Raw genomic sequence first — 284,127 nt, 5'->3', positions numbered from 1 at the left:
CCACAGCCCTTGGCAGGATAGAGTGGGCACTGAGTCACACTTCTCATCAGTGTGGGCCTGGTGTTCATGTGAGCATCCAGTCTGGCCATTGGGAGAGAGTTAATTATAACCAGCTTCTTCGGTGGGGAGGGGGAGGGGAGGGAATTGATTAGTGGGGCCAGCCCCTATGGGGTTCCAGGCATGTGATGGCAGGATGTGTTGTGTGGAGCTGGGCCTTGATGAGCTGTTGGGGGTGGGCAAAAGGGGATGAATCACCAGACAGTCATCCACTGGTCCTGGGAGTCCCCCCGGTCTAGGGAGAATGTGTTTGGAGTGGTTCTCTTCAGGCAAAACAAGGGATTGGGGAGAGGTAGCATGAAGGCCAGGGATAGCCAAATTCACTGCAGGAAGCCTACTGTGGACCTCCTTGCCTGCTGCCCAGAGTTGCTTCTCCCAGACTACTTGTCTGGGTGTCCTGTAGGCTCCTCCCTAACCCTAAGGTTGAGTTTAGTGTCTGAGAGGAAGCAGAAAAAGCCAACATCTATTCCCCGCTCCCAGTGCCATGATGTAATGGAGGGATCACCGAATTAGGCGTCAAAAGTCCATGTCCCAGCTCTGTCACTAATTAAATGTGTGACTTTGGAGGAGTCAACTGACCTCTTGGCATCTTAGCTTATTCCTAAAATGAGATGTCAGGGATAGACCTGACATCGAAAGGGCCTTCCCTATTTCCATTCTAGGTTCTACTTTTTGAGGCCCCTTCCAGCTCTGAATTTCAGTGTTCTAAAGTCCCTTCAGGCTTTCACAGTCTGTATTCTAAAAATCAGCACCAGTCCCTGGAGAAAGATCTGGATGGCTGGCTTGACTTAGCCTCCCTCTTCCCTTAGTTCTAATACTCTTGACTCCATGGTAGCCTCTTACCCATCCAAAGCAAACTAGCCTCATCCCCTGGATGCTTGTCAGGAAGCTCACAACCTTGCTGCTCTTCCCAGGGCTCCCATCATCATCATCATCTTCCTCTGCCACCCTGCCCATTGGATTGAGGTGGGCCCTGCCTAATTGGAGGGTGAGCCATTCTCCCACGGACCTTTGTCTGGTTTCTGGCCCCTTCCTTATTTCTGAAAAGGCCCGGGAAAGGGGGCGGCCAGAGTCATTTTTAAGCCACTTTCCCTGTGGGGTGAGTAGGCCTGGCTGCCCATCCTAAGTGAACTGGAGAAAACACACCATTACTGGGAAGCCGAAATGAGCCAGCACAGGCATCATGAAGTGGCTTCGTTAAAGCAAATAGCCCCAGGCACCCAGGCCAAAACCACAGGGCTAAATTCCACCAGCTATCCAGGGCTCAGCTCTTACTGGAGCTGTTTACAAAACCCTATGCTAGGAAACCCAGCCAGTGACCCCAGGGACCTGGGATCAGAAGGGTCTGCAGCTGCGCGGGCCCCTCCCCTACTTCTCCACAGCCTTGAAGCCTGTGGAGGCCACCAGGTTCAGGCTAACTTCGGACAGTTGACAGTAGTGGCAACAGCAGTGGCTGAATCTTTCATCCCCTCTGCGTGGCCCACTGAGAACAGGTGACTGGCACTCTTCTATGGAGACAGGGAGCTTAAGGCCAGGGGTCAAGGCCTATAGGGTCCCTGCAGCTATATGGGGCCTGGGCTGGCCTCCCAGATTCCTGTAGCAGCTGACTGAGTTTTGAAAGAGCCCAGGCTGGGCTCCATCTCAGTGTTCCCAGAATAAGCCAGGGGCTGGGTCAACAGGGTTCAGAATCCAAGGGGTGAATCAGCTGAATTCACCTACCACTGGCAAAATTAAGGCAGAGTCTGGTGGTGGGGGCTGTGATTGTTTTAATTGGAGGGAGGGGTCAGGGGTTCCCTGCTTGTATGCTCCTCACCCCCTGAGGCAATGTGGTTCAGTGAGAAGAGTTCTGTAAAGAGTCATGTTCTGATTCCAGTGTTACCGAGGCTTTGCTGCGTGTCCTTGACCAAGTCATTTCTTTTAGAATTTTCTCCCCTCTAAATGATGCCGTTACATTAGGTCAGAGGTTCTTAATCTCGTTTGCCCCTGGGCTCCTTTGGCAGCCTGGCAAAGCTCAGGAACACCTTGTCAGAATGTTTTCACACACATAAAATATACAGGGTTACAGAGGAAACTAACTGTATCAAAGTATTTTTAAAAACAATTTCATGGACCCCAAGTTAAGAACCCCTGGACTTAGTGGTCTCTGTGCTCTAGCAATCTATGTTCTAAAATGCTAAAGCTCTGACATTCTATGTTCTAGGTCCCTTCCAGCTCTAATGTTCTAAGTTCTAGGTTTCCTTGCTACGAAGACATTCAATGTTCTAAGGCCCCTCCCTGCTAGGATATTCTATGTTCTAAGATCCTTTCTAGCTATAATGTTCTGAATTCTAAGACCCATTTTAGCTCTAACAATTTATGCTCTAAGTCTCCTTCCAGCTCCAACATTTTATGCTAAAAGTGTTCACTCCCTCCTCACATATTCCTAGAACACTTTGTCTCGGTTTGCCTTTTGCCTTCATCACATTGACCTTTGTATTATTGTACTTACATAAAGTACCATATGCTCCCCTCTCCCACACCTAGTAAAATAGATAATCTTGGGTGTTGGGATCATCATTTTTCTTTTTTTTAATCCCCGGCACCCGTGCAGTGTGTGCATAGCAGATGTGAAATAAAAGATTGTTTGGTTGAATTCTATGCTCCAAAGCATAATGTTCTGGGGCAGCTAGATGGCGCAGTGGATAGAGCACTGGCCCTGGATTCAGTAGGACCTGAGTTCAAATCCGGCCTCAGATACTTGACACTTACTAGCTGTGTGACCCTGGGCAAGTCACTTAACCCCAATTGCCTCACCAAAAAAAAAAAAAGATACTATTTCCAAAGCATAATGTTCTGTGATCCAAATGTATGTGCTATTAGTTTACAATGCTCAAGAGTAACATTTTGGGGCAGCTAGGTGGCGTAGTGGATAAAGCACCAGCCCTGGATTCAGAAGGACATGAGTTCAAATCTGGCCTCAGACACTTGACACTTACTAGCTGTGTGACCCTGGGCAAGTCACTTGATCCTCATTGCCCCACCAAAGAAAACCAAACCAAAACAAACCAAAACAAACCAAAACAAACAAACAAACAAAAAGAGTAACATATTGTTAATGTCTGCAGCTAAAAGAAATGACCAATCATTGAGCAGTTCTTACATCCTGTGGTGGTATGGTAGCACTATGCTAAGGTCACAGAGACAAAAGTGAAACACATTGATAGTACTGTTTCCATTTTAACTGAGGAGCATATGTATCCTTAAAGTATACATGTAGTGAATATTCAGTGCCCTTCCCTGGGCCCAGTGCTTTGACAGAGGCAAAAGGAGACAGTCCCTGACCTCCAGGATCTCATTCATAGTCTAGTTGTAGAAAGCTATTTGAAATGAGGGCTGTACTGTGTATACATATTTAACAACTGGCTCTCCAAAAACGAAACACTTTTAAGCATTATTAACATTTTCTCCATCACTTTCTGAATTATGTATCAATTGTAAATCAAGCCCTCATTTGTATCATTGGCCGATTTTCAGAGGTGTAAATGCTCATACTGAACATTTAACAATTGGCTCTCTGGCCAGCTAGAGCTGGCTCCAGCACATCTCTATCCCTAAAACAATAAGAGAATAATATAAGACAAGATGAAATTCAACACCAAATTATCTGCTACTGACTTCCTGCTATGGAATTCTAAAGAAAGGGAGAAGCAAAGTGAGCTAGGGAAGTTCTAATATTGACTCAGTCACTGATTCACTGGGTGATCCTCAACAAACCACATCCCAAACCCGGCCTTCGATTTCTTCCCTTGTAAAATTAGACCAGGAGGAGGTTGGACCAGATCATCATTCAAATCTCTCCCACCCCTAGCATCCTGTGTTCTGTGGTCTAAGGCCTTTCCAGCCCTGGTTTTCTGAGCTCTGTGACTGAAGCTCTGACAGGCTATGTTGAATAAGTTCTCCTAGAAATGACCTTCTGTGGTCTATGTCCTGAAGCCTTTGCTAACAGAGAAGCAGCCTGGAGCAGTAGTGACACAGCTAGTCTCAGAGTCAGAAGGATAGATTCAAGTACATCTTACACACAAACTTTTGACTCTGGAAAAGGCATTTAGCTTACAGTTGGAGGGCACTTTGGAAGCCATCTAGTCAAACTCTCTCACTTTACAAATGAGGATACAAGTGATTCGCCCAAGGTCACACAGGTAGTAAGCATAAGAGTCAGGATTTGAACCCAGGTCCTTTGACTCCAGAGTCAGTCAGTGCTCTTTCCACTATACCATATTGCCTGCAAGTCACTGAAGAAATTTTCTAGGACTATAAATTGCAAAACAGGGGCTGATATCCATTTGTGGAGAGCCTTCTCTCCTTAGGAGTTCCCTTTGCCAATGAAATCACAAGTCTGGTCCAAAAAACAATGTTCTTAGATTCCTTCCCTCTAGAATGTTCTAGAGTCAAAGATCCTTCCCACAACTCTCCCATTCCATATCTCTCTATCCCTTGGCCCTTCCAGGCTTACTATCGGGCCAAGCCAGGGCTTGCTGCGTGTTCTTGCCTGGCCCAGATAGGATTGTGAGCATGGTGTGCCTCTGATCCAGGCTGTTCCAGGCATAAAACACAGTGGGCTCTTGGGAAACAGACCAGGATCTGAGCCTGGACAGCAGTCTGTCCTAGGGCCAGAAGGAGTGACTTATCTTCCCCTTGCCCCTCTGTCCCCTCACTCTTGTAGTTGCCAAAAAGCTAATAGGCTAAAGCAGTGAGGGATGTGGAAGGGAGAATTGTGCCTACTTACTGGCAAGATTAAGGGTGGCCATGCCTAAGAGTAAATGGATTTGGAGTCAGAAGATGTGGGTGTGAAGATTGACATGACTGCTTATTACAGCATCTTTGTGATCTTAGGCAAATCACTTGAACTCTCTGAGATGAAGGCTCCTCATTTATAAAATAAAGGAAGTTACATTGAGTGATCTCTAAGGTCTTTTCCTGCTCTAAATTCTATGACTTGCAGGTAGTGAGGTATAGTAGAAAGAGCACTTGCTGATTCTAGAGTCAAAGGACCTGGGGTCAAATACTGTTTCTAATGCTTGCTAACTGTGTGACCTTGGGTGAGTCACTTGTGTCCTCATTTGTAAAGTGAGGGAGTTTGACTAAATGGCTTCTAAGGTCCCTTCCAACTTTAAATCTATGACCCTCTAACCCACCATACTTTGAATTTTCCCCCTGCAAGAGAGGAAAAACCTTCAAGGAGGAAGTCCAGTAAGACCATAGACTCTTCTTTTCAGGTCAATGAGGGGCATGAAAAGTACCTGCTATGGCTATGGGCTAGCCACAGTCTGGGGCCTTTCAGAGGTCATTTAATCCAGCCCACTGCTTCTAGGAGCCTCACATAGGCCCTTTCCCAAGCTCATCTTGGGGACTGACAGAGGGTGGGTCAGGATATAGTGGGGAATGAAGCTGTACTATTACCTTAGCTACTGAGTTGTAGTAGCCTACTGTTTGATCTCCCTGCCTCAAGTCTCTCCCAACTCCAGTCCATCTGTTACTAAACTGTCAAAGTGAACTTTTTTGGGGGTGGGGGAGGGGAGACAATCTGGGTTAAGTGATTTGCCCAGGGTCACATAGCTAGTAAGTGTCTGAGATGGGATTTGAACTCAGGTTCTCCCGACTCCAGAGCCAGTGCTCTGAGTGCACCCCCTAGCTGCCCCTCAAAGTGACCTTCTTAAAGTCTGTCCATGTCAACCCCTTTCCCCACTATCTATACTCAATAAACTCCAGTGACTCCTAGCCCCTCCAGGATCAAATATAAAACCATCTGTTTGCCCCCACACACACACACACACACACTTTTCCAGTTTCCTTACACCTTCTGCTTCTCACACAAACTCTACAATCCTGTGACAGTGGCCTCCTGACTGCTCTTCTCGCAGGATGCTCCATCTCCTGACTCCTGGTGTTTCCCCTGGTTGTTGCTGTGCCTGGAATGCTCTGCCTCCTCACCTCTGCCCCCAGCTCCCTGACTTCCTTCCAGTCCCAGCTACAACCCCACCTTCTACAAGAAGTCTCTCCAGATCCCCCTCTGCTCTGGTGCCTTCCCTCTGTGCTTATGTCTGAGTGATCTTGTCTAAAGCTTGCCTGTACACGGATGTGCTCAGGTTGTCTCACCATTAGACTGTGAACTTCCTGGCAGCACTGACTGTCTTTTACCTTTCTTTGTATCCCCAGCACATAACACAGTCCCTGACACATTGGAGATGCATCATAACTGTCTATTGACTGACTGAGTAGATGCTAAATCCATGACATGGGGCCATTCTCAGCCTGCTCAAGAGAAGCTTCCGACTGAATCCCCCATAATCCTTTGTCCTCCAAAGGAAAAGTTCTCTGGAAAAGTTGCTGCATGAGCTGCCTGGAATAACATTGTGATGGCAAAATTCAGTAGGGTGAGGAATGCCCCCAGGGAGGGGGAGGCTGAGAGCTCCTGCCTAAGGAGGGGGGTTAGGGGGGTGGGTGGGCAGGGCAGGGTGTGAGGGAAGAGCAAGGCTAAAGCCTGAAGATTTCTTTCTACATTCCTGTGAGTTAAGGCTTGGAACCCAGGCTCCTAGCATCCAGCATCACGTTCTCCAGAAAGAATCTCTTCTCATAACAAATGAAGAAGGTCATCCCGTCTGGGAAAGTGTTCTGTCTCTTTGCATGGGACTAGAGTGAAACAGAGGTTCATGGCCTTTGTTTGAAACCCCCTGGGCCATTAGGTCCAGAGGTGACATATTTCTGCCATAATCTGTCCTCTCTTGGAACCCCTTACCAAGCTCCAAGGAAGGCAATGCTCTGGAACGAGGCCTAGCTGTACTCTAAGCCTTCAGCACAGGGATGGATAAGTGGGTGAGTTCCTGGTTCTGCTTTGCAATGCTGATGAGTAATCTTCTTTGAAGAAAAGGAGAAAGACTGAGGATCCAGAGGGTTCATAGAATCACAAAAAAATGAAAAATGCATCATCATTATGTGAAAAGGCAAGTGCTTATTATGTGCTGAGCCCTGTGCTAAGTGCTGGGAATAGAAATACAAGAGACAATCCCTGTCCTCAGGAAACTTACATTCTGGAGGGTGGGGAGAGAGAACAGACTGGGGAGTGGTGGCTAGCAAAGGGTGAAGCCACAGGGATGCTGAGTCAGGACAGAGTCATAGATTGGTTTTCCCTTTCTAGAGGAAACGGATTGATTTGATTATTGTTGGGGGAAAGCTGGTGCTGGGTGTAGAGATAGCAAGGCAAGAAGATTGTTTGGGTGGCTAGGATGGGTTAGATTTAGTAATAATAAAAACAACACATTTTTAGTGGATTTTGATTTAAAAGTTTTTTTCACAACACTGAGGAAGATAGGGCAACTATTATCTCCCACTTTATGTATGAGGAAATTAAGTATTCAGAGAAAAGACTTGCCCAAGGTCATACAGCAACAGCCTCAGATTCTAACTGTGTGACTCTGGGTAAGTCATTTAATCTCTGTGAGATGCAGTTTACTCAACCGTAAAATGAGGGTAATAATAGCAACAGCTATCTCATAAAATTGAAAGGATCAAATTAAATGATGTATGTAATGTGCTTTGAAAACTTTAAAGTATTATATTAATATTATTGTTATCACTCTTAACTCAAGACCCCCAACTTCGAGCCCAGTACACTCGATTACATCATTCAGAAGCTATAATTTTGTCCATGGTCAGCCCAGGTGATCACCTCTGAACCCCAGATTCTTAGGGAGTTAATCCTAGGTCAATATAAGGCTCCACAAAGGTCAGTCTGGCTGGTACTCTGTCCTCAAGCCCTCCTTTAGTAGGGTCCATGAGGAAATAGTCCAAAGTGTTGGAGGAGGAGCAGCTAGGTGGCACAGTGGATAGAGCACTGGCCCTGGAGTCAGGAAGACCTGAGTTCAAATCTGACCTCAGACACTTGACATGTACTAGCTGTGTGACCCTAGGCAAGTCACTTAACCCCAATTGCTTTACAAAAAAAAATCTAATAAAAAGTGTTGGAGATGACAGAAAACACTCCATTTTTCTTGGGCTAAATTTAATGGATACTTGAAGCTGTCTGTGACACTTAGGGCAGTCTCTGGTGGGGCAGTTTGGTGACTTCTCATCCACCTCAAGATCTGGCTCTCCCCTCCTCTTCCCCCCTCCTCCCCATTTGATGGATAGAGTGCTGGGTTTAGAGTCAGGAGGATCTGGGTTTGAATTCTACCTCCCATACTTGCTAGCTGTGTGGCCATGTTACTTAGCCTCTCTATGCCTCTTCTGTCAAGTGGAACGAAAATGACAGGAACTATCTCACAGGTAGCTGAGGCGACCAAATAAGATCATGCATATAAAGTACTTTTCAAATCTTAAAGGTGCTACACAAATGTCAGCAATGAGCAGCAGCAGCACAAAGGACAGACACCGGCATAGATAGCAAGAATAGATGACAGCACATAAGAGAGTAGGGTGTAGAAAAAAAAGTGCTATGTGAAGTCTGGGAGAGCAAGCAATCAAGAAGCTCTTTTATGAAACTCTTTATTTTTTTAATAAAATTTAAAATAAACTCATAAATTTTCTTTCTGGGGAAGCTAGGTGGCTCAGTGGATAAAGCACTGGTCCTGGATTCAGGAGGACCTGAGTTCAAATCCAGCCTTGGACACTTGACACTTACTAGCTGTGTGACCCTGGGCAAGTCACTTAACCCTCATTGCCCTTCCCCACCCCCAAAAAAACTCTTTCTTTCTTTACTAAGCTCTTAATGATGGGGACTGGGGATGGAGGGCTTCCTGGAGGAGGTGGTCTGTGAGTTGGGCTTTAATGATAAGCTTGAGACCAGCAGGCAGAGAAGAGAAGGAGATTTCTAGTATGGGAAAGGGAGTGAGCAAAGCTCATTGCATCACAGGTTTAGGGCTGGGAGGGACTTTCAAGGCCACTCAGTCCAATCCCTTCATTTTACTGGTAAGGAAGCTAAGGCACAGAGAAATGACAACTGGGCCACTCAGTAAGTGGCAGAGGCAGGATCCAAAGTGAGGGCCTATAATGCTGAGGCCAGAACTCTCTACTATACCACACTACTTTCTACGGCAGGGAGCCTAAAGACCACAGGGTGTACTTAGGGAAGCAGAGAGAGTTGTCCAGCATGGCTGGAGTATAGAATACTTGAAAGGGAATAAAAACATGAAATTAAGGCTGGAAAGCCCTGAGTTCTAGACCTAACTCTGCTACTAACAGTTGTGTGACTTTCAATCAGTAATTTTTATCTTCATAGACCATAGAGGGCAGGTAGGTGGCTTGCCCTGGAGTCAGAAGGACTTGAGTTCAATCTAGCCTTAGATACTTACTAGCTGTGGGAGCTGGAGAAGGAAATGGTAAATCACTCTAGTATCTTTGCCAAGAAAACCCCAAATGGGGTCACAAAGAGTAGGGCATGACTAATAGACTAAAAAAAGAAAAAGAAAAGAAAAAAGATCTTAGTTTTCACATCTGTCTAATGGGGATAACAAGCACCTCTGCTGCAAGGATCAAAGGAAATCATGGATATGAGTTCTTCTGAAAGTCTGAAGCCTAGAAGAAGACAAGACTTACTGAACTGTTGTTGTTGACAAGTTTAGGTTGTTGGAGTTTTTCTCCATGGTACTTCTGTAGATCTTGATTCACATGAAGAAGGCTCCCCCAGAGGTCAACAGGCAAAAGGAGCCAAAGTGGGTGAAAGGTACTCTGGCCCAAAACTATTTTTTCCCGGTGATGCATGGAATTCCATCATTAACACTTAATTCTTGGGTTTAGCATTGCCTCTTCTTTTAAACAGAAAATGTTCCATGAAGGAGGACAACATTCAGTCCCAAAATGTCAGGGATAAGCTAGAAGAGATCTTAGAATATAGACTGTCAGAGCTGAAAGGGATTTTAGGGGCCATCAAATCCAAACCCCTGATTTCATGGTTAAGGAAACTAAGACCTTGAGATAGAAAAATGAATTGTCCCAGGTCACATGGAAAGATGTGGCAGAAATGACACTAGGAGTCAGACCACTATACCATACTGCTTCCTCTTTAAAAGGGGCAGCTAGGTGGTACAGTAGATAAAGGGCCAGTCCTGGATTTAGGAGGACCTGGGTTCAAATCAAACCTCAGACACTTGACACTTACTGTGTGACCCTGGGTAAGTCACTTAATCCTCATTGCCCTGCAAAATAAATAAATAAATGAAAATAGATTTTTAATAAAAGGTCCAAGGCCTTAGAATGCTTGTCTTCTAGAAAGGGAAGCTGATCTGCATGGGAATTCTGGTGTTGGAGGGGATGAAGGAAGTGGGGAGAGCTGAAACTGGAGATTTCTCGGTCTCCCTGAGGCTAATTCCAGGATCTGCAGGAGTCCTGCTCTTCAGGCCCTATTCTCTGTGTGAGCACTGGGGTATGTGTGGAGGTGGTGGGAAGAGTGAGGAAGGGCCTGAATCCCTGAGCATGACCTTCTGGCTAGGGAGGAGGGTTTTCCACTGGAGGTCAAGTAGCTGACAGGTCCCAGGTCAGGCTGAGCTAATTCAGGAAGGGTTAGAGGGATGGTGTAGGGAAGCGAGTCCTGATCTATGAGGCAGAAAACTTGATCGGGTTCATATCCCCTCTGTCACTGAACTGCCAGCAGTGTGACCTTGGGGAAAATCCTTCATTTTCTCTGGACCTCAGTTTACTCATCTGCAAAATGAGGGGATCTGTCTGGCTGATCCCAGTTCTGGCATGCTGCAATTCTGTATGGCCCAGGCCCTCCTGGGCTTGCTTCTCAAAGATAGCCTTACCATGCCACCCTCAGGCACCTGGCTGCCTCAAGAGCCTTCCTGTTCCACCCCCACTCCCCCCAGAAGGAAAGGATTTTGCAGGCCAGCCTTGCGTCAGGCCCGGGGAATGGGTGGGAGTGGAGCCAATGGCAGCAGAGACAGTTGTCTCGAAACAGAAATAGTTTTCTTCCCAATAATCTGTTTTCAATCTCTCTGTCTTTTAAAGTCCTTCCTGCCAAAGAACTAAGCACATGCGCGCGCGTACGTACACACACACACACACACACACACACACACACACACACCAGCTTCCCTTGCCAAACCAAGCCCCAAGATCATGGGATCATAGGATTTAGAGCTGGAAGGGACCTTAGAGACCATATAGTTCAACTCCCTCATTTTACAGAGGAGGAGACTGAGGCACAGAGGCAAACTTGCATAAGATTCACTGGCTGAGGGACAGCTAGGTGGCACAGTACACAAAGCACTGGCCCTGGATTCAGGAGGGCCTGAGTTAAAATCTGGCCTCAGACACTTGACACTTACTAGCTGTGTGACCCTGGGCAAGTCACCTAACTCATTGCCCTGCAAAAAACCCAACAAAACAGAACAAAATAGATTCGCTGGCTGGGCATGTCTAGTCCTCTGGGCTTTTCTCTATTAAGTAATGGAAGCCCAGAGCAGATTCAATACCATAAAACAACAAATGTTTACCTGCTGTGTGCAGAGATCTGTGATGCTGAGGCAGGCACAAAGTTTAATTAGCCTGTTTCTTTGTGGAGCTCATAGTCTAACAGGGGGATAAGACACAGATACCTAACAGTAATAGCGAATGAATGCATGAAAGAAGGAATAAGTGAATAAACAAAAAGTATTTATTAAGGGCTCATTGTGTGCTTACCAAAAGCTAGCCATCAAAAAGCTTAGATTTTAATAGGGGGAGATAACGCCTAGAGGGGAGTGGTGGTCAGGAAGGGGTGTTTTGGTCTGGGAAGTCACAGGGATGGTGGGTGGCATCACATGAGAACTGATTAGCATGCCCCTTTCCAGAAATGGAGATATTGATGTGATTACTATTCACCAACCAAGAGAAGGAAAGGGTGTGGGAAGGACAGGTACCTGCTAGACCGCATGGCAGGAAGATGACCAGGGTATAGCAAGGGAGAGGAACCTAAGGCCAGCTAAAAATGCTAACAGCTCACCAATCACAGAGCTGAAATGTAGAACTCAGAGATCATGTCATCCAATGCTCTCATTCTACAGATGAGAAAATGGAAGCAGGCAGAATTAAAATAAATTGTCCTATATCACAAATGTAGTAATAAGTGGTACCAGGATTCAACCCCAGATCTAACTCCAGATCTTCTGCTCTTAGATCATACATAGGATCAAAGACTTTGGAGTTGGAAAGGACGTTCAAGGCCATATAGTGCAGCCCCCTCACTTCATAGATGTGGAAAGTAAGGACCAGAGAGATTTCAGTGATTTACCCAAGGCCACTCGGACTGGTAAGTTACTAGTGCCCAGATTCAAATTCAGGTCTTTGGACTCCAATACCAGCTAAGGCCTTTCCACACAGGATCCTACAGAGGAAGAAGCTTGATGATACCTTCAGAATTTCTCTCCACCATGACCCAGCTGCAACACCAAAGAGAAAAAGGGAGAGCAACCAGCAGTAGTAGGGTCAAGGGACAGTACTGGCTGCTGTTCACTGTGTATATTGCCTACAGTTCCTTGGAGGGCTTTGAGCCCAGCCTGCCCCTCTGGAATCTGCTGCATTCTATGTCCAGAACATCTAGGACTAGAGCTGGAAAGGGTTTTAGAAGACAGAGCCCAGAATGCCAAGCTGGAAAAAACTTTAGTGACCATTTAATCCAACCCTCTTATTAAAAATAATGCATCGGCGGCAACTAGGTAGCACAGTAGATAAAGCACCAGCCCTGGATTCAGGAGGACCTGAGGTCAAATCCAGCTTCAGACACTTAACACTTACTAGCTGTGTCACCCTGGGCAAGTCACTTAACCCTCATTGCCCTGCAAAAAAAAAGAAAAAGAAAAAAAATAATGCATCAAAGCCATCATAGTCATGTCTCAATATGCCCATCCTCCAGATCCCCCCCTTCTAGTAAGCCTTCCCTCATATCAGAGGAAAACAGTAGAACAAACCCAACCACCACAAGAAACATTTGACAGCATTTGCAACATTCTCCAGCCAGGAATAAAAGGAAAAAGGTCTATTCCTTCATTTCTTCTCCCCAGCCAAGATTGGTTATTATAATAACAGAGTGGTCATGCTTGTCTTAGCCTTCTTTTCACTTACTTTATTGTAGTCTCTATGTAGGTTGTTTCCTGGTTCTGCTTATTTCCTTCTCCAGTCATTCACATAAATCTTCCTCATGTTTGTTTTTTCTTACATTGTTTATTGTTCAGTCATGCCTGACTCTTTGTGACCCCATTTGGGATTTCCTTGGTAAAGATACTGGAGTGGTTTGCCATTTCCTTCTCCAGCTCATTTTATAGATGAGGAAATGGGGCAAACAGGGTTAAGTGACTGGCTCAGGGTCACACAGCTATCAAGTGTCTGAGGCCAGATTTGAACTCATGAAGATGAGTCTTCCTGACCCCAGGCCTGGTACTCTATCCACTGTACCACCCAGCTGCCCTGTTGTTTCTTATAGCTTAATAGTATTCCAAGGCACACTCATATATCATAATTTGTTCAGACTATCCCTAATTGAAGGCACCCACTTAGATACCACATTTTTTTTGGTTTGTTTTGCTAATACACAAACTATTGCTATGATAATTTTTCTATGTATAGGATCTTTAAAAAAAAAATTAAAGCCTCTTTTTGGCCTTTGACTTCTTTGGAATGTATACCTAGAAGTGCAATCCACTCATTTTTCTAAGAAGAAAACTGAAATCCAGGAAAGGGATATGTGAATATATAGAGTGGTAGAGGTAGAGTCAGGAAGATCTGAGTCTGAATCTTGCCTCAGATGTCCATTAGTTGTATGACCCTGGGAAAGTCACTTATCTTCTCAGCCCTGGTTTCTTCATCTGTGAAATGGTGATGATAATTTCACCTATGAATGAAATGATATATCTAAAGTGCTTGGCCAACCTGAAAATGCTATATAAATGCCAGTTATTAGTTGTGAATTAGAGAGGTATAAATTTCTTTTTGTGGTTATCATAAGAGATCATAGATTTAAATCTGGAAGGGCCTTTGACATTACCTATTCTAAAGAGGCAGGTCATTTCTGACAGGAGGAATCATGGAAGTGGAGGCACAGGGGCAGCTAGGTGGCAAAGTGAATAGAGCACCAGCCCTAGAGTCAGGAGGACCTGAGTTCAAATCCAGCCTCAGACACTAAACACTTACTAGCTGTGTGAGCCTGGGCAAGTCACTTAACCCCAATTGCCTCACCAAAAAAAAAAAAAAGTGGAGGCACTAATCTCCTACTGTTGACCTATAGTCACCTTATTTCAGCTAGGTAGGTCTCCTCATTCATTCTCGCTCCAATATACCAGAACTTTTGTTTTCCTCTTTCATTTACCTCGCAAGCATTTATTAAGCATCTACTACAAGCTTGGCATGGTATTAAATGCTAAGGATACAAAAGAAAGGGGAAATACTGCTTGCCCTCAAGAAGCAGACATTCCAGTGGAGGAGATAAGGGACAAACAACTATATGCATACAGGATAAATACAGTCTAAATGGGAGATCATCTCAGAAGGAAGGTTCTAGCAATAGGAAGGACCAGGAAAGGTCTCTTGTCAGAAGTGGGATTTGACCTGAGTTTTCAAGGAAGCCAAGGAATGTAGGAGGATCAGGTAAAGAAGGGAGCATTTCAGGGGCAGGAGCCAGTACAAAGACAGAGTTGGGAGATGGAGCATCTCGTTTGAGGAGTAGCAAGAAGTCCAGTGGATTGAAGAGTATGTAGAGGAAAGTAAATTGACTTGATAAGACTGGAAAGATAGGAAGAAACCATGTTATAAATGGTTTTAAAATCCAGATGATTCTACCTTTGATCCTGGAGAAAATAGAGAGCACCTGGAATTTATTGAGTACATGAGGTGATCTTGTCATATCTTCAATCACTTTGGCACTTTGGAAGATGAACTGCAGTGGGGAGGGAATCAAGGCAGCTATTTCAATGGTCCAGGTTTGAAGTGATGAGGGCTTGTGCCACATTGGCAGCAGTGTAACTGGAGAGAAGGGAATGTAGACAAGAACTGAGAAAGTGTAAGTGTAAAAATGACAAGACTTGGCAACAAATTGGATATGTTGTTGTGGGAGCTCAAGTATGGAATCAAAGATGATGCTAAGATTGTGGTCCTGGGTGGCTGCAATAATGATAGTACCTATAGTCAAAATAGGGAAGTTGGGCAGAGGGGAGGCCTTCAGAGATAAGGAATGAGTTTGTTTTTGGACATGTTGAGTTTTAGATGTCTATGGAACATGCAATTCAAGATAAGCAGTTGACGATGTGAGACTGGAGGTCAGAAAAGCATTTAGGACAGAATTTATGTTTAAAAATCTGAGAATCATCTGCATAGAGATGATAATTGATTTGCTGGCAACCAATGAGATGACTAAGTCAAATAGTATGTAAGAGGAGAGAGCCAAGGATAGACCCTTGGAAGACACTGTCATGTGTGAGGAGTAGCAAGGAGGCAAATTTGGAAGGACTCTAGAGATTGGGAAGAAGAATCTTGTGTAATAAGTCTACAAGCATATGCAGCCAGAATACAGTGAACAGACCTCTCTGCCCCTTTAGTGGGAGGAAACCAGGTGTGGTAGGGAGAGGGGGACTTCTTAGATCTCTAAAGACAGAGCTCTGAACATTGACAACACTGAGAAGCCCATGCCGCCAACCAGTCTGAAGAATGAGAGTCAGCCTTGGACACTGAGCATTACTGTTTTCAGATTTTGAGAAGCAAGGGAGCTGCTCTGGGGAATTAACAATATTGTGGAGGAAAAATAGACTCAAAATGCTCCACCCCCAATTTTTTTAAATGCCCCCAGGGGCAGCTAGGTGGTACAATGGATAGAGCACTGGCCCTGGATTCAGGAGAACCTGAGTTCAAATGCTACCTCAGATACTTGACACTTACTAGCTATGTGACCCTGGAAAAGTCACTTAAGCCCAATTGCCTCACCAAAAAAAAATGCCCCCAAGCATCAAGAGAAAAATTGAATGTACTACCTTTAAGGAGAAACAGGCAAGCAGAGGACATGGCCCCTTCAATGGGACCCTTGACAACTGGGGCTATTATCTGGACTGAATTGTAGGGATGGCACTGGATCTTGGGGTTTGGACACCTGGGATGGAAGGGAAGGGGGCTAGTCTACTGCCTCTTCCTTTTGTTGTCATTGTTAATAGCAAACACCAAGCATTTACTAAGCACTTATAAGTACTGGAGATACAATGAAAAATCCCTCAATTTTTTTTTTTTTGCAGGGCAATGGGGGTTAAGTGACTTGCCCAGGGTCACGTAGCTAGTAAGTGTCTGAGGCTGGGTTTGAACTTAGGTCCTCCTGAATCCAAGGCTGGTGCCTTATCCACTGCCACACCTAGCTGCCCCTGATACAATGAAAAATCAAAACCAATCCCAGCCCTCAAGAATCTGACTTTTGAATGGGAGAAACAACACACATGTAAGTCAGTATATATGAGATAAATAGAAAGTAGCCTTAGAGGGGAAGGCAGAGAGCTCATCCTGCAAAAAGTGATACTTGAATTGAGTCTGAATAAATCGAATTTTGTTAATGTTTTATTAACCAGCCTCACTGGTTGTAAGCAGAGAAGGGACAAGGAGGAGGTCCTTAAGAGAAATGAGGCACCATTCCTGATGTTCCCCCAGGGTAGGGATATAAGCCATAAGGATTAGGATGGGTTGGTGTTATTCAATTGTTTTAGTCATATCTGACTCTTTGTGACTCTATTTGGGGTTTTCTTGGCAAAGGAACTGGAGTGGTTTGCCATTTCCTTCTCCAGTTCTTTTTTTTTTTTTTTTTTTTTGGTGAGGCAATTGGGGTTAAGTGATTTGCCCAGGGTCACACAGCTAGTAAGTGTCAAGTGTCTGAGGCCGGATTTGAACTCAGGTACTCCTGAATCCAGGGCCAGTGCTTTATCCACTGCACCATCTAGCTGCCCCTCCCAGTTCATATTTTATAGATGAGGAAACCAAGGCAAACAAGGTTAAGTGACTTTCCCAGGGTTACACAGCTAGTGTCTGAGGCTGGATTTGAACTCAGGAAGATGAGTCTTCCTGACTCCAGGATCAGTCCTCTATGCACTGTGGCGCCACCTAGCAGCCATTTTTATGGGAGAAGTTCCTAAATTTGAACTCAACTATGTACACTGGGAGCTAAAGTCCTGAGCCACAAGCTAAATCTAAACAAGATCCAGGCCCTGATCATTGGGACTTTAGTAAGAAGAAAACACAAATACAAACAACCACAATACAGAATAACACATACTTACAATGGAGAAGTGCAGCCAAAATTCTATGTGAGTTCTGAGGGGGAAAGGTCATTATTGACTTGGGTAACTGGGAAAGGACCAGGAAGACATCCTGGAAGAAATGACATTTGATTTGGACTTTAAGTAAAGTCTTACGAACACAAACTAAGGAACCTTAGAAATCATCTAGTCCAACCCCTTCATTTTACACATCAGTAAGTGATATGATTCCCAAATCATCTGCCCAAGATTATAGTCAGGATTTGCATCCAGGTGCTCAGGCTCCAGACACATTCTTCTTTCCACCTCCCAGGAGAGTAACTGAGTGGAGGAAAGGATTCCATGTATAGCTTAGGAGGGGAAACAGGTTAAGCCAATGCTGATTGCTTGATTGCATTGTAGAGAGAGTAGTCAGAGGCCTTAATTTAAAAGGAAGGAGTAAGCCTTGGGTAGACTTTAATGGAGCACGCCAGGACATGGATCAATTACCAACCTACACGCCAGCTCCTCACCACAACCCTCCCTCTTCCCCCCCTCCGCCCCCATCCCCAGAACAACTTTCCCTGCAGTATTAAAGTGAGGGTTGGGAGAATGCCAAGCAAGCTCAGCAACCTTTGGGCAAACAGCACCACCTACTGGTTCATGATTCACCAATTCCTTTGTCTCGCTTCTAGACCTACATGGATCCCAGTTTCCCCAAATGCGGGGCTTAGCAATAAATTATTTCCAAGGGCCTTTCTGACTCAAGCATTCATAATTTAATTTATTGAATATTAAACAGCTACAAATTGCAAAACACTTTACTCAGAGCTGGGAGTAATACATGCGACATTTGTGTTATATTTGTTGTAGAACATTTGTGTTAACCATCACAGGATAAAAGGCCCTGCTCCCACCAAGTAGCTTATAATCAAATGGGAAAAGGGAAGAAGAAAAGTATATATAGAACTATGTAGAAGGGAGAGTGAAATAAGCTCAAGGGAATGGGTTAGGGAAAGTTGACTGAGAAATCTGAGAAGGGAGAGATCATTTACACCTGGGAAGGGGGTGGGCCAAGGCTGCATGGAGGCAGAAGCATCCAAGTTAGCCTTGAAGGACAGGAAAGATGTCAGCCAATGGAGGTGGAGAGAGGCAACAAAATGGAGATGAGTTAGGACAGGACAGTAATGCTTTACCTCACCTGAGCCTCAAAACAATGCTATAAGGTGGGTATGGTAGTATTATTGGTGGTGGTGGTGGTGTTATCATACCAGACAAGTTATTTCATCAGCTTAGGGAGCTCCTAGTGAGCAACTCCTTTTTACCAATGCAGAATTGGCACCTATTTTGCAATTTAGGATTTGGAGTATTGGAGGCACTGAGAAGTTAAGGGATTTGCCCAGGGTCACATAGTGAGTATGAGTCAGAGGAGACAGGACATGAACCCAGCTCTTCTTGACTCAGGCTGGCTTGCTGGCCACTATATCACGCTTCTAAAAGGGGACAATCAATTCTTCTATAAATAGTGGGACCAGAGGGCTTATGGGGAATATGGGATTGGGGTACAACATTGAGAAACTTTATCAAGATAGAAACCTAATCAAAATGGTAGCCCAGTTCTATACATGTTACGCTGTTGCTTTGTAAAGAACTATTGTACGTGGGGGCAGCTAGGTGGTGCAGTGGATAAAGCACTGGCCCTGGATTCAGGAGGACCTGAGTTCAAATCTGACATCAGACATTTGACACTTACTAGCTGTGTGACCCTGGGCAAGTCACTTAACCCTCATTGCCCCATCCCCCCAAAAAGAACTACTGTACATAAATAAAGCAATAAATAGTAGCAGTGTCTGAGGTCTCAGGTTACTGCTCAGCCTTTGCTCCGATTCTTGCAGTCTAGGATGTAAATGTCTTTTGACTGGTGGGCAAGCTGTATTGGAAGGGAGCAACTGGACAGTCTTTTTCTACCTAGAGTCCCTATTATAGCAAAAATATATAATAAATGTGACACTTTACTTGGAAAAGACCTGAAGTTTGCTTGTGGAAGTGGGAATCGGAAGGGTTACACCTTGTGAGTAATTATAAAATGGCTATTTTCTGAATTCTCTTTCTCTTCCTACTGGAGGAAATTGAGTATAAGCAAACTTGAAATTCGTGCTATGCTCCAATAGATCAGTGGCCTTGGAATGAATTCCAGTTTTCAAAACAAGTCTTAGAGCAGAACTGATTGTAGCATGAGATAAAGCTGGACAAACAATAATAATCCCTTCTATTTAGAGTTTTTGATGTATTTGATATTTATTATCTCATCTGATCCTTACAAATCTGTGAATTAGCTAGAAATCCTCACCTGTTTTACAGATGAGGAACTTCAGGCTAAGAAGACATTAAATAACATTTTTAAGTTCACTCAAAAAGCAAGCTGGGGAGCCAGAATTCAAACTAAGGCCCCCTGACTCCTAGCTCCAAGCTCTTTGCTCATTTCTCCTTAGGAAGATAGGCAAGTAACTAAGATTAATGAAGCATTTGCAATGTCTCAGGCACTGTACTAGGCACTGGAGGTAGAAATACAAACAAAAAGAACTCCCTGTTCTCAAGAAGCTTACATTGTAATGGCAGAAGAAAACACACAAAAGGGAGCTGAAAAAGGGGGAAGTTGCTTTTATGGGAGCTTGGGGGTTCAATCCAGAGAGTCAGAAACAAAACCAGGAGGGGTATGAGCATGGCCGGCCTAGGCCAATCCTTAAAATGGAGGGTATCAAGGCAAGAAGGGGGCCAGTATGGCAGAAATATGTTCCAGGGGGAGAAGGCCCCAGGCTTTGAGAGAAATCCCAGGATGAAAAGACAGCTGAGACACAGTCAAATGAATTCTAGTGAGTCAGAACTCATATTGGCACCTAGCTACCCAAGATTTCACTGATCCCTGCACTTATAAAACCTTTCTTCTCCACCTTCGAAAGTGGGCTGGGCACAAAGAAGCTTATTGAATTGAAGGGTAAACATTTCCCCATCTCTCTGGGTGCAGTTGGGTAGCTGGCCTTGCTGCTTAGATAACTAATCCCATTTGGGTATCATTTGGCAGTTATAATCCTGTTTTGGTGACTTAAGGTGTTAAAGCATCAGTAGATGCCTCTCTACAAGTTAGTAGAGGCAAGTGAATAGAGCATTGGACTTGGAGTCAGAAAATCTGGATTTAAAACTTGCCTGGGGGGGGCGGGCAGCTAGGTAGTGCAGTGGATAGAGCACCGGCCCTGGATTCAGGAGGACCTGAGTTCAAATTCGGCCTCAGACCCTTGACACTTACTAGCTGTGTGACCCTGGGCAAGTCACTTAACCCCAATTGCCTCACCAAAAACAAAAACAAAACAAAAAAAAACTTGCCTTGGATCATTACTAGCTGTGTTGGACTTTGCCTCAGCTTCCTCAGAGGTAATTTTAGGCTATTAGACTCAATGACCTCTAAGGTCCCTTCTAGCCCCAAGTCTATACTAAGGATTATTTGATTTTATAGGAAAAGGTGCCTTATCTCAAAAGGGTGACTTTTGTGGTCACAATATCAGCCATGGACTGGAGAAATCCTTATGAAGAGAGGAATGCCTTCCTCATCACCAACAACACCAATTGTCATCCAACATCCTAGTACCTGTCATCTATAGAGCCCCCTCATTGTTACTCCCCATTCCTTCCTCAGTGAATTCAATACCCAGTTTGCATTTTTTTCTCTCCTCCCCAATTCCTGCCCTCATACTAGGGGCCTTTAACATACATACCCCTAGACCAACAGTCCTGCTCCTAGATCATCCTCTAAAACCATCATCCTGGGAAGTGGCCCCCATGAAGATGTTTGACAACTATTCCTATAGCTTCATTCATATCTACCAAAGACCTAGAAAAGAAAGTTCTCACCACCAAAGTTCTTGGCACTGAAAATGACATTAGAGATGATGCATTACTCTCTGCTTTGCTGCTGCACCCATGAGATCTTTCCATCTGACTTGAAACTGAACCTTCTCTATGGGTGAGTCCTCCCCATTAGAATGTGAACTCCTTGAGAGCAGGGACTGCCTTACTTTCCTATTTGTATCCCCAGAGTTTAGCAAAGTGCTTTTAAAAAGCTTAATAAATGCTTTTTAAATTCACTAATTCATTCATTTGGGGAATGACCAGTTTCACTCAGGTGAAAAAATGTTTTTAGGCTCTCCCAACTTGGGTGGAAGAAAAAGTAGAGAAAAAGAAGAGAAGGGAGGAGATCTGACTGAGGAAAAAGAGAACTAGAAATCTTTACAGTGGATTTCTACTGATGTGCCCTCCCCCAGAGGGAGGGGATGCATATATACATGAAACACATATATACATAAAAATTGGAGTAGGAATAAAAAAATTATTTTAAAGAATATATAAAATAATTTAAAATCACATGTAATATGCCACATTATAATTTATAGTAAATACTCACAACATGCAACTGTACAAATTGCAACTTTTAACAGAATGCAACCTATTTAATTTTTTTGTTTTTCACTATAATTTTGATCTTTAAAAGTTTTTATAATTTTTATGTGAGATCATGTTTACTTGAAAACTAAAAGAAAATACAGTTAGAAATATTTTTAATATAGTCTCTTGTAAAATATATGTAGAACAATGGCCAACTACAATTCTAAAGGAGTGATGATGAAACATGCTATCCACCTCTAGATAGAGAGTTGATGGGGGCAGCTAGATGGTGCAGTGGATAAAGCACTGGCCCTGGATTCAGGAGGACCTGAGTTCAAATCTGGCCTCAGACTTTTGACACTTAATAGCTGTGTGACCCTGGGAAAGTCACTTAACCCTCAGTGGCCTGCAAAAAAAAAAAGAAAAAGAAAAGAAAAAGAGAGTTGATGGACTCAAAGTGCTGATCGAAACCTATTGAGTTCCCTGGGGAGGGGTGGCAAAGGGTTGGACCAGACTAGGCATCTTCCCTCTGCCCCCAAAACAACTTCCAGCCACAGCTGCTAGTCCAATCTCCCATGTGGGATGTGGAGAACCTATAGGGCAAAGAGGAACAACCTACCCTTTGACCTTAGGCCATCCAGCTCCAGCTGCACTTATGTCCTAGGGGAAGAGGATGAAGAAAGTTGGTAGGGAATGGGATTTTTTCCTCCTGCTGTGAAGGTTCAACTTCCATCTCCCTCTGTTCCCTTTTCCTATCTATTTCCAGTCTTTGGAAGGAAGAGCAGTTGTGAATCAAGACCTTCATCTGGTCATCTGACTGTGTGCCATCCCAAACTTGCCTCCACTCGATCTCCATGCTTTGTTAGGAAGAGGAGTGGTACCCTCCACTAAATATTTAATATTCTCACATCTGGCCATTCCTTTCACATCCCAGTGATTTTGAACCCCCATAGGTCATCTGCCAAACCCCGTTCCCTACCCCCTTCATCACCTGATTCCTCATTTCTATCCCCCTTAATCCTCAAACCCCAAAGTTTCTACCAAACACCATCTAGTCCTTCTACTGTATCCTATGAAATGCCTGCTCCATAGGCAATATCTAATAGCTTTTACTGAAACCTGGCTCCTCCCTAATGACACAGCCTCCCTGGCCATCCTTTCCAGTATCAGCTTGGCCTTCGCTCATTCTCCTTGACTAATTGGTTGGGGCAGGGAAGTTGGAATACTCTTTGCTCTCCATTGACACTTCCAAGCTCTCCCACTAGCTCCATCATTCAGTAACCTCTCTTCCTTTGAGGTTCATGTTATTCATATGTATCACTCAATCAAAATCCTAGTACCTGTCATCTATAGAACCCCCTCATGTTACTCCCCTTCCTTCCTCAGTGAATTCAATACCCAGTTTGCATTTTTTTCTCTCCTCCCCAATTCCTGCCCTCATACTAGGGGCCTTTAACATACATACTGACAAATAAAATTAAATTTAATTTAATTTAAAAACATACATACTGACTCTCCCTCAAATACCTTAACCACCCAGTTCCTCAGTCTACTTGTATCCCATGAGCTACTTCTCCATGTCACCTAAGCCACATACAAAGATGGTCATACTGTTGTTCTTGCTATAACCCACAAATGTGCCACCTCTGTGTTTGGAATCCTGAAATCCTCCTATGTGACCATTATCTGCTGGCTTTTCATCTCCCCCTCTGCCTTCCCTTACAAAACCCTACTCTTCATTTGCATCATGACCTCCAATTCCTTAACCCTACCCTAGCTACTCTTTCTCTTCTCTCTAGCTTGAACCAATTCAACTCTACATTATCTTCCTCTATTGAATCCTTTGCTCCCTAATCATATCACCAATTATTTCCGGCTAAGCCTCAGCCTTTGTTCACTCCACCATTCACTGTCTTTGCTTCCACAACATGTGCTGGTGAATGAAGATGGAAAAAAATGACAAAACTTTTCTGACTGTGATCCCTCCAAATTTGTTGCACAACCTCAACTGGACCTTCACTGATGTTAGACAATCCTGTTATATCTCCCTTATCAACTTTCTATCCCACTCTCCACAGCACTCTTCCAAACCTTTTTGTCCTCTCCACACTCTCTCAACTGAGAAAGAGGGGTGCACTGGGAGAAGGGGGAAAGCAAAGGTAGAATGGAGTAAATTACCTTACATTAAAGAGGAGTGAAAAAGCTTGTGCAATAGAGGAAAGATGGGGGACAATGCTTGGACCTTACTCTCATCTGAATTGACTGAAAGACAGAATAATATGCATATTCATATTATTATCTTACCCTACAGAAAAGTAGAAGGGTAGGAAAACAAGAAAAGGGAGAGGATGCTGATAAAAGGGAGGCTGATTGAAAGAGGTGGTACTCTGAAACAAAACAGTTTTGAGGAAGGACAGAATGAAAGGAGAGAGAAAGATAAATGGGGGGAAATAGGATGGAGGGAAATACACAGTAATAATATCTATGGGAAAAGTTTTATAGCAGGTTTCTCTAATAAAGGCCTCATTTCTCAAATATATACAGAACTGAGTCAAATTTATAAGAATATAAGGCATTCCCCAAATAATAAATGGTCAAAGCATATGAACAGGTAGTTTTCAGAAGAAGAAATCAAAGCTATCTTGTTGTGGGCCTGGGGTACCTCAGAAGTTATCCAGGGGAAATCAAGAAATCTTCTCATTGAGAAACTAAACCAAAGGACAGACACACCTAAAGAGATAAGCGGCACCTGATCTGGACTGAGTTAGCTCCAGGACCACTACCCTTCATTCCAGTCTCCCCCACTCCTCAGGGACATAAGATTAGGTGTGGCTGCTGCCTTTGTGGCATGAGGGTGACAGAGAAGGCTTGAGAGATGGGAGCCACCTCTCACACAACTTTTCCCAGCTACCACCAATGCGGGATGGTCCTCCTGAAATAAGGGAACTTTCCACAGTCAGATGATCACCCCATCTGACCACCATCAGTCCTCTACAAAAGTATTTGCCTGAATCCTGCTCGAGGAAATAGGTATCTCAGAGAATCACATCTCTTTGCTATGCCTTCTCCCCATGAGAAGAAGGCCAAGGGCTTCTCTCTTGGTTTCCTTTCCCTAGTGCCTAAATAAAATATTATTTTATTCTAATTGGATTTGTGTGCAAGAGGGTGTCATTCTTTAAAGAGGAATTCCTAAGAACCCCTACCCCAAACTCCCATCAATTTACCCCATAACATATCTATAATCATATAAAATGCTCTAAATCACTACTGATTAGAGAAATGCAAATTAGTACAACTCTGGGGTACAACTTCGAACCTATCAGATTGGCTAATATGACATAAAGGGAAAGCATTTGAAGGGATGTGAGAAAATTGGGATACTAAAGCACCATTGGTTGAGTTGTAAATGGATTCAACCATTCTGGAGAGCAGCTTGGAACTATACCCAAAGGGCTATAAAACTGTTTATACCATTTGACCCAACAATACCACTACTAGATCTGTATCTTTAAGAGATTTTTTTAAAAGGAAAATTACACATAGGTACAAAAACATTGGAAATTGAGAGGATGCCCATCAATTGGGGAATGGTTGAATGAGTTATGATATATGATTGTGATGGAATACTATTGTGCCATAAAAAAAATGATGGACAAGATGTTTTCCAAAAAATTTGGAAAGACATATGAACTGATGCAAAGTGAACTAAGCAGAATTAGGAGAAGAGTGTACACAATAACATCAATATTGAATGACGTACCTATTCTCAGCAATACAATGATCCAAGACAGTCCCAAAGGATCTATGATGAAAAAATGCTACCACTTCCAGATGTTAAGGGTTAAAATTCTAGCTAGTCTGTCTAAAATATCTAATGAGTGGTCGCCAATCAATTACAAGCTTTAGCAAGAGTTAGACTTTTAAGCATTTATTAAGGAGAATAAGAATTTGGTAAAGAGAGAGAGAAAGGCCTAGATTCCTATCTATTAAAGGGAGAGCACATTTCTAGCTCCCTTCTCCGCCAGCGTCCTCAGGAAAAAAAGCCCTAGAGTCAGTGCCAGTCTCTTCCTTCCTCCTCCCACTAGTCTGCGTCACTTCCTCCCCGCCAAAGAAAAGACTCCTGGTCTTGCCCTCAAAGACCTTCGCTTCATGGGCAGAACTCTTCTACAGTAAGTATCCAGCAGGTGGCGTCATTCCAATCGTTACAGTCCCCCCTGTTGTTCCTCAAGAAACAAAATGTTTCCTTGACGGAACAGTAAAAACAATATAATAACTATTGCTAACTAATAATATGTGAACAACAATATAGAAAAGGAAGAGAGGAAAGTTTTGTCCAGAGGGGCGATTTTTTTTTTTGTCCTCATGAACCGACGCTTTGACATTAGTCTTGCAAAGGGAGGGCCTCTGCAGAGAATACATGTTACAGATGGTGTATATTATAACAGAAAGAGAAAAAAACAACAAAAACAACAAATCAAAACTGTTCATTTAAAGTCTCTGAAAGTCTTTTCTCAGATGTCCTCTAGGTGTAGTCGTGGAATGGAAGTCTTTTCAGGGGTTGATGTGTGGATGCTGGTAATCAGCCAGGAAATTTCCTACAAAATTGAGCTTAACACAACTTTAAAATAGCTTTGTCAATAATCAAATCAAACAATGAAAGTTTTCAAAAACATGTCTAAGGGAATTCAGAATCTTAGTTGTTACACATGAAACATATAATAAAACAAAAATTGAACCATTCTTTAAAATTATAATATTACTATAGTCCCCCCCTTATGGAGGGTAATTGAGAAGACAATTGCTGCGATATTAATTATTAAAAATAATTTTTTTATCTTTGTTTCATCACTTTTTGCATCATCTGCCTAATTATCCTCATGCCATTATGAGAAATTAAAAAATCTAATATAATTGGTAACAGGTGTCAAGGCCAAATTCAACACTGTATTTATCATGACACCTGAGATAATTATGGGGGTTACCATAAAAGAACAGAGAAATGATGGGATATGAGCATTCCCACACTTGAGCAATATGTACTGCTCATACAGTATGCCAGGCTTAAAATAGGTGGATGGAATATATGTCCAAGCCACCGAACATATTGGAAGAAACTGAGTCAGACTTAATCAGATGCATGGGATTGAGATGTCCATGGCATCAGGCATATAGGAGGGAGCATAGAAGCCAGGTGTAGAAGTGAGATGGGTGGGATGAATACTTCCAGTCATCTGTACAATATTGTGGGGGAAAATAAAATAAAATATTAAACCAAGAGAATCCAACCTCAACATTTGTCAAAAGCCGTTCCCTCGGCCATACCTTAACTTCGTGCATGTCTCCCCTCATGTAACAGTTCAATGTCTGCTCTTTGCATGTATTCCTCTTGTGATTGGATGGCATCTTGGCCAACTGGCATCTGATAACTCAGAATAAAGGCAATTAATGTCTTAAATGATAAGTTCCCATAATCCAAGTCTCATATGGATTTAAAAATTGAGGATAATAAATGATTGCAAAAAATGTGAATACATCTGACTCAGAACACAATATATAATTATGCAACAATTTCAAATAATACCCCTTTTTTTGCACTTAGTATACAATTACTTTTGTGAAAAATCAGAACATATTTAAATACAAGTTAAAGCACAACAGAATATCAAAGAAAACTTTTTTCTGAAAAAAGAAAACTTTTACAAATGTTCCCCTCTTTTTTTTTTTTTGGAATATGCTTATCAAAAATAATACTTCTAGAATCAATTTACACTTGCCATGGCAAACAATTTGCCAGGGAAATGCTTTAAAGAGTTTGATCAAATAATCAGTTGAGAAAAATAACAAAAACAAACAACTCAGAATATGGAGCACAATACTCCTAGAATTAACACTGTATTATGAAATCAAAACCATCTTGCAATTTTTTCAAAATTAGATAAATGAATAGAAGAAAATACACATGGAACAATAAAAGTCAGTGAAATTCAAACTAAGGAAATCTAAATGAACATGAACTTAAAGAGTATTATAAAATATAAACTTGATCACATGACTAAAAAGCTTTTACAAATATTCTCCTTGTTTTAAAAACTAAGTATAAGACACAATCTCAAAAGCATGAAAATCTCTATGAAATAAACCCATACCATTAATTTCAAAATGTATATATAATAGCATAGAAATCCTATGTAACCTCTGAACTGACATTATTACTCTGAGTGAATTCAGAACACTTTTGATTCCGATATCTAAAATCCCCAACACTCATATCAATACCTTGCTGCTTACTTCTACATTTCTCTAAAATATATACCCTTCCATGGCAAAAGAAGCAGAGTCTTGAACTATGTTGATGGTTGTCATTCTTATTCAGCTTAAGTTTTTCTTCTTTAACCCCTTTATATTGTCTGTCAGTCTTTTCACCATACAAATGCTTTATAAGATTACTAATTAAAGACAAAAGCAGGTTAGCAAAATTATGAACAAAACAAGCATATCTGGAATTTAAAGAGTTTTCTAAGATTGTCTCAAAAGCACAGCCAGGCCGGGGAAGGGCTGAGCCTGAAGCTGCAAATGCAGGTAGAAAAAGTTGAGCATGCGCATCAGATCTCTGGACTTCCCAGGCAGGGGAAGCTATGGGCTTGGCCATAGGAGGAGTAGAGGGTGGGGTCTGGGGAGGAGGGGAGGGACCAGCGCAATTTGAATCAGACTTGATTTTGAACTCAGGCCTGGATTCCTCTTCCCCCACTTTGCCTCCAGGTGCTAGGGGATTAAAAGCTTCTAGAGGGTGGGTCATTGCCTCCAGGCATGCAAAATTAGAGCAACAATTAGTGTTGGAACTGGGAAAAGCAGCAGGAATCTCTTCAGGTTTCTCTGAAAAAGCATGGTTGGGAGAGGGAGAGATATTTCCTCCTGTGAGTAAGTTACTGGCTCTTTTAACAAAAATAAAAAGAAAAATAGAAAATCCACAAAAACAAAGCATTAACATGATCTTATCTCCCATTTGTCTGGTTAAACAGACTAAAATCAAAAATAGGGTAATTAGGGAGTTTAAAAGGTCCATTTGAAAAAATTTAAAGGAAAACACAGCCAGTGCGCCAGTACTTAGCAATTTAAAGGGTAGGGGAAATTTCTTACCCAACCAGAAGATCAGAAGACTGAGGTTTAGCTTTCCTCTTCGTGGTCAGCCATCTGTTAAGGGTTAAAATTCTAGCTAGTCTGTCTAAAATATCTAATGAGTGGTCGCCAATCAATTACAAGCTTTAGCAAGAGTTAGACTTTTAAGCATTTATTAAGGAGAATAAGAATTTGGTAAAGAGAGAGAGAAAGGCCTAGATTCCTATCTATTAAAGGGAGAGCACATTTCTAGCTCCCTTCTCCGCCAGCGTCCTCAGGAAAAAAAGCCCTAGAGTCAGTGCCAGTCTCTTCCTTCCTCCTCCCACTAGTCTGCGTCACTTCCTCCCCGCCAAAGAAAAGACTCCTGGTCTTGCCCTCAAAGACCTTCGCTTCATGGGCAGAACTCTTCTACAGTAAGTATCCAGCAGGTGGCGTCATTCCAATCGTTACACAGAGAAAGAACTGTAGTCTGACTGCAGATCAAAGCATACTGTCTTTATTTTTCTTGGGTTTTTTGGGAGGGTCTGTTTTCTTTTACAATATGACTAAGATGGAAATATGTATAACCTATATCAGATTGCTTGCCTTGTAAATGAGGGGAGGGGAGGAGGGAGAGAATTTGGAACTCAAATTTTAAAAAAATAAATATTAAGAATCGTTTTCATACATAATAGGGGAAAATAAAATATTTTTAAAATACGGAACATATAGTCAATAGACAAGGTCAAGTCTGGGCTGAGGGTAACACACTGGTATTCCTTTTATTGTAGTTCTTGTAAATATACAGTGAAGGTCATATATAAATTTGAAACTGAAAATGAATATTTTGCTAGTTGAAATCCAGTATCAGTATAAACCTTAATCTTAATAATGACAACTACTTAAAAGTTTATCATTTCCCATAAATCATAGCATGAAGATATTTTTGTTGTAATTTCAGGTGTTATGCTTTATAGTCTCCTGAGGGGGCAAATTTGTTATCAGGGGATAAGCTCAGTTTTAATAGTCTGCAGTTTCTTTAATAACTTCAGTCAGCTGCTGTAGACTAATCAGTGTACTGGCATTTTGAATGTGGGACTTTCCATAGCTTTAGAAGTGATAGACCATGAATTGGGCATTAGAGATGTCATTCGTAAAAGGACTTTTATTTTCATGGCAAAAATGGAAAAGCCACTTTCCCCCATCCCCTTATATGAATGATATATACTTTGAGTTGTTTATCTTCTTCAAATTACACTATTTAGGGGGCAGCTAGGTGGTGCAGTGGATAAAGCACCGGCCCTGGATTCAGGAGGACCTGAGTTCAAATCAGACCTCAGACACTTAACACTTACTAGCTGTGTGACTCTGGGCAAGTCACTTAACCCTCATTGCCCCACAAAAAACAAACAACAAAAAAAACAAAAAACAAATTACACTATTTCAACATGCACAACTTTTTCCTTTGGTCTTTTTTTAGACTATTATAGGATAAGAAGAATGTTCTTTTTCTTTTTTGTCTAGGACACCATAGGCTCACAAACATGATGGACTATATTCCTGACTCCAAATAAAGACAGGAAAAGACAAATATTTTTGCACATAAAGTAACTTTTGTAAATCCAAAGTAAGTTAAATGAGATTAAAAAAAAGAAAAATGAACAATAGGGGAAAGCTTCTATAAGAATAGTGCATATACTGAACCTGGGATAAGTTGCCTTCTGTATTGGTTGATGGCACATTTATACCTGAAAGATCATGAATTCTCCCGATGGTGGGAGGACCATCCCCCACTGGAAGTGGCTGGGGGAAGTTGGGTGAGAGGCAGTTCCCAGTCTCAAACAAATTATGGATTTGTTCAGTTTAGGTCTGCTTGACCTTAAAGTATTCAAGAAGAGGCAGGGGGACAGCTAGGTGGCACAGTGGATAAAGCACTGGCCCTGGATTCAAGAGGACCTGAGTTCAAATCTGGCCTCAGACATTTGATACTTACTAGCTATGTGACTCTAAACAAGTCACTTAACCCTCATTGCCCCCCCCCCCAAAAGAAGAGGCAGACAATCTCACCCTTGCTAATGCCAATCCTTCCTTGGCCACTTCTGTTGTCTTTCTTCCTAGTGATGATTTATCTCTAAAACAATGTCTGTTTGCTTCTTTGTGTTAGACTCTGCATAGGATTCTTTGCTTGGTTCAGTTAGGAAGTATTTCCAGGGTTCTTAAAAACTGGAGTTTCATTCCATCTTTTTGTGTGATTCAGACTTCAATTGAACCACAGATGGTCTCTGTGGAGATGAAGCATGAAATGTCTGCACAAATATGTAAAGTCTCATTTGCAAGGAATCAGCCACAAAGGAAGGGAACTGTTTAGTTCTTTTTTTTAAATTGCTTTTATGAGCTTTGGATAACCACTAAGTCTTAGATGACTAGACTTTCTATATACTTTTGTATGGTGAAGTCTAAAGTTATAATTTTGGGGAAGAAGAGTCCTTGGATCTTTGCATTTTCCAGGAGGATAGATCAAAATTGTTTATATGACATCCCCAGGATATGCAGAGTTTCCATATTATCTCTATGATTTGTCTCAACAGCAGAGTAGAAAACGTATGTAGCTTTGGTCCTGTTTTGATTATTTCCCATTTGTCAACTCCATTTTGCCATTTCTCTCTCTCTTCTTAGAAACAAAAAGAGGCCTTGAAATTAAACTGTTAAAGGGACCTATGTGGGGGCAGCTAGGTGGTGCAGTGGATAGAGCACTGGCCCTGGATTCAGGAGGACCTGAGTTCAAATCCAGCCTCAGACACTTAACATTTACTAGCTGTATGACCCTGGGCAAGTCACTTAACCCCAATTTGCCCCGCAAAAAAAAAATAAACAAACAAATAAATAAATAAAGGACCTATATGTACAAAAATATTCATAGCGACTCTCTTAGTGGTGGCAAAGAATCAGAAATTGAGGGGATGCCCATCAATTGAAGGGAATGGTGGAACAAGTGGTGGCATATCCTTGTGATGGAATGCTATTGTGCTATAAGAAATGTCAAGTAGGATGCTTTCAGAAAAACCTGGAAAGACTTACATGAACTGATGCAAAGTGAACTAAGCAGAACCAGGAAAACATTATACATAGTAATAGCAATATTGTGAGGATGATTAACTGTGAATGACTTAGCTATTCTCAGCAATACAATGATCCAAGATAATTCCAAAGGACTTAATGCATGCTATCCATATCCAGAGAAAGAACTGATGGAATCTGAATATAGATTGAAAAATACTTAAAATTTTTTTCTTTATTGGGGGGGAGTTATACTGTATTTTCTTTCACAGTATGACTACTATGGAAATATGTTTTGCATGACTGCATATGCATAATCTATATCAAATTGCTTGCCTTCTCAATGAGGGGGAAGAGGATGAAAGGAAAAAGGGAGAGAATTTGGAACTTAAGATTTTTTAAATGTTAAAAATTGTTTTTACATGTTATTGGGGGAGTGGAAATAAAATGTTAATTTTTTAAAAAAGAAAATAAATTAAACTGTTGAGTTGTGGCAGCTGCTGCAGCAGTTTTTCTCCAGACCTAATTTATAGAGTTATCTGAAGGAAAGAAAATGACATTAAACAGACTAGCTTAGTTGGTAAAAGAGGCAGCCAGTGACAGCAGTTCTATAGTAATGAATACGGAGAAGCAGGATTTAGTGAAATTACTTTTGGACTCTTGGTAGTCTCACTGATCCATTTGTTCTAGATACTTTATTAACACTTGAGCACAGTACTAGGACCTGAACTCTTTCATGTGACTTTCTACCATCCCAAAACCTCCTTTCCCTTTATTAAAAACAAAAGAACCTGAGGGAAACATGTCTCTATCTCCTTGTTGGAGGGGCTTGTGACCTGGATGGGGGTGGGGTTGCTCACCCAAAGAGTTGGAGGTAAATCACAAATCTTGTAAAATAAAAAGAGATTTATTTGGAGAGAAGAATATATGGCTGGGGGACAGATCACTATGGAAAGATGTCCCACTTGAGTGAGAGAAGACCTGGTCTTTTGTATGTTTACAAAACAAAGCGGGGACAGCTAGGTGGTGCAGTGGATAGAGCACTGGCCTTGGAGTCAGGAGTACCTGAGTTCAAATCTGGCCTCAGACACTTAACACTTACTAGCTGTGTGACCCTGGGCAAGTCACTTAACCCCAATTGCCTCACTAAAAAAATTAAAAAAAAAAACAAAGGAAGGGGAGGGAATTACAAAGCAAGAGGAAATAAAAAAACTGGGAACTGGGAGGGGATCTTTGAATAATGGGGTATCAGTAGCATCCACCCATATCCTGAATATCATCTTGCTGGCCTAGGTATTGCTTGACAACACCTATTCTTGAGGTGGGAGGCAGAGCTGCTTTTTCCTTGGGAATGTTTAAGGATTCCCTGGGGGTTGGGATCTTTAGGTTTCTTGGACTCCAACAACATTCCCCCCTCTCTCATTTCTGGGGAGAAAGGGGCAAAGATCCATCTTCTTGTCATGGGGGAAATAGGGTAGGGGTTTAGGTTAGGGTTTGGGGTTCTTAGGAATTCTTCTTTATAAAGAATTACACCTGGGGGCAGCTAGGTGGCACAGTGGATAGAGCACCGGCCCTGGAATCAGGAGTACCTGAGTTCAAATCCGGCCTCAGACACTTAACACTTACTAGCTGTGTGACCCTGGGCAAGTCACTTAACCCCAACTGCCTCACTAAAAAAAAAAAAAAAGAATTACACCCTCTTGCACACAAAAGCAGAATAAGATGGTAGTTTATTTGGGGGCAAGGGAAGGGAGGGGAAGGGAAACCATTAAAGAAATCCTTGGACTTTCCATGGGGAGAGAGGCATAGAGTGTGGCTCTGAGATACCAATCTCCTTGAGCAGGAGATTGGCAGGTACTTTTATAGAGGACTGATAGGGGCAGGGAAAGGGTGACCATCTGACTGTGGAAAGTTCCTTTAGTGAGGCAGGACCATGCCCCACTGGTGGTAGCTGGGGTAATTGAGGGGTGGAGGACCATCCCCCACTGATAGTGACTGGAGGAATTGGGTGAGGGGTAGCTACAGATCTTTCAAGCCATCTCTCTTTTCAGGACACAAAGGCAGCAGCCACACCCAAATTTATCTCCCCATAAGAGAGACCAGAATGAAGGGTGGAAGTCCTTAAGCTAGCTCAGTCTGAACTGGTTCCGCTTATCTCTCTAGGTGTATCTGTCCTCTGATTTAGTTTCTCAAGGAGAAGATTCCTTGATGTGCCCCAGAGAACTTCTGGGGTGCTCTGCACCCATAACATTCTGTAGCTTCTTCAAGGCTGAAAAAAGGTATAGAGATGTCTTTATGGATTAAGGGGAGAGGGAGCGAAAGGTCTTATGGGCACAGTCCAAGGGTGCCAAAGGCATTACTGTAGCTTCAGTGAAAGCTTGGATCCTAGAAGTGACTAAAGAAGTGACAGTATTACATATACAAGGTCCACACAGCAAGATGTATGCAATGATCAAAATTATAGATATGAAAGGAACAAGTGGTGAAAACAACCATGAAGTCCAGGATGGTTGAGAGCTGTAGAACAATTGGCCGTGAGTGTCCACCATGATTTGCTTGAAGCACAAAATATTCTGAATCTTGCATACCCCACCTTCAGGAACAAGTAAATAGTCCAAGGTTATGGTTACTACATTGGCCAAAGAATCTAGGGACTCTTGGAGATGCTCAAGGTCCAAAGTGGTTTCATTAGAAATCTTTTCAATTGCTAAGGTCAGATTAGTCAGGATGGCCTAATGTTCTTGGTACCCCACCAAAGGAATGGCAAACATTGCAGTTTTATGGATCCACCACAGGAAATTGTCCCAAGACCCCCTTTTTGCCCTATGTCTTTCCTTAGGAGGGAGAGGGCTCAGAGGGTCCTGATATAGGGATACTCGAGCATCTATAAAACCCAAGGTGCACTGACCACAACTGATGTAGGGACCGAGGCAAGAAGTAGTTAGAACCATGGACATAAAAGCTTCCTTAGGAGACCATTCTGGTGCAAAGAATGGTATCTCTGCCCAGGATGCCAGGGATGGTTGTATAGTGACTACAAATAAACCTATGTCTTGGAGGAGCAGATAGGTTGCTTGGTTGACCTTAACAATAGAGTAACATTAGCTCCCCATTCAGAAGAATTGTCACAGGAGACAAGTATACCAGGTTAGAGGCCTGCCTGTGAAACTACAGGCATGGGATATGATGGAGAGGCATTAAGGACATGAGCTAGGGGCCAAGAGTTCTCTTCACTCTGTGGATGTCTCTTACATACTGGGCAGTCAAAAGAGCCTGCCTTAGTTACTGCTTCCCTTAATTGAATCAGGGCATTATCATTCCAGGTAGCAGAGAGTATGTAATTCAAAAGGTATGGGAGATCCCAGAGGATGGTGAGGGGAGTGGCCATAGGTGGGACGGTTCAGTCCCTAAGGCAGCAGGCGGGGTAGAAACAATAGGCACAAGGAACAGAAAGGTCAGAAGTAAAAAATAAGGAGGGTAGAGAAGGAATACTCATTCCAGGGTGTTAGTCAGCAGGAGAGAAACTTGAGATCCACTGGTTCACAGGAATGTATCCTTCTTTTTCCTATTGTTTGATTCTGAGGGGGCAAACAGTTTAATATGATGTGAGAAATGGGTAGTTGTCTCCTCTCAATGTGGATATGACAGTCAGTCATACTCCCCCTGACCTGTTTGTAGGACAAAGGTCTCAGATCCCCTCCTCCCCCTCAGGTTAGCAAGGTCACATGGTTCAAGGATCCCTGGTCTCAATAAGGTCCGCTCCAGAGTTCTGTCCATATAAGGAAGTATAAAGTCCATTCCTGAGTTATGCCCATACAAGGAAGAGGGGTGGGAATACTGCGTTCCGATTAGCTAGTTTTTGCCAGTGGATTATAACTCGACCAGTGATGAAAAAGGGGAAGGTCCATTCGCATTAGGGACTAGGGTATAAAACAGGGCCTACGAACCCCCTTTCTGGGCACCCACTAGCTGCACACTAGGTTGCCTCCTTTTCATGAGAAGAAAATAAAGCCTTTGTCAACTCACTGCTGAGTTCCTGAGAATTATTGAGAAGAGGATGGATTTTTCCCTCACATATGAGAAACATGAGTCCATGTATTCTGCCCCTTAAACTTTACAGATGTGGGTGTTGATAGGATGACTCAATGGGAATCTTCCCTTTGAGGCACTAATTGGTTCTTTCCCTCAGTTTTTCAAGTTTTCAGAAACACTGGTTCCCTTGGCTGGGGTGGGTGTTGAGGTCCCTTCCAATCCTCCCCTAAAGGTTTAGGAAGGGTTTGATTAGCATAATCTGAGGGTTTGGTGAATGGACCCAAATTGTTTAGAAAACTGAGTAAGGGAATGTGTTTCTGGGTCTAGGAGAGAGTTCAAAGGGGCTTAGTTCCAGATTAACTCAAGGAGCTATTTTAATTTGGGTGAGTGCAACTGGGAGTGCATGGACTCAATCAATTTTTGCTACCTCGACGAGTTTGGTAAGGGTCAATCTCACTAAGAGAACTCTATACCTTTTGCAAGGTGTTAGGTGAGTAAAGTCTGCCAATTTTCCCCTGGTAGTTTTTTGGATTGGCTTAAGGAGAGAGGGCGGTTTGAGGGTCCCAATGGTCTTAGTTTGGGTGCAGAGGTTACAGGAATTGCAGACATCCTGGATGGTCTTAGAGATGTCCTTGCCCATAAAGAGAGACTTTACTAAGGTGGTTAGAGCTTCCTTGCACAAGTGAGTGGAATTGAGGAGGCCCATTGCAAGGAAGGAAAGTGTCACCATCCTTTATCCTCAGGAACAAAACCTTGAATTTTAGCCTGTGGTCTCCTCCTTGGAATAGGAAGGGGAAATACCTTGGGGCACATTATGGTGCAAGGGGACCAGGGCTAGGATGGACAGGTGAATGGACCTGGCAGCCAGTTTAGCAGCAAAGTCTACCCTGGGATCCCTGTGATTGCCTTGTGCTGTGCAGGAGTTGATAGCTTGGTGTCCTCAGCACTGCATAACAGAGACCTGACTGGGCAGGTTTACTGCCTCAGCTTGACCCAGAATCTCCTTTCTGTGCTTCATAGGGGAATTCTTTGAGGTCAATAGTCGTCTTTCTTTCCAAATGGAAAATATGAAATGCCTAACTATCTTTAACCTAAATAAATCCTCCTAGTTACCACCCCCACCCCCCCACCCCATCATAAAAATGTGTTTGCAATGGGAAGATACCCAGTTAATTTAGCCCTATCATAATACCATGCAAGCATTAGCAGGCAGATGGCAATGCTGAGTATTAATGTACCTAGTTGTTTGGCATATCAAGTGACCACATATCTAGATGGAAAACAGTAAGATCTTACATATGTGAGATTGTGTTGTGCTCATATCCTCTACTGATTACTTTCTCTGATTATAGAAATAAGTTATAAAAGAAAAAGCAGGGACATGATTATAATAGCCAGGATAAAGCATCTTTGGCCCTGTTTGATTTCAAGTAAGTCACAAGTGACAAGCAGTCATACAGTAATAATTCTACCTCATAGCCAGATAGATTCAGGAATAGCCAGGTGGGAAACATTTCCACTCCAGTCATTACACTGTTCAGCAGGAACACAATGGAAAAACAAAGGATCCTACCTTAGGTGAGACCAAGATTGTTCCTTCTGCTTTTTCTCCAATACAGCACATTCCCTCTCAGTAACTTGTGTCATTCCCTGTAGTGGTAGATTACTGACTTAACGATCCATCTGATAACTATACCTAAATTAAAAACTCAAAACAATATCAATTATGGTCTCCAAATATTTTATCTTAAAAAGCAAATTTCTACTCTCATGGAGTTGAAATAATAAAAAAAGTTTACCAGGAGACACTCACATGTAAGAGATTTCACATAACATATTTTACTTGTTTTTTTTTCTTTTTCTTCTTCTTGAGTTTAAACTTATCCTGGTGTAAAGATCAATTATTAGAAATTACTTCTATGTAATAAGCAAACATAAATCCTCAGTAAGACCATTCCTTGTTTAGGAATTTCATAATTAACATAGCCTATAACAAAAATGGGTAGAAGTTTCCTGTAATTTACAGTTGTTTCTAATTTAAACACACACACATGAATTTAAAAGTAATTGTTGGGGCAGCTAGGTGGCACAGTGGATAGAGCACCAGCCCTGGAGTCAGGAGTACCTGAGTTCAAATCCGGGCCTCAGACACTTAACACTTAATTAGCTGTGTGACCCTGGGCAAGTCACTTAACCCCAATTGCCTCACTTAAAAAAAAAGTAATTGTTAAATTGACTAGTACTTTAGTTTGCAAGACTGTAAATATCCAACTAGATGTTCCAATAAAACTCAATTACTTTTTTGTTCTTCCTGGATTCACAAATCTTTTAATTGCAGTTAAGCACTTAAAGTGACAGTATGCTTTTTTTCCCCTCAAAAGTTTCCAGTTTACTTTCAAATTCTCTGTTCACACTGTCAGTGCAAACAGGGTACAACTTTCTTTCTACTTGCTTTTACCAATCATACAAAATCCTCTGAACTTACTCTCTCACCCACCTCCCTGATACCACTGATGTCAGCATCAGGGAAGGAAGGAGAGAAAGAGATTCTTCACCAACATTAATTACTTAAAAAAAAAAACAGATTTTACAATGTTCATTTTAGGCTATGAATGCCCAGCAGAGAATTTATATTCCAATGCCAAATTCAAACTCTGAGTCTTTATGAGTTACAACCAAAAATGTTCATAGATCATACCCACAATTACAATGTTTGACACACATAAGACAACCAACCAACCAAACCAACAACTGTGAGATAGTGGAGGCTACTTCTTCCTGTCTAGCCCACTCAGGGGTGTGGTACAGGCTAATCAGGAGGCCTGTCTACCGTAATTTTCCTCTCTCCTGCAAATAACGGCCATTTGGTGTTACAATAGAAAATCATTTGTTTCTTTTCACCTAAGTCCAATTTATTTTCCATTTTTTACAGGATATACCCAAGGGGGGAGGGTCACATGGAATGCAGCTGCACTTGTTTCCAAGTGGTGTGGACAAAAATTTGAGGAGCATTTCTCAAGTCAGGACATCTCCTGATTGTAGAGAAACAAAGATCCAGATCTAGAATGCAAACTCAGACTGTGGGGGCCCGCCCAACTCAACAAAGGCTCCAGACAGAGGAGAAAGCACAGTGCACACACCAACCCAGGGAATCCAAGAGTCAAATGAACCCTTTTCACCTGTATGATGACTTTTCCCAGGTTTTGGCACCAAAATATCTGTAGCCCATAGTCCAACAATAAATGCGTTAATTTATGGAATAAAAAAAGATTCATTGGGGGTCGGGATCTTTAAGTTTCTTGGCTCCCACTACATTCCCACAACATTCTCAATATTAATAACTCACATTTTTATACCACAAATGCATGATGCAAAGGATATAGGATCAGATGAGCTGGCTTCATACTCTGACCTTGCCATTTTTTCATATTTGGGGAAAATTACATCTCTTTTGTGAACCTACCTTTTTACATTTATAAAATGAGGGAGTAGGATTAGATAGACTCAGGCCCCTTCTAGCTCTAAATCTATGATCCAAAGATTTTACAAAGAACTTCCTTAGGAAGCATACTATTTTCCCTTTTGGTTGTTGGTTTTTGTGAGGGAAAAATCCATCCTCTTCTCAATAATTCTCAGGAACTCAGCAGCAAAGTGACAAAGGCTTTATTTTCTTCTCATGAAAAGGAGGCACCCTAGTGTGCAGCTAGTGGGTACCCAGAAAGGGGCTCGAAGGCCCTGTTTTATACCCTAGTCCCTAATGCGAATGGACCTTCCCCTTTTTCATCACTGGTGGGGTTACAATCTACTGGCAAAAACTAGCTAATCGGAACGCAGTATTCCCACCCCTCTTCCTTGTATGGGCTTGACTCAGGAGTGGACCTTATACTTCCTTATATGGACAGAACTCTGGAGAGGACCTAATTGAGACCAGGGCTCCTTGAACCATGTGACCTTGCTAACCTGAGGGGGAGGAGGGGATCTGAGACCTCTGTCCTACAAACAGGTCAGGAGGAATATGACTGACTTGTTATATTCACATTGAGAGGAGACAACTACCCATTTCTCACAGTTTTTTTATGTTTTATTCTGTTCCTTCTTTTACAACATGACTAATGTAGAAATATGACTTATATGTATAACCTATATTAGAGAGGGATAGGGAAGGAGTGAGGGAGAAAATTTTAGAATTCAAATTCTTTCCAAAAATGAATGTTGAAAATTCTCTTTACATTTAATTGGAAAAAATGCTATTAATTAATTAAAAAACAACAACAAACAAAATTTCCTTAGGACAACTCTATGAAGTAGGATGGATATTATCCCCACTTTTTATGATGAAGAAACAGACCAAGGGAGAAGTAAAGTGCCTCGCTTAAGATTTCAGTACTTGGCATATCCTAGGTGCTTAATAAATGTTCTATCTTTCTACTGACTGTTGGAGCTAGGACTTAAACTTCTGACTTGAGACCAACTTTTTCCCTACTTCAGCTTGCTGCCTCTACTTCAAGTAATATCCTTTTAGATGGAAGTTTTTCTACATAGGTGCCCTTAGAAGCTGGAGCAGGAAGACAAGCAGGAAAGAATTTACTTCTTATAACCTTTGTCTTTGCTTATTATAACACTGCCTCTAGAATCAGGTTCTAGGTAAGCTGTAACAATTGAGCCTAGCATAGGCATACTTAGTAACATGCTCATTGAACCAGAGTTTTGTGTCAATAAAAGGATCCTAAGTAAAATATTGCTACCAAATTCCATTGTGGCATCAGGAAATTCTATTGTAACCAATTGCCCTTGGCCAGTCCACCACATGAAATGTTCCTAAGGGACATAAAAAATTCTGCTTAAATAGTATGTCTTCTCAAAACTGATCAACATTAAGTGGGACAGTACAATCATTACCATATTGGGTACCACACATTTTAGAAGAGTATTATCAGGATTGGCTTTCTGTGACTTTTAAAAAAATGTTCTAAGGGCCATATCTAAGACTGAATTCTTGTAACCTTATATAAAACTCTTCTCATTAGGGTTCAAATTGTAGGAATTATAAAAACTGCCTCACTGAGAGAATGTAACCAAAAGGACTAAAGTGTTTACATTACTTAGAAACTGCCTTAGAAATAGTCGCTAGAGATGTATGCAAGCGAGACTTGAGGGCTCTGGGAATAGACATCAGCAGCTGGGAGGAGATGGCCAAGGATCCTGCCAGATGGAGTTCAGTACTCAGGAGCAGCTTGCCTGAAGCTGAGATGGGTCTTCAAGCTCTGGGGGAAGAAAAATGAATGAGACGCAAGAATCGACGGGCAACAGAGAGCGCAGTTTTCCAATGTCCTCATTGCGGCAGGAGCTGCAGCTCCTGTATCGGACTGCACAGCCACACTGTGGCCTGTGGCTCTTCAGGGTGCTGATCCATGGTTGTCCACGACTGGCAGAAGCCTACTACTTAGCTGTCAACATATTTTCATTGTTGAATCATTTTTAGTTGTGTCCAACTCTCTGTGACCCCATTTGGTGTTTTCTTGGTAAAGATACTAGGATGTCTTTCCCTTTCCTTCTTCAGCTCATTTTACAGATGAGAAACTGAGGCAAACAGTGTGAAGTGATTTGTCCAGGGTCACACAGCTACTAAGTGTCTGAGGCCATATTTTAACTCAAGATGAGTCTTCTGACTCCAGACCCAGCACTCTATCCATACTGAGCAATATACTTGCAAAAACCATGAACACTGTGCTCATATTTTAAATCTGGGAGGTTAGACAAAAAATTTAATTTGCTTTAATAATTTAGCAGCATTAGATGGCAAAGCAGTATATACCCTGTTTAATTCTTCCCATTATTAACTTTACTTTCCTTTTTTTTAACTGGTGAATGTTTTTTTTTCCCCTTATTTGAATACAATTTCTAAGCCACTGGGTAGCTATGATAAAATTTAACATGAATTTGGGGTAGTATAAAGATTTTATGATATTATTTTGATGTTTTTGTTTATACTTCTTTGATGGGAAGTATACCTTATTTTCATATCATTTTACTAGCTCGATATTCACTGGGTGGTGCCAGTGTAAATTAGTAATAAGATATAGACAGGGGGCAGGTAGGTGGCGCAGTGGATAGAGCACCGGCCCTAGATTCAGGAGTACCTGAGTTCAAATCCGGCCTCAGACACTTGACACTTACTAGCTGTGTGACCCTGGGCAAGTCACTTAACCCCCATTGCCTCGCAAAAAAAAAAATACTTAAATAAGTTATAGACAAAGGTCAGGGAGTCTTGAAATATAGATATAATCACTCTGTTGTCTAGATTCTGCTGAAAGAAAACAATGGATTATCAGAAATGTTAAAATCCTCATCATTAAGAATTTGTCTAAAGCTAGAGGTACTAATTTTTGTGTAAAACCTTTTTAATTTAATATAATCAAAATTATCCATTTTGCATCTCATAATGCTATCTTGTTTAGTCATAAATTCTTCCTTTAGTCATAGAAGTGACAAGTAAACTATTACATGCTCCCCTAATTTGTTTATGGTATCACCATTTATGTCTCAATCATGTTCTCATTTTGACTCTATCTTGGTGCATGGTGTAAGATGTTGGACTATACTTAGTTTCTGTCATAATAGTTTCTAGTACTGAGAGACTGATTTTTAATAGCAGTATGTGTATGTATATTTTAGAATTAGGGCTGTTTCCCAAAGTTTCTTCTAATAACCTCAGTCAAAAGAGGATAAATGAGCATGAATTTTTTTTTAAATGACAAGCATTTTTTTTCATTCACTATTGCCAAGTCCTATGATAAACACTGGGGCTACAAATATGAAAGCAAGAACAGTTTGCCCTCAAGAAGCTTACTTTCTTTAGAATTATGACGGGAAGAGACCTTACAAGTCAATTCTTCCAACCCCTTTATTTTATTTTTTAAATTTTTATTTAGAATTTTCCCCAAGTTACATGTAAAAAAAAAATTAAAAACCAAATTTTTTCTCGTTGATTTTTTTTATTGAATAGAATTTTATTTTCCAAAATATATGTAAAAACAAATTTTAACATCAATTTTTAAAAAAAATTGTGTTCCAACTTCTCTTCCTCCTCCATTCCCACCCCCCACCCACTAGAACTCAAGCATTTCAAAATAAGTTATACATGAGTAGTCATGGAAAACATTCCCACATTAGCTAGGTTGGTTTTGTTTTTGTTTTTTGTTTTTTGCAGGGCAATTGGGGTTAAGTGACTTGCCCAGGGTCACACAGCTACTTAAGTGTCAAGTGTCTGAGGCTGGATTTGAACTCAGGTCCTCCTGAATCCAAGGCCAGTGCTTTATCCACTGTGCCACCTAGCTGCCCCACATTAGCTAGGTTGTGAGAGGAAACAGTCAAAAAACTCCCAAAACTTCAGACTGAGGAATTGTCAAAGAGAAAAAAATTTTTTTTTTAAATGTGTTTCCAGGGGCAGCTAGGTGGCGCAGTGGACAGAGCACCGGCCCTGGAATCAGGAGCACCTGAGCCCAAATCCGGCCCCAGACACCCAACACCCACCAGCTGTGTGACTCTGGGCAAGCCACCCAACCCCAATTGCCTCACCAAAGAAAAAAAAAGAAAGAAAGAAAGAAAATGTGTTTCCATCTATTTTCAGATACTATCACTTCTTTTTCTGTAGATGGGTTGCCATTTTCATAAGTCCTTCAGGGTTATATTGGACCATTGCCTTGCTGAAAATAACCACATGCTTCCCAGCAGATCATCTTACACTATTGCTGTTATTTTGTATACAGTACATTTCACTCTGCTTCAGTTCATGTAGGTCTTCCCAGGTTTTTCTGATAGAATCCTGTTCATCATAACCTAAATAAAGTACCTTAAACTTGACAAAGAATTTTCTTCATATTAGCCCAGCAAAGTAGGTACCATATGTTTTGCCATTATATTCAATCATCATAACTATTTCCCTCCATCCTATTCCCTTCCCATGATATTTACTCTATTTTCTATCTTCTTTTAAACTATTCCTCCTCAAAAGTGTTTTACTTCTGACTGTCCCCTCCCCTACTCTGCACTCCCCCCCCCTTTTTTTTTTCACCCTTCCTTCCTTATTCTCTTCCCCTCATACTTTCCTGTAGGGTTAAATAAATTACTCCTCCCAACTGGGTGTGAATGTTATTCCCTCCATGAGCCAACTCTGATGAGTTTAAGGTCTTTGAGCTAATTCTATGTTCCACATTTTCTTCCTCCCTTTCTCCTCAACCCTTCCTATGAAATCAAGCAATTCAATATGTCATACTTGTGCTGTTTTGCAGAACTTCTTTACCTTCCTCGAAAGTATTTTGCTTTTTACTACTCTCTCCCCGCCCCTTATCTCCCTCCCCTCCCTCAGGGCAAAAATATATTACTATACCCACTTGAGTATGTAAGTTAGTTAAATGTCTGAGGCCAGATTTGAACTCAGGTACTCCTGACTCCAGGGCCAGTACTCTATCCACTGCACCACCTAGCTGCCCCCAGAGGGAGCTTTTGACAAATTATAGTACCCTTTCCTATTAAAAAAAACATTAGAGAGCATAGGAATAAATGAGGCTTTTCTTAAGATGATAGACAGTATCTATCTTAAACCACCAGCAAGCATTATATGGAATGGGGATGAGTTAGAAGCATTCCCAATAAGATCAGGGGTGAAACAAGGATGTCCATTATCACCACTATTATTCAATATTATACTAGAAATGTTAGCTTTAGCAATAAGAGAAGAAAAAAGAAATTGAAGGAATTAGAATAGGCAAGGAAGGAACAAAATGATCACTCTTTGCAGATGATATGATGGTATACTTAGAGAATCCTAAAGAATCAATTTAAAAACTACTTGAAACAATTAGCAATGTTAGCAAAGTTGCAGGATATAAAATAAACCCATATAAATCATCAACATTTCTTCATATGGCCCACAAAGTCCAGCAGCAAGAGATAGAAAGAGAAATTCTATTTAAAATAATTGTAGACAATATAAAATATCTGGGCATTTACCTGCCAAGGCAAACCCAGAAACTCTATGAATACAATTACAAAACATTTTTCACACAAATAAAATCAGATTTAAACAAATGGGAAAGTATCCATAGCTCATGGGTAGGCCATGCTACTATAATAAAAATGACAATTCTACCTAAATTAATTTACTTATTCAGTGCCATACCAATCAAACTACCAAAACATTATTTCATAGAGGTAGAAAAAATAATAACAAAATTCATGTGGAAGAACAAACGATCAAGAATATCAAGGGAACTAGCTGTGTGACCTTCGGCAAGTCACTTAACCCTTTTTGCCCCATCAAAAAAAAAAAAAGAATTTCAAGGGAACTAATGGGGAAAAATGCAAAGGAAGGTGGCCTAGCTCTACCAGATCTAAAACTGTATTATAAAGCAGCAACCATCAAAACTATTTGGTACTAGCTAAGAAATAGAGAGGTGGATCAGCAGGATAGGTTAGGCACACAAAACACAACAGTAAATGAATATAGCAAACTTCTGTTTGATAAGCCCAAAGACTCTGGCCTCCAGGTTAAGAACTCACTATTTGACAAAAACTGCTGAGAAACCTGGAAAATAGTATGGCAGAAACTAGGCATAGACCAACATCTTATACTATACACCAAAGTAAAGTCAAAATGGGTGCATGATTTAGACATAAAGGGTGATACCATAGGCAAATTAGAAAAGGAAGGAATAATTTACTTGTCAGATCTATGGAGAAAGGAAGAATATGACCAAAGATGAGATAGAGAACATCATGAAATGCAGAGTAGATAATTTTGACTACATTAAATTAAAAAATTTTTGCACAAACCAAACCAATACGAACAAGATTAAAAGGAAAGCAGAATGGGGCAGCTAGGTGGTGCAGTGGATAAAGCACTGGCCCTGGATTCAGGAGGACCTGCATTCAAATCTGGCCTCAGACACTTGACACTTACTAGTTGTGTGACCCAGGGCAAGTCACTTAATCCTCATTGCTCCACAAAAAAAAATACAAAAGGAAAACAGAAAGAAATTGGGAAACAATTTTTATAGCCAGTGTTTCTGACAAAGGCTTCATATCTAAAATATATACAGAACTGAATCAAATATATAAGAATACAAGTTATTCTCCAGTTGAGAAATGGCCAAAGGATATGAACAGGCAGTTTTCAGATGAAGAAATTAAAGCTATCTACAGCTGAGAAAATGTTCTCAGCCACTATTGATTAGAGAAATGAAAATTAAAACCACTCTAAGGTACCACCTGACATCTATCTATTTGGCTAATATGACAAAAAAGGAAAATGATAAATATTGGAGAAGGTGTGGGAAAGTTGGACCACTATTGGTGGAGCTGTGAATTGATCCAACCATTCTAGAGAGCAATTTGGAACCATGCCCAATAGGCTATAAAACTGTGCATACCCTTTGACCCAGCAATACTACTACAAGGTCTATATCCCAAAGAGATTATTAAAAAGGGAAAAGGACACACATGTACAAAAATATTTAAAGCTTCTCTTTTTGTGGTGGTAAAGAATTGGAAATTGAAGGGATGCTCATCAATTGGGAAATGGCTAAACAACTTGTGGTATATGAGTATAATGGAATACTATTGTGCTGTAAGAAATGATAAGCAGATGGATTTCAGAAAAACCTGAAAAAACTTACATGAATTGATGCCAAATGAAATGGGCAGAACTAAGAGAACATTGTACAAAGTATCAACAACACTGTGTGATGATCAGCTGTGGTAGACTTAACTCTTCTCAGCAATACGATGATCCAAGACAATGCCAAAAGACTCATGGTGGAAAATGTCCTCCACATTCAGAAAAAGAAGTATGGAGTCTAACTGCAGATTGAAGCATATTATTTTTACCTTTGCTGTTGTTTATTCTTTCTTGTGTTTTTTCCCCTTTTGTTGTGATTCTTATCTTACAACATGAGTAATGTGGAAACATGTTTAACATGATTGTAATGTATAACCTATATCAGATTGCTTGTTGGCTTTAGGAGGGTGGAGGGAAGGGAGGTTAGGAGAAAAATTTGGAACTCCAAAAATATCTTTACATGTAATTTGGGGGGAATTTTTAAAAATTAAATTTTAAAGAATATAAAGTACTTCACCTTTGGTGTCTTCCAAGATGTTGGCTAAGCACTTGTTAATCATGAAGATGAAAAAGATGTAAATTTATTGTCAGTAAACACTATTTTTGTGGCATAATCTACAAAGACTCTATAATCTAGCAAGATCCTATGATCTTGTCTCTTTCATATTGCTTTTGGTGATGCCAATTATAATATTTAACCACTTTTCTTTTTGTGAATTTGTTAGATAATTTGCTCCTCCACCCCCTCCACTGGTTCAAAATGAATGACTCGAATGACTCAATGAACGACTCAAAATGAATGACTCTTTTCCCTTGCTTCCTCTCAATTCCCTTTCCTCATTTTGTTTAAGCAAGACTGAGGGTAAGAATGTTTTTTACATGGGACAATTGATTATCAATCTAATTACATTTCTTTTTGGGATTCATCTTTGAAATCAACACATAAAGCTATTCTCCCTAAATATGTGCTTATAAAAGAACAAAAGGTGATTTCGTGGTAAAAGGCTGGGGAAAAGCTAGTCAATCACCCATATCTATCTTCCTGGGGATTAAAGTTCTCTCCCAAGTAAGTCATGTTAGGGAGCAGTGTTGTTTGAACTACTTATTTTCTAGAGTCAAATCTGACCTTTTTAATCTCCAAATTCAGTTGTTTCTCAGTTGTGTCCTATTCTTCATGACTCCATTTGGGGTTTTCTTGGCAGAGATACTGGAATGGCTTGCCATTTCCTTTTCCAGCTCATTTTATAGGTGAAGAACTGAGGCAAACAAGGATAAGTGACTTGCCCAGGGTTGTTGTTCTTCCTTTCTACTCAAAGAGAACCACTGACATCATGAGGGTGTTGTTTTGACTTGAATGTGAATTTGATATGAGTGCAGGAGAGCTATACAAAGCTGTAAGCCTTAATCTCTCCTCCAGAATCATGGAAGTACTGTGGCAAGACAAAGGTCAAGATGACTGATAATGACCCAGGATGTAATGGATGGCCTCAGCCTTTCTAAATCAGGGTCTTTCCCAGGTCTCAGGTCAAATGGTGAACTAATTATCTCCTGTTAGATGACTGAGGGCTGACTAAGAATTCAGACAAAAGATGGCTGAATTTACTATCACAAAGATATTAATCTGGGAGGGATGACCCTCAGAGCTTCTGTCCAGAACGGAAAACAATTGTTGTTTATGTTCAGCCATCAAAACCTAAACAATGGGGGCAGCTAGGTGGTCCAGTGGATAAAGCACCAGCCCTGGATTAAGGAGGACCTGAGTTCAAATCCGGCCTCAGACACTTGACACTTACTAGCTGTGTGATCCTGGGCAAGTCACTTAACCCTCATTGCCCCTCAAAAAAAACCCCCCAAAAAACCCTAACCCTAAACAATGAGCCATAGAGGCTTGGGTCACCCACAGGGTCGCACAGTTAATAACAGTTTGAGGCCATATTTGAACTCAGGAAGATGAGTCTTCCTGACTCCAGGACCTGCACTTCATGCACTATGGTGCCACCTAGCTGCCCTTTTCATCTCCATTGCTTACTTAAAGTTGTAGGCTCAGAATGTTAGATCTGAGGGAGAAATATAGAATCATCTAGTCTAACTGCCCCATTTTATAGAGGAGGGAAACCAAGTCCCATAGGGCTGATTTATGAGAATAATGGAAAGAACTAGGCCCATGTAGCTTGCCTTATATTGGTAGTGAATTCCCTATCACTGCTGGGAAGGGGCTGGAGAGGTGTCAAATGAACACTGAAGGAGTACTTGTCAGGGGTCTTTCAGTGGAGAGGATTCCTGCTTCCAGAAAGAGTTGGTTTGGATGACCTCCAAACCCTCTTCCAAACTCATGATTCTATGACATGACTTGCTCAAGGTTACACAGCAAAGTTTGTAGCAAAGCTGGGCCTAGAACCTAGGCCTCCTCACTCCTAGTCCATCACATTTTCTACTTCACTATGCTATCCCCAGCCAGTGAGAAAAGCACAAGCCACCAGCCAGAGCTTCTAACATACTATGTAGAGGAAAACACAACTTGTGTTTTTAGATTGTTCTTTTTATGCCATGGAAAGGTTTCATGGCTTTTAGTTTCTAGGTAAAATAAATTGTTTGGTTGTATCTGTGTCTTTTCTAGTGGAGATGACTTGCTGGAGAATCCTTTTTTCCTCTTCTCTGTGGCGTCATTGAAATATCTGGCCAAAGAAAAATCTTAGATAAGGCCAAGCTATTGCAAAACAAAAGATTTTTTCAGAAATATCACAAATACATTTAAGAAAAAAAAATGTTAATACTTCTTTCCCCAAGTCCCCATTTTTCTTTTCTTTTGGAGGGGAATGACAAAGGGATGTGGTGAGGTGGACAGAGACCTGGCTGACAATCAGGAAGACTGATTTTTTTTATTTCAAATCCATCCTCAGATGCCAGGTGACTCTGGGAAGTAAACTTAACCCTCTTTGCCTCCGTTTTTTCATCTGGTTTTGGTTTTGGTTTTGGTTTTTTAGTGAGGCAATTGGGGTTAAGTGACTTGCCCAGGGTCACACAGCTAGTAAGTGTTAAGTGTTTGAGGCCGGATTTGAACTCAGGTCCTCCTGAATCTAGGGCCGATGCTCTATCCACTGTACCACCTAGCTGCCCCTTGTTTTTTCATCTGTAAAATGAACTGGAGAAGGAAATGGCAAAAACCCCTCCAGTATTTCTGCCAGGAAAACCCCAAATGAGGTCACAGAGAGTTAGACACGCTGAAATGAGCCAACAAGAGAAAGGGAAGGGCCAAAATTAGCTGTAAGTATTTTACAGCAGGTTAACTATCAGGTCAAATGGTGAACTAATTATCATAGTTTTCTAGTGGCTACTATTAACAGGATCAAAATTAACCTTATGTACTTTCTGTTTCCTACAAGTGACATTTTTCTTTGATTTTCTCTCGGAACAGTTTAAAAGTACAACCATCCCACATTACTCATTTGATGAACTTGATTTTCTGAGTATAACCTTTTGTAAATTATATTTCTTTTTCTGGTCCTACAGCTGAAGTTGAAGGATTATCATTTTATAATGGTGTTAGAAAAAGTGAATTCAAATTTAATTTTTATTGTTTGTTTTAAAACGGTGCACTTTGCTTATATATTTTTGATAAGGGCACAATATGAAGTGGGTTGTGGGGGTTTTTTGGTAATTTAAAATTTTAAATAAAGTATTATGTTCACTTATTTTTTTGTTCCTCTCACCCATATTTTTACTGTCGCCCTTTTGCTATGCCAAGATGCCTAATGAATTGAAGAAGTTTTCAAAGTCCTTGTTTTGATCATTTTCACAATAGTAAAATCTGTATTTTTGTGTATAAAGGGAGATGATTTTCTGAACACCCATCTCTGATAAATATTCTATGAAGTTGTTATAAAGGATTTCTCATTGAATAAATGAATATGGCTAAACAAAAAGGGATAAAACCAGCTGAACAAATAACATGATAGTAACATGGTATTGATTTAGCACATCAGTAACTCAATACAGGTTCTTAAAATATAATAAATGAATAAACCAAATATATGTGGAGGCCATTTTGCTTCTTGGAATTAAAGAAAACATAAATTTACTAAAAAGTCTATAATGATAAAATTATAACTTTATTCATAAAACCATAAACCCATCAATCCCAGAAAGTCGCAACTGCAAATAAGAAGTGGGACTACACAGTCACACTGCTCAAAACACCAAAATAAATGCTCAGAGAGCAGAAATGCAAGGGAATGCTCAGTTCATGGTACACATTCATAAGCTATTTATTTAGAATTATACATGACTTGAACATAAAATATATAAGTTCATTATATATGTATATATAATTAAGAATTATATTCTATTCTTTCTATGTAATTAGTTATTTGGTTGGCCATCTATATTGAGCAATAACTGACAAAATTTGGTATATCATTTTTTCCTTTCAAATTCACTGATTGTGGGGCAGCTAGATGGCATAGTGGATAGAGCACCAGCCTTGGAGTCAGGAGTACCTGAGTTCAAATCCAGTCTCAGACACTTAACACTTATTAGCTGTGTCACCCTGGGCAAGTCGTTTAACCCCAACTGCCTCACTTAAAAAAAAAGAAAGAAAGAAAGAAAGAAATTCACTGATTGTGTGATAGTTATCAAAAACAATCAACAGGGGCAGCTAGGTGGCACAGTGGATAAAGCACCGGCCCTGGATTCAGGAAGACCTGAGTTCAAATCTGGCCTCAGACACTTGACACTTACTAGCTGTGTGACCCTGGGCAAGTCACTTAACCCCTGTTGTCCCACCAAAAACAACAACAACAACAACGAAATCAACAAATAATGATGCTACAGAGAAAGACAAAAACATAAAGTACATAGTCAGACCCTGGGTTTTCTTACAGACCCTCAGATCCATGGGTGCACTGCAGCCAGCTCTAATCAGATGGAGAAAGCTGATTGCTAAATTTTCATTGGGCAAACACTACAAATTCTGGCTTGATTTATTGTTTTATTGATTGTAGACTTAAGAAAGAAAGTGATGTAGAGTCAACTTAAAAGCATGTCTGTCATCCAAACATTGTTGGTTTTTCCAGAGAACCAGTTATTAAACATTTGCCAAAACATCACTGGGCACAAATCCCAGTAATTTATGCTGGCTTTCCTTACTCCTCTCATTGGCCCTCTTGAAAATAGTATGGGGGGGGGGCGGGCAGCTAGGTGACGCAGTGTATAAAGCACCAGCCCTGGATTCAGGAGTACCTGAGTTCAAATCCGGCCTCAGACACTTGACACTTACTAACTGTGTGACCCTGGGCAAGTCACTTAACCCCCATTGCCCCGCAAAAAAAAAGAAAGAAAGAAAGAAAGAAAGAAAGAAAGAAAGAAAGAAAGAAAGAAAGAAAGAAAGAAAGAAAGAAAGAAAGAAAGAAAGAAAGAAAAAAGAAAACAGTATGGGACTAGGTATGGGTCACTGGCCTTCAGGACCAAAAGGCACTGTGACTTTGGCTGATTCACCCTGGATGATTCCTAATGGAAGAACATAATCTTCTATTCTTTGTCTTCACTACGATCACCAATGCCTCCATTTCACAGAACATGCCCAAACCACCACCCTTGCTCTGGCTCCACTTTGCTCCTTTCTCAGTCTCAATCATTTGTTGAACCAGTTCAACTCCATACTATCCTTTGTTCTCAAATATCTTGTTCTCTTGTCCAAAACATACCCTACCCAAACCCCAGGCTTGGATTACTCTCACCATTGGCCTCCTTTGTTGTTGTTGTTCAATTGTTTCAGTGGATATCCTACTGTTCATGACCCCATTTGGGATTTTCTTGACAAAGATTTTGGAATGGCTTGCCATTTCCTTTTTTTATTTTACAGATGAGGAAACTGAGGCAAACAGGTAAGGAGAGTCTTAAGATTTAAGATTTTTTTCAAAGAGCCTCCATCCTTCAAAAAAATCTTAACTAGATCTTAGCACTCTTTCAACCTATCTTCCTATAACTCTTCTTTCTTTTTCAGCTAAAACTCTTAGAAAATCTATCTCTACTGGGTATCTCACTTCCTCTTCTCTGCATTCCCTATCTTCTAACACCTCTGTAATTTGGCTTCTGTCCTCATCATTCAAGAGAAGCTGCTTTCTTCCATTTACCAATGGTTTCTTTTTGTTGTTGTTGTTTTGTTTTTGTGGGGCAATGGGGGTTAAGTGACTTGCCCAGGGTCACGCAGCTAATAAGTGTCAATTATCTGAGTCCGGATTTGAACTCAGGTCCTCCTGAATCCAGGGCTGGTGCTTTATCCATTGCACCACCTAGCTGCCCCCACAATGATCTCTTAATTGTCAACTCTAGGGACCTTTTCTCAGTCCTCATCCTTCTTGACTTCTCTGTAGCATCTGACACTGTCAATCAATTTCTCTTTCTAAATATTCTCTCCTCTTTCGGTTTTTATAGTATTTCCTTGGTTATCCTTCTTATCTGAGCAAATTCTTTCAGTCTCCTTTGCTGGATTTTTATCTATGTTACCACTAGTAATTTTGGATGTTACCCAAGACTCTTTTCTGGACCTTCTTATGTTTTCTCTTTCTATTCTCTCATTTTATGACCTCTTCAGCTCCCATGGGCTTAATAACCATCTCCATGGTGATGATTCCCAGATCTATTAATTCCTCTCCAGGTTGCACTCCTGACTTTCTGGGCTTTCTCCATTATGCCCCCAGAAATCACTTCACCCTGGAAGTTTCAGTCTACCCCTGGACTTCTCACATTAGAAGTATTCTCTAGAGCCTCTGTGGTCTCTCCCTCTGATTTACTGGTTCCTCCTAGAACCTTCATTTTTTTATTGTTTAGAATTTTATCTTCCAAGATATATGTAAAAACAAATTTTGACATCAATTTTTTAAAACTTTGTGTTCCAACTTCTCTTCCTCCCTCCCTTCCCACCCCCACCCCAAAGAACTCAAGAAATTCAATATAAGTTATACATGAGTAGTCATGGAAAACATCCCTATATTAGATAGGTTGTGAGAGAAAACAGTTAAAAAACAAAGCTTCAGATTAAGGAATTGTCAAAGAAAAAAATTTTTTAATATGTGTTTCAATCTGTTTTCAGATACCATCAGTTCTTTCTCTGTAGATGTGTTGCAATTTTCATAAGTCCTTCAGGATTATATTGGATCATTGCCTTGCTGAAAATAACCACATGCTTCCCAGCAGATCATCTTACACTATTGCTGTTATTTTGTATACAGTACATTTTACTCTGCTTCAAGTTGATGTAGGTCTTTCCAGGCTTTTCTGATAGCATCCTGTTCATCATAACTTTTATATAGTACCTTAAACTTGACAAAGAATTTTCTTCACAATAGCCCAGCAAAATATGTACCATGCATTTTGCCATTATAGTCAATCATCATAACTTTCCCTCCATGCTATTCCCTTCCCATGATATTTACTCTGTTTTCTATCTTCTTTTTCCCTATTCCTCCTCAAAAGTGTTTTACTTCTGACTGCCCCCTCTCCTACTTTGCCCTCCCTTCTTTCACTCTTCCCTCCTTATCCTCTTCCCCTCCTACTTTCCTGTAAATTTAAATAAATTACTCCTCCCAATTAGGTGTGAATGTTATTCCTTCCTCGAGCCAACTCTGATGAGATTAAGGTCCTTGAGCTAATTCTGTGTTTTAAATTTTTCTTCCTCCCTCCCTCCTAAACTGTAGGGACTAATTTTTAATTGAGGAGTGTTAGCTATGCGGCTCACTGCAATATTGGGGTAAGGAAGGACACTGACAGCCTCCCTCAAAAACAGAACAGGATTTATTAACAAGAACAAACTAAAAAACACAAGCAAGATCAGTATAATTAAAGGAAAGGAAATAAAATGGGGGAAGGGATATGATACAACCTGAATAACACCACCACCCAGGAATCAGCTGAGAACACACTGCTGCATCCTGTCACCTTCCGGCTTCAAGATAGAATGGCGAATCTCCTCCCTTCTTCTTCTCAGCAGACCCCAGGCCAACCACACACAGCCCCAACCCAATTGGCTGGCAGCCCTGAATGACAGTCACATGATTGCCCTCACTGGGCTTCCAGTCATTATAATTTTGCCAGGCCCGTGTAGGCATTGGCGAATGGTGATAACACGAGGTGCCAGCACCATGGTGATGGCTACAACCAGTGAGTGTGGCGCACTGTGCCATTTCCAGAGGCACTGCGTCTGAGCCCCAGGCCAGTTTAAAAACCCTGCATGCCAGGGTTTTTAAAATTCTAGCCAAAATATGGGGTCATAAAAACATCAAATAACAATTAATTCTTTACACAACCCTCCCTATGAAATCAAGCAATTCAATATGTCATACTTGTGTAGTTGTGCAGAACATCTTCACCTTCCTTGAAAGTGTTTTGTTTTTTACTGCTCTCTCTTCCAATCTGCCCTTCCCTCCTTCCTCTCTTCTTCCCCCTTCCTTATCTCCCTCCCCTCCCACTTTCCCTCAGGGCAAAAACGTATGACTATACCTACTTGAGTATATATGTTATTCCCTCTTTGAGTTAATTCTGATGATAGTAAGGTTCCCTCACTCCTCTACTCCTTCCCCCTCTTACCCTCCCCTCCATAAGCTTTTTTCTTGTTTCCTTCATGTGAACTACCTCTCCCCAGTCCACCTCTCCCCTTCTATTCCTCCTACCCCTCAACCCTATTTTAAAGATGTCATCATGAAGGGGCCGCTAGGTGGTGCAGTGGATAAAGCACTGGCCTTGGGTTCAGGAGGACCTGAGTTCAAATCCAGCCTCAGACACTTGATACTTGCTAGCTGTGTGACCCTGGGCAAGTCACTTAACCCTCATTGCTCCACAGAAAGAAAGAAAGAAAGAAAGAAAGAAAGAAAGAAAGAAAGAAAGAAAGAAAGAAAGAAAGAAAGATAAAAGAAGATGTCATCATGGGTTAGCTAGGTGGCATGGTGGAGAAAGCACCAGCCCTGGACCCTAGAAGCCCCGAGGCCAAATCCGGCCCCAGACATAAGACACTCCACCCTGTTTGCCCCACAAAGAACAAAACATAAATGCTTTACATCCCTTCATCCCTATATTCTCTGTGAATCCCTTACTGAGAAAGTTCTTATGAGTTTAAAGGATTATCTTCCCATGTAGGAAAGTAAACAGTTTAATCTTTTAATATCCCTCATGATTTCTTTTTCCTGTTTACCTTTTTATGCTTCTCAAGGGTCTTGTATTTGAAAGTCAAATTTTACATTCAGTTCAGGTCTTTTCATCACAAATGCCTGAAAGTTCTCTTTTTCATTGAAATCCCATTTTTTCCTCTGAAAGATTATAATCAGTTTTGCTGTATACATGGTTCTTGGCTGTAGTACCAGTTTCTTTGCCCTCTGGAATATCATATTCCATGCCCTCTGATACTTTAATGTAGATGCTGCTAGATCTTGTTTTATCCTTATTATAGCTCCACAGTATTTGGATTCCTTTTTTCTAGATGCTTGCAATATTTCCTCCTTGACCTGGGAACTCTGGAATTTGGCTATAATATTCCTGGAGGTTTTCCTTTTGGGATCTCTTTCAGGAGGTGATCGGTGGATTCTTTCAATTTCTGCTTTTAGAATATCAGAGCAATTTCCCCTGAGAATCTCATGGAAGATGCTGTCTAAACTCTTATTTTGGTCAGGTAGTCCAATGATTTTCAAATGATCTCTCCTGGATCAATTTTCCAGGTCAGCTGTTTTTCCAAGGAGATATTTCTTATTGCCCTCTATTTTTTTTATTCATTTGGATTTGCTTTACTGTGTCTTGGTTTCTCATAAAGTCACTGGCTTCCGTTTGTTCAATCCTAGTTCTTAGGCAATAATTTTCCTCAGACAGCTTTTTTATCTCCTTTTCAATTTGGCTTTTCAAGCTGTTGAGTTTTTTCTCATAACTCTCCTGCATTGCTCTCATTTCTCTTTCCATTCTTTCTGCCACCTCTCTAAATCTTCCTTCTATTTCTCCTACTTTCTTTTCACAGTCCCTTTTGAGCATTTCAATGGCCTGAGACCAATTCATATTTTTCTTGGAAGCTTTGGATATGGGGGCCCTGAGGTTGTTTTCCTCTTCTGAGGGTGCACCTCAATCTTCCTTGTTGCTAAAGAAACTTTCTATTGTTCTCAACTTTCTTTGCTTGCTCATCTTGCTGTTTTTTACTTGACTGTGGGGCCCTACTTCCAAGCTACACTGTCACAGGCTTCAGAGGGTCCCAGGTATTTCTGTTTGAGGGAAGGCAGGTTTTCTCTTGCCTGGTCTGTTCTCTGGTCCAAAGGTAACCTCAAGACAATTTGCTAGTTAAGCAGCCAGCAGAGTGCTGATGTGCCAGAACCTTCATTTTAAAGAGGATCCCCAAGCCAGCCATTTCTAAATTTCTCTCTAAACTGAACTGACTCTTTGGTCTTTCTCTGTTATACCCTCTCACCAAGTACCTTCATCTCCCTGATCCCACCTTTTGCTTTTCAGCTCCCTTTTATGTGCTAAATTCTTCCATTAGAACATAAACTCCTTGAGGGCAGGGACTAATTGTATTTGTATTCCTGGCACTTAGAAGGTTACTTGAAAAATGCTTGTTGACTGGTAGACTTAACTCTATATATCCAGTCTTCACCTATCTCCTGAGCTCCAGTATCACATCACAAAATGCCTATTAGACATTTTGAACAGGATGTCCCTTTTGCATCTCAAAATCAACATATCTGGGGCAGCTAGGTGGCACAGTGGATAAAGCACTTGCCCTGGATTCAGGAGGACTTGAGTTCAAATCCAGCCTCAGACACTTGACACTTACTAGCTGTGTGACCCTGGGCAAGTCACTTAACCCTCATTGCGCCCCCCCCCAAAAAAACTATAAAAAACCAACATGTCCAAAACTGAACTCATTGCCTTCTTTCTCCCTACCCCCTTACACAACACACCCTCTCTTGAGATTCTCTATTTCTTTTGGGGGCACCACCAGTGATCCAATGATCCAGGCTCTAAACTTTATTGTCATCCTTTACATCATTCTTATTCACCCCACATAGCCAATCAGTTGTAAAATTTTGTTTCTTATTTCTCCACAACATCTCTTACAGATATTTCCTCCTCTCCATTCAAAGAGCCATCAACCTGGTTCTGGCCCTCATCTCCTCTAGCCTAGACTATTGCAATAGACTCTTTTTCCCCCCAGGGCAATGAGGGTTATGTGACTTGCCCTGGGTCACACAGCTAGGATTTGTCAAGGGTCTAAGGCCAGATTTGAACTCAGGTCCTCCTGAATCCAGGGTCAGTACTTTATCCACTGTGCCACCTAGCTGTCCCCACAATACTCTTTTTTAAAAATTCATTTATTTTTTTTAGTGAGGCAGTTGGGGTTAAGTGACTTGCCCAGGGTCACACAGCTAGTAAGTGTTAAGTGTCTGAGTCCAGATTTGAACTCAGGTACTCCTGAATCCAGGGCCGGTGCTCTATCCACTGCATCACCCACAATAGACTCTTAAATGGTATTCCTTCTACATGTCTCTCCCAACTCCAAACTAGATTCTACTGGTCTTTGAAAAGGATTTTCCTGGTGTGGGTCTGATCATGTCACTCTTCTCTCCCCATGCCCCCTTAAACTTCACTGGCTCCCTATTGCCTCCTGAATCAAATATAAAACCCTCTGTTTGGCATTTGAAGCACTTTCCAATCTAGTCCTTTCCAGTCTCCTCTCACCAGACATGGCAATTGCTTATGGTCTGCATGCTCCACAATCTGCTGGCTGTTGCTACACACAGTATACTCTTTCTCTCATCTGCATGTCTTTTGCACTGGCTGTCCCCCATGACTGGATTACTTTCCCTCCTCACCTCCTTAGAATCTCTGGCCTCTTTCAGACTCAATTCAAGCATCACCTCTTTTAGTAAACCTTTCCCTGTTCCATTACCTGCTGGTGTTTTCCCTGTAAAATCACCTTCCATCTACTCAGTATTTAATACACATACCTTTTTAAAAAATTTATTCACAAGTTGTTTCTCCCATTAAAATGTAAGTCCCTCAAGGGCAGGGATTCTTGGTTTTTTTTGTTTGTTTGTATCCTCAGTGCCCAGCTCATAGTGTTTAATAAGTGATTGTTGATTTGATTGATTCTAGCTTTGTCTGAATTCTAAAATCCTCTCTCTCTTTCTCTCTCTGACATTCTGTGAGCTTCCGAGACTCATGGACCCATTAGGACTTCTCAGATCTCACAGCATAAGCAACTGCCTGTCTGGTTTGCTCTAGACTGACACCTAGGTCTGTCTCAGCCTTCTGTTATTTGGGATACAAGCAAGGGTATGCTAGTAAAATGTTTAACAATCAGCTCTTTAGAAAACACTTTAACATTTAATCTGCATTATTAATGGTTTTCTCTATCATTTTCTTAAGTGTAGACTACTACCAAGAAACAATAAATCGTGCCCTCATTTATGGTGTTTCCCTTTCTGAGGTATAAATATTCAGAATGAAAATTTAACAATGAGTTCCCATTTGAGCTTACTGCACCAGGATACAAGCCTTATTACTGAAACATTATTACTCAGACTTATTACTTCTTCAAAGGCTGGAATTGAGGTTCTGCTAGTCCTTGCTGGTGTTTGATGGTCTTAGGAACTCACAAGGTCTATTCTTTTTAATCACTGAAGGGTAGCTCTGACTCAGGAAAACAGACCTGAAACTGATAAGTACCCTTTCAGAAAACCATGGGTATATGTGCATGTTGGAATGAGGGATTATCTTCTAAACAAGGAGTCGTGTCCCTTCTGCCTCCTGGCTGCCCTGACTGTTAGAGGGTGTGGGCAGGTGGGCAGTGCCAATCAGAGATTACTGGGCCATCTATCATCTTGCCATAGAAAAGGAAAAACCAGAACCAGAGTGACCTTCCTCTATCAAGGTCATGTCCAAAGGATCCACCTCTCCCTTTTGTCCCACTGACTAAAGGATCATGGGATTTAGAGATTGAAGGGGAAGTGACTTGGGTGATTTCTTAAGGTCACAGAGGCATTAAAATCTAGATCCCCTGGTAATGTATGATACTATTATTAAAGACTGGGTGTGTGAGGTTGGGAGGGTCAGATCTATGTTTTGGTAGGGAAATTGTGGCAGCAAGGTGGCACAGTTGATAGAGCACCTGGACTGGAATTAGAAAGACCTAAATTCAAATCTGGCTGCAGACACTAGCTGGATGAGCCTGGGCAAGTCATTTAACCCTGTCTGCCTCAGGTTCCTCATCTGTAAAATCAGCTGGAGAAAGAAATGGCAAACCACCCCAGTATCTTTGCCAAGAAAACCCGGAATGGGGTCATGAAGTCAGACTGAACTTAAAACTGAATAACAATGACAAGTAACAGACATTAGGCTGGGCCTCCCTATGGACCTAAAGGGAAGGGGGGGGGTAGGAAGGAGGGGAGATGGATCTGCCCAGGAACTCTTAGCTAGAGTAAAGGGAAGACAACCTTGGGCACCAGCCACTTTGCTGGCTCAGAGGAGCCCTTCCCTAAAGGGAAATGTCTCCAGGCCATGGGGGATACAAATAAATATAATTAATTCCTTGACCCCCATGCCTCAAATTCCAAGTCTCTGTTCCTCCTAGCCTTTCCTGCTATTTGCCTTGAGACTCCCTCAAGCCCTGTTCCCTATATGCATGATCCCCCATCGTAGGAATAATCTTCTCTTAATCCTAAACTTCCAGGTGAGGTGCCTGGCCCAGGTCACTAAATGAACAGAGATTCAGTAGTGATCTGGTCCTTAAGGAGTGATTGGGGTCAAAGGTAGTCTGATGTAACAGAGGCCGTCTCTGGTGGTAAAAAACAAAAAACAAAACAACTCTACCTTGAGGTTCCCACCTCTCCTTCTAGAATACCTTCTCCATTGCTTTCTAGAACTGTCCAAAACCTTATTTGCTTCCACAATCATAACCAAAGAACCTTAGAAATTATCCAGTCCAGTCTCCTAATTTCATCAAAAAGGAAGCTAAGGCTAAGAGAGGGAATGTGACTTGTCCAAAATCATAGTGAATTGAAGGCAGAGCTCGGTCTAGACCATGGATCTCCAGGGTCCCAGCCCAGGGCTCTTTATTATTATGCCACATATTTTTACCTCTTTATATTTCACCACATACACTCTAGCAATCAGTTTGATGGGAAGGAGCTTAGACTGCAAGTCAAAATCCTAGAATCTGAGAAAGACAAGAGAGTCTGGAGCACATCATTTTAGGGCAAGAAGGAATCTTAGAATATAGATTAGCTGGGAGGGACCTTACAATACAGAATATTCGAACTGGAAAAGAACCTTAAAATACAGAATGTTAGGCCTGGTCAAACCCTTGAAGCATGTCATATCAGAGCTGAAAGGGACCTCAAAACAGAATTTTAGTGTTAGAAAGGACCTTAGAACATAGAATGTTAGAACTACAAGGTTCCTGGGAGATCATTTAACCCAAAGGCCCTTTCTCCTCCTCCTCCCCCAATTTTCAAGACGAGGAAACTGAGACCAGAACCTATATGTCTCAACTCTCAACCCAGTGCTTTCCACAATACTGGTGTGTGTGTGTGTGTGTGTGTGTGTGTGTGTGTGTGTGTGCATGATAGAAGTAGGGAGCAGGGCAGATGACTGAGTAGAAATAGGATCCTTTCTCTTGCATGCTATAGTGTGACCTGACAGTTTATAGTTGTGTTCATGGCAGGAAATTTGTATGACTTTGCAAATGGAGATAAGCTCAGGACGATGTTCCCAGGTACTTTGCAACCCGACTAGGAGGTTCTAGGTATGATTCCTGTTGGGTAATGTCCAAAGGGTGAAACTCAAGCCTCAGGGGGCTTCATAGAGAACCCCAGGGGAAAACAATGACAAAGCTAGCCAGCTCAGCTTGAGGGGCTTGGTTCCTAAGGGGGCCCTCCTCCCCCACCCCCACCCCCTCACTACTGTCTGCTTATCAGTCAGGGAGGCCAAGTCTGGCCCAGGTGACTGGGGCTGATAGTCCCAGGCCTTATCTCTTCATTCAGCTTTCTCCTGACATCTTACTGAGATCAAGAATCCAGGGGCCCCTCCTTCTAGAAAATCAAGGGGGCCTCAAGGGGACCCAGGACTTGGTCTGGACACATCCTGACCAACTTGTGGGCAAGGAGAGATGAGCTGTTCTGATACTTCTTCAAGGTAGCATTTTGTATCTGGGCTATCTCAGAGATAACCTAGTCTCTCTCCAGACCCCAGCCAGTGCCTACAGCATTGAGAAGTTAAATGACTTGCCCAGGGTCTCACAATCAGTATATCTCAGAGCCCAGACTTGAACCCACACCTTCCTGATGCCAAGGTCATCTTTCTATCCACGACTTCCATGCTGCATCTCTCAAGTGAGATGTTTGTAAAGTATTTTGCAGACCTTAAAGTTCTATGTAAATGCCAGCCATCATTCCTAGTAGAAAAGACCTCTTAGATATAGAATGTCCCTGAGAGCCCATCTCTTCTAACAACCTAATTTTAGAGATAAGGAACCTTAGGCATCAAAATAGAAAGTGACTCATCCAAGGGCTCACAGTTAGTAAGTGAAAGATGGAAGAGGCGGGTGTTGGGTGAGTGAGATCATCTTTATCTCTCTGAGCTGTTCTATTCTATAGTTATAAAATACAACTATATCATATTATGTTGTGTTTTGTGTTGTGTTATATTATGTTGTTATATTGTGCTGTTATATACTATACAGCAACAAAATGGATACCTTGAATTCAGTGCTGAGCACATTCAGCCTGGTGGTATTAATTTGTGGGATAAAGGTCTTGCCCTCCCAACCTAGACTGTGCACAGAGAGAGGCAGTCACATGTATACTGTATTTCTTTGTATCCCCCTCATAGTTACTCAGTGTTTGTGGAAGGCTTTAACTGGGTAAAGGCTTTATGTGGAACAAGGGAGAGACAGCCCAAATGCTACATTGTTACGTCCAAAGAGGCAGCCGGTGTGGAGTGTAGCCGTTTCAGAAATATGCTAGTATCTACAAGCCCTGCACTGGAAGTCAAGGAAGTCCTGGATTCCAAATCTAATTCTACTCCTAACTTCATGGGTAATTTAGGGCAAAAATCCCTTTACTTTTGAGCCTTGGTTTCCCACCCCATGCCACCTCTAGTATAAATGAAGGTACTGGACTAGGTGATCTCTCAACTCCCTTCCAGCCATGCTGGGGTCCTATGATCCCCCCAAAGGGACAGAAGCTGAACTTAGGTACAAATGGTGAATGGTGGGGGTGGGGGGTCAGTTTGTAGTATGGTACAAAGAACACCGAGCTGAGAGAGCCAGAACGTTTGGGTTCCAATGTCCTCATTGCCACTATGCATCTCTGAATGACTTTGGGCAAATCATCTCTACAGGCCTCAATTTCCTAATCTGTAAAATGAGAAAATTGGACTAGATGGCTTCTGAGGTCCCTTCCAGTTCTATATCTGGGAGCCTTTGGTTTTCTTCTGGAACATGGGGCTAAGAATCACATGGGCCCAGAAGGCATGGAGGTACCCTAGAGCATTTTCTCCTGTATCCTAGTTTAAGGAAAAGGACAGATGTATTTGGATGGGAACCAAAGGGTAGGAAGCTCCAGGAGCAGAGAGGTGCTTGAAGGGATAGTCAGGCTATATAACAGTGATAGCAGCTGATGTCTATGCTTTACCATTTGGGGTGTCCTTTTCCCACAAACGATGGATAGAGAGGTCTGATTGGCCTCTGTTTTACTAAGGAGGAAATTGACCCTGAAATTAAGTGCTTTGCCCGAGGGTACACTTCAGTGCAATGGAAGCCAAATGGATTCTAGAATCGTAAAACATGGGTTCAAATTTGACTTTGATGCTTTACTCCCTGTGTGACCTGGGGAAAAGCACGAAACCCCCCAGGACTAAAGTTCCTTTCTTGTGAAATGAAAGGGTTAGACTGGATAGCCTGGGTCCCTCTCAGATCTCCATCTCTGATGTCTGTGTTCTGCTAAGTGCCAAAGCTGGGAATAAAGTGCCGGTGTCTTTAGTCTCAGGTCAATGCTTTCTCCGAATGGCTTCGAGACTCTCCCTTCCTCAATCCCCCTGCCCCCACCCCAGTTCATCCTGCAAAATTGGCAAGAACAAGCTTAGAGGGAAAAGTGGTGTCTTTTAAATTTCCTCCAATTATCTGGGTTCAGGAGATTTTAAGTCCCAAGATATTTGATAGCGGCAGATTTAGATAAATTGTCCCAAAGTAAAACTGACTGCCTCAGTGAGTTCCCCCTCAGTGGAAGTCTCCAAGTAGATGCTGGGTGACAAATGTTGAATTCCTGACAAGTACAGGAGAGATTATTGGTTAAGAGGGGGTTAAACTAAATGAGCTCTGGTTGTAGCCTCTCCCAGCTCTTAGAGTCTGTGACAAAAACTCAGCTCTCCCAGTACTGTTGTAATAGTTCATATTCATTTAGCACCTTACATCCATGATCCCCCAAATCTCCCCCATAAGATAGTGTAATTGTTATTATCCCCCAATATTCCTGTCAGGGTGTCTGTCATCTGACTTCTGTGTCATCACCACCAGCAGCAGCAGCAGCACCACCACCATCATCATCCCTAGCATTTAGATAGTGCTTTAAGGTTTGCAAAGCACATCACAAATATGGTCTTCTTTGATCCTCATGACGTCCCAGGGAAGTAGGTGCTTCTTAGTATCCCCATTTAACAGATGAAGAAACTGAGGTTAAGTGACTTGCCCAGGGTCACATAGCTAGTAAGTATTCTGAGGTCTTCCTGACTCCAAGTCCAGCACCACTATTCCCCTCACCACCTAACTACTTGAATACTTCTGTGTTTTGAGGACCTTACCACTTGCCAGAGGTATCAAACAGTTTTTATCTAAGTGTTCTCTCTGAGGTCGGCCTGACCTCAACCATAAACTTTAGATTAAACAAATTTCTAAACTCATAAAACTATTAATATTGTCATGGGGTGCAGAGCACCCCAGAAGTTCTCTGGGGCACACCAAGGAATCATCTCCTTGAGAAACTAAACCAGAGGACAGATAACACCTAGAGAGATAAACTGAACCAAATCGGACTGAGCTAGCTGCGGATTCCTACCCTTCATTCTGGTCTCCCTTACCCTGGGGAGATAAATTTGGGTGTGGCTGTGGCCTTTGCATTCTGAAGAGGGATCTGTAGCCACCCCTCACCCAATTCCTTTAGTCACTACCAGTGGGGGATGGTCCTCCACTCCTCACCCAATTCCCCCAGCTACCACCAGTGGGGGATGGTCCTCTCTCACTAAAGGAACTTTTCACAGGCAGATGGTCCACCCCCATCAGTCCTCTATAAAAGTACCTTCCAGTCTCCTGTTCAAGGAGATTTGGTACCTCTGAGCCATGTGCTTTATGCCAAATCTCCCCATGAAAAGTCTAAGGATTTCTTTCATGGTTTCCCTCCCCCCACTCTTCCCTTCCCTTGCTCCTAAATAAACTATCACCTTATTCTAACTAAGTTTTGTGTGCAAGAGGGTGTAATTCTTTAAAGAGGAATTCCCAAGAACCCCAACCCCAACCCGTACCCCATTTTCCTACCATATCAATATGAATGAAAATTAATGTGAATTATATCAACAGTATTAATAAATAACCAACCATTTCTCCCACATACTCAATTCCCCAGGATCTGTTCTGGGAAAAGGGGTCCAATAAGCCATCTGAGAGTCATTCTCAGGGAAGGCTCAGTGCTGGAGACAGAGGAATGCAGGCTGTCCTGGACTTTCCTCATGTTCCAATTGCAGCCAACAGAAATGGAGCCTGACTGGGGAAGTTCAGTGGGAGCTGAGGCCAGGGCTTCAATAGGAGAACATCAAAGAAATGCTGTGGGGGCAGCTAGGTGGTGCAGTGGATAGAACACTGGCCCTGGAGTCACGAGTACCTGAGTTCAAATCCGGCCTCAGACACTTAACACTTACTAGCTGTGTGACCCTGGGCAAGTCACTTAACCCCAATTGCCTCACTAAAAACAAAAAAACAAAAAGAAGTGCTGTGGTGGAAATGGATCATAGATCATAGCTGGAAGGGATGTTAAAGACCTTCGAGTGCAAACTCTTCATCTTAGAGAGGAGGAAACACGTTCTGAGAGGTCCAGCCCAAGGTCATCCAGGCATGATGTGGCAGGACTAGGATCTGACCCTTAGAAGAGGTAAAATGTTGGAGTCATAGGACCCAAGTTCAGATCCCAGCTTTGTCACTGACTAGCTGTGTAGATGCAATGCTGGCCATTTTCCATGCATTTTCCAGCTCAAATCCCACCTGCTCCAAGAGCAGATTTTCTGCTCTCTTTGTCAATGTCTCTCTCTGTCTCTCTCCATCTCTCTCTCTGTCTCTCTGTCTCTTTCTCTGTCTCTTTCCCTATCTCTGTCTCTGTCTCTTCTCTCTCCCTTTCTCTCTCTCCCCTCCCCCTTTCTGTCTGTCTCTCCTTTTCTTTGTTTCTCCTTTTCTCTCTCCCAATCTCTCCCCCTATCTCTCCTTCTCTCTCCCCCCTCCATCTCTCTCTCTGCCTCTGTCTGTCTGTCTTTCTCTCTGTCTCTCTCTTTCCCCTCTCTGTCTCTGTTTCCCTTACACCCTTCCCCCTGGGATCATCTATTTACAGAGTTGTTTGCATGTTGTCTCTCCCATTAGACTGTGAGCTCCTTGAAGGCAGGGACTGCATATATCCAAATGTCAACACTTAACACAGTGATGGGTCCACATAAGGTGCTAAATAGATACTTGTTAAGGCTATTGATGAGCTTATCTCTGAGCTTTCTTTCATCTCAGATCTATGGGGTTGTGATGGATGGGCTACAACCCAAAGACTCACATCTAGACTGTGACAGTTAGGATTCAATCCCAGCATCTTCCCTCATCCCACCTCCCCCATTTCCCATGATCATCTTTTCCTTTTGAATTTCTATCTAGCCTTGAAAGCCTCACTCCAGTTCTAGTAATCACACATTGGATGTTTCCTCTGCCCCTTTGGCCTCTCCCTCTGATTAAATAAGGAGGGTCCCCAGGCTAGCCAGGTCTCACTGCTCTGGAGGCTGATGTCCAGAGTTCCTCTACCATATATAGAGCTGAGTCTGGTACCTTTTTCTTCCCCTCTTCCCTTTTCAGTTTCCTTTTCCTGTTACATCCCTAAGAAATCTTTGAAGTGGTTGCAGATTTTCAGATTTACACTGTTATGTAAAATACGGTCATTGTTTCCAGCCCAAAGGCAACATGCAGTATGAATTCCAATACAACCACTTAATTATCTGCACTTCCCCCATTCAACTGTAAGCCCCCTGAGGCCCTGAACTGTCTTTCTGCTTGTATTTGTATTCCCAGCAATTTGCACCGTGATTGGCATGTAATGTGTTTAATAAGCACTGGCTGACTCATTTGAAAGCCCTACTTAAATGCTTCAGCCTCATCCTAGGGGCACTGGCTCCTAAGGCAGACAGGACCAGGACTCAAATTCTACCCTTGCCACTTTCAGGAGGTTCATGTACCAATCAGGCAGAGCCAGTCCTCCTTCAGAAACAACATCTGGAAGGCTTGGGGGCAAGATCCTCTGGAAGCTCTGTGGACTCACAGCTGAGGCACATTAGATAAAGTTGTCTAGGCTCCCTGGGCCTCAGTTTCCCCATTTGTAACATGATGGGGTTGGCCTAGAGGTCCTTTACATTTCCCACCCTCGAGCTAAGATTCTTCACACCTTACCTAGGACATTAGACCTCTTCCTTTTGTTGATTCTGCCCTGTAGTGGATTACAGTGATGGGGCTTCTGTCTTATTCACTTCCTAGTCTGAGAGCTCCAGGAGGTCAAAGGCCATGGCTTGTGTAAACCTTGTATTTCTCCTACTGTTCAGTGCAGCAGTCTTAATATTGCTTCATATCAATTTAATAAATGATTGTGGAATGAATGAGTACTATTTCTACTATACCCTACTTCTTCCTCTTGGGGCTCCTTCCCCTAATATGCTTGGGGATTTTTTGTTTTTGTTTTTTTGTTTGTTTTTTTGGAGAGGCAATTGGGGTTAAGTGACTTGCCCAGGGTCACACAGCTAGTAAGGGTCAAGTGTCTGAGGTCAAATTTGAACTCAGGTCCTCCTGACTCCAGGGCCGGTGCTCTTTCCACTGTGACACCTAGCTGCCCCCATATGCTTGGTTTTTAACACCCTCGGCTGGCCTGGGAAAGGAGACAGGGCCCTGTGCCTCCAAATGCCAAGCTCAGCTGGGCAGAACAACGGCAAAGAACCCCCTCTCAACAGGGTGTGGGTAGTCAGTCAGGAAGAATTGGGGGAAATCCTCACTTCCTCAGCCTTCCCTCCCCTCTGAGCACTTGGCTTCCAATCTGCCCCAAGGTCTGCCTTTGTGAACCTCTCACCCCACCAAACTGGGGAAGTTCCTTGAAATTCATTCTCAGTTTCTCAGTGGTTGCTATGGGGATTTTTTGGCTGACACCGGAGGAAAGAGGGGAAAGGGAGTGCAAAGGTACTCCTGATTCTTCTTAGATTCTATCTTCCTTCTGTTGATGGCCAGACAGGACCTCAGGGGCACAGAGGCCCTTCTCCTTCTCCTCCCTCCAAAGTTACACCAATCCACTACACCTTGATGCAGAATGACTAGGGCCTGGTGGAATTCTTTGTCTAAAGAGGCAGCTAGTTAGGGTAGAGCATGCTGGGGCCAAGGTATCTGGAAACCCAAGTTCTAATCCACAACCTGCTTATTAGCTGTGTGAACTCAGGGCACAACATAGGACTGAGAGCTAGAGAGGACCTTAGAAATCATGAAGTCCAACCCACACCCCTCATTTTACAAAGGAGGAAACTGAGGCCCAGAGGGATACTTATTTGCTCACTTTCCTCATCTCTGAAATGAAGAAAATAAAAGTCTTACTGTGGTCATAGGGTTATTGAGATGACTAGAGGCAGCTAGGTGGCACAGGAGTCCAAAGCAGTAGCCTTGGAGTCAGGAGGACTTGAGTTCAAATTTGGCCCAGCTGTGTGACCCTGGGCAAGTCACTTAACCTGGATTGCCTCAAACATCGGAGCCATCTCCAGGAGTCCTGATGTCTATCTTGCCATGGGACTCCTCCAGATGGCTCTGGAGGAGAGTGAGGCTGGTGACTTTGCACAGCTCTCCCTCATTTAAATCTAATTCACAGATAGTCATGATACCACCTTGAAAAGTCATGGTCCTGGGGTCAGCTAGGTGCCACAGTGGATAAAGCACCAGCCCTGGATTCAGGAGGACCTGAATTCAAATCTGGCCTCAGACACTTGACACTTACTAGCTGTGTGGCCCTGGGCAAGTTACTTAACCCCGATTGCCCTGCAAAAAAAGGGAAAAAAGAAAAGAAAAGGCATGGTCCTCTTGAGAATGAATGAGGAAGACTTGGGTTCAAGTCCTGCCTTGGATGTGTGACCTCTGGCAAATCCCTTAACCTCTCAGTGCCCCTTCAATGACTTCTAAGGATTTAATTTGCCTCCTGCAGGTACTGATCTCCACTGGTAGCAGCTCTTTCCATAAAGCATTTCCTCATTCTATGAAAAGCCTAGTCTATTTCAAAAATATTGTTAGGAATTTTTTCCTGACCTAAAGCCTCAGTTTGCCTCTTTGCATTTCTACTCAATGCTACCAGTTCTGCCCTCCCTGCTGCCAAATAAAACAACTCAGATCTTTTTTTTATATGCCAGCCATGTGAGTAGTTGAAGAGAGCTCTCAGGTCCCTTTTGTCTTCTCTGTGGGGCCATCTCCAGGTGTCCTGATGTATATCTTGCCACTGGACCAGAAGGTTCTAGAGGAGAGAGTGAGGCTGGTGACTTTGCACACCCATCCCCCCCACCCCCAACTTAAATCTAATTCACTGCAAGTCATGATACTACCTCCTGATGTCATGATTCTCTTCCAGAACAACTCTAGGCTATGTACCCCCAAGTTATTTGACTGCACTTTATATGACCTACCAAAGGCCTTCTGCATTCTAATTTCACTGGCCCCACCCCAACTCTACCTTATCAGTGTTCTTTAACTGTGGAGTCATTAAGTGCTTTGCAAAGATTTTCCAACCTCAAAGCCATTAGAAATGTGAATCATTATTAATACTGTCTATAAATCAGATCCACTGCTCTTGCCACCACATTACCCTTCTCTGCATTTTAATTAGATCCCAAAGAAGATGCAATGTCAGTTCTGGAAGTCAGGAGAGCCTTTGCAAAGGTCTGAAGCTGGGATATGGAATATAACACATATGAAGACCAGCCAGGCCAGGTTAGCCTGGACCTACAAGGCCCTGTGAGCTAATAAACTCAGCAGGGGCTGACAGGGCTAGTGATCTGAAACCGACTTGACTGAACATTGTGAAGGTAGGGCTTTTACCACTGCTGTGTGTGGCTGTTGGTCTAGTCAGCCAGTCACTAAATATAACATATATGTGCCTACTATGTGGTGGCACTGTGTTAAATATTGGGGGTACAAAGAAAGGCAAGTATAGAGCAAAGAGCATTGGTTTTGGTGACAGAAGACCTGGGTTCGAATTTGACTGTTTTACTATTATCTTGGGCAAGTCGTGTTCCAAGTATCCTCAACTGTAAAATGAGAGGGCTTGGAGAAGATGATATCCTTTTTAAAGGTTTGATACTCAGTGGTTCTAGTAATAGGATCTGGAGCTAAGAAGAGCCCTCCTTCTAGAGAAGAGGAGACTGAGGCCCAAGGACTTGTCCAAGGACTGATAGCTCATTAATGGCAGGGCCAGCACCTGAACACTGGTCTACTAGCATGCACTCCCTCCCGGGCTCTTCGGCTACCCTGCCCTACTCTGTCAGTCGGGATGCCTCTGCTTTCCGTATAGGGGACAACGTCTTCAAGAGTTTCTCCCTAGGCCCACGTGGCCTTAGCTCTGGCCCTGGTCCCGGGGCGCCCGAGCAGAAGCTGAATTCCTGGAAGCCTTCGGGTATCAATCAGGCTGAGAGTCGGAGACTTCTTCCTCCAGGCTCGAGATCCGGGAGTTTGCAGGGTGGGAATCGCTGGGAGCTTCAGCCTCACAGCTAAGTAACAGGGGCTAGCTAGGGCGGGAGCGTCCCAGGGCCCGGGGCTGGGGCGGGTGAAGAGGGAGGGAGGGGGGAGGAGGAGGAGCGGGCATGTGGGGGGCGTGGAGGAGGCGGGGCCCAGGCTGGGCTGGGGGCGGGCCCGGAGCCCAAGAGCCCGGTTAAAACTGGGGTGGCGGCTCAAGAGGCCCAGACGGGAACCCCCCCGGGAGAGAGCGGACCGAATCGACGGACGGACAGACCACAGACGGTCATCATGAGCCTGCCGCCAGTGTTTGACAAGCCTAAAGTGAGCGCGGGGAGCCGGGAGCCCGGGGGGCCGGGTGAATGGGAGAGGGAAGGAACTGAGGACGGGGGAGCCCCGGGTCCCCACTGCCCACTCCTGTGGCCCCGTAGATCCCACTCCTTGGGCCCCCTAGCTGCTCTGGTCTGAAGGGAGGAAGCTCCAGGGTCCGTCCCCTCCCCCTTGCCTTGGCCCCTGCATTTGCATCCACGGCTCGGATGGAGCTGTTGTTTGAACCCAAGCTGGTGGAGGGGAGGCATTCTGGCTGGGACATTCACATTAGCTCTGCACCCATTACCTGCGACCCTCAGAGACTGTTCCAGCGGGGAGAAGCTTAGGGCACAGAACAGTGTTAGGGCTGGGAGGGACCTTAGAGAAGACACTGTCAGAGCTGGAGAATGTTAGAACAGAGAACATTTGAATGTTAGCCCTGGAACGGACCTTAGAGCAGAGACTGGCCGAGTCAGGAGAATGTTAGAACAAAGAGCATTGAACGTTAGAACTGGGAGGGACTTTAGGACAGAGAACACACGGGTTAGTGGAATAAGCATGGGTTTTGAGTCAGAAGACTTGAGTTTGAACCCCAGCTCTGCTCTCTGCTACCCATATGGTTTGTGGAAGTCACAACTTTGCTGGGACTCAGTTTCTTCATCTGTTCAATGTGTTGAATGAAGGTAATGGATTATATGTCAAGGGTCCCTTTCTGCTCTGAGTTCTATGGCCCTGTATAAAGAATGTTAGTGCTGGATGAGCCCTCAGAGCTTAAATGTTAGGGCCAGAAGAGATGTTAAGGATCATCTAGTCGAACCCCCTCATTTTACAGCTGGGGAAATTGAGGTTCAGGGAATAGAAATGATCTGGCTAACATTACTGGGCAGGATTAGGGATAAGAAATTGGATCTCTTGATCTTAAGCCCCATGCTCTTTCTAGTAAACTACATGCCCTCCCAATATATCCTATAGCAAGAGAGAATCCAGCTGGTTTTAAGATCAGAAAGCTAATTCCATATCTCTAAATATAGGATGAAACCCCCAGAGGCAATAATGGTATGGTGGATGGTGCTGGGACCGGAGTTGGGAAGATTAGCTGTATGATCCTGGGCATTTAACCTCTGTTTGCCTTAATTGTAAAATGGTGCTAATGACAGCACTTACCTCTTAGGATTGTTGTGAGGATTAAATGAAATAGTATTTGTAAAAGTGTTTGGCTCAGTACCTGGCACATATCCTATTTAAATGCTTATTTCCTTCCCTTTCCTTGGTAAGAATACGGAGGCACGGACCTGCTTATGTGTCACCTTTCCCATCCAGTCTAGAATGGGAGTGAAAAGTAGCTGGGTGAATAGAGTATCTCAGGGATCTCTAAATTGATCCGATTGTCAGGAGTCATTTGACCTTGTAGTGGAATCAGGAGATCTGAGTTTTAGTTCCAGTTCTGCCCGGAACTCCTGCTGTGGCCTGAGGCGGGAATATTCCCCTCTCTGGGCCTCAATTTTTAAATTGAATGGTCTTGAGGTTCCCCTTCATCTCTGATTTTCTTCATCTTTATATGTAAAGTGCTGAATTTTGGGGTTCTGAAGCCACCATTTTAAGCCTTATTTCCACCATCTAGTAACTGGATAACCTTGGTCAACTTATCTTACTTTCTGCACTTTAGGTTTATCACTGATAAAATGGAGATAATAATCCTTTTCCACCACAGGCATCTCATAGGGTTGTTGCAAGGAAATATTTGTTACAGAAATATCAGCTGTTATAATTCAGTTACTTCTCTCTTGGCCTCAGTTTCCTTATTTGTAAAATAGAGACAAGATGCCTTAGGGTTGAAGTATTACAGATGGAAGGGATTGATTATAAAGGCCATCTGGTCCAAACTCTTTCATTTTACAGATGAGTAAACCAAGGCACTGGAGGTGATTTGGCCAAGGTCACACAAGTTGTATCAGTTTGAATTTACTCCTTCAATCAAGTGTACTTTTTCCTCTGTACCATGCTGTCTTATGAGAATCAAAACCAGATAATGTAGACACTGGATGGTGAAAGCCCTTGAAGCAGTCAAATGTAGGTGTGGAATAGCATGCTAGCATTTGCAAAAGGAAAATAGAGGGTATCAGGTGGGTGGAGCTTCCTAGTGGCTCAGGGCAGGGAGGGGGAAAAGGGCGTGCAGTGCAGTCCAGAGGGACTTGTCCATTGCCCAAGCCCTGATCATAACAGGAAAAGTTTATATTCCAAATTGTGTTCAGCATTTTCTTCCAAGGGTTGTGGCCTGCCTGGCCAGGGATACAAATATCTGGAGAAATGCTCTATATCATGGACCAGATGCTGTGGAGTTAGTCTGAGCCCAGGAAATTCTCAGCTCCAAGAGTGGAGGGGACCCAGATTTCGGCCAGATGGAGCATGATCAACATCTTTACTCCCCTTGGGAGAATCAGGGTTGAGACTGAGCTGGGCTAATTCATCACCTTCCCAGAGTTAGGCTCGGAAGGGTCCTGGGTTGGGGAGCAGGGGATGGGAGTCACGGACACTTGAACCTTTCTATCACCTTTATGTAATGAAGAGGACTAGACAGAGCATACGGCGGCTTATTGGGCAGGATGTGACATGCCTGCCGAAGAGCCTACCCAAATTCCACTCTGAAAAATTCATTTCTTTAGCTCTTGGAGGCCTTTTAACTTCAAGAGATCTTCATAAAATGCACTTGTTTATTGGGCAATGAAGGTGATGGAACAACAAGATATCAATAAATTTTTTCAAAAGCAATTACCTCTGGGAGGGGGAATTTTTTCTTTACCAACTTGTGAATACTACATTCTAAAAGGTGGCATTTATTAATTGACTACTGTATATAGAGCTCTTTGCTTGCAGTCTAGTAGAAAATGAGAGATAAATACTGATATCATATAACAGTGTGTATTTATTATAACTAAGTGCATTAGAAAAGTACAAGCAAAGTACCAAAGTGAGGGCTTAGGAAGAGGCCATTATAGGGAGATCAAGGAAGGTTTCCTGGAGGAGAAGGGAGCATTTGTACTGGGTTGGGAAGAATGGGTAGAATTTCAACAGGCAGAGATGGAGGAGGAGGATATTCTAGGCATAGAGACCAGTCTGGGCAAAGAAGTAGAACTGAGAAAACAGAACACAGGATATGTGCAAGGAATAGAAAGTTATATGCAGTTTGGCTGGAACGTAGAGCAAATTAAGGGAGATATGAGATAAAACCAGAAAGGAAGCCTGGCACTGGTTTGTGAACTCTAAACAGAGGAGTCTGAACTTTTCTCCTGAACAACAGGGAGCCATTGATGATGTTTGAGCAGAGCAATGATGCATATTGGCAATGATTCAAAGGATACCAGGCTGAGGTTGGGAGTACTTATGGGTATGAGGTTATATGTGAAAGGGAATGGCTTGGAGACTATTGCATTTCTGAATTATGCTGTGTTTGTGTGTATGTGAATGAGTGATTATGATACCACATTAATGAAGCATGGACCACAGTTGGGGCTATTGGGATAGCCCTGATCTGTGTGGTCTGCTTCCCTCCAATGGGACACCAAAATCCAGAAAAAGAAACATGACTGAAGGAAAAAGAAGGCAGAAGTTTTGACCAAGTTGTCCTGGGTCACTGGGTGGGAACGTGTGTGTGTTTCCAGGGTGAGTGAGAACAGCGATATCTGAAGGATATCCAAGGCAATCAGGATGAGGAACTCTTAATTTAGCTAGTTATTGTAGCTATTACTACTACCCTGGTGCTTGGTTATACTTTGGAGGAGCTAGAGAAGCAGAAGACCCAAATCCCTGCCTTCAAGGAGCAACCAGTCTGGTGGGGAGGATGAGACTGTGAAACGAGAGGGTTGGAGTAAATGGTATGGTGTCTTCAAGCTCTGACATTCTATATGCAAATGTTTTAATGCCCATTCCACCTCTGACATTCTCTGTTCCAAGGTCTTTCCTGCTCTGAAGTCTACTGAGGCAGCTAAATGGAACAACAGATAGAATGTTGGAAGCCTGGAGTCAGGAAGACTCCAGGTTCAAATACAGCCCCAAAAATTTACTAGCTGTGTGACCCTAGGCAAGTCACTTCACCTCTGTTTGCCTTAATTTCCTCAATTGTAGAATGTGGATCATACAGTAGCTACTATATAAATGCCTCCTTCCCAATTACATCCCATGCAGTGATTAGTTATAAAAGGACTATGAAGAAGTGTGGCAAGAAATGTCCTCAAAGCCAGGAAGATCTGTGTTCAGTACCGACTGTATGACCCTGGGCAGATACCTTGACTTCTCAAGGCCCTAGGCAGCTCTCCTAAGATTAACCTGCTCTGGTAAATAGTTTCCTCATCTAGGAATTCTCTATATCAATGAAATCACAACCCCTATGTCTATGTAAATGTCAGCAGTGATGATGATTGATATGAACTCACTAGAAATGAAATAGAGGAGCTAGGTGGTGCAGTAGATAGAGTGCTGGGCCTGGTTTCAGGAAGACTCATCTTCCTGAGTTCAAATTCTGCCTCAGACACTAACTGTATGACTCTGGACAAGTCATTTAACCCTGTTTGCCTAAGCTTCCCCATCTGTCAAATGAGCTGGAGGAGGAAATGACAAACCATCCCAGTATCTTTGCCAAGAAAACCCCAAATGGGGTCATGAAGAGTCAGACATGACTGATAACAATATATAAGTGAAATGCTTTACAGTTAAAAGCAGTATGTGACTTCTGGCTTCATTTTATCATGGTATTTGAGACTTCTTTGAATTGACTCCAGCCTATCTTTGCCAGGCCTTAATTTCATTCTATTTTGTTCCCTTTATTCTCTGTCCTCAACCTGCCCTTTCTTCTATCCCTTCCAGGAGACCATCCTGTTTGCCTTGAAGGCAAGTATAGTGTGCTTAATGTACTTGGTGCTGAGAATGCAAAGATGAAAAACAATGCCTGCCTTCTGGGAGTTTATAATCTGATAGATAAGTGATAGCATACAGCTGAGTGTGTTACAAGGCATATTGTGACCAGGTTACAAGATTACGTTTAAGGAGTGCTATGCAAACCTGTTCTCGATGGAGTCTTACAGGGGGTCGTCTGCTGAAAATCCTTTTCTTTTTCCAAAACTCAGCTCAAGTGACATCGCTATAAAAGGGATAATCTAGTGGAACAAGGTCTGCCCTGGGAATCTGGGGGCCTGGTTTGGAGTCTCAGCTCTGCCACTGACTTTAGCTATGTGATGAGTCATTTCCCCTTGATGGACCTCGGTTTCCCCATCTGAAACGAGAGGGTTGGACTACATGGTCTCCAGGGTCCCTTCTAGCTCTAAATTCTGTGATTCTAGAAGACTTCCTTCCCTGACTCTCCTTCTCTTCCTGTTTTGTGTGGACCTCTTCTTTGCTCTTAAAGGGAGAAAGGAAACGAGAATTTGTTAAGTACCTTCTATGTTCCTGTCACTGTGCTAAGCACTTTATCAATATTATCTCACCAGCAACCCTAGAGGTAGATGTTATGATGATCCCTATTTTACACTTGAGGAAACTGAGGCAGACTTGTTCAGAGTTACACAGCCGGTAGGTATCTGAGACTGGATTTGAGGTAGGTGTCTGAGGCTGGATTTGAACTCGGGTTTTCCTGACTCCAGCACAGGATTTTTGATCTGTGATTTATTTGGCATAAAAAAAAAACAACTAATGGATGAGGAAATGCCTATCAATGCAGGACAGCGTATCCTGGTCTAAGAATCATCAGATCAATACCTTGCCTAAGGTCATACAATCGGTATCTACTTGGGGCAGGATTTGAACCTATGTCTCCTGGGGTTTGAGTCAAGCTTTCTGTCCACTATAGATCTCTATCCACTATGTCACACTGCCTTTCATTGGCTATACTTTAAGGTTTGTAAAGCCTTTAAACACATGATCTTGTTATTTCATCACAATCTACCTTATTGGTATATGTGTTGTTCTTCCATTGGGTCATAAGTTCCTTGAAAGTGCATCCCCAGAACTGAGCACATTAAGCACATAGTAGTGCCTTAATAAATCTTTGGTGAGTTGAATTGGTCTTGTGAGAACAGAGTTACATGTACTGCAGTAGTTAGGGAAGTCCTCCCCAAGGAGGTGGCCCTGAAGGTGGACTCCACCACAGCTATCCCTCTTCCCTCTTACTGTCTCCACAAGGGACCAACTGAGGGACCCTCAGCCAGCACTGAGTTTCTTCCAGTCCCTGGCCCTAGACCAAGGTATTGTTTGCAGAAAATGAGATCAGGAAGACAAGCGGATATCCGGCCTATGCAGAACAACTTCTTGGCATATCCAGACTGAACCTGGGCTTGGTTGGGGCTGATCTCAGAGGCAGGGCATGACTCCAGGGATTTGTCTGCCTTGTGATCTCCACTAGATAGATCACTTAGAAAGTAGCCCTGGGGGACAAACCCCAGTGAGTCTCCTCATTCTGGGATTTAGAGTTGGAAGGGACCCTATAGACTAGCAAACTGAAGTTGAGAGAAAGGAAGTAGCATATAGGCATTAAGTAGTAGAGCTGGGATTTGAATCCAGGTCTCCTCATTCCAAATCTCTTTTCCCCACAGGCTGCTAGCTCCTGTAGTCTCATTTGGTAGGGCTGGTGGAGTTCCCATGATGAACCATTGAATTCCAGCTCCCTAGAGAGCCCTAGGGTGGCAGATCAAGCCCCAGAAGAAATCATTACTCTTCCTGGGCTGGGTGGTCTGGCCAAGGAGACAGACAGATACACACACACACACCTAGAGATGGGTAGGTAGTTTAGTTCCGTGGTAAGAGCACTGGTCCAGAGTTCAGGAAATTACACCCTTGGATAAGACCTTTCCTATTTCTGAACCTCAGTTTCCTCCTTTGGAAGACAAAGAGATGGAACTAGATGGTCTACAAGGTCCTTCCAGCTCTGCCTAGAGCTCTGTGCTGTTTAGAGAAAGAGCCTCACCTGCAGAGACTCAAAGAGGAATAAGGTATGAGGCAGGAGGAAGAGAGATTCCCCACACCCAGTCCTAAGCACTTAAAAGCCATCCCCAGAAGGTCATACATACTTCAAGAGCCCAGAGCTCTTCTAATTCTTCCTCTAGCAGGTGACTGATTTACAGCCCACCCACCGCCCATCAGGTAGGTATCAGCATTGCCTCTGTGCTGCAACATGGTATAGTGGAAAGGACTTGGGATTTGGCATCAAAAGGCCTGATAGACTGGCCACTTCCTACCTAGGTATGAGCTTTTGGTCCAATTACTGTCCAACCAGCCAAACCTGAATCTGAGATGAAAAGGCATGTGTTACCCAGGCTTCAGGGAGGAGGGGGGGGCAGGAGAAGAGCCACATCTGCTCCTGCCTTGCTGCTCCCTCCCTTGGAATTCCAAGTGTGAGGGGTAAGTCCCCTCTACAGTGGGAGGAAGCAAACCTAGAGGACCTTCCTGCAGGTGGTGGCTGGAAGTGAACCAGACCAGCTGCTCCTGAGCCCTGCCAACCCAGATGCAGCTGTGCTAGCAGCTAGTTAAACAGTACCCAGACTGAGAAGCCAAAGAAATGGGGATCCCCAGCTATAGCTGGGCATCCACTCAATTGACAAGCTCTTCTTGCCAGCACTTTTCCCCCATCTCCTCCAGGGTCCGGCTTCCCTCTGCTTATCTGCGAGGCTCTCAGTGCCCTCGGACTTCCTTCCTCTTTTACATTCTCTTTCCTGGGACAGTGCCCAGTGGGCAGGGTGCCCCCTTGACTGAGAGAGCTTCTGTATTCAAGGTTCCCTATAATTATGTTTCCTGTCAGTCTCTGGCTCCTTGCCCCATGAAGGGCAGTGGACTCTTGCCCTGATCCCCAGATTTCTAGGAAAAACTGCTTTCTCACTAATTACCACCTGCCTCTGGGGATGGTATCCTTTGGGTGTATCCTGAGAGGCAGACCTAGTGATGGAAGATCCCCTGAGGATTTGGAACAGACTCCAGTCACTGAATATCCCAGCCCATTGCTCAGAAGAAAAAGGTACACTCAATCCCAACCCCCATTTAAGGTTCTGATAAAACCTCACTTTAGAGCTTTACCCCTAAAACATTTTATATGACTCAAAATTTTTGTGGTTGGGGTTTTCAATAGTTATCTAGCTGGAAGAGACTTCCACACTCCTCATTTGATAGAAAAGGAAAACGAGTCCAGAGGAAGGGAAATGATTTGTCCAAAGTCACATAGTGTTAGTGGCAGAGGCAGGACTTACCCAGGCCTGCTGACTCCCAACCCTGAGCTCTTCCCACCACACTAGAGATCTCATTATTAGATGAATCATTATGATACACTTAGTAAATGCTCATGGCCTTACTTTTCTTTTATCTTGGATCTTTGTATTTGCTTAGAGCAGCTCCTGTTCTGGGATCCCTGTGGCTGCTGGAGACCAGGAAGTGTATTTGGTTAAATTGCTCTAGATGCTGTGCACAGACCTGCAGGTGTTGAACACTCCCTACCCCAAGTGAGGTTGCATAGCCAGAAAGACAGTCTCCTAGTTGCAGGGGGTGGGGGTGGGGGACAAAAATGGCAGGTGGGACTTATATCTTCCTTTTGCTGTCCTTGGAGCCTGAGAACTGTCTTTAAGAGCTAAGATGGCTATTGTGTCATGGAACAGGTCTAACCAGCTACCTCAGCAGCCAGACTGGTGCTTCTTCAGTGTGGCTGGCTTTGTCCTGGGTCACCTCCACTCTTTCATCTCATCCCTCTCTTACTGTGATCTTGAATGGACTTTGGAAATGGCTAGATGGAGTTAGAAATTCTCTGGGGAGATGAGCGAGGCTGGTCTGAGGGGGGGGGGGACAGTTCTATGGCCATGGACCAGGTTAGCTGTAATTGACTCAGCTGGAGATTGGCCTGGAAATACTGATCTCTTGAACCCAGAGAACCCATGGTACCATATCTGGGTGGGCAATAATTAGGAAGTCCTATGGGGCTCTTTGAGTACATCCAGGTCCTTTCCTCTCTCTTGGTTTGGTTTTGTTTTTTGGCAGGTCAATGAGGGTTAAGTGACTTGCCCAAGGTCACACAGCTAGTGTCAAGTGTCTGAGGTTGGATTTGAACTCAGGTCCTCCTGAATCCAGGGCCAGTGCTTTATCCACTGTGCTAACTAGCCGCCCGCTTTTCCTCTCTTTTTAACCAAAATAAGCTTATTTCTACTTCCCTGACTTCCCAGGTGACATTTTAGTGAATCTGTGAACTCATTGTTCTACTGTACTAATGTGTCAAGGCTATTGGAAGGAACTCTCCAGGGTCCTCCTTCTTATTCCTTGGCTGTTCCACTGCTAGAACCTCACCCCTCACTTTTCCCTTCAGTTGCAACTATTCACTCATGCAGCAAGTGTTTAAGTGCACATTGTATTCCAGGCACACTAAATGAGCATTTTATTTATTTCTTTATCTACTTATCTATTTTATCAATCTACCCATTTATTTATTTTTGTGGGACAATGAAGGTTAAGTGACTTGCCCAGGGTCACACAGCTAGTAAGTGTTAAGTGTCTGAGGCTGGATTTGAACCCAGGTCCTCCTGAATTCAGGGCTGGTGCGCTATCCACTGTACCACCTAGCTGTCCCCTAAATGAGCATTTATTAAGTGCATGTTATATTCCAGATACATTAAACGAGCATTTATTAGGTGCATATTATATTCTAAGCACTGTAAAACCAGGAAGCCAAAATAAAAATGAAACAATCCTTGCCCTCAAGGAGCATATATTGTGGTGAAGCAACACAGGTAAATAGAAATAGATTTCCTCCATTAGGAACCATGATCCTAAGAAGGGTCCATGTTGTTTTGAGAAGGTTTCAGCAGAGAGTTCCAAGATAGATATACATAAAAGGTTAGGAACTAACTGCTGGGTTAAATGAGCTCTCAGGTCTCTGCTAGTCCTAAATTCCATGATCCTAGAAAACCTTCCCTGACTCGGCTCCACCTGGAAGTCTTGTCTCTCCTCAGGTACTTTGAGTACTGTGTCTGGACCTCTCCTTTGCCTCCAGGTAGTACTAAGGATAGCTCCCATTTATACTAGGTGGTGCAGTGGATAAAGCACTAGCCCTGGATTCAGGAGTACCTGAGTTCAAATCCAGTCTCAGACACTTGACACTTAGTAGCTGTGTGACCCTGGGTAAGTCAACTTAACTGTTGCCCTGCAAAAAAAAAAAAAAGACTTCAGGAATAGAGACAACCTGTGATTTCACTGGAATGGGAAACATCAGGGTGAAGAAACTCTCTTTACCAATGCAAGTCAGCACCTTCTAGTGCTGTTCAGAGCACTAAGGTTAAGTGACTCACCCAAAGTAACATAGCTGTAATAAGTCTCTGTTGGCTGGACTGGAATATAGGGCTTCCTGACTCCAGGGACAGATCCCTATCCACTCTACCACACAAATAAGTTAATACAGGGGGCAGCTAGGTGGTGCAGTGGATAAAACACCAGCCCGAGTTCAAATCCAGCCTCAAACACTTGACACATACTAGCTGTGTGACCCTGGGCAAGTCACTTAACCCCCATTGCCCTGCAAACCCCCCCCCCAAAAAAAAACCCAAATAAGTTAATACAGAGTAATGAGGGAAGTAGGAGTAGAGAGTAAGGACTCTTGCAGGAAGTAATTTTTGACCTGAGCCTTGAAGGAAGTTCGGGATTCTTTTGTTATTATTCATAACAATGCACGCATGTATAGTAGTATAATATTTATGCAACATTTTCCTCTGATACATCCTGGCTGTGTATCCCTGGGCAAGTCACTTCATTCTTCAAGACTCTTGGCAACTCTAAGTTGAAGAGAACATGCCAACCTATATTGGTAAAGGGAATTTCTTCACCTTAGAGTTCCTCATATGAGTGAAATCAGATTCTCAGCCCCTATCCCCATCCTATTTTCTTCTCAATAAATTCTGCAAGGTGTGTGATATTAGTAGTATTAACCCTGTTTTCCAGATAAGGAAACAGCTTGAGAGAAGTGATTTCCTCTGGCCGCCCCCCCCCCCCCCAGGTCAGAGCTACAAAGATGCATGGGTGAAGAAGAGTCATCTTACAATGTGACCTGCAATGGGGAATGAGTCTGCTGCCACTCCCATGGCTTTCAGATGGACAAACTGCTCAAACCTAGAGTCAGATCCCAAATATTCATTTTTTTGCTGGGGATGAGGAAGGAATTCTTGCCTTCCCTTTGCCCTCTCTGCATCTCTCTTAGGCCTCCTGGCCTCTTATAGTTCTTTCTCTCTTTTAGGTAGAACTTCATGTCCATCTGGATGGAGCCATCAAGCCTGAGACCATCTTGCACTATGCCGAGTGAGTACAGTTAGCCCTTTCCCACTGCAGAGGTTAGGAGCAAGACGTCCCCTCGATCTGGAAAATCTGCAATAAAAATTTTTTGGTCCTCCCTTCATACCAGAGAAGAAGTCTGAATTATCACTGAATTATCATGGTATTAAAAAAGAAAATGTGTCAATTATTATACAGTTCTATACATATATGTTATGTACTTCTGAGTTTCTACACTTTTTCTATGTCATCTGCTGGCTGTGTGTCATCCTCTGCTTCCACAAAACTCTCCCCAGATTTCCATTAAAATTTTTTTTTGGGGTGAGGCAATTGGGGTTAAGTGACTTGCCTAGGGTCACACAGCTAGTAAATGTCAAGTGTCTGAGGCCGGATTTAAACTGAGGTCCTCCTGACTCCAGGGCCGGTGCTTTATCCACTGCACCACCTAGCTGCCCTTCCATTTAATTTCTTATGTCAATCTGTGATATATTGAAACTACAATGGGAAAAGTCAAGGTGTGGAAGAGATAACTATGTGAAAGGAACGGGGGGGGGGGGGGGGGCGCCGGGGGGCGGGGGGGGGGGGGGAGGGGGATTGGTTGCCTCTGCTGATGGGAGGGATTAAGATGAGCAGTTATGCTTTCCCACCTCAAGAGGGCTATCAAGTGGCCAATAGGTTCTGATAATTAGTGTCTCCTCCCAGAAATTACCTTGTATTTAGATTGAGTGATTTATAAGTGATAGGCACTGCACCAGTAATTCCATTGATGCAGGGCACTTGGCAGATAAGGAAACTCTATTTGTACAGTTTGGCAACTTTCTCTGAAGCTTAACTCTCAGAGAGCTACTGAGAATATGAAAATTAAGTGACCTTCCAGAGGATGAAGATCTGCTATGTTGACAGATGTGAGACTTGAACTACCTCTGACACATATTCTGATGCCCAATTGGGGTGGAGGAGATCTGACTTTAAATTTCTCTGTCAAATAATAAACTATTCACATTCATATTGAGCCTTAAAGTTTGCAAAAAGCTATCCTCACAAAAGTTACATGAGGTAGGTGATGTATCATTATCCCCATATTACTGATTAGGAAACTGAGGTTCAGAAGAGTGAAGAGCCCAAAATGACATGGCTAGTAAGTGGCAGAGACTCAAGCCCAGGTTTCCTGACTCTATCAACATTCTGTGATCCTCACCATGATTTTCAGAAGTATGGCTCTTCTGACTAATATAAGACAAAGAATAGTAGATGTAGAATTCAATCATTTTCTGTTCAGATGAATGGGTTTGCTTTTGCCAAAGAGTCCTTCCTTACAAAGAGCTGCCCTCAGTGCCAAAGCCATGGGGCTGTCTGTTTCAAGTAGAGTCCCACTGAATTAAGTGGGACCAAGTGAGATTGTATGGTTCTTCAAGGCCATTTTTGGCTTTGTATTCCCAGTGCCCAATGTGCTTCTTCTATATATTAGGTGCTTAATAAATGCTTCTTAAATTGGGGGGGGGAATACAATTGGGGTGGAGGGTGAATGTAAAATGTTAAAAAAAAAAGTTAAAAATTTTAAGTCAATCTGGAGTCAGTCCCGGGGTGCCTTGGGAGTGAGTGCTGAAATCTAAGGAACTGGGGAAACCTGTTGCTGGAAAAGAGTGTCAGACTTGGGACGTGATCTAATCACAAGGAGTACCAGGTTGCTAGCCATTTGTCTGCCAAAACCTTTTTCTGCAGAGCCCCCAATTCTTTGACCCCTTACTACCTCCTGTCCCCTGCTGCCAGGTGGACATGGTCAGGGGCTGGCTCCATCCAGCTCCCTGGCCCATCAGGTCATCTGACTTGCTTCAGCAGCCTGGTAGAAAAGGTTCAAGCACAGCTTTGGAAGGCCACTGAGTCAATGAGTGAAGTAGGGGATGTCCAAAATCCATCAGTAATCAGACAGGGCCACCAACTCATGGTGATAATTCATCTTTCCTGGAACAGGAGTGTGTTGCAGTGTCCTAAGCCTGAGGCAGGGCATATATCTCCTGAGACAGGGAGTATTATCACCCCTTGGGGGGAAGTGTGTGTGGGGGAGGAGTTCCATAGCAAATTAATGACTCAGCTCCAACTAGGACCCAGGTGTTTGCTGTTCTTCAAAGGGATCTTGAGATTGTGACTTCAGGTGTCCTAAATGTGACTTGAAAACAGTGCACAGTTTCAAAGGACAGTAGCTGATAGCAGCCAGATTTACCCACCCAGCCCTGATAGGAAGGAGCCTTGCGGGGAGGAAGGGCTGGGTCGTCTCTATTTACCCTTAACCCATTTAGGCTAAGCAGCAATTTGGACTGGTCTTAATCAGGTCATTAGAAGCAGCAATTGGGAACAGAGAAGGGACCAAAAGGGAAGGACAGCCTTTAAGAAGATAAGGAAGATGCAGAACCCTCATTAAGAGGATAAGAAAAGCCTAGAACACTCATTACAAAGATAAGAAAAATATTAAGACCCAGGATAGGGAGGAAGGAAAGGGAGCTGGGAGCTAGCTATCTTGGGGTTTCCCTTAGAATAACTTAATTGATTTATTTCTTTTTAAGTTGCCTCATCCGTTGGGGTGGAGAGTAATCTGAATTCTAAACCAACAAACCCAGGGCTAAGGAGTGGTTGGTTATTAGTGGTCACAGGCTCATTGTTTTTCTGGAATCCAAGGAAGGCAAGCAAAGCTTGGGGGCATGACCTTATAACAGAGGTCAGCTAAGAAGGACATTTGGCCTCTAGGGAGGCAGCTGAGGTTTGGAATGGTCTGGCAGTCTGAGGCTAGAAACCAGGTATGTCAGTGAGAAAATAGGTGGGGCAATAATTCAAAGGCCCAGAGAAAGAAAAATCCTATATGTAGAATATTCATAATGGCACTTTTTGTGTATTCAATCCAAATGAGATATAGATTCCCTCCTCCTTCCCTGTGGATTTGGAATGGCTAAATTATCCCTGTGATTTTTAAGAAGATACAAAATTGGGGGGCAGTTAAGTGGTGCAGTAGATAAAGCACTGGCCCTGGATTCAGGGGGACCTGAGTTCAAATCCAGTCTCAGACACTTGACACTTACTAGCTGTGTGACCTTGGGCAAGTCACTTAACCCTCATTGTCCCATGCAAAAAACAAAAAAGATAAAAGAAAGAAATACATAGTAGATAGGAGTTAGGCCCCACGGGTTAGAAAAACCTAAGTTCACATCCCTTCTCAAACACTTTCTAGCTCTTTAACCATGGACAAATCATTTAACTAGCCTGGACCCCAGTTTCCTAGTCTATCTTTAAAGTTTTTACAAAAAAAAATTACAACTTCACTATTTGCTTATTTGCTTAAAAAAAAACAACAACAAGAATTATGCACAGGATGTGACCAGATCATCTTGATAGTAATTCATCTTTGTAGGAACTCTTTTTAATTCTTGGTATGGTCCGAATTGATTTTTTTTTGAGTGGAATGTAAAATTATATATTCTGTTGAGAACTTTTATTAAAAAAATCAAATAGAAAACATGTAACAAATAATTCTTAATTTAAAAGAACTTTCACTTATAAAATATCAGTAGTTTGGAACTTCCCTTTTAATACTATTCATTTTTGGACATTCCAAAGGGTTTTAGTTTTTGATATATCAAACATAAATCATTATTTCACCTCTAGGTGGTCTCAAAGAGGAGGAGAGGATTATAGTGGGGATTTAAAATCTTTCATATACATACATGAAATCATGTTTTTAACCTAGAAAAAAGAATGATTAGAACATGATTAGTTAAGTCAGAATTTAAACTACATTTATGAACAGCCTCGTAGCTCAAATGTTTTACATTACTTTACTAATACTAAGGAGTATATCTAAGAAAACTGAAATCTTAATTATTGATGACATGTTCAATAGACAACTCTTTCCCACATTTGTATTTATTAAAAACTGACATCATAAGGGCAGCTAGGTGGCTCAGTGGATAGAACACTGAGTGATAGAACAGGAAGACCAGAGTTCAAATGCAACGCTTGACATTTACTAGCTGTGTGACCCTGGGCAAGTCACTTAACCCCAATTGCCTCACAAATCAAAAAAACAAACAAAACCTCGACATCATAGACAAAACCTGTACAAAAAAAATGAATGACTTGCTAGGGGCTGCATAATAGTATTCATGGGAGAAGTTATCATCTGGGACCCCCTCTTTCTCTGCCATGACCATGTCCTCTTCCTCCCTCTTTCTCCCTGCCCTTGGCCTCTTCCTACAACAGCTTCCCTTTTCTTAGATTTCACCTTTGGTTCAACATCCACAAGTATCCAGAGGTAAGCTGTCTGGGAGGATGAAGTCCTGAATGTTATTTCCTCATATACTCAGTGTTTCCAATCATATGGGCTCTCTGTCTTCAGGGTCATTTTCACAGGTTTAAGATGTGTATTCATACTGACATCCACGCTTGTGATTATTCCATGCACTTGCATTCCATTCTTCAATTCAATGGTTACAGTTTCATGACTCAACTTCATCAAAAATCTCAGAAGCTTCATCTTTCATGCTGCCATCAACCTTTTGGTCTGATACGCTGCAAAACCACAACCATTACGGTGCTAACACGGACTGAGGGAATCGGTCCAAATTGATTCTAGCATTAGCAATTGAGTAGTAAGCATTCTGCTTGCTTATTTATTTATTTATTTATTTACGTATTTACTTACTTACTTATTTATTTATTTTATATTTTTATTTTTATTTTTAGTGAGGCAATTGGGGTTAAGTGACTTGCCCAGGGTCACACAGCCAGTAAGTGTTAAGTGTCTGAGGCCGGATGTGAACTCAGGTACTCCTGACTCCAGGGCTGGTGCTCTATCCACTGCGCCACCTAGCTGCCCTCAGTAAGCATTCCTTTAAGTTCTTGTGGCCAGTATATCATTTTTCAATGAAGTTTACATTGCCATCCTATCCAAAAGATCACAATAATTTCTAAAAGGAAATCATACCAGAGATTTCTTCAGTAGGATTTTATATAGACTAGAAGGCCTCCCAGGGTCCTTTTCCCCTCTGCACCTGGGATCTGATGAATGCAGGGAGGGAGAGAACAGACCATAGAGTAGAAAAAGCATGGGATTTGGAGGTAGAGGATGTGGGCTTGAGTCCCGGTCCTGTTACTTACTTTCTTTGTTATTTGGGATAATTCCATTTCTGAGCCTCAGTTCCCTCATCTGTAAAATAAGAGGGGTGGGATAAATAATCTCTCTGGTCCCTTGCAGACTTCCTTTGTGCTTATGCCTTTCATGCATCCAGAAAGAGAGAGGGGAACATAGTAGAGGAGGAGAGGAGGGGAACAAAGAAGCCAGACTGGAGTTGGATTCAGAGAATCAGCACTAGACAGAGGCTACCAGTGGAGGAGGGCTGTTTATGCTAAGGCAATTTGGAAAAGGAAAGGGAAAAGCATGGGGCGGGTAGTATTTGGTAGCCCTGCTGCTCCATCCACAGCATCCCTAGCATTCTGCACTTGGCCTAAGGGCTGCAGGGCTCTTTTTCTTCTTGACCCACTTTTCGTGTCTATGCCCAAGTAGGGGGGTGGTAGCCTGTGAAGGAGGCAGGCCCAGAGTCAGAGGAAGTCTGTGGCGCCTGCTCAGGCCCCAGGAATTGTTGAGCCAGCAATCAGTGCCCTGATAAGTCTCTTCCTGGCACGTAGCCAGGCAGGGACCATGCCCCTTCCCACAGGTCACACCCTCTTATTCTGAGAAGGCTAAGTCTCACCACTGGGCCCTCATGGGAGAAAGTCCTGATTCAGCAATGATTTATAGCACTTCAGAGTTTTGATGGATGGTCAATTCCCTCTCCCTCATTTCATATGGGCCCCTTCCCCATAAAGGTCCCTTGAGGGGAAGAGTTGATGATTTCCCACCCCCCTCTCTCACACACACACACACACACACACACACACACACACACACACACACACACAGAAGCATTTACTTGTCCACATGCTAGGTTGTGGAGGCCCTTGAATTCTCAGCCCCAAAGTTTGTTCTTTTCTCATTGAACAGTAGGGAACCATGGACAGTTATTGAGCAGAAGAGTGACAGAGTTAGACCTGCTTTAGGAATACTGTGGGCAGGGAGGATTTATGAAGGGGTAGAGGAGACAAAGGGTAGCTGGAGGAATAGAACAGAAGGAATGGACCTGGATCTGGGAGGGATCTCATAAAACATACCTAATTCAACCCTCTCACTTTACAGCTTGAAAAATTTTTTGAAGGTTTCTTCTCCTTTTTTTCCAAACATGTTGAAAAAGCCTAATAGAGGGAAAGTAACTCGTCCCAAGTCACAATTAACGAGTAGCAGTCAGGATTTGAACTCAGGCCCTCTGCATCTAAATCTGGTTCTCTTTCCACAATAGCACAATCGCCTGCATGGGGTTATGGTCTATGTGCCTAGAAGGAAGGCAGGGGACCTCAGGAGTGGGTCCCACCCTCGCTGCTCTGTGGTCCCAGGTTTTCCTCTCCTCTTGAGTGGCTGTCAAATGACTGTGTGCTTTGCTTTTGCTTGCAGAAAGAGAGGAATCCCGCTTCCTGTCAACACAGTGGAGGGACTCCGGGACATCATTGGCATGGACAAGCCCCTAAGCCTCCCCGAGTTCTTGGCCAAGTTTGACTACTACATGCCGGCCATTGCGTGAGTTGCCTGGTCCCCCTCCCCTGACCCCCTGCCCCGTGAGAGTGAGAGGCCCATAAGATGAAAGAGCTGGCCAACTAGGGCTGAGAGCTGAGGCCATTGTATCTTATATGGGGGAATCTGTGGCCTGGAACAGTTAAGGTGCCTCCTGATGATAGGAGAGTGGGGGTGCATGCCCCTCCTGGTGGCTCGAAGAATACTTTCAGAAGCATGCACTTGAGGCATCTTCCCAAGAGCCGAGGGAGGCAGTGCCCACATCAGGGTTATTTGGACTTTACCGAAGGTCAGAAAAGTCAGAAAAGTCGGGAGATTTGTCCAAAGGCCTGATATGCTGCTAAGTGGTAGAGCCAGGGCTCAGACACAGATTGTTTCTACTCTGCCTGCTGCCTCTTCAATGGGTGATCAGTTCATTAATTAGTTAGTCAATTCATTAATTTTTTGATGCCTACTATGTTGCTGGGCCTATAAGGAACACTTTGGGGCACATACGATGGAAAAGACTCGGTCCCGGCCCTTGTGATGAAGACAAGGCAGACACAAGGATCAAAGAATGAGATGTTAATGAGGGTTAAGTGGATTGTGGGGGAGATGCTCTGGTTTAGAGAAAGGTTTTGGTGATTTGGGGTGGTCAGGGAGAAGATATGACTTGCTCTGGGCCAGGCTGGGTGTGGAAAGGGAGCGGAGCGCAGAGAAGACTCCAAGCAGGGTGAGAAATGTACAGTCTTGGATCATAGGGATATGGATTGTTATTAGGATCATAGATAGAGGCCATCTGGTCCAACCCCCTCATTTTATAGAGGGGAAAACTAAGGCACAGGTAGAGGAAGTGACTTGCCCACAGTTAGTCAGGTAGTAAGTGACAGACCCAGAATTTGAACCCAGGTCTCTTGACTAAGCCAAAGCTCTTTATATCATGCCAAGGGAGTGAGGATGGTACATTCTTTTGAAGGGACAGTGAGAAAAACAGAGTGGAGGAGTCTATGGTGGAGGGGCCTTGAATGCTGCTGTTCAACAGGCAGGCTTATTAGCACCTAGAGGAGGGACCCAAGGAAACCCAGGCCTTGAGTTTGTTCTTCCCTTGTTGCACCCTGGGTTTTATCCTTCCTGGAAACCCTCCTGACTGCAGCATTCTCCTTTGGTTTGTACTACTCTCTGCCCCTTCCTCTGCTTCCACAAAGGGGAAGTGGGTTTCTGGCTTGGTTGGTTGCTGTCTGCCCCCGAGAGTTTATGACAGGAAGAGGATTGTGGGTATGTGCCTGTGGAACTGCTATCTTACTGCACATGAGGCTTTCACACAAATGCTGCTGGCAAGAGGAGACATCTGTCTTCTCCCACAACCACTCATACCTACTCATAGAATATCATGTCTCATAGAGACCCATAACTTCTCTCCTCTTTCCTTCTCCCTCTTCTCTCTCTCTCCTTCAAACACACACACACATACATACACACACAAACATATGCTCTCATATTCTTTTCTTACATAGATGTGGGTGGCTAGGTGGCACAGTGGGTAGAGCGACAGGCCCGGAGTCAGGAAGACTCATCTTCTTCCATTCAAACCTGGCTTCACACATTTATTAGCTGTGTGACCCTGGGTAAGTCACTTAACCCTGTTTGCCTCAGTTTCCTTATATGTAAAATGAGCTGAAGAAGGATATGGCAAACCACTTCGGTATCTTTGCCAAGAAAACCCCAGCTGGGGTCATGGAGAGTTGGACACAACTGAATGGCGGAACAACAAAGGCCTTCCCCTTTTCTTCCCTTCCTTCCCTGCCCCCTCATGCCCTCAGGAATGGAAGTTGTTCTGAGCCCTGCCTTTCTTGTGTTCTTCTCCTCACAGGGGTGACCGGGAGGCCATCAAGCAAATAGCCTATGAGTTTGTAGAGATGAAAGCCAAGGAAGGGGTGGTATATGTGGAGGTGCGGTATAGCCCCCACCTGCTGGCCAACTCCAAGGTGGAGCCCATTCCATGGAATCAGGCTGAGTAAGTGAGGGAAGAGGAGCCAGGGTTGTGGTGTGTGTGTGTGTGTGGGGGGGTGACTAAGGGTCAGGGGAGGGAGTGTCCAAAGCCTGAACCTGAGCAAGCTAGAATTCTGAATGGGCTGATACTCCCTAACTGGAAGATGAATCCCAGGTGCACGCTGAATCACAGGATTTAGAGTAGGCAAGGATCACAGAGATTATCTAGTTAACTGCCCCCCCCCCCATTTAACAGATTAGGAAACAGTGAGGTAAAAGCAGTCAGGACTTGAACCTGGGCTTTCTGATTCCTAGGCTCTGAGTCAGTGATCACCTGCCCTGATTCATCAATATTCTTTTAAAAGATGAATTTTTATTAATATCTTTTGTTTTTACACCACCTAAATTTCTCCCTGTAATCCCAAACCATCTTCTCCCAGAGAGACATTCCCCTAACATTCTAGCAGCAATGTCTCAAGCCCCTTGGCTTCCCATATGGTATCAATTTAGCCACTTTCCCTAAAAAACAACATGGGGGGGGATGTGTAGGTTCAGCTAGAGACAGGAATCTTGCTCATAAATCCCTGTCTTCTGATGCCAAGAAAAATGCCACTCACCCTCACTGGCCTATAGACAAACACAACAAAGCCCCTCCCTGCCTGGGGTCTGTGCTCAGCTCTGGCCCAGCCAGTAGCTGGGTTTTCTGTCTTAGTGGGGCCTCCAGGCTGAGGGGCTGGCTTCTTCCCCGTCCCGGTGGCCTCACTTCCTTCTTTGGGGATCTCTCTTTCCATATAGGGGCGACCTCACTCCTGATGAAGTCGTGTTTCTCGTCAGCCAGGGCTTGCAGGAGGGCGAGCGAGACTTTCACGTCAAAGTCAGGTCTATTCTATGCTGCATGCGCCACATGCCAAGTAATGTATTATGCTCCCTCTCCTCACTTCCTTTGGCCTGCTCCTTCCTAGTCCTCATCATCCCCCCTCTTCCTTTTTCCTTTCTTTTTCCCCTCCGTCTTTCCTTCATTCCTTCTTTTTTCCTCTCTCCTTCCTCCCTCCCTCCCTTTCTCATCTCCCTTTCTATCCCCTCTAACCTGTTGACCTCTTCTTCCCTTCTTTCCTCTCCATCCTTTCTTTTTCTCTCTCTAAGGACCACTGGACCTTTCCAGCTGAAACTGCCCATGTGTGTTGTCTCCTGTAGTAGGATATGAGGAACTTGAGAACAGGGACCATCTTACTTTTCTGTTTGTATCACTAGCACTCAGCACAGTGCTTGGCATATATATAGTAAGTGTTTAGTGAATGCTTTTTAATTCTTCCACCCCTCCATCTCTCCATCTATCCATCCTCTCCATCTGCTCCACCCTGCTCACCTCTCCCTCCCTCCATTCTTCCATCCCTCCCTTCCCACTTGTGTTCTCTCATTCCTTCTTCCTCTCTTTTCCCCCTTATGATAGTTCCCATTCTATTCACTTTTCCCTCCATCCTCTTCTCTAGAAACCTTATCACTGGAAACAGATCCTTAGAGTAGGAAGCATTACCTCTGAGGACCCTTTTGCTAGGAAGATATATGCCCAAGTCTTTTCTCTGAACTGTCTTGTCATCTTCACTTATATACATCTTCCTCGAGCCTTTAGCTAGCATATATACCACCTCATGTACCGTGCCTTACCTTTTGCCTTTTTCAATCCAGAAAGGGCTTCTCAGAGTTGAATTTCTTTTTTTTTTTTTTAAGTGAGGCAATTGGGGTTAAGTGACTTGCCCAAGGTCACACAGCTAGTAAGTGTTAAGTGTCTGAGGCCGGATTTGAACTCAGGTACTCCTGACTCCAGGGCCGGTGCTCTATCCACTGCACCACCTAGCTGCCCCTGGCTTCTCAGAGTTGGAAGAGGAGCAGGGCAGGAGGTGGGAGACTCTGGCTGGGTGGTTGTGGGAGGTTTCTAGACCTTCCCCAGGGCTTTTGTGGTGTGAGGTTGCCAGCCCTAGAGTTACGCCATGTGGCAGCTGGTAGCCCTGAGAGAGATGATACAGCCATCAAAGTAGGGATGAGGGCATCTGCCACTCTTACCATCTGCTAAAAAGTTTTTGAAGGACTGGTCTTTTTTTTTTTTTTATACGGGGCAATGGGGGTTAAGTGACTTGCCCAGGGTCACACAGCTAGTAAGTGTCAAGTGTCTGAGGCCGGATTTGAACTCAGGTACTCCTGAATCCAGGGCCAGTGCTTTATCCACTGTGCCACCTAGCTGCCCCATCAATTCTTTTTTAAAAAATCAAAGTATTTTTTTTACTAGTTCGTATTCCTCTCCATAAAAAGAGTCTTCTGGACCCGCCACAAAGAGCAGATGCCTATTTGGCAGATATACCAAAGAGAGATTTAGGGAAATACAGGAGTCCACAGGGCCCAGTGAGGAGGCAACATGATACAGGGGATAGAGCGGCAAAGAACCCAGGCTCAGATCCCCGGCTTTGCCTCAGATCTAAGCGGTCTTGGGCAAGTCATTTCTCTTTTCTCTGGGCTTGTGGGCTTTTTGTTTGTTTGCTTTTTACACCCTCAGTACCAAGCAGAGTGCTCACGTAGGCACCCAGTCAGTCAACAAGCATGACAACTGATTTTCCTCATTTGTAAAGGGAGACTGTTAGCCTGCCTCACATAGCTGGGCCCTGCCAGCTTCCAGTCTATGAGCCTATGAATTGATGAACTTGCATGCCCGTGAGAGCAGTGAGGAGAAGAGCTCACAGAGATCTGGATTTCTCAGAATCTCGTGTGTGTGTGTGTGTGTGTGTGTGTGTGTGTGTGTGTGTGTACACAGAGGAAGTTGCTTTATATATAATGTATATATGTATACATGTGTGTATATGCAGACACAGATGGATATATACATATACGTGTATGTATATGACTGTATGTTTGTATGTGTACACACACACACACACATATACACAGAGAGTGTGAGAGCACACACATGAGTGCTATGTTAAGCCAGAGCCCACAGTGAAAAATGTCAGCTAGAATTGGAAGCTGTAGTCAGTGGGCTTTCTCTCCAATCTTTGTCTGTGAGCAGATCTATATACAGGATCTTGCAGCTCTTGGGATTCAGTTGGAGAAGGGGATGGTGTTTGATCCTGAGGTAGCTCATCTGGTATCATTCTTATTTCCAACAGCTGGGCCCCCACTCCTACCCTGTCCGCTCATGGCCAGCAGAGATAGTGATAACTTTTCTTCCTGTCTTGACCACAAAACCTGATGCCTTCTGATGTGGGGCTATGGAGGGTTCAGGGCTTTTCCTGATTGCCAGCCCCAGCCCCACCCCCAGCCCCTTCTGCAAGAGGACCACTAGGGTCTATTACAAGGGGTCTGGAAGCTGCTGCCTCTCTCTGAGCAGTGTTGGATGTGGGTGGGGGTTTCCAGAGCCCTCAAGCTCCCTGGCCAGATGCTTCCAGACGTGGTGGGGATTCACTTTTCTGGGTCTTATGAGCACAGCTGCACTCAGGCACTCTTTGACTGACTTAAGGTTAGGACTCAGCTGGGTAAGCTAGAACCTAGGTGTTCCAATATTCTGGGGTTGGGCGACATGCCCCAAGTTCTTTTACCTTTTTAAAATCTGAACAGGATTTGGTTTGTTCTGGCCTCATGGTCATGCTTCCTTTTTTTTTTTTTTGGTGAGGCAATTGGGGTTAAGTGACTGGTCCAGGGTCACACAGTTAGTAAGTGTCAAATGTCTGAGGTCAGATTTGAACTCAGGTCCTCTTGACTCCAGGGCCAGTGCTTTATCCACTGTACTAACTAGCTGCCCCTCACGTTTCCTTTTGTACTGGCTGGGGCCATGGGGGTTAAGTGACTTGCCCAGGGTCACACAGCTAGTAAGTGTCAAGTGTCTGAGGCCAGATTTGAACTCGGGTATTCCTGAATCAAGGGCCGGTGCTTTATCCACTGCGCCAACTAGCTGCCCCTCACGCTTCCTTTTGAATCTGATTATGAGCTATGTGTGAGCTAGAAGGGACCTCAGAGATCATCTGGTCCTGCCCCTATCTCACAGATGAGGAGACTGAATCTCAGTGAGCAAATGATCCACTCAAGGTCACAGAGGTCTTTGAGCTCCAACCATGAACTACTGTTTCCTACCATCCCACAAACTGGCAATGCTTTCTTGTTCCCTCAGTTCCCCTGAAAGCATAAAAATGTACCCCTAGATTACAGAGCTGTGCTGGTTCTTTAAATGGAAAGCCACAGAATTCTGAACTTGGTGGTGTCAGCACCTGCAAGGCAAGATAATTTGTCTGGGATCACGCTGGGGTGAATTAGAGGACGTGGGTGTATGTGCCCTAGAGAAAACCTAGGAAAGTCATGATAGTCATCTACAAATATGTGAGAGGTGAATATATAAAAGTGAGATCAGGCTTGGGGCAGAATGAGGAGAAATGTGAGAGTGCAAGTTGCAGAAAGGTATATTTTTACTCAGTATAAGAAAAAAAATTCCCAATAATGAGAGCTCTTCCAAGGTGGAATAGAATGCCCTGGAAGGAAGCGGCGTCCCTTTTTTTTTTTTTTTTTTTGCAAGCAATAGGGGTTAAGTGACTTGCCCAGGTTTACACAGCAAGTAAGAGTCTGGTACCAAATTTGAACTGAGGTCCTCCTGACTCTAGGGCCGGGCTCTAATTGCTGTGCTCCTCACTACAGACATGCAAGGAGAGGCCAGGTGTGTACTCTGTATTAGGAATTTCTGTGATTGGCCTGGGTCAGAGATCCCTTCAACGCCAAGATTGTATGATTTGGGCAAGCTCTCGCCTGCTCATGCTTGCTTCCATGGGCAGAACTGGAAACGGGCAACATGGACTTGTCTGGTTCCTTCCTATCATGATTTCACTTATGTGCCGTGGTTGGATTTAGCCTTACCCTCACTTGATGACTCCCTGTCACACCTCCTTAGCCTTGGAAGGCTTGTTTCTCAGTCCCCAGGGACATTTGTCTTGTCAGTCCAATGGGAGATGGACACAAGTGGTGGTGTCTTCTTGTATGCTAGCGCTTTGTGCCTGCCCTTCCCATAGCCTAATTCCTTTCAGGTTTGAGGGGCTCCACTGACACATACTCTGGGTCTTGCCTACAGCTTGGTCCCCCGAGGTGGTGGAACTCTGTAAGAAGTATCGCCAGCAGACGGTGGTGGCCATCGACCTGGCCGGAGATGAGACCATTGAGGACAGCACCCTCTTCCCTGGGCATGTCCAAGCCTATGAGGTGAGTAAAGATGGGTAGTGGGGGCCAGAGGAGGGGGAAGAGGAGGCTGGCAATGGTTCATGCATAACAAAGCAAGCCTTGCTTCCTAGCAGTTGAAAGGCTATGAAGAGAACTGTGGAATATAGATGCTGATTGAACCATACTATTTCTTTTGTTTTTGGTGCTGTTTTTCTTTTTGGGGGGGTTTTCCTTTTTTGCTCTGATTCTTCTCTTACAACATGACTAATGCAGAAATATGTTTAATGTTATTATATATATAACCTATATGAGATTACCTGCTCTCTAGGGGAGGAGGGGAGGGAAGGAGAAAAATTTGAAATTGGAAATCTTATATAAACAAATGTTGAAAACTAAAAATATCTAAATTTACTTATTTATTTACTTATTTATTTTGCGGGGCAATGGGGGTTATGTGACTTGCCCAGGGTCACACAGCTAGTAAGTGTCAAGTGTCTGAGGTCAAATTTGAACTCAGGTCCTCCTGAATCCAGGGCCGGTGCTCTATCCACTGTGCCATCTAGCTGCCCCATGAATTAATTTTTTAAAAAAAGAAAGAAAAGGGGCAGCTAGGTGGCACAGTGGATAGAGCACCGGCCCTGGAGTCAGGAGGACCTGAGTTCAAATCCGGCCTCAGACACTTAACACTTACTAGCTGTGTGACCCTGGGCAAGTCACTTAACCCCCATTGCTTCACTAAAAAAAAAAAAAAGAAAGAAAGGCTATGAAGCTTTTGCATTCTGTTTGCTGCCAACATTTCTGTAGCCTGGGAAGGTGAGCTTTGGCACCATGGCAGAACAAATCCCAGGCCAAGATCCTGTCTCTGCCACTGCCTGGCTACATGCCTGTGCCCTTGAAGCTCTGGACCTCAGGTCACTGATCTGTAAAATGAAGATGGCCATTAAAGTCCCTTCTATCTATACTATTCCAATTTCTCCACTTCCTCATTTTCCCAAGGTTCCTGACTCTCTATGCCCTCTCGCTCTCACGCAGGCAAGTCAGTTCCTGCTGTGTTGTGAGTATCTGTTGCCATGAGTAACAGCAAGGGCTTCTGGAAGACTGAGGTTACCAACCCTCTCAGGTTCAGACAAAAGTGAAACACTGACTGTGGATCTTTGGAGGTCTCTATCTCCTATGACCTCTTGGGTCATGTAGAGGTTTCCCTTAGTTCCTACACCTACAGATTCAACTCTCTCTTTCCCCTTCCTGTCCCTTTACAGGAGGCTGTGAAAAGTGGCATTCATCGGACAGTTCATGCGGGAGAAGTAGGGCCTGCCAAGGTTGTACAGCAGGTGAGGCTAGAAGTAAGGTAGACAGGCTGGGAGTGTCCTTGTCTGGGTCCTGCTTTCACTCTCATCCTCCCCTCGACTGTAGGCAGTGGATATTCTCCATTCTGAGAGGATAGGCCATGGCTACCACACCTTGGAAGACACCACCCTGTATGAGAAGTTGCTGAAGGAGAACATGCACTTCGAGGTGAGTGGGTTGGCTAGATTCAGCTTTCTAGGATTCATTTGGGCATGCTCTTAGTGCCTTTAAGTGCCTAGAATGTGGCATCCTCCCTTCCCCCATCCATGGACTAAGTTTTGGGGCAAAGGAAACCTAAGAAGGCTCCCTTCCCACCCATCCTGGGGGGCACACAACGTGCCAAAGTGCTTCCCCTCAGGAGCAGAAAAACACACCGGATTTGGAGTCAGATTCTGGGTTTTGAATTCTGGCTGCATGATCCAGGCAAGTCATATTTTTGGTTCTTAGATATTTAGAACTCAAGAGAGGTTAGAGATCCAGCTGTCTCCTTTTACAGATCGATAGAGACCTATATGGGGGAAATGGATTGTACCAAGTCATACAAGAAATAAGACCACATCTTTGGACTCTGGATTCAGTGTTCATCCCATTACACTGCCTCCTGGACTTCATTTTCCTTGTCTGTAAAATGAAGGGGTCAGATTAAATGTCCTCTTGGAGGTTTCTTCTGTAACGATTGGAATGACGCCACCTGCTGGAGACATACTGTAAAAGAGTTCCGCCCATGAAGGGAAGGTCTTTGAGGGCAAGACCAGGAGTCTTTTCTTTGGCATCAGGAAGTGACGCGGGCTAGTGGGAGGAAGAAGGAAGAGATTAGCGCTCTGTCTGGGTCGTTTTCCTTTGGACTCTGGTGGAGAGCGGAGCTAGAAATGTGCTCTCCCTTTAATAGATAGGAATCTAGGCCTTTCTCTCTCTCTTTACCAAATTCTTATTCTCCTTAATAAACGCTTAAAAGTCTAACTCTTGCTAAAGCTTATAATTTATTGGCGACTACTCATTGGATATTTTAGACAGACTAGCTAGAATTTTAGCCCTTAACACTTCCCCATCTGGCATCCTACATTTCCCCAATAGTGTTTCTTGTTCAAGTTGTCATTTTTCCCCCAGGTCTGTCCCTGGTCGAGCTATCTCACAGGAGCTTGGAAGTCGGGCACAGAGCATGCGGTCGTACGGTGAGGTCATACTCTTCTGATCCCTGCCAATACCTTCAGGGAGGCATGGAATGTCTGCTTACAGTCCTAGCAAGGCTTCATGTATGTGCCGTGCTTGGGCTTGCTTTGCTTTCAGCCAGTGATGGCCTTCTGCTAGTCTGCAGGCCAGTAGCATCTCCTTAGCCTGGGAAGACTTCTCTCAATCCCTGGGTCATCTCTCTCCTGCCAGGCCAATGGGAGATGGACACAAGGGCTGGGGTCTTCTTGTATGCTAGTGTTAAGTGCCTGCCTCGCCTGCACCCCAATGCCTCTCAGGTTTGAGGGGCTCCACTGATACACGGTGGAGTCCCCTGCAGCTCTGTGGGCTTACTTTCTTGGCTCTCTTGGCTAGTGCCATGGTCCTAAAGTTGGACTTGTCTTATTATTCCCTGCTTCCTATACCTTAGGAGAGTTTCCTGGGGACTCTGGGTCTTCAGACCTCCTTCTTCACTCCCTCATTTAGAGAGCACTGACTCCCTCCTATACCATCTGTGCCCACTATTCTGAAAGTGCCACATGTCCCATGGTGGGGCCACGGTGGGTAATATACATTATATGAGAGTTGTCGAACCACTTCTGTGAGACATGGGACCATCTTATCTACACTTTGCTTGTCATTAGATATAGCACTCTGCAAAATAGCGTATGTTAATACATATCTGAATTCATGAATGTGATAGGCCCAGAAGTGTCTTCAGGCCCCAAGGTGGAAGCAGGGGGTGAGTGAGTCCTGTGTTCCCTGGGGCCAGAGGCACTTGGTGTGAGAAGGGCAGTGAGACCTGGCCAGAGTCAGCTAGCTGTCCCCAGGCTCACAAAGACCAGGCCTGAGCCCATGGGAGTGAGCAGCATAAGGGTCACAACTGTTTCTAGTGGGGATTCACTTGTGGCTTCCTTTTCCTCATTTCTCTCATCTGGGTGTTTTTTTTCTTTTAATTAATTGAATTCTTTTTCTCAACCAGGTTTAAAAATGATAAGGCTAACTACTCACTCAACACAGATGACCCCCTCATCTTCAAGTCTACCATCGACACAGATTACCGCATGGTCAAAACACAAATGGGCTTCACTGAGGATGAGTTTATAAGATTGGTGAGTGACTCAGGGAAAGTAACATGAGAGTAACACTGGGAAAGAGGGGGAACTAGCAGGGCTGTGCCCTGGCTCTTCCCCTAGCCCCAAGAGGCCTAGGGTTTGCTGCTTGCTTCTTTAAACTAGAAAAGGGTCTTAGGCTTCCTCTACAGCTCTCCCCTGGGGAAAACCCACCTCGAGCAACCCCTCCAGGCTGGAGCTACCTTCTCATTCATTTTTAGATAAATTTGCCATACTAAAAACCAAGGGATTCAGAGACCTTGTCATCAGTCCTCTGTCTTACTATGCATGAGCCTTACCCTCTTCTTGGCTCACACAAAGTTTCCTGTCTATCTCTCTGGAGCAGAGCAGGATGGAAATAGCCCTGGACCAGGGAGTGACCTGCAAGCTAGCTCCCCATTCTGATACAGCTGACTGTGGCAGCTTGCACACGTTCCTCTGCTGCCTGACTCTAGGGGGCTTGGCCTTTGTATGGTGTTTGAATTCTGACACTGTTTGCTACGTTGGTTCTTCCAGAATATCAATGCAGCCAAGTCCAGCTTCCTTCCAGACAATGAAAAGAAGGAACTCCTTGACCAGCTGTACAAGGCCTATCAGATACCACAGCCAGTCTCTAAAGGTAGGTTTGTTTCCTGGCTTGGGGGCCACTGGGTCCCCTTTGACCATTCTCAGAAACTCTCCCAGGATCCCATGGTCATCTCTGCAAGTCATAGAAAATAAATTTGGGAGAAATCTTTGAGATCTAGTTCAAGGTTCTCCCCTGCCCGCCCTCCATTTTACAGATGAGGAAACCTGAGGTCTCTAGAGATGACTTTCAACCAACCGATATGCACCAGGCTCTGTGCTAAGTGCTGGCATGTGTACGATCCTACATAGAAGTAGCATGTAGTAGAGATAGGATACAGACCCAGGTCCTGGGTGGGTGAGAAAGACTTCCTAACTCTGGCTTCTTTGGATCCAACCACAGCGTCGGAGTGATGATGCCTCCAACAGGACAGAACAAGAGAGAAAAACTACTGACCCCAGAATGCATCAGGAGCCACCATGCACTCAGGAACCAGAACAAGCTTCCTTTCCAGTAGGGTGGGGCTTTCATAATCTTGTCTATTTTCTTTCGTGGGACAATACTGATTAGCAAATCAACTCTTTATCTTGCTGTACACACAGCCAGCTGTGCATCAATATACCTCAATGCTAATATTTGTCTTATATAGATAACTCACCAACCACAAGACTCAGGGCTTTTGTTTATATATCATTTAAAAATAATTTTGCTGAGATTGACTAACTTGCAGGGGCCTAATCTGAAGCGCCTCTGAAGAAGTGATCCCGAGGGTCTGCTGGCTGCTGGGGGGCTGTGGGGGTGGTGGTGGTGCTCAATCAATAAACTAATCAATGCAGTGTTTGTGTTGCTAAGTGTCTGTGGTCCCTTGGGGGAGGGAGGACACAGCTGTGCAGATACGACTTGGACTAGCCACACTGATCCTGACCCTTTCCCAAAGGGCCCAGTGGGCCTCAGTTCTGCAGGCCCTGGGCCCTCTTTCAGAATCACCACCTGCCACTCTTCAGTGTGCTGACTGGGCATTGACAGGGGCAGGCAGCCCCAAGAGCTCTCAGGGGCCACCATGGGGCATTCTGGGAGGTTTCAGAGCTGTGTGTGGTGGTAGGGAGAGTAAAGATAAAGGTGTGGGTTCCCACTGTTGGAAGCAGGCAGGGAAGGAGGGGAAGGAAGAGATCTGCTATTAGGGAAGCACCCTGGCTATTTCCATAGTCTGCTACCTGTGAGGTAGCTCCGATTTGGTGAAAAGGGGAGAGAAAGGAAGGGAATGAGTATTTACATAGCACTTACTATGTGCCAGGCACTATGCTAAGAGTTTACAAATATTATTCCATTTGATCCTCACAATCAGCCTGGGAGATAGGTACTATTAAGACCCCCATTGACGATGAAACTGAGGTGAACAGTCATGAAGGGACTTGCCCAGGGTCACATAGCTAAGTGTCTGAGGTAGAATTTGAACTCAGGTCTTTCTAGCTTCAGGCCTAGCCCTTTATATACTGTCACCTGTGAGAAAGTGTTCATTTGGGAATCAAATGTCCTGCCTATCACACCTATGAAATGGCACACCAAGGACTGGAACCCAGGTCTCTTGACTGCCAGCTCAGTGTCCCTCACACTACTCCAAGCTGCTACTAACAATGGGACTATTGGCATTTTCTTGGCCATTTAAAATTCCACTGGAGTCTGGGGGATCCAAGCTGAAGTTTCTGTAAGGGATGGGTCTCAGGGCAATACAACCTAGAGATAATACATATTTCAGGGAGAAAAGGAAAATCAATCACACAAAAGGTCTGAATTTATTTTCCAAGTGGTAGGCATCAAGTGTCTTTGTAGAAAGGAAACACAACTCAGTCAAACGGGGAAACAAAAGGATTCCCTTAAGAATGGGTTTGGGAAAGTTCAGGAATCATTCTGAACTACAAAGAGCCTAGATTGAAAACATTCCCCTCTATACTTCCTCATCACCCCCTCCCCATGGAAATAAAAGGCAGGTCTCCACTGTCTCCTCCCCCCCCCCCCCCCGGAAAAAAAGGTGGATAATATTTAAAGTCAAAGTTTAAAAAGAGTAAAAAGGAACTGATCCAGATGGGTTGGGAAGGATCTCTCCTTTGGTCCTTAGGGTAAGAGAAGAAGCAATCAGCAGCCCTGAGGATTGGGTGCTACCTAAGGCTGGCAACCAGGTGTTAGTCATTTTATGCTTTCTTCAGAGCCCTGCAGAGAGTAGGCACTCAGGAAATTGAATGAAGTGGATTGAGCAGGTCAGTGTGAGGGTGGAGGCCACTGCTGATGTTTTCCCCCAGAGGATCTGGGAGGGGGCCTGACTTCTATCTGTCCTCCAGAGGAAAGGAGCAGGTGGTACCTCCCCATTCCCCCCACACAGGAGCAAACCAAATAAATAACATGTTGAATTGCCAGATACCGTAGACTCCATGGGCCTGGAAGAAGGGGAGGCCCATGGGAGGCTGGACCACAGGGTTTCTTTCCCTAGGCTGGGCTAGGGATCTTAAGGCACCTCTGGAGGCCAGCCTCAGTCTGAGGTCCCCATTACAGGGCAAACCTGCTCTGAGCATAGGCTGTCTGTGTGTATGGGGGGGGTGGACTAGAGGAAAAGGAAAGTCTGGGGAGGCCCACACAGTGTCATTGTGCCCCAAAGGGTTACTGTAGGGGGAGAGAAGCGGTCCTCAGGGAGAACGCTGCACAGGCGGGTTGCTTCTTCAGCCACTGGACAAAGGGAATGGGACAGGGGCAGCTCTCAGGATGTGGTGGTCCCCTCATTCCCCTCAGGCCTGCTTCCAGCTTCCTTGTCTGCTGTGCTTATCTCTGCTTGCCCTTCTGGGGAAAAAAAAAGGGAAAGAAGGTTGAAATGAGAGGATGGACAACATTCCTAAGTTACCCCTTTGCAAAGGAAGGTCTATTTTGTATGACTTTGAGCAAGTCATTTCCTCCTTATGGGCCTGAGTTTCCTCCTGGTCTATCTAACCCCAAAGGTCCTTTCTACCCCAACACTATGTGCTATAAAGTAACATTTAAAGTTCTAAAGTGACCTCCCAGTTGTAGTATGTATGATCTTTATTCTAAGGCTCCATGGAGGTCTAACCCTGGATGTTTGGAGGTTCCTCTAGTTTTGATGTACTATGTTCTACGGTCGCTTGGGGGCTACAATATCCTGACTTGAAGGTTCTGTCCTCTAACCCAGAGGGTACTTGCCTTCGCCTTCTAAGGCCAGCTCCCCCAAGTTCCCCGTCAGCTTCCTCACGCTCACTGCTGCCGAGTCATCCTGGATGTCGGGGACGGCGTTCCTACGGCCCGTTCTATCACAGGAGATGAAGTCTGTGTATGAGGACTCAACCTCCATGATGCCTCTTGCATTGCTGAGCAGGGCTGTGGAGAGGGGACATTCTTAGTGTGCTTGTGGCTGCTCTCCAGGGGAGCACGCGTCTTAAGTTTGCTTGGCTTTAGGGCCTTCGGACTGTGAACAATGAAATCAATTAGTCACATAACATGTCAGAAAACGTTCAATGCTTGGTTCTAGAAGGAAGAACTAGAACCAGCAGGAGGGAAGTTAACAGGAGGAGTATTTCAGCTGAATATGCTAAAGCTCCTGGAGTAGAGTGGCGCGCCTCAGGAGGCAAGACATCCACCATAATGAGGTCTTCAAGCCAAAGCTAGAAGGGGATGTTGTGAAGGGAGATTCATGCTTCAGGCGGCTGTTGCCAACGGAGATCCCAGCTCTTGAGACTATGTATGACTTTACAGTGTATGAGGCTCTGATATATGTGGGGGAATAAAAACATTAAAGATGCAGTCTAGGGGCAGCTAGGTGGCACAGTGGATAGAGCACTGGCCTTGGATTCAGGAGGACCTGAGTTCAAATCCAACCTCAGACACTTGACACTTACTAGCTGTGTGACTCTGGGCAAGTCACTTAACCCTAATTGCCTCACCAAAAAAAAAAAAAAGATGCAGTCTTTTCACACCTATTAAATGGATGTTCCCCAACAGTCTATCCTTGACCCTTTTCTCTATGCACTCTCCCTTTGCATACTCAGAGTTTCAACCGTTAGCCCTAGAAAGCTGTATCTGTCTCTCTAGCCCTGATTTCCCTTCTTAAAGGAACAGTCAATCAAGAAGAGGGGCCTTACTCTTTACCCAGGCAAATCCCTCTAGCTGTACAAGAGGGTATATTTGGGAGATGTTGCAAAGGTGAAATCGACAGGCCTGGGCAACAGCTTGGATACGGGGTGAGAGGAGGTGAGTGATGAGGAATCCAGGATGACTCCTACTTTGTGACTCTGAAAGACTGGGAAGATGGTGTTGCCCTCTACAGTGATGGGGGTTGGGATTTGAGGGGAAAGATAATGAGTCCAGCTTGGGACATCCAATTTGAGATGTCTGTGAAGGGCCGTTAGAGATATGAAACTGGAGGTCAGTGGAGAGGTTAGGGCAGGACAGGTAGCTTTGAGAATCCTCAGCATGGGGGCAGCTAGGTGGCTCAGTGGATAAGGCACTGACCCTGGATTCAGAAGGACCTGAGTTCAAATCCAGCCTCAAATACTTGACACTTACTAGCTGTGTGACTCTGGGCAAGTCACTTAACCCTCATTGCCCAGTCCAAAAAAAAAAAAAGAAGAAGAAGGAAGAAGAAAAAGGAAGAAGGAGAAGGAGAAGGAGAAGGAGGAGAAGGAGAAGAAAAAGAAGAAGTAGAAGAAGAAGAGAACTCGGCAAGTTAATGGTGAAGACACCTATGGCAGAAAGCCTGAAGTGAGACTCTCCCTCCACAAGAATCTGTAGTCCACCATCTTTAAAACTTCACTTTTCTGGGGGCAGCTAGGTGGCGCAGTGGATAGAGCACCAGCCCTGGAGTCAGGAGGACCTGAGTTTAAATCTGACCTCGGACACTTGACACTTACTAGCTGTGTGACCCTGGGCAAGTCACTTAACCCCAATTGCCTCACCAGAAAAAAAACAAAAACAAAAAACAAAAAACAAAACTTCACCTTTCATATCCAATCAGTTACTGAGTCCTGTGGATTCCACCTCTAGAACATGCATCGCTTATATATGGAGTTGGGTTTACCTTGGCAAGGAGAAGGGCTACCTTTTTGTATGAGTCAGGAGTGGAGGTGGAGACAATAGCAGAAGGCATCTGGGTGATGTAAGAGTGAGGTAGAGGGGAGGGAAGACAGCTCTTAGCAAATGGCCTTATTTCCCCCCTCCCCCCCTAAAATATGAGGCAAAGTTATCAGCTGAGAGGGTGGGGGAAGGGACGGCCTTGGGAGTCTTGAAGAGGGATGACAAGGTTTGAGAGCAGAAAAGGTTTGCCTTGTTTCACTAAAGGCCCAGTTGGGATTATGTAACTCAGATCTGCAGGGGACTCAACCAACATGTTGTGATTCACTCCAGCTTCATTCAGCAGCGTGCGTGTAGGAGCAAAGGCAGCAGATGGTGGGAGCGATCCAAAGCTGAGTCTTGGCAGGACAGGATCACTGATGCGATAAGGGAGCAAGGGACTCCAAAGAAGAAGGCAGGGTAGAGCTGAACTAGTTCATCAAGGGATCAAAATATGGAAGGGAAGAGAGTGTGGGGAGTGGAGGAATGATCAGCTGTGAAAGAAATAAGGGGCAGAGGGACTGGAGGTCACATAGAGGAAGAACAGAATTTGGGGTTGCAAGGCAGAGGGAGAGGTAGGATAACAACAGACAGTAATCAGATAAGAGGATTTCAGAGTTCATGGTGCATCTGTAGGTGATGGCAATATCGGGGCATGCCCAGCTCTGTATATAGCTGCAATGCCGTGGAGAAGCAGGTCATGGATAATAAAGAAATGAAGAACCGGGAAGATAGGGTGCCTAAGGGAGCATTAATATGCTCAAAGTCCCCTCATATGAAGGGAGGAATTGGAGAGGGGGGAGACTGCAACCCAGACACTGAAACCATTAAGGGAAGAACAGGAGTATCCCAAAGGTTGGTAGACAACAGCTACAATAACTTTGATTTGGTGGCAGAAGTGGATTGAGTGAACCTCAAAGGACACTGCTGAATGGTGGTGGTAGAAAGTGAGTTTGGAAGTAGCAGTGGGGAGCAAGGAGTAGCCCACCTCCCCTTCCTGTCTCATGATGATGAATGTGAACAAGCTTTGTTATAAAGCAATAGAAATATATGCATGTGCACAAAAATATAACGTTAGATATTTACTCAGTCCTCAATTTGTGGTACACACAGGTAAATGCCTATAGGAGATTGGAGAAAGAAGAGCCTAATCTAGCTGGACAATTCAAGGAAAGCCCAGAAAGGGAAAATAACTTGCCTAAGATCACAGAGCCAATCGGTGGCATAAATAAGATGGTTGTCGGATTCCTCCTAGCTGTAGCATCAGGAATCTCCAAGAGTACCGACTTCATCAGAGGCAATGCCCAGGATCCTCCAGCAGGTGGCACACTTTATATAATTTTCTATAAGGTGTCATGGCCTGAGATTGCTCTACAGACATTCAGCTTGACTGTCATTGATTTTTTTTTAAGTCACAAAATGAGGACAAATAAGCTGTTGTTTTAGGAGTTTCTCCTTTCTGCAAAAGAAATGTCCTCACTTCTCCAAGAAGAGGAATGGGATCATGGATCATAGCCTACACTGAGTGCAAACTTCTCATTGTACAGATAAGGAAACTGAGGCATAGAGAGGTTGACTCTTCTGGGGTGCTCACATTGCAAAGTAAGTGCCTGAATCAGGATTAGAACCCTGATCCTTCTGCCTCTAAGTCTAGCGCTCCCTCTGCTATTTCTTGCCCCCTCTGTCAGAATCACGGCTGCCTGCATTTAAAGAGCACTTGATTTTTTATAAAGCTCTTCATACAGTATATCTCCAAGTGCAGCAGGAAGCCTTAATAACTTAAAGCTGCACTAAGACTGTGGGGACACCCGATACATAGTTTGAATTCTCCAATAGCAGCTGTACATTTGCTAGAGAAAATATGATGGTCCCCATTTTAAGAAGGTTAAACTGAAGTTCAAAGATGTAAGATGACTTCCAAAGGCAGGTAAGTGACAAAGCTGGGGCCCTAGGGTTTTTGTTGTTGTTTTGGGGTTTTTTGGTGGGGCAATGACAGTTAAGTGACTTGCCCAGGGTCACACAGCTATAAGTGTCAAGTGTCTAAGATTGGATTTGAATTTAGGTCCTCCTGAATCCAGGGCTGGTGCTTTATCCACTGCACCACCTAGCAGCCCTACCTAGGTTTTTATATAGTGCTGGGCTTAGGAGAATTGGCACAAGGGACAGGGAAGATATTTTATTTTCAAGGGAATCGTCATGGTATCTAGGTAGCTCTGGGCTCACAAAGGCTGTGCCGGTAGCCAACAAGCTCTGGTAGTTTCATCAATTCACTTCACTTGAATTGTTGTTGTTTGTCCTTTGTTCTCAAAGAGGATCATGACAGATGTCATCTCTTGCAGCGAATTAGATTTAAGTGGGGGAGAGCTGTGCAAGGTTACCAACCTCACTCTCTCCTCCAGAGCTATCTGGGCCCAGTGGCAAGATACATATCAGGAGGACTGGAGATGGCCCTGGATGTTTTAAGGCAATTAAGGTTAAGTGACTTGCCCAGGGTCACACAGCTACTAAGTGTCTGAGGTAAGATTTGAACTCAGGTTCTCCTGACTCCAGGGCCAATGCTCTATCCACTGCACCACCTAGCAGCCCCTCTTCACTTGAATAAACACTTATAAAATACCCACTTTGTGCAAGGCACTCTACTAGAAGCCTGGCAGTAAGCCTAGTTTTCTTCAGTAGCAAGATAGAAAGGCTAACATAAAATTTTTTAAAGTAAATTTTAAATTAAAAAACTGATACATAGTCCTGATGATGGTCTGATTATTCAAGAACCAACCAGGTTCACTCTGAAGATGCTCATTAACAGGAAGTTGGGCACAAGGTGCTAAATGTTTTGGTCACAGCAGCATTGAAAAGCATCTGCCTCGGTGGGAAGCGTTGTGCACACTATTCGAAGAAGGAACACTCACTCCTATTAAGGAAAACCTAGCTTCACTGCAGTGAATGGTATGTGTGATAGGGGGGCAGCAGCTTCCCTCGGAAGGTGAATTACGGCTCTAGCATGAGCAGGTTCTCCAGAAGTGCTTTTGGACAGACTGATTTTTAGACAAATTCCAGTAAGGAAATAGAAGGGAGGATCCCTTCTGTTCCCAATTGTTGGATGACCCTCGTGCAACTCACTTCTAAGCCCCAGTTTCTCCAACTTTAAAATGAGGGAGTTGGAGTAGCTGATCTCCAAGGCCCCTTTCCAGCTCTAACATCTCATGTCAGCTGGGTGATTGTGGGCAAATCTCAAGCTCTCAGTGCCTCAGGAAACTCAAAGACTGAGTGAGAACTAAGTTGCTGGTAGAGTAAAGGAAAAGAGTTTCCTAAATAGCAGTCCCTACACAATCACAAGTCTGGAATTCCTCTCTTACCCAAAGGCTGATTGTTTCTGGGACTTGTTCTCCGAGCTACTCATTACGTAGTGTCTATCCTTTATTCCCATCTCCCTATTAACCATACTTTTTTATTCCATTATATGTGCATTGTGGCATGTGCACAAAGTGGCAGGTAGGTGGTGCAGTGGGAGAAAGTACCAGGCTTGGAGTCTAATTCTGCATCAGACACTAGTGTTGTGACCTCTCTGTGCCTCAGTTTATTTGCAAAATGGGAATAATAATATCACCAACCTCCCACGTTTGTTATGTAGACCAAATGAGATAATAATTTTAAAGTGTTTAGCACAGTGCTTGGCACATAGTAAGTTCTATATAAATATCAGCCACTACTACTCCTATGTGAAAGGAATATTTCATGTATCACTCTCTGCATTTGTGAATGCTCAATTTTTGTACTGCAATATGTGCGTAACCTTGAAAGGTGGATTTGCTCCTGAAGATTCCTACTCAATAATCAACAAAGGTCTAGCACATCTAGTTTATCTAACATTCTGTTCAGAGCTTCCATTTCTTTATCTGTTATATTTGTCTAAATCTGAAACAGGCACACCCAAGGTATAAACAATGCACATCTTGCTATCTGGGTCTTTTTAAGTTCAGCTGGCTTTTCCTATAATACTTAGATGCTATGGCACTGGGCACACATGTCTAATGTTGTTAACTGTTATTATCTTTGGTTCCTATAAGCACAAATGTGGCTTCCTTGGCTCTCTTTATTGATCATACCAATTTTATTGATGCCTTTGTCTAAGACTATGAAGGCCACTCCTGCTTGTTTGAATTCAGTGGGGCCATCATAAATTTTATTCCAACCCCACAGTTCAATTCTATAAGAATCTTATTTTCTTTACTGATTCATTCTATACTCCTGTTTTATGGGTGAGTACATCCATTCATATTCAGTTATGATTGCTAAGTTATTTTTTTCCCTTTGTGAAATCCTGATATAGGAAAATCTTGTCCCAATCACCTCCTTTCCCAGTTCAGATCTAAATCATGGAGTTTCTCCCCATCCCCCTTTCATTTAGCTGGTCAATCTTAGTTTGTTTTGTTTGAGGTAATTTCCTCCCAGTCTCCTTCCACTGGCTCAGAGCTATTCAAATTTATTTTCTTAAGTTTCTTTTGTGTGCTGCATTTTTATTTCATGGGTCCATTTGTTGAGTTGTTTCACTTGTGTCCTAAGGGACCCCATTTGGGGTAAACAGGATGCAGTGACTTGCCCAGGGTCACACAACTAGTAAGTGTTTGAGGCCAGATTTGAACTCAGGAAGATGTCTTCCTGATTCCAAGTCCAGTATACCACCTAGCTGCCCCTTGGGTACATATCATCCCACTAACATTGATGAGTGGTCTAAGCACCAAATCCTGGCAGGCAGACCCAATGTAGGTAGACCCTATTTCCCTTTATGTATCTCCATGGAAGCATTCATCAGTGGTGACCTATCACACCCAAAACAAGATTTTCCCCTGGTTCAATTCCTTTTTGCCTTCCCATCTATTCTTTTGTCTTAAAGGGTTCTCTGTTGTTTTGTCCTTGCTGTTCTTGGTTGTAGTATTTACTTACCTTTTTTATATTTCTGTTGTTTGGCTTATTTCTAAAGTAAATAATTTGTCCAGTTCTGGTTTTATTTCTAGGAATGCTTCACATGCCTCATTTTTTTTTTTAAATAAAAGTTTCGGCTCAGGTTTGCAGGGTATGTCACCATGGGTTGCATCCTGAGCTCCTTTGCTCTTTAGAACAGAAAATTCCATTCCTCCCAACAATTTCTGGTGAGTGAAGAATTGTCTTGTGTTATTCAAATTTACTTACCTTTATATTTAAAAGTCTTTCTCCTGGTCATTTAAAGAATTTATTATTTGTTACTGGAATGGTTAAACGTAATCATTATATCTTGTAGTTTGCAACATAAGGTTTTTTTTTTTCCTAGAGCTGAACTGTGGAATTTTTTTTTCAACTGGCACTTATTTACTGTGTTTAGAAGTTCTGGGCAGTTTTCTTGTATTAGTTCTTGCATTATGGTGTGCTCAGAATTTTTGACTTGTCATGTTTTTCAAGAAGATCTAAACTCCTCAAGGTGTTTCTATGCATCCTGTCTTTGAGATCAATATATTTTGTTTGTATAAAGATCATCTTTTCTTTTACCATTATTGATTTTTGCTTCTAGATAGTCTTTTACTTCTGTGTATTTTTATTTCCAATCACTCATTCTTTTTTGTTTTTTGTTTTTTGTTGGGGCAATGAGGGTTAAGTGACTTGCCCAGGATCACACAGCTAGTTAGTGTCAAGTATCTGAGGCTGGATTTGAACTCAAGTCTTCCTGAATCAGGGCCAGTACTTTATCCACTGCACCACCTAGCTGTCCCTCATTCTCTCTTTTGTTTATGGATTTAGATTTCTCTAGTCTGCCAATTATTTTTACTAATCAGAATGATGTGGGTGGAATTTGGGATTAAATTGATCGTGAGTGGTCCCAAAAGAAGTGCAAGACTCAGTTTCCCAAGTTTTATTGCAATACTGTGAGTGACCACAGGGAGAAAACCAGAATAGTGGAAAAGTATCTCTCTAATAAGGAAAGGAAACGAAAGACAGTTATATTTATAGTATGGATAAATTGATTAGCAGTCTCATTATAATAATCTCTACCTTAGGGAGGTACAGGGGAGGGCCTGTCCTCATTATAATATTCTCCACCTTTGGAAGGTACAGGGGAGGGCTTATCCTAATTTGGAGTTCCTGGGGTCCTAAGTCAACCCCTGAGGCAGGTACCTTTTTCAGTGGAGGTGTGTTTTGAGGGTTTACACGTTCATAAGGTGAATCTGGGGACAAATTTGGCTTTTCTGCACGTCTCTTTCTGATTCCCATGCTTACCTTCAAAACATCTTCATTTATCATTTATTTCTAGTCTAAGTTTCTATAGCCTGTCAATGTATCATTGTTATAGTCTGAGGCCTTCACAACCTAGCTCCCTCTGTTTCTGTTATGGGTACTGATTACTGTGGGTAAGAGAATTTAGCATCCTGACTTGTAAGTTATCCATTAACTGGGGTCTGAATCCCTGTTAGAGTTCATATCTGAATTAGAGCTTGGGTTTTTCTGTTAACCCCTTTTTGCCTCCTACATCAAGGTCATAAATTCTGCTTTCATAATTCTTATATTCTTAATTTCTTTTTCAAACCATTCAGGAAAATCCTGCTATGGTTCCATACTCTCTTGGCAATCCACAAAATCCTCTACCTCATTAGGTGTTTGAGTGGGATATAGTGGACTTGAGTCAGCTTAGACTCTCAGGCTGAGGTCTGGAAAGTACCCAGCCCCCAGTCCCTGTTATTGCTAGACCACTCTGTCCTGCCTCCATCCCACTGCTAAAACACACCTCCCCTCCCCCACCCCCACTCCCTTGTTCATTGGCCAAATAGGGTGTTGTAGCAATCTCCCTGAGAAACACATATTTTGCTTTACTGAACATGGTGTACCCCAACCCCCTCCTCCTTGCTGTCTCCTGTTAGTGTAACTCCACACCAATACCACCCCTCCCTTCTTGCATTCCAAAGCCCCCTAGCTCCTGGTACCACTCATCCCTCTTCGTGGTTTCACAACCATCAGTGGTTTTGAAACCACCTGCCCTTTCCCCCTTCCCTTCCTCCAACTCTCTACCTAGCCAAACATGCCTCCATACCCTGATCACAAGCTCAACACAAGTATCAGATTGGGACAGGATTGGATGTTAGATTGTGAGCCAGCCTGGTGCATAAGGGGACTTCCCCCTCAAACTTCCATAAAAACCCAACTCCTGAGCCCATTGGGGCACTCCTCATTCCTTATATGGGGTTGCTCGTTCTCATGAGAATGAAATAAATCTGTCTCTGCTTGATTCGGGGTGGTCTCCTCGAATTATTTAGGCAAACTGAGGAAATTGTCCCATACAGTGTTGATTCATTTTTCTTTGTCTTGCAATATTTATTCATAGATGTCTATACTCTTTTTCCTGATTTGGAGGTCATATTCTCTTCTGTTATTAGTATCTTTGCTGCTGGTTTATCTGCTTATGCTCATGGTCTTTGGCTGAGTTTTCTTCTTTCTGGGATCATGGGCAATTTCAATCTTTTCTCCTTACATTTCCCAATTGCTCACTTTCTGAATCCTTTCCCTTTGATGGGAGTTTCCCCAGGGGCCAGACATCAAAGTTGAGTCAGTTTCTTCCCAGGCTGGGCAATTCCTGTTTCACTGGCCTCAGTTTTTGCCCCCAAACTACTTCTTAGGGACCAAACTGGCCTCAGCTGGATGCTGGATTCACTTCTTCAGGCTTAATGGAGCACCACACCATACAGATATGTTTTGTTCCAGTTCCTTCTGTTGTGGAATACAGTGGGACCCCAAAAAACCTAAAGATCCCAACCCCCAAGGTCAAGGGAAAACCAGCTCTCTCTCCCACCTCAGGTATGAGGTATGGCAGGACATGACCCCAGTATGCTCATAAGCAAAAGCAAGGGCTGCAGATGATATGCAGGATAGGGAGGGATGCTGCATATCCTACTGATCCCCTCCTAGTTAGCTTGCCCTTTCCTCCCCTTTGTTTTGTAAAGATACAAAAAGACCAAGTCTTTTCTTACTCCAGTTATCTATAGTGATCTGTCCCCTGGCCATATATTCCCCTCTTCTAATAAACCTCTTTATTTTACAAGTGAGAACTACAAGATTTACTGAGAACTGATTCCCCACCCAGTCCCCCTTTCCCAGACCAATTAATTACCTGGGCCTGACCAATCTTGGTCATTTCCAGACTCTTGATGGACTTGTGGACCTTCCCCCAAGCAACTTATCCCCCCCCCCCATGTTTCTACACCTAACTCCCCGGACTTTATGTTATTATGTAAAAAGGGTCCACCTACATTAAGTAGTTTCTATTCAGAGTTAGTAGCATCTATACTTAATTTAGGAGCAGTTCCATTGTTTCTTTTGTTAAAGGTTCATTTACATTAAGTAGTTGTACCTCACTCTGGAGCAATCTTTTGGTTCCCTTTTTGTTCTGTTACCCCATAAAAACCCTGTCCTCTGTTCCTATCTTTGGGTATTCCTAGTTTCTGAACTTTGTAATACCATGAGCTATAGTTCCTCTGCCCCATTAAAGACCTTATTTTCTCCTATATTGATTGTTGCCTTAATTTCCAGGTTAACACAAGATTTGTGGTGAGCCTCCACGTGGGTGTTAGGCCCCCGATCCATGTCACACTTCTGTCCCTCAGTCATCTGGCTGAGCTCTGGTACAGCACAGAGCATTCATGACACCACAGTGCTTTTGGTTTTCACAGCCCATAGGTTAGCTGTGCCTCCCTGCCCTTGTGGTAGCCACTGGGGGTGAGAGTACTGAGGGAGTACATTCATTCATTGCATAATTACCTCCTTTTTTTTTTTTTTTTTTGCGGGGGCAGTGGGGGTTAAGTGACTTGCCCAGGGTCACACAGCTAGTGTCAAGTGTCTGAGGCCGGATTTGAACTCAGGTCCTCCTGAATCCAGGGCTGGTGCTTTATCCACTTTGCCACCTAGCTGCCCCATATTATCTCCTTTCTATTACTGAAGTCCCAGGCAGCTGAAATGGTTTTATCTCATGTGCATAATTCCTATTCTGTAGAGGATGGAGAGGTCATGAGGACCAGGGGGAAAAATGTCTAAACCTCCATCTTACTGGTAATGTGACCTGAAAGTTCATATTTTAAATACTCCTCCCAACACCAGTTTTCCCCATGAGGAATGATTAGAAGTCAACAATTCCGTAAGAAGCCCTTTCCCCCCTGTAAGATTCTGCTAGCCTCAGCGGGATAAATTATTCTTGGGTGTAAGCCATTTTCCTTTGCTTCTCTGAAACTCATATTCTAGTTTTCCTGTTTATTTCTTATTGATAATGGTTAGACCTGTAGGGTTATGACTGGAGTTCCCTAGTGATATGGGCCTGGGATAACTCAGAAGTTTTCTCTCTGAGAAGCAAAACTAAAGGAGGGACACACCTAATGATGTAGGAAGCAAAAAAAGGATTAAGAGAAAAACCTAAGACCCAAGCTCTAATTCAGACATTAGCTCCAAAAGGGAGTCAGATCCCAGTTAATGGATAACTTATGTTAGGTTCTCATACCCGTAGTGATCATCTTCCATAATGGACCAGAGTGGGTCAGGTCAAAATAACAATAAAGGAAAAAGACAACCTATAGAAATTCTAATGAAAAATGATGATGTTTTGAAACTAGCCATGGGAATCAGAAAGAGACATGAGCAGAAAAGGCCAAATTTGTCCCCAGATTCACCTTATGACGTAAACCCCAAAACCACACCTCCACTGAAAAAGGTACCTGTCTCAGGGGTTGGCTTAGGACCCCAGGAACTCCAAATTAGGATAAGCCCTCCCTTGTAACACCCCTAGGTGGAGAATATTATAATGAGTAGGACAGGCCCTCCCCTGCACCTCCCCAAGGTGGAGATTATTATGAGACTGATAATCAATTTATCCATACTATAAATATAACTGTCTTTCCTTTCCTTATTGGAGAGATATCTTTCCAATATTCTGGTTCTCTCCCTGTGGTCACCCATAGTATTGCAATAAAACTTGGGAAACTGAGTCACTGAGTCTTATAATTCTTTTGGGATGACTCACAATCAATTTGACCCCAAATTCCATCCCACATCACTAAGAAATAAGGGGAGATAAATCCTTTAGGAGTGGCTACTATTTGAGCAGGAAGAGACAGAGATAACTCCAGAAGTCAGGACCACCACCCCACATTCAAGCTTTTCCCAACCTACCCCTCAAATAAAAGACCATTTTAATCCTAATTGGATTTTGAGTGAGAGTCTAATTCTTTACTGAGGAATACCTAAGGACCTCCATCACCTATTTCCCATGACACTAGTAACTGATCTGTCTCTTCTTGGTCACATGTTATATTTTCTCTTTGTCCTAGAAGTTGTATGAACTTGGCAGTCATATTTTTGGGTGAGTTAACAGGGGGTTCCTTTCTGGTAGCATTTCTGTGGATTGCCTCAAAGTGCATTTTGTCCTCTGGTTCTAATATTTCCAGGCAATTTCATTTTATGATTTCCTGAAAGGGTGAATTCTGAAATACTGAACTGAATATTTTATATTCAAGTTTTTTGTTTGTTTCATTGTGTTTTTCTGGGAGGCCAGTGATTCTAATGTAGCAGGTCTTCTCTGGCCTTATTCTCACAGAGTGAAGCCTGCTTCATCTCTCCTTCTCAGAGAGGCTGCTCAGGGCATACCCTGAGAGCTTTTTTTTTTTTCAGGGTAATGAGGGTTAAGTGACTTGCCCAGGGTCACACAGCTAGTAAGTTTCAAGTGTCTGAGGCCGGATTTGAACCCAGGTACTCCTGAATCCAGAGCCAGCGCTTTACCACTGCCCCCGAGAGCTTTGCTGCATCTCTTCTCTACTGCCATAAGTTTGGGTCCCGGCTTGTATTTTCCTACCATCACTGTCAGATACCTGTAACTGACTGATGCCCTGTGCTATTTAATTATTTAACATCAATTAGCTTTTAGAAAGGGATATTTGCTTTGAAAATACAGCAAAAACAGAAGTATAAGCATTTCTCCCCCAACATTTCAACAGTACATTCCCTACTACACTTTTTGGTCTCTGGGGAGAGGAGACTCAGATTTAACAAGTTTCTAAGTAAAATTGGTCCCACCAAGTTCATGTCCAGATGTGACATGACTTCCCCAAGAATCATCTTCTTAGGGGGCAGCTAGGTGGCCCAGTGAATAGGATAGAGCCCCTGGATTCAGGAGGACCTGAGTTCAAATCAGGACTCAGACACTTAACCCTCACTGCCCTGCAAAAAAACAAAAACAAAAAGAATTGTCTTCTTAGCTACTTCTGGGATAAATCCCTAATGTTACTCGGTCACTCCATAATCCTTGGGGCATTCATTCTGAGCTGGCTGAAAAACCTGGCACGCATTTCACTCTCAGACCCCTGGATTCTCAGCAGCTCTTACTCTGCACCCTGTTTTAAAAGTTACTTGTGGATCTCTGGTATTCTTCCAGTTCTGCTATCTTTTGTCTTTGCTTTAGTATTTCTGGTGTCATTTAATTTTTGAGCTTCATCTTTATTGGAGGGGGGAATTATTCAATTTCTACAATAAGCCACAGACTCTCAGTTTTTCATAAAGAGTGATAATGGCACTCCTTCCTCCTTCCCCCAGTTCTTTTATTGGATCTTCCGATTGATGGAGGAGCAGAAAGCGTTAAGACAAACCTGAGATCTGAGCTCTAATTAAAACCTGAGCTCTAAGAGGGGCTAATAGATAACCTGAAGACCCCAGCCCTGAGAGGAGATTAATAGATGGGCCTCAAATCTAGGCCCTTGTCAATGTCACCTAATAGATAAACCAGAGTTTGGGTTCTTATCAGTTGTTACCTGGAGATTCAGCTTACCATCAACTAACACAACATAAGCCTGAAGTGACAGGACACAGAGACCCTAATTGGTCATCAATAACTGAAATATTTAAATTAGATAACAAGATACCTAGAAACCAGATCTAAGTAAAGAGATACCATAAAAACAGAGACCCTCTAAGATTGACAAGTCTAAGCATGTCCTTAGGGGCATGTGCAGAAAAGGCCAAATTTGTCCTAAAGTTCACCTTATGCCATGTAAACCCTAAAAACACACCTCCAGGGAAAAGGTACCCACCTCGGGGGTTGGCTTAAGCCCCCAGAAACTCCAAATTAGGATAGGCCCTCCCATATACCTCCCCAAGGTGGAGATTATGATAATGAAGAGATGATCAATTATTTTCTGATTATAAATATAATCATCTTTCCTTTTCTATTCAAGATACCTTTTCATTTTCCTGGTATTCTCCCTGTGGTCATCACAGTCTTTCAATAAAACTTAGGAAACTGAGTCACTGAGTCTTGTAATTCTTTTGGGATGCCTCATGATCAATCTGATCAATTATTTACTATCCTACATCACAATCACTATTGAGATTCCCTTTTCTGGTGTTCTAGCTATACTTCTTAAGGAATATTCTCTCTCTTTTTTTTTCCCCACAATTTTCTTCTGGTATTTTTTTTTTTTAGTGAGGCAATTGGGGTTAAGTGACTTGCCCAGGGTCACACAACTAGTGAGTATTAAGTGTCTGAGGCCAGATTTGAACTCAGGTACTCCAGGGCTGGTGCTCTATCCACTGCGCCATCTAGCTGCCCCCACCCCCAGCTTATCTTTTTTAAAAAGTGTATTATAAATTCAACAGGTTACCTTCAAAGTTGTCCTGTCATTGTTTCACTCTGAACTAATAACTACCTTCTGTCTTTGATACCCTCTTAACATTGTATTAGGGACTTTTCTTTGCTGGCTAATTTCTTTAGTCTGTTCATTTTTTTTTCCTGTCAGGATTTTCTTGCAAGAATTTCTTTTCCTTGCTTTTTGTTGTTTATTTGGTGCATTTCCAGCTGTTCTGAGATGTTGAGAGGGAGCTGCGATGTAAGTAACCTCTTATTTAACCATGTTGCCAGAAGTCTATTCATAAAAGTTAATTTGAAAAAAAAGTTTAGTAGCACCCATGAGCAGGTTACTTCTTTTGCATAGCTCATTCTCCCTTATATAAGTTATTTATGTATATGTCATTCCCCTGATTAGACTGACAACTCTGCATCTATCTTTGTATTTCTAACACCTATCATACAGCTGGCTTTGTCTATGACAGGACTTCTTAAACTTTTTCCACTCGTGACCCTTTTTTTACATGGCCTTGGGTATACAGGTATATAAAATAGGTATACATAACCTTTTACTGTTGCTAAATTTTTCTCGACCCCCACATTCAGTTACTTAACCCCATACAGGGTCATTAAACCCAGAGTTTAAGAAGCTTTGGTCTATGTTAATTTAAATGAAATGAACTGAGTGTGATCACTTCAGTGGCAGGCAGCTTTTGAATATCAAGAAAGCATGGGATGCACAGAACTAGCCTTTGTTTGTTTGTTTTGGGGGGGTGGCAATGAAGGTTAACTGACTTTCCCGGGTCACACAGCTAGTAAGTGTCAAGTTCTGATGTCAAATTAGAACTCAGGTCCTTCTGAATCCAGAGCCAGTGCTTTATCCACTGCGCCCCCTAGCTGCTCCCCAGAAGTAGCCTTTGAAGTGGTGCCAGGGGATTTCTCCAGCTTGAACATCCTTTGTTGGCCATTCTGAGTTCATTCAGGTTCTATCATTCTGTGATCTGTTCAATTATTTTTTTTCCCATCTTCAATGTCAATTTCTCAGGCCAGCCACAATGGGTGCAGAAAGTTCCTCTTTCTTCAATGCCTAGGAACTTTCTGTTACTTTCAAGCATGTAGTTTTTTGCAGGGTCTAGATAGTTCTGAGATATCTCATCTGTCCTGCATTCCCAGATAATGTATATAACTCTGCCAGGGTCAGAAATGAAAAAGACTGTTCACTCTTGCTCCATGGGCCACTTCATATCATGGGTCAAGGAGACTGTTAAGCTTCAGAGAGAAGGGACTTTGTAAGGTTTCCCATCAAACTGCCTCCCACTTCTGCTTTTAATATTCTACCCCACTCATCAAGGGATGCAAGAACTTGTAAACTGAAGAGCCCCTACTGTTTGCCAAGAACTACACAGCTCTGTTTCCAGACTCTGCGGTTTATTAATCCTCATCCCTGGACCAGAAATTCCATTACATATTAAAACTGTTTTCCAAATACATCAGGAAAGGTCATTTCCTGTTTCTTTAAGGAAAAAAAGAATATTTGCCAAAATCCACAAAGAGAAAAGAATCCATTTTCTAAAGGACAAGGAGAACAGAAGGGGGCTTATCCCATTGGGAAAGACTTCTCTTAGCAGCAAAGTTCTTAAGGTCATCCCTTTGTGGTGGAATGGCTAATAAACATAGTTCACATTTCAATGACACATTATGGGAAAGGGGTCATGGGCTAAATCTACCTGACTGTTTTTGTAAGGCCTGTGGGCTAAGAATGGGTTTGTTTTGTGTTTTACATTTGAAAATAAAATTTTATTTTATTTAAAAATGTAACCACCATTCTTAGCCCCAGCAGTACAAAAATGGGCAATAGGACATATTTGGCCCCTGGGCCATGGTTTACAAAGTACTTTTCTCATGAATATTCTGTAAGGTAGCTAATAGGAGTATTAGCATCCCTATTAGACAAATAAGGAAAATGAAAGGGAATGACTTGGCCTGAGTCATATAGTTAGTAAATGGCAAGGTTAGGACTCAAAATCAGGTCTAGTAAGTCACTAGCGTTAAACGGATTACATTCTGCTGCTTTTTGGAATATTGATGTGATCCCTTAATGTAAACACAGTAAAGCCACCGAAATCTCTGGGTCCTGTGCCCTAAAGTTCAATTTGATTCAAATCAACAAACATTCATTAAGCACCTACTATGTACCAGTTCTTTGCTGTGTTCTGGGGATACAAAGAAAAACCGAGTTATTCTTGGCCTAATTAGATGCTTACATACTAAGGAGGAAAACATGGAAACAAATATGTAAATTCAAAATTTATACAAAATAAGGGCCAAGTAATTCCGGTGGGGGTGTGGGAGGGGAAGAGAGTCCTCAACAAATGAGTGAGCCAGAATAAGCATCTTGAAGGAAGAGATTTGACTAATGCTAAGCCTTGAAGGGAACAAGGAATTCTAAGAAGTGGTGGCGAAAAGGAAGAGAATTCCAGGCATGGAGACAGCTGGTGGAAAGGAATGCAACAGCAGAGAGGCCAGCAAGGAGGCCAATTTGTTGAAACACAGAAATGTGGCAGAGGGAGTAATATGAAATCAGAATAAAAAAATAAGTCGGAACCAGACCCGTGAAGGGCTATAAATGCCAAGCTAAGGAGTTTGTTTTCGATCCTTGAGGCAATAGGCAGACGCTTAAGTAAGAGGAAAGCATGTCTGGAATTGTGCTTTAGGGATATCAATTTGGCAGCTTCCTAGAGAATGGACTGGAGCAAGGGGAAACTAGAAACTGAGAGACCAATGAGGATGTGAGAGACCTAGGTGAGAGATAATGAGGGCCTGCACTGCAGAGGTGGTCGTGTGAGGGGAGAGAAGGGAAAGGATGAAAGAAATGTTGTGGAGGTAGAATTAGCAAGACCTGAAAACTGACTGTGTATGGGTGCTGAGCATGAGGCAGAGAGAAGAGTCAAGGAAGTGCAAGTGTGTGAACTTGGGTAACAAGAAAGAGAGTTAGTTGTTGCCTCGCTAAAAACAGGGAGGTTAGGAGAAGGGATGGATTTGTGGGGAAAGATATGGAGTTCTGTGTTGGGGTCTTTAGAGTTTAAGATATCTATGAGACATATGTCAGATAGGTACGTGGTCCAGTGAATAAAGTGTTAGACTTGGAGTCAGTAAAACCTGAATTCAAATCTTGCTTCATTTACTTACTGGCTGTATAACTCTGGCCAAGTCACTTGATATCATAAAGACTCAGGTTTCCTTATCTGTAACATGGGGATAATAATAGCACCTATTTCACAGAGTTGTGAGGATCAAATGAGAGAACAGAAGTAAAATGCTTTGCAAACCTTAAAACTCTATATAGATGGTAGTTACTATTGCTATTACTTTTATTATTACATTCAGTTTGAGATGTCCAATTGGCAAAATAAAACTGGAGTTCAGGTGTGGGCTATGTAGATACTTAATTACTTGAATAGCGATGATAGCTAAACTCATGCATGTTGATAGAATCACCAAGAAAGAAGAATGGAGAGAAAGAGAGAGGGAGAGAGAGAGACAGAGAGAGAGAGAGAGACAGAGACAGAGACAGAGACAGAGAAAGAGAAAGAGTGTAGAGAGTGAGAAGAGCCCAGTACAGAGCTCCCATAGATTGGGAGTAGTACATGGAACATGATCCTGCAAAGAAGACTAAGAAAGAGTAATGAAATAGTTAAGGGAACAAGAGAAAGAATTGTTAGGAGAGTATGACAGGGTTAAATGCTGCAAAGACTCAGGATAAGGACTGGTTATGACTGTTAATCAGCAATTTCAGGTGAGTGGTGATGTCAGAAACCAGATTGCAAATAGCTGGAAAGAATGGGAGGTAAAGACATGGAGGCAGTGAATATGGACAGATTTTTTTTAAAAATAAGTTTTGCTGTGATAAAGATACAGGATAATACACGGTAGGTTCTCTCTGTGTCTGCAGATTTAGTTGGGATAATGGACTACAAACTACTACTCCATTTGCAGTGGAGAGAAATAGATGAAATTGAGCACCCAGAAATAGAGAGCAAGGATACTGCTGCTTGTTTGAGAATAGGGAGCCAGCAGGGAAGGAGTCAGGAGATAAAGAGATTGATAACTAGAGAGAGATAGGGGTGAATAAAAGGGCCAGCTTCAGTAGGGAGCTTGGTAAGGGGAAGGCTCAAGGTCATAAATGGCCTCAGATAAGTAAGGAACCACCTCTTCCTCTAAGACTAGAGCTAAGAAGGAGAGAATGGAAGATGGTGGTGGGGAGATTTGAGGTTCATTATTGGGAAGAAGAGGAAGCTCATTATCAAGTTGGAAAGTTAACTCGGTCTATTGCTGGGCTCCTACCTGAAAGCTTTTTCAGCATGAGAGAATTTGCTCCAGATTCTAATCTAATGGCACAGGCTCCAAGAATGCTAAATCTTCCACACCATGATGAGGCATTGATGTAAAGAGGTCATTTATAGGATATCTATTTGTGTATATGTCTTATCTACCCCTATAGTAGACTGTTAGCTCCTTGAAGGGTAGGAATGGAGCATTGGCAATGCAGTGGATAGAGCACTGAGCCTGGAGCCAGGAAGATCTAAATTCAAATCTTATCTCAGACAGTTACTAGCTGTGTAAATCATTTAACCCCAGTTGGCTCCAGTTTCCTTAACTGTAAAATGGGATAATAGCACCTACCTCCCAGGCCTGCTGTGAAGATCAGATGAGATAATATTTATAAAGTGCTTAGCATAGTACCTGGCACATAGTAGGCTCTTAATAAAAGTTTGTTCCCTTTTCCCCTTTCCCTTTGCTTTCCCCAGACTCAGGACAGGGCTTGTACATTATGGAAAATCATCTACCAAGGAGAAGTCCAAGAGAATACAGAGTTTCTGACCTTGGAGCCAGCAGCACTGGGTTTGAACATTGCCCTCTGGGGTTTACTGACTGTGTGACTTAGGGCAATTTTCATGACCGTTTCTTCATCCACAAAATAAGGACAATAACTTTGTTTAGTCATTTTTCAGTTGTGTCTAACTGTATGTGACCCCATTTGGGGTTTTCTCAGCAAACAAAGTAGTTTGTCATTTCCTTCTCCAGCTTGTTTTACAGATGAGGAAACTGAGGCAAACAGGGTTAAGTGACTTGCCCAGGATCACACAGCTAGTATGTGTCTGAGGCTAGATCTGAACTCAGGCCTTGCTGACTGTGGGCCCAGTGCTCTACCTACTGGGCCATCTAGCTGCACCAAGGCTGATAATACTGTGCAATAACTCTGGGAGGTCCAGAGGGCAAGGAAATGATTGGTAAATGTGACATGAATATAAGCTAATAGTAGTAACTAATCTCTATACTTTACATATGAGGAGAGTAAGGCTCAAAGGAAGGGAGGGAAGTGTCTCACTCAGTTTCACATGGCTCTAAGTGACAGAGCTGGGACTCAAAACTATTCCTTCTGATTGTAAGCCCAGGTCTCCTTCCACTACACAACAAAACAAGGCCCTTGGGGAAAGGCAAAATGACAACAATAGCTAGAATTTATAATAGCACTTTAAGGTTTGCAAAGTTCTTTACAAATTATTTTATCCTTACAACAACTCTGGAAGGTAGATGCTATTACTATCCCCATTTTATAGATAAGGAAACTGAGGCAGAGGTTAAGTGATTTGCCCAAGGTCCCACAGCTAGGAAGTGTCTGAGGCTGGACGTGAACTCAGGTCTTCCTGACTCCAGATGTAGCTCTCTAGTCACTGTGTACTACTTAGTTGCTCCAAACTATCAATCAATCATTCAATGTTTATTAAGTGCCTACTATATGCCAGACACAGTGCTAAATGGTGGAGATTCAAAAAGAGGCAAAAGACATTCCTTGCCCTCAAGGAGCTTACAATCTAACATGAGATTTAACATGCAGACAAATATAGAAAAAGCAAGCTATATACAGAATAAATAGGAAATAATTAAGAGGGAAGGAACTAAGGGGGTGGCTAGGTGGTGCAATGGATAAAGCACTGGACCTGGATTCAGGAGGATCTGAGTTCAAATCTGGCCTCAGACACTTGACACTTACTAGCTGTGTGACCCTGGGCAAGTCACTTAACCCCCATTGCCTTGCAAAAAAAAAAAAAAAAAAGAGGGAAGGAACTAGAATTAAGAGGGGTTAGAGAAAGCTTCCAGTAAAAGATGGAATTCTAGTTTGGACTTAAAGGAAGCCAGGGAAGTCTGTAGGTGGAGCTGAGGAGAGAGGTCCTTCCAGGCTTGGGTGATAGCCAGAGAAGGTGAGCATCTGGTTTGTGAAATAGCCAGGAGGCCAGTGTCACTGGCCTGGGGCACATTTGGAGAATAAGCTACAAATTTGCTCCTGGAGGCTATGGGGAGCCACTGAAGGGGAGTGACATGATTGGATGGACTTGTGTTGTAGAAAACTCACTTTGGTGGGGGAATGGAGGATGTATTAGAGTAAAGAGAGCTGGGGTAGCAGCGTCAGAAGGGAGAAGAGGACTTATTCCAGAGACGATGCAAAGGTGAAATGGACAGGTCTAGGCAACCGCTTGTCTATGGTGGGTTAGAGATAGTGAGGAGTCAAGATGGCTCTTAGGCTGTGAGTCTGAGGGACTGGGAGGATGGCAGTGCCCTCTAGTAACAGGGAAGTTTGAGGGGAGGGAGTTGAGGTGAAAGGTGATGAGTTTTGTTTGGATAAATTCAGCTTAAGAGGGCTACTGTAGGGGCAGTTAGGTGGCGCAGTGGATAGAGCACTGGCCATGGATTCAGGAAGACCTGAGTTCAAATCCAGCCTCAGACACTTAACAATTACTAGCTGTGTGACCCTGGGCAAGTCACTTAACCCCAATTGACTCAACCCCCCCAAAAAACAAACAAACAAACAAGAGGGCTACTGTGCACCCAGTTGGAGATGTCTGAAAGGCAGCTGAAGTGAGAATGGAAGTCGGCAGGGAGTCTGGGGCAAGATAAAGTAGATTTGAAAATCATCAGCATGGAGATGGTAATTAAACTCATGGGAACTGATGAGATAATAATCTAGTTAGGTCTATTTGGTGCCTGGGCCTGGTGTGAAAGAGAAAGTCTAATTGACAAGCTCTGCAATGATCTGTAGTAACCTTTTTGGTCCCTAACAATGTCAGGGCTAGCAAACATATGCCAGGCCCTTATGATGAGTTGACAAACAGGGCCGATGAGGGCAGGAAAAAGAGGGAGGCTGAAGGCAGGAAGAGGTCAGGCTCAAGGACAGCCACACAGAAGCTGAACCCCAGGAAAAAGCACTGAATGAGGAGTCCAGAGACCTGGTCCTAGCCCCGGCTCCTATCCAATCCCTGCATGACCTTGGTCAAACCACTTCCTTTCTCAGGGCCTCTGTTTCCTCCTATAAAATGAGGAGGTTAAAACAGGCAGTTTTTGCTGTCCCTCCTAGCTTTGACGGCTTATGGTCTAAGACTCCATTTGGCTCTGATGTTCTCTATTCCATTTTCTGATGTTAATTCCAGCTCTAGCATTCTGTCCTAAGGTCCCTCAAAGGTCACACATTAAGTGACACAAACCAGGCCCTGAACCTAGGTCTTGTGTCTCAAATGTCACTAAAAATCTGGCAGCAATAATGATACATAGGTGAAGACTTGAACCTTTCATATGAATGCCTCTTTGGAGCATGAAACCAATGAAACCGAAACCAATCCCAGGGCTTCAGATGACAGTAAGATGATCCTGTCCTCAGCTCCTGATCACTTTAACACCAAAGGAAAACCATCCTCCTCCAAACCTTGAAAATAAGAATTCTCTTGTTCTCAACCACTGGCCAAAAAAAAAAAAATTCATAGGATTTGGCAACTGAGAGGTTCCCAAGTAAAGAGGCATTCCTTAGAAAAATCCTGAGAGAAATCAAAATTTGAAATGAGGTTTCATAGCCAGATTTAAAGTGCCTTTGAAGGTTTGCCAATTAAGAAGCCCTGAACCTGAAGTTCAAATCCTGGCTCTGCCATGCACTTGCTGCCTGACCACAGGCAAGTTCCTTTCTATTTCCTAGCCTCAACTTCCTCATCTATAAATGAGAAGAATTCCCCCTGAGCTTCCCACACAGAAGTAAGTAAGAGATGGTATCCTAGCAGTAGCAATATCCTTGCTCTCTATTTCGAGGTGCTTTTTCATTTCTTTCTCCCCACTACAGATGGAGTAATGGTTTGTAGTCCATTGGCCCAACTAAATCTATAGACTATAAACAAATCTGTCAATAGGGAGAAGAGCTGTTCTATGTGGATCATTAAGTCATGTAGCTTTCTGTTGGGAAGTATCTGTGTTGTGAAAACCCAAAGAATTTAACCAGGCGTCTTGAAAATATCCCAGGCATTATAGTATAGTTAGTAATATTGGGGAAGGATTCTAGAAACAGGTTCTAGTCCCTGCTTGACCATTAATTCACCATAAAGGTTTGGGCAAATCACTCCCCTTCTCTGGGCCTCGGTTTCCTCACATGTAAAATAAACTAGATATTTAAAATGAACAAGATAACCCCTAAGGTACCTTTGAATGCTAAAATTCTAGGTTCTATGAGTCTTTTCACAGTTGCCATTGCATATTGTATTCTCCAAGGTCCCTTCTGGCTTTAAATATCTTTCTGTATTCTAGGTTTTAAGCTTCCTTTCAGCAGTGATATTCTGTGCTCTATGTTCTAGAAATTTTTCCAGCTTTAAACATTCCATGAGCCTCTAAGTCTATTTAACTATAAAGCTCTTTATCAAAATTGAGCCTTGAAGAAGGGATGATCAATGAATGACCAGGTAATGATCCAGCATGTAGCACCACAGCAAGTCTCCAAACAAGGAACGTCCCCAGTGCTCTTTTCACCGGCCTGTCTTGCCTCCTCAGCGAGGAACAGACAGAGGCTTAGGGAAGATTCATGCCTGGCCCAAGCTCACCCACCTAGCAAAGGGCTGGGGCAGGATTAGAACCCAAGACCCTCAACTCTGAGTCCAACATGCTTTCCATTACAACCTGTGGCTCCTCCTACAGACATGGTCTGCCTGAAGGCCAATATTCCTCTGGTCAATGCCCTTGTATTTTCATTTTCCCCTTTTTTCTCTCATTTCCCTATGCACCTCCTTCAAAAGAGTCTTCACAAGCCAGGCTCTGATGGGAAGCCTCAGGCCCTTCTCCCACTTTGTGCCTGTGCAGTCTCAAAGCTGACGAGGTCACTCTCATGTGGGATTGGCCTAGACACACTCTGTCCTCATTCCTCTCTATGCCAGCTGTGGGATGGAGAGGAGACTCAAAGGCCAGGCAAACCACCCTCTGCCTTTGAGCAGTCGGCCAGTTCTGGGGGAGGCATGATCCTGGCATGCGTCATCATGGAAAGGGGCCTGCAGAGGCCACACACTCTCCGCATACCTGGATGGATTCCCAGATTGTACTTTAGTTCTTTGATGGGTCTACGTAGAACATCTGTGCCCAAAATGAACCTTCATGGTTCACAGGAAAGAAAGGAATCTACCTACATTTTAGTAACATTCATTTAGTCAACAAACATTCATTAAGCGGTTGCCATGTTAAAGACCCTTTGCTAGGTGCTAAGGAGAGACAAAGATAAATGAGAAGCAGTCCTCTTCCTTCAAAGAACTAACAGTCTAGTAGAGAATTTATCCTTTTCATTACTGATAATAATAGTCTGCATTTCCATAGTATTTTATAGCTCCATCTAAGGGACCTGAAGGAGTACCGGGGCTGGAGTCATCATACCAGACTTAGTCTGCCACTTGTCACTCCTTTAACTTTGGGCCAATCTTTACATTCAAAGATCATGGAAAATGAGAGAGGTGCCACAAGATTGGGGACGGGAAAATGTCCTAGTTTTTGAACAAGAGAATAAGGTCTGCAAATTGTAGGCCAGTGAACTTGTCTTTGATTCTGGACTGGGTCATTAAAGAGATGGTTGGCAAATATCTAGAGAGAGAAGCAAGGTAATTACAGTCAGGACTTCACCAAAAACAGGTCAGGCCTACTAACCTCATTTCCTTTTTTAACAAGATCACTAAACTCATGGGTAAGGACAACACAATATGGTTTTTCTAGACTTTTTGCAAAACTTTTGATAAGATATCTCATATGATCCTTGCGGAAAAGATGAAGAGATACTGATTAAATGATTAAACAATAAGATGGGTTCAGACTGGTTGGATGGCCAGATTCAAAGAGCAGCTGGTTAATGGTTCAATGTCGATGTAGTGCTCACCCCTAATAAAATTCCTTCATTTAATTTCATGTTACATTTGTGTGGTTTTTTATTGTTGTTATTTGTTTGTTTGTTTTGTTTTGTTTTTAGCTGAGACAACTGGGGTTAAGTGACTTGCCCAGGGTCACACAGCTAGTAAGTGTTAAGTGTCTGAGGCCAAATTTGAACTCAGGTCCTCTTGAATCCAGGGCCAGTGCTTTATCTACGGCACCAACTAGCTGCCCCTTTTCATGTTACATTTGGCCCAGTAGCTAATAGCTCTTGACTCTCTTATCCAATGTATCAGCTATCTCTCTCCTGGCTTTGCGTCACCTGCAAACTTGATGAGTACATCTTCTATGCTATAATTTATAACAGAACAAAACAGCACAGAGACAAGCACAGGCCCCTGGGGCCTTCTTCTAGAGACTCCTTCCCAAGTTGACATTAAGCCATCAATGACTATCCTTTATGTATAACATTCAATGAGTTCTGAGCCCACCTAACTATAACCTCATCTAGTCTATGCCATTCCATCTATGTTTCCCCCACAGAGAGAGCATGAGAGACTGTCTCTAGATGCTTTACCAAAATCTGGGTGAATGATGTCTCCTGTTCTTCCCAGTCTTTCAAAGCTCCCCAGCAGTGGCCCCGCAATCCCATTGGCTAGTTCTTTAGGTACCAGAAGATGTCATTCATCTGTGCCGAGTGATTTGGACTCATCAGGGCCAGCTGGTGCTCTGTCACCATTTCTTGACTCATCTTGGGTATCAGCTCCCTTAGAGGCATACTTTTCCCAGGCTAAGGCTCATTCTCTTTACCAGAGAAAGCAGATGCCAAAGAAGAATGGAGGAGATCTGCAGTCTGTCATTGGGAGCCATCACCACAATCCTCCCCTTTCTGCGTCCTGTAAGGCAGGGACTGCCTGCCGTCTGCTTTGTGTTTGTGTGCTCGTTACAGAACACAGGGCCTGGTACATACTAAATGTTTAATTAATGCTTTTTCCTTCATTCAAAAGCCTCTTCATTTGTCTCCCTTCCTCAAGTCTCTCTTCTCTCCAAGTTACATTCGGTAAACACCGGTCTGACCATGTCACTTCCATGGTCAAGAAACTTACTGTCTGTTTATTTTTGTTTTTGGTGAGGCAGTTGGGGTTAACTGACTTGCCCAAGGTCACACAGCTAGTTAAGTGTCAAGTGTCTGAAGTCGGATTTGAACTCAGGTCCTCCTGAATCCAGGGCTGGTGCTCTATCCACTGCACCACCTAGCTGCCCCAATAAACTTATTGTCTCTAGGGTCAGATACATTTTTTTTTAATGTGGCATTTAAAGCCCTTTATTACCTAGCTCCAACCTATCTTTCCAGTCTTATTATACATTATGCCCCTTCACATCCTCTTGTGGTCCCAACCAAAACAGCCTTGTTTGAACATACATCACTTCATCTCCAGTTTCTGACCCTTTGCAAAGGCCTCCCTCATGCGTGGGATGCTTTCCCTCCTCACTTTGGCCTCTTTCTTTCTTTCTTTCTTTTTTTTTGTGGGGCAATGAGGGTTAAGTGACTTGCCCAGGGTCACACAGCTAGTAAGTGTCAAGTGTCTGAGCCCAAATTTGAACTCAGGTCATCCTAAATCCAGGGCCAGTGTTTTATTCATGAAAGAAAAGGTGTGGGGCAGCTAGGTGGCGCAGTGCTGAGTCAAATCCAGCCTCAGACATTTGATGCTTACTGGCTGTGTGACCCATCACTTAACCTTCATTGCCCCACAAAAAACAAACAAACAAACAAACAAACAAAACCTATTATATGATCATAGGTAAAGCACTTCACCTCTCTGAGTCTCAGTTTCCTTATCTGTGAAATGAGGATAATAATTTTTGTAAATTACAAAGTACTATGTGTTTTTAAATTAAATCTTTTAATTTTAAAATTTTTAGTTCTAAATTCTCTCTCTAGTTCTTCCCCCACCCATGGAAAAGGCAAAAAAATTATACCCATTGTATACGAAGTCATGTAAAACATATTTCCATACTAGCTATGTTGCAAAAAGTATAAGCATGAAAAATAAAGTAAAAAATATGAATTAATCAGTTCTTTCTCTTCGTGAGGTTATTTTTTCATCACGGGACTTTTGGAATTGTCTTAGATCATTGTATTGCTGAAAATAAGCTAAACTTTTGCAATTGATCATAGTGCAATATTGTTGTCACTATGTACAATGTTCTACTGGTCCTGCTCACTTTATTTTGCATCAGTTCATGTAAGTCTTCCCAGATTTTTCTGAAACCATGCTGTTCATCATTTCTTCTTTTTTCTTTCTTTTTATTTTTGGTGAGGCAATTGGGGTTAAGTGACTTGCCCAGCCGGATTTGACCTCAGGTCCTCCTGACTCCAGGGCCAGTGTTCTATCCACTGTGCCACGTAGCTGCCCCATATCATTTCTAAATGTACAATAATATTCCATAACAATCATATGCCACAACTTGTTCAGTCATTCCCCAATTAATGGGCATCCCTTTGGTTTCTAATTCTTTGCCACCACAAAAAGAGCTGCTATATTTTCGTATATATAGCTCCTTTTCCTTTTCCTTTGATCTCTTTGGGGTACAGACCTAGTAGTGGTTTTGCTAGGTCAAAGGGTTTGCACAGTTTTATAGTCCTTTGAGCATAATTCCAAATTGTTCTCTAGAATTGTTGGACTAGTTTACAACTTCACCAACAGTGCATAATGTCCCTATTTTCCCACATCCCCTCAAGTTTTTGTCATTTTCCTCTTCTGTAATGTTAGCCAATAAATCTGAGAGGTACAAGGTGGTATCTCAGAGTTGCTTTAATGAGCATTTTTCTAATAGTAATTTAAAGTATTTTTTCATATAAGTATAGACAGCTGTAAAGAATTGATTATTATTTGAGGTTTTTATGGCCCCATCTTTTGGGTGGAGTTTGTGGAGACCTTGGCGTGCCCACTGGCCTGGGGGCTCCTCAGGCAGCACGGTGCTCCACTTACTGGTTGTAGCCATTGCCATGGCACTGGCACCTCACATCATCGCCACTCCCCGATGCCTACATGGGCCTGGCAAAATTATAATGATTGGAAGCCCAGTGAGGGCAGTCATGCGACTGTCAGAGCAGCCAGCCAATTGGCTGGTTGTAGCACCGTGCCACCCACGGAACCCCCAGGCCAGTAAATGAGCCGAGGTCTCCTCAAACTCCAGCCAAAAGATGGGGCCATAAAACCTCAAATAACAATCAGTTATTCACATAGCTTTACTTTCTTCTTCTGAAAACTGTCCGTTCATATCCTTTGACCCTTTATCAATTGGAGAATAGCTCTTAGTTTTGTAAATTGGCTTAGTTCCCTATATATTTGAGAAATGAGATCTTTATCACAGAAACTTGCTATAATTTTTTTCAGTTTCCTTTTCTTCTAATTTTAATTACACTGGTTTTGTTTGTACAAAACCTTTTAATTTTAACATAATCAAAATAATCAATGATCCTCCCATGATCCTCTCTATCTCTTGTTTGGTCATGAACTAAATGAGTTTATTTTTTATTAAGTATTGAAGTATTGTTAATAATTCTTGAGACCCAGATTTGTCTTTTCTTCAAGCCAAATAAAAAGTTTCTTTCTAACATAATGCAACAATTCACTTTTTTTCTACAACAGAAACACATGTGTTTAAGAAAACACATGGGATTAGAAGGGATATAAGCTCCTACCTGGTTTAGTTCTCTTCTCTTCCCATCATGTCTTCAGATTTTCAGTTCTTGACTAACCACTATAGACAGTCTGAGGAACAAAAGGGTAAAAAAAAGTTAAGGTCTGAGAAAAGTGGCTAAATACAACAAACATTTATCAAATGTTTACTATATGGCCAGCATCATACATTTTGAAGGATGGATACAATTTCAACTTTTTGTGAAGCAGAGAAGGTATACTGGTCACAGAGAAAGGTAGAAGCAAAGATCTAGAGACAGGAAATCTTGATGGTGTAGGAGAACATGTATTGGGAAACCTCTCTAGTCTGGATTTCGGTACAGACTATGTGAAGGGGAGCAGTGGAAGACAAAGCTACAGAGAGAGGCTGGTTGGTGCAAGATCGTGGAAGGCCTTGAATGTTGGGACTGAGGAGCTGAAAGAAATATCAATGCACTGCTCTTTCAAGTGCTTCCCAAGTGCTAAGATTCTTCCATAGAAGATGCCTGGCTCTTCAAGAAGACCTGATAAACTTAGGCAGGACTGCCTTAACATTCCCTTAGATATCTATGTTCATTCAGTGTAACTAGGACTTAGAGGTCAGAAAGTTGTATCATTAAGTAGTTACCCTAGTGAGAGAGTTAGCTTTGCTTACCTCACTTGAGTCTATTACTTTTATTTTTCTGTTTCATTAGTAAAGTTTTCCCTTTTAAAAACAAAAAGGATACCCAAGGACTTGTCTTAGGGCCATAGTCACAGAAATGTCAGAACTGGAAGGGACCCTAGAACACAGAACATCAGAACAGGAATGGATGCTAGAACAGAATGTTGAAGCTAAAAGATCATCTGGTATGATCTCTTCATTTTAAAAATGAGTCGTGAATAGCATTGAGAGGGAAATTGAATTGTATAATTACTTTTTTTTTTTTTTGCAAGGCAATGAGGGGTTAAGTGACTTGCCCAGGGTCACACAGCTACTAAGTGTCAAGTGTCTGAGGCCACATTTGAACTTAGGTACTTCTGAATTCAGGGCCAGTGCTTTATGCACTGCGCCACCTAGCTGCCCCCTGTATAATTACTCTTACATTTACACATTCTAAATCCAAAAACATTGAGCTAGTGTCTTGTAAAAGCCCCTGTTTAAACTCTGAGGTACCACCTGACACCTATCAGATTGGCTAAAATGACAAAAAAGGAAAATAATAAATGTTGGAGAAGCTGTGGGAAAATTGGAACACCAATCCATTGTTGGTGGAGCTGTGAACTGATCCGGCCATTCTGGAGAGCAATTTGGAATTATGCCAAAAGGGCGATAAAGCTGTGCATGCCCTTTGACCCAGCAATACCACTTTTGGGTCTTTTTCCCAAAGAGATCATGGAAGGGGGAAAGGGACCCACATGTACAAAAATATTTATAGCTGCTCTTTACGTGGTGGCAAAGAATTGGAAGTTGAGGGGGTGCCCATCAATTGGGGAATGGCTGGACAAGTTGTGGTATATGAATACAATGGAATACTATTGTGCTATAAGAAACGATGATCAGGAGGAGTTCAGAGAAACCTGGAGGGTCTTGCATGGGCTGATGATGAGTGAGATGAGCAGAACTAGAAGAACATTGTACACAGTAACGTCAACATTGAGTGTTGATCTACTGTGATGGACTATATTCTTCTCACCAATGCAATGGCACAGAAGAGTTCCAGGGAACTCGTGATGGAAGAGGATCTCCAAATCCAGGGGAAAAAAAAAAGAACTGTGGAGTATAGATGCTAAATGAACCATACTATTTCTTTTGTTTTTGTTGCTGTTGTTTTTTTTCTATTTTGAGGTTTTCCATCATTGCTCTGATTTTTTTTCTTTTATAACATGACTAATGCAGAAATAGGATTAATGTTATTATGTGTGTGTGTGTGTGTGTGTGTGTGTATATATATATATATATATATAACCTATATCAGATTACCTGCTGTCTAGGGGAGGGGGGAGGGAGGGGACAGAGGGAGAAAAATCTGAAATTGTAAAGCTTGTATAAACAAAGGTTGAGAACTATCTTTACATGTAATGGAAAAAAAATACTTTATTAATTTTAAAAAAAGCCCCTGTTTAGTAGGGAGACATCCTTCTTTCATGTTGTAAATTCATTTTTACAGTTCTCAGAAGCAATGGGATATCTGTGCTATTGTCCTATAAACCCAGTTAAATGCATTTTCTCATATGATTGTAAGGCTCTGCTGATGAGCTACAACCCAGTAGCAGTAACTTTTAGCCACCAAGACTCTTGATGCCTTCAAATCAAGGGAGCCTTTCTCAATGATTGGAAGAGCAGAACTTTTAAAATTTGGTGGCTTATAATTCAATGAGAGAAAAAAGGACCCTAAAATATTCTTTATTCCAGGGACTAAAATAAGAAAAGGAAACAAAAAATCTAAAGGGAGGTTTGGGCCCCTCCTGGAAAGAAAAACACACTGAATGTTAGGTAGGAGTTAGGACTTATTGTCAGTACTGGAAGAAACCTTAGAATTGACTGTCAAAATTGGGAGAGAGTTGGAGGTCATCTAATCCAACTGTTCACTTTACTGGAGAACCTGAGGAGCGCATGGAGGTGCAGTAGGATATTCTATGTCATTTCTGCACAGCTCTTTTACCTAGTCTAAATTTACATGTTCAAAATTTGCAAGGAAAGAATATAGATTTAGAACTTAGAGGTCATCTTGTGCAATCCAATCAGAGATAGGAAAAACTGAGGCCCAAAGAGGGTAAGGGTCCAGAATCCCAGAGTCAGTAAACAGTGGGGCCTGGACAAGAGCTGAAGTTCAGTATATTTTCCACTCCACCATGTATCCAATAGCACAAGATACAAGCACTTTTTTTTAAAGCCTTTAATTAATTAATTAATTAATTTTGGTGAGGCAATTGGGGTTAAGTGACTTGCCCAGGGTCACACAGCTAGTAAGTGTCAATTATCTAAGGCTGGATTTGAACTCAGGCACTCCTGAATCCAGGGCCAGTGCTCTTTCCACTGCACCACCTAGCTGCCCCAGATATAAGCACTTTTGAGCAATTGCCAACATGTGGCCCAAACCAGGATGAAATTCAAGCTACGGTTAGATTAAACATCTAGTGATAGTTTTGTACTGTGTTTTCATTCTTCCCCCCAAATCACCTAGAATTTCAGATATTTCTAGTTCAGGACTCCCTAGGCTTTTTATGAGGAAAAATTCCTTTTATTTCCTCAAAGCCCGTGATAAGCTGGTCAGAGGTCTAGAGCCAGAAGGTCCCCTATAGGAGTTCTTCACCTTGTCTGTATCCTGGACCCCTTTGCAGGTCTAGTGAGGCCTATGGAATCTTTCTCAGAACGACATTTTTAAATGCATAAAACAAAATATAGAGGATTACAAAGGAAACCAATTATATTAAAATAGTCTTTTAGACATAATATAATATATCATATATATTATATGTAGATGTGTAGATGTGATTTTTAAAAAGTTCACATTCCCCAGGTGAAGAACCCCTTCATTTTACAGATGAGGAATCCCGGGGAAATTAAATGACTTGTCCAAGGTTACATAGTTCATAAATATCAGAAGCAGAATAATCTGAACCTCTATTGCCTGACTAAATGTCATATGATCACTGGTTACCTCACAGATTTACTGGTTGGGATAAGGTTTGTGGGTGGAGAAGAGTGAATGGGTTACTGGGATCAGAGAGCACCACTCCTCCCTGCTAGAAATCTTTCTGAGAGCCGCCTTAAGGAGAGACTGCCAAGAAAACCTTGAATACCTAGTGACTGTTGCCTTGGCCCTGGTCTGGCAGACAGACAGGCAGGCAGGCAGGCAGGCATTGAGGGCCTTCTGCCACCTAGCCTTCCCAGCCTTGTCTCACATTACTTTCCTTGGGCACTCTATACTCAGTATTCTAAAAGTCAAACTTGACTCTGGGCTGTCCCTCTACTCATATTTTGTGCTTCCCCAACCTCTATATGTTTGCTCATGCTATGGCGTATACCTGGAAGCTTTAGCTTGAAAAGCCCCATGTTCCCTTTAAGACCTTGCTAAGATGACACTCCTCTCTAAAAGGCTTTCCTGATCCCCCCTCCCCCACCCCCATTCCTACTCCATGTCAGAATCTTTGTTTGCATTTTCTGATCTTTCCTCTGCTATGCTTTGATCGGGTTATTTTTCTGTAGCATACATAGGAGGTGGATCAGAGCATTCTCAAGGCTAATGAGTCTTTGGGGCATCTTGGAGTTGATCTCATTAACTGAGGATAATGCATGGGTTCAGAGTCCTCCTCTCTGTGCTGTCAGCAGAAGAGCCATGTTCCCTTCTGCCTTTCTTGTCTTCAGAAGACAGGCCAGAGGGCAGCACAGCTAAGATTAGACCTGGGTCCCACTGCTAATTGAAGCCTTGGGTCAGGGGAATTGGGGAGGTGGGGAGGAGGAAGGGAAGGAAGGAAGCCACATCTCCTCTCCTCTCGGTCAAATTGCAGAGTTCCTAGACCTTCAATTCTGGTCCCACCCTTTAAGTGGCAGTGGCCTAATCTGAGAGGAGGCAGGCATGTAGCCCCAGAGAAGTGAAGCACATGACCAATTGGTGGGATTTCCTGAATCTCAACCACCTAGATAGAGGAGGGGGGCTTCCTTGTCAGTTCTAGTAGCTCCCAAGTTTAAGAATTGCAGAATCCAGCTCTCTAGTGGGAGAAGACTTTCTGGCAAAGAGAGTATAACACCCCCCTCCCCCAACTAGAGGAGCAACAGTCTAAGCCACGATTTGGGGGTACAAAATTCCTCTTCTTTGCCTTTCACTATTACTATGAGTTATTTGGACACTTCAGAAATGAAGGAGGAGCGGTCTGTGATAAATGGAAGCCCATTTAGAGGAATGATTACTAAAGCATAGCACCTGACACACAAGTGGTGTTTAGCAAGTGCTTGTTGGGTGACTGATTGGCAACTTCTTCAACAACCCCAAGTACAAGGGTGCCCAAGGCTTTAGGATAGTATTATAAAGTGTCTAACTTTATGGATTTCTGGGGTAAAAGTGGGGCATATCAGAATGTTGGAAGCTGCTGTTTTTCTAGCAACATCATTTATTTCATTCACTCATCCATTCATTCATTCTCTGGCCACTATGATTTAGAGGACTACATATGCTCTGCGGAAGGTGGGGGGCAGGAGAGGTGAAATTCATGGGAGAAGGAAGGAGAATGTTATCTACTTAGCTACTGTTTATGGTCTATGGTAAATACTTTTGTTTTTCTTTCTGTATTCCCTGTAGGGTAGAATCAAAGCTATCCCCAACTGGCATTGTTACCTCTGAGTACTTTTTTGGGATCTTGGTACCCTTTTACCCATATCTGTAGAGACCTGTGCATAAGTTACACAAGTTAGAGCTGGGAGGATTCCCATAGGAAACTCTAGGTAGTGGCAACATGAAAAAAAGAACAAAATGATTTGGGGAGCCTGCCCCTCAAGACTGAACCCAATTCATATAAACACAGAAGCTGGGGTATATAACTCCAAGTTCACAGGATCACAGATTAAGAGCTGGAAATTGGCTGAGACCAATATTTTCATTTTACATCTGAAGATACTAGGGCACAAGTTAAGTGACTTGAATATGGTCACACCGCTGATTAGAGTCTGAGGTGGATCTGAACCTAGGTCTTCCTGACTCCAAGTCTAGCCCTCTATCCACTACTCCATGCTGCCCCTCTAACTCTATTATGAATAAAAGATTTGAAAACCAGTAACAACTGATAAACTCACATTTCTATGGTACATTAAGGTTTACAAAACACTTCCCTCAAACAACTCTGTAAGGAAGGGAGGGCAAAGCCAATAATTTCTTGGAGAAATGAACAAGCCTCTTCTGGGTAAAGGGAGGCTGCTTTCTGGTTATGGGCCAATGCTGGCTCCCTCCTGTATTAGATCAGGGGCTTTCAAGCCTTTAATACAATCACTTCCTTCAGTGGCAACTGAGGGTAACTACCAAAACACTACTCTTCTCCTTCTCTGAAACAGGATTCAAAAGCTCTCCCAAGGCCTTTCTGAAAGGCCTGCAGAGCAGTGATCTCAGCTCTACACTCAGACTCCATAGTGCTTTACAAGAGTCCTAGACTGTCCGGATCAGTTTGCAGCTTGGGATCACTTCTGACCTATCATTCAGATACAAATAACAGAGCTTAGGGAGCAAATGAACTGGTTTCTTCACAGTAGGCAGGAAGTAACACCTGCTGCCTGCTGCTTTAAATAATTCCAGCAAAGTTTCTCTAGCTTCTGGGGGTGGAATCCACTTCTGCTTTGGGCCTCAGCCTTCAGTTACGGTACTACCAGCAGTTTCTAAATCGTGCTTTGTGATGGGAATTCAGCAGCATTTCTAGGCCCCATACATCTCACTTCAATCCTGGGATTAGTAAATTAAGAGATGACTTCAGTTCACTAGAATAAACACCCTCCTGAAGGTGACCACTACTTTCAGTAAGGTAGCTTACTGCTGAAGACTAGGATTATTCATCGCTTTGAAGCTCACATATGCTATAAGCCTCTATGTGTACTGTACCAATGTCTAAAAAGCTTGTGATGGTGGGGGCAGCTAGGTGGTACAGTGGATAAAGCACTGGCCCTGGATTCAGGAGGACCTGAGTTCAAATCTGGCCTCAGACACTAGACACTTACTTAGTTGTGTGATCCTGGGCAAGTCACTTAACCCTCATTTCCCCGCAAAAAAAAAAAAAAAAGCTTGTGATAGTGACATACTAGATAGTTTGGGGTGGGGAGTGGTTTATAGTGACAAACATAAGGCAAGGACAGACAGCATAGTATACTGAAATAGGTGCTGGACCTGGGGTCAGAGAAAATTAGGAATAGTTCACTAAGGTCCCTTCCAGTTTTAAACTCTTGGTCCTAAACACTTGCCTCATCTCTGCTCTCTTTCCTCATCTCCAAGGACAACATGCCTGGATGGAGTCAGAATGTCAGACTTTAGTACCAAACTCTACAACTCACTAGCTCTGTGACCTTGGGCGAATCACTCTCTGGACCTCAGTTTCCTCATCGGTAAAATGGAAAGAATATTTATGTTATCTGTCTCACTGAGTTATGAGAAAATATTTCATCAACCATAAAGAACTATAGAGGGGCAGCTAGGTGGCGCAGTGGATAGAGCACCGGCCCTGGAGTCAGGAGGACCTGAGTTCAAATCCGGCCTCAGATACTTAACACTTACTAGCTGTGTGACCCTGGGCAAGTCACTTAACTCCAATTGCCTTACCGAAAAAAAAAAAAAGAACTATAGAAATATGAGCTATTGCTAATGCTATTATATCAGATACAGTAATATATATTCTGGCTCACATTTCCATAGTTCTTCATTAGTAGTAATTCACTTTTCATTCAGAGTAGTACTAATAACTGAGAATCATAAGGTTTAATCATTTACTAGTAAAATAAAATAATTACCTCCTGATCAGTCAATGAAACATATCCCAGCCTTTACTTACTATACTACTCAAAAGACTAAAGGATCTGAAATTCTGTGAAATCTCAAATTCCACTTATTTAAGCCCTGGGCTCATGCCTTTCCTCAAGTCCAGTACTGATAAATATAACCTCATGCAGAGAAATATAAATGGTCCAAGGAAAGGAGGAATGGTCATTGTTACTGACTAGCAACTGACCAGATGCTTATAGAAACGTAGAGCTAGATGAGACATCAGAACAGAGACTACTAAAGCTAGGAGGGACTCGGAGGTCATCTAGTCTTCATTTGACAGAATAAGAAACTTGGAGCTTGTGCTTCCCAATCACTTGGAGTCCCCCTGCTTCAGGGCAAGCCTTGAGGGCTCCACTTTTATTTGTTATTATAATATCGTGAATTGGGATAATGTTCCCCCACCCCAATTCACATTTGAAACAGGTACTCTGATATAATGGAAAATTCACTGGGGATAGTGTCGAAGGACCTGGGTTTGAATTCTGATTTGGCCACTTGCTGGCAAAAGGAGTTTGGGCAATCACTTAGCCCCTCTGGGGCTTAATTTCCTTGCCTATAAAGAGAAGAGGTTGGATTAGATGACCTCTAAAGCCCCTCCCAACTCTGGATCCTAAAATCTTATTTGATCCTTGCTTTCTCCCTCACTCCTCAAGAACCCACATATATGCCTCTATGAAACATGAAAAACTGCTAGAAACTTGTTCCCAGCATCTGTGTCAGTTCAAACAGTGTCCCCTCAGGGACCAGAAATATTTTCTTCCTTATGGCCAGATTTCCTTCAAGTTCTGAAATAAGTCTCTATGAGTTTTGGCTCAAAGTTTTGCCTTTTCAGTGATAAAATTTCTGAAATATATTTAAACTACTTTTCAAGGATGGTGAATGGGAGACCCAACATCCTAAGATATTATCCATCCACCCCCACAGGATCTACAACCCACTGTGATTCTTCCCATGCTCTGTAGCAGCAATGATTGTAAACCTCCCTTTCAGTACCAAAGTGGTTCCTTATATTTATGCATCTGAAAACAGTACAGAAAAACAAACCACCCAAGAGCTTATATGCTCTGCTTTTTTGCCAAAAATAAATAGCAAATTATAAAAACACAGAAAACAAAACACCATGTGGCAAAAGTAAATGAGCACTGACCATGTTTTTGGCTTTTAAATGCCATGGCATTTAAAATGCCATCTATTTCAACATTTGTTCTTAGAACCATAAAATGTCTGATAAAGAAAGGACCTTGGAAGAGAAAATGTTGGCATTGGAAGGTTCCTCAGAACACAGAATATCAGAGCTGGGAGGAGCCTTAAGACACTGCTTACAGCTTTGAAAAAACTATATATACCTACATTCTTTCATTTTGCAGCTAAGGAAACAGAAGTCCCAAAAGGTTAAAGTGATTCCCCTAACATCACACCGTCTATCAATCTAGTTAGTGAAAGAGCCAGAATTAGAACCCAGATCCCTTGTATCTCAGACCAATATTCTTCTACTATACCAATGCCATATAGTTAAAACACAATCATATAACTTTATAAAATTTATTGACATTCCTAATCCCAAATTACATATCCACCTTTTCTAGATAAAACCTGACAGGTACACACCTGAATAACACAGCTTTAAAAAGTTTCAGTTAAACCATCATTTTCAGGGCAAACATATATATATTTCTATACATATCACATGTATCAAAACAGTCTTTTGGCTCCCAACATGTCATTTATGTCTCTTTCTAGAGAGCTCATCTCTATACTTTGCTTCTGCTTCTCTTTGGAAGGGATGTGAGGTTCTACTTACAGAATGAAGCCCTCTGAGCCCTGGGAATTTCCAGTTGAGAACTAGGCATGTAAACCAAGGAATCCTGGTCGCCAGCCTGGCTGTCAGCAAAAGAGAAGGGATGGATTGGCTGCCGTAGCTGGTGCTGTTAGAGAGCTTGTTCCCTCTCTATCTCCTAAATGAAATGCACTTCGAGGCTTTAGTGGGAGTTTCCCACAAAGCTTGCCAAGCAAGTCCCCATTTGCTGTAATGCAATGCTCAGCCTGATGATGTCAAGCAGTCATTTGCCCAGCTCCCACCTCAAAATCCACAGCAGAGATCCGTTTCCTTAGGACAATGAGCTTGTGCTGTAACTTCATCCCAGGCTGGCCACATATGTCTGACATCCTTCCTTCCATTTTCAGCACGGCTGTGTCAGTGACAAAAGGTTTCCTATCCACAGTTCACTAGCCCTGGGATCCAGGCATCCTTGCCCTTTGTTTCTTACTGCCCGATGACTAGTTTATAATGTTTGTTCTGCAGCATTTCAATGATTTTCTTTGGAGGAGGGTGTTTTCCCAATTGCCTTCTTCCTGTCAAGTTGATGGAGTTGTTTGGTTTCCCACAGAAGTACATTAATGAATATGTATTGAGCCCATATGCTGGGCAGAGCGCCATACTAGGTGCTCCATGCCAGCAGCTCATGCCTAACTCCGGCTTTCCTCACAATCATATGAAGTGTGTGTGGGGGGTGGAACTGTTACCCTCATTTTACAAATGACGGAATTTAGACTCAGAAGAGACTTGCCCCAGGGTCACACAGCTGGCTATTGGACTAAATGACTCCTAAACCGATGTTCTTTATGCTAACCACAATGCCTCCTACAAGGCATGATCTGGGCTGCAAAAGTTTCTAGAAATGAAAATATGATTCCCAAATGGTTTGAACAAACTGATGTATGGCAGCTAACTTTCCAAGTTCACCCTAGAAAGGGAGACTTTTCTCTTTCACTGTCCATCTTAGAGGGCCTCTGATGGCAACAGTCCATTGGGCTGGCTGAACTATGTCTCGCCCAGGTCTTATTTGTTGGTTGAGCGTGGGCAAGTCATTTTCCTTTTCTGGGGCACAGTTTTCAAGTCTATAAAATGAAGAGATTGGGTTAGATGACCTCTAAGGTCTCTTCCAGTGTGGATATTCTATATTTGGTTATAAAGGAAGCTTTCCTCTCTAACAAAATGCAGAAATCTATGATTCAATTTCCCTTTCTGAACCAGTTTTACCACCCATAAAGTAAGAACACCATCACATGCTGCCTTCCTATGTCTCAAGGATGCTGTGAGAATGAGCAATATCCATGAAGTCAAAAGCTCTGATGTCTCCGGAAAAAAGGCACCAAATAAATAGAAGACATTATTAGTAGTAATGGAGCAAAATTCTCCTGAGTATCATAGGAAGTATGCTCAGAAGCACATTCAACTTAAAGGGCTTGAATTCATGCTGTAATTGGTAAAGTATGCCTTCATTCCAACAGTTTGAATGGGCTTCAGGAAATAAAAAGTTTCCAAACAGGTCAGTTGACTGAATTATTCTCTTAGCTCTGAATCATGCACTGACACAACCAAAATTAAGGAACATACATACACACACACAAAAAGTCATCATTTTCTTCTTTTACAACCCATAATTTGGTGAGGCAATTGGGGTTAAGTGACTTGCCCAGGGTCACACAGCTAGTAAGTGTCAAGTGTCTGAGGCCGGATTTGAACCCAGGTCCTCCTGAATCCAGGGCCAGTGTTCTATCCACTGCGCCACCTAGCTGCCCCTATTCAAATCTCTCTTGATGTTTATAATTTTGTTCCATTTGCTTTTGATTTTTGGTGTGTCTTTTTTCCATTTATGTTATTGTAGTCACTCTGTATATTATTTTCTTGGCTCTGCTTACTTCATTCTGCATCAGTTCATGTAGATCTTTCCATGCTTCTCTGCACTAATCACATATATCATTTCTTACAGTACAATAGTATTCCATTCCATTCACGTACCACAATTTGTTTAGCCATTTCTTAGCTGATGGGCATCTATTTTGTTTCCAATCCTTAGCTATCACAAAAAGTGCAGCTATAAATAATTTGGAGTATATCTTATTGATGGCCTTAGTAATGGAAATTTCTGGTTCAAAGGGTATGGACATTTTATTCACTTTATTCACATAATTCCAAATTGCTTTCCTGAATGGTCATACCATTTCAAACAACTCCACCAAAAATACGTGTGCCTAGCTTTCTGCAACCCCTCCAACACTACTGCCATTTTTTGTTATTTTTGCCCATTTGCAGGTAAAAACTCAGAGTCATTTTGGCATGCATTTCTCTTAGTTTTAGTGATTTTGAGTACTTTTTTTGTGTGTGGTTGTGAATACACAGTTTTTACATTGCGATTCTTTTGAGAACTGTTTGTTTATATGCTCTGATCATCTATTGGGGAAACTACTATTACTCTCTCTCTGTGTATTTATATATGTACACAGATGTATATGTGTGTGTGTATATATATATATTTGTTAATTGCTTCTATATCTTGAATATCAAACCCTTATCAGAGAAATATGAAACAAAGATTTTTACCTATTTGACCAACTTCAAGTAGTTTTTCAGGGTCAAATGAGTTAATGTACATGAAAACTCTCTGTAACTTTAATTTGCTTTATTTATAGGATCTGAAGGGCTCCAGTAGGAGGAGATCCAACCTTCCTTTTACAGAGGAGGGAAGTGTGGCCTAGAGATATTAAGTGATGCGATTCCCCAAGGTCATAGAGATACTAAATAGGCAGAGCCAAGATTCAAACTCAAGTCCTTTGACTTCAAATCCAGACTTCTTTCAAATGCATGACAGTGACTGTTATCTATATTTGTATTTTATGGTGCATAAATTGTATGCCTAACATTCACTGTATATAAAATGTAGAAGAGAATCACAGGATCATAGACATTAAGATTTAGACAGAATTTTAAACCACTCAGTCCAGCCGCTTTATTAATCCCAGAAAAAAGTGAGACAGAGAGAAGAGGCTTGCCCAAGATCACACAGCAGGTTAGCCAGTGGCAAAGCTGGGACTGGAAACCAGGTGTCCTAACACTTAATCCGGAGCTTTGTCCACTATAACAAATTACTATCTAGCTACTTAGAAAAGAACTTGAAACATAATCTGGAGATTTTTCCTCTTGTCATTCTCCTCTCTCTATTCCTTCCCTGGATCTTTTGATGGTGATATGAGAGAGGCTTGATTAATTTTAGCCTGGAGGAGACCGCACCCAAGGGATGGATGAGTTGGAGAAATGATGCAGGCTTGCTACCTTTCAGAAGCCAGTTGGTTTCCTGACAGAGCCAAAGACACAGTATTTTAGCCCTAACTTGGGCTGTGTGTACAGGAAACAGGCTCCTTTCCTGGAAGAGAAGTGTGGTATAGAAAGAAACAATGTAGTATACAGGCTTCCACAGAATCACAGAAATTCTATTCAATTAAACTCAATTCCACAAATATTTATTATATATTAGCTATGTACAAGGCACTATGTAGGTCTGGAAGAGATCTTAGAGATCATCTATCTAGTCCAATCCCATCTTCTTAAACAGAGTGAAACTGAGACCTAGAGAAATGAAGTCACTTGTCCAAGGTGACATAAATTGTAAGAAGAGTGAGGATTTGAACCCAGGTCCTCTGACTTAAAACCTTTTCCACACTCTACCACTGCCTCTTCATAACCTACTTATGACTGCTCAATATAATGGACTCTTGCAAATGAATGCAACAGAAGTGGAAAAATATGTAGGAGGCTCTGATTTTTTCCAAAAGGAAAATTTTAAAAATAAACTCTGGAATGTCCAAAACTGTTCTCAGGGCAACATTTTGCTTAGCTTATTCAAGAGGCTTTTGAAATGTCTACAACTTGCAGAAAATTGAGCTAGTTAGGCTGGAGTGTGCTCAGCGATCCACTAAGGGCAGCTCTGAAAGCAAATGACTCCCTACTCAGGAAGCGGCCATGTGCACATTGGCCTTGAAAAGAGGGAGTGTGTAGCAATGGAATATGCCTCTCAGTAATTAGCCATGTGTTTCTGTCTTTTTATAGTATCTATAAAATTTGTGATCTAAACGGTTCTGTAACAGGCAAGAAGAGTTGGCAACGGTGTAAAAGGGGGAAGAAAAAGCTGGGCAAGGAAGACAAGTTTCCTTCCAGGTCACAAATGCCACATTACAACCTTGTCAAGTCCTTGACATTCTCCCAATCCAGGGAAGGAGCTTGATTCCTACAGAGAGAAGAGCCCAAGGTTGGACTAAAATGCTGCTTCCTTGGCTTGGTTACTCAGGCTCCTGAACAATGGGCCAGCAGCAGCAAAGGGGGGAAAGAAACTGTTTACTTGCAGCTAAAACTATTTATAGCCCTGGCAATCTGCTCGGGTTTGGATGATAAATCTCTGTGTTTCAAGTGAGCAGTTGTTCTGCTTCTGGAAAGTTTCACCAAACAAGTCTGTTCCCCTTATTGTCCCCCTAAGACCACTCCCCAACTCCCGCTGTTCTCAGGAAGTTTTATTTGGGCTTCTGTTAAAACACACACACACACACACACACACACACACAGAGAACTGGAAAGGACTTTAGAACATAGAATATGAGAACAGGGAACATTGGAGCTGGAAAGGATTTTTGTTCACAGGCCATTAGTGCTAGAAGGTACCTTAGAGGTCAAATGATCTAACTGCCTCATTTAATACAAGAGGCAAGTCCATTCTTTTCAACCTACTACATGGCCTCTTTTAGGATATGTGAATCTCACTCCCTTTATCAGTTTATACCTCCATTACTTAATGCAATATTATTTTAAAACCTTATAAAACTAATCAAATTAAACGATAGAACATCTGCATTACAAATAAGTTGTTCAACAGCTACTCCAAACATAAACACTCGTGTAACAATAAAGTTCCTATTTTAATATGTACCAGTTGCTGTAGTGAAATTAGGATCCCATTGGTTAATGAGAGCTCCTGGCATTTTGGAACAATGAGGTTACCTACAGACTTGTTTTTCCAAGAATGATAACAATCAGCTAGACTTTCGCAAACAATAAGAAATGATAAACATACTCACATATTAACACGAGGAAGAGGTACATCATCCACCCTGTCTAGGGTAAAATGCAGGAACTGCTTCCCCAGGTGCAGAGTAATATCTCTCCTCCCTTCCCCTCTACCCCCCCCACCCCCACCCAAAGCATGCAAATGCTTTCAGTGGAAAGATTTGGTTATTAAAAAACAAAACAAAAAAAGAGCCTTCTGCACAGTTTCAACTCACAGAAGGGCTTATATACTCGCCTACTGATTTGTTTGAAAAAAAATCAGAGAACTTCACTGAGTGCCTAGCTCTTGCAGCAGAAACAATGCAAATTAGCCTCTTCCCTGAGTCTTGTTTTGCCTAATTCTAAGGGGAAGAAAATGGTTGATAATCAACATTTATATTGGCGAAAGTGCTGGGGCTTCCAGGCCTGTCACACAGCCTGAACTCCCAGAGTCCCTGAGAAACTGACAAGGAATAGTTTAGAGTTCAAGTGTGTGCTTTCTGACAATTAATTTACAGAAAGAAAACAGTAGCATTTCTCAAAGGGATTGGCTTGTTTTCCTATCTCTTCACAGTCCTAATGAAGCTTGTTAAAAGACAAACAATAATGCTTATAAACACTTAATGTGCTCACATTTTAAAAGCAGGAGAATCATAAATCTAAAGCTTTACAGACACTCCCCATATCCAATCTGTTGCCAAGGTCTATCCATTTGACCTTCATGACATCTCTTGTACTTACCCCTTTCTCTTTCCAGTACTCTGGTCTGGCCTTTTGGTTGGCCTCTGCCTCAAGTCTTTCCCCACTCCAGTTCATACTCTGTTCAATTATCAAAGTGATCTTCTCAAAGCATAAATTTGACCCCATCACTCCCCCTCCCTCCATGCAATAAATTCCAGACTCCTTATCACCTCAAGGATCAAATATAAAATCTTCTGGCATTCAAAGACCTCCATAATTTGCTCTCCTCCTATCTTTTTAATATTCTTCCACCTTGCTCCCCCCTCCACCACTACGGCTCCCTTTCTCGTTCTGCAGTCCAATGACACTGGTCTCCTTGAAGCTCCACAAACAAAACACTCCATCTTCCAACCCTGGCACTTTCACTGACTGTCTCCCATGCCTGGAATTCTCTCACTCCTCATCTGCACTTCCTGGACTTCCAGTCTTCCTTTAGTTTCAGCTAAAATTTCACCTTCTATAAGAAGCCTGATGCCGTCCCTCTGTTAATTATTTCCAGTTTCTCCTGTATGTATCTTATTTGTCTCTCTGATTAGTCTGTGAGCTCCTTGAAAGCAGGGACTGTATTTTTATTATTATTTTAAGTTTTTTTTTAAATTTTGAGTTCCAAATTCTCTCCTTTCCCCCTCCACCTACTGAGAAGGTAAACAATATGATATCCATTATATGTATGAAATCATTCAAATCATATTCCCATATCAGCGATGTTGCCAAAAAAGCAAGAAAAATGAAGTGAAAAAAGTTATACTTCAATTTGCACTCAGAGTTCATCAGTTCTCCGAAGGTGGATAACATTTTTCATCATGAATTCTTTGGAATTATCTTGGATCATTGTATTGATTAGGCCTTTGAAAGTTAATTATTGTTACAATAGTGCTGTTACTGAGTACAATGTTCTCCTGGTCCTGTTCATTTCACTTTTCATCAGTTCAAATAGGTCTTCCTAGTTTTTTTCTGACACCATCCCCCTCATCATTTTGTATAGCATATTAATATTCCATAACAATCATATACCACAACTTCTGCAGCCATTCCCCAATTAATGAGCATCTCCTCAGTTTCCAATTCTTTGCCACCACAAAAAGAGTTGCTATAAATATTTTTGTACATATAGGGTTCCTCTTCTTTTAATTTTGTTTTGTTTTGTTTTGTTTTTGTGGGGCAATGGGGGTTAAGTGACTTGCCAAGGGTCACACAGCTAGTAAGCGTCAAGTGTCTGAGGCTGGATTTGAACTCAGGTACTCCTGAATCCAGGGCCGGTGCTTTATCCACTGTGCCACCTAGCTGCCCCCCTCTTCTTTTAATTTTGATGTCTTTGGGATACAGACCTAGTATTGCTGGATCATAGGGTATATGCACAAAATCTTTTTAATTTCATGTAATTAGAATTAACTATTATACTTCCCACTATCCTCCCTATCTTTTGTTTGGTCACAAACTCTTCCCTTATTCATAGATCTGAGAGGTAAACATTTCCATGATCTCCTAGTTTTTGCCAAATTGCTTTTCAGTTTTCCCAGGATTTTTTGTCAAACAGTGAGCTTGTGTCCCCAAAGCTTGGCTCTTTGGATTTATCAAACACTTAGATAACTATGGTATTTACTGTAGTATATGTAACCTCATCTGTTCCACTAATCCACCATTCTGTTTCTTAGGTAGGACCAGATTGTCTTGATGATTACCACTTCGTAATATAGTTTGAAATCTAGTACTGTGAGGCTGCTTTCCTTCACATTTTTTTTCCAGATTCCTTTGATATTCTTTTTTATTTTTGGTGAGGCAATTGGGGTTAAGTGACTTGTTCAGGGTCACACAGCTAGTAAGTGTCAAGTGTCTAAGGTAGAATTTGAACTCAGGTCCTCCTGAATCCAGGGCTGGTGCTCTATCCATTGCACCACCTAGCTGCCCCTTCCCTTTATATTCATGACCTTTTGTTCTTCCAGGTGAATTTTATTATTATTTTTTTCAAGTTCTCTTTTCTTTTTTCTTTCTTTCTTTCTCTATGTTCTTAAATTAAAAAAAAATTTCTAGTTCTATATAGTAATCCTTTGGTGGTTTGATTGGTATGGCACTAAATAAGTTAATTAATGTATGTAGATTTGTCAATTTTATTATATTGGCTCAGCCTACCCATGAGCAATACTAGTATTTCTCAAATTGTTTGGATCTGACTTTGCGTGAAAAGTGTTTTGTAATTAAGTTCGTATAGTTTTTGGGTTATCTTGGTGGGCTTATCTTGGGGGTAGACTCCAAAATATCCTATATTGTGTGCAGTTATTTTAAATGGAATTTCTCTATTTCTTTTTGCTGGGTTTTGCTGGTAAGTGTAGGAGAGAAGAGGAATTAGGCTATCTACCAAATTGAAGGTCTACAGAGCCATTGTGCTTATCTCATTGTTGTATGCCTGTAGAACCTGGACAGTATATCAATACCATGCCAGAAAATTTAACCACAAAGAGGCTAGGGATTAACCCAAGATAAATATAAATGTAGATATAAATTAAAGCAGAGAGCCAAACATCTGCCTAAAATGTTAGAAATTCTCTTGAGTGCTTACCACCTCCTCACAGCAAACCAACTTGCCTAGAGATGCTTCCCCACTCTGAGTTTTGTATTCCTGATTGGTCAGTCCCCTGGCCCATATTCCCATTTTGTTGGGGGCCCAGACTTGTTCATTTCACCCCCAGCTCCCCTCACTTTTTATGTTGCTCCACATCCGCATCAATTAATCCCTTCCTACTACCATTTTATGTTTGGTCTTCCCCTATTATAATGTAAACTTCTTGAGAGGAGGGAGCATCTTGTCTTCCTGTACTTGTATCCTCACTTAGCATAGGCTGGCACTGGTGAGCATGAAATAAATGTTCTATCTGAACAATTGTGATTGTGCTCCTTTTTGTTTAATATAAATTCCTTAAAGCAACAGAGGTGGGAACAAAGTGGATCAGAAAGGCTATTACATTTCCCCTGGGTTTACAATAAACTAATTATTGTAACAGGGTGTGGCTGATGAAGGCTCCAGGTCTCCAGAGACAAAAAGAGGCAGGGAGGAAAAGATGGTACCCTCTCTAGCAACACCTTTATCCACCATAGTTACATTGATATGTGTTGTCATCCTCCTTTAGAAAGTAAGCTCAGGGACTGTTTTTGCTTTTGTCTTTGTATGCCCAGAGCTGAGCACACTACGCTTTAATAAATACGTTCTTTTCATCTGTCCCTGTTCTGGCCTTTACAATCCAAAGATGATTTTCTTCAGCAGAGAAAACAAGCAAAATTAAAGCTGAGCCCTTCTGCCTTCTCTACTTTGTAAGTTATCATCACCTCCAGTTGTCTCCTCTATCAGACTGGGGGCTGGAGAGCAAGGAATGGTTTTTGCCTTTTTGTGTATGCCTAGTGCTTAATGATTAATAAGCACTTGTTGGCCTCACTTGAACACTGGTTTTATCCTTTTCTCCATTTCCCCACTATAGCTAATAAAAAACCACAACAAAATGCCACACTATGTTGTTGCCCTCAGCTTTGTTCATCAGCCTTAACTATGTTTGGATCTTCTTATTACTTTTACAGAACCATCCCACATTTCTTTTTGGTTTTTTGTTTGTTGGTTTTTTTGGTGGGGCAATGAGGGTTAAGTGACTTGCCCAGGGTCACACAGCTAGTAAGTGTCAAGTGTCTGATGTCATATTTGAACTCAGGTCTTCCTGAATCCAGGGCTGGTGCTTTATCCATTGTACCACCTAACTGCTCCCCCCTCCCGTTTTTCTGTTTGCATTTTTTCAAAAAATCCTTCCTTTTCTACTTCACTGGAGTTATCTTTTTGTGTCTTCAGAATTTCTTTATGAGAAGCTGACCATCTCTCCTGGGCTGATTTCTATTGTTTAATATAATGTGTACATGGTTTAATATGTATACAAAGTAAAGTTTGAGAATATAGCCATAGTGTGTTCAAGAGGTCAAGTGAATAGGACAGTGCATTTTCCTCTGTACCAAACTGCCTATCTCTCAGAAGTATATATACAAGGTAACATAAAGTTGGTTTGCTTGCATTAAGGACATTTATTCTCTTAATCCAACCATAGTGATTATTAAAAAACTTTAAAATTTTTCAGAAAATAAATCCTTCCATATCTAACTTTGATTATTAACTGTTTTCTTTTATTTCTTTTTTTTTTTTTTTTGGTGGAGGCAATCAGGGTTAAGTGACTTGCCCGAGACCACACAGTTAATAAGTGTCTGAAGTCAGGTTTGAATTCAGGTCCTCCTGACTCCAGGACCAGTGCTCTAGCCACTGTGCCACCTAGCTGCCCAGTTAACTGATTGTTAATTGCTTCCCAAGTCAACTCAGCATTTATTATTATTAATATTAATTATAGCTAACATTTACATGGTACCTTAAAGTTTACAATGAGCTTTATACATCATTATCTCACAATAACTCTGTAAGGTAGGGGATATTATTATACCTATTTTATAGATAGGGAAATCGAGGCCAAGAGAGATAAATGACTTGCACAGTATAAAAAACTAAATGTCTGAAGCAGAATTTGAACTTAGGTTTTTCTGCTTCCAAGCCCAGCCCTTTATATACTATACCACCAATCCCAGCTGGTCTTACAGAACAGGTGGAAAACTTGGAGAACATTTCCTTTCTATCAGCATGCACTGCCATTAACATTTTTTTTGGTTTTTTGTTTGTTTTTTTGTTTTGTTTTGCTGGGCAATGGGGGTTAAGTGACTTGCCCAGGGTCACACAGCTAGTAAGTCAAGTGTCTGAGGCCGCATTTGAACTCAGGTACTCCTGAATCCAAGGCCGGTGCTTTATCCACTGCGCCACCTATCCGCCCCCGCCATTAACATTTTGTCAGGGAGTTTTACTTAATTATTTCTCCTTCCTTGTTACAAGGAAGTATTCAGTGAGGGTATATATTATAAAATGATTGTGATGTAAAAAAGGCATTAATAAAACTCAAACAATGAAATTTAAATAAATGAAATTTAAACAACCTCTCTCCATTAGGCTGGATTTCACAGTTATATCTTTCATAAACTCTCTAAGACAAATATTATTGCTAAACAAATTAAACTATGTAATGTCAACATTAGACAACTAATAATTTTAGCCAGCTTAACTCATATTCAATTTAGCAATAAATGTAGTATTTCCTGGAACACAAATAATTCTAAATCATTTGAAAAAAGAAAAACAAGGATTTGTCTACTAGCCAGCTCAAACCAAGGCTATGTCAATGTTAGTTGATTATTGACATTATTCAGAATTTCTAGTTAATGCTTAAATTTAAAGGACTGAATATAAATTTCAAAATTTGTAGTCAATATATGAGCACCATTAGAGATCTTCAATTATCAGCCCTTAAAGTGTCTTAGTTATTCTATTAACTGACTAGTAAGCAGACCTTCTACTTGCTTGTTTAAAAGAAAAAAGAATTCTTGGTAGCTAGTGGTTCTGGCAAGTATGTGTGTATATAATATATACATCTATACATGAATACACATACATATACATACATGTGTGTGTATCTTGGCTAATGTTGATGGTATCCAGAGTGAGTTCTAGTTGTAATTTAGATAGGTACTATAGTATTTGACTAATAAGGTTTATGAACGATTCGGATATTAGAAGGAGCAGCTATCTGAGGACTGAAGGAGAATATTTGTTTTAGACGTGAGTTTTAATAATGAATGTTTCTTTGATTGAATTGAATTAGTAATCTATGGTGATACATTAATAACCAAAGTTAATGTTGTAATGAACCTCTATGAGCCTTCTTCCTCTGAAGTGCTATGGTTCTATGGTTCTATGGTTCTTTACTGTAGGGACTAAAATGAACAACCCCCCAAAGCATGAAGTCCAGCAATCAATATAGTTTATACAAAAGAGTAAAATGAAAAATCAAACATAAATATCCCCAATCTATCTCTGGTGAAATTCTGCAGTCTTTTATGGTTATGAATTTAAATTCAAATTGAGTGAACTTTTGTTCTTACACTTTCTGAAGACCAACGGGATATTTCTGGATCTACATATAAAGAGGACAGCAGGCAGTTTATTTGAATACTTGAAATGATTAAGTGTTTTAGGCCAATGTATACAAAAATATTTATAGATTTTACATCAGGTTGTTGGCCAGATTTAAAGAAAGAAACCAATTCTGCAGTAGAAATATTTCTCCCCAAATGCACTTTAGATTATCTCAATAATAAAATATTTCTAAGCAGTTGGCTTTTCTTTGTAATTTTTTGGGGGCGGGGCAATGAGGTTTAAGTGACTTGCCCAGGGTCACATAGTGAGTGAATGTCAAGTGTCTGAGGTTGGATTTGAACTCAGGGCCTCCTGAATCCAGGGCTGGTGCTTTATCCACTAAGCCACTTAATTGCCTGTAATTTTTTTGTTGTTTGTTTGTAATTTTTTTTTTAAGAAGAAGAGAAACAAAGGACTTAGGAAAAGACAATAAAATAAATCTGGCCTCCCATATTTAACACATTTTACAAATGGGAGGTGGGGTTAGTGTTTTTGCTTTTGAAAGAATATCTCAATCTGAAACATGACCTGTCCATCTCTATGAGCTATCATGGGGATCTCTCTTCCATATCTCTTCTTTCTGTGGTTGAAGTCTTTGGGCAAGTTGTCTACAATAGATGCCGATACTTCTTTTCCTTTTCACTCTCCACAATCTGGCTTCTGACCTCATTATTCAACCAAAGCTGTTCTCTCCCAAATTACTAATAATCAATGAAGTGGCAAATCTGATAGTCTTTTTTCAGTTCCCATCCTTCTTGAACTCTCTGTGGCTTCTGACACTGTCAATTACCTTCTTCTCTTTAAAAGTCTCTTCTCTTTAGGTTTCCTTGATACCAGTCTCTCCTGGTTCTCTTCTTATCTATCTGACCACTCTTCCTCCATCTCTTTTGCTGGATCTTCATTGGCACCATGCTGGTTAACAGTGGGTGTCCACCAAGGCTCTGTCCTAGGCCTTCTTCTCTTCTCCCTCTGTACTGTTTCACTTGATGATCTCATTAGCTCCTGTTGTTTCAATTATTATCTATATGCTGTTGATTCTCAGAACCACTTAATCCAGCTCTAACCTCTGTCCTAGTGTCCAGACTTACATCTCCAACTGCCTATTAGACATCTAGAACTGGATGTCCCATGGGCATCTTAAGCTCAACATAATCAAAACGAAACTCATTATCTTTCTCTATAATTCCTCCCAATCTTCTGAACTTTCCTGTTACTGTTGGTACCGCCTTTTCACTCACCCAGACTCACAATATAGGTGTCATCTCTAATGCTTCCCTCTCCCTCTCCCTGGCTGCCAAGTCCCATTGTTTTGAACTTTGTAAAATCTCTCCAGATTGGCACCCTTTTCTTTCTTTTTTTTTTTTTTAGTGAGGCAATTGGGGTCAAGTGACTTGCCCAGGGTCACACAGCTAGCAAGTGTCAAGTGTCTGAGGCCGGATCTGAACTCAGGTACTCCTGAATCCAGGGCCGGTGCTCTATCCCCTTTTCTTTTTTTAACACTGACACCTCTCTGGTCCAGGCTATTATCACCTAAAGCCTGGACTATTCCAATAGCTTGCTGGTTGGCTCTCCTGCCTCAACCTCTCCCCAACTTCCATCCATCCTCTACTCAACCTTCAAACTAATCTGACCATTTCACTCCCATAGTCACTAAAAGTGGCTCTCCATGGCTTCCAGGATCAAAAATGTAAAAAGCCCTTAGTCTGGCATTCAAAGGCCTTTATAAGTGGCCCCCTTTTCCTTTCTATCTTCTTCCACCTTACTCCTCACTCCCACATCCTCTGGAATCCAGTCACTCTTTGCATTCCACACACAAGATGTAATCTCCAGACTTCATTGTCTATTCCTCATACCTGGCATGCTCTTCCTTCTCACCTTTGCCCCCTGGCTTCTTCTCTATCTTCCCTCAAGTCCCAGCTAATGTGGTACTTTCCGGATCTTCCATAATGCTGATACTGTCCTTCCATTGATTATTTCCAATTTATCCTGTACATATCTTCGTACGTAGTAGTTTTGTTTTGTTTTGTTTTGTTTTTGCAGGCAATGGGGGTTAAGTGACTTGCCCAGGGTCACACAGCTAGTAAGTGTCAAGTGTCTGAGGCCAGATTTGAACTCAGGTACTCCTGAATCCAGGGCTGGTGCTTTATCCACTGCGCCATCTAGCTGCCCCCCTCCTTTTTTTTGTTTGTTTGTTTTCGTATGTAGTATTTCTCATGTTCTGTCCCCAGTTAGCTCATGTGAGTTCCTTGAGAGCAGGGATTGGATTGTTTTTGTCTGTTCTGTTTCATTTTGCCTTTCTATTCCCAGTGCTTACTACAGTGCCTGACATAGTAGATGCTTAATAAATGCTCACTGAGAGGGCAGCTAGGTGGTGTAGTGGATGGAGCACTGGCCCTGGAGTCAGGAGGACCTGAGTTCAAATCCAGCCTCAGACACTTAACACTTACAGCTGTGTGACCCTGGGCAAGTCACTTAACCCTAATTGCCTCACCCCCCCCAAATAAACAAATGCTCACCGACAAATTGACGGATCCTGTTTCAAGAGACAGTATGTACATATAGAGATACACACAAGATACATACAAAGTAGATAGAAAGGACGGCATTAACAGCTGGGGGCAGAGGTGAGAAGAAAAGTCTCTTGCAGAAGGAGATGCTTGAAATGGATGCTCAAAGAAGCCAGGTATTGTTTGTAAGAGGAAGAGGTAGAAGAAAGAAATCATTCCAGGATAGGCAGTACAAAAGCAAAGAGATGGGAGATCAAGTGTCATATGTGAGGAACAGCAAATAGCACAGCAAATAGCAAACAGCACAGCAATCCAGAATGTAGAAAACAGAGAGGGAAGTAACATCTAAGAATGGACAGATGAAGAGACTAGATTCTGAAGATGACTAAATGCCCCAAAGAGTTTTAATTGACCCTAGAGACATCTGGTATCCTGGGCTAAAAATGTCAGGAGAGGTAAGAGTCTGGCATTCTCAAAACCTCAGTTTATTTGTCACATTATGCATTTTAGGTTTGTTCTCTCTTTGGCCTTTTAGCAGATCTTGTAATATGGATTGAATCCTGTGTTTGTCCTGCCATGATTAATTCCTTTTTTAAACTTTTAGGTATTAATTTAAAAATAATTTGCTCATCATTTCTTATGGCACAATAGTATTCCATCACAATCATATAATTTGTTCAGCCATTCCCCTATTGAATGGGAATCCCTGCAGTTTCCAACTCTGCCAACACAAGAAGAACTGTTATATGTATTTTTGTACATATGAGGCTCCTCTTCCTTTTTCTTTGATCTCTTTGGGATACAGACCTAGTATTGTTGAGTCAAAGGGTATATGCACACTTTGATAGCCCTTTGGAGATAGTTCCAAATTATTCTGTTGAATGGTTGGACCAGTTTACAGCTCCACCAGCAGTGTATTAATATCCCTATTTTTCCACATCCCCTCCAGCATTTGTCATTTTACTTTTCTGTCATGTTAGTCAATCTGATAAGTTTGAAGTGGTGCATGGTTAATTCCTAAGGAAACATTTCTAACATAGATTGGTATGTCACAACATCCTGGTGACAGTATGTTTGCTGTCTGAAGACCAGCCTATGTAACTCCATCACTGGAAGATTGGTCAGTAAGTGATGAATTCTTCAGCCATGATAAGATATGACACAGATAAATCCAAAATGGTTCTTAATGCTATAAAGCATAATGACAGTGGCAGAACATCTGAGAAAGGGGCAGTCTTTTGATTAGCTACAAATCAGCCTATGAGGTAGTGTAAATTATTCTCTCCATTTCACAAAAGAAGAAAGTGAAGCTCAGAGAATAAAAGTGACTTATCCAAGATTACAAAGTTAATACATCAAAGAACTGACATTTCAGCTCAGGCTCTCTGGCTCCAATTCCAGTTCTCTTTCCACTGCACAATACTGCTTCTCAATAGGATCAGAGTGAAGTAAATGACTTTCATAATTTCAAAAAGCCAGAGCTTTTTTCCTAAAAGAGGCTTCTGTCAGTTTGCTCAAATGTTGAAACTTGCCAACATTCAATATGTGGTTGGGGTTAACATCTTTAAACCATAATTTCTTGGATGTCATTTTATTCATGGTTCTGATTCCTTTGAAGTGGTAAGAAAACAAAATACACTGTGATCCCACTCTTATTTGTGAAGAAGCAAAATTAGAAAACTGTATATGTAATAAAATGCTTAAACAATCTGTACTAGGTAAAAGAACATTTTGAATTATATGTAATCAGACCCAAAGAGTGGCATCTGTATGTTGCCAAACAAGAGACAGTATACCCTAGTCAAAAGCATACTAGATTAGGAGTGAAGAGACTTGGGACTCAGGCTTATGGTCATGTCATTTCACAGCTTCATAGCCTTTGACAAGTCACTACCATTTTTTACTTATAAAATGAGGATAACAATTTTACACACACATACACACACCTTGCTTAAAAGGGTTTTTCAGTGAGGATCATATGAGATAGTAGATGTTTAATAATAATAAAGTATTATAAAATGTGTACTATTATTATGATAGGATTTCATAGTTAGAAGGGAACTTAGAAATTAACTACCCCAAACTCTATCTGAAATATAAATCACCACACTGCTATTATATGTATACGTAATATGTATTATTACATACATACATACATATGTGCATACATACATGAAGCTTAGCACTAAGGAAACAAAAAAGTGAAACAATCCTTGCCCTCAAAGAGCTTACCATCTATCTAGGGGAGACATCATATATATATCCAGGTATAAACAGAACATGCAAGGTTGTTGTTGTTGTTTTCCAATATCAGCCTCTAGCAAGTTCATGGCAATAGAAAATAAAGAAAGTACTATACGAATCTAAAGTATTATTGCCACAAAGTCTCTTTTTTCTCCCATTTAAAAAAATTGCAAAATTAACAAACATCAACTAAAATGGGCACTTCCATATACATAGTAGATCAGAGACAGTTCCATATGAAACTGAAATTATTACGTACAGGCCTATTTTCTTTCAAGTATTTAATAAATTCAATACAATATTTTTTTGACTTGCCCAGGGTCACACAGCTAGTAACTGTCAAGCGTCTGGGGCTGGATTTGAACTCAGGTCCTCCTGAATCCAGGGCCAGTGCTTTATCCACTGTACCACCTAGCTGCCCCCTCAATACAATATTTTCAAAACTTTTCAGTTTGTGCTTTCTTCTGGCTTTCTGTTCTTTCCTATACTTCAAAAACATGTTTCAATGACCTTCTTTTCCTTTCTTACTTTTTTGGGGCAACCCTATCCCTAGCTCCTCTCTCCCTCTTCGTCCTATCCCCCTACCCCACCAAAGTAAAACTTTTATATCAGATATGCACAGTAAAGCAAATCCTCCCATTGGCCATATCCTTTTATAGATGTCTTATTCTACAACTTGAGTCCATCACCTCTCTGGGAGAAGATGGGTAGCATGTTTCACTATCAGTCCTTTAGAGTCATACAATGATCAGTGTTCTTAAATCTTTCAAAGTTGTCTTTACAACATTGTTATAAATGTATACATTGTTCTCTTGATTCTGCTCACTTAACTCTGCATCAGTTCATACACATCTTATCACATTTCTCTGAAACCATCCCTTTCAGAGCACAATAATATTCCATTATATTCATACATTATTGTTTATTCAGGTACACCTCTTAGATTCTAGTTCTTTGCTATAACAAAAAGAGACACTATAAATATCTTTGTACAGAGGGTTCTTTTTTCTCTTTCTTTTATCTCTGGAGTACATCATAGTAGTGATATTATTGGGTCAAAGGGTGACCATGATCTAGTGACTCTAGAAGTATAGTTCCAAACTGCTTTCCAGAATGGCTGGACCAATACATAGCTCTAATGGTATAGAAGTGTGCCTGTTTTTCCACTGTTCCCCCTACACCCTCACTATCAATAGGTGTCATTTTCCTTTTTTTTTTTTTTTTGGTCATCTTTGTCAATCTGATGAATGTGAGCTGGAACCTCAGAGTTATTTTAATTCTAATTTACCTAATTATTTACAATATATCTATAAATCTAATTTGTTCTGTTTTAGACATGTTAAACTTGAAGTGCCTAGAGGACATCTGGTTCAAAATGTCTATTAGGTAACTGGTGATGTGGCCCTAGATATAGAAATCTGAGAATCATCTGCATGTAAATTATAATTGAACCCATCTAAGTTTTTTTTTCCTTCTTCTTCTTTTTGGTGAGGCAATTGGGGTTAAGTGACTTTCCCAGGGTCACACAGCTAGTAAGTGTTAAGTGTCTGAGGCCGGATGTGAACTCAGGTTCTCCTGACTCCAGGGCCGGTGCTCTATCCACTACGTCTGCTGCCCCAACCCATCTAAATTAATGAGGTCACTAAGTGAGAGAGAGTATATAGAAAAAGAAGAGAAGGAAGCCCAGGATAACAAATACTTGGGCTACATCCACAATTGGAGGTAGGCTATAGATGAGAGTCAATAAAAGAGACTGAGGAATGGTCAGATAGGAAAACAAGGAAGAATGTAATGAAAACCTAGAGTGGAGAGACTCTGCAAATGGAGAATAGTGAATAGTTTCAAATGCTGCAAAAAGGTCAAGAAGGATAAAAACAAAGAAAAGATTTAGCAATTAGGAGATCATTGGTAACTTCAGGGAGAACAGTTTCAATCGAGTGATTGTTTGAAACCTAAAGCCAGATTGCCAAGTAATTCTCCTTAGTTTCCAAATTTGTAAAATGAGGCGTCTGGACTTGATCAGTCTCTAAAGTGTCCTCCCAAACTTAAATCCCATGGTCAAATAAATTAAATTGATTGCTGGTGAAAACATTCAGAGAAGCTCAGCATTTTAATGGAAAAAAAACCAAACATTTTCTAAAATCTTGGGACAAAGTTGATATAAGCCAGTCCCCAAATTTCCTGAGATTGAAAGCTGAGGAATTTGCTTTTGGATCCTTGTTTGTACAACTCCCATACACCAAGGGCATACCAGCTGATTGCTCTATCTAAACACATATTGCAGAAGTTTATTATAACCACCAGAGTCCTCAGCTGCTATTCCCACAGTGTCCATAAAATCAAATCTCTAAGCTCTATGTGTGGGGGGTTGCAATGCCATTCTGCATAATTAGAATTCCTTGGAACACTGGGGAGAGCAAAAGCTTCCCTTTTGTTTAAAGGAAAAGCAACACGAATTTCTGGATAGACCTTGACTTTGTGAGAATAGTAAAGGAAATGATGGATTAAATTTGCTAGGTGCTTAAAGTGTAAAATATCCCATTAAATGGAGGTACTGTTTATATTTTGGAAATGGCTAAACATATTCTGTCACAAAGTTTCTACTCCACTAATCCTCCATGAAAAAGGATGCCCAAGCAAAACTATTTTTATCTCCTTATCTTTTTGTTTGGTTGATGTGGATTTAATCCCTTCCCTTGTGCTTACATAAAAATACTGTGTACAGTGAAAATACTTTTGTCTAAAATTGTAATATCTTTGTACTTTATTTAGTATCTTAAGACATAAACTGATGCAAAGTGAAGTTAAGTATAGTCAGGAAAACAATATATGCAATGACTACAACAATATAAGTGGAAAAAATTAAAATTCAAGACTAAAAACTGTAATTATAATGGTCAAACTTTGAAGAGATGAAGAGCAAATTTACAAGTTGTTCTAGTGGTTAGTGTTGTTGAACTTTCTTTACCCTCTTATCTTGTGTTGTACTGGATTGGCTCTCGGAGTGGGTAAGGAGAGATACATTAGAAAGAAACAATGTAAAAACAGAAGATCTCGATAAAAACAAAACTGTATCTCATGTAGTTAGGGAAACAAGCATTTAGCAGCTCATACTTCCCAGCAGAACAGTTTGCCTTTCCCTAAAAGCAAATGATTTCACTTTCAAGCTGCTTCAGAACAGTTGCTGAAATCCAAGGGGTGGGCCACCACTAAGCAAAATTGTGAAGGAGGCAAAGTTTGATATATAGTACAGAGAATATTCATAACAATAAAGTCTTTTCTCTTTCAGGAGTATTTACATTTCAACAAGGAACACTGCCTCAAACCAAATGAATAGAGCTCTGCAGTGGTAGAATTTCAGACATCAACCAGCCAGTAAAGGAGTTTTTGGTGGGAGAAGAACTAGGGGTCCTTTCTAAGCTCCTAAAAAAAAAATCACACAAGGTAGGGCACCAGTTCCTCTGCCTATTTAGATGACCCACCAGTTTTCCTAAAGAGCTCTGTCTTCAGGAAAGCAATTAATAAATCAATGATGATGATAGGAAATTTTGCCAAGGATGGCTGGGTGATAAAATAAGAACATGGAATCAGATGTTGTATTAAGTATAGAGGCAGAATTGTGATATGCAATGCTCCCATGATCTTTGTTCTAGGATGTTTCCCAAACCAAACCAGGGCTCCCCAGGGAGTCCTGACACAGTTCATTTCAGGCTCATGGAATCAAAAGATGCTGCCTCCTGGAACATGGTTAGGGTTTGGAATCAAGAGATAAGGGACACAAATCAGAGAAAATATTTTATAAGGCAAAGGAACTTGGGGTTTTATAAGGAAGGCAAATGAATGAGAACCTCTGTCCCTGGGGACCTTCCCTCTGATTGGGCTTCTCCCAGAACCTTCACTTTACAAAGGGGGTGTGGGGAGAAGCCATCCAATCTTTCCATTTTCCACTAGACTGCACTTCTCTGGATTTCTCCATGGTACTCCCATACCAGGGACCTTTGCCTTCCATCCTTTTCAGCTTCCTTTTATCTTCCACATTAAAACGTAAGCTCCTCAAAAGGCAGGGAGTACCTCTCTTTTGGCTGCATTTATATTTCCAGAGCAGTGTATAATCCCCATAATTCTTGATATTATCCCTCATTTCCTCCTCCTTTACTCATTTCTGAAGAAATGCCCCTTCTTATAGCAAAGCCAACACCATTACTTGTTCTCTTAATCCTATTCATTCCTATCTTCTTCAACAGACTGCCCATACATTGTTTTTTTCTCTCTAATTTTTAATCTCCACTTGTGTCCTGGCTCGTTACTCGATGCCTACAAATATGCACAGGTCTCTCCTTTCCTTAAAAGATCCTCACTTGGTCCCATGATCCCTTCATGTTATCACCTTATATACCTTTTCCTTTTTACAACTACAATCCTAGAAAAAGTTACCCATATTTGTTGTCTCCACTCCCTCTTCTATCATTTACTTCTCAACCCCTTGCAATCTTGTTTCTGGTGCCATTACTCAACTGAAATGCCTTTCTCCAAAGTAACCAATGATTATGATTATTATTTATTTTTTTTGCAGGGCAATGAGAGTTAAGTGACTTGCCCAGGGTCACACAGCTAGTAAGTGTCAAGTGTCTGAGGCCAGATTGGAACTCAGGTCCTCCTGAATCCAGGGCCAGTTCTCTATCCACTGTGCCACCTAGCTGCCCCAACCATTGATTAATTATCAAATTGTTCACTTAATTGGTTTTTTCTCGATCCTTATTCTTTTTTACCCTTTTGCACTATTTGTTACTGTTTACCATAATCAACTCTTGAATATTCTTCCCTCTTTGAATTTTCATGAGACTGTTCTTTCTTGGTTCTCCTTCTTGTCTGACTACTCTCTTGCTGGATCATCCATAAGCCTATCCTATCCCCTAACTGTGGGTGTACCCACAAGAATCTACCCTGGGCCCTCTTGTCATTTTTCTTCTCTCTCTCTTCCCTCTCTCCCTTTCTCTGTCCCCCTCCAGCCCCTCCCCTCATCAGATTGGAATGGATTCAATTCTTATCTCTATGCTGAAGATTCCCACATCTACATGGTCAGCCCTAGTCTTTGCCCTAGGTCCTGTCTCACTGGATATTTTGAACTCACTGTCCTGTTAATACTTTAAACTCAAATGTCAAAAACAGAACTCATTATTCCCGCCCCCTCCAAAAAAAACAAGCCCAAAACAAAAACAAAACCCAGTCCATATTCTGAACTTCTCTATTTCTGTTGAGAAAACCACTATCTCTCCAGCCAACTAAGTTTATAACCTTTGCTATTTCATTAGTCTTCTCTATCCCACATATTCAATCAGTTGCCAAATATGTCATTTCTACCTCCATGATAATTCTTACTTCTATACCCTTCTCTCCATTTACATGGACACCGTCCATCACCTTTCAGGGCCTTATCACCCCTTGCCTAGGAATATTAATAACCTTTTTTTGGATTTAAAAAATTCAATTTTATTTTATCTTAAAGTCTGAATTCTCTTCCTCCCACATCCCTCACCCACCAACTGAGCAAGCAAGGAAAAAAAAACCTGTTATAAACATGTATAATCAAGCAAAATAAATTCCCACATTGGCCATGTCCAAACAAAATAAAATAAAAACTAAAAGCCTCAAATTGTACTGAGTCCATCATCTATCTGGAGGTGGGTAGAATGTCTCATTATGCCTTCTCTGGAATTGTGGTTGGTAATTATGTCAATCACGGTTTCTAAGTCTTTCAAAGCTATTTATCTTTTTAAATTTTTTGATGAGGCAATTGGGGTTAAGTGACTTGCCCAGGGTCACACAGTTAGTAAGTGTCAAGTGTCTGAGGCCGGATTTGAACTCAGGTCCTCCTGAATCCAGGGTCAGTGCTTTATCCACTGTACCACCTAGCTGCCCCCACTAAATTTTAGATCTGGTACTGCTAGGTTCCCTTCCTTTCTACTTTTTTTCATGAATTGCCTTGATATTCTTGACCTCTTCTTCCTCCAAATGGATTTTGTTATTTTTTTTCTAGCTCTATAAAGTAATCCTTTTGAAGTTTGATTGTATGGTACTGAATAAATCAGTTCATTTAGGTAGTATTGTTATTTTTATTATTTTGGTCCATCCTACCCATGAGCAATAAGTATTTTTTCCAGTAATCAGGGTTTTTTTTTTTTCAAAAAAGGGGAGAATTGGGAGTTCAGTCACTCTAAAACTTCAGAACCTCCCAGCAAGCTGAGTGACTAATTCAAGTAGTAGTCTACTAAAACTCACAACCAGAAACAATAGATAGACAGTAACTTGCAGAACTCTGACCAGGAGGGCAGTGAATAGTTGCCCCCTGGAACATACTGGTATGGTGGCGGGGAGGGGGGAGGGGAAAGCACCTCGGAACTGTAAAAACAGCAGAAGGACATAAAAGGACTAAAATTTAGGCCAGACATCCACCCAGAAGTATGCAGAACCCAGCCCTAACATAAAATCCAAAGTAGAGAAGTAGGCTGGAAGAATGAACAAACAAAAAAAGAATCTAACCATAAAGAGCTATTATGGAGATAGGGACACTCAACATATAACAAAGAAAAGAATAACTTGAAAAAACCTGTAAGAAAAGGCTTGAAGAATAAAAAGCAACTTGGACATAAGTCCAACAAGAATTCCTAGTTTTAAAAACCAAATGAGAGGGGGCAGCTAGGTGGCACAGTGGATAAAGCACCGGCCCTGGATTCAGGAGGACCTGAGTTCAAATCTGGCCTCAGACACTTGACACTTAGCTGTGTGACCCTGGGCAAGTCACTTATTCCCCATTGCCCCACAAAAACCCCCAACCAAACAAAAAAACCCAAATGAGAGCAGTAAAAGAAAGAATAGGGAAAGAGGAGAGTTAGGGAAGATGTAAAAGGAGAACTAATAACTTGGAAAAAGAGGCAAAAAATCTTAGGGAAAAACTAACCTTGAAAATTAAAGTTGGCCAAATGGAAGCTAATGACATGAGAAATAACAATTTAAAAGAAGTTAGAAGATTGAAAAAATAGAAGAAAATGTGAAATTTCTTATGGGAAAAACAAGTGACCTGGAAAGCAGATTGCAGAAAAATAATTCAAGAATCATGGGATGATTTCAAAGCCATGAAGGACAACAAAAAAGAAACTAGGTTTAATATTTCAAGAAATTATTAAGGAAAATTGCCCAAATAACTTAGAACCAGAGGGCAAGGTAGACACTGAAACAGTTTAACACTTACCTCCTAAAAAAAAGAAAGAAAGAAAAAAGGAAACTCTCAGGAATATTACAAGCAAAATTCAGAACTCCCAGGTCAAGGGAAAAATTTTGTAAGGAGCCAGAAAGAAAGAATTCAAATACCTAGGAGCCACAAACAGGATCACACATGATTTATCAGCCACCAAGATAGCTTAGAATATAACAGAAAACAAAGGATCTAGTTGCCCAGTTGATCTTGTTCAGTCATGTCCAACTCTCTGTGACCCTATTTGAGGTTTTCTTGGCAAAGATACTGCCATTTCCTTCTCCAGTTCATTTTACAGATAAGGAAACTGAGGCAGACAGGGTTAAGTGACTTACCTATGGTCACCCTGCTGGTAAGTGTCTGAGGTCAGATTTGAACTCAGAAAGATGAATCTTCCTGTCTCTAGGTCTGGCCCTCTATCCATTGAGCTACCTAACACTAGATTTTTTTAAGAATGGTGGAGACCCAAGCATGTTTACAGGAAGGAAAGAGCAAGTAGATAATGAAAGGTTAAAAATTAAGTAGAGGGGCAGCTAGGTGGCACAGTGGATAAAGCACTGGCCCTGGATTCAGGAGGACCTGAGTTCAAATCTGGCCTCGGACACTTGACACTTACTAGCTGTGTGACCCTGGGCAAGTCACTTAACCCTCATTGCCCAGGGGAAAAAAATAATTAGAAAGAGAGGATGATCGAAAAGCCCTAGGAAAAATGGGTGAGAATAAGCATGATTCTATAAGAATAGTGTCAAGAATGATAAAACTCAGAATCAACTAAGGCTGGCAAGTACACTGAACGGGAGCAGAAGGCAGAGACTGGGAGCTTGCAGAGCAGTGGCAAAGAGTGGAGAGTGACAGTGTTGGATGAAAATGGGGGCAAGGGAGGTATGGCTGTGTTGGAGACACGGCCCACAACTGGTTATCACAGGGCAGGAAAGGGGTCGTGATCACACATGCCTTAAGGTCATGTTACAGGCTCCCAGAGAGGTTCTGACTCCCCATTTAGAGAACAATGATCTGTAGAGAATTCCCAGAGAGAAAACCTCCACCAATTCAGGTAAGCAGTTGCTCTACAACTAAGAGACTTAAAGACTTGCTTTGAGAATTAAAAGGTTAAGTGACTTGCCTGGGGCCCACATACAAATGTGTCAGAGTCCAGTCTTTAACATACCTTCCTCACTCAGATGCTGGCTCCCTATACCCTATGCCACCCTACATCTCTCCCTATCGATTTGTAATCTAGTTCTTTCCAAAAAAAACTATGAACTTTCCTTTATATTTTATGCATAATTAGTGGACTTTTTCTGTTTTGAATTGATGTACTGTCATTCTGAAGAGAATCCCTTGGAATTATATAGTATTTATTTGTCTTTTTATGTAATTTTTTCAGAAGTGAAAGTGAATGTTATTAAAATATAATAAATAAGCTTGCCCCTCCCCAAATGATATGAGAAGATATCTCATCTGAAGAAAGGTGGGTCTACAAATAGAATATAATGACATAGGGGCAGCTAGGTGGCGCAGTGGATAAAGCACTGGCCTTGGATTCAGGAGGACCTGAGTTCAAATCGGGCCTCAGACACTTGACACTTACTAGCTGTGTGACCCTGGGCAAGTCACTTAACCCCCATTGCCCAGCAAAACCAAAAAAAACAAAAAACAGAATATAATGACATAGCATAGAATGCCAAATTTTTTTAGGTGTGTTGATTGATTTTATCAATTCTTTTTTATGTAATTAAAAATACTACTTAATTTATCATTAGGTAATACATTTTTCTTACTCTTATTATTACCAGAACTAATACAAACTTAACAAAATCACTTGGATAAAAATTTAGAACCCAAGGATTCCAATAGGTGGAGAAGGAAAGAGGAAAATGATACATTCCATACATGAAAAAAACAGCATAAGCCAGCCTACAGGAAATTAAAGATAAAAACAGATCAAGAGTAGCCTAGTACTCTGTTGTAGTTTCAGAACTGCCATAGAAAGTACATGAGGGGCAGCTAGGTGGTGCAGTAGATAAAACACTGGCCCTGGATTCAGGAGGACTTGAGTTCAAATCCAGCCTCAGACACTTGACACTTACTAGCTGTGTGACCCTGGGCAAGCCACTTAACCCGCATTGCCCTGCAAAACAAAATAAAATAAAATATTTTTTAAAAAGTATATGAAAGGGAGTAGCATGGGATGAGTCTGGAAAGGTGTTGGAATTGTTATCGTTTGTTATTTTTTTCCCTTTATTCTTTTTTTTTATTTTTAGTTTTTTTAGTGAGGCAATTGGGGTTAAGTGACTTGCCCAGGGTCACACAGCTAGTAAGTGTTAAGTGTCTGAGGCCATTTTTCCTTTATTCTTGAAGAGGACCAATAGCATCAAGAGGATGATGTCTTGACTTGCAAATAAATTGGATTTAAGCAAGGGAGGGCTATGCAAAGTCACTAGCCTCACTCTCTCCTCCAGAGCCATCAGAGTCCAGTGGCAAGACAGGTCAGGACAACTGGCAATGACCCCAGATGCAGTGGGAATCCTTGGCTTTTTTAAGCTAAGGTCTTTCCCAGGTCTTATTTTACCCAAGGGAACACCCATTCAGTAATTAAAGGCTATGTTGGTGTTGTCCTTCATTTTCTTTCTTTCTTTCTTTCTTTCTTTCTTTCTTTCTTTCTTTCTTTCTTTCTTTCTTTCTTTCTTTCTTTCTTTCTTTCTTTCTTTCTTTCTTTCTTTCTTTCTTTCTTTCTTTTTTTTTTCAGGGCAATTGGGGTTAAGTGACTTGCCTAGGGTCACACAGCTAGTAATTGTTAAGTGTCTGAGGCCGGATTTGAACTCAGGTCCTCCTGAATTCAAGGCCAGTGCTCTATCCACTGTGCCACCTAGCTGCCCCTTGTTCTTCATTTTCAAAGAGGACCATGATGACAGGGAGGTGATGTCATGACTAGCAGTGAATTGGATTTAAGTGAGGGAAGGCTGTGCAGTCACTAACCTCACTCTCTCCTCCAGAGTCATCTAGGTCCAGTGGCAATATCAGGACTACTGGAGATGGCTCTAGATGTTTGAGGCAGTTGGGGTTAAGTGATGTCCCCAGAGTCACACAGCTAGTAGTGTCAAATGTCTGAGGCTAGATTTGAACTTGGGTCCTCCTGATTCCACTGGACCACCTAGCTGCCCTAAAAGCTTAGTAAGAATCATGGTAAAAAATGGCCCAGTTTGCCTTCATAAAAGAATCCATCTGGGAGGGGAAGAACCTCAGGGTTTCTGGCCAGAACAGAAACTGTTTGGAAAGGTAAATTGTAGCCAGACTGTGGAGAGTCCTGAATGTCAGAACAAGGATTTTATACTTTATTTGATTTTGTTTTTAAGGAGGGTCCCTGAAGCTTTTTTGAATAGAAGAGTGACATGATCTGTCACAGGGAACTTACTTGAGCACTGTTCACCATATAGATAAAAGAGAGAACAGAACAAAAGCAAAGACACCAGATATGTGGTTTTTATAATAGAACAGTCAAGGTGAGAAGCAAAAGAAATCTGGACAAATGTAGTTGCAATAGAAGTAGAATGAAGGGGTCAAGTACAAGAAATAAAGGGGAAATTACACAACTGGATTTGGCAAGTGACTTGATATTTGCCTAGTCTTATGAATCAAATCGAGTGAGTTTTAAACTGAAAAGGAATGAGGAAGGAGAAAATCGGCCACATAGATCTGCCAAGCCTTACAGATTCAACATAGAAGACTAGTAGATGACTTCCAGTAAAGATGAAAAGTTATGGTTAATCACAGCTCCTCTAAGAAATTCTCCAGGAACAGATGAAGCAATGGATCAAATGAAAGAGGAACACCATAAAACCTGTGCACAAGAAGACTCCTAGAAGCCAATGAGAGAGGTCTGGGTCAGAAATCAGCTTCAGTGTCTGGTAAATGGCCCTGAACTCTGGGGAATCTTTACCCTAACCTTTCAGAGCCACACCAAGAACGAAAGTCTAAGATGGGGAAGTGTGACAGGAGGAGTAGGCCCTCCAGGAAGCCTGTGTGATCAGTGATATTCAGTAGCCACACCAGGAGAACAAGGAGGAGAGACTCCCCGAGACCTTCCAGGAAGCCTGAAGCCAGCATAATCTCCAAGATACAGCTGGGGCCTATCAAGGTCTCAGCAGGAGGGCTGGTGAATGTTTAAGGAGAAGGAAACAAGGTTGAGGCCCGTTACCAGAACTGGGCCATTAAGAAAGGGAGGCAGAAGTCAGGCTCTAATCCTAACTTGCACCCTAGCTCCCTGTCCCAAGCTAGGGTTACCAAAAAGGATAGAAAAAGGCGGGAACCAGCTACCTCATCCAGAACTGAAGTAAGATAGCAGCAGGGGCATTTGGGCTGCAGCAGTGACAGGACCACATCCAACAGGGTAGGAGAGGGCAGAGTCTGGCCCAGATGTGATGTCTCAATCCAGGAACTGAGACTGAAGATTAAACTAAACAGAAGAAAACTCCAAATAATATGAAGAAATACTATAGGTGAAGGGCAGCCCAAGAAGTAAACCCAGAAGAGAATAATTCTACGGTATGTACAAAGAGGCAGCAGTTGGTAGCACAGTAGATGGAATTCTAGAACTGGAGACAGGAAGACTCACCTTCCAGAATTCAAATCTGGTCTCAAATACTTACTATCAGTGTGACCCTGGGCAAGTCACCTAACTCTGCTTCAGTTTCCTCATCTGTAAAATGAGCTGGAGAAGGAAATGGCAAACCACTCCAGTATCTTTGCTAAGAAAACCCCAGATGGGGGTCATGAAACAACTGAACAATAGCTATGTACAAATACAACCTAGAGAAAAATAATGGCTTGTCACAAAGATTCTAAGAATAGAGGGAAGAAAGGAAATGAGATTTAAAAAATAAAATAAGAGCTTTTGAGGAAAAAAATAGAAAAAATAAATGGATTATAGCAAGAAGTGAAACACAATCTAAAAAGTTGACTCCCAGAAAAATAGAATATTGCAAATAAAAATCAATGATTTTCTATGACAAAAAGTATTAAAACAAAGCTAAATGACTGAAAAACTAGAAGATATGAGGTTGTCATTATACTAAAAAATTGAAGAGAAACTGAAAAGAAACCCCAAACTGAAAATACCCAGGAATGTCATAGCTAAAATTCAGAACTTCTGGAACTAAGAAAAAATTCTAGAAGCATCAAGAAAGAAGAACCAAGGAAACATAGGATTACAAAAAGCTATGCTTCAGGTATTAAAAAGGAGAGGAAATATTGTAATACACAATATACTAAAAGGGAAAATAAGCATGCCCAGATTTCCTGTCTTTATACTAGATCCTACTATCCCCTCAACCTATTATCCTCTATCTCCCATTTCTCAGCCAAACTCCTAGAAAAAGTTGTTTGGGGGCAGCTAGGTGGTGCGGTGGATAGAGCACCAGCCCTGGAGTCAGGAGTACCTGAATTCAAATCCGGCCTCAGACATTTGACACTTACTATGTGACCCTGGGCAAGTCACTTAACCCCAATTGCCTCACAAAAAACCAAAACAAACAAACAAAAAAAGTTGTTTGATCTTCACTGAGTCCATCTCTCTTCTCATTCATTTCTCAATTTTGTGTAATTTGGCTTCCATTATCAGTCAGCCAAAACTGCTCAGTTCAGCTGCCATTGATATAAGGGTCAAATCTATGGTCTCTTCTCAGTTCTTATCCTTCTCAATCCCTCAACTGCATTTGACACTGTTCACTATCTCCCTCTCTCCTGGCTGGGTTTTTGTGATTTTTCTTTTTCAGTTCCCCTTCTACTTGTCTAACTACTCCTTTTCAGTCTCCTTTGCTGACTCATCATCCATATCTCACACTCCTTTCTGTGGGTGTTTTCCATGGCTCTGTTCAGGGCCACCTTCTTTTCTGTCTTTTCTGTTCTCCCTCTCAGTGACTCCAGCAGCTTGGAGAAGCTTGATTATCATCTCTATGAAGATGACTAACATATTTGCACATGAAAATCTCAAACTCAAAACATCAAAATCTTTCTTTTAAGCTAAACTTATCCTTCTTCCAAACTTCCCTTTTTCTGCCCAAAGCACTAACTTTCTTCAATCCCCCCCCCATTCTTAACCTCAGGGCTATCTCTGGCTCCTTATTTTCCTTTACCCCAAATATATCATCAGTTGCAAAATCAGTTGCTACTGTTACCACCACATTCTCTCTCACATCTAACCTATTCTCTCTATTCAAACAACCACGACTTTACTTCAGGCTCCTATCAGCTCTTGCCTAGATGATTAGAATGGCCTCATAAGTGGCCTGCCAGCCTCAACCCTCTCCCTACTCCAGGCTGTCCTCCACATAGCAGCCAGCATGATTTTCCTTAGGCATGAATCTGACCCTGACACTCCACCATTCAATAAATTCCAGTGGCTTCTTATTGCTTCTAGGATAAAATATAAACTCCTCTGATTGGCTTTTAAAACCCTTCATAACCTGGCCCCAACCTACCTTTATAGCCTCATTGTACATGACTCCCCTCTCAAATTCTGAGAGCCAGCCAAAGTGGCCTTCTCTCTGTACTCCTGATATGATGGGTGCTCCATCTTCTAGTCCTAATGCCTGCTGTGCTCACTTGTCACCTCTGCTGCAGAGAATGTCTCTCTTCCCAGCTCAAGCACCATCTATACATAAAGACTTTTTGTATCTCCCTCTCACCAAATGTCCCGCCACCAAAACACTCCCCAAACTACCTTTTATTAACTACCTTACATTTATTTGTATTTATTTTCTTTATACTTTTGCATATTCTTATATAGGTACATGTTGCCACTCCAGTTAGAGCATAAACTTCTTGGGATTAGGGATTGTTTAATTTTATGTATTTGTATCCCTTGTACTCAGCACAGTGCCTGACACCTACCAGGAAACTGACAAATGCTTATTAGTTGGTTGAATGATGATCAAATGCTTATATTACAATGGGAGAGATGACATAAATATCCCTCTGGAATACCACTGTCTTCAAGGGTCAGAGAGGAAGAAAGGAAAGACAAATATAGTGTCTCTGTGTGCCCCTTCTGAACCTAGAGATAGCTAACAAAAAATAAATATGAAGGAAATTAAGTTATTGAATTTTAGAAAAATTAGATATGATTGGTTGGTGGCAGTTCAGAATGGGAATTGAAACTATTCATATTTCTTGGGTTTGTATGACACTTTTACAAAATTGATCATGAGCTAGGGAATAAAAAATGTATATACAAATGAAAAATAACAAAAATGTTAAACATCCTTTAATGACCATAATACAATTAAAGGAAGAAATTAAGAAATAGCACTTAAAGAAAGGATTCTAACCTAAATAGATAGAATGATATAATTTTAAATAATGGGTAGGTCAAAGAATAAATCATAAACAATAGATAACTTCATCAAAGAGATCAACAAGGAGACAACACAGAATTTTAGGCATAGAGCCAAAGAAATCCTTAGTAGAAAATATAAATACTTCTACATATTTTCATCAATAAAAAAGAATAGAATAATAAATTAGACGTGCTACTAAAAAAAGAAGGAAATCAGGAAACTCAAAAAATTCTAAGGAAAACAGATATATGGAAATGCAATAAGAGATAAATAAAATAATATAGAAAACAAAAAAATTATAAGGCCAGGAACTTTAAAAAAAACCTAGCAAAATATACAAACTTTTAGCTAATTTGATCAAAATCAAATGATCAAAACAAAAATAAAATAATTCATCAAAAAGGAAATAAAATGATTATATATTATGTGTTTTTGCCTAATTATGCCAACAAAACTGATAAGTGAAATGGATAAATATTTGCAAAAAATATAAAATATCTGTGTTAAGAGAACAAAATTCAAACAATCCAATCTCAGACTAAGAAAGTGACTAACTAAAAGGAAAAAAAAGAAAGTGACTAACTCATAAATTAATTCCAAAAGAATCAATTTTGAGGCCAAGATAGATTAATAACTGAATTCTATCAAATATTCAGAGAATCATTAACTTTAAATTTGCACAAAATGTTTGCAAAAATAGAGAAGGAAGGTGCCCTACTAAAATCTTTCTATGAGAAATAAATGAAATCTAGTTCTAACAAACACCCAAAATTAGGGAATAGATAAAATAGGGAAAAAATCCCCACCAATATCTCTAATTAATATCAGTGAGAAAATATGGAATAAAATATTAGGTAAGAGGCCATAACAATATATTAAAAAGATACTACAGTATTATAAGGTTAAACTTCTATAAGGAATACAAGGTTGGTTCAGTATGAGAAAAGCTTTTAAACTTAATAAACCAGGTTAATAATAAAAACAATGAAAATCATGTAAATATATTAATAAATGCAGAAAAGGCATTTGACAAACTACAGGGCCATTTTATGTCAAAAAAAAAAAAAAGAAAGCAAAGTAGTAAGTGAACCTTTCCTTCATATGGTAAATAATATTCATCTAAAACCAAAAGGTAGCATCATCTGCAATAAAGAACCATTAGAGATAAGGGGCAAATCAAGGATGTCCATTGTGGTCACTATTATTTGATTTAGTTCTAGAAATAATCTTTATAGCAATAAAACAAAACAAAATGAGGGAATCCCTATAGGCAAAAAAGAAACAAAATTATTTCTTTTTATAGATGACATGAAAGTCTACTTAGAGAACCCTTGATTCAATAAAAAGGTTAATAGGAACAATCAATAAAGTGATAGGATATAAAACAAACCACAAAAATCAATGACTTTTTTGTATGTTACAGGAAAAAAGGCAAAAAGTGAGAGTAAAAGAAATTTCATGCAAAATTGTTACCAGCAGGACCAAATATCAGTCAAAACAATTTGGTATTTATTTTAAAAGTTCATTGTATCAAGTGTACAAATAAGGTATACAAGATCAAGAAGCAAATGAACATAGTAGCATAGTGTTCAATAAATTCAATGACATAAACTACTAGGATAAGGACTAAACCATTGGATAAAAATTGCTGGGGAAATTGAAAAACAAACTGGGAGAAATTAGATTTGCGGTAAAAATTATTTGTGGTAAAGATTTTTTTTTTTTGGTGAGGCAATTGGGGTTAAGTGACTTGCCCACAGTCACACAGCTAGTAAGTGTTAAGTGCCTGAGGCCGGATTTGAACTCAGGTACTCCTGAATCCGGGGCCGATGCTCTATCCACTACACCACCTAGCTGCCCTGTGGTAAAGATTAATATTGAAAATTTTAGCTGAATCATTTGGGAGGGGCCACACCTGGCCTACCCTGACATTGTGTATGCTACTAAAGAGCTTTTGAAGGAACACCAGACCTCCCTTTTTGTGGGAGGAAACTCCACCTGGAGGGAAGGGAACTTCTGGTGGGTGGGGCATTAAAGAAGGTTGAGGTCTTTTGCTGAGGAGGAATCTCTGGCGGCGCTCAATCTCTGGGGGTTGACTTAGTCATGGTGGCGTATCTGGGGACCTGGCGGAGCACGTGTTTCATACTCTGTTTCAGATGACTACTGAGTTACTGCAGACTGAATGGGTTGGTGAGTCAATGATGGAAAAGCCTAAGCTTAGTGTTAAGACTATATATCTGCATTTCTACTTCCTTATTTCCTTAATTGGTTTCACCTTTGTGGTCTAATTAATTCCCAAGCAATAAAACCTGATCCTATATGAACTAAAGCTCTGAGGCTCCTTTTCTTATTGGCCTGGGAGATATATATATATATGGGAAAGTATCAAAGGGGGAGATTAATGCTCCATATATCCAATTTTTTGTTTTTGCAGGGCAATGAGGGTTAAGTGACTTGCCCAGGGTCACACAGCTAGTTAAGTGTCAAGCATCTGAGGCTGGATTTGAACTCAGGTCCTCCTGCATCCAAGGCCAGTGCTTTATCCACTGTGCCACCTAGCTGCCCCCCCATATATCCAATTTTGAATCTCACAGATTTAGATCAGAATTCTCATATACCACATATGATAATCAGCTATAGAAATGAATACAGACCTAGATAAAGGAGGTGATATTGTAAATTAGAGAAGAATGGAAGGAATCATAACTATGGACAGTAGAGGAGTTCTTGAGCAAACAAAAAATAGAAAGAATCATGTACATTTTCGAACATGACCAATACAACACAGACTTGTTTTGCTTGATTATACTTTGTTAAAAGTGAGCAATCTTATTTGTGGGGGTATGGGAAAAGGTAGGAAGAGAAGAAGACTATCTATCCCTATACCTATCTATATACATACTTATATATCTATAATATCTATATATATTTATATATGTAATATAAATTTAATAGCATCACAATTTCATTTATAATCCTCTTTCTGGCTTCTTTGTATATGGAAATATTCATGTTTGTCAACAATTTTCCTAGTTGATGACAAAAAAATTCATACTATTTTATACTGTTAAAAATAGAAAAGTTAATCAATAGAGCATATTAGATAAACAAGCAATTGTTTCCACTGCTCAAAAAGCAATGGGAAGCTGTATGGCAGAAACTAAGTTTAAACAAATACCTCAAACTATACACCACAATAAGCTCCAAATAGAGAGATGACCTAGATATAAAAGGTAATATTATAAGGAAATTAGAGAAGGAATGGAGATAATTTTCACAACTATGGATAGAAGGTAGAGTTTCTGATCAAACAAAGGATATAAATGATCACAAAAGATCCAATGGAAAAGGCTGATTACATAAAATTTAAAAGCTTTTACACAAAGAAAATCAAGCCAGAATTAGAAGGGAAAGTTATATGGAAAAAAAAAAACAAAAACAAAAAACCTTGTTGTAAATTTCTCTGATAAGCTCTGATGTTCAATATGGAGGGAATTGATATAAATATATATAAGAAGAAGAGCCAATAGATCAATGTTCAAAGGATATAAATAGACAATTTTCAAAGGAAGAAATCCAAGCTAGTAACACTGTTCCAAATCACTTGTAAAAAGTAAGAGAAATACAAACTAAACAGAACTGAAATTTCAACTCACATTCATCTGACTGGAAAACTACATTTGTTGGAGAGAGTGTTAGAGGAGCTTTAATGAAATTTTGATATAGATATGAATTGTTTCGATCATTCTGAAAAGGAATTTGGAACTATACCCCAAAGTCACTACACTATGCATATATGCCCTTTGACCTAGAAATACTCCAAAGAGAAAAATATATACAAAAATATTTTAGGGTAGCACCTTTTGTTCATAGCCAAGGCCTGGGAAAAAAGAGGATAACTACTTTTTGGGAAACAGCTGAATGAATTATGATATATGAATACGATGGAATATTATTCCACTATAAGAAATGCTGAAAGTAATATACTCAAGAGAAAACTAGTCCCAAAGATATCAAAGAAAAAGGAAAAGGATCTATCTATATGTACAAAATATTTGTAGTAGCTCTTTTTCTGTTGGCAAAGATTTTGAAATTAAGGAGATGCCCATAATTTAGGGAATGGCCCATAAATTGGGAAATGTGATTGTGAGGGAATACTATTGTGCTATAAGAAATGATGAGGGGGATGGTTTCAGAAAAACCTGGGAAGACTTATATCAACTGATATAAGGTGAAGCGAGCAGAACCAGGAGAACATTATATATAGTAATAGCAATATTGTGAGGATCTCTAATCAAAACAATAATTCAAGACAGTTCCAAATGACTCACAATGAAAAATGTTATCTAAATTCAGAGAGAAAATTGATAAACTCTGTTTGTTTGTTTGTTTGGGGGTAATGAGGGTTAAGTGACTTGCCCAGGGTCACACAGCTAGTAAGTGTCAAATGTCTGAGGCTGGATTTGAACTCAGGTCTTCCTGAATCCAGGGCTGGTGCTTTATCTACTGCACAACCTAGCTGCCCCCAAAATTGATAAACTCTTTTGATTACAGGTTGAAGTATATTTTCAATGCTTACTTTATTTTAGTTTTCTTTCTTTTTTTTTGCAACATGGCTAATATGGAAATGTGTTTTATATGACTGTATAAATGACATTGTATTGCTTGCCTTCTCAATGGGTGGGAGAGTGGCTGGATGCAGAGACTTTAGAACTCAATTTTTAAAAAAAAGAATGTTAAATAAAGCATACTTGTTAAAAAAAAAGAAAGAGAGAAATCTAGGACTGCTTCACAGAAGTAGTTCTCTCTTTTTTACACAGGTAAGTGAACAGAAAAATAATAATTTACTACAACAATTTATAAAGGAAAATAAATTCATGAAAAAAATAATAATGCAGTGGTCAATCATGAATTCCTTGCTCTGACATCTAAAAATAATAGTAATATCTAACATTTATTTGGCACTTTAAAGTTTACCAAGTGCTTTACATATATTATCTTCAATTCCAAACTCACCCATAGGCTGTTCTTTTTCTTTTTTTGTTTTTTTTTTTGTGGGGCAATGAGGGTTAAGTGACTTGTCCAGGGTCACACAGCTAGTAAGTGTCAAGTGTCTGAGGCCGGATTTGAACTTAGGTCCTTCTGAATGCAGGGCCAGTGCTCTATTCACTGCACCACCTAGCTGCCCCTAGGTTGTTATTTTTCAGTCATTTCAGTTCTGTCTGACTCTTCATGACTCCATTCTGGGATTTTTTTTTAAACAAAGATACAGGAGTGGTTTTGCCATTTCCTTCTCTAGCTCATTTTTACAGATAGGGAACTGAGGCAAACAGTGTTAAATGACTTGCCCAGAGTCACATAGCTAGTGAGTGTCTATGGTCGGATTTGAACTCATGAAGGTAAGTCTTTCTGATTCCAAGCCTAGTGCTCTATCTACTTCATCACCTACCTGCCCTCTTAGGTAGGTAGGTGGTATTATTGTCCCCATTTTACAGATGAAGAAACAGCCTAAGAGAGGTCAAGTGACTTGCTCAGGGTCATAGAGCTAGTATCTAAGGCAGTATCTGAATTCAGATCTTCCAGACTTGAATGCTATCCACTAAGTTACCTAGCTTCACTTATTCTTGTCATTGTATGACCTTGGGCAAGTCACTTAACCTCTCTGGGCCTCAGTTTCTTCATCTGTAGAATGAAGGGTTTTGCCTAGATGGTGTCTAAGGTCCCTTCCAGCTCTAAATCTACAATCCTGTTACTTCAATGACTGATGATATTACCTGCTTCCTCCAAGATGCAGAATGAGACTTACATTTTCAGACAAGACCAATGTGTGAATTTGGCTGACTTAAATATACTTATTTGTTATAAGAAAGACTTCTGGGGGCACAGCCAAGATGGCTGAGAACTGAGCTCTGCCCACAGGCCCTCCAAATACCTTCAAATAATACCATAAGACAATTCCTGGAGCAGCAAAAGGACAAGGTGAAATACTCTTACAACCAAGAATCACCTACTCAGCAAAACTGAGTATAATCCTTCAGGGAGAAAAATGGGAATTCAATAAAAGAGAGGACTTTCAGGCATTTTTTATTAAGGGACCTGAGCTAAATATAAATTTTAACTTTCAAATACAAGACTCAAGAGAAGCATAAAAAGGTAAACAGGAAAAAGAAATCATAAGGGATATTAAAAGGTAAAACTGCTTATATTCCTACATGGGTAGATGATACTTGTAACTCATAAGAACTTTCTCATTATTAGAGCAGATGGATGGAATATATTTAGACAGAGGGTACAGGTATGAGTTGGATATGAAGGGATGATATCTTTAAAAATAAAATTAAGGGTGAGAGGAATGCACTGGGAGAAAGGGAAAGGGAGAGGTGGAATGGGATAAAATATCTCACATAAAAGAAAAAGCTGATACAGTAGAGGGGGACATGGGAGAGGTGCTGGGGAATAAGTGAGCCTTACTTTCATCAGAATTGGCTCAAAGAGGGAATAACATGAACACTCAATTAGGTATAGAAATCTATCTTACCCTGCAGGAAAGTAGGAGGGGAAGAGGATTGGGGGGGGGGGGGGAGGAGCGGGTGGTAATATAAGGAAGGGAAGATTGGGGGAGAGGACAGTCAGAAGCAAAACACTTTTGAGGAGGGACAGGGTGAAAGAAGATAGAGAATAGAATAAATGTCATGGGGAGGGAATAGGATGGAGAGAAATACAGTTAACAATAATTACTATGAAAATTTTTTGAAGTAAGTTTGTCTGATAAAGGCCTCATTTCTCAAACATATAGAGAACTGAGTCAAATTTATTAAAATAAGAGTCATTCCCCAATTGAGAAATGATCAAAAGATATGAACAGTTTTCAGATGAAATAATCAAAGCTATTTATAGTAAAATAAAAAATGTTCTAACTATTGATTAGAAAGATGCAAGTCAAAACAATTCTGGGGTACTACCTCATACTTATTGGATTGGATATTAGGATAGCAGAGGAAAATGACAAATGTGTAGGGAATATGGGGGAAATGAGACATTAATGCACTGTTGGTGGAGTTGTAAACTGATTCGAACATTCTGTAGAGCAATTTGGAACTGTGGCCAAAGAGCTATAAAACCATGCATATTCTTTGACCTAGTAATACCACTATTAGGTCTGTATCCAAAAAAAAAGATAAATCCCCAAAAGTTAAAGGACCTATATGTATTAGAAAGACTTCTATTTGGGAGGGGGTGCTTGTGGGGAGGAAGTTGTTGGATAGTGATAGTGTTGAAATGAAGAAGAAACAAAAGAAAAACATCAACTAAACATTTAAAAAAACACAAAATAGAGCAAAAAGAAGTTCAGAAGGGAACACAGGCAAGCAAGACAATTTTGTTACTATCATGTTAAATTTAATATATTTTAATAGAATAACTCATATATATGTATATATGTGTATGTGGATATATATGTGTGTATGTATGTATATATATATATCAATATATATCATATAATCCTTCTGTTCTTTGGAAATTGAAATGGCCATGTTTGTCAAATTCATTATAAAATATTTTAAAGCAAAATAGTAATTTTTAAAAAGAATAATAGAAAAGAGAAGCAAAAATTCATAGGCGACAATGTTTAAGAAGAGACTACACTGACATAAAATCCACAGTCTCAGACGTCTCTATCCAAATGTACAGAAATGTACAAAAGCATGGGTGCTAAACAGGTTAAACTAGAAATTCTTTTTTTTTTTTTGGCAGGGCAATGGGGCTTAAGTGACTTGCCCAAGGTCACACAGCTAGTAAGTGTCAAGTGTCTGAGGCTGGATTTGAACTCAGGAACTCCTGAACCTAGGGCCAGTGCTTTATCCACTGCTCCACCCAGCCGCCCCTAAACTAGAAATTCTAATGCAAAAAGACACTGTGCTCAGTTCTAGGTGCCAGATGGTAGGGGGGAAAATTGAGAAAATCAAAACTTTCTGGGGAGAGCAAGCAGTATGATGATGGGCTCTGAGATGGTGATAAAGATCAGTTGAAGGAACTGAGGATGTTTCAACTGGAGAAGAGAAGACTTAGGAGACCTAACAGCTGCCTTGTCGCCCTTGACCCAAAAGGAAAAAATTAGGAGCAATGGGTAGAAGTTGAAAAGGGGTAACTTCAAGCTTTATTAAGGAAATACTTCCTAATATTTATAAAGTATCTACAGGTAGTGTGGCAGGCCTTGGGGCACAGTATCCCCTTTCCCATCCCCCCCATCTTCAATAGCTATCACTAAGAGTTGGCAGGATATTAAGTATGGCTAGAATATGGCTTTGGAAAGGAACACTTTTTTTAAAAGGAACAAAATAAAGGAAGGGAGATGAAGTAGAATTAGAGGGAAAAGGACTAAGGAAAATGTCTTCTGGGAAAACCTACAATGTTAGGGGCAAGATGAGGAAAAGAAAAAGAGAAAAAAAGGAATTGTCAGAGAAAGAACCAAGAATGTTTAAGTCATGGAAACCAGGGAGGAAGAGAAGGAATAGCCTCATCAGCTTTATGTGTGTCTTTGTACCCTTGAAACCTAAGGAGTGGTTTGCACATGACAGATGCTTTATGTTTATTTATTAAATTGAAAGAAACTAAGAGGCCAAGACTGAAAAGAAGTCAAAGATTTTCTAGGAAGCTAACAGGGAAAAATGAGGTCAGTTGACTCTAGCGATTTGAAAGATGAATAATGTCAAGTCTCTGGGTCAGACAACTTAAAGATGTCTATAATGACTTCCAATAATGCTTTTAAAACACTGAGCTTTCAAAGATTACTTATAGCAAAATTAGCTATATCGTCTTATCTTTTTACTCTTCTTGGAAACAGATGTTTTGTTTCAGATACACTTACCTTTTAAAATATTTTTTTCAGTTAATGAAACCCAATCATTTCTAGAATACAGGGCTGCTCAATATCAGGAAACACAGCAACAATGTAATTATGGTTTAAAAACCACATTGACCAAAGGTCATTTTGGAGAACTTATGTATATAGGTACTTGGCTACAGGAAGAAATCACTATATTATTGTGATATAAAAGAGCTTTGCCTCTGGATTCAAAGAACTTGTGTTCAAATCCCCAGGTAGTGCTACCTGTGTAACCTAGGAAAATTCACTCAACCTTCCTGGGACTCAGTTTCCTCATTTGTAAAATAAGGAAGTTGACAGGTTCCTTCCAGAGTTCAAAAAAATAGATGCAGTAATTGAAAATACAAAACCCAAGATCATACTAAGATTCAATTAAATTCAATCAATTCAAAAACAGTTATCAAACACTTAAGAGCACTGACTTGGGTACCAGGAAAGGCAAAATATTTAGGAAAAATTAAAATGGATCCTAAAATCACATAATAGCTCACATTTCTCCATTACTTAGAGTTTACAAAATGCCTGTTCACAACAACCCTCTGAGATAGGAAAGACAAGTATTTGTCTCCATTTTAGTGATGAATAGACTGAGGCTGGGAGAAGGGAAGCAACTTGGCCCAAAATTACATAGCTACTAAATGTTAGAATTCAAACTCTAGCCAGATCCCCTGACTCTAAGTCCAGTGCTCTTTCCAGGACACCACAGGTCTTCCTGTGGCAATTTCATTCTACCAAGCTGTCTCTTCTTTCCCATTCACACAAGGAGAAACTTCTAGTGATTCCATAACATAAAAATCCAATAAATATTGTTCTACTATTACTATTACTATTGCTATTACTGGTTTATATGCAAAGAAAGGAGGATTTATTTCTACACAAAATGCTTTTATATCTTGTCTGGGTTTCTCTGCAAAGTTCTTTTCCAAATATGATTAACTTTCCTAGTTACCTCTGGGAGAAGAGTTCAATTAAGCATTAATCTCTCTTTAACACTTTCCAAATGGCTGCTAGCTGCTTATCATTTATTTTGATATGTTGAAATTTTTTATTGGTCTGTTTTGACAAGGAATGTTCTTTCTCTGGCTTCCTCAAACCCCAACCCTACTGGTAAGAAAAACCAGTAGGTTGGGCAAGGCCCGATTGGGGAGGCACCAGGGAGTAGTAACTGAATTCAGGACACTGACAAATTGTACCCTGAATATTCAAAATTCTCAGTCTGGAAACTGAACTCGTCGATTTACTGGAACATTCAAGCAATAAATGAGAAACTTTGCTTAACCTCACCATCTAAGAGTTAACTTAAGGCAAATCAGGAAACTTTTAAACTCATATGCTAAAAATGTATTCGCTTGCTTTCCTACCTTAATGAGTATACTGGAAAAAAATAATTTTTTGGTGGTCTAAATCTAAGATATTGCTGGGCCACAGCAGAGAAGAGTGGAATCAGAAAGCCCAAGGGCAGTCAAGCAGGTAACCAACAATGGGGTTGCCTAAGTACCACTTTCTCACATTCCCTCTTAGAACCTTGATGTTTCCTAAGGGAACAAATGGGTAAATGTCCTTGTTCTACCTGCTTCACAACGCTATGCTGAGAAAAGTGTTTGGTAAATCTTAGGGCCCTATAAAAATGAGATTTGTTGATGTTACTTATACAAATGCATGCATACATACACACACGCATGCATGCATGCATACATACATACATACATACATATATAATTTAAATAAACCAACGGATAGAAATTCCAAAACCAATAAATGTTGCTCCTTCCTGACCGCCCTTCCTCCTCTAAATCCCCGGGTCTGCCACTAACTCCCTCCCATCTGTCTCTCAATCTCTATTTGCCTTCCCCTCCCCGCGCTTCAGTTTCCCCGCCTGTGAAAAGAGACGAATTCGTCGACATTAACCAGACGGTGAAGAGGGCTATTTTTTTGCCTTCGTATCCCCAGCGTTTAACTCACCGTGCGTGGCACATAGTAGGTGCTTAATAAATACTAGTTGAATGAAGGTCCCTTCTAGCACCAAGATCCCTAAAACCACTCCCACTCCTTGACCTTTTTCTGGGGACTCCCAGGAGTGCGGATTAAACGGCTGCGGCCAGAAGGTCAAAGGGCACTGGGAAAATTTAGCCAAGACACTCCCGCCCCCCATACACACACTTCCACCCCCATATTCCATTTCCCCCCTCCCCCTTTTCTATCTGGTTTTCCTGCAAGCGGGGCTCCCGATGCCCCTCCCTGGCTCCCTACCTGCTGGTCACCCCCACCCCTTCCCCGGCGGACCCTCCAAGTATCACTTACGCACAGAAGGTGCTTTGAGATCCCTCTTCGGTCAGCCTAAGTAAGCCCCTCTTCCAGGCAGACTACGCGAGCTCTGTCGGACCGTCAGGGAGAGGGCACTCGGGTTGGCGGGGATCGTCCCTTGGACAGAGCCTTGGACCGACTCCCACTCCTCCGCTTCTCAGGAGCCGGGCCGTTCAGGGGCCTCCTCCGCCTCTGTCTCACAGCGCCTCCGGGGGGCCAGGGAGCCGCCCGCAGGGTGGCACCGGCGGCTGTGGAGTCCGTTGCCTGGGCAACTGGGGGGCTCCCTCGGGCCCTGAGGCGCTCGCGTTACGGTGGCCGGGATGAGACACGGCGGGCAGAGTCTGCCCCCCCCCCCCCTCCGCTCGGGTCCATGCACCTTGGGAGGGTGGGACTAAGGAATGTTTAATTGGAGAGGGGAAGCTTGCCACAGGCTTCAGGACCGTGGGTGATTTTAGGAAGGGATTAAAGGAGAAGCTGAGTCAGTGTAATGTAAATGAGAATGGAGAGCAGTGTTGGAGATAATAAATAATAGAATAACATCAATAATTAGTAATGGCATTAATATTATACCATCAATGAATAACTTTACCGTTATACGTTAATATAATGTTACTCATTAATAGATATGAATGACATTGCTATTATTTGTTAATATGTTGATTATTTAAAATATCAATAACACTTATATTTATTCATATTATTATTAACAACAAACTAGTACCAGCAATAACTCATTTAAAAAGACTTCTCTGCGGTACTTTTGTTTACCCTCTTTGTACCTACGGATGGGGGGGGGGAATAGAGTGTAAAGAGGAGAGTAAAAATCTTGACCTTTGTTCATGCCATTAATAGGTTTTGGAGCTTTAGAAATCAACTAGTCCCTCATTCTTATTTTACAGCCAAGAAAACAAGCCCAGCAAGGAAAATTGAGTTATGTGGAGTGGCTGGCTACACTGGCACTGAACTTGGAGTGAAAAAGACCTGAGTTTGAATCTTGCTTCAGATATTTGTCAAGTGTGTGATGCATGGCAAGTCACTTTAAAACTCTGACTCAATTAATAAAATATTTTCTAACATGTTCCAGGCACTGTGCAAGCAATGAGGATACAAAAAGACAGTTCCTCTCTTCAAGGAGTTTACAATCTAAGGAGGGGGAGGAAGGTGAGACAACATGCAAACAAATACATACAAATTAAGCTACGTGCAGAATAAATAGGAAATAACCCCGGGAAAGGCATTGGAATTAAGAAGGGTTGGGAAAGGCTTCCTATAGAAGGTGGAATTTTAGTTGGGATTTAAAAGGAAAAACCAGGGTGTTCAGAAGTCTGAGTGGAGGAGGAATAACAATGGAACTTTTCTCAAAATGTTGTGAAAATATTTATAGCAGCTCTTTTTGTGGTAGCTAAGAGTTGGAAATGAAAGGGACACCCATCAATTGGGGAATGGCTAAACAAGCTGTGGTATATAATTGTAATGAAATATTATTGTGCTATAAGAAATGACAAGCAGGATGATACCAGAAAAATCTGGAAAGACATGAACTAATGTATAGTGAAGTACATTGTACATGGTAACAGCAATGTTGTTTGATGAAGAATTGTGAATGACAGCTATTGTCAGCAATACAATGATCCAAGACAATCCCAAAGGACTATTTGATCCACCTCCAAAGAAAGAACTGATATTGATGGAACAAACTGAAGCATGCTATTTTTCACTTTCTTTCATTTTTTCTGTTGTTTGAGTTTTCTTATACAAAATGACTAATATGGAAATGTTTTACCTAATTATATATGTATAGCCTATATCTGATTGTTTGGGTTTTGTTGTTATTGTTGAGGCAATTGGGGTTAAGTGACTTTCCCAGGGTCACACAGCTAATAAGTGTTGTGTCTGAGGCCAGATTTAAGCTATATCTTATTGTTTACCACCTCAGGGAGGAGGGAGGGGAGAGAGGGATAGAATCTGAAACTCAAAATTTTAAACAAAAGTGTTAATAAAAGACAAAAAAGTTGTGAGAATCAGATGAAGCAAGAGCTGGCAATTCTATGGCTTTTTTTTTTTTTTGGTTTACAAAGCATTTTACATGTAAGTTAAGTGCTATAGTGGGTAGAATATTTGACCTGATGTCATGAAGACCTGAATTCAAATGTAACCTCAGACACTTACTAGCTGTGTGACCCTGGGAAAGTCACTTAACCTCTGTCAGCTTCATTTTCTTCTTCTGCAAAATGAGGATAATAATAGCACTTATCTCCCAGGGTTGTGAGGGTAAAATGAGATAATATATTTAAAGCACTTTGCAAACCTTAAAGGACTATAGAAATGCTAGCTATTAGGTATAAGTGTCTGGGGCAGGATTCAAACTCAGATCTTCCTAGGGAGTTAGCTAGCTGCCCATAGATTAACATGTAAAGACTATTTCAAACCTCAAAGTGATATATAAATATTAGTTAGGTATTATAGTTACACATAGTACCAGTATTTGAATTCAGGTCTTCCACCATGAAGGCTGCTAAAACAGGCCCCATGGAGTGCTTAGAGTTTGATCAGACATTGAAGATACTAAGCTCATTCACTGCATCCCAGGATAACCCCAGTCATCCTGAGTTTTGTCTTGCCACTGGACCTTGATGATTCTAGAAGAGAGAGTGAGGCTGACAACTTTGTGCAACTCTGCCTCACTTAAATTCGGTTCACAATCAAGTTAAGACACCACCTGACAATGTCATTGCTCCTCTTTGAGAATTTTTTTATTTTTATTTTTTGCAGGACAATGAGGGTTAAGTTACTTGCCCAAGGTCACACAACTAGTAAATGTTAAGTACTTGTCTGAAGTCGGATTTGAACTCAATTTCTCCTGAATCCAAGGCGGGTGCTTTATCCACTAGGACACCTAAATGCCCCCATTGCTCCTCTTTGAAAAAGAGGAACAACAATTTGCACTCACTATATGTATTTATACTCCTTACCAGACTGTAACTTCTCAGAGAGCTTGGAAGCATGGTGTAAATAGAAAGAGCCTTGAATTTGTAATTAAGGATCTGGGTTCAAATTTTTAGCTTTCTTACTCCCAGTTTAAAACAATGTGTCAGCTTCAATTCTTATCTGTAAAATGAGGGGCTTGGAACTAGATTTCTAAGACTCTTTCCAGCTCTAACTCCTATGACTATAAAGAATAGGCGATGAAGTCCTACATCTGCTTTTGGGTGGAAGGTGGGGGAGAGCTGAACCACAGCGTTGTTACTTGCAGAAAGTCACATCCCTGTTACACTAAATCTCAGAAGTGATATTTCAACCCAGAGCCTCAGACTCCCGATCCCAGAACTCTTTCCTTAACTCCAGTTATTAAAAAACGCCGGTTGTGGCAGCTAGGTGGCACAGTAGATAAAGCACCTGCCCTGGATTCAGGAGGACCTGAGTTCAAATGCGACCTCAGACACTTGACACTAGTTGTGTGACCCTGGGCAAGTCACTTAACCCTCATTTGCCCCACAAACAAACAAAACCGCTGGTTGAACCGCAGTGAATGCCTCCCGCCACCAGCAACAACCAACCTCGTAAGGAGGATGAACTTGACATTGCTCAACCCGCATTATGTCGACAGACGGTGCTCAGTTTGGGGATCCTACGTCTAACTCGGGGTTGATACCAATCAGTTTAGCTGGAGTAGCGAGTTTAGGGGGTCCGGGGTGCATACTGGGGGGAGGGGCGCTGTCCAGCATGTCAATATAAAACGCTACTCCTGAGCAACCCTGCCGTAACACCCAGGCAGAGAGGAGCCAGAAAGGCCAAGAACAAGTTCAGGGGCTCCTCAGGGGGCTAATTGTCACCCGTCATTAGGCTCCCCAGGTTAATTGGCCCTCTAAGGGGCCCAGAGCAGAGGCCGCGACCCTGGAACGCCAGCTCACAGCAAGCTGACATCTCTGTCACCCAACGACTCCTCCCCCAGACAGCTCCGCCCCACGACGGCTCCTCCGCTAGACAGCTCCTTTCCCAGACGGTTCCGCCCCCCGACAGCCCCTCTAGCCCCGCCTCCCTTCTCAACCAATGGGCGGTCCCCCGGTTTTGGCGTCTGGGAAGAGGCGGAGGTAGGGCGGAACGACGCGGGTGACGTATGATGCGCGTCGAAGAGGGGCGGATCGCGGTTTCCGTCCCGCGGAACCGTCCGCCCACGGGCTCTGAGGGGGAGGCTGAGGAGGGAGGAGACAGGCAGGCAGGCGGGCAACGTCGCCGGAGCCGTAGCCTACACAGTCGACAACAGTCCGCGGCCCGGCCGCCGCCGCCATGGGGGCTGTGCTGGGGGCCTTTTCCGTGCCAGCTGGGTGAGTGTGGGGGCCGGTCCAGCTCGGTTTGACGGGGGAGGGGAGGGCGACAACGTGCCGACCCCTGGCCGCGAACCTCAAGGTGGTGTCCCGACCGGGGAGGGCCACCGCCCCGCGGAGGGCCGCCTTCTCCGGGCTCCCGTCCTTCCCCCCCTCCTCGTGGCTTGTGGACAGCGACTGTTCCCTACGCGGAGTCCTTTTGTTTATTTTTCCGGCTCTTGGTCCCACCCACGCCGGTCAGGCCCTTACCCCCGAGGCCTGGGAAGGGAAAGGGGACCGGGTGGAGCGCGCCGGGCTGCCTTGGAGAGATTCTGCACTTGGCTTCCCGCTCTGAATCTGACATTTGGGGGTGGGGTGGGGTGGGAGGGAGGGAGGGAGGGAGGAGAGAGGAACAAGCGTTTATTAAGCGCCTACTATTTATCTCATTTGAATCCCATCTGTCGTTTATGGGGGGGGAGGGGAACAAGCATTTATTAAGCCCCTGCTATGTATCTCATTGGATCACGTCTGACATGGGAGGAAAAGGAAGAAGCATTTATTAAGCACTTACTATGCGCCAGGCACTGTGCTAAGCGCTTTACAAATGTTATCTAATTGGATCCCGTCAGACATGTATTTGCCTTGTTGATCTTCGTTAAATGAAAAATGTGTGTAAAGAGAGATAAGCAGGAATGAGTGAGGAAAGATAATAACAAGAATACTTCACATTTATATAGTGCCTTTCTTATAATAATAACTTAGGTAGAGTAGATGCCACTAGTATTATTATCATCATTTTAGAGATGAAGAACTTTTTGTTGTGACTTGCCATTGGTCACAGGACTAAACTGAGCAAGGAGTAGTAGAATCCACCACCTCTGGTTCTTATTTAGTATGTCTGTAGCATTTACTGACCGGGTGATACTTCTAAGGTACTTGGCAGCATTTGGGGTAGCTAAGGTGATGCAGTGGATAGATCCCCAGCCAGGCCTGGAGTGAGGAACTTCTGGGTTCAGATTTGGTCTCAGATAGCTTACTACCTCTGTGACCCTGGGCAAGTTCATTTAACTTCTGTTTACCTCATTTTCCTCATCTGTAAAATGGGGTTAATAATAATAATAATAATAATAATAATAATAATAATAATAATAATAATAGCACCTACTTCTCAGGGTTGTTGTGAGGATCAAATGAGATAATTGTAAAGCCTTTAGCACAAGTGCCTGACAAAAGTAAGCACAGTTATTGTTGACACCTTCTCCTCTCTAGGCCAGAGTTTCCTTCTGTGTAAAGTATAAGTATTTTTAACTTTACAGGATTTTTGTGTGAAGAGCATTCCATAAATTTTAATGCCTTGTCGAAGATATGGGTAGTTTCTATCTTTTATTTTTTTTGGTGGGGCAATGAGGGTTAAGTGACTTGCCCAGGGTCACACAGCTAGTAAGTGTCAAGGGTCTGAGGCCACATTTGAACTCAGGTCCTCCTGAATTCAGGGCCAGTGCTTTATCCACTATGCCACCTAGCTGCCCCAGGTTGGTTTTTATCTTTTCATCTCCTACAGAATCTGGTACAGGGTTTTATACCCAATAGATGATGTTTCTTTTAATTGACCGGAATTAACTTTGGTTGCTGTGTGTGTGTGGTGTGTGTGTGTGTGTGTGTGTGTGTGTTTAGTGGATATGTTATCCTATGGTAAATCTTTTTCCTTTCCCAATAAAGAAGTCACTGTGGCTACTAATCCTGCTCTCAAACAAAATCTCTCCATCCTGTTGTTTGGAAGAGTATCTTGTCAAGACTGTTGATGAGTCACCATACTTAAATTAATTTCAATCAACAAACACTATTAAGCACTTACCCTTTAGGTTAGGAGGGGATACTTACTGGAAGACAAAAATGAAAATAGTCCCTGTATTCATGGAGCTTGTAGTCTGGGAGCAGGGAAATACCAGATAGATGCAAAATGATTTGAAGGAAGCCTGAGCATCTGCAAAGGGCCTCTGGTAGGAGGTGTGGTGCTTAAACTGAGTCTTGAAGGAAATTAGGGATTCTGAGAGAGATGGAGGTGAGAAGGGAATGGGGGACATGAGGGGATATGCATGGGGGACAACCAGTGCTAAGGCAGAGGCAGGAGATGGAATGTTATGCATATGTACAGGTAACAGCAAGAGGAGGCATCATGAACAGACTCTTGCCTAGGAATCAGGAAAACTGGATTTTAATCACCAGTTTACTAATTTTGAGTAAGTCATTTCCTTTCTCCTGGGCCTGTGAGTTCTCTGTAGTTGGATGAAATAAATCACTTTAAAGGTCTTTCTTCCACCCTATGGTTGATTCTTCCCCACCCCAATACAGAAGGTAATTATTCAGGTGTGGTGTCTTTAGGGGGTATAGGTAATAATACCTTTGGTAAGAACCATTACTGGTTTAGGGGAAGGAGGTACCTTAATTGGGAGATTAGAATCAGATTGGCCTCCATCATTTCTGAGGATATTCCTCCTCAAAGGTAAACCTTGGACTATTTGGAAATTATTATTTTCCTACTTTTTACCAAAGCAATTCTAGCCCAAGCTGATGGCCCAGGTTTGAGACCTTAAAAATCACAGTTGAGTTTGCTTTCATCTACTTTATTGCCAAGCAATTTGAGTGACAATATAACTGATTTCTGAAGGTGAAAGATAGTGACCTGCTTTATTACTTCATGCCACTTTAAGATTTGGGATTTCAGATATCTGCCAGTGGAACAGTATAATTTAAAGGTATGGTTTTGAACCTCTAATTTGAGGTATGCTTAGCACAATGCAAAGAACTTTGTATTAACAGTCAGGAGACTTTTGTTTTTGTCCCTATTAATTTCTTGTGTGGTTTGGATAATCTCTTTCCTATTCCTAGGTAGAGTAGGTAATAGATTAGATGATCTTTATGGTCCTATCCAGTTCTAAAATTCTGTGATTCTTTGATGCTAAATGTAAATCCTGTGTTAGCTGCTGGAATCCTATCAGTCAAAAGAGCTAATAATATCAGCTTAAAATAACACATTTGAATATCCGGTCAATTAAATAATTTCATTTGTCAGTTAAAACTACTGAAAGTAACAGTAGTTTTTGCCTTAGAATGCTGTTAGGTGGTTTATTTGTTTTAGTTACTGTAAAAATGATGGCATTAAAAGATTTATTAAGAGCTCCACAAGCCATCCGTCAACAAGCATTTATTAAGCATATACTAAGAGAAACAACTTGTTTTTAATTGAATGTGACACCAAACTTATTTTTGCCAAATAATGGCTTTGTAATTGGGGGACTTGTAAAGTGTTTTGCAAACCTTAAAGTACTATGTAAATGTTGACTACTGTTATTATTCCTACTTTATGAATTGGGACCATCTAGAAGGAGCCAAAGACAGCAAATCAGGATTTACAGAGCAGTTTCAAGGGCCTTGTATCTGTCATCACCATTTGTTACTTTAAGGCAACCACATACTCAACTGTAAGAGAGGCAATATTGCCAACTTAGAGGAGTAATCATACCCCTTTAGTTGTCATTAGAATAAAATTATAGGCTATGCACTCTAGGCTAAAATTGTAGGCTTTCCTTTATGGGATTGCAGCAAAATATCAAGTTACTGTAGGGGCGTGTGAATCGGACAGAAGTCCGTTACTCATCACATATATATACCACGAAGTTGAAAGTTATTATAAGAATTTTGCAGAATAAGTAAACAACAAAGAATTATGAAATTTTAGAGATGGAGGGGACTGTAGAAATTCCTAGATTGAGGTCACATACCCAAGACAATGGTAGGAAACCTTTAATAGACCCCAGGTTGCTTGACTTCAAAACTATTATTTCTATTAAATGTGAGATTGCATATGGAATAAACTAACTGGTGCTATTGCCTTAATCTGCAAAATGCTAGGATTTATATTTTCTGTGAGCCGTTATTAAGATCAGGACTAAGGTTACATAAGGTTACATAAAGTTATTAAGATCAGGACTAGTTCCTGATGGGGTGGGGGCCACAATGAAGGATGCTTTCTAATATGACATTTTGTAAATAATTTCATGAGTTATGATGGCCAAAAATATTTTTAAGGAAAACAATTATTTTCTCAGTGGAATGTAGGTATTTGAGGATAGTTCAAATTATATATGTTACAGTGAAGGGTTGAAGTCTCTGACAGTCTCACAACTTCCTAGGCAAACAGTGATGAAAGAAAATGGGCTTTATTGAGAATTCTTCTCATATTTTAGTGGGGAGAGGGAAGGAAATTGACATTTCTAAACTTTTTTTAGGGCATGTGAGAAAATCATATTGATTACATTTTGCAGTTGATTCTATTTGGTATTACTACTAAGAAATTCAAATTAATTCTACTTTATAAATGATTCAGTTATCTTTGAATCTATTCTGTAATTGATTCTATTCTGTAACTGCCTGAGCCATGTTTCTTTGTCTCTGAGTTAAGTTCAGAAATTCATGAGTCCAGAAGTTCAGTTTTCCCTCTTTGAGTTAGTTTAAAATTTAGTTGTCATATAAATCACCTTAACTCAAAGAAATGCATTATATTTATATAGCCTTACATACCGATGTACAATTAAGGAAAAATCTGTTATCCTACTAACAAGCCTTACAGAATGCCAAGAAGTCTTATTTCTGTTCAAGTGAGCAGATTAACTATCAATAGACCTCTTATCAGTCAACTTTTCCTGACATCAATAAAGAAAAAGGCATTTTTGCTAGCCCCAAATGTCCAGCCAATCATATTGTTTTTGCCACTTACGATACTTCAGACTTTGTGACCAATCATATTTGTTTTCCATCTGTTATGCTTCCTGTTCTTTGTTCTCTTGTACTTCCCAAAACTATATGAAGGGTAGTAAGCCGTGCATTAATGGTCTTTATAGAGCATTGTCCTAATTTATTGGTTACTGTTAGCCTAACTAATAAATTGATCATACTTGGAACTTTGTCGGTTTACCTTAATTTTCAAACATGTCATGTGCCACTGACATTTTTGGAATTGCTTAAGTCACATTTTATTATCTCTGAGTTAAGTTTAGAAGTTGGCTTTTGTGGAAATTATGCATTGTCTAAGTTAAGTTTAGAAGTTCAGTTTTTCTGTGAAATCAATGGTCTATTCTTATGTCAAGGAAATCTGTTCTCTTTCCTACTACAGGGTGAACCAAAAATCACAAAGGGGTACAATCTTGTAAACGGAATAAACTATTTGAAAATAATTTTCAAAAAGTTATTAAAACATCAGACCCTTTTGTGACTTTTGGCCCACCTTGCATTTGTCTTTCAAAGAAGTCTGGTCTGTTTTCTCTGTTCTTCAAGGAAGTCTAGTTTGTTATCCATGTACGACTAACCTTGCAGATAGATTCAGTCAATCAGTAAGGAGACAGAAGAAGGGGCTGTTGCTAGCTGCAAATACCTGATCTCCAGCTAATCATATTGTTCCCCCCCTCTACGATGCTACCTTTTACAATGGATGCTCTTCCTTTTGTCTATAAAAACAATCTATAAGCCCCACCTTGGGGTTTTAGCTACTGATGAGAAAGGAGGTTGAGATCCTATTTATTGGCAAATTCATGCTTTGTTAATAAATCAGTTTTGCTCAGAACTTTGTGCTTCAGTTTACCTTAATTTCAATCACATCACATGCTAATACCTTTTTGAGCTCTGCCAGTTATAAATACCAATTATGGTCCAGTGGTGGTTGAGAAGTGGCTATAGATAACAGCTCAGGTAGATATAATCCATAGGCAGTGAAGGTTATGTAGCTTCTGTCATATCCTGAGAGCCAGACTGTGGGTATAGGAAACCAGGGACCCACACATCTCTGTCTATTTAGTCATCTAATAAATATGACTTTGGAATGTGGTTTGATAAGTTCATGCCTTGAGACAATTCAGTCTGTATTTTTGAGATAAACATATTTGTGATCCATGTTGTGTCATCTTTCTGGAACTCTCATTGTCAGCCATAGGCTGACTAGTAAGACTCTGCTGAGTCCTGATGGCCTTTGGATAAATCTAGGCTGGCATTCTTTAATCCCCAAAACTGCTGTTCCATGTAAGGCATTATATTGGTGGCCCTTGGTAACCAGGAGGCCTATTAAAGAACAAGTCAAATTTTATTGGTTTTTCTTCATTATAAGTTATACTATATTAAATCCATAAGATGACAATAGCTCACATTTCTTTAGCACTTTACATTTTACAAGGTGATTTCCTCACATTGCTATTTCCATTTTTTATAAATAAACTATGGCCCATGATCACATAGCTAGTAAATGGGAGAGCCAAAGTTTGAGATGAGGCCTTGTGGCCCCAGGTCTAGAGCTTTTAATACTTGATATCACACTGTCTTCCAAACATAGACAACTTTTTTTTTTTTTACTAATAAAGAGATGTCCATGTCATATTCCCAATACATTATAACTCTGTTATTACACAGATTTGTATTATTCTCTGGGTTAGATCATAGTTACCAAAATGTAACTTACATGACAAAAACCTGATGAAATGTAGGGTTCACATGTAAAATAAAAGGCTTTCACTGCATTTGAGTCCCATATGTATTTCTCAATGTATAAGGAAAACATTTTATTTTCTTATGTTTCTCTTGCAGATTCCATGCTTGTGCAGCAGTGCATCATGTTTGCTGTGCAGTTGCTGTCCTAACTTCAAGAATTCGACTTTGACTCGCCTTGTCTATGCCTTTATCCTTCTTTTGGGAACAGCTGTTTCTTTTATTATGTTCTCAGAAGGAATAGAAGCACAGCTGAAGAAGGTATTTGAAATGAACTTTGGGCTATAATTTATTATCATTTTAAGTCTTGAAATAACTGTTCATTGGGAAAGATTTAAAATATAATCTAGTAAGATTTAATTGATGTTCTAAATTCATTATTTTCAAAAATGTATTCCAAACCTGCTATTCCAGAAGGAAATAATAATGTTAGTAGTATTTTTCCTTCTAAAATATTAAATGGAAAATTGTATCATAAGTGAGATTATCTTGGGAGGAGAGAAATAAGTTATTTCCTTTACTTTGCTGTCTTAGTATCCTGATCTTCTTTTCCCCCAAAGGGAAAAGATACTTTCTGAGGCACATACTTTCAGTAGACCCTTTGAACCCTGGGACCCACTAGTGTATTTCAAATCTCAAAATGTTTGGCCAAATGAGTTTGGGAAATGTGGGTCTAATTATTTACATATTTGTAAGTTTGAGATTAAGTAAAGCCCTTTGGGATGTGTTTTAGGAACATCATGAAGCTTTCATATTTTACTTCAGAGGTAAGGAAAGATTGTCATAGTAAACATATTCACACTTTGGCCTGACAGCAAAGAGAAACAAAATGAGAGATAGTCATCCAAGCACTCTGTTTCACTAAGTGATTTATTCTTACAAGCAAGGCTAGTACTGCCAAGGTTAGAAGGTATGGGTTATAGGCTGAGAGAGAAATACACTAGAAAAAAATGATCTAACTTACAAACACTTCACATCTGATTCAGAAAGTTCAAATTATTGGAATATTTAGTAATAGGATTTTAGGTGAGTGCACAATGATGGTTTAAAAAAAAAGGAAATTCATTTCGTATCTTTACTGAAGTAGAAATAGAGAAGGTACCTCTGTCACTCCAAATTAAAGGGCTTTGAATCCATTGTTGTCTGAGATACCTACCCAGAGCTCAGGTAATGGGATTAGAGACCAACATAAGCTTTCTGTTTAGAATTTGTGTCAACTTCTGTACTGTGGCTTATCCAGGCATTGTTAAATTATTTAAAGGAGAAACGTACCTTGCTTTACACAAAAATCCCTGAAGAGTTATATGTAAAGCAAACTTTTATAAAGTAAATCTCATTTTAGGGCATTAGGGATGCTCATAACTTAATGGAATCCTATGGTGGTGAACCCTTTGTTAAATCATCATCACTCTCACTTCATCTGGTTTGTAAATCTAGATTTGTATATGGTGTGTTTTCTCAAAATGACATGCACAATAACACTGGAATTTCTTTTTCCAGATCCCTGGATTCTGTGAAGGGGGATTTAAAATCAGGAATGATGATGGCACAAGTGATAACTTTTGTGATGTCCTGGTTGGTTACAAAGCTGTCTATCGGATCAACTTTGCCTTAGCTGTCTTTTTCTTTCTATTCTTTCTACTGATGTTAAAAGTGAAAAGTAGTAAAGATCCAAGAGCTGCGGTGCACAATGGGTATGTGTGATACCTTAATGATTTTTTTTGGGGGGGGGGGCAAAGGGGGTTAAGTGACTTGCCCAGGGTCACACAGCTAGTAAGTGTCTGAGGCTGGGTTTGAACTCAGGTCCTCCTGAATCCAAGGCTGGTGGCTTATCCACTGCGCCACCTAGCTGCCCCCCCCTTAATGATTTTTATTAGGCATTCTTTGTCTTTCTGCTCACATATTTCCATGCCACCCCTGTTTCTGTTGGTACTGTATAGTGTTATTCTGGAACAAATACAGATATGTGGCCTAGATAATTTTAGTATAATGTATGATATCATTTGATCATCATTTTCAGAGTCAGGGAACAGTTAACCTGAGAGAGGAATTCCCCAGGTCAGGCCCCTTTTTCTTGTATTTCACATCATAAGCAGTTTTGCACCTGAAGGAAAATAACCTTGAATATCAGGGTTGTCATCATGAAATAAATCCAGAAATATCATAGTAGGGCACAGATAATGAGAAGTATATTTAAAAAGTCAGTGACCAGAACAAGAACTGGTTAGCTTAGAGTTTTGTCAAAACTATGCTATTAGGGGCATCTAGGTGGCTCAGTGGATAAGACACCGGCCCTGGAGTCAGGAGGACCTGAGTTCAAATCTGACCTCAGACACTTGACACTTACTAGCTGTGTGACCCTGAGCCAGTCACTTAACCCCTATTGCCCCACAAAAAAACCCAAAACCAAAACAAAACATTATGCTATCACTAAGCTGAATATCTCTGAGCCCATGGGGGTTTGGTTTTACTTTTTCCAAGTAGGTGTTGACTATGTTATGTGCAGAAACCCACAGCTCCAGCCATGTAGTTCTGTTTTAGTTCACTCCCAACCTAAGAAGGGGTTAGTCTATGCCTACAGTTTACAACATCATTGTAAATGATGTTGATTCCACTCAACTTCTGGTTGCCTAGGTTGATCCAATTTGTAAATTCCCAACCTGTATTTGGTATGCATAGTTTCTGCCCACATTTTCCCTTGTGAGCCCTAGCTAAGGCATTACTTACTCCCTCTTCACTCCTTTTAAGGTGTCGTGTGACCCAAAATACATTTTATGTAAGTAAGCCCAATATTTTAAATTCAGAAAAGTACCTGTAAAAGTTCCCAGACCTCTATTATAAAGGCCTCTTTACAGATTCCTATTCCAGTCACATTTGCTACTATGGAAACATATGAAACGAGTCTTAAACTCTAGTTAAATTTCACTGTGTATGTGCTGTTAGAGAGTGGAGTGACAGGGAAACTGTTGACCAGTAACTAAAACTGTTGTGAGAGGTGTAACAGAAAAGGGTGAAGCTATCTGTTTAGAAGTTGCAACTTTTAAAATCCTGTCCTGGACCAGGTGACTCAATGTGGGCATTGAGTCCTTGAATTTCTAGACTATATCCCATCTTTGTTCTGTCTTTGACTTTACTTCCATAAGAGAACTATCTTTCCTGATTTGTAACATTGCACATGTAGGAATCATAAATATCTGCCGACATTAATTTTTAGTATCTGCTTGATCTTGTCTTTTTCTCATAGTTATTGGTAACTCACTTTGCAGCTACATGTAAATAAATAGTGAATTCTAACAAATCTTTTAAGTCTTTCAAAAACTGATGTTGTTTCTTCAATACTAGTATTCCTAGGATCACAAAATTTTTTTAGCTGGAAGGGACTTTAACAATAATCTCCAACCCTTTCATTTTGTGGATGAGGAAACTGAAGTTCAGCAATGAAAAAATAACTTGTTTAAGATCATATAAGTAGTTGGTAGCTGATTCAGGACTAAAACCCAAGCTTACCTGACTCCTAGCCCTTAGGGAATATAAGACTGAAAGTCAGGTTATAATTTGCTTAATGTAATCTATAAGAGTCCTTCTAGTCATAAAGGTCTGTTGCTTTTTTAAAGGTTGATTCAATAGATCATTAGCATCCTCAGATTTTTTTGTTTTATGAGTCATTAGTTATGACCAGAAGTTTGCCACTAGAAAGTGTGACTAATTTTTTTTTTTACATAACAATTTATGAAGACACTCTGGCAAAGTGTTGAGAGGCTCTGATTTGCACTAGTTTAAGGTATATGCACACTGATAAAATCCCAGATGCTTGAAGTATTGAAGGATTATGATTAGGTACCAAATTGGTAAGAATGTAAAACTTCATTTATAAAACAATGCAAAATTATGACATGTTATCTATGGTCATGGTTCTCCTTAGATTTAATATGAAGAAACCAGTACAGAAAATCCAGTTGAAATCAGTACTTTTCTTAATGCTTCATTTAACTGGCCACTATATTTCTGCTTTTTAGCAATCTGTTTTTGCATGATGACAAATATTTCAGAGAAACATTTTTATATCTTAATAGGTTCTGGTTCTTCAAAATTGTTGCCATTGTTGGTCTCATGGTTGGATCTTTCTACATTCCTGGGGGTCCGTTTAGCACAGGTATGACTTCCAAATTATAAAATACCATAGTAATCAGTTTGTAATATTTATGTAATATTCTGAAGGCAAGGCATTAATGGATGCCTGTAGCAAATTGCCTGGAAACAGAGGTGTTTGCTCTGCCTCTTTGCCATGTTTTAATAGTGTGTTAATTGGAAGTACTTTGTAATATGGATGAGTTAACATAGGTCCCCATAAGGATTCCAATACCTTTGCTTTTAGTTTTGTTGTAATTTGATATCTTTAACATACACTGAATGATGTGTATGAATTTCTGGTATAGGTTAAACAAGGGCTGAAACAGCCAAACAACTCCCTGATTCTTTTTACCACGGACTCATCTGAATTGAAATCAATGTGATTGTCTTGTCTTAACGTATAATGTGAACTAAGTAACTGTCTTCCTTTTGGTTTGTAGTCTGGTATTTTATTGGAATGTTTGGGGCCTTCTTATACATCCTCATACAGTTGATACTGTTAGTGGACTGTGCCCACTCTTTGAATGAGAATTGGGTTAATCGAATGGAAGAAGGAAACGCTAAGTGCTGGTATGCAGGTAGGTTTCTGAACTGATATCATTAGAGCTAGATTGTGCAAGCCAAGCACGGTTGTTAAAATCTCATTGGTTTCAAATGTGTAAAAGCCATTGCTGATGTTTGGGTTTTTAGAACCACTATTTATTTCCTAGTTCAACCAAATCTCAACTGTATAGTCACAGAATCTTAAAGTTGGAAGGGACTTTGGGATATAGAAGGTTAGAGGTGGAAGACACCATCCTGTCTACTGGAGTTACTGATAGGAGGAGGGGAAGGAAGGATTTAAGATGGTATATTTTTGTATTTATGGTGTGAGATAATATACATGCTTAGATTAGGATGAATAGACATCCCATGTTAGGTAAAATAATCATGTGCTTTGACTTCCCGTCCAATGGATATCCTACATTTGTTCCAGATTTGGAAATGGGTTTTGTATGACTTCACACATATAATTGTTCACCTTCTTCATTGGGGGGAGAAAGGGAGAGAATTTGGAACTCAAAATTTAAAAAGAAAAGAATGCCAGTAAATAATTATTTTTCCTTTTAAAGAAGGGGATGAACTTTAATAGATAAATATGGTAGCAGGGAAACACCAACTTTGTCAGATGGGATTCAAACTCAAGCCTTTAGAGGAAATGGCAGTGCCTTAATCCATTTGTTTATCCCAAGTACAAGTCTGCCTACAGGTAATAAGAAATACTTCCAATTGGATTGTTGAACTGCTTTTCCAACCTAGGAAATCAGAATGACATGATCTAGTACGTGGTTTTAGGTGTTTTGTGAATTTGAGCAAAGTAACATGTTCTTATAACCATGGGACCTCCTATGTTTCCATTTGTAATCATTGACTATACTAAAAATGAAAGTATGCCTCAGTTTATGTGTAGTTGGTTTCTGCTTTAAATTGTGGAAGTTAACATTGATTTCCTGTTTTCTAGTTTTACTGTCATTCACAAGCTTCTTCTATATGGTGTCCTTCATCGGCGTGGTGCTCTTGTATGTATTTTACACCAAAACTGATGGCTGCACTGAAAATAAGTTATTCATCAGTTTAAATCTGATTTTTTGCATTGCGGTATCCATTGTTTCAATCCTTCCCAAAATTCAGGTATTGACATATTTTTTCTTTTACTTTTCCCCTGCTGAAGTCCTTTTTGTTAATATTTCATTTAAAAAATCTGTATGACTTAAATATATTGAATTTTTATAGAAGTTTCAGGAAGCCTGAATTCTGGTCCCTGCTGTACTGGGATCCACCTACTCTTTGTCTCATCTTGGATAAGTCATTCCCCTTGGCTAACTCTTCTGTGAATTAGGGTTGTATTTAGATATTTGTTTAAGGTCCCATTAGCTCTCATAGGAAAAAGGAATGAGAATTATTTGTAGGTTTGTGTAAATATAATTTGTCAATATGGTTTTAAATGGGAAATGAGTTCCCAATCCAAGGATGAATCAGGTAGACTAAATAACCATGTGTCAGAAATGTTGTAGAAGGGATTCCTGCATTGAGTATTGCATTAGATCAGGAGTTCTTAATCTGGGCTCCATGACTTTGTTTTCAATTTTTTTGGCTAGCCATGTTTCACTATAGTTGTGTCCTGGGAAAAAAACACAGAGTCTGCTGATAGGTACTGCTGCCAGTCAGAACATCTAGGAAGCAAAAACAAGGTTTTCGTTATATTCTTAAGCTCACACCTGAAATCCTTGATAAACTCTGGGTCTCATTCACAGGGTTGAGAAAGTTTATATAGTTTTTAATTACATCAGAGGGACAAAAAAATAATTTTTGGTCTTACACCTATGTCAAAGGGTAGGCAGGTTCTTACTTATAACTTGAGGAAAGGAGAAACACAGGACAAACAGTTTGGCCTATAGAGATAAACTAAAGAGAATTACATTTCAAAGCTAGGTGTGTGAGATTTATACTTCAAGGCTACATTTGGAAGGTTTACAGTGGGCTGAGAGGGGGAAGATTTATATGCCAAAACATAACTAAGAGCCAGAGCTTGGCTGTGGATACATAAATAAACAGAGAGGATTTGTTGGGAAATTGGGAAATATAAATGAAGTGTCATAAATTCCTTTTATTCAGGTCTGGTTTCTTATCTTAGAGAAGAAATGCCTGAGAATCTTTAGCTAATTTTAACACATCATAAGAAAGGCTCTAGCCAGCTATAGGACCTTCCCAGCATGAGTGGCAGCTCTGGACCTCAACTAGTAAATGCTAATAGGAGGACTCAGAAACACTTCTGACAATTTTATGCATTTAAAAAACATTTTAAGAAGGAGTCTCTAGGTTCCACCAGATGCCAGAGGGGCCCATAACATTCCAAAAGATATAAAGGCTCCTCCCCTCTTCCACATCAGCCACAGCAGCATGAGACAATAGAAAATAGCACCTCAGTCCTACCTCTGCCACTCACTTAACCTCTCTGGGCCTTAGTTTATTCACCTGTAAAATTGGGGATTTGGACTTGGCCTCTAAGGTTCTTTCTTTAAAGGCTCTATAAATTTTATGGGTGGTCCTTTATGGATCATTAAAATCCAAAAGGTTTAAAATGAACGAAAGCTTTCCAAGAAAAAGAAAAATCTGCTGTTTTTCTTAGTTGATATGGGTAATTTGGTCTTCCTTTAAATAAAAAAAAAGCATTTTGAATTTTGCCTTTATTTGCCATTTTAATGAGTTTATTTGAATCATAAGATCTAGAAAGAACCTTAACTCTCTAGGCCAGTTGACTGATATTACAGAAGAGGAAAATAAAACTAAAAATGGTGAAATGTGACCAAGGTTATATAGGAAGTTAGTAGCAGAGCCTACCATGTCTTCCAACTCACCAATCAAATGCCCTTTCATTATAGTATATGTTAGAAATCTAAAGTGTTTTAATTATATACTAAAATCTCATTATAGTAACATGATCAGGGTGCTACCACAAGATGGTATTATAAGTGGAAGCCATACCACAATGAGGCATACTTTTTTTTTTTTGAGGCATACTTCTAATAACTGAACCCCTAACAATGGGGTCTAAGAAAAGTTTAAGGTACCCAAATACCATGCTATAATTATATTTTTATTCATTTATTTATTTTTTGCGGGACAATGAAGGTTAAGTGAATTGCCCAAGGTCACACAGCTAGTAAGTGTCAAGTGTCTGACGCCAGATTTGAACTCAGGTCCTCCTGAATCCAGGGCCGATGCTTTATCCACTGTGCCACCTAACTGGCCCTTTGCTATAATTATATAGTTCACCACAAAAGGTTTTCCTCAAAACAACCCTGTGAGAAAGGTATATAAGAAGTTGTATCACAACAGAATCTCTGTGCTGGGGCCAGGGTGGGGGGGGGCAGAGTTACCAAGAACATTTTCTCTTTTTCTTTGACTCATTGGTCTGTATTAGTTTTTATTTGAAGTCAAAAATTGTCTTTAAAACTCTTAAGCTGAATGCAAAACCCCTTAATTGATAATGTTTGAGTAAAGAAATTGATAGGGTTCACAAAAGTCAAAAGCTGTTTTTAAAATGTGCTGAGATCTTCTTTTGGGAGAGGTAGCCTATCGTAGTGGACTTGGGAGTGTGTAATTTAAGATTCTAAATGTGGATTCTAATCTGTTTCCCCAGTTTTGGGGGAAACTGACTAAAATCACTGATAAAACGAGTTTAGGTTTTTAAGGGTTCATTGGAAAATAGAAAGAAAAAGATTAAGAACAGAATTCCAACAGCCTGGCATTCTTATCTTTCCTCAAATTTCCTGTGAAATCCTCTGCCGCCACCACCAAGTCAGGAACCCAAAAGCTCAAGAGCTCTCCACGCAGGCTCCCTCTCCTCCTTCCTGTCTCCTCCCAGAAAATAGGAGGCTCCTCAAGTTGATTGGCTGGTAGCCTTGATAGACAGCACCCATGAGCAAACGTCATTTCCTGACGCCAAGGAAAAGCCACAATGCCTCTGAGGCATTTTCCTCATGGTGGAGCTTTCCCACAGCAAGTCTCCAGTAGGTGGCATCATTCCAATCATTACAGGAGACTTAGGTTTAAATTCTAGCATCTTAAATTTATTTTCTGACCCTCTGTTTTATCCCCTATAAAGTATGTATAATCATCTCTGTCCCATCGATCTTGCAGGACTGCTTCAAAGACTAAATATTTGTAGAGTGCTACATAAAATGTTAGCAGTTATATATACACATATGTATTTTTCCTCTTTTTATTAAACAGGAATATCAGCCTCGCTCTGGCCTGCTCCAGTCTTCCATTATTACAGCTTATACCATGTACCTCACATGGTCAGCCATGTCCAATGAACCTGGTAAGGGCCAGTTGACAATATGCTTATTGAAATGAAAATTTGGAGTTTTATCATGTTTGTTTTGGATGAAAACTAGAAATAGAACACATGCAAAATAAATTGTTTCAGGATGATACTTGAAGGTATGTTACGACTCTACCTTTGCATACATGTTATCTCCTGTTGTTTGTCCTTCCTTCTCAAAGAAGACAATGAAATGACATGGGAGGTGAGGTCATGACTTAGACGGAATTGGATTTAAGTGAGGCAAGGCTGCGCAAAGTCACCAGCTTCACTTTACATGTTATCTTTCTCCTGCTTTCAGATCGAACCTGTAACCCAGGCTTATTGAGCATCATCACACAGATAACTATACCCACCTTGACTCCTGGGAACACGACTGTCTCAGTGTCTACCATTGCTCCTCCATTGTCACAGAGCGGGCGGTGGCTAGATTTAGAGAGTTCTGCTGGAATGATAATCTTTGTCCTCTGCCTCCTATGTTCCACGTGAGTTTATGATCACAGCACACACTTAGATAGTGCCTCCACAAGGCATTTAATTTGACCCTCCTCACAACTTGTGGGGAGGCTGCAAAAGTTTTCTCTGTGCTGTTAGTGAGAAACCTTGAGGTCTCAAGGACTGAAGTGACTCAGCTCAGATGCCAATGATGGCAAAGGCCTGAGGAGAACCCAGGTCTCCATATTCTGGCCATGATGCCGCAACTCTCAAAGTTAAGATAGCCTCACACTCGGAGTGAGGTAGGGACATCCTCTGCAATGATGGGACCTTAGTTTTTTCCAAAATAAGTCTCACTGCATTTAGTAGCAGTGGAGCCATTTTAGGCATCCCAAAAATAACACAGTGAAAGCTCTCAGCTGTCTTTTCTAAAGGGAAGTGCAAAGCTAGTATCTCTAAGCATACCTGGGTTCTTTACTTGTATTACTGACCCACCTTCATATGCCTATTAATCATAAGTAAGCTTTGCCAGCAGAGAACGTTAACTGTTCATCTGAAAAGTTCCCAGTTTGAATGAAACAGGAGGGACCGGCCAGAGTGGTGGTTTTAGGAGCCAGATTGCATTTCCCTTGCTTTTCCAGTATAGTGTGGATAGCAGTAGTTGTAAATGGGGAAGCATACTGCCAGGCTGAAGTGGTCTTGTGGCAATCAACAACTCCAATCTGTAAAAGGAGAGTGAATCGCAGAGTAGGTGATAGAATCGAGAAATTCCATACCACCAGATAACAGCAACAACCAAGTGTCATGTCTCCCTTCTGACTTTTCTTTCTGGGGATCCATTTGCAGCATCCGTTCTTCCAACAACAGTCAGGTAAGAAAGCTGACTCTGTCTGGGAGTGACAGTGTGATACTGGATGATGCTTCCTCAAGCGGTCCTAAAGATGTAGAGGATGGGCAGCCACGGCGAGCTGTGGACAATGAGAAAGATGGGGTGCAGTACAGCTACTCTGCTTTCCACTTGATGATGTGCCTGGCCTCTCTGTATATCATGATGACCCTGACCAGCTGGCAAAGGTAAAAGCCCCCAAAATCAAATTTTAGACCTCATAAATTATTGTCATCATTATAATTACTGGTGGTTTATAAACTGCTTTTTTATCATTTCATTTAGTCTTTATATTCATAGTAGCAGCAGCAGTAGCAGTAGCAGTACCAGTCCTGTGATTTCATTAGTATAGGAAATTATCTCTATCAAAGCAAACTTGCAACTATCCTGTGATAGTCTTTGATACCTGGGACCCTGAGATGACCAAGCCAAGATCACATAGCTAGCATATGTCAGAGCGGGACTGGTATTTGGATCTTCTAGACTCCAAGGCCAGCTCTTAATCTACTATGCAATGTCACCTCTTCAGTCCCACTTGGTAGATTAACAAATGAAAGCAAAAATTAAGTGACCTTGCCCAATGCTATCTTTTATTTTAGCCCTCAGACTCTGACAATGATGCTAAAATACTGGCCTTTGCTGACTGCTCCTATAGCTTCTGGAGACTTATTACTAGATCTTAAGCAATGATACTGCACGGAGTCTTTTCATTAGCATAAAATCTTAGAAATTGGAAGTATCAAATTAGCACTGCTAAGTTTTTTGTTTTTTTTTAGTGAGGCAATTGGGGTTAAGTGACTTGCCCAGGGTCACACAGCTAGTCAGTGTCAAGTGTCTGAGGCCGGATTTGAACTCAGGTACTCCTGACTCCAGGGCCGGTGCTCTATCCACTGCGCCACCTAGCTGCCCCCTAAGTTTTTCTTAGATATATCTGAGGAGGGAAAAAATCAGGACAAACACACCAACCAAGATGCAGAATGCTAGCTTATCAAAATACCTTTGCTCATTTGTGCACACAGTCTCAAAGATTTAGTCATCCTTTTTATGGCTGCATGTATGCTTCCACATCACCAGCTGGCTATCACTGGGGTGGCTGACCCCTGACGAAGAGGAGGTTGTCAGTTGTACATATTAGGTGAGGGAGGTGGCCACGCTCACTGTCATCACTGCCTCACCTTCAGGTCTGCAGGGCTGTGGAGAATGGGCAGCCCTGATAGGTTCTCCTTCCATCTGTGGTGGCTCCTCTTCAGTACCGGGCTCCTGCTGTGTCTGAACATTTTGGTTGATCATGCCTCAGGCGGGCATGCTCTTGCATAACATTTTCTTAAGCCCCGATAACGCCCCAAACCTTTCCTCATCCAGGGTTGCTACATAACTGCCAGCCTCCTCCTAATCTAGCTGGCTCGATTCTTGTCTGAAACACGTGAATTTGTTCATATCAATCTTATGTGTAAGTAGTCTAGTCTTCATTGGCTGTGCTGTCCCGCAGAAGGACTTTGGAGGTCATCTAGTCGAATCTGTTGTCAAATTCATGAATCCTTTATATGCTGTGTTGTGGATTTCCCACTACCCCAAGAGCACTGTGCGCTAGGGAAGACAGCTATATTATCAAAGGCATGGCCCGTCTTCTTAGGAGCAGACAGTCTAACAGGCAGATACAACACAGGCACATATGTAATACAAAGGACTGTTATTTCCCTGGTTTTAGGAACTCCCAAGTGAGGAAGCTTCCTCTACCTATGCAAATTGGCACCTACTCTGCAACTTTATTGTCTTAGAGAGTTGCCTTGAGTGCAGTGGTTAAGTGACTTGCCCAGGGTCACAAGTTAACATGTCTTCCTGCCTCTGAGGCCAGATCTTTATTCATTGCACCAGAGGGGTCACACTCACTCCAAGTGCAGCCTGAACCAAATTAAAATATATTGGGAAAATGTTTACTGAAATCAGTAAAAAGACAATACAACATAGATAATAGTAATTTGCTAAGTCAGTATGTAGGGTGCAGGAATCAGTTTCTATTTGAGTTTGACATGACTGCACTATACCACACCACAGCTGCTCCTTTAGTATAAAGTGACATTTAAAAGATGCATACAACTGGTACAAATTACGGTGTGTGAAAAGAATGATCATTATTTTCCTGAGTAGAAGAAAATCATGTTGTATTTGAGCTGGGACTTAGGAAAAATTACAGGAAGTAAAGATGGTAGGGACAATTCTAGGCAAAGCAGGAAGAAAGCCAGCAAGGGACATTTTGGTAGTTGGTCCCTAGTCCTGTTTCACTGGTTCATAAAGTCCATGCGGAAGGGGGATGCAGCAACCTGAAAAAATTCTCCCAGTTATTAGCACAGTGATGAAGAAGTGGTTAATAACCCACCTTCCTCTTTTTTCAAAAGGTTGTCCACTTCTTCATGAAATAGGAACAAAGAGAACAGCTCCCCTCAAAGTCCAAGAGCACAAATAGCAGGCCATCTTGGCTCTGTTGGCTTCATTAGGAGCTCTATTTATTTGGAGTCTGCTTTCAAGGAGGATCTCACGTGAACACGATTCTTTTTTTTTTTTTTTAAACAATCTTATGCTGAAAGCCTCAGCTTCCTCCACAGACCTTACTTGTTTTTGTTTTATTTTGTTTTTTTTTTGCAGGGCAATGGGGGTTAAGTGACTTGCCCAAGGTCACACAGCTAGTAAATGTCAAGTGTCTGAGGTCATTATTTGAACTCAGGTCCTCCTGAATCTAGGGCTGGTGCTTTATCCACTGCGCCACCTAGCTGCCCCTGTGAACATGATTCTCTTTTTTTTTTTTAAGTGAGGCAATTGGGGTTAAGTGACTTGCCCAGGGTCACACAGCTAGTAAGTGTTAAGTGTCTGAGGCCGGATTTGAACTCAGGTACTCCTGACTCCAGGGCCGGTGCTCTATCCACTATGCCACCTAGCTGCCCCGAACATGACTCTTAATCAGATGATGGTATCCACTTCTTAAATATGCCAGGGATTCAGACAGCAAAATCCGTCAAGAGGCCTGGGCAGTAAGGTGAATGTTGTGTCTTCTATCTTCTTCTCTTTCTAGCCCTGATGCAGAGTTCCAGACAGTGAGGAGCAAGTGGAGCCCGGTGTGGGTGAAGATCTCCTCCAGCTGGGTTTGCCTCGTCCTCTATCTCTGGACCCTTGTGGCACCGCTTGTCCTCACCAACAGAGACTTCAGTTGAACCTCCAGGAGTTGTCACACAGCCTTTGTGCCAAGAGCCAACATCCTTGTATTTCGCTTCAACTAAAATATTAATTGAACGCTTCCCAAAAGTTTGGCTCTATCCAGGTATACCCAAGGTTACTAGATGAATAATACTTTGAAGCAGGATCTAAACTTTTTCTTTTGATATATTATGTTTATTTGTAACACAAAGTACAAAGTGAATATTATTGCATTTTTTTAAAAAGGAACTACAGCTGTGCTGTGAAGAGAATTCTGAAAAAAAAAATCTGTAGATCCCTGCAGCTTAGATTTAAATTGTTTAATAGAAAAAAATGGAGGGTTGGAAACCCTCCTTAATATATTTGGATCAAAATGTCTGTAGAAAACAGAAAAGAATGTACTGCTTCACACAAACACTTTGGTCTCTAGAAGGCCAGTTTTCTCATGTTTTTCCTACATTCCAGTGCACAGGTTTAAGGAGTATGCTCTCTCTTTCCTGAGGGAAGCCCTCCATACCCTTTCCCAGGCCAGAGGTCTCAGAACAACGTGTCTCTTGCTTTCAGAGTTTAGTTCTTTTCAGATTCATACATTTTTTACACTATAATAATATGATGCTGCTTGATCTCAAGTCTATGGCTTTGCCAAATATGATTTCAGTGAATGCTTTCAAGGTTTATTTAAGTGGAAAATTAGCCTGGAAAACTGCTCCTTATATCCAGTGTAATTTTCATATCAAGAAAAATGTGTAAAGCAAAAATGCACGTGAACTTTTCTGTCAGCACTTCAGCCATTTGCACTGTAACATATTTGATTAAATATATCAGGATTTTAAAGAAATTTTACGGGCTCTTCCTTAAACAGTTCAGCATTACCTTATCAGCAGGTTTGGTATGGTATGGAGTCATATTGATGATTCTGCAATAAATATGAGTGGGAAAGGAGTGGGGTTACTCACAGTATGCTTGAGAGATTGCAGATGAGCCTCTTGAGTCATACACTGGTACCTGCGTGGTACTGAACAAAAGAGGAGGGGGCTTCCTCTTGTGAAAGGTTAGTGAGAAACAGGTATTAGAGTAGTAGCACCAGAAGATGTGAAGGATTTATCTGCATTTGGGAAAAGCCTAACTATGCCCAGTAACTCAAAGTGACACTTGAGGACTCTTTTACCATGTACGTAGCACTGTGTTAGGGGCAGCTAGGCGGTTCACTGGCTAGTGTGCTGGGCCTGGAATCAGGAAGACTCATCTTCAAATCTGGCCTCAGACACTTACTAGCTGTGTGATCCTTGGTAAGTTCCCTAACTCTTTTCCTCAGTTTCTTCATCTGTAAAATGAGCTGCAGAAGGAAATGGCAAACCACTCTGGCATCTTTCCCAAGAAAACCCCCCAGTGGGGTCTCAAAGAATGGCAGAAAGCACTGTGTTGGTTGCTAAGGACAATACAAAGAAATATACTGTGGTACCTGACTTCTAGGAATTATAATTGAGTAGTTGAGTACACATATGTTGAGTGCCTGCTATGTGCAGACTATCAAGAAAAGACATGACCCTTGCTCTTGAGGAGCTTAGAATGAGCGGCACAAAGAGTGTGCTATGGGAATTCAGGAAGAATCATACTGGCTAAAGCAGTAGTAAAAGGCTTCCTATGGAGGTTGGACTTGAGCTGGACCTTGAATTAATAAGTATTTATTAATATGCGAGGCTACGCTGGAGATACAAAAACAAAATTGAAATTTTCCCTGCCCTTGAGTAGCTTGGATTCATTTGGTAAAGATGATGTGTACATACGTAAGTATGAACATAATAATAGGAAGGTGATTTGGGAAAATATATTAGCAACTGGGTGGGGCCATCAAAAAAAAAGGAGGTGGCATTTGTGTTGAGTTTGGAAAGGAAATGGGGATTCTAAGAGATAATGTTGTTTTTTGGTTTTTCGGTTTTTTTCAGGGTAATGAGGGTTAAGTGACTTGCCCAGGGTCACACAGTAAGTGTCAAATGTCTGAGGCTGCATTTGAACTCAGGTCCTCCTGACTCCAGGACCAGTGCTCTATCCACTGCACCATCTAGCTGCCCCTCTAAGAGATAATGTTGAAGAGGGTGAGGGTGTGCATTCCAGGCATGAGGCTCAGCCTCTGCAAAAGCACCAAGATGGGAAATGGAATGTTGCATGTGGTGAACAGCAAGATAGCCATTGCCTGGACAGGAGAAAGCACAAAGAGGGCAGAATTAATAACACTGGGAGGGCAGATTGAAAGCACTTTAAATAAAGAACTTTAAATGCCCAATAGAGGAATTTTGTGTTTGATCCTTGAGGTGAGAGAGAACTACTGCTGTAGTTTGAGCAGGGGAGTGACATGATCAGAACTGTGTTTTAGGAGAGTTACTTTGGCATCAATATGGAGGATGAGTTGGAAAGGGGAAAGACTAGAGGCAAGGAGACCAACAGGAAGCTATCGCAGTAGTCTAGGTGAGAAGTGATGAGGGCTCTAGGAGTGCAAAGAGATGTTGGGAAAGCCAAGTCACCAAGATCTGGATATGGGGGGGTGAGGAAAAGTGAGGTGTTGAAGATGACAGCCCCCTAGGTTGTGAACTTGGAAGAATGGTAGGGCCCTCAAAAGATCGCATGGGGTTAGGATTTAGACAGGCAGAAAAATGAAGGTAAAAGTTATTCCAGGTAGGGGAAACAACATGAGAAAAAGCTTAGAGTTGCAAATACTCTTATTCCCCCAAGGGTACCATCATCTTCAATCCTCAGCTTCATGTTCCCAAGACAGGAGATTTGACCTGTTGGAATAAAGGCTTTTGGTAGGACAGTGAGTTGTAATGAGCAGCAGAAGAAAAGGTTGGATGGATTGGAATAGAGATAGGATATGAGGGCATCAAAAGTCAGGCAGAGGGGGCAGCTAGGTGGCGCAGTGGATAAAACACTGGCCTTGGATTCAGGAGGACCTGAGTTCAAATCCAGCCTCAGACACTTCACACTTAACTAGCTGTGTGACCCTGGGCAAGTCACTTAACCCTCATTGCCCTCAAAAAAACAAAAAACAAAACAAAAGTCAGGCAGAAGGGGCAGCTAGGTGGCATAGTGGATAGGGTAAAGGCCCTGGAGTCAGGAGTACCTGAGTTCAAATCCAGCCTCAGACATTCAACACTTACTAGCTGTGTGACCCTGGGCAAGTCACTTAACCCCAATTGCCTCACTAAAAAAAAAAAGTCAGGCAGAAGTGTATACATGATAGGTAGTGGAGAGCCACAGAAATATGTTGTCTTTACTATATAGGTCAATGGACACATTGGCTTACTTTGTCCCTTCTATATGTAGAACAAGAGACAATCAAGTTTACCTAAGTATCTGATGAAAGCTGTATCTGAAGGCTTCTTCCTACACAGCCATTAGCTTTGTAGGAATAAATAAAATCAGAGGCACCATCACTTTAAACCATGAAAACATTCTGAATCATCAGCTATTGTCATGGTGGCATCATCCCATTGCCTACTTAGTCAACTATCAGCCCATCCTTTGCTCTGTAATGATGAAGACATCCTTCTCATTACAAATAGGAAAATGACCAAGAACCAGTTCAAATGCCACAGGCATGTTTGGTATATTTTTTTTTCCTTTTTTAAAAATTTGTAATAAAGTATTTTTTTTCCCATTACATGTAAAGATAGTTCTCAACTTTTGTTTATACAAGCTTTCCAATTTCAGATTTTTCTTCCTCCCTCCCCTCCCTCCCTCCTCCCCTAGACAGCAAGTAATCTGATATAGGTTTTATATATATATATATATATATATGTAAAATAACATTAAACATATTTCTGCATTAATCATGTTATAAGAGAAAAATCAGAGCGATGACAAAAACCTCAAAATAGAAAAACAGCACCAAAGACAAAAGAAATAGTATGGTTCATTCAGCATCTATACTCCACAGTTTGTTTTTTTTTCCCTGGATTTGGAGATCCTCTTCTATCATGAGTTCCCTGGAAATCTTCTGTACCATTGCATTGGTGAGAAGAATATAGTCCATCACAGTAGATCAACACAAAATGTTGATGATACTGTGTACAATGTTCTTCTGGTTCTGGTCATCTCACTCATCATCAGCTCACGCAAGACCCAGGTTTCTCTGAACTCCTCCTGCTCATCATTTCTTACAGCACAATAGAATTACATTACATTCATATACCACAACTTGTCCAGCCATTCCCCAATTGATGGACATCCCCTCAACTTCCAATTCCTTGCCACCATGTAAAGAGCAGCTATAAATATTTTTGTACATGTGGGTCCCTCTCCCCTTTCCATGATCTCTTTGGGAAAAAGATGTTTGGTATCTTATAATGTACTTCATAAAACTTTTAGGAAAGTCAGCAACTTGGTAACAGTCATAGCTGGTACTTTTTTCCAGCAGTTTGAGATTTATGAGTACTTTGTTTCTAGTATGTGATTTGATCCTCACAACAACCTAGTGAGGTTGGTGGGGCAGGTGTAAGGTTCAGGGTAAGTGGCTTCTCCAAATTCACACGGCTAACAAAGTAGTCAAATCTGAACTCTCAACCCAGATATTCTGACTTCAAATCCAGGGCTCTCTTCCCTCTTCCATGCTACCTCACAATTCTGCCTCATCCCTGCTGTTGAGTAAGCTGATGTGAGGCAATGAAAGAGGCATTTCAGTTGTGTCACTGTGGGCAAGTGACATCATGGGTTGGTATGCTGTCCCTTTGAGTCCATCAGAAGCTATGAAACTGTTAAGGGCTAAAATTCTAGCTAAACTGTCTAAAATATCTAATGAGTGGTCGCCAATAAATTATAAGCTTTAGCAAGAGTTAGACTTTTAAGCATTTATTAAGGAGAATAAGAATTTGGTAAAGAGAGAGAAAAAGGCCTAGATTCCTATCTATTAAAGGGAGAGCACATTTCTAGCTCCCTTCTCCGCCAGAGTCCAGAGGAAAGAGAGCGAGACTGAGCGCCAGTCTCTTCCTTCCTCCTCCCACTAGTCCGCGTCACTTCCTGAAGCCTGGTCTTGCCCTCAAAGACCTTCGCTTCATGGGTAGAACTCTTCTACAGTAAGTCTCCAGCAGGTGGCGTCATTCCAATCGTTACAGTCCCCCCTGTTGTTCCTCAAGAAACAAAATGTTTCCTTGACGGAACAGTAAAAACAATATAATAACTATTGCTAACTAATAATATGTGAACAACAATACAGAAAAGGAAGAGAGGAAAGTTTTGTCCAGAGGGGCGATTTTTTTTCTTTCCTCATGAACCGACGCTTTGACATTTGTCTTGCAAAGGGAGAGCCTTTGCAGAGAGTACATGTTACAGATAGTATATAACAGAAAGGAGATAGTAAAAGCTAATAAAGCAAAACAGTTCATATAAAGTCTCTGAGTTCTCTTGTCTTCTTGAAGTGGTAAGATGTCATCAGGAGGAAACTGGATTCTGGTCTGGAAAACTGGATTCTGGACTCTGGTCTGGATTCTGGACTCTGGACTCTGGTCTGGAAAGCTGGATTTCTTCTTTAACTGTTTGAATTGCTGTATTTTTTTTTTTTTTTACTAAACCTTAGCATAGCATTACTAAACTGTCTAAAATATCTAATGAGTGGTCGCCAATAAATTATAAGCTTTAGCAAGAGTTAGACTTTTAAGCATTTATTAAGGAGAATAAGAATTTGGTAAAGAGAGAGAAAAAGGCCTAGATTCCTATCTATTAAAGGGAGAGCACATTTCTAGCTCCCTTCTCCGCCAGAGTCCAGAGGAAAGAGAGCGAGACCGAGCGCCAGTCTCTTCCTTCCTCCTCCCACTAGTCCGCGTCACTTCCTGAAGCCTGGTCTTGCCCTCAAAGACCTTCGCTTCATGGGTAGAACTCTTCTACAGTAAGTCTCCAGCAGGTGGCGTCATTCCAATCGTTACAAAACAAAGCTTTTCTTTGAGAATCAGAACAATAGGCCAATAACAACCAGGGAAGACTTGGCGAACCATGGCTAGCAGTGCTTTACCTCAATCCCTTGGGCTGCTAAGCCCTGGAGGAAGTAATAGATGCTTCATGACTGTAGCTTTTAGACAGATGGGGGATAATGACATTCACACATCACTTGAATACAAAGTGCAATGGGAGGTTTTAAGAGACTGGTGGTGTCAAATTGAAGATTTCAGGCAAGGCCTCTTGTAGGAGGTGGTTTAAATTGGGCTTTAAAAATAGGTGGAAATTCATCTGGCAGAACGGTCATATTTTCTCCATAGATGCCATTTCCCCTGGGGTTTCTGGGCCTCCTTTGTACAAACTGCCCTCTTGAAGTCCCTACCTCTTTTTAGGATTCAGCTGTATCTGAAGGCTTCTTCCTACACAGCCATTAGCTTTGTAGGAATAAATAAAATCAGAGGCACCATCACTTTAAACCATGAAAACATTCTGAATCATCAGCCATCTCCTACACAAGGTCTTTCTGATCCCAGTTTGTTGATGTGCTCCGTGTCAACCCCTTGCCCCTGCTTGGATTTATGTACCTGCTTGTATGTTTTATTCCCTAAATAGAATGGAAGCTCTGAAAGTTGAAACTTCTGTTACTGCCCTTGCACCCCGAGCACCTGGCATGGTGTCTTACCCAGTACCTAAGGGTGTACAGTGTTTGAATTACAAGCATAGGGAATGATGTGAGCAAAGGTATGGATGATGAGTAGTCCGGATTATCCCAATCAGTCCACTTCCTGGTCTTTCAACGACATTTCTCATGTAATGATTTCATACCCGATGATTCTATATCATGGTATACCATGACCAGCAGCCATATAACCTTGCTAGAAGAATTTCATAAAGTTCTACTTAGTCATCTCCTAGATTAGGAATGGCTGGGGAGGATATGACTATTTGACACCTCTGGGGTAAAGTGAGGACTTTATGGGTCTGTGGTCTTATCAGTATAGCGGAACTCCAGTGAGGAGTTTACCTCACTTATTGCACACCTGCTCTGCAACTTAAAGTCTGAGAGAATGGCCTTGGCCACTAAGAAACTAAATGCAATGTCCAGGGTCATGCAGCCAGTCTGGGTCAAAGGCAGGGCTTGAACCAGGTCTTTCTGCCTCTGAGGCTGGCTTTTGACCTACCACACCATTATGCCTTTGCTTGTTCTGCCTGTGCAGAACAAGATAGCATGCAGTGTGTCCCATAAGTCTTAGTGCAGCTTTAATCGCTTGAAATTTGAATAGTTTATTTGGGTGACTAGATGTGAGAAGCTTTAATAGCTTGAAACTGCACTAAGATCTTTGGGATACTCTATAAACACAATCGCTTTTATATAGCGCCATAGCCCCCATTTCTGTAGCACTTTAGGGTAACGGTCCTGGGAGATCGGTTGTGCAAATGATGTTGTTTGTTGAGTCATTTTAGTCGTGTCCAACTCTTCAGGATGCCATTTGGGGTTTTCTTGGCAAAGACAGGGGTTTGCCATTTCCTTCTGTAGCTCATTTTACAGATGAGGAAACTGAGACAAACGGGGTGAAGTGACTTGCCCAGTTAGGAAGTATCTGAGGCCAGGGCCAGCATTCTCTCCACTGTGCCACCTAGCTGTCCCAAATAATAGTATTCCTATTTTACAAGGGAGGAAACAGCTTTGCAGAGATCACAGGATGAAAGGATTTACAGCTGATGACTCACCCCAACTCTCATGGCTAGCAGATGTCAGAAACAAGTCAAATCCCTGTCTTCTGACTCTTGTACGTGTGAATGATAGGTAGAGATATAGAAGAGGAACCAGGAAATGCTAATCCAGTTAAGGAGATGCTGCCAAGTGTGCTTAGAGTCATAGGATCTAGAGCCCAAAGGAGCCTTAGAGACCATGTCATCTCACACCTTTGTTTCACAGTAAGGAAAACTGAAGCCCACAGAGGTGACACGGATTTGACCGTCAAGGAGCAGAGTTAGGATTCAAAGCTGGGCCTCCTCCTGCCTTCAGATCTGGTGTTCTTCCCCTGTGCTTTACAATACCATGCTTAACCTGGTTAGACTTTAGAGGAAGAACCAGGAATTGCTGACTACCATGTAGTCAGGCATTTTTGTGTTGTGTTAAAGAGTCTGGACACCTGGGTTTAAATCCTGCCTCAGATGAATCACTGCACCTCTCAGAGCCTCCTTTCTCATCTGTAAGATGAAGCCAATTCTGGTACTATCCACTTCATAGTTGTAACAAAAATACTTCAAAAACCTTAAAGTAGCAGAGAAAAAGGATCTTTCTGGCAGCTGGCATGATCTAGACATGGGGGACATAATTGTGATAGTATGGACATTGGCACTCTCATTTTTTTCTGGGAAAGCAACAACTCAGTATTCCCTGCCCCACCCCCCAGGTATGTACTGTGGGGGAGGGGGCACAGTGAAGGCTCCTGTTGTAGGTTTTCTCTTTGGTGCCCCAGTACAATTTCTCTCTTCACTCCTGGACCATTCAGAGTTTACAAAACTATGAAACTTGTGTCTAGGAGCCTGAAGGAATTTGTGACCTTCCTGAGGTGTGATTGCCAGCATCTTGCACCACATGACCATTTTTTAACCTGAGATTTGTTTGGTTTATATTCTGCTTTCCCCCCTCTTCCCCTCAAAATGCAAAACCAGATAAATACATAGGACTTGTACAGTCATTTAGAGATGTAAGAGATGGTGCGGTATAGTGGAAAAAGAGTAAGCTTGCATCTGGAAGACCTGGGTCCCAATTCTGGCTCCACCCCCGTCCTCACTATGGGATTACGGGTGAGTCACTGTGTTTGTCTCTGCTCCTTGGTTTCTTCATCTCTAAAGATCGTGAGTTAGACTAGCTGGTCCCTAAAATTACTTCCAGTAAAACTGAAGCTTCTTGGTGATGGACTCTTTGGATTTCAATTTTTTTTTCTCCAGGACCTAACTACATACATACCTAGTAAGCACTTAATAAATGCTTGTTTAGTCAATGAATCAATGAGCCTATTCATTAGGAAACAGAATATTAGAGCTGGAAGGGACCATTTCACATTTCAACTCATGTCACTGAAACACCTCCACACACAGTCAACCCAAGATAGATTTTTATTGTGTAAGATCCAGTCATGCATAATAAAACAACACATTTTCACCACACCATGTTATAAAATGCATTATAAAAATAAATATCTTGTCAAAGTAAACACAGAATTAGACTCAGTCCACCTCCAGGTGCACATTAACACCCACAGAGTCTCAGTTTCAAAGAAAGAATGTGACAAATGACATAACTTGTGCCCCAAACTGGCCAAAGGACATAAGCAAGACCTCCTCTTACCACCTGAGAAGCAGAGGCTATGTTGCCTGGCTTTAGGCCATGGCATAGATTCAAGTACTCCAACTACAAAGAGCAACAGGTCTGCTCTTGATCCTCTTTCCTTCCCCCAGCCTCATCCTCCCTCCATGCACCAAGAGAAGCAGGCCTAACCCAAGCAGCCATTGACTTGGTGCCCAAGGAGACAATTCTGCTTGTTTATGTTTAAAAAAAAAAAAAGAACGCAAACTAATTGCTTACTTAGCCAACAAAACAAGCAAGCAACAGTTAATGAATTATTGCCCTTATATCAGTGAAAGGTCCTTCCTTCCAGAAATATTTGTGTGACTCAGAACCATTTTGGACCCTTTTCTAAAACCAGATGGTGATTTGATTAATACCTCTGTTGCACACACTCCCTTTGGTTTACCAAGTCAGTATAAATCCCTTCAATCCTGGCTTCACCCAGAACAAGCAATGGTGAATGGATAAGGACCTCAGAGCTTGAAAGGACCTTAGAATACAGCAAGAATGTTAGAACAGAAAGGAATGTTAGCAGAGACTATCAAAATTGGAAGAGACCTTAGAGACCAACTAGTCCAACTTCATTCCATAGCTAAAGAAACTGAGCCCCAGACAGGCGAATGACTTGCCTAAGGTCACACAGCTTTTTAGTCACATAGCCAGAACAAGAACTTGTCTTCTGACTCTCCATACCAGGGTTCCTAATATTGTACTAGACTCAGGATTTCACCTTTCCTACTCAGGATTATCCCTGTTCCTTTATTTCATAACAGTCTCAGTGACCAATGGATGAGCCAGCCACACCACCATCAATAGCTTAACTGCTGAAAAGTCATTCATTCTTCCTGTAGGAAAATGATCCAAGCTGAAACACAAACAGGAGGAGGTACTAGAATATGCTTCCCTTCAGCTGCCTGGCCACCCAGGGTGGAAAGATGGCAAGCTACCCACAATTCATCTGAGTCTAAAACAGGGCAATTCAAAACCTCTGCAGGGGGAGTTCTAAAGAGTACAGAATCATATGCACATGTATGTATCTGTCCCATCTCTATTTTCATTGACAAGTGACCTGACACTAGCCTGAGGTGTTTTACATGCCTACCTCCCAGGACAGCTGACTTGATGAGAGCTGTATGAACTACCAGGCATCTTAAGTTTTCTTGGAGTTAATAAGGAACATATTTTTTTGTCTCTTCCAAGCTGGTTTGCCATCAAGTGTCGAGGATGAAATGTTCACCAACAATAAGGTCTTTTTTTAGAAAGACAAAATCATATGATTTTTAGCCAGAAGGATTCTTATAGATCATCTAGTCAAATCCCCTTGATTTACAAAGGAAGAAACTCTGGCCTAAAGAGGGGGAACAGTTTGCTCTAGGCTACAGGATTCCAACCCACATGTCTTTTAATTACAAACCCAGAGCTTTTTCTACCCAAACAAAGCTCTCTCTTACTTTCACTTGCTTCTAAGGCTCCTAGTTTGTCCCCTAAAAAGGCACAAGATGAACTCAGGAGGGGACTGCAGTATTCTAGAATTCTGAGCTAGAAGAAAACAAGAGGAAAATCAAATCAGTTTGAATGGACCAGTTAATAGGGGCACGTTTCTCTAAATTACAAGTTGTTCATAAAATCATCGACTTCAGAGCTGAAAGAAGCCTTGGAGATCATTTAACCTTTTACCAAATGGAACAACTGAGACCCAAATTGTGGACGGTGGCATAAGGGTGAGAGATCCCCTAAGGGCTGTGTTCCACCAGGAGTTAGGCCACGGCAATGGCACAATATGGAGATGAAACAGCTTCAGACATTTATAAAATTGGCTGGGACTTTTCCTCAAAGGGAGAGCCAAAGGAAAGAATCCTATGCAGCTGTGACAGCTGTAACTCTCACTTTTAAAAGTCCTAAGTATGATTTATGGCACAATCTGCTTCCCATTCTAGCATCCTTCTTGTTGGTATCAAAGCCAAAGGAAAAAGCCTGACCCACGGTTGCCTTTTGCTGTCCCTATTCACTGCCAGGAAAGAATTCCTTAAAATGCCTCAATGAGACAATGTGTAGGGGTCACCTGGCCTCCCAGTAAGTTCCCCACTCATGATCCTCGCTCAAACCTTAGCATGTCTAATGATAAAAAATCCTTCTGCACCCACAGCAGCCCAAGAAAGGATACTCCTGCCTGGGTCCCATCAGAGTGAGAGCACCCATTGAGAAGATTTGGATTCAGAGACTCCTGAAGAGCTGAGGGAAACTCAACATGCCCTGGTCTTTGTGTAGCATCTCTAGTTTGCTACATCATACTGAAGGTTATGAACAAACAGCTAATGCTGGGTAATTCAAAAGGCCATATACTGAAGCCACTAATGCTCAGGAACCTTGGACCACAGTAATCTTCTTCCATTTACCTCTTCTGCTTCCTTCCAGTAACCAGAAGGCACTTCTAATCAAGTCTCCTCCTGCTCCTTGTCAGCTTTTCAATTTTCTTCTGCTAATTCTACTTCTGACTGCTGGCCTGGGCAAACCTTTAATCATTCCCCTGCTCCAAATCTAGATCCAACAGGCCCCGATGACAAACTTGTCCCTGCCTTTAGGAATGGGTTTTCCCTTCTGAAATAGGTGGAATCTTCACGTCTGAGGCCTCCCGAGACTGAAAGCCTATGTTTTTCCAGGCCATTTTTGGTGATTTGAGGCACACTGCCATTATCATTTTGGCACTCAAAACATGTAATATCTCAGCTCTTTTCTAGAGGACACAATATGGGGAGACAAGCTTTCCCTGAATGAGAATTGGCACCAAGGAGGTAAAGTAAATGGAATTTCGCCAGGAAAAAACCTGTCTAGAAAGTGCTTTTCAGAAAGTGCGATACAGATGAACTACCTGGGAATAAAAGTATAAACAAATGGCTTCTGGATGTCTGGGTTGCTCTGCTTCTAGGGAGCTAAATATATTCCTTGCTCTTGGTTTTACAGTGCATTAAAATGCAGAGAAGCAGCACATCAAGGGTGAGGCTGCAGTTTTAAACCATCTTGTATATGCAACAAATCAGACATAAACCAAGTCTAAAGACATCAAACCTTAATCTTACTGGGGTGCAGGGCAAAGGCAAAATCCTGACAATGATGTACAGTGCTGAAACTCCCAGCCCAGGTTTAGAATGGCTGACCTGACTCTAAGCTGACACATCACAGGCCTCTCGAGCTGGGATGAGAGAGACAAGGGGCTGGGCTGGAGTGGCAAAGCAGCTCAGGAATTCTAATGAGCAGGTAGAAATCCCATCTACAGACAGAAAGCTTGCAGGAAATCCTTTTTAACATCCTGCCTCCATTTGGTTCCCAAAACCTTCTGAATTTTTACATACTCAGAGAAACTTTTGCTGACTTCACAATATTATAGGTCACTAAAAAAAATGATCTTTAGCAAAGATTTAGGTGTCTAAAGATCTGGAATATAAAGTGATGTGGGAACTCCCCCTAGTGATGTCTGTCTCCAAATAGAGATGCCAGGGTCTCCCGAGTCTGGTCCATCTCTGCATCTTATAGGTGGGAAGGGATAGGACTATATGTGGGATTTCATAGGGGACTCTGAGGTGAGCAAACTTCCTTTACAGCTATAGATCAGCACCTCCTCTGTAACTTCCAGTCTTAGAGCTACCTGAAGCACTGACATCTGGCCAGGATCACACTGCTGGTATGTGGCAGAACCCAGGTCTCGATTCAGTGTCCAACTCCATCCACTATGCCACAGCTTCCACCAGCAAGCAGAAAACAGATGGAAGATACTACTCACTAACTACACTGAGTCCAAGGATCTTACAGCCAAAAAGAATCTGAGGTCCACAGAGGTTAAACTCCACAGTGAGTTAGTAGTGGTAGAAATAAACCACAGGGACTACTGACTGCTGCTCTTCCTGTCATACTACACTGAAATCTGATGATTATACATCTATTAAAATTGTACCCTTCTACATCGTGCCATATTGGCTGTCTTCCTGGGAATGAGATTCAGTGAAGATTGAGGGCTGAGACCTTCAGGGCTACTGGACCAAGGGGATCACAGCAGCAGGAATCTCTAAGGGGCCACAACCTCTTTGGCTCCCGATTTCTAAAAGGAAGCCCTCTGATGGTGTCCTGATCCCTCTAAACCATCCCAGTTTCAAAAAAGGGAACAGGTTATGAATTAGCAACTCCTGATAGATCGCAGTGATGACAGTAGAGGTGCAGGGAAAGTGATCATTCAACTAAATGGGTGTGAAGCCAGACACAAGGGGACCACCTCTAATCTTCATAATCTTCCTAGCTATCTCCACTGCAACAGCATGAGCTCTCCTGTCATGGGCTGGTTTCTCCTAGACAGTAGACCTCTCTTATTACAGCTTGGATTGCTCTCCACTGGATTTCTTTTTGCAGCTGCTATGAGATTCTTTCAAGCCCTCTGAGTGGACTGAGTTCTCAAAAGACTATGCCAGGGGAGCACAAGCTTTCGTTGGTCCCACCAAGATGCCCTAGCAATGAATTAATAGTTAAGTGCAGAGAGCTTTGTCACCAGTGGGTTGTCACTAACTGGGAAATGGCTTTTGCCTCAGAAGCTCAAGAAACCACCTACCGAAGCATGGGAGAGCTGAAATGTGTTAGGGAAGGAAATACCCAATCTGACAGAAATTATAGCATATATCCCAAAAGTACAGCTACCAGATTAATGATTTCAAAGGGATTCACAGAATGACCACTGGTGATGTTCCCAAGGGGCCTAAAGGTAGACTACAAATGTCTGTCTTAGACTAATTCTCAAGCAACTTACCTACATGTCACCTTCTGTAATATATTTGTGTTTTAAAGCTGATCATAACTTCATCAGGCTTAAATTCTGTCCTGTTAGTTGAATTATAATGGATAGGGCCAAACCCAGGGGACTTCAAAGTCTCCTTTTATGCTTCAGGAAGGAGAAAGAAATGACTTAATGGCTGCAACATACGTAGAAAACTATGCGACTTCTTGGTTAATAGCAGGAGTACAGTTGTGACTTTACTCCCCGAATGGAGTCATCACCCTGTACCTCGGAGGTCATTCCCTCCACCAGCAGGGTCTCCTGGAGAAGGCGACTGCCGGCAGGGAGAGGCCGGCAGAACTCCTTCACAAAGTCCTCCTCTGAGGCCAGCAGCACCTCTTTCCAGGCATTTACATCCAGCTCACCAGCAGTGCCTCCATACTCCTTAGGAAGGATACTCTTTGGAAGGTTCAGGTGTAGAGAATTCAAATCAGATCCATGAAGGAAAAACTGAAGGGAAACAAACAGGGAAGAGTCCGTGAAGCACATGTATAAAGATGTCAGAACAGTGCCGCTTTTCTACCTGTTGCTACAAAATTCCACCAAGGGTAAGGAGACACAGACAAGTGAGTGAATAAGAATAGCTCACATTTCACAGTCTTTTACTGTTCTAGAGTACTGTATACACATTATCCTATGTGAGGCATATCCTGGGAGGCAAGCAGGACAGGTTATTACAGCCATTTTACAGATGAGGAAACAGACTGAGAGAGAGGCAGTGAATCATGAGATCTACAGTTGGAAGAGGTTAGAGGTCATCAAGTCCAACCCCTCCATTTTAGAGATAAGACAACTGAAACCGAGGCAGAAGTACAAGGTCATGTGACTAGGAGGGAGCTGAGTGAGGACTCGACACTGTCTCCACAATGCTAATTAACTTTGACAAATTTCCTCTTTTATACTTAAAGGTTGGTTCAGTTTGTTAAACTTAGATGACAGAATTTCAGAGCTAGAATGGATCATACACAGATCATAGAATATTAGAGTTAGAAGGAACCTCAGACTCACAGAATGTCAGAGCTAGAAGGATCCTGATAGAGGAAATTAAGAGGGCAGCTAGGTGGCACAGTGGATAAAGCATCGGCCCTTGATTCAGGAGGACCTGAGTTCAAATCCAGCTTCAGACACGTGACACTTACTAGCTGTGTGACCCTGAGCAAGTCATTTAACCCTCATTGCCCCGCAAAAAAAGAAGAAGAAACTATCAGTTTGCATCTCCACAGTCTGCCCTTATGACAAACTTAAAACACTCACTCATCAAAAATAAGACAGTAGGGAAAAAAAAGACTATAAGGAAAACATCCATCTTGAGGGGCTACTCCATAAGAAAAGGCCAAACTTTATTTTAAACTTGTTAACGTTTAAATTAAAACTTTATAGTAAAACATACACTAGAATATATCATAATTATGCATATATAATATAAATATAACATACTATACTTATATATCATGTTATAATATAATTACTATATTACAATAAAGCTTATATTAAACCTTTATTTTAAAAATAAATTCAATACTATCTACCTCCAAAGAAAGAACTGATATTGATGGAACAGACTGAAGTATGCTATTTTTTTCACTTTCTTTCATTTTTTTCCTTTTAATTAAGTTTTCTTGTACAAAATGATAAATACGGTAAAGTTTTGCATAATCATACATATATAATCCATATTTGATTGTTTGCTGCCTCAAGGTGGGGGGAGGGGAAGGAGGGAAAGATGGATAAAAATTGGAATCCAAAACTATAAATAAAAATGTTTTTATTTTAAAAAATAAAAATGCTTTCACCTGGGAAAAAACAGATCAATTCATATTAATATATTTTGTTTTTACATCACCTAGTGCATTCCCTCTTCCTCCTCCTCCCAGAGAGCCATCCCCTAAAAAAAAAAGACGGGGGGGGGGGCGCGGAGTTAAACAAAACTAACAAACAGAAAAAGTCTGATATTATCCATAGTGTTCCACACCAGCAGTCCTGAACCTCTTCAAAGATGGGAAGGAAGTGGGAAAAGGCCAATATTTAAAGCTGCCACTGACAGGAAGAAGTAAGTCACTTACTCTGTTGGCTATTTTCTCCTTCAGAAATGGCTTTATGATAGCAAAAATGCCTTTGAATATTCGAGGTTCATTGACAATATTAACAGCTTTTATTCTAATGGGAAACCCATCCTGTGATGAGAAAAGAAAAGTGATTTTAGAACGTCTGGAAACCTCTGTAGAAAACAGTCTGTCTAGCCCTACCTCTGAGACATCTGCAATCACTCCATGCAAAACACCTCCTGATGGACCTCAACAGTCATGGCTCATATGTATTTCATGTTTTTACGATTTATGAAGCATTTTCATATCGTATTTGATGATCACAACCACCACATGAAGCAGGCAGGCTGGGGCTTATTTATCTCTCTGATAAATGAGGAATCTGAGTCTCAGAGATGTTACATAACTTGTCTAATTATGAGCAAATGATTGGTTATTACGTAACTTGTCTAACTATGAGCTATGATTCAAATCCAAGTCTCCAGACTGCCAGGCCCATGTTCTCTTCCTTGTACCAAGATGCCAACAACAGCCAGCTTAGATGTCCATTTCTGTATCTGCTTCTCACACGCAAACCAAAGCTGAGACCTAAACCAGGAACTTAGCTTCTGGACAGGTAGCCTTCCTAGAGGGAGCCAGGACCCGTTCCTCTTAATGTCAGATATGATTCTTAGGAAAGACCCAGAAAATGCCAAACCCTCCAAATCCTTACATCACTTAAACACCTGTAAGCTCCCCTGTGCTCAGAGAGCTGAGCAGATTATAGTGTTGATGCCAAAGAAAAGCTAAATTCACAGACAGAACCATGTCCCCAAATAAGTTAGAGCAGAAACTAACACTCAAGCTGGTCTATCCTATGTTAGACAGGCACATGTAAATGGTGAGGGGCAAGTTAGTAGGATGGCATTTATTCAGGATGGTAGAGTAGGAAAGGACCTTAGAAGAGACCTGGACCATGACAGGTCGCAGGGAGAAGGCCCTCTGCCAATGTGATGAGATGGAGTTAATTCAGGAAGACTAAGAACCTAGAGTGTTAGAACACAGAACATCAGAGCTGGAAGAGACCTCGGAGACACTTAGTCCAACTCCCTCATTTCACACATGAGGTTTAAAGGAGATAGCTCACAGGGGCAGCTAGGTGGCACAGTGGATAAAGCACCGGCCCTGGATTTAGGAGGACCTGAGTTCAAATCCGGCCTCAGACACTTGACACATACTAGCTGCATGACCCTGGGCAAGCCACTTACCCCTCATTGCCCCACAAAACAAAACAAAAAAAAAAGGAGATAGCTCACTTCCCAATGAGGCAGTACACAGGATGGACCGTAGAGAAGAGAGCCTGGAGGCAGGAAGGGTAGTTGGATGGTTACCACAACAGTCACAGAAGAGCTGAAATGGCTAAGAGCAGTGGCTGTGAGAACACAGAGGAGGGAGAAGGGCTGTAGGAGTCAGCCTGCTGACACAGCAAAACTGGGCACGGCATGCCCTAGTGTGCTTTCTGATTGTATAAGCTGTGGTAACTACCACTCGCTTCTCTAGAATCTGATGCCTAGCCCCCGAGCTAGGGCCCACATCAGGGGGCTGCATGTTTCGAGCTTCCACTGACCTTTGCTCATCTCTTATGATGCTTCAGAAGAGCCAGACTCTCCAAAATGTAGACACACCATCTTCCAAAGCATGTGTGCACCCTACCCCCTCCATGCCTCAGTCAATGATTCTGGCTCCACAAAGGTCCTCAGTAGGCAGCCACCCTTCTGACTGCCAAACTGTCAAATGCCCTCAGTGGGACGATCCCCAGGTTACAGGCACAAAGCACCCGGCTTGAGGGGCCCTGTCAGAACCTGGCTCCTGCTAGCACAGTGTCACCACAGCCCTTCCCCAGCACCAAGCCTTGGGTCACAAATGTTAAAAAGAACTGTGATAACATTCTCATCTGAGACATATTCTCCACATCTAGAAAAGAACTGATGGAATCTGAATGCAGATTGAAGCAGACTTTTTTTTACTTTATTTTTCTTAGTGGGTTTTTTTTTTTGGTCTGTTTCCTTTCACAACATGGCTAATATGGAAATATATTTTGCATGACTGCACATGTATAATCTAGATCAAATTCCTTACCATTTCAAGGAGGGGAAAGGGAAGGGAGGGAGGGAAAGAATTTGGAACTCAAAATTCCTAAAAACAAAGTTAAAATTGTTTTTATGTGTAATTGGAAATGAAATAAAATATATAAAAAAAGAAAACATCACAATTTGCTTCAACAATTTGAGGCACAAAAATACTTAAACTTTTCTCTAGGTTTGGCTTTGAAAAACTTCATCCAAAAAAAGAGAAAAATTTCATCCATATACATTTCATATAAATGACTACAAAAGTGAGATTCCATATCCTAGAAAAAGAAAAGCCAGTTTCTAAGGAGTTGGCCCTATCTGCTTTCTGTACTTCAGACTTTCAGAGCTGATATTTTTCAAACTACTGACGCTCAGGGAAGCCACCAGAGACACTGGTAAGCCCATAATTTAAGGTGAAACTTCCAAATCATCCATAGCTTGGAGGGAAAAATTGTGCAATCCAGATTCTAAGAGAAAAGCCAGATCATCCCCCAAGCCCCCAACCCCAAGGATAAAGGATAAAGTGGCAATAAGCTAATGTATATATGTATTGTTCCCCAACCCAAGTGGGGACCTTACCTGGAGAATTCCAATCACTTTTTTGGCTATGAAAGGACCAAAATGAGAAGCCTTGGCTAAGCCAACTCCTTTGTAGTCCGCAAGGATAACAATTCCGTTCACCTGGGTCTCCTCAGACTGAATCAACTTTTCTAACGTTAAATATATGGCACGAATGTTCTCAGTAATTGGGTAGTTACTTGGAATCCATCTATCTAAGGTTGCAAGATACAGAGGGGAGAAATGAACAGTAATAACAATACATAGCTTGCACTTCTCTAGCATTTACAGTTGACAAAACATTTTTTTCAATAGGCCTGTGAAGAAGGAGGGAACAGGAACAGGGCCTAGGATTTCATTGGTACTGCATAGGGGACTCCCAAATGAGGGGACTTTGAAGCTTAGAGAGAGCTGCCTAGAGTAGCAAGGAGCTCAGTGATTGGTCTAGGGTCACACAGCACATCTATATCAGAGGCACAGGAGCCCAGGTCTTCCTGCTGCCAGTACTTCATCCTCTTCAGCAGAGGTGTCCAGCTGTGTGCTATACCAGCAGCTAGATGGCAAAGAGGATGGGGTACTGCACTTGGAGTCGGCAGACCTGAGTTCAGGGATCCTTAACCAGGGATGTGCAAACATGTTTTGTTCTTAAATCTCTAATAACTGCATTTCAATATAATTTACTTTCCTTGTAATATTTTCCTTATTTTACTTTATTTAAAATCACCACAGTTATCCCTTCCACATCATGAATTTCTCCATTGTGATTTTGATATATTTTGGGCTGGCATAAGAGATTAAATGGGAATTTAGTGGGAGTTTTGCGGAAGCTGCAAGACAACACAGAAAAAGTTTAGAAACTCAGAAATGCATAAAATCTATGTGTGTATATATATATGATATCAACATATTTTATCTTTTAACAGGTTAAGAACCCCTGGCCTTAGTTCAAATCTTTCCTCAGACACTTTCCTTAGCCGTGTGACCTTGGACATTTACCTTTTCAGTCTCAGCTTCCTCATGTGTAAAATGAATATAATAACAGCACCTACTTCCCATGGGGCTGCTGTGAGGCTCAAATGAGATGACATGCAGGGGTTGGATTTGCAAACCCTTAAGAAATAAGCAAATGCTAACTCTTATTATTATACATATTGTTATCTGTATTTTCATATGAGGAAATTAAGGCTTAAAGAACCTAAGGGATTTGCTCCCTATTCCACTAATGACAATGATGACTGTGACAACAGTCCAGATTCCCATAATCCCTGCTTTACAGCTCACAGATTACAAAATGTTTGTCTCACAGTTCTTTCTTGGATTGTAACTAACAGAGCTGGAAGAGGCCTTGGAGACCAACTAGTTCTACCCCTCTTATTTTATAAATGGGAAAACTGAGGCCCAGAGAGATTTGTTCAAGGTATGTGACCTTGGGACTGAACCAAGAATACAGCCCAGGTCTCCTGACTCTGAATCTGTTTTATTTCTTTTACAAGGTGTTGCTGACAACTCACTGTACTTTTATTGGCTTAAGAAGTATTTTACTTTCAATTCCAATTGTTTTTAGTCTAATGGTTGGTATGCCTATGGTGCAGTGTGTATGTGTGATTGTAAAAGACAGGAACTTTGATCAATGAGCAATATAAAGAAATTGATCCTTTCTGAGCCAATGTCAAGTCAATGTGAATAAAAAAATGATGAGTCATGTTAACAAATCAATCATCAATCAATTGATTACTTTTTTTTTTTTACCAGGTACTGGGCTAGGCACAGGGGATTTAAAAAAAAAAAGCAAAAAACACAGTTCCTGCTTCCAAGGAGCTAAAACAGGCTTAATACCATCACAACCCAAAACATGGGCCCTCTTAACATTCTGTAAAGGCTTCAAGTATGGGCCCAGAGCTGGTCTGTAAGTTTGTTGTCCAAGCTTAGGCCCAGACTAGTGAAACTACTCAGGTGCAGCTAGGTAGCACAGTGGCCAGAGCACGAGGCTCATCTTTCTGAGTTCAAATCTGGCCTTAGACACTTACTAGCTAGCTGTGTGAGCCTGAGCAAGTCACTTCACCCTGTTGGCCTCAGATTCCTTATCTGTAAAATGAGCTGGAGAAGGAAATGGCAAACCACTGCAGTATCTTTGCCAAGAAAACCTCGAATGGGGTCACAAAGAGTCAGTCATGACTGAAAAATGACTATTTGAAGTGGGACTACTCACTTCTAAGCTATTTTATCGGCCCCCAGTTCTCTGGGCTGGGAGCCCCAAGCCATGGCGCTTGGAAGACAATGGGTAGTGTCTTCTGTCCCAGAATACCCTCTCTTAGCTGTACAGCATCAATTTAAGGTTTAAAAAGTGCTTTCCTCACAACCCTGAGGGCAGGCTGCCTGACAGCTGGTATGATTATCCTACTTTATAGGTGATGAACCTAAAGATGCTGAGGTGCCAGGTCTCCTGACTCCCAGCCTAAGGTTCCCGCCCACCTTCAGATTCACTCATTTGGGCTCTGTGGGGCAGGGCCAGGCTCACTCTGGGTTAAAAGGAAATCTATGGTTGCATGGTAGGCTCATGCTACTCGACTTAGCCTTATCCTGTCTCACTGGTGAGCAAGCTCTTTCTGCTGGCACAGGCTCCAGCTCTTATGTGGTAGCTCTTGAAAAGCTTAAGAGATAGCTAACATGTCCCCTAACCCCCACCACAGCCCTCTCCACTGACACAGAGTGCAAACCCACCTCAACAGACATTTCCATTAGTTTTAGTGGCCAAAAGCTCCTTGACTGGGGGCCAACCTTCTGTCAATGAGGGCTTAGCTAAGCCAGGCCTCAGACAATGGTCACACTGTCCATTGAGGGGTCCATACCTCAAGGTTTCCCAGCTCTATAGGCTCTACCAAGGCTCTAGAGAGCTCTTTCCACATGACCAAATCACTGAGTAAAAACCAGTGGGCTCCTTTCTTTCCGGTCAAAGGAACTATTGTCTACTACTAGAAAGAGAGCAGTAGGTCATCTAGAATAAGATGATCTGGGTTCAAATCCCAGGTCTACTCCTTTTGCTGGGCCTTAGTTTCCTGTTCTGTAAAATGCAGGGGTTGGCTAGAGAATCTCTTGAGGTCCTTCTTCCTTGAAATTTGGTTTCTTTTTTTTTTCTTCCTTTTTTTTGGAGGGGGCAATGAGGGTTAAGTGACTTGCCCAGGGTCACACAGCTAGTAAGTGTCAAGTGTCTGAGGTCGGATTTGAACTCAGGTCCTCCTGAATCCAGGGCCGGTTCTTTATCCACTGCACCACCTAGCTGCCCCTTCCTTGAAATTCAATGAAAGTTTATCCCATCACCACAAGAACCAAATGCAACTCAAGCTCACAGACAACCAACATTCAAGAGACATACCTGGCCGGAGACAAACTACCTGGCAGCCCCTAGGGTCCGAGTGAGGCAGCACAGTGAGAAAACCTGAACCCAGAACCTCCTTCAGGGCAGAGGGCTTCAGGTTATCAAACACTTCAGGCCAGCTCCTGCGACAGCTGTGATAGTTGACCAGAAGCTGCAAGGCTCGGTCATAGTCGAACTTCCGGGCTCTGAGGAAGCGCAGGAGAAAAGCATCATCCAGTGATGTACTGAGGTTGGGATAGTCTTTACAAACCATGTCTCGAAGGGCCTGCACGTCCCGGAGCCGCCATTCTGGCTTCTCCTGCAGCTCCTCTCGGGCTTTGGTGATGAGCTCCTCGGTCAGGGAGCACACATAGCCAGGCTGTTTGGGGAGCTGTAGCTCATTTGCAGACAGAGACGCCACAGATGGGCTTGTTCTCAGAGAATCACTTTCTTCGGACATTAGATTATCAAAGCTGTCCAAAAAAAAAAAAATCCCATTCTAGGTCCCATCCACAGCATAAAACTTACTTGGCAGAGAGTACAAGAAAGTCCTTTTGAAAGAGAAGTCAAATTGCCATTGGGGAAAGCACTTGGCTCCCTCTGAGGCCCAGCTCAAGTACCACCTAGAAAACCCTCTTAATTCCCCCAGTTGTTAGTAACCTTTTCCGCAAGTATTTGTTAATTTTATCTCCTATATAGCTTGTCTTTACTTCTCGGTAAACACATATACTCTTAGTAAAGTGTAAGTTCCTTGAAGGCAAGAGCTACTCACTTTTGTCATTGTTTGCCAGAACCTAGCACAGTACATGGCACACAGTAGGCACCTGATAAATCCTTGCTGACTGATCGACTGACACTAGTAATATCCAACACTGTTCATAGGCCCTCAGTAGCTGCCTCCTCCTCTGCTGAAAACAAAGTTGGGGCAACTTGGGGTGTAGGACCTTGGATAAGTCCCCCTTCCCTTTCCGGGCCTCCATTTTCTCTTCTGTAAAATTAAAGAGCTGGAATAAATGATATCCAGGGGCGCTTCCAGTTCATGTAGTCTATGCTCTACATTGGGCTTCTGTTAACAGAAAACCACCAGATGACAATGGTGCCTTGTGATGGGGCTAGGACTTGGGCTTTCTATTTAGAAAAGTTTGCAGAACCCTCTTCCAGTCTACTAGTAGAGGGCAAGGAAGTAAAGAAGTATGCAATATTCAACAACATATGATCCCCACTCCCTAGCTTTCACCAGTGTTCCCCCTTCCCTGAGATTTCTCCTTTCACAAGTTATTCCTTCCCCTTATTCTCCCATCTCCTCAGTAAACCTTCCCCTTAAACTCCCTTTTCACAGGTCCTTTCTTCCTCTGATTCTCCCCTTCCTAATATCCCCTTTTCCTGAGTCTCCCTTCTCCACATCCTCCCCTACCCCCACTGTCTCATTCTTTCCTTCCCTGGCTTCTTGTTTGGAATCTTCCTTTCTCAGGTCCCCCTTTCCAGGTCTCCCATGCCCTGATTGGCTCCTTCTTTCCAAAGTTCCTTGATTTTCCTCTTTCCCTGTTCCCTGCTTTAATTCACAGGTTACCCTGATTCTTCCTTGCCCAGAACTCCCTACCCCATTTCCTGATTTTCTTTACTATTCTAAAGGATTTGTTAGGCATCTGCTATATGCAAAGTGCTGTGTACTGGATACCAAGAGAAAATGAAAAACATTCCTTGCCCTCAAGGAGTTTACATTCTGGTGAGTGGATACAAAATGTGCAGAAGTAGCACATACAAAGTAATTTGAGGAGGGAAAGAACAGTAACATCTAGATCAATGGTTCTTAACCTCCAGTTGGTGAACTTGATTTAAAAACAATTTTAAAAATTATTTTGACAACTGCATTTCAATGCAACTGATTTCCTCTTGTAATTCTCTGTATTTTATTCATTTAAAAACATTATTCTTCACCAAACTGCCAAACTGCACCAGGACACACAAAACAGTTAAGAACCTCTGCTCTAGAAGGATCAGAAAAGGCTTCTTTCTAGGAGGGGGTGGCTGAGTTAGGCTTTGCATGTATTCTAAGAGCTAGATGTGAGGCAGGGATGCAGTTGTGGCATTTGGTAGTCTGTGGCAAGGGCATGGAAAGAGAAGATGCGATGTTGGGCACGCACAACAGCAATTAATTAGTCCAGTTTGGCTGGAACATGTCGCACATGAAGGGGAATGATGTGAAACAAGTCTGGAGAGGCAGCCTGAAGCCAGTATGAAAAGGGCTTTAAATGTCAGGTTTGATTCTAGAGACAGCAGGAAGCTAATTCAGCTGTTTTGAACAAGGGACCTAGGCTTTAGGAATATCACATGTAGCTGTTCTGGGGAGGGTGGAGGTGGAGACTGATGGGAGAGGGAAGGGAATGGAAAGCAGAGAGACCAATTAGGAGGCTGGCCAGGTGAGAGGGGAACCAAGATGGTGAGTGGAGCGAGGGGGACAGATGCGAGAGACGTTGCTGACACGGACCGACAAGGCTTGGCTACTGATTGGGTATGGGGGTGAGGAAGTGTCCAGGAGGAATCCTAGGTTGCAAAGCTGGATGCATAGCAGGATGGGGAAGCCTGCCTTCACGGGATTGGGGGGATGGGGCGGGGGAAGAGGGTGAGTACCGTTTTGAATGTGTTGCGTTTGAGATGCTTACGGGACATCCAAAGAGAGATGTCCCCCAGGCAGCTGGTGGTGCGGGGCTGTAGGTCGGGAGAGGCCTTTTTCTCTTCCCTAGTCAGTTTCTTCACTTCTCCTTCTTCCCTCCCGCCTTTCCCGGCCCCGCCCCAGACACGCGCACGCGCACACACGTTGGCCCTTACCGGCCGCGGCCCCGCCCCCCGCCTCGAGCGCGCGCGGACCCTCACCGGCCCCGCCCCCACCACCCCGGGCGCGCGGACACTCACCGGCCCCCCGGGCCAGAACGGAAGGGAGGGTGGGCCGGGTCACGGGCAACCTGGAGTCTCCGCCAGCACCGCGGACAGGTCCGACCCACAGACCACTCCACCCGCCCCTCCACGCCGGAAATGACGCAATATTGGCCACCGGCGCCTGCACAGGCGCAGTAGAAAGTTCGAAGTTGCGAGTTCTGGTCCTGGGCTCCTGGCACAATCGCCTCAGTGCTAATGACACCTTCACCTTCCAGTTTCTCCCAGCCCCTGCGCTAGAGGGAGACACCGAGCTCCTCAGCCCGCTGTGCATCTTGGGACAAGTCACATACCCTCTCTGGGCCTCAACTTCATCCATACAATGAAGTAATTGCGTCGAGTTACGCGTTAACTTTTCTTGTGTGTTATGGACTCCTCGGGCATTCTGGTGAAACCTTTGAACCCCTTCTCAGAGTAATGATTTTAAATTCCAAAAATAAAACACAAAAGATCACAAAGGAATGAAAGGCAGTTATTAAAGTTTGTGCTTTTTTTTTTAAGAGTTCACGGTCCAATTAAAAAACCCCTAATCAACACTTCATTCCGACAATAAAACAGAATATCCTGTTCGGAAGGATCTTAGAGATGATTAGCCCAACAACATCATTTTATCGATGGAGGCGCTGAGGCCCAGACAGAAAGCAGGCGACCTTCTCAATGTGAATGGTTTTTGCTTTTGTTTTCAGGTTTGCAATGATTTTGATCCTAGGAGGCAGGAGCTATTATTATCCTCATTGACAGATGAGGAATACGAGGTAGACAGAAGTGAAGTGAAGTGACACTTACTTGTCAATTGGGTAGTGAGCTAGATCCTCTGGTTTCTGTTCCAGATCCCTTTCTATTAAACTGTAAGATGCTGGACCCTAAGGTGACTGACAGTTGTACAAGGCGGGATTCCTATACTTGAAGGAAATCTGGGTTTCCTTCTCTGTAAAAAGAAGGCGTCAGATTGATTGGGTCCCTGACATTCCCTATTCTAAGGTTTGTCCTGGCTCTGACATCATAACATTTAGCCCTAGAACCAGACTTTTAAAAAACTCTTTGTGTGTCATGAACTCCTCTGGCAATCTGGTGAAGCCTGTGGACTCCTCAGAATAGTGGTTTTTAATGCACAAAATAAAATACTTAGGCTTACAGAGGAAACTAATTATTGGTTGATAACTGTTGAAACTGTTGAAATACAGTTACCTATCATCTAGCTATCCATCCATCTATCTAATCTATTTATCTGTCTGTCTACCTATCTACCTTTCTATTTCTATCTATCATCTATCTATCTATCTATCTATCTATCTATCTATCTATCTATCTATCATCTATTAAAACAAGTCCACAGACCAACCCTATTAAGAACCTAGTAAGAACAACTGCCCAAGAGCGTCCTTTTCCAATGCTTTCCTTTGTTTTCTATGCCTTCATCTCCTTCCATTTGGTCTATGTGTGTGGGAGAACGGGGCTGTGAGTATTAAGCAGAGCTGTCCCAAGGGCCAATCATTGTCTTGGACCTCGGTCCTTGGGGGGAGCCGCAATGGTAAGCCGTGTGTCAGGGAGGGAGCTGGCCCAAACTTCTTCAGAGATGGTGCAAACCCCATTAATATCTTCCTCAAATAAACAGTCTGTGGCTTCTTTTTCTCTTTGAGGGCTCAAGGATGTTTATTGTGACCTGATGTCACCAGGATAATTGGGAATTTATAATGGCGGAAACGATGTGAGTAGGAAGTGTGCTATATACTATACTCCCTGGGGCAAATCCTGGGTGGTCTCCTTTGCCCCGGAATTCTGGCCTCCCAGGGCTAGCTGCCCCAGGGCCAGCTTCTGGCTCCCCATTGCCTGGGCTGGACTATGCCGAGGTGTATTTTCCCCTGGAGACAGCAGGGGGAGCCTAAGACAGGGATAAGATTAGAGAGTCCAGGAAGTCTCAAAATGGCACCCAGGATTCTTGCTCCTATACAAGTGGCCCTGAGCTTGCTTTTGTCTCTTCCCCATGCTGTGGACTACTCCTTCACCTTCCATTTGGCCTCATTTTATAATTATAGAATCATAGAATGTTAGAGCTGTGAGGGACAGACCTTGTGGGTCCTCTAGTCAGAGGATCATAGAGCTGGAAGGATAATAGATTTAGGGGCCTTTGAGACCATCTATTCCGACTCTTTTGTTTTACAAATGAGTAAACTGAGGCCCATCAAGGTGAAGTGACAGACAAGATCCCACAACTAGAAAACGGCAGTCAAGAATTGAGCCCAAGTCTTCTAAATCCAAATTCAGTCCTATTCCTACTCTATAAACTCCTTCATTTTACAGAAGAGGAAACTGAGTTAAGTGGTAGAACTGGGACCCAGGTCATCTGATTCCAAAGTTAGTCTTCTTTCCATTACACTGTGCACTTAAGAAATGTCTAAATAAATGACAGGATACTTACAGGAAGAAACATTTGGAGGGGGTTCAATCTTGATGAGATGACCCTGGCACCTGGAACATCTACAATCTTCAACTCTCAAGCTGCTGCTCCAACCTTGAAGTGATGCCTGAGCAGCTGCAAATACCAGGAAGGGGATCATCAGGACTAGGCATGGGGGCTGGAGGTGATTCTTTTTTTTTTTTTTTTTTTTTTTTACTGTTAGGGGTATCTATTTAAAAAAAAATTTTTTTTTGGTGAGGCAATTGGGGTTAAGTGACTTGCCCAAGGTCACACAGCTAGTAAGTGTTAAGTGTCTGAGGCTGGATTTGAACTCAGGTCCTCCTGACTCCAGGGCCAGTGCTCTATCCACTTCGCCACCTAGCTGCCCCAGGGGTATCTATTAATTTTCAGGGCATTATTTAGAAAGGACTCCAAGGGGCAGCTAGGTGGTACAGTGGATAAAGCACTGGCCCTGGATTCAGGAGGTCCTGAGTTCAAATCCAGCCTCAGACACTTGATGTTTACTAGCTTGTGACATTGGGCAAGTCACTTAACCCCAATTGCCTCACAAAGAAAAAGAAAAGAAAGGACTCCAGAATATATTTTTTTATACAAAGTGATTATTTCCTTCTTCTCAGTTCACTATGAGGAAGAGCTTCTTAATTAAAGCAGTCTAAAAGCAAAGTAGGCTGCCTTTATGGGTAGTAAGCTTCCTTTTACTAGAGATATTCAAGCAGAAGCTGGAGGGTTCCTCGTCTGAAATGGTGTGAAGGAGACAGCTGCATGGAATGAGAGGTTAGACTAGATGACCTATCCAGCTTAGAGATGCAATGAATCTATGAAAATGGCAGGGGGGCTGAGCAGTGACCACATGTGGTCTTCCTGCCACATTTATCACCCAAGCCATAGGTTCTGCCAACCCCGGATCTAATCCTTATATATAGCATTGGCCATATGTGAGGTAATGGGATCCCAGGCCAGAAGAGGCCCTACCCTAGTGAACGGATCCTAGTCCTACCTGGGACTCAATAGTGGGAAGAAGATGGGTCTGGGAGTCAGGAGGTGGCCCCTTCTAACTTTTTTCCATTGTTACCATCCCACATTTGAGTTTTCCTAAACATCCCTTTCTTTTCCTTATGTCATCTGAGATCAAGGCTTATGAGGACCAGCTTTCAGGTAACAAAGCTATTCAGCTGAAGAACCCAGGAAACCTTTGCCTAAGATCCCCCTAACCTGGCTGTATAAACCATACAGCATCTACCTTCCTACCTGGGATCCTGCTTCCTTAGACTTACTCAGTACAGTTAAGTTGCCAATAGGCACATGCTTTGGCCCCTGGCACCTTGAAGAATATTCTTGAGCAGCAAGCTACCAGGCTTAAAACTAGAGAAGTTTTTAAAGATCCCATAGGCTAACCCTTTCTTTTGACAGATAGGGAAGCTGAGGCCCAGAAAGTAAAGGCTATTTTCCCCAAGATCACAGTGATTAGAAGCAGAGCCAGCTTTTTTTTTTTTTCAGAGCAATAGGATTAAGTGATTTGCCCAGGGTCACACAGCTAGTAAGTGTCAAGCATCTGAGGTCAGATTTGAACTCAGGTCCTCCTGAATTCAGGGCCAGTGCTTTATCCACTGTGCCACCTAGCTGTCCCAGAGCCAGCCTTTTGAACTCAGGTCCTCTGGCTCCCAAACCTGGGTTCTTTCTACTATAATGCACCAGCCTCAATTCGTTTCAACAAATGTCAATTAATTATCTACTATTTCAAGGCCCCAGTCTCAATATTGGGGGTGGATATGACCAGGTTTTCCTCTCAAAAAGGCACGAAGCAAAGGGTAGGAAGAGAATGAAGGATCAGAGCCTGTATGAAAGATTTAATTAGCATGAGAGAAGACTGAAGAGGGAGATTGGAACCTGGAATGCCAGGCTAAGAAGTTTATGATTTGTTCAGCACACAATGGGAAACGTCTGAAGGCTGTCAGGCAGAAAGAGGCTCATAATTATTCCACTTTGGCCCAGAACAATTGATAGAAGAAGCTGCAGAACCCAGGTCTTCTCCCTCTTCAATCCAATGTTTTCCACTCCCCCAAGCTGGTCTTCCTGTTAAGGACTCAGGAATCTATAGAGGACTCAGTTATCTATAGCATTTTAAAATGTAAAAAAGATTTATGGATGTCCTCACACCTGCTCCATAAAAAAGATAGGGTGACTAATATCACCATTTTACAGATGGAGAAATTGAGGCTTAGAGAAATTATTTGCTCAGGGTTACACAGTTAGATGCTGGGGACAGGATTTGAATCTAGGTCCCCTAATGCCAGGGCTCTTTTCTCTTTACCCAGGCTGAGTCTGTGGGCCTTGGTAGATGACACATCAGCCTCTGGCTCCACCCTAACTAGCCCTGTTGTTTATGTGGCTGAAGCTATTTCCATGGAATAAACCTTAGCTCACCTTCTGTGTCCCTCTTTTAACAAGCCCCAATATACACGTCTCTTTGCAGAGGTCCTAAGCCACTTTGTTTGAAGAAGCGCCACTTGGGGGACGACTGCCACGGAGGAGTTTCCAAACAGAGATGAGGGCGGGGATTGTGTTTTTCCAGTTACTGATTGATTTGCTAACCTTCTGAGTCAGCACAGCACAGGTCTTCTGGGAGGGACAGGGTGTACTCACTGTTCCCAGGTGCCCTGGAGAACATACAGGCCCAGGCATTTACGGAACAGGGCTCCTGGGGGTGGAGTGGAAGGGGTGGAGACTTGCCCGTGGCCCCAGTGTAGATTCAAGGGATACTGAAGATCCCCCTATCTGGTGTCCAGTGGTAAAAAGGAACTTAGCATACAGAATATTAGAACAAACAACAAAAGAGCTAGAAGGGACCTTGGAACCTAGAACACAAAATGTCAGAGCAGAAGGGGACCTGAGAACATAGACAGGGAAGGGGCCTTATATCTCAGTTTAGAGAGGAATAAAGCTTCCTCAGGGACTGCCTGGTCTGGCCTAGAGAATGGATGTGATTTGCTCAAGGTCACCCAAGGTTTGAGCTGAGACTCAAACCCAGTTATCCTGACTTCCAGTCCAGAGCTCTTTGCCATAAACCAGGCTACCTGGTTCATCTGTATATCCTTCAACTCTGCCCCATCCCCACCCCCAGTGTACACTAGGTATGTCCCACACAGAATTGCAAACTAAGCAGAATTTTTCTTTGCCAACTCATACCTCTTCTTGTACCATTTTTTTTTCTCCCTCATCAAGTGCCCTCTATTCAATGTCCTTTCACTCCTGATCCCTTCCCAGAGGCAGCTAGGTGGCCTAGCCAATAAAGTGATCTTCCTGGAGTTCAAATCCAGTCTCAGACACTTACTAGCTGTGTGACCCTGGGCAAGTCCCTTCACTTCTGTTTGCTTTGGTTTCTTCAATTGTAAAATGTAGATAATAACAGCACCTCATGGCACAAGGTGGTTGTGAGTATCAAAGGAGAGATTTGTTCAAAGCACTTAGCATAGGGCCTGGCACACAGTAGGTGCTATTTAAATACTTATTCCCTTTCCCCACTCCTAATGCTCTGCACTTTTCCCAGTCCATAAAAATGTTCCCATCCAGTATCTCCTGGGGTTCCTGCTAATCACCTAAACTAATTAGCAATGTGGTATTGAGCTAAGGACTGATGACTGATGCTTGTTTCCTTTGTCACCTCTACCAGGGCTATCTACTTTTAAGTAAGTAGGAATGTGTGTGTGTGTGAGTGTGGAGAGAATATTGGCCTCTAACTAAACAAGATCTGGGTTGTCTAAGCATCTGTCGAGTCCAACCCATAAGTGAAAGAGAATTCCCTGTACATATAGAAAACAAGTGGCCATTTTAACCATCTAAATCTAGTCTCTGACATATCCTATCCTACCTGTGTGACTTTGGGCAAATAATTTTATCTCTTGGTGCCCTGGGGAAAATGGTTTAGCCTAAGTTGTAAAGCTGGTACCAACAACCTACAGTGGTAGAGGGAATTTCCTCATTTGAAGTTCTCAATATCAATGGAATCATAGATCTGGTCCCCAGAAAGGAAAGAACACAGGGTTAAAAGTCGAGAAACCCAGGTCCTAGTCCCATCTCTACCATTAACTTGCTATATGACCTCGGGTGAATCGTTTCCCATCCCTTGGCCTCATTTTCTTCATCTGTAAAATGAGGGGGTTGAGCTCAATGACCCCCAAGGTCCCTTCTCTTAGCTTTGACACTATATTCTAAGGTCCCTTCATTTTCTAACTGTATTCTCTGTTCTTTGTCCCCCATTGACTCCGACAGTTGAATTTCTGTTGTAAGATCCCTGTAGATGCTAACATTCTGTGTTCTAAGGGCCCTCCCTGTTCTAAACTTCCATGATATGAATCTGAGGGTTCTTAGGTTCATAGGCTTAAAGATGGAAGAGACATTTGCTTCCATCTACTACAACCCCCTCAACTTACAGTAGGGGAAACTAAAACTCCGGCATGACTTGTCAGGTAGTAAGTGACAGTGACAGGATTTGAACCCAGGTCTTCTAACTCCTAATCCAGCACTCTTCCCACCATAGCAGGCACCATTGCCAGGGTTCCTTCCCTTGCTATCCCAAAGAAGGGATTGTTGGGAGCTTTCTGTGTACATGTCCTACTTTATGACCCTGGCTCCTATCTGGGGCTCAGAAACAAGCTGGGCCAGCCAAGGCCATAAATTCCTGCTATCTTTGGTCAGTATCTCCATAGAACTAGCTGTTTACTAAACTTCTCGGGATTATTCTTTATCACTCCTTGCTCACAAAGAGGAGGGGAACACATTGTCCCCTTCCTCAGGAGAATGGAGGTAACTGGGGGCCTCTGGGGCTTTTAGCTTTGCTCAGATATCCATGGTGGGTGGGTGGCGGGGGCCCTCACAGATTCCACCATGATCCAGTGGAGGCCTTAGCCCACTGAAGCACAAAATAAACACCACAGAGACAGCTCCGGCCTTGGAGGAAGTCAAGGAGGGCTCAAGTTCTGGCAGTGCCATGTGCTGCACAACCCTAGAAAATATCTAGATATCAAATGCACTCAACAAGTGGGGGCCTTATTCTTAGAACCCCCTACTCTGGGCCTGGAGGCCAGCCCCTGCCCCACTCCCACCTCCCACCCCACCCTGTGCCCCCCTGAAGTATTCCCCCAACAAGACACTTCATTTCTCTGCTCCCCCGCCATTTTCTCCAGTTGTCTGAAATGCTCTCTCTTCACCTCTGCCTCCTGAATTTCTTGGCTTTCTTCAAGTCCCAGCTAAATTAAACTCACCTTCTGCAAAGCTTTTCCCAATCTCTCTTAATTCTGGTGCTGTCCCCTCTATTGATTATTTCCACTTCACCCTGTACAAGTAAAGCTTCTTTGTACTTGGTTGTTTGCACGTTGTCTCCTCCATTAGATTGGGAGTTCCTGGAGGGCAGGCAAGTCTTTTGTTTTTCTTTTTATCTCCAGTGTTTAGCACAGTGCCTAGCACATGGTGGCACTTACTAAGTGCTTATTGATTTATTGACTGACCAGCCATCATATCATAGATAGGGTCCAGCAGGCTTTGCCTGCTTCCGTGGCCACAGACTATATATACTCACCTTCAGGCTACATGTCACCAAAGTGTGCTCTTGGTCTATGGGGGAATAATAGAGGAGTGGGACTAGTGCCATGACAAGCAGCCCACTCATGCTTGGAACAGGAGATATCCATAAAGAAAAAATGAACAGTCCTTGCCTTGGAGGAAATAAGCTGGGGGACATACAAAGGAGGGCAACCAGGATGGTTAGGGGACTCAGGACAATAACATATGATGATAGGTGGAAGGAACTGGGAATGTTTCTCCTGGATTTGGTGGCTGGGGGAAGGGGGTGTGGAGAAGACTGGACATTTGTCTTCAAATATTTATAGGGCTATTACCTAGAAGAGGGATCATCCTTGTTCTGTTTACTGCCAGAGGACAGAGCCAGAGGCAATGGATGGAAGTTCCAAAGAGATTGATTTAGGTTTGATATTAGGAGAACCTTTCTAATGATTAGAGCTGCTCAAAATAGAATGTGCTGCCCTGGGAGGAAGTCCATTCGCCCTTGATAGAGGTCTAGGTTGAATGGTTACTTTGTTTGATATACGTCCAGGGAATTCCTTCTCACTTTTGGGTTGGACTAGAGGGATGCTCAGGGCCTTTTCAATTGGAAATCCTGTGATTCTGTGAGTTCATAGTCTAGCTGCAGACACGGGTCATATATAAATGGTACAACTAGAGAACAGGACAAGATGATACAAGGAAGAGCAAGGGATCCAGAACATGGTCTCCTGACTCTTTGGCTGTAGATTCAAGGACTAGTTTCTTTTCTCTGAAGTACCTGCTCTGAAGAAAAGGAGAGAGAGAGAGAGAGAGAGAGAGAGAGAGAGAGAGAGAGAGAGAGAGAGAGAGAGAGAGAGAGACTTCAAAGGGCCCAGCCCAAGGTGGGTGAGGGAAACGTTGCTACTCTGGGTAAACGGCCTGGTGGTAATAAAGATAATGCTTTCTCAGGGAGGGCTTGGGGGAGAGGAAGGTCAGAGGAGGTTCCCTGCACCTATGGGGAGGAACACCAGTGCTCAGATCTGCCTTTGGTCCCCATGAGATGGATGGGCCTGGGGGGAAAAGAGGCTGGGATCCTTCTCACTCCCCAGGCCCAGGAGCAAGGTGGTGAAGCTTCTGCCATTGAACTTGGCATGGCTTTTCTCATCAGCTGCTATGAACAGGGAACAGGGATGTTTAGACTTGACCTTGGGTGGGGAATCTGACCACAAAATGAGGTTGGACTATGTTGTTTCTAAAATCTCTTCCATTGCTAGGGTCCCTTCCAAACCTGTCATCGTTATTGTTCTAAAGCTCCCTCTGCTCCTGGTATCCACCAGCTTCTGTTCTAAGGTAGTTGCCATCCCCTTCTAACCCCAAAGGCTGTATGATTCTACCATTCTTTGGTGAAGACCCCCTATGGAAGGCAGCATCTTCATCTTGAAAAGCAGGGTTGTTCCCCTTCAGCCTCCTCTCTCTCATCTGGATTAAGGAATCCTCGCTTCCCTCCCTGGGTTCTAGCCTCTGCTCTCTGGGGCCTCTCACAGCCAGCCTTGAGGAAGCTGTGCTTTTGGGCACCTGATAAATACCTGCCTTGATCAGCAGCACCTATATCTCAGCCCTAAAGCATCAGTCTCCCGGCTTCCTACAGGGCAGTGCCCTGGCGAGCAGGCCTGTGGTTTATGGCCCCAATCATTACCTCTGCCAGACATCATCTAAGAGCCATAAAGCTCATTTACAGTTTTTTTTTTCCCCAAAGATAAGCCCAGCAGTGCTTCCCAAGGCCAAGGGGCCATTGTAGCACCGGGCCTGGAAGTGGGGTGGGGACCTTTCAGAAATGAAACAGATTAAGTTTTATGGTAAGGACTTATCAGAAAATACCACATTCTCATATCCTCAGCTTGAACCTGCTGGGTGAAATCTCGGCACCTGCACAATGGGGGTGGGGTGGGGTGGAGTGGGGGGGGGCGGGTTTTCTTCATTTACTTATTCATTCAGACATTCAACAAAGATTCAATGGGGCACTAGTAATAATGGCTCACAATTCCTTGGCACTTTACAGTTTACAAAATACTTTCCTTACCCTGAGCTTCTGAAATAGGTAGCACAAGGATCATCACCCTCATTTTACAGATGAGTCAACTAAAGCTTATCTAAGCTAAACGAAGTGAATGATTTATTTGTCAAATGGGAAGTGGTGAAGTTGGGACTGGAACCCATGTCTTCTAACTCCAGGCCCATTAAGAACTTATGGTAGGACTCTACCTCTGTTAGGCACTAGGGAAGAGAAGGGAAGCATGACAAAAGCCCTGACCTCAAAGGCTCATAGTTTAGTTGGAGAAATAGCCAGTGTGGGAGAAAGAATCATGGTGTCATGCAGGGGGCTCAAGTAAGGAGACTTGAGCTTGAGTCCCTACTTTAACACTTATTAGCTGTGTGACCTGGGCACTCTGAGGCCCTTTCCTCCTCTGTGAAATGGGGACAATCCAACAATGGGGTCATTGTATGGATAGGGTTTTGTAAACTGGAAAGCTCTGTAGGAATGCAAGCTTTGATTATTTATAATTGTCATCATCATCACTTTAGCACGATTAGCATCATCCATAAGTGCATTTTATCTTTTTTTTTCTTTAGAGACTCCCTATTGCTCAGGCAGGACATGCAGTGGTTGTTCATGAGCTGATTGGCCTGGGAGTTTTGACCTACTCCCTTTCTGAACCTGCCCCTCCTTAGGCAGCCTGGGGGTCCCCCAGCCTGCCTCCAGGAGCTCCTAATGTATTGTGTCTTGATTCAACAAGGTATGAAGTAAGGTGATACAAGTCAGAGAACAGGTCACCATGGCATAAACTGCTTTTGTATTGTGGAATACCCTCCCTTGGCAAATAATTTAACCTCAGTGTCTCAATATCCTGACCTGTAAAATGGACATATACTTATAGAATTTAGGACTAGAAGAAACTTGGACATGAGATAGCTCAAGTCCCTTATTTTACAGATATGGAAACTAAGGCACAGGATAGGGAAGACACCAATCCCCAGTAACAGAGATAGAAAGTAGCTGAACCAGGATTCGACTCCTCTGACTTCCAAACCAGGGCCTTTCCTACCATGATCATTTCTATCATTATGCTTCTACCTCTTTTTATCCCCTAGTAGCCAACATATGATAAATGCCAGTTCATGACAAGACTTAAACATTTACAGAGTGCTTTCCTAATAACAGTTCTGGGAAGGATGCAGTATTATTATCACCCCCATTTTACAGAAAATGAAGCCCAGTGAGGGGAGGTGATTTGTCCAAGATCACATGGCTCAGTGTCTTCTGAAGCTGGTTCTAAACTTGAAACCTGAGTGCTGGGCATAAGCAAAGGAAGGAAAGAGACACTGGAGGTCTCAGATGATGGAGTGGTGTGTTCAGAGCTGTGTGGTCCAGAACGAAGAGAGCCAACTCCAGAAGGAGAGGATCTGGGTTCAAATCTTACCTTTGATACTACCTGTGTGACCTTGGACAAGTAACTTATCCCCTCTGGACCTCTCTTTCCTCATCTGCGAAATGAGGGAGTAGGATGATATAGCTTCTGAGCTACTTTTGTGATACCCTATGGGTTAGGGGGTAAAGGTCAGCTCCCTGAGTTGATAGAAATACAACCAGCCTGGAAGAACTATCACTGCGCTTAGAGTGATTTGTGATTAACTGGATAAAGGGCTGATGGGACAGAGCAATTGGTGGGGTTATGGCAGAGGAATTTATGGCTCCCAAGATTTTATAGTCTTCTGCATGGATTTATTAAGCCTATTTCAGCCCCAAATAGCCTCCTCCATGTAGTCGACTCTGTGATACATCACACTGAGCTGACTCTAGGCCTAGTTATACATTATTAGAAGTATTTCCTGGTAGTCACTAAGGTGGGGCATTTTCCAGGTGAGAGTCACAAGGGCTAGGAGCTGTCCAGAGGATGTGGGGTGAGGCACATTAAGCTAATAAGGAGGTCAAGAAACTGAAGCCTTGAGAGGGTTTGTGATTGGCCCAAAGTTGCTCAGATCACCCACGGTAGAATAGGGGCTAGAATTCAATTCTCCTGGCTTCTAGGACAGCACACCATCACTATTTCCTGGTGGACCACCTGCTCCTCTTCTTGAGATGATTCTTGCCTCGGGGATGAGGGGTATCAAAGACAAAGTGAGGTAACCTCCCCTGACCAGAAGGAACATTACCTTCTGAGCAGAATTAGCATACCTCCATCCAAGAACCCAAGGGGAAGAGTTTGTACCCTCCCTTCTCTCTTTCCATGCCCTGGATTTTAAGAGGAGGCTCTGGAAGTTAGACAAATCCAAAGGCATGAAGACAATGTTAGCATTTATGGACCAACTGGTTGGAGATCTAGGCAAGGAAGGCAGAAGAACTTCCTAGTCTATGTAGAAAGCACCTTGCAGTTCATTTCCTAGTGGGCAGAAAGCAGCAGAACACATGGCCTTTTAAGAGTCCTGAAGGGTCACCCCTGGGAGGAGGAAGCAGCACCAAGGACAACCAGAAAAATCTGTACATTTCAGAGTTTAGCTGTGGCTACCTCTGTTTACAATCTTGACTGCTGGGAGGACTGTCATCTTTGAAGCATGGGGGTTCTGCCACTGACTATCTATGTGACCTTGGACAAGTCACTTGTCCTCTCTGGACCTTTGTTCCTCTCAAAAAGGAGGGGGTTACACTTGATGATCCATCCTTAAGATCTCTTCTAGCTCTGACATTCTGAGGTCCTTTGAAAGGTTCTTCCTAAAGAAGAGGGAACAGTTTGAGAAGTTTCCCTTTCACCCATCATCTCTAGCTTTGGGCTTACTTCTCTATAGTTCTGACTAGTCAGTAGCCTCTTCCTGGGGATTTGATCTAATATAATGAGGTAATGAGGCCCAATATTCTTCAGACTCTAGGCCCTGCTACTCCCTAACTTGGAGGAAAGGCTAGTTCCTCAGAGACAATGCCCTTGTGTCTTCTGGAGGATTTCTATCTTCAGGGACCCAGGCAAGTGAGTTATTTTCCTGAGTCTTGTGTCTGGCTCCTTTCCCCTTCCTAACAAGGCAGTCCCAAGAGGGATAGCAATAAACACCTTTCCTTCCACAGATTTCCACAGCCTGTCTTGGCTTAGTTGCCCTTGAATACATGGTTCCTTGTGTTGATCTGTTCTGCTGGGATGGGTCACTGGTAGCTGGGACCAGGATGAAAATTTTCCTGTATTTGTTTTTCTCAGAAACATGATATACTTTTGCAAAATGGATCCATCCCACCCTTGCCTTTTTTCCTTATGCATTTTGGATGGTGTGTGTAGCAGTTGAGGCAAGAGCCCTGTATTGACTCCCTCATCCTTGAATGATCTTGAAATAGTTAACTTCACCTACACCCCAACTCTCCTTAGGCCCTCCCTTTCACCAAACTCTCCCCCACCACACAGACACACACAGACACATGAGCACACAAACAAACACACACACACACACACACACACACACATACACATTTCCCACCAGAAAACTTTTAAATTTACTTTCATTGGCATATTAAGGGTATTTAGCTTGGAGAAGAGCAGGCTTAATGGGGATAGGACCACTATCTTCAAATTACTGAAGGGCTATAAATGGGAAGAGAGAGAGAATTTGTTCCACATGGTGGGCAATGAGTGGAAGTTATAAGGAGGCAGGTTCCAGCTCATTTTCAGGAAGAGCTCACAAAGCAGTTGACCTATGATGGAGCAAATTGTCACAATAAATAGTGAGCTTCCCATCATTGGAAGTGATTGGGCAGAATTTGGGTGACTCCTTAATAGAGATACTAAAAAGGGGGTTCCTGAATTGGGTGAGAGATTAAACTCAATGACCTAAGAAGTATCTTCCAACCATTGGATCCTATGATTCTAGTTGCAGTGTTGCTTCTAATTTATTGTAGGAGCTTGAGTTAGCGACAGCTCCAACATTTGTAAAATAAAGGGATTGAAATAGACATATAAGGTATTTCCCAACATTAATATTCTGTGTTCTGATGACCCTCCCAGCTCTGATATTCTGGGCTCTTTATTCTAGGCTCCCTTCTAGCTCTGACATTCTGTGTTCTAAGGTACCTTCCAATTCTGATGCTCTATGAGTTTATAAAAAAGGAGGGAAAACTGTCCGGCTGGGAAGAGTTAGAAAACATCCTTTGTATTTATTTTGAAGGTTTAAAAAAAAACACAACTTTTTTTGGAATACAAACTAGGACTAAGAAGTGTTCTTTCCCTACTGGATGACAATGATGGCAGTGAGAAGGGTTTAGAAGGTTTGGTCGGTGGGGACACTACTCATGCCCCCATTCTCAACTCCCCTAGGATTTTTTTGAGGGAGGAAGGGAAAATGCACCAGTAACTAGAACATGGCAGTGACTCTGGGGGTATACTTCTTTGGAATTACACAATTAGAGATGATCAAGGCAAATTACAGAATAATTTAGTGAACACGATTGACTTTGCTATTACAATGTTGCCAACTTTCAGTCACTGCCTCTTCCTCCCTTGACTCCCACAAATACCATCAGGGCTTCTGAGGAGGCCATTGAAACCATGCCAAGAGGGTGTGTGTGTGGGGGGGTAGAAACCCTGGTGTACAACCCAGGTTGGGAAGTGACAAGGAGTTTGCCACCTCCACCTCATGGGGATCCTGAGATTAGGACAGCCACAGGAGAGGCAATGTCCCCTTGTCCTGGACCCACAATTGTGAGAAAACCCAGTGGCCAGGGTTCAAGGAGAAGGTGGTAGATTGGGCTCTGCCTTATCCCCAGTCCCAGGATGACTTCAGTTGTTATTGAATCCTCCCTCCCCACCCCCCTTTCCTCCTTTCCTCCATACATATATTCACTTCCACCCCCAAACAGGTTCAAATGCCCAGACACACTAGGCCCTGCCCAGGAATAGTTGTACAAATTTGGTCCTAAAGAGAACAGTTGTGAATGGGAGTATAGACCAAGGCAACAATTCACCTTTCCTTGACATTTCCTTCCCTTAGTGTGGCCTTACTGGATCTCAGGAAGCTTGGGGAGAGAGAGGAAGTATAAAGATTGGGGATGAAAAGGGATTGGTCTTTACCAGGAGACTCTACTCAAACTGGGACTTTTCCATGTGGAGCAAATGATTAAGTTTGTTGGAGTTTGTGTTTGGCACCCTCCCTCCTCTCTTTCTATGCCCTGGATTTTAAGAAAAGGCTCTGGAAGGTAGAACAATCCAAAGGCATGAAGACTTAATATTGGCATGTATGAACTGACTGGGTAGGACATTTACCTCTCACATTGTCTTATAGAAAGCACCTTGGAGTCTATTTCCTAGTGGGCAGAAAGCAACAGAACACATGGCCCTTTAAGAGTCCTGAAAGGTCACCCCTGGGAGGATGAAGCAGCACCAAGGACAACCAGAAAAATCTGTACATTTCAGAGTTTAGCTGTGACTACCTCTGTTTACAATCTTGACTGCTGGGAGAACTGTCATCTTTGAAGCATGGGGGTTCTGCCACTGACTATCTATGTGACCTTGGACAAGTCACTTGTCCTCTCTGGACCTTTGTTCCTCTCAAAAAGGAGGAGGTTACGCTTGATGATCCATCCCTAAGATCTCTTCTAGCTCTGACATTCTGAGGTCCTTTGAAAGGTTCTTCCTAAAGAAGAGGGAACAGTTTGAGAAGTTTCCCCTCTAGCTTTGAGCTTACTTCTCTATAGTTCTGACTAGTCAGTAGCCTCTTCCTGGGGACTTGATCTTCTAAATATCCCTACTATTCTAGCACCTGCAGGGAAATTTCCCTTCCAGCCCCTGAGCACCATCTAATAGAATGGAAGCCCCCAGGAGTTCTCTATGGACCAATAAAGCTCTTAGGACAAACCTGCTGACCTCCTATCCCAGCATTCCCTGAGAAGAGAATGAGTTGGGAGAAAAGGATTATGGATTCCAGCCTAATTTAGCCCCACCATGAGTCAAAATTTGAGGATACCACAATGCTTGTCCTCTCTCCATGATGAGGGGGAATAACAGAATGGCAGGGAGAAACCACTGACTTTATTGGCCTGAGGACTCCTTTGAGTTGAGGGTAACTCTTGCTCCCTCTTTGGCCAAAAAGAACTGGTCTTTATTGGCTTTCAAGGCTCTCCATCAAGTAGCCTCACCTTTTCTAAGATAGTGACTCATTTTCCCTGAATGCATTTGGTCTCATTACAAATAGCACTGATTCCCAGCTCTGTACCTCTGCTCATGCTTTTCCCCCAACGGGAATATCTTCCCTATTTGTCTACACAAATCCAAATCCTGTCCTCTGTGAAGCCCTGCTTGACTACCCTACCTCCCAATCCACAGTGAATCTTTTCCTTCTCCCAGATTCCTACTACATATTTATTGTCTTGAATTGTTCTCTAGCTGTCTTATGCTTGCGTTTCTTGTCTTCCCGGCTAGACCCTCCTTCCCCTCCCTCCTCCACCCCTGCTCCTTAAGAAAGGGGACTGAATCTTCATCTATTTTCCACACAGTACTTGGCACAGAGTGTGGTCCAGTAAATGCTTCATAAAGTTTGTAAAATGACTGAACGATCACAACTTCAGTCTTTGAGTCTTCTCCAGCCTGGAGAGTATGATTCCTTCTGAATGAAAGTTCATGGGGATATTGGGACTGGCATGGCAGTGCGAATAGGCAGAGAGAGTCCTGGCCTGGCCCATCTTCTCCCCAAAGGGCTTTGAGTCTCCAAAGGGGAAAACAGGGTGGATGTCCTAAGTGGTGGTTCTAGAAAGATCCCAAGAGGAGGAGGTGGCAGTTGTTTTGGGGCAGAATCAGGAGATGAAGAAACCAGTTGGGTGAGGAGAAAGTATTGAGAAACAATTAGTCTCACCCAAAGGTGACTGTTCCCAATCTCCCTCAATGTCCCCCAAAATAGGAGGAGAAGGATTGTATTAAGGCACACAAGTTGGCAGCTGGAGCCCTCAGCCTGAGTCCTGGCTCCTTATGGTGCCTTTCTGGTCCTAGGGCAAGTCTCATGGTTGTCCTATTTCACCAAGAGCGCTGGGAGTTCTGAAAGGGGCTGGTCCCTCTGGAGGCCAGGGAAGGACAAAAGCCAAGCTGGGGAGGGGCAGTGTCTGGCTGCCCTGCCCCGATCCCTCTGGCCCCATGTTAGATGACCTCCTGTTTGGTGATGGTGGGCTGAGGGATGGCTGAGGGAGGCTTGACCACTGTGGTGATGGCTCCTGGCAGTAATTTGTAGGGTTCAGGTCCCGAACTGGCTGGTGGAGAGGGCTGGGGGGTCTCAGGAGTGGCTGAAAGAACAAGGAGACAAATACCATCTGCTCAGTCAGAGTGGGAGCACTTCTGGGTCCCTGAGAGACAAAAGAAAGCCTCTGTGCATGGGAAGCAGTAAGTCATAATGGGGGGAAAATTGGATTTGGGAATCAAGAGGCCCAGATTTGAGTCCTGGTTCTGGTCCCAATTTACTGTGGGATCCTGAGCCAAGTCACTTCCCTCTTTAATCCTGGGCCTCAGCTTCTGCAACTGTATAATAGGGGCATTGGCCTAAATAATCTCTGTGGTTCTTTCCATTTCTAACATTCTCTGGTCTAAGGTCTAAGGATTTTTTCAGCTCTAAAATCTAGGATTCTCTGATTTGGCTAAATGGCTTGGTGTTAACAGAAAGGTGATAAGTTCTTGACTAGAATATTTTTCTCTACATTCTAGGACATCCCCTCCCTACTCCCAACATCATTGTTTCTTCTTCTAGCCTGAGAAAGAGAGGGGTCTGGGAGGAACCTGCCCTTTGGGGAAAGAACAACAAGTACCCAAGTCATTATTCTTGTGGCCTGGCATGCTAGGGAGGGCATGCATCCCTTCTCCTGCTCTCAGAGGTCAAAGGTTCATTCTACCTCATTCCAATCTTGGCTTTGGGAAAGTGATCCCAGGTGTACAGACTACCTTGTTCCTCTTCTCTCCCACCCTCGAAAACAGAACAGGGCCCTGCCTCTGACCCCACAACCCAGAACTTTCAGCTCTAGCTCCTTGAGACTTCCCTCCCCCACCTCTCCCTCTCCCCAGAAGAGCCCCGGGCTGCCCACCTGTCCGCCACCCAGGACGGGGCCACTCACACATCTGTCCATTGCTGATCTGGGCTGGCATGGTATTGGCAACTATCACATTGGTGCCCATGTTCTCTGGCACCAAGTGAGGATGCAAAGGGTGGTGAGTGTGGGGTGCTTCGCTGGAAGACCCTAAGGATAGAGAGAGCAAAATTAGGAATACTGGGTCACAAGACCTGGGTTACTGAGAAGGAGCTTAATATCTGCCCTACTTGTGTCATAGTGGTAGGATTCTGAGAAAAAAATGCGACACTGTTCCTAGTCCAGCTAAATAAGCTTGAATAATACTTCCATTCTCTGAGCTTTGTTTCCCTCAGTTAAATGAGGGATTTGAACTAGATAATCCCCAAGGTCCCTTCCAGATATAACATTCCATGTGTTCTAAGGACCCTCCCAGCTCTGACATTCTGTGTTCTAAGGGCCTTCCCAGCTCTGACATTGTGTGCTCCAAGGACCCTTCCAGCTCTGACATTCTATGTTCTAAGAACCGTTCCAGCTCTGACATTCTATGTTCTAGGAACCTTCCCAGCTCTGACATTCTGTGTTCCAAGGCCCCTTCCAACTCTGACATTCTGTGTTCTAAGAACCCTCCCAGCTCTGACATTCTGTGCTCTAAGGACCCTCCCAGCTCTGGCATTCTGTGTTCAAAGGGTCCTTTTGACTTCTAAGTCCATAAGACATTCAGGCCCGCTCTGGGGTGGGGACACCTGGGGCTAATGCCCTGTGTTGGTGACTATGAGTGAGGACATCTAGAGCTAAACCTCCCCTCCCCCTAGGTGGTGGGGGTGCGTGGGAGGGTGGGAACAACTGGAACAGACCCCCCAGCAGCATCTCCTGCAGCAGGTTGTCGATCTTGGTCACACCAAAGAGTTTGATGAACTGTATCTGCTCAATCATCTGCCAGGTGATGCTCTGCAGGGTGGGCAGCAGCAGCAGCAGCTCCCCAAAGCGGCCCCGGGAGTCATATTGGCGGTCGTTGATGTAGTCCTCCAGGCTCACCTGCACCTGTGATCTCATCCGCTTGATTTTACCAGGGTCGCTCAGCCCTTTGGCATCTGTAATAGGACAGGAAGGAAGGACAAGAGAAGTTTGACTCACAGGCCTTTCGTGCTGGCAGGAGACTATGCTCAAGGAAGGTCAGAACCAGAGTGGATCATAGAACAGAGAACGTTTGATCTGCAAGGAGTCTTGGAAACCAACTAGTTCAATTTCCTCGTTTTCCAAAGGAGGAAACTCAGGTCCAAGGAAGGGAAATTACTTCTTCAAGGCCATATAGGGAGTGAGTGGCAAGTCTTGTGACTACCCATTGTAGGGCTTTTTTACATTGCATTAATGTTGGGGTTAGGGAATTAGAACCATAACATCCATTTCCAAAGAAACATAGACTCTCAGTGCTGAGAACTAGAAGTAACCTCAACAAATCACCTGTTTGAGCTTCTTGGTAGATAAGGTAGATAAGTCATTCCATAGCATTATTTCATAGGATCCTAGATCTTAGATTTAAACCCTACAACCTAGATTTGGAGTTGGAAGGAACCTTAGAAATCATCTAATCCTAATCTCGTGTTTTTCACAAGTGAAAATGGAGGCAAGGTAAGTGACTTGCCTAAGGTCACACAGGCACTAAACAGCAGAGGCAGGATTCAAATCCACGCCCCTGTCTCCAAATCCAACACTTCCCCCATTGTTCTTCCTCCATTTTACAGATGACATGACAGAGATCCAGAAAGAGAAAGCACTTGTCCAATGTTATGCACTGAGATAATAGAGGAGTCTGGACCGTAATGCAGGTCAGGAATACAGTACTCTCTTCACTACATCAGGAGATCTCAGACCTATTGTTCACCCAGTCCAAGGATTTGGCTCTGACCAGAGCAACAGAAAAGCAATTCTCAGTCTGTGCACCTACTATGTTCCTGGTCCTATCGCTATACAAAAACAAGAAGAGAGGAGGCAGTCTCTCCCTCAAGATCAGTCAGTCAATAAACATTTATTAAATGATTATAGGCACTGTGCTAAGTGTAAAGGACAGTCCCTGCTTTCAAGATACAGTCTTAATGAGGAAGACACCTTGAAAACAACTACATACAAACAAGCATAAATAGGAAATAATAGAGGGAAGGCATGAAAATGTAAAGTACTTGTATATAAAGTGCTTTATAAAACCAATGGCACTAAATAAATAAATGTCAGTTATCTTTGAAAAAGTGTAGCACAAAAAAAAGAAAGGAGGAAAGAAAGAAAGAAAGAAAAAGTGTAGCACATGAGAAAGATCTTTGGCTTTGGAGTCTGAGGACCTGGGTTCAAATTCCACCTCTGATGTTTATACCTTATCTGTTTTAATATGACCTTGAACAAATCACCTAATCTCCCTGGGCCTCAGTTTCCTCAGCTGTAAAATGGCTGGGACCCAAGGTTTCTTCCAACTTTGTAGCCATGATCCCAGTGATGATCCTATGAATTGTATGATTGTTTTGTGGCTCAGAGAAAATAATCATATATAATAGAGTGTTGTTGTGCCATGAGAAATATAAAGTAATATGGTTTGACATAAGCAGTAATGCATAGTGAAGAAACAAGGACCAACAGAACACTATTTACACTATATTATACACACACGTGCACATGTACAACTCTAGGTTCTCCTGTGCCTTTGTGCTGGGTACCTTCATCTCTACCTTCCTTCCCCCTCTTCTTTTTCAGATCTTTTATGTGATAGATTCCCCCATGAGAGTGTAAGTTCCTTGAGGGCAGGGGCCTGTCTTTCCACTTGTCTTTGTATTTCCAGTGCTTAGCATAGTGCCCGGCACTGCATAGTAGGCACTTAATAAATGCTTATTCACTTGATAAACAACAAATCTTGATACATGCACAGAAAAGAAATTCAGAAAGGGATTCATAAACAAACAGGAAAGATTTTTTTTTACATTCTTATTCAAATTAATATACACTTAAAAATGACAACAAACAGTTCACGGATCCTTTTGTTCCTCTTTCCGTATTTGAATATTGTGTTTGCTGAGGCTCAGAATTTGTCTTGCTCTGCTGGGGACTCTATGTTGTCATGAGCAGGGAAAGTGTAAGCACCAGCCCATTCTACCAAGCTGGGAAGACTTTAAGGATTTCCCTCATGACAGACTGGGTCTGCTTTCCAAGGACCAGCCTTGCTAAGTCCAGAGAGGCTTATCGACACTAGGCTGGACTCTTTGGCCAAGGTCATCAATGAAACAATACAATAAAATACAAAATGAACCTTGGTCCTGTGTGGTCCCTGCCTAATTTTTGTGGTGATGGTGGCCGAGTGGCAGAAAAGGAGGCCAAGGGGGCTAAGAATTGGAGGGGTGGATTATTGGAGCTAGATGTTAAGAGTATATTAGTTGGATAGAGCACTGGCCCTGGAGTCAGGAGTACCTGAGTTCGGGTCCGGCCTCGGACACTTAACACTTACTAGCTATGTGATCCTAGGCAAGTCACTTAACCCCAATTGACTCACTAAAAAAAAAAAAAGAGTATATTAGTATAAGATGCCTTAGAAGGTCAAGATGGTACTTCATATACTGACTTCCTGATGGCTAAAGTATATAGAAAAGTCTTGGATTTATACTTGAATAACAACTGTGTAGCTTTGAGAAAATCATTTCCCCTGCTGGGGTCTTATTTTCCCCTTCTATAAAATGAATAGATAATTTTGAAGTTTCCTTTCAGCTGATCTTCTAAGTTCTAAGATCCTTTTCTTTTTTTTTTTTTTTTTGGTGGGGCAATGAGGGTTAAGTGACTTACCCAGGGTCACACAGCTAGTAAGTATCATGTGTCTGAGGTCAGATTTGAATTCAGGCCCTCCTGAATTCAGGGCCAGTGCTTTATCCACTGCACCACCTAGCTGCCCCCACTAAGATCATTTTCTGATGCCTTAGAATATTATCTAATTCCACTTTTAAAGGTTTTAGTCCAGGCTACATGTTCTGGTCCTTGACTCTCTTCCTGTTTGGTTAAGGAGCTCATGATATCCAGCTTATCCATCTGTGGCTCCAGCCTGCCCTGCGGCCTTTCTAGCCAGCAACTATTCTTGTTCCACTCGTATTTCTATCCAGTGCTATCCATGATACCGACCTTGGGCTCATCAACGGTGCCAAACCCTGCCAGCCCCAAACCTTTTTGAGAATTAACTTCCCTGGGCCTGTCCAAGACCTTCCTGGGAGGACAGGCCCAGGGGCTGAATATCTGGAAACAATGAACCCTGCTGCTCACTCTGATCAGATAAGAACTGGTGGGACGGGTTCCCACTAAACAAGAGGTTGAATTCTAGTACCTGGATCAAAGAAGATGATGGCCTTCAGACAGGCATATTCATTGTCATCAATCTGAAGCTCTTGGAAGGGCAGCACCAACTCATCCAGGATTCTCACTGCAACACGACTCATTTCCACCAACTCAGGGCAGTGCCGTGGGACGATGTAGTCATTGCCTGAATGTGTTAGAGGAGAGTCCCCAGGATACTAGTCAATCCAGTGAACATTCTGAGGGCTGACATATGGATGTCTAAACACATGTGTGTATGCATGTGTTCAAGGCACACACATATCTTGTAAATATAGGTATATGTAAGTGTGTGCATATGTATACAAGTATGTATGTGCAATGTACATATGTGCATGTGCACATGTGTATGCATTAGCCATAATATGTCTGTAGAAGTTCCCTTCCAGGTCAACTGGTCGGACAAAATTAAAACCCAGAGCACTCACCTAGTAGCAACACATCCTTAAATACCATGGACCGTTTGGTGGCCCCCAATAGCAAGTGTTCCCCAGCATGAGCCCTAAGCAGGGCCACCTGAAAGTCAAGAGAGAGAAGGGTTAGCACCTAGGCAAACTCAAGGGAAAAGGTCATAGAATAATGGACTTAGAGCTAGAAGGGACCTTAGAAGTCATCTAGTATAACCCTGCTCATTTTACAGATGAGGTAATCGAGGGCCAAAGAGACCAAGTGACCTGGTTGGCTGGTTTATTCTTTGACAGATATCACAGAGACTAACAGGGTATAAAGTATCAGCTATTATTATTGTCCCTGTTAGGCTTATAAATTTAAGAACAGCTATAAATTATTGGGCAGGCTGGTGAAAATGCTGAATGGCTGGTAACCATGGTATTCCTATCTGCAAGGCTGTATTAGGAAGATTGAAATCATTTTTACTGGCCAGAGCAGAAGGTAACAAGTTCTCCCATGAGCCAGGCTCTCCCCTTATGGGTAGGGAAGGAGGCAACCAATAGCTTCCTAGAAGACAATCCTCCTATGCCTGCCATTGCATTCTCCTACCCCAGAGGAAACCAGTAAATTCCTTGGTTGAAAATTAGTTTTCATCCCTGTTCAACATTTAGCTCTTTCTCCTTTCCTTCACGTGTCCCATATAGGGAAGCATGCAGCCTATGGCCCAAGGAAGTTGCCACTCTAGATGAGGCCATGCGCCTTCCACATCAGGCGACTAGAATTTAGAAGCTTCTTATCCCAGCTGCTTCTGACTAGTCCTGTGAGCTGGGGTGAATCTCACAGCTGCTCTCTGTCCTCATAACACCAGCCTCATCAGCTCTGCTGAGAACAATAACCACACCTTCCCTTTGTAGAGGGTTTTACAGTTTATAAAGTATTTTTCTACCCATTACTTCAGCATCCTTGTGGGGTTCAGCAGGGCAGGGATTATAGTAACCATTTTATAGATGAAGAAACTGAGGCTCAGGGAGCTAATCTGCCCAACCAAGATGAAACAGCAAATTAGTGGCAAAGCCTGGACTTGAACCTAAATCTTCTAACTCTGAGTCCAAGAGACGAGAGCTGCTCTGATTCCCTGGGTCTGAGCAGAATCATAGAATTTCTGAGTTGGGAGGAGCCTTAAGACCTAGAGCACTAAATGTTAGGTCCTGTTGGAATGGACCTTAGAGATAATTTAGTCCAACTGTCATTTTTTTTTTTTTTAGTGAGGCAATTGCAGTTAAGTGACTTGCCCAGGGTCACACAGCTAGTAAGTGTCAAGTGTCTGAGGCTGGATTTGAACTCAGGTCCTCCTGACTCCAGGGCCGCACTCTATCCACTGCGCCACCTAGCTGCCCCTCCAACTTGTCATTTTAAAGATGGAAAAACTAAGGCTCAGAGGAGGAAAGTGTTTTGACCAAAATCAAACACAGCTATGGAAGTAAACTTGTTGTGGCTTTCCAGAGCACCCTATCCTCTTATCTGCCCTGTAGCAGGAGAGATTCCGTGTGACCCAACAAAGAGCATTTTCCTAGAAATGTTTTCCATACGCTGAGTGCAACCTAGTCTAGCTCTGCTTCCCAAGGCCGTCTTGGCCCCTTGTGGTGGCCACCATTTTGGCATGAGAAAGAAGCCATTACTGGGGGATGGGGGTTAATTATTCCCCTTGTTATCTGCCACCCATCACTGCCCCTGGAGAATGTTCTGAGCCCCTGCCCGGGAGTAGTTCCAAGGTTTAGGTGAGAAATGGAAGTTAACGATTGGTTGGTTTAGTAGTGTCTCAACCCACTAGGACCCCTGGGGAGGAACAGCAGCGATTAAACATTAATGCATGGACCTGGGCCTGGCATGGGGTGGGGCGTGGAGGGAGGAATGGCTCAAGCAGTTGGAGAAGAATGAGCCCCTCTCTGGGTAGGAGGGCAAGGAGCTGATGCCCTGCCAGAGTTCTGGCCCAGTTCATTCTATGAAGAATGAGAGGAGGAGAGAACTTTAGCACCCACTGAGTTTACCCCTCACATTCTATAAATGGGAAAACTGAGGTCCCTAGAGAGGAAATGAATTCCTTATGCTACCCAGATAGTAAATAGAACAACAGGAATTCAAACTTCAGGGCTCTGACTGCAAACTCAGTTCTCTTTCCACTATTTCCTGTAACTGTTGCTATATGGTAGGCAGGCTAAGTTACCTCTTCACCTGAACCAGCTCGAGTGGCCTAGCCTCATATGCAGGGATTATTCGAGATATTCCAGGAAGGACTCTCTTGTCCCCCAAATCAATCTGTCACTGAAATTCTATTATTATTCATTCCTTTAGAATGTCATAGTGGGATAAGGCCAGTGACATTGGGAAGGGAGAACAAGTTAAGCCTTCTCAGTTAGTGACACTTTTGTATTAAAATGAATTTACCAGTGCTTTTTAAAGTAAAGGGGGACCTACATAGGGTTGAGAGGGAAAGAGGTTCAGAGGCCCAAGCAGGAAGGTATTACCCAGGCCCTGAACAGCTAAAAGGTAGCAAAAGCAGAATAGGCAGTTGAATGGGTTGGAAGGTTAGGAGACCTGGGTTCTTGTTCCAGATCTGTGACCTTTGGCAAGTCACTTCTTCTCGATTGACCTTAGTTTTTTTGTTTTGTTTTGTTTTGTTTTTGATGGGGCAGTAAGGGTTAAGTGACTTGCCCAGGGTCACACGGCTGGTAAATGTCAAGTGTCTGAGGCTGGACTTGAACTCAGGTCCTCCTGAATCCAGGGCCAGTGCTTTATCCACTGTGCCACCTAGCTGCCCCCACCCCGACCTTAGTTTTCCTTCTATAAAATGAAAGAGTTGAGACTAGATAGGCCCCTAAGATTTCTTCTGGCTAGTAACAAGCAATTGACTTGCGTGTATGCAATACACACTTGAAATTTAATCTGCATTATTAGCATTTTCACTATGACTTTCTTAAGTGTAGACATGCAATAAAATAATAAATCAGGCCTTAATTGGTAGCTTTTGCTGATTTCTAAGGTGTAAATGCTCACACTGAACATTTAACAATCAGCTCCTGATTGGAGCTGGCTCCAACACACCCTTACTTCTAGCTCTGACCCTTGATGTTCCCGGGTCCTTGTTAACTTGGTTAACATTCTGTGACTCTGGGAGTCCTGAGGGTCTGTGCACTTACTCACTGTATGGCCTTTGTCATATCATAGGGTCAGAGCTGGAAGAGACCTTAGAGATCATTTAGTCCAACTTCCTCATTTTATTGAGAAGAAAACTGAGGCCCAGAAAGGAAAAATGACTTAGACTAGGTCCCGCCAGCACAAAATTTCCAAGCTGAGATTCATAGCTGGGTCCTCTGACACCATCAATATCTCTTTTCATCAATTTCCTGCTGTCTCATTACCATTACCAAAAGCAGGTCCCATGCCATTTCTAGGAGGCAAACTCCAGGTGTCCACACATGTCCACAGAGTCTATTGGGCTCCCCTCCCCTAGCCCAGAGATGCTCTGATGTATCCCTATGGCACTTTCTGGGATACCTGAACACATATGGTGGTAGGAATCATGCTGAGGCCCCTCACCTGATCATCCAGGGGCAGTTCACAGAAGGCAGGGATGTATTTGGCCCATTCCACCAACACCAAAAGTTGCTCCTTCATGGATTCACACACATCAGCAATGCTGGCAATTTTCTTGGCCCGAATGTCTCCGTTGATTCCTGAGATGGGAGATGTGATCTGCCAGGGAAGTAAAGAGTTTATATCAGGGAGAGGAAGATTATTATGGGTGGGAAGTGGAGTGAAGCCGGAAGGAACAGATTCCTGATCACAGGCTTGGCAGTTTTTATTTTTCCCCAGACTTAGAGTCATATTCTCATAGAATTTAGAGCAGAAAGGGACCTTAGAGCAGGGGTTCCTAATCGTGTGTGTGTGCGCGTGCGTGTGTGTGTGTGTGTGTGTGTGAGAGAGAGAGAGAGAGAGAGAGAGAGAGAGAGAGAGAGAGAGAGAGAGAGAGAGAGAGAGAGAGGATGGACTTCTGGGGCTGTCTGGAGAAGCCTGTGGATCCCTTCTCAAAATAGTATTTTTAAATGAATAAAATAAAATATAGAGGATTACAAAGGAAACCAATTATATTGAAATATAGCTACCAAAATATTTTAACCCCTGCCTTGGAGGTTATCTAGTTCATCTCTCTCATTTTATTTATGAGGAACCCAAGACACAAAGAGGGGGGAGTGATTTGTCCAGGATCACACAAGGAGTTAGTGGCAAAGCCAAGACTAGAAAGGAAAAATGACTTGCCCAGCATCACAGAGGTACTATCAATTTTCATCAACAAGTATTACTGATGGTGCTAGGTGGCAGAACCTTGGTCATAGAATGTTGGAGCTGGAAGAGGGCCATCAAGACCCCTTTACCAAACCTCCTTGTTTTTCAAAGAAGGAAAAGCCTACTCAGAAAGAAAGAGCTGCCCAAGATCTCATAGATAACATATGGTAGAAATGATTCTAGAAGTCAGGTCTTCCTGACTTTTAGTCCATTGTTCATCCCTTCCATTAAGCTACATGAATTAGGGCTAAGAATTTTTTTTAATGTGAAAAAGTGGATTTATGTACTACATACAAGAAATAGCATTGTACTGCAGTAATGGGGTGAGGGGTGTGTGTTCCTTATCCCCGCTATCTAGACATCCCTGCCTCTGTCCAAATGATGCCTCTGAATGATTGGAGGCAAAACCCTGGCACTGACCCAGAAGCTATTACTGAGGGTTATAGCAGTCTCAGAGGAGGGGGAAAAGTTGGAGGCCCCAAAGCTGCCAGTCTTGGTGTTAATGGACCTGTGTACTCCCTGTTAGAGTTTAAGAGCTGTAATTACCTGACCTGATCCTGGCTGGTTAGGATTCAGGGGACCTAACTATTCCCCTTGCTGTCCCAATTCTGTCAGAACTAGATTGGGATCCTGACTGAATCATTCCCTCTCTTTGGGTCTCGGGTTTGTTTGTTTGTTTGTTTTGTTGTTGTTGCTGTTGCTGTTGGTTTTTCTTTCTTTCTTTTTTTTTTTTTTTAGTGAGGCAATTGGGGTTAAGTGACCTGCCCAAGGTCACACAGCTAGTAAGTGTTAAGTGTCTGAGGCTGGATTTGAACTCAGGTACTCCTGACTCCAGGGCCAGTGCTCTATCCACTGTGCCACCTAGCTGCCCCTCTGTTGGTTTTTTTAAAAGTGAGGCAATTGGGGTTAAGTGACTTGCCCAGGGTCACACAGCTAGTAAGTGTTAAGTGTCTGAGGCCGGATTTGAACTCGGGTCCTCCTGACTCCAGGGCCAGTGCTCTATCCACTGTGCCACCTAGCTGCCCGCTATTGTTTTTTTAAAGAGAGAGATGGACTGGATGAGAAGGTCCCTTGCTGCTCTTGTTTCTTTTGTTTTGATATTCCCCCAGCACTAACATTCAGTGTTCGATGTTGTAAAGTTCTATGGTCCTGTAGATCTCTTGAAAGATTCTAAGCACATTTTCCCTTAATCCTTAGAGCACTCTAGGAGACCTCCATGATTCCTCTATCTTCCCCCTTCTCACTCCCATTCCAGTCCTGCTAAGGCTAGCCTGGTACCTGCTGGGATAGTACTTCAGCCTGCAGGAGGGCATTGATGGATGGGAGACTGCTGTCTTCATAGCTTGATCTCCGTGTACTGATCCGGTCCCGTTCATTCTGTACAGCTGTAAGTCAAGAGGGACAGTTGGACACTGAGGTGAGAAAAGACTTGAAGGAGCAGAAGAATCTGCAGATTGTATTCGTTGACCTCACTCAGCCTGGATCCCAGGTGAGAACTGGGTGATCTACTCCTTAACACCATTGGCTTGCTGCCTGTGAATTTAATTCAATGAGTGCATTCAGTTCTTACTACACGAGACCCTGAGAGTGGGGGCACAAAAATAAACTAGGTACCAAGTCTGTTTGCAAAGGTGACATACTTTGTAGCATAAAGATCCCTGGATTTCAAGTCACAAGATTAATGCTCAAAGCCTGGCTCAGCTACTTATGCCTTCAGCAATTTAACCTCTCTGGATCACAATTTCTTACCCTGTAAGATGAGGATATAGGACTAGATGATCAGCAAGAGTCCTTCCTGTTCTAAATCTTATGAACCTAAGGAGTTCACCCTATAAACCAGGAGACGGGGGCAGCTACGTGGTGCAGTGGATAAAGCACCGGCCCTGGAGTCAGGAGGACCTGAGTTCAAATCCAGCCTCAGACACTTGACACTTACTAGCTGTGTGACCCTGGGCAAGTCACTTAACCCCAATCGCCTCATCAAAAAAAAAAAAAAAAAGAAGAGGTAGTTTTCCATGGGTCCCTGCTATCTCCTCTCCTGTATTTCTCTTCTCCTTCTCCACTGAATTCCTTGATAGAGCTATCTTCACTAGGCATCTCCACTTCTGCTGTCACTCACCTTCTAAACCCTCAGCAACTGGCTTCCAGTTTCATAACCTAACCAAAACTGCCCTCCCCAAAGTTGCCAGCAATCTCTTAATTTCCAAATCTAATGGCCTTTGTTTTTATAAGATTTTTAATTCCAAATTTTTTTTTCTCTCTCTCCCTTTCCTCCCCCCTTCCCAAGACAGAAAGCACACAATCACATTAAACATATTTCTGCATTAGTCATGTGAAAGAAGAATCAGAACACAAGGGAAAAACCTCAATAAAGAAAAAAAAAAAACAAGAACCCAAAATAGGAACTATGGTTCAATCTACATTCAGAATCCACAGTTCTTTTTTCTGGATGTGGAGAACATTTTCTATCATAAGTTCTTTGGAATTGTCTTGGATCATTGCACTGCTGAGAAGAGCCAAGTCTATCACAGTTGATCATCACACGGTGTTGCTGTTACTGTGTACAATGCTCTCCTGGTCCTGCTCACTTCACTCAGCATCAGTCCACTTAAGTCTTTCCAGGTTTAAGGGTCCCTTCCCAATTTTTATCCTTGATATCTCAGCTCTTACTGGACACTTTCTCTTTCCTAGATTTTCATTACACTGCTCTCTCCTAATTCTCCTCCTACCTGTCTGACCATGTCTAGGAATTGTTTACTGGTTTACCACCTATACCATGCCTGCTAACTGTGGGTGCCCCCCCCAAGGCTCTTTCCTGGCTTCTCTTCTCTTCTTATTCATTTGATCTCACTTAGTGATCTCATCAGCTTCCTAAGTTCAAGTATCTCTCTGTAGATGATTCTCAAACCTATATATCCAATATCTCTCTTGAGTTCTAGTACTGCATTAGTAACTCCCTGTTGGAGATCTTGAAATGGATGTCCTGTAGGCATCTTTCAAACTTAACATGTGCAAAACAAAATTCATTATCTTTTTTCTGCAAATCCAGCCCAAACTTTCCTATTCCTAGATATGAACGTCCTCTCGGTGAAGCAGCCCCCAAATCTCAGCATTGTTAACAGCTCCACCCCCTTTGCCTCAGACACCCGATCCCTTGCCAAATCCCACAATTTCTACATTTACAGAATCTTTCATGTACATCTCTGGCACTCTATACACAGTCACTACAGAGATTCATGTGGACTATTGTAATAGCTTGCTAATGTGGTCTCTATGCCTCAGGTCTCTCCCCAATCTAATCTAACCTCCACTCAGATGCCAAAGTGATCTCCCTAATGTGCAGGTCAGACTCTTTGTTTCTCTCTGTCTCTCACTGTTTGTCTCCTTGTATCTTTGTCTCTCTACCTCGGTCTCTTTTTTTCTGTGTCTCTCTTGGTATTTCTTAGTCTCTCTCTCTCTCTCTCTCTTTCTCTCTCACATACACACACACACACACACACACACACACACATACACACACACTCTTTCCCCACTCAACAAACTTCAGTGACTCTTTATTACCTCCATGAGTCCCTTATAACCTCCAGGGTAAAATACAAAGCCCTCTGGATGGCATCTAAAGCTCTGCCCAAACTGGGCCTTTTCTATCTTTCCAGTCTTCTACTTTACTCCTCTCCCTGCATTCTATAATCCAGCACCACAGATCTCCTTGCTCTTCTTTACATATGACATCTCATCTCCTGTCCCTGGGACTTTCCCCTGGCTGACCCTCATTCCTGTAACCCTTCTCATGCATTTCCCTCCTCACCTCCACTCGTTGGCTGCCCTGGCATCCTCTGAGGCTCTCGCTGGACTCTTACCTTCCATGGGAAGCCTTTCCTGGTACTCCTCTCTAGCCCTGCTAGTCCCTTCCCTCTGAGAATAGCTTCCATTTATACTCTCATATGGGCATGGATATTTGCATGTATTCTCCCCAATTAGAATGTGAGCTTTGCCTTTCTTTGTATACCTAGTGTTGAGCACAGGGATGACCCATTGTGAGCTTGTCAATTGACCGATGGCTTGATGTGCCCCATTTTACCCTGCATCTAGCTCACCACAGGCCTGAGATAGAAAGCCAAGATGGCTCCTTGGGTTCATTTCCTGCCTTTGACATAGACCGGTTGCTTTATCATGGATGGAGAAACTGTAGCTAAGGAAGCTCAAGGGGTAAAGTAAGGGAAAAAACTGTTCTAAAAACTAGGAGGCTTTGACTTTAGCACCTACTTACCACTAACTAGCTGTGTGACCTTGGGCCAGTAACTTCCCCTCTCTGTACCCTGGCTTTCCCATCTGTAAAATGGAAATGATCACACCCACCTCACCTGCCTTAAAGGGCTACTGTGAGAAGATCAAGTGAGACAAGGGATGTGAAAGAGCTTTGTAAGTTAAAGGGTATGAAAGACCTAGGTAGTCTATGGGCAAAGGAATGGTCCCTTTATCAGGGAAAGTCCATAGGTAGGTAAAGCCTGGTAGACCACCCAAGGCCCTGGCCTCTACCAGTCTGGGGTCTGGTATCTTCTCTACATGACAACTAGTTCTATCAAAGAGAAACGATGGCAATTCCTTACCTGAGTAGAGAGGAGCACGGGGGGGCTTGCAAATGGCTTTCTCATCTACCCCCTCATTTTGTTTTATTTTGTCTTCAGAAAATCCCTAGAGGGTAGGGTAGGGCAGGTATTATTCTTCCTTTTGTCCCCTCTTCTCCCTCTCCCCTGAATAGGATAGATGAGAAAACTGAGGCTCAAAGAGGTGATTACAGGGTTTGACTGAGGCTGAGGTAAATGAGAGACAGTACTAAAAACAGGTCTCCTGATTTCAAGTTCAGAACTCTTACTACTACGACATACTACTCTTGTTAAGAAAAAGAGACAGAAATACATTGGAGCAAGGAGGCAGCATGGTATAGACTGCTGGACTTCAAATCAAGACAGACCTGGGTTCTAATCTTGCCTCTAACCAGAGTTGCATGATATCGGGCAAGTCACTTAGCCTCTCTGCGACTCAGTTTCCCTCATCTGTAAAATGGGGATGAAAATAATATCAGTAGTATTTACCTCACAGAGGAGTAGTGAGGACTAAATGAGATCATATATGTAATGTGCTTTGTAAATTTAAAGTGTTATATGGCTGTCAGCTGCTAATATTTCATGTAAAGGAAGATAACTAGGATGGGGCAGGCAGGAAGGAAGCATTTATTAAGCCCTCAGTATGATCCAGGCATTGTGCTAAGCACTTTACAAATATCATCTCATTTGATCCTCACAACAATCCTTCTGGGTGCTATTAGTAGCCTCATTTTACAGTTGAGGAAACTGAGGCAGACAGAAGTTAAGTGATTTGGCCAGGGTCACACAGCTAGTGTCTATGGCCAGATTTGAACTTAGGTCTTCCAGACTCTAGGACCAGCGCTCTATCCATCTTACCATCCAGCTGCCTTTAGGATTAAAGAAGATTTGGGACTGATAAGGGGGATGAAGAGAGAGACAATCTCAGTCTTCAAGTATTTAAAGAATGATCATGGGGGAAAAGAATTCTCTTTGTTGTGCTTAACCCCAGAGGTATAATGAGGAGCAATGGAGGGAATTTATAGGGAGACAGAGTCTGGGTTAATATACAGAAGAGCTATTCAGCCTTAGAATGGGTTGCTACAATGGGCACTGGAAATGGTCAAGCAGAAGCTACATGAACACTTGTGCATTTACTCCCTTACTCAGTAAACTCCAATGGCTCCTGATCACCTGCAGGATCACATATAAAAAACCCTTCACCACCTGGCCTCTTCCTGCCTTTCCAGTGTTCTTAATGCTTTGCACCACGTACTCTAGGACCCGGCTACAACAGACCAGTTGCTATTCCTAGCACATAATATGCCACCTCCCAACTCCATGGCTTTTCCCTGGCTGTCCCCCATGCCTGGAAGGTCCTCTCTCCTCATCTGTGCCTCCAGCTTCCTTGGCCTCCTTCAAGTCCCAGCTAGAACCCCACCTTCTACAGGAAGCCTTTCCCAATCCCCTTTAATTCTAGTGCCTTCCCTTCATGGATCATTTCCCAGTTACCCTGTATATAATTAGCATGTGAAGAGTTGTTTGCATGTTTAGACTGTGAGCTCCTTGAGGGAGCTGTCCTATTTTTCTTTGCACAGCATCTGGCACTTAGTAAGTGCTTAATATACTTGAATATAATAGTTCTTTATTAGTAGTTTAATATAATAGTTCTTTAAATACTTGAAGACTGGGATTGTGTATCTCCCCATCCCCCCCTTATCAGCCCCAAATGTTTATTCACTGACTTCTCAGGGATATTATAGAAGGAATTCTGGCATTTGTTTCCATTCAGTAAACATTTACTAAGGTGGGAGACTAAATTGGATGTGCTCTAAGGTCTCTCCTCACCCTGATATTCTTCCAGGGCAGGAGTTCTTAACCTAGGGTCTGTATTTCACTATCATTGGTTTCCTTTGTAACCCAATGTATTGCATTTTAAAACATTATCTGGGGGGCAGCTGGGTGGCACAGTGGATAAAGCACCAGCTCTGGATTCAGGAGGACCTGAGTTGAAATCTGGCCTCAGACACTTGACACTTTCTAGCTGTGTGAGACCCTGGGCAAGTCACTTAACCCTCATTGCCCTGCAAAAAAACCAAACCAAAACAAAACCCAAAAAACCCACCCCTCCCCAAAACAACAACAACAACAATAACAAAACAACTCAACAAAAACAAAACATTTTTTGGGGATGACTTCACCAGACTGTCATAGGGGTCCATGATATGAATGGAGCCCAAGGGGACATCTTGACTTGTTCATGGCTTGAAGTCTGAAACTGAGTTCCAGCTTCCTATATGGGAAACAGTATTGGATTGATAATCAGGAAAACTGGGTTCTAGTCTCAGCTTTGTCATTTGCTATGTGTCATCCTGGGCAGGTCACTTTTCACCTCTGGCTCTCAGTTTCTCCACTTGTAAAAGGAATTTCAGCAAGATGACCTCTAAGTTCTCTTCCAGCTCTGACCTTTTCCTTTCTGTGTCTGAGGTCCCTTCTAACTCTCACAATCTCTGAGTTTAGGACTGTTCGTTCCTATTCTAGCTTGAATTCTCTGTTTCTCCTTTCTCTAGATGCTTAGACATTTATGAATGGGTACCAATTATCACTAGCATTTATACAGCACTTGTGCATTTGCAGGGTGTTCTGAAAGTTTAGTTATCTTAAAACTGCATCAAGATTTTTGGAATACCCCGCATTATTCCATTTGATGGCTCTGCATTGCACTTGTTCGATCTATGGTATTGACTGAGACCAGTAGATAGCCACAGATAGAGAGAGAGTGTCTGATCTGGAAGAGACCTTAGAGCAGAGAATATCAGAGCAGGGAGGAACCTTAGAACACAGAATGTAAGAACCCAGACTGTCAGAACCAGAAGGACCTTAGGACATGGAAGGGACCTTAGTCCAATGCTCATATTTAATAAATGTGGAAACAGACACAGCAAGGAAGTGACAGATTGTCCTCCAGATGATTGATTCCCCTTCTCAGGGCAGGAAACCATTTTTTTCCATCTGCCTGGGGGAGAGTTCTCATGTCCTTTTGTCACTTGATATTTCTTACCTGGGACTATCTCTTCTCTAATCAACAATAAAGGGGAACATTGTCTGTCCCCCCCCCCACACCCTTCCTGATTACTTGCTGCCTGTGGTTCTAATCAAAGCAGCCTGAGCAACAGGAGGCTGGCATTCCTTGCAGGCCGGCCTAACTAAGCCTGAGCAAGGGAGCAACTAAGCCCGTTGTCGGGATGAAAGGCCTGCTGTCAGCAGCGGTAAATAGGCCCCCTCAAGGTCAGGCTCCACGTTATCAGCACTGGGCTCGAGTTCAGTCACGGAATGATGTTTTTCAAATGTTTGCTCAGTATTAGCCAGGTCGTGGACCTAATGTAACTTCTATTGAATATTAACAGATCAGGGGCAGAGCTGGAGCAGAAGATGAGCCTAGCTTTCCCAGAGAATATGTGTGCCTTCATGGCCAATCTGGGGCCTGGGATTTTCTAGTTTTCCCATTTCACCATGCCCTTCTCTTCTTTACATAGGATCCTAGATCAGGAGCTAGAGGGGACCTATCTTGTCCAATCCTCTCATATTACAGATAGTGAAATAGACCCACAAAGGGGAAGTTACTTGCCCAAGGTCACACAGATAGTAGGTGTCAGAATCAGAATTTGAACCCAAGACCTCTGACTCTTGAGGCAGAACTCTATCCACCACTCTATACTGCTTCCCACCTCTTAGGGACAAACACCATCAGGGCCCTGAGCATGGAGTCAAGACTCCTGGGCCCTCCTAGCCCTGGCTCCAGCTCTGATTAGTTGTGTGTTCATGGGCAAATCACTTCCCCTGACTGGGCTTCACTTTCCTCATCTGTAAAATGGAGGCAATGCAGTTGCATTACCTGCCTCACACAGTAAATTCGAGGAGAGTACTTTGTAAACTTTCAAACGCTATTGGGATACAAATTGTTAGTATTATTAGTCCACAATCCTGGGACTGTTGTCTCTGGACTGGATGGAGATCAGGTGATTCTCTCAGAGTCTAGAGGCTGGGATCCAGACAGAAGTTTCTCCCTTTTCTGGTTATAAAGAAAAAATTGTACCCTCTCTTGGACCAAAAGCTCTAAGTCTCAGGGTCTCCTCCAAGGAGATATTATTGTCTCACACCTAGCCTAAAGTGTTTCCTTCAAAGGTTAGCTTCTGTCTACTCTGTATTTCTTATGTATTTATTCTTCTGTTGTCTCCTTGTTAGAATATTGTCTATGTGTCTTCCCCATTAGGATGTAAGCTCCCAGAAGGCAGACACTGTGTTTTGCCTTGCTTTGTATGCCTAGCACTTATCACAGTGCTTGGCCTATAGTAAGTGCTTAAATACCACAGATCTGAAGGGGGTCACTGCCCCATCAGGATCATCAAAGACTGTGCCAACCTTTGGGAGACAATATGAGGGCAGAAGAAACCAGATAAATCATTCAAAACCTCGTGAACTGTGGTTTTCCTTCCTTCCTTCCTTCCTTCCTTCCTTCCTTCCTTCCTTCCTTCCTTCCTTCCTTCCTTCCTTCCTTCCTTCCTCCCTTACTCCCTTCCTCCCTTCCCTTCCCTTCCCTTCCCTTCCCTTCCCTTCCCTTCCCTTTCCTCCTTCCCTTCCTCCCTCCCTCCCTCCCTCTCTCCCTTCCTTCCTTCCTTCCTTCCTTCCTTCCTTCCTTCCTTCCGTCCTTCCTTCCTTCCTTCCTTCCTTCCTTCCTTCCTTCCTTTTTCCCGTCTTGTATCCCCAGTGCTTTGCATAGTTCCTGCCTCATAATAAGGCTTAATAAATATGTGCTGACTGACTGTTTTCATTCTGGCTAAGTGGGGAAAAGCTGAGGTGTCAAACAGAATCATTGAAAGATATTGAGATAAAGTCTAGTCACTCCAGTATCCCAAATGAGGGATAATTGCATGACTTCTGAGTCTACTGTGCTCTGAGGACTACTGAATATTTCATTCTCTCCACTTCTGAGATTTCTATTTCCAAATATTCCTTCTCACATGGCCACCAGGAGGAAAACCTAAGTGGTCCAAACTCCCAAACAAATGGCATTCTGAAATCAATGAAATGAACTGCCCAAGGAAATCCTTCTTGGCTTTAGATGCTCCCACTGGGCAGGAGAAAGAAAATTAGGTTCTGTGAGCCATTATGGAGGTATTTCATAGTATCTCAGTAGAAACACCAATATCTTGACTTACCTGAAGACTGACAGCAGTGGCAATTGGTAGCCTGGGCCCACTGTCACATGAATTGTTGTGTGTGCATCAACAGAAGAGTTATCTCAGCTTCTAAATAACCAACAAAACTTACCTGCTCACACTAATCTGTTACCTACCAGCCCTCCCCAACTACAGTTGGGCATCAGCCAAAGGTAGCAGATGGATCTTCCACTGGCCTGGTATACATTGTTACTTCTTCTGGCAAGAAGGACAAGTGGGCAAGAAACTATTTCCAACAACCTGGAAATCTCATCCCTCTGCCAACAGCTTTCCTAAGAACCCTGAGACGCATTGCTCCTGGATGAGGATGTACATATAGGTTTATTAGTCCATACATAGGGTATAGAATTACTATGGGGTTAATATGATTTTATAGCAGGAAGACACCTTGATGATCATAAGAATCAAGGAAGGGAGAGTGATTCAGTGATGAGCATGCAAACGTCTGTTAAATGGGTATATGCAGAGAGATGACTGTGCAAAGGCAAGGGACTCCTTGGATTAGGATTCAGTACCCTGGGCTCTAGTCCTAGCTCCAGACTCACTGGATAAATCCCTTACCCTTTCTGTGCCTCAGTAAAATGAGGGAGGTCAATTAAAAGACCTCTAAAGGATCTTCAGTGCTATTCTGCTATGATTTTACATGGAGTAAAGATATATGTGAATGTTTCTATTTAAATCTGGCCTCATGCATATGCAGAGTGGGTGGCTGTCTGCTGAGTCACTCTCTCTAGACAAAAAAAAAATACCCTTCTGTCTGTTATAGTGCCTGAAGCACCATCATTTTTTTAAAAGGCATCTTTGTTTAAAATGCAAATATCCATGGGAAGCACTTGGGGGCGATGAGCTAAGAACACCCTACTGGAATGGGGCACAGAGTCAATGCTCAAAGAAGATCGTGGTGTCTGAGAGAAAGAGTAAGAAGGGCTAAGAGGGATGGAGGAGAGGCTCCAGAGAAAAGCTTTCCTGACTTTGTGAAAAGCCAGCCCTGGTTCCATGTAGGTGCTTTGGTGTGTGTGTGTGTGTGTGTGTGTACATGCATACATACACTTGTGTACATGTATCCACATGTGCATGCACATGTGCACTAAGGATAAGGGACCGAGCTAATCACAGTGCTGGAGGATAGGTGGGAATGGGAGGTTTGAAAGTTCACTGAAGGATATTTGACCAGAAACATTATAAAGTCGAGGCAGTACAGTGCAGTGGAAAGGCTGCTAGATGTGGAGTCAGAGGACCTGGGTTTGAATCCTACCTCTGTCTCTTTCCTGCTTACACAGACTCGGGAAAGCTGCTTCATTTATCCAGCCCTTAGTTTCCTCATCTGTAGGATGAGGGGCTTGGGCTAGATGGCTTCTAAAGTCCTTTACAGTATTAAACCTATAATCCTAAAATTAATCCATTCAATATTCACGTATAGAGTGGCTACCATGGGCAGCTTCCTGACTTCATTCACTTGGGATTGGGGGGAGGAGGAGACAGATCATGGAATTGAGAATTGGAAGGGACCCATTTTAAAGATGAGGAAACTGAGACCCAAAGTGGAGAAGCAATTTTACATTGGATCCTGTGGACAAATGTCATAGTCACATATATCACAGAATGTCAGAGATAGTAGGAACTTTTGAAACTATCTAATCCAGGAGTTCTTAACCTGGGGTCCATGAACTATTTTTTAAAAAAAAGTTTTATAACTGTATTTCCACATAATTGGTTTCTCTTGTGATCCGAGGTGTTTAACGTTAGGCATTTTAAAAAATTATTCTGAGAAGGGGTCCATAGGTTTTGCCAGATTGCAAAAGGTTTCTAAGACACACACAAAAAAGGTTAAGAACTTCAGATCTCATCCAACCCCTTCATTTTTTTTTTTTTAAACAGACAAGAAAAATTATCCACCCATGGTCACAGGCAGTGAGTGAGAGTGCAAAATTTAAACTCAGGGCTTTGGACTCCCAGGCTGGAAGTCTTTCCATTTTACCTTCCCTGTGGAATATAAATGGGGCCAGGGAGGGGGTGGAGGAACCAGGAGAAAATGCAAATTGTGTGAAGTGGCACCACTCTTTTCCAAGTCCTCTGGTAGAAAGGAAACTCATTACCCCAGTCCATCTCTCCACACCCTTGGCTGGGTGAGTCCCTGTGGCTGGGAGGGAAAGGAGAAGCCAGCTATCTCTTCAATCTGATATCAAGAACATGGCCCCGCCCACTTCTCCACCATTAGCTTTCTCTTTTCCTTAACCATCTCAACCCAGGGCCACTTGCCAAGCCATAAAATCATGGCTCTGCCCCCAGAGGGTGGAGGATGGGGTGGCCTGAGCTCACCTTCCTTCTTCATTCCTGCCCGGAAGCACTTCTTCAGCCTGCAGTAACGACACTGATTCCTCTTGTCCTTGTCTACCACACACTGGCGGCTAAACCTGGGGAGGAGTTGGAGGGTGGAAAGATGGGAGGGGTGAGAAAAAATGGGAGTTCAATTCCATGCCATTCAACAGATATTAAGTATCTACTATGTCTACAATATTGGAGTCAGCACAGTGGAAATGGAGATCTAAGCAAGATGAAGCTTCTGCTTTCAAAGGGCCACAAAACAAAGGCAAGAGCAAGAACTAGAGAATAGAGACTGGAACACTGGACACACAAAGGGCAGTAACATGAGAAAGAAAGGCTCAGGAGGGCCTTGAATGCCAGGATAAGAAGTTTACCCTTTCTTCAATACACAATGGGTTGTATTCTAAAGATTGTCATGTGAAAGCAGGATTATACCTGCCTTGCTTGGTCCCAGAGGGCAGAACTAGGATCAGTGTGGTGGGTGGGAGCAACTGCAGAAAGGTAGATTTCTGTTTAGACACTTCCTAACAATAAGAATAGTGTTGTCTTGGGGAGGGAGAAAAATTTGGAACTCAAAATCTTACAAAAATGAATGTTGAAAACTATCTTTACATGTAATTGGGGAAAAAAGAAAATGCTATTAAGTGGAGGAAAAAAAAGAATAATGGACTGCCTTGGGAAATAGTGAGTTCCCCATCCCTAAAGGTTTTCAAAAGAAGTCCAGATGACCACTGGTCAGGGATGTGGAAGGGGAGGTCAGGTATAGGTTGGTCTAGACAATCTCTAAAAACCTTTCCTGACATTCTGTGATTCTGAGCTTAGGACTAACAACAAATGTAGGGAAAGTCATATATGCAAATAACCAGTACACAAAGAAATAGGTCATCAGTGAAATAAGGGATATGTAAAAGCGCTAGGACAAAATGTTAGCTGGAGGAAATCCAGGTAGGCTTCATGGACAAGATGGGGCCCAAGCTGGGCCTTGAAAGAAAGGAGGGTTTCAGTAGATAGAACTGCAAGAGGAGTTCATTCTAGCCTGGAGGATGTAATGAACAAATGCAGTTTGATTCAGCAAACATTTCTTAAGCTCCCATTTGTGTGAGGTACTCTGCTAGATACTGGGGGTACAAGACACAAATGAAATAGTTCCTGCCCACAAGGAGCTTACATTCTGCTGTAATGGCATAAAGCAAGGGGGTAGTGGAAGAAGAGCTCGGGATGGGGACAGACAGTAATCCAGTTTGTCTGGAATACAGAGTAAGTGTAGGGGAGTAGTGAGAGATAAGGCCAAACAGGTAGGTTTGTTGGGGACAATGAATGCCAGGTTAAGCAGTTTATATTTTATATGGAAGGCAACATAAACCCGCTAAAGATTTTCGACTAGAGAAATGAGATGATCGGAGCAGTGTGTTAGGGAAGTTGCCAAGGCTTTGTGTGAAGGACGGATCAAAGAGGAAGTAGGCAGATTGGAAGCAGGGAGCATAGTTAAGAGAAAATCCAGATGAGTGGTAGTGAGAGACCACTTTAGGCTGGAAATTCTGTTAGGCAAGCGAAAAACATACAAATGAAAGATATTACGGAGGTAGGACAGTCAGCATTTGGCAGCTGATTGTATATGGGGGTTAAGGAAATGGGAAGGGTCAGAGATAGCTAAAATTTGGAGCCTGGGCAAATAGAGGGTAGTAAAATAGGCATGTTAATGGGAAGAACGGTTCAGCACTGGGAGGACAAGATGCTGAGTCTTGCTTTGGACATATTCGATTTGAGGTATTGGTGGGATGTTCAGGTAGAGGTATCCAGCAGGAAACTCTAAATGCAAGACTGGAGCTTTGGGGTAAAGACCTTAACTGAAGCCAGGAAAGTGGATGAGGGTTGCAGTGAGGCTCAGATGATACCCATATGGAAAGTGTTATGTAAATGTCTGCCATTTTGACTATTATTATCCTTTGGGACCAGAAGGGAGGAAATGTTAGAATATTAAGAGATATAAGGCAAATGGCCTCAATCTTCTTAGTAAATAGGAGGGGGTGGTCATCTGCTGCTGATTGCAGAAACATCATCCTTTTCATCTCATTTGATGGAGTTCACCAGGAAAGGGTCCTGGGTCAAGTCACTGTCAAAAGCTTTTAGGCTTAATGTTCTGTGGATTGTTGAACAGGTGGACAAAATGACTACTGTTGGCATCCTTGGTAGGTGTACCTCCTGGAGCATCCAGGACAACAGGGATGATATACTCCTCATCCTGTTCCCGTGTGATGGCGAGTTCTACTGCTATGACTCTCTATTTTGGAAGCTTCTCATTCTATGAAGCTTGGAGATGATGAGTATTTGGTATGGTGACATCTATAGAAAATGTTCTTTAAATTTTTTTATGGATCAGTGTGATGTCTAGGTAATTGTGGGTAACAGTTTGGCCTGTGATAATGGTCTAGTGCCATTGCAGTTTACTGGTTGAATTCTCCAGGATATTTTGGGTTCTGTACTTGTAGTACAAGGACTTATCATGTCTTAGTCTATGAAAGAAAACAAGCTTCTGGTATAGAATTCTGGTCAACAGGTTATGTGTTGCCAGGCATTCAGATGGTGTTAAATTTTCATAGCCTGTTGTGATATGTTTGAAATTTCTACCATTTCCTTTTATTTATCAGTAAGGCTGAGCTCCTTTTGGCCAATCCCTCTGTAATTTCTGGTGGTGATGACCTGATCTTGAATTGTCATCATCATCATTATGCTATTATTATTATGGATATATGTGAACTGGACTTAAGATTTCACTGGTACAGAAAATTTTCAGATATGGGAAATTTCCTCTACCAATGTAGGTTGTCACCTTTTCTGTAAATTATAGCCTTAGAGAGTTACCTAGAGAAGTTAAGTGATTTTCTTAGGGTCAAAGGCAGGACTTGAACTCAGTCTGGCTTATACCAATCCTATGAGATAAGTGCTATTGTTATCCCCATTTTACACATAAGGAAACTGAGGCACAAAGAGGTTACCTCACTTACCCATCGCCACCTGGGTAATAAGCATCAGGGGCAGGATTTGAACCCATGCCTTCCTGATTCTTACTCCAGCATTCTATCCAATGTAGAAGGTAGAAGGGTTTCCCAGGCTCCTTCCTGTCCTGTGCTCACCTGCATGAGTACATGTGGTTCTTTCTCACACTCCTTCGGAAGAAGCCCTTGCAGCCATCGCAGCTCGAGGCCCCATAATGCTTGCCTGTGGCACGGTCCCCACAGATGGCACACAGGGGACTGACACCCAGGCTGTTGGGGGCGTTGAGGTTGACACCTTCAGATGGAGATGCATCTATGCAAGGAAAGAGAGCATGGAGGTGGATGAGTGAGGCTGGGGTGGGGCAGAAGGGGGACAGAAATGATTATGGAAAGAACGTTCAGTTTAAAAGTCAGAAGGGCCAAGTTTGAGTTCTGTTTCCAATACTATCTGTGTGACCTTGGGCAAGTCTCTTGTCCTTCCTAGATCTCAGTTTCTTCATCTGTAAAATCAAGATGGTACACTAGTACATAGTATCAATAGGAAATACATTGTAAATCTTAAAGGGTTATAGAAATATGAGCTGTTATTATTAATAATTTTCCCACCGGGAGACCATATTTTGGCTTGGTTCCATGATGAAATGTGTAAAGATCTGTCTACCCAGTTATCAATAGATTTAGATCAAGTCTGGGGTCCAGTGAGGGCACTACCTGCAACAGAACAATTCTTGGGGAGGGATCAAGATCACAGTGGCACACATTTCTAAAGCTTTTGTAATTTATAATGCACTAACTCCCTCTGGGAGGTAAGGAGTATAAGTTATTATCTCTATTTTATGAATGAGGAAAGTAGGCTCCATTACCCAACCAGCAAGTCTCAGAGCTAGGGGCTCATCCTGAGACCTGCTACCAAGTTCAGAGCTCCCTTCTAGACCATTCCTCCATCTACTTGGCCAGGGAAGGCTCACAAATATGCTGGTGAGATAGAGGGAGGAAAAGGGACTTGAGAATCTGGAGGTACAAACTGGATATCCAGTCAAGGGGCTGGATAGAGTTCAGAGCTAGAAAGACCTTTGAGAACACCTCATTCAACTCCCTGGTTTTACAGGGGAGGAAATTAAGGGCCAGAGAAAAGAAATGACTTGTCCGATGAGGTCACAAATGGACAAAGTTGAAACTAGAAGCCAGAACCTTTGATTCCCCATCCAAGTTCTTTCCTCAGCACCCTACTATTTGGAACACGCAAGGGATGATTCCATGGCACAGAAAGGAGGTGGGAAAACCAGCAGCAGTTAGGCAGAATCTAGCTTTACTTATCCAAGATCGACTTTTCCTAGAACTCTTCTGACACTTGCTCCAGAGTCTCCCTCAGCCCAGGGGCCTCTGGATCTCAAAAACAATCACTGTGGTCCCAAGGGATTTTAATTTTTGATAAGCTGGTTCTCCCAGCCCCCACTGGGCTGGGGCTACTGGCCTGGGGACCACTGACCCAATTATAGCTGGAAGCTCTGCCTCAATAAAAAGGAGAAGCATATAAAGGGCTGAGAGTTGAACCCCTCTCTCCATGCAGCTGTGTCTGAGGCTGACGCTGATGTGGGGAGCAGGGTGCTCCTCATCAACTTCCCAAGGACCCAGAATTCTCTCCATTCCCAAGGGGCCACCTGGGGTTCAGCCTCAAAGTGATTCCAGGGATGAGACCATGAATATATAGGTGTTCTGAACAACCTGCTCCAGTACCCCGCCTCCACCAAAGAGAAGGTGAAAGGCTAAGGAACCAGAGTGTCTAGATCTACCTTAGGAGTGGGCTCCAAATTTAGGTGGAGATGATCACAGGGGGGACTTGCTCAACCCTTCCTGGAGTTCCATGGAAGCTTGTTAGTCCTGTGGAAGCCCCCTAAGTTTCCAAAAAAACCTCAGGGCCTGGGTGGAGGGGGGCGGAGATGCAGAGAATGGTGGAAGTTCCCCAGGATTTTGCAGAGCTGATGTACAAGTAGAATTAGGCTTTCGTTATCTAGGTAAACTTACATTTTCCAAGGATGATGTTTGTCTAAGGATGTTACTTCTCAAACAAATTCTTTTCTGTTAAAAAATGACACTCATTCTCCCTCTAGCAATGCATTGGTTCCCAAATACAGGGAAGGGATAGAATAATATAACTTCAATTTAAATAAAGAAATCAATTGAGAGATTCTAATTACTTTTTTTTTTTTTTAGTGAGGCAATTGGGGTTAAGTGACTTGCCCAGGGTCACATAGCTAGTAAGTGTCAAGTGTCTGAGGCCACATTTGAACTCAGGTCCTCCTGAATCCAGGGCCTGTGCTTAATCCACTGTGCCACCTGGCTGCCCCGATTCTAATTACTTTTTGTTTTTGTTTTTTGTTTTTTTTTTTTAGGCAATGGGGGTTAAGTGACTTGCCCATTGTCACATAGCTAGTAAGTGTCAATCTAATTACTTTTAAAAAAAGTTTGCAGACCTTTAGTCCAGGATGATGCCTGAGACATGAGGATGAAGAAGGAGAGAAGTTTTCTAGGTCTTTTCTCTAGATTCCTGCTTGGAGTTGGTTCTTTTTGAGTTAGAATTCAATTACTCTAAGGACTAGGGGCTGTTGCCCCATTCCCAGGACAGAGCTTAGAATAATGATGATGATGATGATGATGATGATGGTTTATATAGTGATTAGAGACCAATAAAGTGTTTCCCCTCACAACTACCCTGTGGAGGAGCTTGTGTAAACCTTATAAACTCCATTTTGCAGATGATAAAACTGAGTCTCATAGAGATTAAGTGACTTGCCTATAGTCAAACAACCAGTGAGTAGCAGGGCCTTGATTTGGAGCCCAGATCTCTTGACTTCCAGTACAGTTTGCTTCCCACCAGACTCCCCTGCCTGCCTCTGCTCACCTCCTTCTCCCTCTGACAGAGTTAACTCACTGAACCTCCTGAACAACTCTGCAGAATCCCTGGCCTGATGGGAAATGGATTTTAGGGAAGGCAATAGGTCCTCTCCATACACAAGGTGGCATTTATGTGAGACAGCACAGTGGAGTAGAAAGAGCCCCAGGTCTGTAACCAACCAGATGGGGTCCCTTAGCCCACTCAGTTTCCTCTCTGAGCCTAAGCAGGTTTGGACGAGATGAACTGCTGACTCTACTCTTCTATAGGAATAGTTTATATACATATACATATGTATATATATATATATGTATATATATATATGTATTTATCCGTTACATACATATTATTAGTATTATCATGCTTGATGCTCTCAGACAAACGCTAGGCCACACACTGAAAATAGATATAGAATCTTCTCATTTCAGGTTGGTTGAGTTGATGATCTGCCTCCCCCATGGGATGAGACCCAGGGGCCCCAGGGCTGCCCTCCCTGCCTACCTGCCCCAAGTGTTCTGTGAATTATTGCCCGAGGCACGGTAATTGTTAAGCTCTGTGTCCTTTCTCCTTTACTTGCCCTCCTCTCCCCCTCATCACCTTAGGCCCCATAGACAGGGAGTGGAGACTACCCCCAAACACGGCTACTTGGAGAGACACTGAAGAGACTTGGGCAGATTCAACACATTTTATTTGGGTTCTTAGTGCAGAACCAGCTGGCATCCCTGGAGGCTGAGCTGGAGAGCTGAAAAGGGTCAACTTTTCTCTAATGCCTTGGGGCTTGGACTTCCTTCCACTAGACCTTAGGGCAGAGGCCCCTATGGATGCGAATGAGGTTAGGGGAAAATCTTTTCCCCAACTCTGCTCCAAACTCTGAAAGGCACGGGGAGAGGGTTGGATTGGATTCAGAGGAATCTGGGGAGGGGGAAGGAGGAAGGAGGAGAGAGGAGCAGTCATAGATCATTTGCCTGGTAGGAAAACAATTCCAAGCCACTTCTTTCTCAGCTTCTTCCCTTTCCACACACAGGGCAGATGAAGCATTCCAGAATACTAGAATCCTAGAATGTCAGAACTAGGAGAGAAGTATGGTAGAATGGAAAGCCTGCTAGATTTAGTCAAAGGACCTAGACAAAAGGACGAATATGGAAATGGCTTACATAATATATGCACATGGACAACCTGCTTACTGCCTCAGGAAGCATGGATGGGAGGGAAGGAAGATAGAATTTGGAACTCAAAACTTGAAATGCAAATGTTTATTATTAGTCAAAGGACCTGGGTTTGAATCCCAGCTCTGCCTCTTACTATCTGTGGGATTTTGTATAGATCACTTTACCTCTCTAAGACCTCAGTTTCTTCATCTGTAAAAATAGAGTTTGAACTAGATGGCCTCTAAGGTCCCTCCCAGGTCTAGAGCAGCTAATTGGTGCAAGGGATCAAGCATTGGACTTGGAGTCAGGATAGACTTGAGTTCAAATCTGGCCTTAGACACTTACTAGCTGTGTGACCTTGGGCAAGTCACTTAACCTCTGTTCACCTCAGTTGGAGATAATAATAGCACCTATCTCCCAGGGTTGTTGTGAGGATCAAGTGAGATAATAATGGTAAAGTGCTTAGCACATAGTAAGCATTATACAATTTTAGTAATATCATCATCATCAGGAATTGAATCTGTTGACCTCTAACATCCTTTCCAGCTGTAAATCTTTAGCCTACAGAATATAGAATGTCAGTACTGAAAGGACCCTTATGAAACAGAACTAAACTGGAAGGGAATCTTGGAGATCCTGCAGTCTGATCCTATTATCATTTTTTCCTTCAACTCCCTTATTTTAAAAATGAGCCAACTGATCCCAGAGAGAAGTCACCTGCCAAAGTTCATATAATGTGATGTCGAGAATCCAGAGCTCTCCCCGTCCACTTCAGGGCTGTTCAGACCACACCAGGAAACTCTAGCTTCCCTAGCTGAGGCCAAGAGGGAGCTGTTTTGTATTTCCTAACTCATGTGTCCAGCTTTGCTTGAAGTGGGGGATGGGTCCCGTGAAGAAGGGACATGCATGGAGCCTGTCCTCCTGGTCCTTGGGGTAACTGTGTCAAGAGGATGTCACAACAATCTGAATTCCCAGAGACTTTTTGCTATGACCTAGCCTTCTGGGGAGTCCAGCTTGACCTTGACCCTGACCCTAGCTCATTAGTTTCCTCTAGACTCTTCCTGCAGGAAATATTTAGAAGCCACAGGAAATGGAGGCATAGGAGAAGCTTGTAGTTAATCCTTTGGGGAAAGCATTAAGGCCGTGAATAAGACATTGGACTTGGGAGTTAAAAGACCTCTGAGTCTTCTTCCTACTAAATGACCCAAGGCTAGTCACTTCCTCTCTCTGAGGCTATTTCTTTATCTATAAAAAGGAGATAATAATTATTTGCATTCCTTGCTTCACCAGGCTTCTGGGAGGAATGTGCTTTATAAAATGCAAAGCCTTAGAACCTGTCCAGCCAGGCCCTGACCTCAGCTGCATGTCTTCCCCAGAGATAGGAAGGAAGCAAAGACTTCCTCAGAAGCCCTAGGAAAGGGTGACTTGACTTGGTATTGATGGGCCCCTAGGTCTCTGGAGGGTCCATGAAGAACTTGGATGGGAAACTAAATCACATCTTTATTTTCACTAATCCCTAACTGAAATCTGACATTTCCTTGGCAAAGGGGTCCATTACAAAAAAATAAAAAATAAAAAAAGATTAGCCCTGGACTGGGGCTTGGACACTCCAGATTAACAGCTACAGCCCGAAGCCTGGGCATCCCTGGTAATAACAGTAGGACACTTTCCTATGGTGCTCAACAATTTGTAAAGTACCTTCCTCACAGCTCCTAGCAAGGACCAGACCTTGGGCCACAGCCAGCAATGTGTTCTTATTAGGAGACGCAATAGTTGTGCAGGGACAGTTTGTGCTCTCAGTCATTCCAACAGAGTTTTCTCTTTCTCGAAAGTTTTCATGATCATATGATCACTATCATTCCCCTTGGGGGAGGGGGAAGAATGGAGGTACCATTCATTATCCCCATTTCACAGAGGAGGAAACAGCAGCCCAGAAAAGGAAGTGACTTGCCTATAGTCACACAGCTAATTAGTAGCAGATGTGGGACCCATCCAGGGCTCTTTGCCTGAGTCCAATCTGCTTCTGTATCTCCAGACTTTTCACCAGCTTCCGACGACTGCACACCCACCAAGCTCTCTTGCTCAGGGATCACCATAAAAGAGATCATTAAGCTACCACAGCCTCGGAACTTTCTGTCTCATGGCCCCATCAACTTCTAACTTCAGTTGGACTCAGTAGGCTTTATTTTCCTTGGGCCAGTCTAGGACTAGAAGGATAATCTGGTTATCTTGGATCCTCAGAGCAGTAAACACTCTGGGACAGCTCAGTTTATGTGCCTGTGCATGTTTGAGAGTATCTGGGATCTTCGATCTAGAACTGGAAGGGACCTGGTTGGTCATCTAGTCTGACACTTCATTTTACAGATGAGGAAACAGAGACCACAAAGTAAAGGGACTCCCCCAAGGCCACACAGGTCATAAGTGGCAGAGCTAAGATTTTACCCAGGTTGTGTGATCGCAAAGCCCACAATCCTTCTACTTAGTCCAGGTCTGTATGCACATACCTATACATATATGTAAGCATATATGTAAGTCAGCATCAGGGACACCCAGAGATCTGGATTCATATGCCAACACAAACAGATTTATAGCCTGACTTACAGAGGCGACGTCATCAGCATATATAAATAAACTTAAAAATAGAACTCATGTACATATACAAATATGGGACACAAATACAGAACTATATACACCCACAGTACCCAGGCGACTTCTTATATCTTGAAACCACTTTGTCAAAAATTTCTTTCTCCTAGTTTCTCTCCTGGGGTTAACCCAGGGGCAGCCTATGATATGCTGGCGCCCTCTCCTCCCATCTGCCTTCTTTGAAAATACACCTTCCTGTCTCCTTAAGTCCCTGAGTTTCTTTCCTTACTGCCCCACCCTTCCCTGGACTGGGGAATGTCAGATCCCCCCAGTCACTGTCAGAGACAGAAGGCCCCTGATACCAACCAAACCAATCAGTCAGCCAGTGAGTATTAAGTACCTACTATGCACCAGGCACTATGCAAAGCACCAGGGATACAAAGAAAGGCAAAAGACAGTTCCTCACCTCAATCTAATAGGGGAGATGGCATGCAAACAACTGTGTACAATCAAAATATTGCAGGATAAATTGGAAACAATCAACAGAGGGAGAGCACCAGAATTAAGGATTGGGAGAGGCTTCTGGAAGAAGGTGGGATTTCAGCTGGGATGAAAAGGAAGGCAGGGAAGCCAAAGCCCCAACCTAATGGACTCAGGCAAATGAAGAGGCCGTTGGGATTGCTGAGACACTGTATGCCCTATAAAAGCTTCTGGCCGGCACCTGCGCATACCTCCACATAGATCACAGACTATCAGAGCTGGAAAAAAATCTTAAAGATGACCTGGTTCAACTTCATCAATTTACATTTGAGGAAAATGAGGGGCTAGTGAGGGGAAATGACCTAATCAAGCTGACCTTTGTGTGTGAGAGCGCGCGCGAGCACACACACACACACACACACACACACACACACGAGCGCACACACACACACACACACACACACACACACACACACACACACACACACACGACAGCCACACACACCTGTATATAATATATACCTCCAGACCTTGGCAGAGCCACACAGAACCTTGATCCACACACCTCCATTTATTTGTATAGGACCACACATCTTTCTACATCTGCATGTGGTTGTCCACATCTGGGCACACCACCTGTCCCTGCTCCCCTAAAGGCCCCTCCAGGCACTTACCATTGCCCATGGTCAAAACCTGCACATTCTCAAATTCCAGGGTGGTGTAGGCTGGGTCCAGGGCAGCGCTGTAATCGGCCATCTCCATGTCGACAAGGGCTTTGGAGAGACGCATTCTCTCCTGCCTGTCCAGAGTGGCCAGTTCTCTCTCGTTAGGGCGATTGACCGGAAACGGGCCCACTGCCCACTGGGCTGCTTTGGCCTCCCACCCTGCCTCTCTGTCCCCTTTGCCTCTGCCCTGATCCCTCTGTCTGTCCTCCTAGATTTCAAACATTTCTCTGAGAAGATTTACTGAGCTCTCGGCCTAGCCTTTCCAGAGGGTGGAGGCAAGAGGCTAGGGAGGAGTAGGGGTTAATCTTTAATCTTCCTACCCTCTGGTAGACACCATGGGACTGGGTGAGCTAGGGTTGGGTTAGGCTTGTCTCGGGTTTTTCCCTTTCTTATGGGGGCCATTGCGGTTAGGTTGGCTGTTGGATTTGGGGCTGGCATCCCCTATGCTAATTACAGCCTCCTAGGTCATTGGTCCAACTTCCTGCTCCCTCACACTCAGCATGGCACAGTACAAATAAACCACAACCGACAGCCATTAGATCCGAGTTCAGTCTCCAGCTCTGTCATACTAGCGATGTGATGCTGGGCAAGTCACCTCACAGAGTGATGATACTTTGGAGAAAACTTTAGCTGTGCAGTCAAAGGACCCAAGTTCAAACACCACCTCTAGTACCTACTACCAAATCACAATTTCCCCAAGTCTCAGTTTTCTATAAAATAAAGGAGTTGGACTAGATAGCTTCTGAGGTAGCTTCCAAATATGGCACTATAAACCTCCCTCTGACTCAGTTTCTTCATCTGTTAAGGGAGGGGATTGGGCTAAATCACAGCAATGGCTCATATTTCTTTAGTGTTTTAGGTTTACAAAGTCCCTTCCTTGCAATAATCAAGTGAGGCAGCTAATGTGAGCATTATCACCACCATTCTAATACCAATTTAAGTATTAATATTTAGATTTTTTTAACTATATGGAGTCTTCCTGACTCCAGATGAAGAAACTGAGGTGCAGAGAGGTACATTGACTTTTCACATTCGCATAGCTAATACCTGGGCCAAGATGTGAACCCTGGTCCCCTGCCTCAAAGACCACTACTCTATCTTATTGATTTCTCAAATGATCAAACTTTCTGATACACTGATTCCTAATCAATATATATATATATGTATATATATATATATATATATATATATATATAT

At 42.4% G+C, this 284,127-nt stretch overlaps 5 protein-coding genes across 11 annotated transcripts; 2 read left to right on the top strand and 3 right to left on the bottom strand.

Moving 5' to 3' along the window:
- Window positions 1-70,688: 70,688 nt before the first annotated feature.
- Window positions 70,689-100,911, top strand: ADA (adenosine deaminase). Its single transcript, XM_043986770.1, has 12 exons — window positions 70,689-70,828; window positions 82,056-82,117; window positions 88,623-88,745; window positions 90,589-90,732; window positions 91,503-91,618; window positions 95,806-95,933; window positions 97,151-97,222; window positions 97,305-97,406; window positions 98,346-98,410; window positions 99,388-99,517; window positions 100,034-100,136; window positions 100,485-100,911. The coding sequence occupies exons 1-12, from the start codon at window positions 70,796-70,798 to the stop codon at window positions 100,493-100,495; spliced, it is 1,089 nt and encodes a 362-aa protein (XP_043842705.1). The 5' UTR covers window positions 70,689-70,795; the 3' UTR covers window positions 100,496-100,911.
- A 945-nt stretch (window positions 100,912-101,856) lies between these two features.
- PKIG (cAMP-dependent protein kinase inhibitor gamma) lies at window positions 101,857-183,691 on the bottom strand. 4 transcript variants are annotated; one of them, XM_043989944.1, is made up of 4 exons: window positions 183,382-183,691; window positions 131,726-131,795; window positions 103,287-103,460; window positions 101,857-102,911 (listed from the first exon to the last, which is right to left on the bottom strand). In XM_043989944.1, exons 3-4 carry the CDS (start codon window positions 103,432-103,434, stop codon window positions 102,832-102,834), a joined length of 228 nt encoding a protein of 75 aa, XP_043845879.1. In that variant the 5' UTR covers window positions 103,435-103,460; window positions 131,726-131,795; window positions 183,382-183,691; the 3' UTR covers window positions 101,857-102,831. The 4 variants fall into 4 exon arrangements, with proteins under 4 accessions (XP_043845879.1, XP_043845881.1, XP_043845882.1 ...); XM_043989946.1 differs by having other exon boundaries at window positions 183,386-183,691; XM_043989947.1 differs by lacking the exon at window positions 183,382-183,691 and adding an exon at window positions 146,108-146,179.
- Window positions 183,692-187,505: 3,814 nt separating this feature from the next.
- Window positions 187,506-208,568, top strand: SERINC3 (serine incorporator 3; the record flags this gene model as incomplete). Its single annotated transcript, XM_043980978.1, has 10 exons — window positions 187,506-187,709; window positions 194,319-194,480; window positions 195,720-195,913; window positions 198,293-198,372; window positions 198,791-198,928; window positions 199,852-200,021; window positions 203,127-203,217; window positions 203,522-203,705; window positions 204,502-204,729; window positions 207,609-208,568. Coding segments are annotated over 10 exons (1,590 nt in total), but the record flags the coding sequence as incomplete, so codon positions are not given.
- An 8,207-nt stretch (window positions 208,569-216,775) lies between these two features.
- Window positions 216,776-232,916, bottom strand: TTPAL (alpha tocopherol transfer protein like). Of its 3 annotated transcripts, none has more exons than XM_043988444.1 (5): window positions 232,815-232,916; window positions 229,920-230,374; window positions 226,568-226,761; window positions 223,896-224,006; window positions 216,776-222,282 (listed from the first exon to the last, which is right to left on the bottom strand). In XM_043988444.1, the coding sequence occupies exons 2-5, from the start codon at window positions 230,359-230,361 to the stop codon at window positions 222,004-222,006; spliced, it is 1,026 nt and encodes a 341-aa protein (XP_043844379.1). In that variant the 5' UTR covers window positions 230,362-230,374; window positions 232,815-232,916; the 3' UTR covers window positions 216,776-222,003. The 3 variants fall into 3 exon arrangements, with proteins under 3 accessions (XP_043844379.1, XP_043844381.1, XP_043844380.1); XM_043988446.1 differs by lacking the exon at window positions 232,815-232,916 and adding an exon at window positions 232,565-232,687; XM_043988445.1 differs by lacking the exon at window positions 232,815-232,916 and adding an exon at window positions 232,533-232,681.
- A 14,034-nt stretch (window positions 232,917-246,950) lies between these two features.
- Window positions 246,951-283,144, bottom strand: HNF4A (hepatocyte nuclear factor 4 alpha). 2 transcript variants are annotated; one of them, XM_043986213.1, is made up of 10 exons: window positions 282,880-283,144; window positions 275,237-275,411; window positions 272,097-272,191; window positions 261,230-261,336; window positions 259,205-259,360; window positions 255,646-255,733; window positions 255,210-255,365; window positions 251,719-251,955; window positions 250,880-251,032; window positions 246,951-250,090 (listed from the first exon to the last, which is right to left on the bottom strand). In XM_043986213.1, the coding sequence occupies exons 1-10, from the start codon at window positions 282,992-282,994 to the stop codon at window positions 249,948-249,950; spliced, it is 1,425 nt and encodes a 474-aa protein (XP_043842148.1). In that variant the 5' UTR covers window positions 282,995-283,144; the 3' UTR covers window positions 246,951-249,947. The 2 variants fall into 2 exon arrangements, with proteins under 2 accessions (XP_043842148.1, XP_043842150.1); XM_043986215.1 differs by having other exon boundaries at window positions 250,910-251,032.
- Between the last annotated feature and the right edge of the window lie 983 nt (window positions 283,145-284,127).

Source organism: Dromiciops gliroides, chromosome 2, assembly GCF_019393635.1.
Source record: "Dromiciops gliroides isolate mDroGli1 chromosome 2, mDroGli1.pri, whole genome shotgun sequence".
NCBI lineage: Eukaryota > Metazoa > Chordata > Mammalia > Microbiotheria > Microbiotheriidae > Dromiciops > Dromiciops gliroides.
The sequence above is the reverse complement of the archived record's forward strand: the minus strand, read 5'-3'. Positions and strand labels throughout refer to the sequence as shown.

Bases quoted from the DNA above. Each gene is read 5' to 3' on its own strand.
- ADA (XM_043986770.1), top strand. From the start codon at position 70,796: ATGAGCCTGCCGCCAGTGTTTGACAAGCCTAAA. The intron at 91,619-95,805 runs GTAATGTATTAT...TCTTGCCTACAG, and splicing joins CTGCATGCGCCACATGCCAA to CTTGGTCCCCCGAGGTGGTG. The intron at 97,223-97,304 runs GTGAGGCTAGAA...CCTCGACTGTAG, and splicing joins CTGCCAAGGTTGTACAGCAG to GCAGTGGATATTCTCCATTC.
- PKIG (XM_043989944.1), bottom strand. From the start codon at position 103,434: ATGGAGGTTGAGTCCTCATACACAGACTTCATCTCCTGTGATAGAACG. The intron at 102,912-103,286 runs GCAAGTACCCTC...TTTTTTCCCCAG, and splicing joins GCTGGCCTTAGAAGGCGAAG to AAGGGCAAGCAGAGATAAGC.
- TTPAL (XM_043988444.1), bottom strand. From the start codon at position 230,361: ATGTCCGAAGAAAGTGATTCTCTGAGAACAAGCCCATCTGTGGCGTCT. The intron at 224,007-226,567 runs GTAAGGTCCCCA...TTCTCATCACAG, and splicing joins AAGTGATTGGAATTCTCCAG to GATGGGTTTCCCATTAGAAT. The intron at 222,283-223,895 runs GTAAGTGACTTA...GTTTCCCTTCAG, and splicing joins AGGAGAAAATAGCCAACAGA to TTTTTCCTTCATGGATCTGA.
- HNF4A (XM_043986213.1), bottom strand. From the start codon at position 282,994: ATGCGTCTCTCCAAAGCCCTTGTCGACATGGAGATGGCCGATTACAGC. The intron at 272,192-275,236 runs GTGAGCACAGGA...ACTCCTCCCCAG, and splicing joins AACCACATGTACTCATGCAG to GTTTAGCCGCCAGTGTGTGG. The intron at 255,734-259,204 runs GTGAGGGGCCTC...CTTGACTTTCAG, and splicing joins AACTGCCCCTGGATGATCAG to GTGGCCCTGCTTAGGGCTCA.